This window comes from Doryrhamphus excisus, chromosome 8 (assembly GCF_030265055.1).
Source record: "Doryrhamphus excisus isolate RoL2022-K1 chromosome 8, RoL_Dexc_1.0, whole genome shotgun sequence".
Classification (NCBI taxonomy): Eukaryota; Metazoa; Chordata; class Actinopteri; order Syngnathiformes; family Syngnathidae; genus Doryrhamphus; species Doryrhamphus excisus.
The window spans coordinates 11,940,487-12,207,797 of NC_080473.1; the positions used below are offsets into that span (position 1 = coordinate 11,940,487).

The following is a 267,311-nucleotide window of genomic DNA, read 5'->3' on the forward strand; positions in this document are numbered from 1 at the left end:
CCTATAATCAGATAATTGAAGACCACCATAACTTGGAAAAAAATATGTGTCAGGGTATTTCTGATTGCTCTCACTCACTGCTCCCATTATACACAACTCTGCTTCTATCAATTATCCCCAATCAAAACCAAATGTCATGTATATTGGTTTTAAAATAAATAAAAAAAGAAAAATCGGATGTGGTGGGAAAATAGCTCATCTACATCCCCTAGTGGCAAGTGGTTCAATGATGATGATTTGCATCCTATTATGATATGCATCCATGCCTTCTTCAGTCATTATATGATTTAAGAAGCCATGTTATGGACATTGTTATGGTAAATTATAGCAAAATTATTAATTCAGTTGAAAAATTGTAATAAAAATAACTGAATGACATCCAAAATGTGCTGAGTCTCGTCTTTAATTTCTTCCCAGACTCTAAATATACCCTTCTTCTCTTGCGCAAACGCACTGCGCCCATTAATTATTAGCGTTTTGTGATCAGTAACAGTGTGTGGAGAGACGGACGCGGAAAGGACACACGCACACATCCACATCCACACACACACGCACACGCACACATAAGGTTGGGGCTGCTGGTAGGCGTGCATCGCCTCCCGGGACAAAGCAGCACACAGCCGCACTGTGTGTGAAAGTAACTGCAGGCGCGGCCGACAACAAGGATGCTCTCTGTGCCGGATCATTGAGCCTTCTACAACAGGAATAAAACCAAATGAAGCGTCGGTTCTTGCTATTTTTTTTAAAAGGATCACCTTTCTTTTCGACTCTATATTACACGTCTTCATCTACAGGCTGCAATATTTATTATCTCTCCTAACGACTCAGACAGACAGACGGGTCAAGACAAAGTCACTTGAGGGGGCTGGAAGAGGGCAACGGCTCCTCCGGGAGGTTTCTCCGGATAACCTTGTGCTTGATTAGAATCTACCGGAGATCTCCGCTCTATTAAATATGCTGAAATGCTGCGAATGGCTGAACTCTGCTGTTGGGACAATGCACTTGTATTATAGCATATGCAAGGACCGTTGAGGAAATCAACTAACATGCGACTGCAGGGTCCGTTTTTATGAAGGAATCTCCCACCCAGATTGGATCCACCCGCGGATTGCATTGCCGCTGCTTAGGAAAGTGTTTTTCAGCTATTTTGGAACTGTTGGATATTTGCAGTTAAATGGCCGATTAAAAGAGGGAGGGCGCGGGGAGCTCATGTGGAGACCAAATGTGCGCGCAACGCGGCAGTGCGCCGGTTTAGCGGCGTTCTCTCTGCTCACAAGCCCTATCCCAGCGGATCTTGAGTGGACTGGGGGGTTTCTGTGGGTTGCCGCCTGTACCGCACCTCATTGATTTGGACTCAAACGGACCTCAAGTGAGCGGGACGGGATAGAAAAGTGGACATGTATTATTTTGGTGTTTTAATGTGTCTGACAAGGAGTGGGATTATTTCACGCATTCCTGGCTGAAAGGATTTTTGCACTTGCTTTGTGAGAGTGGAGATAACCGGAAAGAAAAAAAAAAGAAGAGGAGAGGGAAACTCACAGGTATGCAAGGTGTTCATTTTGACTTTTAATCGTCTGGCTGGTTATTGCGCACTTCCACACTCCCCATCTCACTTCATCACATTCTGATTGCTGTATCTCCTTTCTTATACATTCTGGGTAGTAATAGTAAAAAAAAAAAACACACATAACCCAAGTGAACAGAACCAGAGAACAAGAGGAGGCGAGATGAGCCGATAATGGCGCTTGTGTTCTCTGTGCACGATGGAGATTGGATGATACCTAGTTTGCAGACTGGAGGCAAATGGGAGGGGAGAGTGGCTACATTTGAAAGGATGAGGAGGGATGGGATGGAATACACAGCACCGGAATGGGAAAATGTACATTTGTGTTGAGTTTAGTAGGAAAAGGCTAAAATGGAATAAGATATAATTGTAAATGCATTGAGGTGAGTGAAGCAATTAACCAAATGAGACTAAACTAGAAGAAATAAGGAATAACAAGTGCAAAGCAGTGGAGATAGGAGACCTGGGCGACTCCAATTGAGATATCAGGGACAGATGGAATACAGACAAGCAAGAGAATGTGGCCCAGGTGATAGGAGAGATGAGCTTGGGGGAGGTGGAGATATAAGGTAGCATACAAGCAGTGCTGCCGGTGAGTGGAGAAGGAAGCGTGGTAGCAGATAATGACGAAAAATCGATCCAGGAGGAAGAGAAGCAATGATGGAAGCTGCCAAAAAGACACTGGAGAGAACTGGCAGGTGATGCAGCAGGCATTGAAATGAACCTCCTGCAAGAGAGTGCTTGCTGTGAGGGCCAGGTGAATGAAACAATGCTGCAGGTATACTCTGTGATATTATCTAATGGTCTGCTGTGTAATGGCTGTTGCTGCACCATAAGGAGACACGGAGATACAGGAAACCACGTAAAGCTGAAGTGAGGGTTGCACACCGCCAGCATTATACTTTGCTGTGTCAGCTCATCAGATTTGCTTCTACTTTACGGCCCCCTATTAGCATTTTTATGGTGTTTGCCACCATAAAACATAGTATACCAACATAGATTTTGATTTCCTTTAGTATGGCATGTTTTAGATAGAAATCTACATTTGCATAGACTGTAGTAGATTTAGAGCTATAGGGTGGGAAGCCATTGGTAAGACTTACTACTGATATTTATACAGCTCGGGTGGGATCGCTTCCCTCTCGGTGCAATCATCACCATTGTATGTAGTCCACCTTTCACCCAGAACCAGCTTCCCAAAACAGGACAGGTTAGGAGAGGTTAATTGTTGGCTGCTTTCAATCATCAACCTATTTGAGTCTATTGTTAAATAGTAGTTCAACTGAACTCACTGTTTTGCTTCCGTTTTTAGCATGTTTAGCATGTTTTAGCATGCGCCTTTTAATACAGTACGTCTTATGTATGGGTTAAGTACAGAAATAGACTCTGTAATTGAGACTGTGCCTTATAATCTGATGCGCTTTATGGTGTGGAAAATACATTAAAGAGATTATTGAGTATAACATGATTGTGGTGTTGCCCATTAGATTGTTGGTATTTACATTTGTTCCTTTTTAAACTTAAAGACATCACAGTCAGGTTGGGAGAAATAAATATATGAACCCACGTAATGATAATGGTTTTATTTCATTTGAACATGCATCAGATTACAATTGAATGCATCACATAATCAGTTCACAGTTCCACATGTCCAAAAGGAGTAGGAAGAAGCAAAGCTTATTAAATTCTACCCCTCCATCTGGTACTAGTACAATCAGTTACATTTGTTCACTTCCTGCTTTCCATAATACAGTTTAAGTTTTTTTTTTTTTTTTTTTCCTTTATTAAAAATGCACCTCATACCGAAGTAGGAGGTGATATGACCATCCAATGACATAATGGGTACCATAGTAAGTGTCAATATAGTGATATATATAGCACATCATGACTGGTTCAAGACTCTTCATCCTTGTATTTAGCAAACATCAACTGCTTGTATTGTTTCTTGAATTGGCTCATCGTTGTGCATTGTTTGAGGGTCTTACTCAATCCATTCCATAGTTTGATTCCACATACTGAAATGCTATGGCTTTTTAACGTAGTCCTAGTATATAAGTGTTTCAAATTTAGTTCTTCCCTGAGATCATATTTCATTGTAGTTTTTTTTTTTAATGTTTAATACCATAGAGAGACACAGAATGTTCAGGTAGTTTTATTTGAAAAGACAGAAACAGAATGTAAAACCAAAAAAAAAAATTAAAAATCAGGCAGGTAGTCACTCAAACTGTGCTGCATTCATCTGCTGTCAAGTTATGTGAATTCAGATATTGAATTGGTGTTGAATAATGTGGCAGCATGCCACTGAGACCATTTCATTTGCATTCAGCGACATGGGGGTCGATGGGTCCATTTCGCAAGAGAAAATAAAGTTTTATAACTCAAAACGGTATGGGTTCTTGTCTGCACATATGCCACCAACAGTACAGTGATCCCTCAGTTATCGTAGTTCATTGGTTCAAGACTCAACCGTGATAAGTGAATTTCTGTGAAGTAGAATTCCTGATCCCTAAATTGAATATTTTTGTAATTATAGCTTAGAAAAACTGTTTACGACCTGCTAAATACATATTTTAAAATTATTAGAGCCCTCTAGACATGAACTAACACCCCCACAGTCACCTTTACAATGGTATTACCCAATATAGTAGTTATCATCGTCAATAAGACATTTAATACATGAATAGGACTTGTGTTACGTTTCAGGTTGGTGTGGATTAGCTGCAACAGTAGCCTGCGTTTTTATTATTGTGTATTATATTATGTATTAGGTATTAAAATGAAAGCTTGTTGTTTCGGCAATCCAGTCAATACTCCCAACCAGTGTAGAATACTACATATCTCCAATGTCTTTGAATGCATCTTTTGACTGCTCTGGAGTTGTATTTTGGAAACAACATGATGTCTTCGGGCAAGAGGCGGGGTACACCCTGGACTGGTCGCCAGCCAATCACAGGGCACATATAGACAAACAACCATTCACACTCACATTCATACCTATGGACAATTTGGAGTCACCAATTAACCTAGCATGTTTTTGGAATGTGGGAGGAAACCGGAGTACCCGGAGAAAACATGCAAACTCCACACACCGTGCAGCCCTTAATATATTCATGTAATATATATATTTTTTAAAAATGGTGAAGCTGTGAAATTTGAACCATGAAGTGGCGAGGGACGACTGTATCCACAAAATTCCGTTTCTGCGCTGTGGTTTTTGCACAACCCTGCCAGCTAGGGATGGGCTTTTAACTGTAGCGGTATAGATTTACAGTGCAGCTGTTCGAGTACAGAAGGAGCAGACTGCTTTTAGTACGGTCCAAGGGCAGACTCATCTGATCCACTTTTCATTCCATTATACAAACAGATGGAAAGGTGGCCATTTTTTCGTCAAAAGGTCGAGGGTCAAGGTTCCTGGAACCATACCAAGGTGAAAGCTCAGGAGGGAAATTGTGAGACATCTGCTTCCCATCATGTTGAACACAGCGTGTGCACAGTCAAATGCCACCGTACTAATAAAGCAGCCCTCCGTTAAAGCAGAAGAGCTCGACTTACGGAAAAAAAGGCACATGCCCATTACTAAAATGTGTCTCCAAACACTTCACTGGTTTCTGAAAAAGCTGATGAAGCAGAACTCTTTTGTTTCAGCTTCTGTTGAGTCGAGTTCAAGGAGTTAAGAAGCTGCTTGATGAGAGGAAAGAGAGTATTAAAATTAACGACATGTACTGTAATTAATAGAAGAAGCACAGTTTCACTGGGGCTTCTCATCGCACAAAATCTAAGATTGGCTCAAACAGTAAGCCATGCATGTATTATTAGTGCAAGATTGATAATTAATTACATTTTTTTCAAGCAATTTCTTCCAACAATGACGTTTTTCATATTTGACACACAAAAAAGATCCATCTGTGTCTGTCAATGTCATACTGAATGAGGTTGCTGAGGAGTCGGCATTGTAGAAAAGGGTATGTGTAATTATTGCATCTGCATGTGAGAGTACAGCCTGTTCTCATGAGAATTTACCATTGTAAGCAAGGCACAGTAATTACTGCCATAAACGCAGTGTTACATTTTTGAGTTAGCTGTAAAAACATCGACAATCGTTAAAGAGGATATGATTAGATTGTTGATCCTTAAACTATGTTCACACTGCAGGTCATTTCTGATTTTTTTCATGTCAAAGTGGCCGGTAGAATTTGCCTTTTTTTCAACCATGACTCTTTCGTATGTGATCATAAATCCGATATGTATGCTACAGTAATCCCTCGTTTATTGTACTTAATTGGTTCCAGATATGACTGTGATAAGTGAATTTCCGCAAAGTAAAATTCCTTATTCAGAAGTGAAATATTTCGTAGTTAGGAGCATGGAGTTGAGTTTTAGCTTGGCCACTATACTCGTGTTTTTATTAGGTATTTTGTTGTGCCTGTCGTGAGATAATTCAAACCTGCAATAAAAGCCTATTGTTATGATTCCTGATACTTGTGTATCTCACCAAATAATACAGTGACATTACCTTCACCTAAAGACACGTGTAGAATACGACATATCATTCACAGTGTCAAAGAATGCATAATTTGAATGCCTTATATTTGTATTTTATTTCACTTAGCCATTATAATTTGGGAAAAAATACAGAAAATGTATTTCAATATTTTTACTACTAATAGGCTGTATTCAATCAGAAAACAGCATTATTGATTCATTGAAATTCAAAGTGGGGCTGCATGACGGTCGAGTGGTTAGTGCGCAGACCTCACAGCTAGGAGACCTGAGTTCAATCCCACCCTCGGCTATCTCTGTGTGGAGTTTGCATGTTCTCCCCGTGCATGCGTGGGTTTTCTCCGGGTACTCCGGTTTCCTCCCACGACTCCAAATTGTCCATAGGTATGAATGTGAGTGTGAATGGTTGTTTGTCTATATGTGATTGGCTGGCCACCAGTCCAGGGTGTACCCTGTCTCTCACCCAAAGACAGCTGGGATAGGCTCCAGCACCCCCGCGTCCCTCGTGATGATAAGCGGTAGAAAATGAATGAATGAATAAAATTCAAAGAGCGATCAAACACTCAAATCACTCATCAAACAGACGTTGCAGCCAGACCCCCACAAAATTTTTGTTCCCTTCCTTCTTATAATCATTCAGCAAGAAAACGGTGAAAGTGTTTTACATCCCAAACATACATGACTTCATCATGACATATTGTATTCACATCACACAAAAGTTGCAAACTGGGCAACATGCCCTTAGTTTTCTCATGTGAAGGAATATCATAGGTTATAGTCCGCTTGCATTGGGTATAAGTGTGCCTACAGCAGATGAATCTTTGAAAGTGAAAGTGAGTGGAAGCTTTTATGGAACAGTATTGCCCGAAGGTGCCAAGATTTCATGTCATATGAGAAACTGACATTGGACATGTTAGTTATGAAAATTATACCTTCAACATAAGCCCCTAACTCTACCTTCCCTGAAATTATGATATAATATACTGTAGGTTTTATAGGGCACAAAATAGCTATTTTGGTGCTACATGGCTTCCAGGCTTGTGTAATACGTGGTTGCTGCCCAACTGCACATTGTTTTTGTGTTTTTGCACACAGTGATGCTCACGCTGCCAGTAAAAAGCCCTGTTCAAACTAAATGTAGTGATTTTTGCAGATTGACATACATAACATTAGTTTTATTAAATCATGTTGGGAAATGAGCCTGAAAAAAAAAATCTACAAATTGTGATTCAATGAGAAAGATGGACCATACTGTTTCATCACCGTAGGGAAGTGATATACAAGTGTGTGGGTTTGCAGGTCCAATCTAAGGCTCACATTGCTGCCTGTAGTGATGTTTCTATTTCCACATATTTTAAATTCAATCATAAAAAGACAGCCAGTGGTGGGATGTAATGTGGTTGCGGCAGAAGGCAAATATTTGAAGATGAAGGCTGACTGCGATGAGAAGGATTTAACATGTTTTTTTGTTTTCAAAGTGTGCTATTGGTGTAACTGAAGAGAGATAAAGACGAAAACATATGAAGGAACTGAAATTAGAGGCCCAAAAATGCACAGAAATCATCAAAATGGGTAACAATGAAATGAAATTTGAACAGGGGAAATCAAAAGCAAATGTTAATATACTGTGATCGGACAAACGTTTTTGAAGTCCAGGTTATGGTTTCACAATGTTCGCAACAAAGCGACACAATGTCCATTACAGTAGGGGTTTAAATGTCGACACAGTTATGACAGATGCTGGCTCAATGGCGCATCTCCAGCTCACCAGGGAAGAATGAGTGAGAGATGGTGCTGAGCGAGAGGAGTAAAAAAAAAAAAAAAAAAAAAATAGAAGTGAGAGGACTGATGCCAAGAGAGACAGAGAGAGCACAGGGGAGTGAGTAGTGTTCTGAATGCCAAGCAGCGTGCTCGTAGAAAGGTGCTGTGTTGTGCTGATATATCACTGTTCACCCAAACCACTGCATCCTGTAAGTTCCTAAAATGTATCTCTGGGGATGACGGTTTTATATGTTTTTTTTTTTTTTTTTTTTACCTTAGCAGAACGAGAATTGCTTATTTGTGGCAGCATTTTCTTAAAGGTAAAAATGGTTTTGACACATCCTGGAGCTGGACAGTATGTAAATAAATAGGGCCATTATGTACTAGATAGCCTGACAAATATGTCAAGTTCTGGAGAGGTTTCTGCAGGCTGTTGATAACGCATTGTGATGTGCTGTTTTTTTCTTTGGCAAAACTAGTCAATGGCTTTGCTTTTTGCTGTAAAGCTAAACAGGTACAGGGAGATCTTCCACCTAATGCAAAACTCAGTTGGAGTCTGGAGTCTAAAATACAATATAACCTCCTGTTGTGTTAAATTGCAGAGGATGCAATAGCAAATGGGACCACGGGGTAGCTGTATTATTACTAGTTACATTACCAATGTCCCTAACTGAAGGAGTCTGCAGTTGACTTATAATACAAGGCGTGATGTGTTTACTTGTTCAGAGCGCTGTTGTTGACTGGCTCTGAGCAAGGCAGAGAAGCCCTAAAACTACTCAACTGTGCCGTCAATTTGACTTTCTTTTGGTGTTATTGTGTCCTGTGGTTTGTGTGGCTCAAAAGTTGTGACAAAATACCAGCATATTAAGAAAGTTTAATTGCATTAACTATCAAATAAGCTAAACAAAAATAGGTCCACATTTTGTGAAAATTTTGTGACAAAACAGCACGCCGAAGCTGCCCTGAAAGATCCCCAGCTCCGACTTGGTTTATTCTTGGCGCAGGCGAAGCGCACCCTGCGCAGTGATAAACTGGCTGACAGGCATGCCACCAAAACCTCACTAGCAGGTTTTTCAGTGCGACCTATTTGGCAATGTAGAGCAGGAATGCTGGTGGATCACAAGCAAGATCCTTGGATTAGCCTGCTGCTGTTTTTAATGTAACTGTCAGGAGCAGATGACATGTGTCCCACAAGGTACGCGCATTGTGGCAGTCCAGCCCTGCGCATTTAAAGGCAACAAGAGGTGTTCATGTGATTGGTTAAGATTGCACTCAGCTGTGTTAAACCCTCACACGCCTTCTCTCCTCCCTCTTTGCCTCTTGCGCCGGTGGGAGGAACAGGGGCGTGGGTGCGCCGTGCGGTGCCGGACTCTGCTGCTCACAAAAATTGCAAAGTGCACTGGCCACACCCCGTTGCCTTTGCCTGGTCTACGAAAATAGAGGCCAAGGAGTCGAGTAATGTGCTAAATTATTCCTGCCAATGCTACGTATATCATAAACCTACAGCAAATGCACATGTCATGTTATGCTAGAATATGTACCATATTGAGGTGGGAGTGTCACAGGACACGTTTCTCCAGTGGACTGTTTTGTTTCCATCTTATCTGTAATAGTCCTAGTCTGTGGTGACAGAACAGACTTGACAAGCAAGTGGAGATAGATTGAAGAGGAGTGGGTGCTCGCCCCTCTATCACTCCTCGTCTATTACCAGTGTCTGAAAGAAGCAGTGCCACATGATGGATCGGCGCTCTACTCTTTTTTTTTTTTCTACTTTCTCTTTCATTTTCTATACGTGGTAACTCCACGGCGTACTATCGCACAGCCACACCTGCTGGCATCCGATGCACATGCGTGTTTGAGATATGTCTACCCGTCAGTTGTGTCGGTATTGGTTTTTAAACTTTTTGTCATTGTTTTTTAAATGCACCAATGTGTAATTATGATAGCCAGGGGGAGTTTGAGTGGTGTTTTCATCATATCTTCAGTCACATCGGCAGAAATATGCACATGCTTAGATCCACTCCCAAAAAGGCACATCATTTTTTATTTGAGTTACAAATGAAAAAGCCCTCAGAAAATGTAAAATGAATAGAAATCCACGGTCAAACTATCACATTGACACAAATACAAGACTCCTCTTTTTCGGAAAAATCAAGAAAAAATTATAATTATTGTTTTCAATATCATTTCAGTGTTCTGACACATTTGTATGTTAAATAAAAGGCAAATAAAGTAATGAAAGCATAATGAAACAAAATTACATTATATTTACTTTTCGGAAATAAAAACACTTTTTTGTTACTTTACTTTGTTTGCCTTTTATTTAACCTACAAATGTGTCAGATCATTTTGCCTGACTGTGTATATTCATCTTATAATCGGTATGCAGATCAAAAAGATCCGCTGTGGTGACTTCTTAATCAGGAAAAAGCCGAAAGAAAAAAACAAAAGTATTTTTTCTCATCATTGGAAGAATCTATACCGGTATACGGGTACATAAATAATATCGCCAAACCCTACTGACAATCGTCAAAGTCCCAACGATCGACTGGTGGTTCGCAATCAACATGTTGTCGACCACTGTTGTATTATTTTTTTTTTTAATAGCAATCACATTACGTACATTTGTATGCGTGTTGTGTCAATGTGATGCACCAACAGCTTAAAGATGCCGTAACTTTAAAAGGTATCAATAAATTAATTTCCCCTTATCTGTATTGGGATTCATCCGATTCTTTGTTGGCCCACTTGGCAATACTTTACTAAAGATTTCTGGAAATATAGTTATTGCTTACTAACAAACTAAGTGACTAATGAACACATGGCAAAGATAACATTGTGCGTCATCACTTGGCAGAGGTTACAATAACATTTCCAACCCAGAAGGGCTGCAGTGACCACTCACTCATTCGTGTTGTCATCAGTGTGGATGTCATTCATTAAAAGTCAGTATGAGGTGCAGTCTCCGACAATGTCATATACGGCATGTGATGTAGCTGTGTATATGTACTTTAGTTATGTTTTATTTTTTTCTGGAGAGTCCCCTATAGAAGATGTCAAGTGTGCTGTCCTTTTCTGTATTTGTGCATGTGTGCACAGCTGCGTAAGTAGGCTGCACGATGCAATCTGTTGTGATAAAGAACTTCAACTCGTTTTATTGAAAGCTGTGAGTTTTATGTCACATGACAAACAACATTGTTGGTTGAATACGTATCAGACGATTGTACAGCACTGTCGCTGTACAAATACAATTTACCTTAGTAAAAGAAGTGCAGCGCCAGGTTTGGAACCAGCGGCTTCAGACTTAACCATCAATATTCCTTAACATATGATATATACTGTACATACAGTATGTATATACAGTATGTATATTGTCATTTATTATAACTTATAACTTACTATAACCATAACTATATATTAGTTATTAGTTATATTGTTACACCCACAAACGTAATAACCGCCCACAAACGTAATACAAATCTGCAGCTTTGAATGTAATAATCCGGCAAACGTAATAAATTTCCCACAAACATAATAAAATTTGCCTACTGCAAACGTAATACTGAATTTCCTGCAAATGTAATAACTATTACATTTACAGGAAATTATTGCATATGTGGGGAAAGTGAAAATCTGTAAATGTAATAACTTCCCACAAATGTAATATGAGACAAAATAATGATTTTTGTGGGTGTTGTTATTGTTTGTTCTTTCTTCTTTTAATGAGGGAGAAGTAGATGTCATTTTGAGGATTTTAACAAGATAATTCTTTTATAATCAGGGCTCGACAATAACGATGTACCGATGGCCCGGGGCAAGTTAAAACAAAATTCGGGCAAGTAAATCCAATCAGTGATATTCCCGTCGGGCAAGTGCACTTTGGCATGCCATACTGCCAAGAGTTTTTTTTTTTAAGCGGTTCTTGTTGGGTGTTGGTAAAACACAGACTGCGTAATTCCGGTGGTAATTTGCAAAGCAATCCTTGCAAATCTTGAAATGGACCAATCAGAATTGTTTATTTAGACCGTGGTCCGTAATCCACAGTCCGCGTTTTACCCACAGCCGTTGTTCGCGATCAACCAATCAGCGATCGTTTGACTACGAAAACATCCATCATGGCGTCGCTGCCAACATCGTCTAATTCTGAAGGAAACAGCAAAAAGTGATGAACCAGTGCCTCCTAAACAAGTATTTTATTAGCGGTTAGCAAATCTAATGATGGCACAGGTGAGTGAATCACATTGCTGTGACAATTTGAAGTGGTCACAATGAAACACCACCGATTAGATCCAATACCAAGTGCTGATTTTGCACAAGCTACAAAATCCAGCGGTTCCATTTCTCTGTATTTTTCTCACCTTTGCTTCACAAATTATTGTTTGACCATTGGGCATTTATTTCTGGATTAAAAACACTTTACTAGTACACAAATGTGTCTATTCAATAATGTTTCATTGTGGTGCACAACTTATAAATATCACTGTTTACTTCGACTACCATGTGTAAGGTAGTATGGTAGTACTCTCATTTCATCTTTATTTGAGATTCTCATGTGATGCCATAAAAATTACATGATATCATTATGGCAGTCTTTTCATTTTACATGGGGCAAGTTCGGGCAAGTAGTTCTCACCTTAAGGATTCCCTATGGGCAAGTAATTTTGTTTTTTAATGTAGAGCCCTGTATAAGGTGGACAAAAATATTATTCAAAGAGTATCATTTGAATACATTAAAGGAATCTTTAAGGCGGGTTGCTTGTCAACATTCAGTCACTATTGGCAGGTTTATAAGTAAACAAAAAACAACAACCACAAAGATCATTATTTTGTCTCATATTACATTTGTGGGAAGTTATTACATTTACAGATTTTCACTTTCCCATATATGTACTAACATGTATTACATTTGCAGGAAATTCTGTATTACGTTTGTGGGAAATATATTACATTTGTGGGATTATTACATTCAAAGCTGCAGATTTGTTTGTGGTTTATTACGTTTGTGGGCATTTTATTACGTTTTCGGGTGTAACACAGTCATTGTGGCTTTGTTTTTATGTCAGTAAATGAAAAAAAAAATTCTATTTTGATTAATGAAGCGACAAATGGCTTGGTGACAAGGAACAATTCAGGAAGCATCATTATCATTTGTTGAGCAATAACAGTGTGGATATCATAGCTATTATTATAATTGCAACATCCATATTTGTAAAATGTGTTTATCTGGTCAACATGCTTTTACATTGAATACCAGATTATCTATAGAGGTACAGCTGTAAGTGGACATTGTCATATTGACTGTTCTGTCATTGTATTGTATGCTGAGGTACTTAGCATCGTCCCATGAGACGCAGGGGGTAATTATCCAACTGTAGCTCGCAGGACAGTTTGCCAGTCTGTAATATAGGAATTGATCTATAGTTCTTCTTCAAGGCAACACATGTGGCTGACCAATTGCAATAGTTGAACAATAAAATCAAAACACAAGTGATCAGAACAAGACCACAAATATAGCATGAGCACAAATAAAAGCACAAATGTTCTTAAGTACACTTGTGTGTGCATTCAGGGGTTGGAGAGGGGTGGTCAGATTCGCCTGTGGAGGTCAGCGTCATCCTGGGGTTTCGCCTGAAAGCCTGATGTCCCTGGCTCTTTGTTAATCCTGTATATTGAATACAGGAAGTGAACAAATTATTAGTGATTGCTGATATGCAAAGAGGGTAGGATTAAATAAACCTTGTTATTTATTTTAATGTTCCCAAACTTTTGGAGGGGAGTGGGTATGATGTATTTCAATGTAACCTTGTGTGCATGTTTGAAATCGACCTAAAACAAATATTCATATTTATTTCATGTTGTTTTCTTTGTTTTTCACCTGCCTACCTTGACTGCATGTCATTGAACAAAACCATCCTCACCTGCTATGGTGGGTTGGGAGGTAAAGAAATATGTGGGTTACATTTTCTTTGAATATATATTTTGGGCACACCAGCATACACACACATACACACACACACACATGCACATGCACACCCAGCTAGGAATATGTTCTGTGCCAAAGTCAAGTCTCCACTCATATTCAAATATGGAAAGGGTTTTTTAACACGCAAACACTCACATTTTATTTCTAATTTACATGAGCTTGTGTGGCTCCTGATGCATATTTGATGATGGTTTGATTGACAGCTACAGAGGGCTGTGAATGCGAGAGAGGCCAGGCATGAATCAGTATGGCGGCAGCCTGATATTGCACGGAGCCCGAAGCACCTTCTACCCGCCAACATGTTCCATTTCCTCACAAAATTGAACGGAGAATCCAATGAAACGCTAAAGACTACAATACGGAGGTATTCTGTCTGATCAGTTGCTCTCAATTAAGACGTCTCTACTTGTCCGAAGCTCAAATCAGACTCACTCTTCACACAGTAATTTAGAGTTGGAGTGATTTTGCCTTTAATGATACCGTTTGACTTCAGTTTCTTTATTTGCCCAGGCTGAGTGTTATGATATGATTCTTGGTGTATTATGCACACTTTTCAAACACTGTAGTGTGTCAATATGTATCTTACATGTATAGGGTCAGGTAAAATGATCTGACATATTTGTAGGTTAAATAAAAGGCAAATAAAGTAAAAATAACAAATAAGTGTTTTCATTTTCCAAAAGTACATAAAATGCCATTTTTCATTATGTTTTAGAAATTAAATCAGAAGTTGGTAACCCATAACAAGATGGTGTTTCGAGCTGGTACCGGATCATGTCTACCAAGATTGAAGTGCAAACTGAACGCTCGTTGTGTTGCAGTTACAGATTCGTTTGTTTTGATAAACATTTCCACAATGAAAGCGCCATGCTCACCAGTCCAATTCATGGCAGCAACTGAAAAAGAAACGAAAAACAATGGCATTATAAAGAAACAAAGCAAAATGGCATTACGTATATGTACTTTTCGAAAATAAAGTTTCTTTACTTTATTTGCCTTTTATTTGACCTATAAATGTGTCAGATCATTTTGCCTGACCTTTTACATGTAAGATACATATTGACACACTACCATGCGACACTACAGAATGGCATTATATGTACTTTCGGAAAATATAAACACTTTTGAGTTTCTTTACTTTATTTGTCTTTTATTTAACCTACAAATGTGTCAGATCATTTTGCCTGACCTTGTACATGTAAGATACATATTGACACACTACCGTGCGACACACTACAGAATGGCATTATACAGTAAACCTCGGATATATATCGGATTCAATTGTTCCCACTGGTTTTGTCCGATATAAGCGAAGTCCGTTATATGCGTACACCGGCAAATGTCCGTTTTACGCATATATCGGATTTATATCTGGTATATATCGGATTTATATCCGGTATATGCGTAAATCGACATTATCCGTTATAAAAAGGCACTTCCTTGACTATGTTTCCAATGTACCTGGACGCGCAGGCAATGCTGCAAACGCTGCAAATGACGTCGTATAGCAGCCTGTCACTATTCGGCGAATCGGAGCGCCACGATGCGGCCATCCGATATATGCGAGGGAAATTTAATGGAAATGCATTGGAACGGGACTGGAGATTTTGTCCGAAATAGGCGAAATCCGTTATAAAAAATTTGATATATGCAATGAATTTTTATGAAATGCATTACAGAAAAATTGGTTCTTTTTTATCTGTCCGTTGTGAGCGAATTTCCGATTTATCCGAGTCCGATATATCCGAAGTTTACTGTATGTACTTTCGGAAAATAAAAACACTTGAGTTTCTTTACTTTATTTGCCTTTTATTTAACCTACAAATGTGTCAGATCATTTTCCCTGACCCTGTATAAACATAAGGTGCCTTTAAACTAAAAAGCCATTCAAAATACTTCCGAAGTTGTCTATGAAATGTATGACACTTTTAGATATTTTGAGTTTTTAGTAGGAATATCAGCAATAAGAATAAAATGTTAAATTGACCTAATGTCAGTCGATTGGGGAGATGGAGACAAGAAATCTACCTTGAGCTCTGATGAGTATCAACCTGAATCAATGCAGGATGAGTTCCACTAAGCTTTCTCAATTTCTGATTGAGTATGAAGATCCACTCCCGGAACCTGTAAGCATTAACGACTTCACTAATCAAGTAATAGTTACAAACTACAAAGCCAAAAGGTCCAGAGTGTGGCGTCTGGATGGCTGCCATTAATAACTAACATTTCTAAGAGAAAGTGTTGCTGCAATTTGTATTAATTTGGACACATTACACCCACACATTTTGAAAAGTATTATCGGCAGTAAGAGTGCCCACGGGACGTAGCGCCAAGTAAATCATGTCCGGTTTCCAGGCTTAAGGCGGACCTCGTATGTGTCGGTACGTGTGTGTTGCAGCTGTAGATGTTGAAGTCTTTGTCCCAGATGCTGTGTTTTGCTGCCAATTCATTGAGTTGCCAGCTGTTACACACTGCCATCTGATAATAATACTGTAAAAAAAAAAAAAATTAAAGCTGTTAAATCCTTTTTGTTTCTTGATAAGACTGTTCATTGCTGTGGGGTCTGCACCTCACCGAGTGGCCGAGAGGTTAGAGTGTGAACATTATTTTAATGGTAATGATTGCCTCATAGCTAATAATGATTTAAAAGGCTCCCTCCCCCAAAGAGAGTGAGTCATGAACTGAGAACATTATATAAGCAATAAATAGGTCACATTATGTGAGAAGAAAGTGATGTTTTGTGTTAGCTGACTTTGTAATGTGGCAGATGCTCTCTTCTTTAATTCTTTCTGTCATATCGTCGCTGTCCGGTGACAGCCGTGTATGTCACATTACATTTTACCCTAAGGAGCCAGTCAAAAATAGTTGGACAGAAATGTATTTCTTAAAAAAACACCACAAACGACTGTTATTAGACATATGGAGCCACATAAGTGCAGTAAATCCTTTCACTTTCACAAAACACGGAGTGGTATTTCTACTGTTATCTACTATTTCAGTCTACTATTTTACTATTTAGTGTCTGAGTGTCGTATCTGCCACGATAAGAGGACATGGACTAGATAGCTTTTTTTTAATATTTTGCCCATCATCCACAATCTTTATGTGAGACATAAACACATGCTTTTGTCTTTTATGAAAGTTTTCTGAAAAAAAAAATCAAAAAAGCGCAAATAACGCTGAATCTACAGTATGTATAATGTGAAAGTGCATTTTAACCAAGCTACAGCGACATTGTTCAGATTAATCAGAATGGTCGTTGTTTGTCACTTATACTGTGTATAGGTACGAGCTAAATGTAGTTAACAAATTACATGCATTAATTACCTCCTTGTTTCCTTTTAGCTTTTTTTATATCTTAAATTACACAGAAAAGAGAAAGACGTGTGTTGTCTCACATACGTAAGGATTGTAGATGATTCAAAATTCCCCAAAAATATTTTTTTTATTTTAAGAGTGCCGATGGACAGCTGATTCGTTTCTTTTTTGTAAATGTTATTTGTTTCATTACATTATTTTATTTATTTGCATTTTTTATCTTTAGTTTTATATTTTTTTCAATTATTAAAAAAAAGTTTTTTTTACAATATAATATTTGGAATTTATGAATTTGTTTAATGGTAACGGTAATGGTAATAGTTTAATTTCATTTGAACATGCATCAGATTACAATTGAATGCATCACATAATCAGTTCACAGTTCCACATGTCCAAAAGGAGTAGGAAGAAGCAAAATCCTACCCCTCCATCTGGTATTTTTACAATCAGTAACCGTTACATTTGTTCACTTCCTGCTTTCCGTTTTACAGTTTAAGGTTTTTTTTTTATTTTTAATTTTTTTTATTTTATTATTATTATTTATTTTTTATTATTTATTTTTTATTATTTTTTATTAATTTTTGTAATTTGTTGTCCATACAATGACATTATGTGTACTTTATGACTTTATGTGTGACATTATGTGTTTGACATAACACATAATGTTTGACATACTAATTTGACATTATGAAATTATGTGTTTATGTTTTTCTTTTCTTGTCCAAAATGCAGAGCAGCAAAATGACAAATAACAAAGACAGGTTCCACACAGTGGAAGGTGTGGAATGGAACAGTCATTGCAGGAACAAGAAATAATGATAACAAGGATGTTGCGGGATTCATCACTTGCTCCGTCTTTTCCAGGGACGATACAATATGAATGAAACATGGATATACCTCGAGTAGTCAGTGTCCAGCTTGGAAAGCAGTTTAAATTGACTCTACACTGACAATTGCTGTCTGAAAGGCTGGTAACACAAGTGAGTATTACCTCACATTGACCACATTTAGCAATATTTAGTGTGAACAGTTCCTTAATCTTCTTGGGTGTGGCATTCAGCAGAGCTGCACAGGTTTTAAGTGGAATCCTCTTCCAATTCTTCATGATGACATCATCTAGGGTGCCTCGCAGGTGCTCAATTGTGTTCAGGTCTGAAGACATGCTTGGATACGCCATCAGATGTGTTTTGTTGGAAAACCGGCCACCCAGTTGCCCGAGTGAGGGGATCATGCTCTGCTTCACATGTTGGAATTCATGTTTCCCTCAATGAGCTACAGCTCCCCTGTTGCTGGCTGCAAATCATGCAGCTCCAGACCATGACGCTACCAGTAGGGATGCCCCGATCCCATCTTTAGGATTGGGATTGGCTGCTGTTCAGCTGTATTTTGAATATTGGATAAAATCAGCTTCCACCATGACATCAGGCCCATCCGATCGCCGTATAATGTTCATAAATCTGAGCCATGTTTCAATATGCGCCTCAAAGTTGGTTGCCAGTCGATTGCCGCCACCCACAAGAAGAAGACAATGCAACGCTACCATGCAGACACGTCCACGTTGGACGTTGGATATTCGGCTCCATAGCTACAGTGGTAGTTCCCCCTCTAGGGTTAGCTCGTACAGGAAATGCCGCTGTAACGGCTACTTGTTTCTACTAGAGACCGTGTATAAATTTTGATTATGTTGAAGAGAGTTTGTTTGAAAAAAAAAGAATGTCATGTATTCTAAGTCACAGCACAAATTGATCTACCGTATAACCATGTCAAATGATTAGTCCAACTATAAAAGTATTTTTTTTGCAATTTTTTGGGATGGACTTTTATTGGACCTTTAATTGGATAAAGGACCTGACTCACAGAGGTTTGTTACAAAAGCCAAATAATATTTTGGTCATGCTGTGTAATATAAAAGAGCTAGTTTCATAACCATGTTCAATCTTATTAAAAAAAAAAAAAAAAGGATCGAACTGGATCGGCTCGGAAGTAAAAACATTTGGATCGGTACAACCTTACTACCATGCTTGACTATAGGAGACACAATTATCTTGGTACTTATTTATGTTATATGATATTTATGTGATCATGGCTGTGTTGGTTCATTTTCAGTAGATACGTAGACTCTAGACTCTTTTTTTGCATGACTAAATCCTGCCGTCTATGTATCTTTTAAGTTAAATATTTCATGGTTTGAGTCCACTTCAGATAACCAAAGTGCATGCATACAAGGCTATTGTTTATTGAATTGCAGCGTTGGATATTTTACTTTCAGCTTTCGTCCCCCTCCCCCCCACGACATGAATAAGTAATACCAAACCATCCACTGAGGAAAAATGCCACTGGTATTAAATCATTTTTGATCAAAAGATTCAGCAGGGGACAACGTTGCTTTTGGGTCAAATCAATAGAACCACCACATGAGCTAGTATAAGTTTACTTTTTTTACAGTGTTCACAGGCATAACCTGCTCTCCTGAAGATGATACAAAATGCAGCTCTAAGAGTGGGACTGAAATCCTCTTAATGTAGGCTCTCTGATGTCTCATTCCCCCAGAGTGTTCATTTATCACAGGAAGCTATTGGTCTTTTCAAGCAAAGTAGAATTTATGTCATTCTGTATGTTTTCCCTTTGATATCCTCAGAGTTGTGCGACTGATGTGTAACCTGGGAGAAAATTTGCTATAGATTTTTGCTTGTTATGTGCTGTATAGATAAGGCCAAGATAAACAAAATCAAAACAAATGTTATTGGTCTTCTATGACAGCTAGTTTCAAATAGCCGGATATTTTGTTGTTTGTCATGCGACACAATTACCAAAAAATGTTCCAAAGACATAACAAGAAATTTAACAAAACAACAGCAAAAATGAATTTCACAAGAATAAAGTCAAAATATTAAGAGAAAAAATATAATGTAATGTAGTACGCAAAAGTCGTAATTTTACGAGAATAATGTTGGAATATTATGAAGTAGCACAAAGTTGAAATATTAAAGAATAAAGTTGTTCTATAATAAAAAACAAACAAAACAACTAATAAAGTTGTAATATTTGGACATTTTTGGAGCAGAGTTGAAATATTAATATTTTTTTAATTCATGACAAACAAATACAATTTTAGTATGTGGTCCGTATGTGATCCTCATTGCAAAAGTTTTGGACACCCCTGTTCTAGGATGTAACAGTTAGTATAGTTGTAACCGACTGCTCTACTTTTATACTAAGATTACTAAATATTGGGATAAATATGTAAAATGGTTTGCATCATAAAAACCGAGCCAGTATGAATGTTATTCTACAAATAAATGCACTATATTTGAATTGCTGTTATCAGTGTTTCGACTATGTTTTGTATTCAGTGTATGTTTTTTTGTTTTCAAAAGGATATGAATTTTCAAGTTTTGCTCCAGGCAGGACTATAAAGTTCAACAAATTAATTTAGAGTTGAAAGTGACGTGGTTTCTGTAGAGCACCAAGTGGTGACTACTTTCATATTTCAATATGATAAAGTGGTATTTGCTTGACTATTGATAGGGTGAGCACAATAAGTTTGTGTGTGTTGCAGGGGCATTGTGTGAGAACGTATGTTGTTTGTTTATGTAAAGGATTGTGTTAATCCTTGATTATTGGTGTGCGGATGATTGCTCATCTGCAGAAACAGTTCATGATGATTACTTAATCAAATACTCATTTGCTGTACAAAAATAAAAATTGCTTTGATTACCTCACATGTTGGCCCAAGGTTATGCTGAACATGATAAGTAGAAAGTAGTAGAAAATAAAGATGCTTGAAGTAAATGGAATATGCCTGTTTTGGATTGGAACGCTTAGTAAATACCCATGGTAAAGAAATAAAGATTGTTATTCACTACTGACTTTGTAGAACATGTTGGTCAATTACTGAAAATGTGTCCCAATTCACATGTGGCTTCGTTTACGATCAGCCATTGTTTTAAAAGACTTAGCAGTGCTTACAGATTACACAATGACCCCGTTGGAAGAAAAAGTAGTCCAGACTTGGACTGGCCATCGGGAGTACTGGGAATTTTCCCGATGGGCCAATCAATAATGGGCCGATTGATGGTTGTTTATTTATTTATTACTGTGCCTTGACTTGGTAACTGCTGCAACTAAATCTCGTGGGTCGGCCCGGGATATGTGCATGCAGTGTCAAGCCAGTCTGAGGCACTCTCACCAATTAGAGAATAAAATAGCAGAACTGAGGCTTTTATCTGTGTTGATGTAATGGTACATATTTTCATAATGATATACGTACATTACCTCAAATGACTGAAATATCCGTGTTGATATATTGTTTTGAGAATCAATTTTGGTGCGTGAAGATCTGGTCTCGAAAGTATCGATATTTCAGTTTTGATCTACACATCACTAATTGGTATTTTTATGTTATGTTGAGATTATTTTTTTTTGTGAGCAAAACAAATTGTTACTTTTTTGCATTAATACTTTAAATTCCACTTTATTTGAAACTTATTTACTACACATGGCATCAATATTGATTAAAGAATAGTTCTTGCAATGCTGGTCCTCATAAATCACATGTCTAATTCTCACTAATTATTCCATATTAAAACATCCACAGGAATATAATTGCACAAAAAGACCTTTGAGAGGCAAATAAAGGATGAAGTATGGCCCATAAACCCTTCCATAAATTGAATCAAGTCAAAACTAATCGAGTGTTTTGATGAATTACTGGGAAAATGCAAGAGGGGTGGGGGGTAAACCCCAAATATAGAATGAAGGGGTCTGGTTTCTCTCTAATTTAGAGTTGCTGACATTGCAATACAAAGACTAATTTATCACTGTGTGCATGTGCAAGAAAGATTGTTTTTATGTTTTTTTTTTCTCCACACACATCCATGACATGAAACATATCCACTGTCCACACACCTTTTTTTGGAGGGGGGGCTGTTTTGTAGCAGATCTTTGGCTGGCAATCAGTGCAGTGTACGATTTACCAATTTACCAACTGATCTCCGACTCACACTTATAATTCCACTGGAACTGGAACACTATGTTCTTCTTCCTACATACACACACTGGACTGGTCTCTTGAGGAACATACACACATTCACTTGTCTTCTTTAATAGAGGGGACGATAATACGCAGGTTTGAAATGGCTTTTACACCTTAAAAGAAAAATCTGCCGCAATCGGCTGCCTGACATCTATCAAAGATGTCAAAAAAAGACCTGTAAGGTTATGGTCAGCAGCTGTCAGTGTGCTATCAAACACCTGGCAAAGAAATGACATGCATCATTTATCCATTCAGTTCACACTGTGTAGCCATAATAATGGAATATTTCTATTCCAATATATTTGGTTTATTTTTAACTTATAACTTCATCGCAAAGACATTAGGTCTAGTGCGGAAAAGCAGCATAGAAAATGGATGGATGGATGAAATAAAATCCATATTGTCATAATTAACACAGCAACAATACACAACAAACCATGAGGTCCTACGATATATTCTTTATATAGTATTGTATATATTAAAGTGCATCGCAGGCTAGGGGACTCGGGTTTGATTCTCCACTCGAGCATCTCTATGTTGAGTTTGCATGTCCTCCCTGTGCATGCATGGGTTTTCTCCGGGTACTCCGGTTTCCTCCCACATTCCAAAAACATGCTAGGTTAATTGGCGACTCCAAATTGTCCATAGGTATGAATGTGAGTGTGAATGGTTGTTTGTCTATATGTGCCCTGTGATTGGCTGGCGAAACAGTCCAGGGTGTACCCCGCCTCTCGCCCAAAGACAGCTGGGATAGGCTCCAGCATGCCTGTCTGTGACCCTTGTGAGGATAAGCGGTATAGAAAATGAATGAATTAATTTAAGTGCATACAAAGCATACAATTCCAACGGATATTGATAACTGATACACACTTGTGATGATAGTAGAATAATGTTACAATGGTGTAATTCTACATGCAAGAGGCGTTTATTAATTGAGCAAAATGAACTTGATGTTCATGTTCGGCATGACCATAATTGGTCTATAATGGGGAAGTGTTGTGTATCAGTGAGCAGGTGGCTGACTATGGTGCAAATAAATGAGGCAAAAATACCGACATACTTTTTTGGTGAGGTTGCTACCCTTTACGTTGGCACGGGTACTATTGTAAAATCTAATTTCAGTGTTCTTCTTACAAAAAATTATATCAAATAACACAAACTAATTAATTGGATGCTTCAAAAAGCAAATTAAGTAAATTCAAATGTCCATTTGTACTTTGTTTACTCAAAAATATTTACATTTTTCATTACAAAAAGTAAAATCCCGATTAAGTGAGCCAAAAGTGAGCACCAGAAAGCGAGGGGGGAGATGAGACAGAATTACAGTGACGGCTCACTCGTAAATATAGCATTGTTCTATTTTTATTTCTGGGCACCGGCTACAGACGTGACCTGAGGCAATCTCTTTTCAGGTTATAGTCATGCTCGTGAACGTTATCTCAGTAATGCCTTCACGCCTCCCAATTTGGTGCAAACATTAAAAAAAAAAAAAATCAACCTCTATGTGCCCTCATGTCCATTCCAGAGATACCTGGAACGGCCTGCAACATATAACAGAACACATGTAGGCAAAGCAATTTAAAAATCATTTGAACGGTCATAACTGTCATTACTGTTAATTCAAAAGTCATTGGAGTAACATCTGAGTGACAGGTAACTGAATTCCAAGGAGGCAACATGACTGCACTTGAGGCATTTACTTTCTACATATATTACCATTTGAGTACTACAGTCTATACAGTATGTACTGCGACAAAGTACTGTATATTTGTTTTCTCAAAGTCAACTTTCTCAGCGTGTGTTAGGGGCACAGTACATCTCGTTTCTAAAATTACCACAAATTATTTTTCGGTGTCTACATTGAACCCAAAGCTTGTATGTTGGTCCCAAATCTCTAGGTTGATTAACAAAAGGAGCTAATTAGTCTGAGGGAAATTCTCGGAGATTAACACAAATGCGGTTGAGAAATATCATTGAGACACAATCTCAATCAGAGCAGACCCACAACATTTTTCTATTTCATTTATTTCCTTTTTTAGCAAGGATACTAAACTTTGTTAAACATGGAAAAGTTACCTGCCGTGCAAGGTTGTCTGTGTAGCATTATAGAGTGTGCATATAGGACGCGGGGTGCAAATTACAAGCTCACAGGTATGTTGTGTTACTGATAGCCTTTTTCCATTATCAATCAGTGTTTTTAAACGTGTAGTCCCACAAAATAAAAAAAAATTAAATAAAATACCAGTAGACTGACAGCAGTCTGAAAGTCTTCGGGAACGCTTGGGAATGTGACCAATCAAAGTGGAGTAGGTGTAATAAATTAAAACAGACCATTTTGGAAATACAAGGAAATCCAGCTGGATTAGGTGCAGATTCTGGAAGCTGTAGAAAGCTTTCTGTGTGGGTTATTGTGTGTAACTGCTCTATAGGAGTACCCAACTCAATACAAAGGGCCTGAAAAATCAGCATAATAGGTCCATAGTAGGCGAGATATAATGCTTGCAGTACATTCGAAAGTTAGCACTCTCTCCAATACCATTTATAAGAAGTTATATTTTACAAATATTTTGATGTTTTGAAATGCTGTATAATATAATGTAATTTGCATCGTCAGAATGTTTCTTATCTCTGTCGATGGCAAGTTGTCCATACATACCATTCCATTTCCTTGTTCATCCTTGCTTGTTCTACCAGCTGTCCTCCCCATTCTGTTCTGTTCCTAGGTTCCAGGTCGCCATGGTGACTCAGCTTTTCCCCTTGCCCACGAACAGAATTCCAATCAAACTTGCTGCTTTTGCAAGCGCACGCATGCTCGCACGGTGTGAGTGTGGCAGAGCCAAAGGCCTGATGAGAGTAATGACAGATTAACGTGTGTCTACTGGCAACAGCTGACCTCTCCTTGGGCAGCTCATAAACAACGTAGCCCATTTCTCCTTCTGTCTTCTTTTTTTTACCTTTCTTGTCATAAGCGTTTTACCACCCATTTGTCTCGATCTACTTTTCTTCGGTTTCTGCACCCCCACTTGTTTTTTTACTCCACTGTCTGTAGACTTAGAATACGGAGCGGTAATAATAACGATTAAGTACTTTAATGCACAATAGGAAATAATAACATATTACACTAAATTACAGCACAATCATGTCTTGTGTTTTTTTGTTTGAGTATCGCATCCTGCTTTATACTCTTATACTTGTACCAGAACGGAGCAAATGTATTAACTTTCAGCAAGATATTAAATAACACATTAATTACAACTGTTTACAAAAATGTTCCCATTACTTTAGCTTTGGCTTAAACTATATAGGCAAATTGATGGGTTTCTTTTTTTCCAACCAAGCCACTTTATTACACATGCTAACAATTCAACAAATGTGGATTAATTAACAATTGCGCGAGTAACACTGCCAGATGATAAGAGGCACAACGTGTCATAAACGTTTGGCTCCGCTTTTCCAGTACAATTACAGTTTGTTGGAAAGTAGCTATATACTGTATATTTGGAGAGAGTTATAATTTGCCATATGTCCATGTTCAGTGTCTGTCAGTGTCATTTTTTACATTGTCTTCTTTTGGAAGCGCTGTCATGCGCTTGTCGTTTTTACTCTACTTTTGTATACTTTTTGTTTAACGTGACTACTGCACTGAAAGGAGAAGCTCTCCAATCTCGTTGTACATCTTGTATAATAACAATAAAGGCCATTCCATTCCATTCCATGTCAAAGAGCTGCAGTGTTGTTGATGCGTGACAATCTGTGCATCCATTAGCACACTGTTAAAATTGTTAACCCTCGTGTGCGTACACAAATAAAACAACGGCGTTACAATAAAGCAAAGCAAAATGATGCATACTGTACACCGGGAACTTTGGTGGCATTTGCCACGTTTACATGGACCCAAATATTCCAATTCCATTTGGGTTATTTGCTCAAATGGAAAGAATCTAACCTTTGTATACACCTCATTCCGAAAGAAAAGTGCCAATCCAAATGAATATATAATCAGATTCACAGGGGCGGAATATTCCTTTCCCCAATCCGATTGAGGTATCTTGTACCCGCTCAATCGGAAAGTTGTCAGGGTGCGTTCTTCTTCGTGGTGTTTTTCTTCTTCTGTTGTTTATTGTCAGTTGGCAAGTAGCTTTCGTGTGCATTAGCACCATCTGTGGAACAGAATCTAAACCCTTCTATACGCCATTCACAAGTCCAGTTTTATTTAAAAAGAATCTACATATCTATATAAAACATGTGCCGATCTTAATTATAAAATATTAGCAAGATTGAACTTTATCTGGGTGGCACGGCGGTCTAGTGGTTAGCACGCAGACCTCACAGCTAGGAGACCAGGGTTCAATCCCACCCTCGGCCATCTCTGTGTGGAGTTTGCATGTTCTCCCCGTGCATGCGTGGGTTTTCTCCGGGTACTCCGGTTTCCTCCCACATTCCAAAAACATGCTAGGTTAATTAGCGACTCCAAATTGTCCATAGGTATGAATGTGAGTGTGAATGGTTGTTTGTCTATATGTGCCCTGTGATTGGCTGGTGACCAGTCCAGGGTGTACCCCGCCTCTCGCCCGAAGACAGCTGGGATAGGCTCCAGCACCCCCCGCGACCCTCGTGAGGAAAAAGCGGTAGAAAATGAATGAATGCATGAATGAACTTTATCTTTTCCTGTTCCCGGGAGCGTTCTTTCAGCGAATGCTGAGCTATGACGTAACACGCAGCTCGAGACGTTCTTCGATTTAAAAAAATGGAGGCGAGCAATCGGCACTGGACTGCTATGGAAAGTTTGTTTTTGATCCAAACTAAATTTCAAGACTGGACGAACGAAAAACTTGCAATAGTTATTCCAACAAGTAAAAAAAAAACTCGAGGAAGTCGGTATCACATGATGTTGGTGTTCATGCTTTACTGCGAATGCCCCATTGACTATTCTGGTTGATTATAGCGGCGTATGTAGATGTGCGATTGGGATATGCCTTTCCATGTATACCGTTGCTTTCGGAGAGGTCATTCAGAAAGATTCCATTCGGAAAGAGAAAAACTCCTCATGTAAAGATGTCTATAGACATGTGATGTGGTGACGACTGTGAGGAGGGAGGATTACTATCTGTGCCTTTGAGGTGAGTCTTTATGGACTTAGATTTGTCAAGAAAAGCATCACATGTAGCCTTTAAGTATGAATTTAAATAAGACCAATGAACAGATGTTGTACTTTATCAGTTATCAGATGAAGCTGTGAAGTTTTGTAGGCCAGTTTGGAAACATTTGCTAAATGTTGAGGACCGACTTCCTCGGCACACCGTGACCTGGTTTTATGATGCTGAGCTCCATGCTGAGTAAACTGTCATCTCCTGACCCTTTTACCTCTCACCAAAGCTATAAATAACCAGTCTCTGTCATTGTCTGGCTCCATGAAGGCTATTTACCTGTGTGTGTGTGTGTGTGTGACATCTGTGAGCTGTGTCAGTCCGGTGGTCTCCTTCAAGCAGCAATAGTATTTATTTAAGCCAGCTGAGTGGTGGACACAGAGTGTAGGTTTGGGGTAAATGGCCTGCACTGCAATGGTGGCGGCACATTTAACACAGTGCAGCTCCTTTATAAAAGTACTGCCCTTCAGGAACCTTGAATGCTTGATTGACCACTTTTCCAATTCAAAATGATATCGTGTTCTCTTTGTAAAAAAAAAAAAAAAAAAGCTGAAATAAACCGAATCTTTGCCCACTGCATTATCAACCATAATACAAAAGAGAACTAACGATTAAAGCCGCACCAATATAGCAAATTTCATGTTCCCAAGCGATATGATCTTAAATTCAATTGCCGCATAGCCTCAGCTGGATTAGTACACGCTACAGGAGGACTCTAAGGTCAGTGTGTCAGAGACTGTGATGAACAAGGGATTAGTCCGGCCGTGCACACAATCACTCAAACTGACACAAATAAACACTCACACAAAAAAATAAAAATCCCTAACAGGTGGAATGAATAGAGGACGAAGACGGTTGAGATTAAAGCAGCCACATTCTGGACTTTGGGTTTCCGTCTGTTAAACCACCCATTTATTAATTCATTCATTCAACAATGTTTTTATATGCTAAATATTTTTTGTCAATTTAATCTTATCGGGATTCATAAAACGCCACTTGTCAAACGCTGTTCTCCTTCCTTGTTCCTTGTGATTATGTTGGATTTGAATGATCTCTATGGCAAGTATGCGTCAAAGTGGTATCTGTAAGACAGAAAGAAGACTGGATAGAGTTATGGATTTCGCTCCCTGGCTCTGCTTCACACCGCCGACTGTTTTTAAAAGAAAGCACCAGAGACACAAGAAGGCTGGGGGCAGGAGGACGTGACGTGAGGCAGGCAGCGAGACAGCTTGAGGCAGACAGAGAGTGGCAGGCTGACTGCTATTTGGATGATCTCCTGTCTCACCATGCTGTCACAAAAAATTGTTTTGTCCAGGAAACTTGGGCAGAAATAACTGAAATGATTGCAAAGTGACATTAAGTCTGATAATTTTAGAATATCTGTACATGCAAAAAAACTCCCTTGTTATGGAAATATATGTCAACTTTTATTTTTGAGTTTCTTTCATTCTTTCATTCCTCTGTGGTTGCTTTGCAATAGTTGAGCCAGTTATGATAGAGCCCGGAGAAAGATCTAATATGGCTGGTTCTGCTCCATTTCTCAACGTCTCTGTGGTGCTGCAATGTCCTGAGAAGCCTTCTGCAGAGAACGAACACACTGAAATTACACCGCGCAAGCATACAGGGCATATTAAACACATCAGGTCGGGACATGGAATCGGTCATGAGACATTCCCGCGTGGTTCCTCTGATGACAAGTGTAGTCATACTTCATTGGACCTTGTTTTCAAGGTGACAAAAGACTAGACCACTAGACTAGACCACAGACTAGACTACTCAAGCGGTGGTGTATTTTCAAGTAATATTTTCTTTACAGGCTGCACGGTGACCGAGTGGTTAGCGCGCAGGCCACATAGCTAAGAGACGCAAGTTCGATTCCATCCTCTCTGTGTGGAGTTTGCATGTTCTCCCTGTGTATGCATGGGTTTTCTCCGGGTACTCCGGTTTCCTCCCACATTCCAAAAACATGCTAGGTTAATTAGCGACTCCAAATTGTCCATAGGTATGAATGTGAGTGTGAATGGTTGTTTGTCTATATGTGCCCTGTGATTGGCTGGCCACCAGTCCAGGGTGTACCCAGCCTTACAAAAACGTCTAGAGTCCTCCTTGGAATGGCACATCCTCTTTGTCAGTAAATGACAGCAAGGTGCATTCAAGGACAGTCCAAAAATCACAACAATGTTTTTTATGCATGTATGTGTGGTCTAAATAAACAGAAAGACAAAGAAAACCGGCGAGTGGACATTTTTATCCCTCACAAATGTAACTTTTACTATGTAAGTACAATTTGGTGCATTTCAGTGTGCTGGGAAATCCCAGGGACCGGTTTCCTCCCACATTCCAAAAACATGCTGTTCAGGTTCATTGGCTACTCCAAATTGTCCATAGGTATGAATGTGAGTGTGAATGGTTGTTTGTCTATATGTGCCCTGTCATTGGCTGGCCACCATTCCAGGGTGTACCTCGCCTCTCACCCAAAGACAACTGGGATAGGCTCCAGCACCCCGCGACCCTCGTGAGGATCAGCGTTAGAAAATGAATGAATGAATGAATTTTCTTAACATTCAGTGAATTGTTCTGTTCACTGGATGGACTTCATATTTCATAGAAACTGCAACAGTGAGACGGGTAAAGACGGTGGAAAGTAAACTGATCTTTTTTCCACCCTGAGCATTTTTGATCTGACCTGCACAAAACCTGTGACTTTAGAGGATCGCCTCTCAAGAGTCACAGATTACTGACTGATCCATGCATTTAGCTTTTGCCCTAAAACTCTACAGTGTGTCGACACAGGAGACCAGTTACCACTAAAGGGGACCGATGATGCTCATTTTTCCACCCTTGGTATTGAGTTGTGGTTTCCTATAGAGCAGCTACACACAATAAACTTCAGATTTTACAGAATCTGCACCCATTTTGCTGTAATATTTTGATTTGTGCTTCCTGCCAAAACTGTCTGTTTTAATTTATTACACCCACGGCTCACCTCCGGTTATGCCCACTCCGCTGTGATTAGTCACATGCTCAAAGTGCTTCCCAACTATGAACCATATAAGGATGTCCCTCTGTGACATCACAAAGGGGTAGTTTTACCACGCCTTTTGAAACCCAGCGTTTTGAGCCATACCAAACTTCTTTCAGGGCTCCCTTCAAAATGTGCAGACCTCATTATCTGAAACTTTGGCACAGTTTAACACAAGAATACAACACTTTAACTACATTCATAGACCTTTAAACTTTAAAGTTTCAAGTTTAAGTTTGAAGCTGGACAGCACAATTATGAAGAAAAATGAAATTCTCCCAAATAAATATCGTAATGTTACATTAGTAGCTCTTGTTAACTCTACAACTGCTTGAGTTGGTTGAAACGTTGATGAAACATTCAAGCACACTGCGAGTTTTCTGTATAAAGGTGATTAGCTGATCCTTAACAAAGGTCTGAAAGTCAGCCCCTGTTCCTTTTGGCTATGCCACACTGACAACTAGCAATCAAGCTATGAGCTATGAGTTCATGGCATTGGACGAACCTCCATCTTTGGTCGGTGTGCAATTTATTTGTGGTAAAAGGCTCAAATCCAGTGTGCATTGTAACCTGTTGATTTGTTTGATTTTAAAATTAAATGTGAAAGATAAAAGACTCAAAGAAACTCATCCAAAAGTTTTCCAAACTTCATCTACAGACCTGATCAAAATCCAGAGACCAGTTGAAAAAATGCTAGAATATGCATTTGGCACATTTGGACCTTAATGAGGTTTTAAGTAGAGCTACAATATGCAAGAGTAAGAAGGAGGGGGCAGACAAAAAACATTTGAGAATGCCATATTAAAATAAAAAAACTTGTCAGGTATAAATCTGACCAGAGTTTGTGACAAGAGAGCTTGTGACATCCCTAGTAAATACTCAATTTAATATACATAAGCAACTTATCTGCACGTAAGAAACTGAGCATGAACACAACTGATCAGAGACCATCTAAGTCAGAATGCAATGTTGTGTCTATTTGAAGTGCAAAATACGGCAACAACAAACAAAATATTGCTGTGACAACACGTCTGGCTGTCATATGGTTGCAAGGCAACGTGTTCTTGAAAACAAAGACGGTGATGGAGATGTCATTCTAATGTATTTAATTAAACGGGATGGTTGGCAGTGCGTCCTCAGATTAAACACACAGAGGTGTATGTGACGGATGTGACCGTCAGCATGTATTTATTGTATTATACCTCTGACTAAAGCACTTATTTTCTCAGTTTCCTATATTTCAGTGTCGTCAGTACCTTTTATTTCCTACAACGGAAAGAGGGTGGCTGTCTTTCTCTCTGTCTGCACTTTGCAGCTTGTGCACTGACAGTTGTAGAAATGAATATGTCATGTCGACCAGCCCTGTCTGTGTTTACAGCCTTACTAAAGAAACCCTTGTTGAAGCGTCTTACTTCTATCACAGCCTAAGTAGGCATAGTAAGAGTGAAGCAGCAAGTCTGCCTTGACTTGAAGGCATTATGGATAAGCCAGAAGCTGCTTGTCAGTGTTGTTAAGAGAATCAAGAGATGTCTACAAAAGGGAATGTGAGCTGTAACATTTCACATGTTAAACCAGGGGGGGTCAATCGTTATTATTTTGATGATAATAATAATAACGATTGACCCTTCGGTAGTCATTTGGGATAGGCTCCAGCTCACTTGTAACCTTGAACGGGATAAGAAGTAGAAAATGAATGCATGAATAATTAATAATATGCACTTAACAGACAACATACAGGACTGCATATTGCTCTCAAGTATTAATGATTCTCCACAATCATTATCAGTGACTTTACATTGAACAAAAAATTGAAAAAAAATTCAATATCCTCTCTCCTTGGGGATTTTTCAATCAAACTCATCATTTCACCTGCATGGCGTTGGCCCCCAAAACCCCCAACCTATACAAAAGACTGGTACAGTGTCAGAGGTTTGTGCTGTTGAAATGGTTATTGATTTCATCCCAAGCTTTTATGTAACATACTAAAGGTTGTTGGTACCGCTCCATAATATTGTCGTCTATCCAGTCATCGCGTCCCAAGTCGATTATTGCCATACTATCAGTCATACATGTCCACATTGGGAAGGGGGGTCAGGACCCTTGACGGCACAACCTGACCGCCCCCCATGAGTAGATTTACAACAACATATACAAGCAAAAGTCTTATTTACTGGATGTCTGAAATGGCTTATTTACTCGTATTCAATCATAACAAACAAAAAACAGACTGTGTACATATGTATATTTATACTGTTTATTTTGTAAATAATTTTTTTTTTTTTTATCAATGTGTCTGCACCTACTTCACCAAAACAAATTCCTAGTATGTGTTTGATCATACCTGGCAATAAACCATTTCTGATCCTGATTCTGATTAGGTGTGCTATATTGTGTAAAACAAGAGTAAAGGTTTATTTAATGTCAAGAGGACGTTACAAAAATGCATTTAGAAGGTCATAAACAGCGTTTTTATGCTCCAACTATGAAAATATTTTCATTTATGAATAATAAATCCTATTTAGCAGAAATTCACTTCCCACATTTGGGTCTGGAACCAATTAAACCACGATAAACAAAGGATTACTTTACTGTATGTTAACAGAGAAAATGTTTTTTTTTTCAAATTCAGGTTCCGAGAGCTTCAGGAAGCAAAATCTTCGGGCTCAATACTCATCTCAGTGAAATTTAATGTATGATAATGGTCTCTCTTCAGTATTTTTTAACAGCATCTATTACCATGAAGGCCTAGATTTTATGACATTTTCACCTAGTGTTTCCTCTCCTCTTCCCTTATCTCTCAGTCCCTTCCCAAGCATCTGTGTTGTGGAGTGATTTATCCAAAAGTGTCAGCTTTCAATAATGTCAGGCTTAGCAGGATTTAGTGGAGAGCCAATTACACTTGCCCAAGTGCACGCACACATAAGACACACACCCAACATCAGTGTTATGCTGATGCATATATGTAAGTGGTTTTATGGCCGATCAAGATGGTTGCCGACACACTCATAACATCGCCACTGATAAGTGATGCATTAAACTGCCGGGCTTTTAAGCTGTCATCTATCTCGCCCCACTTTCTCTCTTTCTGCATACAATCCATTAGTGATGCTGTTTAATGTTTAATAACAAATACACAACATTTTATTGCATTTGTCGTTTGTGTGACTTTGAGGGAGAAAACAAGCACAACAACATATTCATCTTCTGAAAGTATTGTTTATGTACTTGAACAGCAAGATGCGTGTCTATCCAAGTGTGATGAGTGGCACAGCAGTTGGAGAGCTGTAGCGATGTGTGAGTTTGTAGTCCCATTGGGTGGTTGCTTGACCAGAAAACATGATATAAATTCAGTCCAATTAGCCGGGATTTCATAACCTCGCATCATTTCTACACATTATATAGCCTACCCCCCCATTACCAAATGCGGTGGTAAGTGGTCTTTCAGCTTCCAATGGCTAAATCAAATTGAGGGGCTGCATTTTATTGTTGGATTGGTAAGAGAGCAATTTAATGTGGAAGCCTCAGGTTTCCGTTCCATTGGGTTCACATCCTGCCTGGTGGGTTCAACTTGGTCCTTTTATGTACATCATTTTCAGTCCGCCTTGTTCAAGATTACAGATATTTTGGAGTTGCACTGCAGTGTGGTGGCTTTGGAGTCTCCTTCTGCTCATTCCTAGGCCGTGTACAGTAAGGATTAAGTATGTACTTAACCGATTTTGGTCGGATGAAGAGTAAAACAGTCTGCTTGATTGAGGGACCCATCAGTTCCACTGCGACCTTGTGCAGTTGGAGCTTAGAAGAGTGGAGCGAGAGAGTGGAGCTCTCAGCTTATGTAAATAGTGTCATATTCTGACTTTTAGCCAAGCTTACTGGACGGCTGGATGGTATGGTCGCCAGTTGACGTGCATGCAGTCCCACAGTGTGACAACAAGGACAAGAAACAAGAAATAAAGGTGTTACAATCCTTCCATTTCAGAAGGATGGTCACAATGCATAAATAACGGTGATGGTTGTATTTGTTCATTTGATGACATAACTGCCACATTTTGTTAGTCTTAGTTTTTGGTATCTAATGTCTTTGCTGATGAGCGATGCCAATGTTTAAACATCAGACAGCCCCTCAGGCTGTGCAGTAAATTGTCAGCAGGGTGGTGATAAAAAGATGGGTTTAATTTAACATCTCCTCGAAAATGTGCGCATTCTAATTATGAATCTAATATAAAAGTACAAAATTAGCGTATAAAAGACTCCCTTCTATAATATACACAAAAGTTTTAGATCTTTGAGTTCAGCTCAATGTCAAAATGGGAGCAAAAATAAAAAGTGTTGCATTTATAGTTTTCTTGAGTGTAATTAGTATTCTGTGGAAGATCATTTTTTGTTCCACATGCTTTACAGTAATGCCTAAAAGACAAGATTATAAACGAATTACCAACCTCATTGCTATGCAAATGCACCTCCAAATGTCATCAGGCCTTTCTGTACATGTACTGTACCAACACCATATTGTGTAATTACTGCCTGCAGGAGTGTTGTCAAATATCCTGTGGAGAATGCAAAACAAAAGCATACACTAAGGCAATGTGCTACTGTAAATAATTATAAATAATATGGGTGATAATGGCAAATTCAATTAGTACTGACAATGATATATATATCCTGTAACCCTACCAAAAATATATATATACATATATAATATTTTATATACTGGCAGAAGGTTTGTGATGAATCCAGTATCTTAAAAAAAAGGAAATAGAGGCCAGCTCAAAAAACAGATTCTATTCATTACTGTTATGGACAGAATTGGATCCGGTTTGGTGGCTGCTGTATTGATGCTTTTTGATTTCACTGAACCAGTTCGTCGCAGAATATGGAGCGGCTGGAATAAGAATCGGCACCTCCAAGTCCGAGTCCATGGTTCCTGCTCAGAAAACGGTGGAGTGCTATTTCCTGCCCCAAGTGGAGGAGTTTAAGTAGCTCAGGGACTTGTTCAGATGTGACCGAACGATGAAACACAGATCGACAGGTGGATTACTACGCCATCTGCAGGGATGCGGCCCCTGCATCGGCCCATTGTAGTGAAAGGCAAAGCTCTCAGTTTACAGGTCGATCTATTGTTCTCCCCTCACCTATGGTCATGATCTTTGGCTAGTGATCGAAAGGACAAGATCATGGATATAGCTGGCTGAAATTAGTTTGCTTCATAGTGTGACTAGGCTTTCTCTTTAAGAGATAATGTGAGAAGCACTGAGAGACTTGGAATAGAACCGCTGCTCCGCATTTTTCTCCTTAAAAGCCTTCTCTCGCAGATGGCGTCTGATGTTATTGGACTCCTCTTGGCACCAGTAACAACCTTCATTTGAGCTGAGGATCGTCTTGTGTCTTGACGGACATACAATCGGATCCTCTGGCTCTGGGCTGGTGACATTTTTTTGATTTTTTTGTCCTATAAACCTGAGGATATTTTAAGAAGTGTTTGTCTTACTGCTCCTAACCTCAGGAGCAATGAGGCTCTTGCATATACACATTGGAAGGAAACATAGTAGAAATTAAATAGATAGTAGATTTCAGTATATTGTCATAGATTTTGGTATGTTTTCATTGTACTTGAAATATATTGTTATGACAGCAGATGGAAGCATCGTGTATCGTCCTCACAGAGTCAGCGTCTGATGCTCTGCTGTAACTTTATTCTGACGGGAACAAATCAACATCAGTCAATTTTCAACACCGTATATGTATTTCCAACTCACAAACACGTCCCTCCGTTCATCCTTAATTTCATTCAATGGGGGTGTGAAAGACAATAAGTGGATATTCTTATTATAACACTCAGAGCATTAATAACAAGGCAAGATTTGCTCAATGTCGTACTCTAAACGGAAAATGTAGCAAAACGGAGGCAACATTTTTTACGTTAACTGGAAAACATGCTACCCGGGGTACCACTGTAATACGTGTCATGGCATTCATCTTTCTGTTAATAAAATTCAGTAAAAAAAAATGCATATTTCAGACATAGTTACAAATAGTGATTAATCATGATTAATTAATTTTAAAACGATTATTCTGATTAAAGATTATTCTGATTAAAAATCATGATCATTTCACAGCTCTAATAGAAAGCAAATAAATGAGATAGACGTTGTCAAAGCCAGAAAACGGATGGTTTGGAATATCATCCAACACTAGATGACTAATTAAGTCAAGTTAAATTAACCGATGCAAACTACATCTGATAGCAAGACACTAATGACCTACAACCGTGCTGTATTTAAGAGTTTACATTCATACATAGTAGCTACATTTCTGACGAGAACACTAAGCACACATTCCACCGAGTGGCATACAAAGAATTACATGCTTGTATTCAAAGGATTTTTTTTCTGCAAATCTGACCTAGAAATGCATCAGCTTCAGTATATTATTTAGGAACTACGCCAAGCTCTTGCCATTGGGAGGTAGTGTGTAGGGGGTTGCGACAATGTGCAGGTGGTTCTAATCCATGTTTTACATTATAGACGGAAGATTAATGTTTGCCAGTGTTTTGTGAAATGCTTTCATATGTTGTTTTTCTCGGACATAACATATTTGGATTTATTTGTCTTTTTCTAAAACCGCATTTGCACAAATGTCATTAAACATTTCTATATGATTTTATTAGAAGTGGCTATTTTTGGAGAATATTGGTTTTGCCACTTTAAGCGCTGTTGAATAAAGAATTAGGGCTGCAGTAACAAATCTATTCAATTAATTAAGTAATTTTTTTGCATCATTAACATATGTGAATGATTCACACCTGATTCCCTCCATTATGATAAAAGAGCGTACCCACAGAGTCACACACAGTCTGACGCTCTGCTCTTTAATAACTTTATTCTGACCTGAACTCATCAACAGCAATGCAATTTCAACACCATATAGCTCCACCTCACAAAAACGTCTCGAGTCGTTCTTGGAATGGCACATCCTCTTTGTCAGTAAATGACAGCAAGATGCATTCAAGGACAGTCCAAAATCACGACAATGTTTTTTTATGCATGTATGTGTGGTCTAAATTAACAGAAAGACAAAGAAACAAGGACATTCTTATCTCTCACAAATGTAACATTAGTAAAAGTTACATTTGTAAGTACATTGGTAAGTACAATTTGCTGCATTTCAGTGTGCTGGGAAATCCCAGAGACCGGTTTCCTCCCACATTCCAAAAACATGCTAGGTTCATTGGCAACTCCGAATTGTCCATAGGTATGAATGTGAGTGTGAATGGTTGTTTGTCTATATGTGCCCTGTGATTGGCTGGCCACCAGTCCAGGGTGTACCCCGCCTCTCGCCCAAAGACAACTGGGATAGGCTCCATTACCGCCGCGACCCTTGTGAGGATATATTGTATGCTAGCAAATTAGCATAACATACAATTTCAGTTGATTTGAGTTGTTAATATACTATACAATTATAGATAATTATGACATATTGGATATTGCATAAAAGGCAAATGTCACACATTGTGGGAGTTTCGTCTTAATACACACACCACAATGAATTTTAAAATTAAAAAATAATCACTGCATAAAAAGATCTGTATCCATCCCTGCATACCGCCACACACTTCTTCGATAAGCAGGGGTATTCAGCCCAACATGGACCACCTTTGGGGCTTGCAGAGGTGTGAAACTATTTACACCTTGGGCTTCATGGGTGGTAGGGTGTCGTGGAGAATAATTCCTTGCTTCCTTCCAAGGGAATATTAGCGTTTCACACTTTGGGCAACAGTTATGCTGGATTTGTAGTTTGGCTTCACTTGTCCAACTGCTATAGGACAAATAAGTAGGGAGGGGCCTGTTTTATGTATATATTTTATTTGCTGTGTGCTCTTTCTACATACTCCCACACAGTCCCATTTTCACACAGTCAATGTGACTGAAGTCAGAAGCTTGCTTTATTAAAGGGTTACACAAAACTGTGGGATTTCCTATTCATGAATTACAACCGTTTATGTAGAATGTGATCATTCTACGTTCACTGGCTGGTTGTTTGTGGGACTTGCTGCCATCATTTTTGTCAACAGAAAATGAAAAGCTTACTTGGTATTCTTTACTTGGTAAATATAAACACCATCATAAGTCAGGAACATTGTGGAGAAGGCTATACTGACATCACTTTTTGTGCACACCTTTCAATGGAACACATTGACAGCATGTGACTATAAGGTGACTTATATACGTATAAAATAAAATAAAATAAAATAAAATAAAATAAAATAAAATAAAATAAAATAAAATAAAATAAAATAAAATAAAATAAAATAAAATAAAATAAAATAAAATAAAATAAAATAAAAAAATAAAATAAAATAAAATTACATTAAATTACATTAAATTACATTAAATTACATTAAATTACATTAAATTAAATAGGTAAGCAGGAAGTAAACAAATGTAACAGTTACTGATTGTAAAAGTACCAGATGCAGGGGTAGGATTTAATAAGCTTTGCTTCTTCCTACTCCTTTTGGACATGTGGAACTGTGAACTGATTATGGGATGCACTCAATTGTAATCCGATGTATGTTCAAATGAAATAAAACCAATACCATTACCATTACCATTATTTACAGAGCTGGATAGTCATGCTGTGGGGAGCCAGATTAGACTTGGTTGGAAATAGCCTCCCATGTTCTGGAATCAGTTTTTTTGGACAGATTAAACCAATGTAAACTTATCAAAATCTGAAAAAGCTATGAAACAGACCATGAGCCAATGCATACCACAATATGTCAAACACTGTGCAGGTAGTTTTATGAAATGGGCATGCACAGCTACTGTTGTTTACTGAACACGTGACTCCTGACAGAAGCAACAAGATTGACTGCAAGGTGTATCCACCTATACTGTCAATTTTACATTGTGGATGGAAAATATCTGTAAACATTCTATGGAGGGAGCCAGATTTCTAAAGGCACATATATAGAATACTTTTCAATTGCCAAGTCACTGGCTTGATCTGAAACCAATAGAGCGTGCCTGGAAATAAGCAGCAACTGAAGGTCTTGGCAGAGCATCTCAAGGGAAGAAACTCCGATTGTGGTGATGTCCATGGACTTCTGACATCAGGCATTCATTGACCGCTTCAAAGCACGTTAATCGAGTATTAAAATGTCATATTTAGGCTTGTGTGTGTTGCTGTGTCTGTCTGTCTCTGGAGCTCAGAGAGGGATTGGGGGTTCAGAGTTTAGTTTCAACTTGCTGTGGGTTACAGCTGCTACATTAGTCTGTGTTTTCTTTAGGGATTTTTATTAAGGATTCTTGTGCCTGTTGCCAGAAATCTGGCATTTGTGTGTCTCACTGAACATTACAGTAACATTTCTAACACCAAGTGACCAGTGCAGAATATTACATTAATTTAATGTCTTTGAATGAATCTTACATTTGTATTTTAGTTCATTTGGCTGTTTTTATGCTTAACATATTTGATTATGCATACATTTTGACTAATAATGTATCGAATATTGTATAATTAACCATGGAACAGCATGGTTTATTCATTAATCTGGTTTAAAAAAACTGTGATGGAGTTAAGCTGCAAAATTTCAACTGTTATGAGTGATGACTGTATTCCAATATGCTAAACAGGTTATGGCAATAATAGAAGAGGTTATATACATTTGTGTTGTGTTAATTATATTCTGGTGAAAATTTAAATAACCCTGATGCAGGTTTTTGATGAAATCATGGATGTCACAGACGAGGTCACACATGTGACATTATTATATATTGAATAAATGCACAAAATTATAAAAGAAGAAGAAGCTAGCTAATAATACAGCATTCAACCAACTCCACCACTTGAGCCTCTGCCTACTGACAAGAAAAGAGACTGATTTTTTAATGGCGGGGTGGGAGAGTTTGCTATGGGTCTTCTGGGAACCCCCGTGAACTAGGCCAACCTAAAATGTATCATTAAATTAACAACTGTTTGAACAGTTTAAAGCAACAGTTGATTCGGAAATGATGTAATAAAAAATGTACTGTAAATCTTTTGGTGGTTTATAACAACACTTGTCCTTGACAGTACGATCCTCACTTATACCAGTTTTATGTTTGTGCTAAATTGATTTATACCTGAGTGTTGCTCTCCGCACTCGGCCTGTTCTCTATTGCTCATTCTCCTATTGTTTATCATCAATACCTCCACCACCACAGCCCCATGTGGATCAACATGAAAACACTTCCTACCTACCATCTTCCCTCACACATACAAGGTTTCCTCCTCTTGTCTTTCAATGTGCTCTCTCTCATACACGCAATTTTACAGGTTATTTTTCTGTTAGGTGCTATTTGCATCTGTGCATGGGCATATGATGAAATGATTTGAGTGTGTATATATATACGTATATATATATATATATATATATATATATATATATATATATATATATATATATATATATATATATATATATATATATATATATATATATATATATATATATAAATAAATATATATACATATACACACACTCAAATCATTTCTTGTCACACACACTTGTCCTTCCTGCAAGAAAAACATACATGCATACATACGTACATACATACATACATACATACATACATACATACATACATACATGTGTACATACGTACATACGTACATACGTACATACATACATACGTACATACATACATACATACGTACATACATACGTACATACGTACATACATACGCACATACGTACGTACATACGTACATACATACTTATATACGTACATACATACGTACATATACGTACATATGTATATGTATATGCATGTTCAATTCACACACACACATGCTTGTCACACACACTTTTTCACACACACCTTCTTCCTGCAAGAAAAACAGGCATCATCAACCTGACAGTGACTGATCTGGTTTAACCAGCAGGAGACCTTGCACATTTTCTTCTCAGTTCTTGACTCCCTTACGGATCAAACGTACACCCTCACAGTTTATACATTTTTTTTTCATGTCACCTCTTCACTCACCTTTTTGTTTTTGGCTTCTCCTTAAAGCTTTGATAGTATCTCAACTGCCCTTGACGTGGTTTCCATTACAACACGTTTGAGAAACTTTTTCAAACATGTTACTTCTCATTTTGTCAGCATCTCCAAAGAACTTCACTTGTGTTGGTTGGTAGCATAAGAAAAGAAAGATTTATATATACTATATATAGGTGTTTGTTATTTTGGGGTTTCCAATTGTAATTGGGATTTATTGTTTGTTTGGAGGCTGCACGGTGGGATAAGTGGTTAGCGTGCAGGCCTCACAGCTAGGAGACCCACGTTCAATTCCACCCTCGGCCATCTTTGTGTGGAGTTTTCATGCTCTCCCCGTGCATGTGTGGGTTTTCTCCGGGTACTCCGGTTTCCTCCCACATTCCAAAAACATGCTAGGTTAATTGGTGACTCCAAATTGTCCATAGGTATGAATGTGAGTGTGAATGGTTGTTTGTCTATATGTGTCCTGTGATTGGCTGGCCACCAGTCCAGGGTGTACCCCGCCTCTTGCCAGCTGGGATAGGCTCCAGCACCTTCGCGACACTCAGGAGGATAAGCGGTAGAAAATGAATGAATGAATGAATGAATGTTTGCTTGGAATTAACAGGGTATTGTGTATGTGTGTGTGTGTGTGTGTGTGTGGTGGTATAATAGCTGCCTTTAAGCCGATACTTTCTCATGGTTGATGATGGTTGACAGCTGCCTATCACATCACCACGTCTGTCTATTTCTATCCTTTTATCTTTTATTTTCTCCCCCCAACTCTACCTGTCTTAGTCTCTAAACAACTCTCAGTTAAGCTGTAGTTTGATCTAACCAATAAAAATGCATTTTCAAGAATAGTCGGCTACTCAAAGGAGGTGTTAATAAGCATATAAAAATAACCACTGCTGTAGAATACAATAACTTTAAATTAGGCCCTAAGATATTTTCAGAGTTTACACTTTGTAGGGAAAAAACACCAATGAAAATCAAATAAAACAAACTACTTTGAGAGACAAGGAAGGCTTTTTGTTTTTTTGTTTTTTTGTTTTTTCGGAATGAGGCCTCCTTAACTAAACGTTATGTAGACGTCCATGAATTGATATTTTTTAAACTCTTGCATATACATGGTCTTCACAGATCCTTAAGTAGTCTTAAATACAACTTTCAGTTTTCAAGGCCGAAGAAAAGTCTTAAATTGTGGGACCAAGCCAGTAAAATGTCTTAATTCCGTGGATTTGTGGGAGAAGATTACTTAAAAAATAGCGAGAGTGTATTGTTAAATAGAATAAAGTTCAACTAAACTCACTGTTTTACTTCCATAGCCTTTTTTTGTACCTTATAATACGCTGTGCCTTATGTATATGTTAAGTACAGACGTACACCCCGTAATTGAGACTGCACCTGCGGTGCACTTTATGGTGTGGAGAATACGGAAGAGGTTGGTTGGATGAGCTGTTGGTGGAAGAGAGGGGGACGGAGTTGCACCATTTATAAGGTAAGCTGACAGTTTTGCAGCGGGCCTTTTTATGGAAGTTAATTACCTGGTGTGGAACTAGCATTGAGGTACCTTCTGTGTCTCTTTCCACCCTTTGCCGGCGGGGACACGGGGATAGAAAAGCTGTAAACAAAGCTGAGATCTGTGCTGATAGCAAAGCACACTCTTATCAGTGGATCTGGTCTTGGCACTACAGATGCAATATTAGCGGTAGCGTTAATGTTAGTTGTATCGGTTGAACACAATGTCGGTGATTGGATTGGGTCTTTTTTTATACCGTTTTTGTTCCTGTATACGGTGGGTATTTTATTATTTTTTTGTACTTTGAGGTGTACAATTTGTACTTGATATAACTATGTCAGAAAAGTTCCAGGACTGTTGATGTTGATCGCATTCTTCGATTTGAGGGCCTTAATCCACAAGTTCATGCAACACGGCCAGATGATCAACCAGCATGTCTACATAAGCGAGCGTTGTGCCAGGACATCTCGTGGCTGTTTCACCTTGACGACATACCCTGAGCATCCAACAGAGAACATTGCTGTGCTGGAGCTGGACTTTTTTCATCTCTTCCTTGCTCAAGGGGTTCATCAAGGGGACCCGTTCTGAAGACGTGAACGGCATAAAGATGTCAGTGACGACGGAGCTGGAAGAAGAGTGAATGAAGGCGTGGCAGAGAAGGCTGCAAAAGTGTGTTAGACTCCGGGGGGTTACTTCAAAGGGCAGTGACACCAGTCCTATAACATCCCTGCACACCTCATACAGTAAATATCATACAGTACAACAAGCACATTGTATCGTGTGTAACATTTGAACAAGTTACAACTTCCAGGAAGTTGCGTTCTTATCCAATCATAACAGTGTCATAAATACACAGGGATTTTGCTATCTTTTAACTGTGCATATGTTCAAAGTCAGTCAATTTTGTGACACTCAGGTCACCAAAATTCAACAAAAAAACACCATCACTAATGAACAAAATCACATAACTATTATCACGACTTGCAAAAAATGTAAACAGTATGGTGTCGATGTTGAACAGCTGGCAAACCTCTCTGGGAAATACCGTATCACGCAGTTTAGTAATACAAGCCAGCCTGCTCAGGGACTGTGAGATGACAGAGAGACACTTCAGCAGACGTGACAACTTCGAGGTGGACCAAGCGCAATGGTAACATTACAAAATAAAATTGACATTAATGTACATGTAAATATTACTGTCATTTAAATTTCTGTCATGTAATTGAGTATATTTATTATAAGTGTTCAAAATGTAGCTTTGTTTTTTGCACATACAGTGGTACTAGAAATTGCTCTTTTAGATTTCAAACTGTTCACCTTTAAAGCACACTGTAAAGCGCAACAATATTTAATCTGTGCTAACATTCTGAAAAGCTTTTTTTAACCATGAGCGTAAACTGAATGTTACCTGTAGGTAAGAAAGACTAAAACAAAAGGTGGATTTGACAAACTGTACCTATAAATTTGTCCTTACCAAATATAATGATGTCACATTTTTTTCCAAATCATTAAAAAAAAACAATAAAGGAATCTCAGAAGTACAAACTCTAAATGCTTTACTAAAAGGCTGGATATTCAGCATCATCATTATTCCTTGGTGTTGTGTCTGGCAAAGGTTTTTTTCAACACTTTTTCAACCTCGCAGCTATAGGAACAAGCCCCGGGTGTCTTAGTGATGCTGACGTTTCAGGTGGCTGATAAGATTTGATATGTTGAAGCTTGATGGGGTTTTTTTTTCCCTCATAGATGAGTGCTTGCAGAGCCTTTGGGGAAATGTGTTCCTGACAAAATTATTACACACACTGGTTCGGCTCCCGGCTCCCTCTGCTACCATTGTTAACGACAAACCTTTACAATTCCATTGAAACCGACGCTATTGTTGTACTTTGGTATGAGTTTGTTCTTGAACTCAGTAGTGTTTCTTACCATTATCAAAGTTCTGATACTTGTGGGTTATTTTGCAGGCAGTTTCAATTAAAAAGCACAAACTGTATGAAGGCCTATTTGTCTAACACTCAAAAATACACAGTGCGTTTGAATGACTCATTAAGGCAGGATCCACAATGCTTATTAGGCGGAAAAAAGGACACCAATAATTGTTCATCATTCTGTATTCTCTATGATTGAATAATCCACCCTCCCAAACACACACACACACACACACATAAAAAAGATGATTAAGGGATTCCCTGGCCTGAATCTGTCAAAAGTGTCCAAACTCTAAAAAAAAGAACCACAATCCATTCTTCACACAGACTGAGTCACCAGCGCGTGGACGCTTTGTTTTGGCAGTCCATTCTGCGGAATAATTTGCAGGTAAACTGACTAGTTTGTTAACTGCACTGTTTGGCTGCACGCTTTCCAGTATGCCCTTTCCTTGGGGCAGTTTTGGAAGGTCATAGGTCACACAGACACATTGGTACATGCGCCCACACGCAACAACACTTGAAATACAGTATAATATTGCAACAGCTCCTCTCATCGAAAATTGTTTCCTACACTTTGTGTCTTCATCTCTCAGCTGCTTCGAGTATCTAAATTTGTCTCTATTTAGCCGGTCCGTAACATTGTGTGCTGAGTGTGTAGGTTGTGATCGGTCTTGTGATAGGCCGCTTCCCAATGCTTCTGCTCAACAACAGTTATTGTCTCTCAACCTGCTGCTGTATCCTATCCAATCATCACTCATTTCATGTTCAGTGTACATTATATGGCTGCACGGTGGTCTAGTGGTTAGTGCACAGACCTCACAGCTAGGAGACCAGGGTTCAATTCCATCCCTCGGATCTCTGCATGCATGGGTTTTTATCCGGGTACTCCGGTTTCCTCCCCAAAATTAATTAGTTAATTGGCGACTCCAAATTGTCTATAGGTATGAATGTGAGTGTGAATGGTTGTTTGTCTATATGTGATTGGCTGGCGACCAGCGGTGACAGTTGGGATAGGCTCCAGCGACCCTCGTGAGGATAGCGGTAGAAAATGAATGCACATTATATCCTATAAATATTGTCCTCCACCAGGTTGTGAACCTTTATTTAAATTAAATCAGTATAATTCAACATTAACATAAAAAAAGACATCAAATTGAGTATGCCAGTCATTTGCGTGTGGGGTGAGAACGACTTCTAGTAATTGTCCCTATACTTTCTTACAAATATATTCACTTCTTAAAAGCAACTTTACATTTTTTTTTCCACCAGCTCTGCACAACCTTTACTCCTTCCACCTGCTGTCTTTCACCTTAGGGCTCTACACACACTGCGTGCTTACCCTCGTCTTTCTGGTTCATTGCATGTCAAGCTGTGCAAGATTTGTCTCATTTAAAGGCTTAATGTTGCATAATGAATAATGAAGTGCAGTAACATTATGTTATTGTGTTATACCTACAGGGAGTGAAAAATAAAAGAAATTCAAGTATGCAGATAAATGATAGGTTACACTCATCTTTTTTGTTTGGCCATTTATACAGAATTTGGGACAACAAATACCCATGCTTGGCTTTATGGACTTTGCTCAGTTCACAGAGACAAAGTTTTACTTGGACTTAACATACTTCGGTTCTGAATGGAGGTTAAATAGTTAAGTTAAATACTGTAACCAAAAGACTATGGTACTTTTCATTTTACTTTTGGTACTGTTCCAAAAAAAACATAGTACACCTGAATTGCTGTATGTTAATATCACACAATTATACCACTTCCTCCCTTTATTCCATGATATCCATGTGTCAGGGTTATACTGTGTAGCTTCCATAAACAGTTTCAATGCAAAGCAGTTCGACCTTTGCTACAGCTGACCCCCCAAACTGTCCTTTTCTCCATTTTGCCTTTGTTCTTCAATTCGAAAAATGCCATTTGGCCCGGTCATCTCCATCTGTTTGCCTCCCCTCCTTCTGTCACTCTTATACTCCATTTCCCTCCTTCAAACTTCATCCAGCCCTCCACTGTTATCCTGGCTCATGCAAGCATAACTCACTAGCCATCTAAATAACTGTTTTACAATTAGTATATTCATTTCTCATTAATTTTATTGTCGCCATATATCCATTCTTGGCAGGCTTCTGTCTCCCTTTTTCCATTCCCTGTTCTGAATTTCTCCTGAAGCTCCTCCCCTCCTCCTTCCCATATGTTGCCCATTAAGCTCCTCCACTGAGCATTGGTCAGAACTCATCTGTTCATCTGTTCGTCCACCTGATGCTGGTACATGTTTGCGTGCAGGGACAGTGAGGGGGGGATTGGTGGCTGGAGATATAAATATGGCCCAATCTCAACAATTAAATTATAAAACAAGAAAAATAAGAATAAGGCATCCGACATGCAAGTCATGTTGCCAGCTGTGTTAAAAGTAGAAATATTTAGAAAGCAACTGACGGGCCGGATTCAAACGCTTTGTGGTCACAGTTTGCCCACCAGTGTTCTACACTGTTGAATTTTTGAAAGCAAAACAGTATATATTCAGAAATTACATTTCTAGTTAATGACACCAGCTCTTGCAGCTTGCAGCATATTTCTCAGCAAAATGCCATGTCAAAATGCTGTGTTGCTGCTGGATGTTCATAGCGTCCGAGTGATGCTGTACGTTTTTTTTTTAAGGTTTAAGACAACAATGGACGAAACAAGGGCAGAAAACAAGAGGCAGATGGATGCCCACGTTGAGTTCTGTCCTTTGCGATGATGATTTCACTGATGACTGATTCAAAGGAACACCTTTACAAGTAGAATTTGGCTTGATATAAACACATTTTGAAAGAGGGTGCTATTTAATGGGTACACATAAAAAAAGACAACAAAAAACTAGGTCAAAGTTGGATGAAGAGACTAAGTCATGTCTTCTGCAAAGCATTATACACCTTTTAACAGCAATATATTTACTGTAGGTGGCAGCATCGATGGTGAACATTCATCATCAATGTGAGGCCACATGTATAGCCATTAGAACAGGCATAAAAAAAAACTGTTTACGATCATTAAGAAGCCGATTTAAAACAATAATGAAAGGATAAGCAACTCCTTTCTTGGTAGTTTTGTTACTTTTACTGTTTCCATAATTTGTGTTGGAAAAAAAAACCTCTTTTTACAGTAAATCGGGAGGATGTTATGAGATAACAATGGAGTTTGACTTTTAACATTTAGAGATTAAAATTAAAATGTCACAATATCTTTAGTGGGATCGCAAAGTTGAGCATCAGTGGGACTGCTGCTGCTAAAAAAAAAGAAGGCTATCATTCACTAAGAACATGATAGATTCAAAAACATGGCCAGAGGACAGCATTTTGACAGGGCTCGTAATCAATATCCACTAAAAAGTTATTAGCGTTTTAATTAATCCGAGCGTTTACTCACACTATTCCCGGTAAAGACAAACTGTCCTGCCTCGAGCCCTTTATCAAACCAAGCCCGATTTGACACTGCAGAAAAAGCCAATGCAAACAGAGACACACAACTAGTAGTAACTCGCAAAATATCTAAATTCTCAAGAACGCTATTGCTTTAAATTGTGGAGTCTCTTCCAATTAGGTTAAATGTGACTTGCACTAAAACTGCAGATTTTTTTCATATACAGTTCACAATAATGTCTTTTTAAAAACATAAAACTTTCAGAAAACGCATTAACTAAATGAAACAAATTGTATTCACACCTACTGGAGGTGTACTTTGTATACAGAGATTATGTAATACTGACAAAAACTACACTAAAACATTGTTAATTTACATCGACTAACACTGGACTAAAACAGTTTAAGTAAGACTAAAGCTGGACTAAAACTATCCCATGCAGAACTGACTGAAAAGCATTTTCGTCCAAAAGACTAAGAGTTAAAATAAAATGGCTGCCAAAAACACTGAAAGTACACTGACATGTCTCAACCTTGACATAGTTTGCTTCCATCACTCCTCTTTCAAACCATCTGTTTTCTCCGTCCAGAATATGAACATTTTTGTTCTGCTGACTAGAGGAGTTAACCCGTCTGTTGCAACATGCGCTTGATCACTGGCTGCCTGATTTCCCCCAATATAGAAATCAGTGCATTCCTCTCTGCACTTGGACAGCAAATACCAGATTTACGGAGTGTCCGGTCTTTGCCTTAAGGTGTTGGAAGTGTTCAGGAATGTTGTGTTGGTGGAAAAATCTGATACATAAAGGGATGACAATGTTATCAGCTGGGGTAACACAATTTAAATCGATTGTCATCGAAGGAATTTAACCCTCGGATTACATACAGTATGGTTGTAAAATTATTATTTTGAAAACATAATACTGTAATTTGATACACACACAATTGAGTCATTTTTAAATTTCTCTGTCATTGCAGCACTCTTGTTTAATGTTTCCCTTCTATGTACAGTTATCTAGTCTGCTATATGATGTACACAATGCGAGTGTCATGTAGGTTTAGATCTGCTGTATTTAGATTTATTTATTAGAGAAAGTGATCAATTTCTAGTTAATTAAACAGGACCTATTATGTTAATTTTCAGTCCTTTTTATTGCGTTGTGGACTCTTATAAAGCACAGACAAGATAAGTTTAGATCTTCCAGAATCTGCACCTATTCCAGCTGGATTTGATTTGATTTCCAAAACTGTCTGTTTTATTAATCTAATATATCTAAGCCCGGCTCACTGTGATGTCACAGGGTCGCCGGTGTTAGAAAAAAACTCTAAAACCGAGCGAGACATCCCAAACGTCTTTCAGGGCTCACATTTGTGACATTGTTTAACATGAGAATACTACATTCTAACACCCCTTAAAGGTCAGAATAGTGGTAAAAGCATAGTAGGTCCCCTTTGAGTACTACTGGATTAATATTGCATGTGTTGTAAATCAATTGTGTCAAGCTTGAGCCTGGCCTGATATTGTTGTCAAAATGGACCTCAGGTTTTCCTTCTACCCTACACAGACTAAACATTTATTCCTGACAAAGAGCAAAGGCTAATAAGAAAGTAAATTATTCATTCATTTTTTATCGCTTATCCTCACGAGGGTCGCGGGCGTGCTGGAGCCTATCCCAGCTGTCTTCGGGCGAGAGGCAGGGTACACCCTGGACTGGTTGCCAGCCAATCACAGGGCACATATAGACAAACAACCATTCACATTCACATTCATAACCCACACATGCACGGGGAGAACATACAAACTCCACACAGAGATGGCAGAGGGTGGAATTGAACCCTGGTCTCCTAGCTGTGAGGTCTGTGCGCTAACCACTCGACTACCGTGCAGCCTAAGTTAATTCAATAAATCAAAAAAAAATACACATTACCACACACATGCCCTTAACCAAGGTTGTCGCCAGGTAATAATCTTAATAATAACATTATAATACCTCAAAACTGTGATTATAAATTGTTGCCTGATGGTTGACCTCTCATTTCCCAGCTTGCCCATTAACAATTGGAAAAATGGTTTTGCTCTGAGCCAACGCAACAAGTACAGAGCCACAGACGGTCGAGTGACCACTTATAGCAGTTCAAGTGCAAGTGGCTGAGAGTAAAGTGGTGGGTGGATGGAAATTTAACTAGTCTGTCATATTGCAGCAAACGATAGCAGGCCTACTACAATATATGGTGCGGCTCCAGTCAATCTCTAACGCTGACGGAATAAGTGGGGGCAGGGGTCAACTTTATTGCTGATGAAAAGGAAGACAAAAATGCACTGAGAAGCGTGGAGTGGAACACAGGATTTTGATGCTTTTATATTTTCCTCTCACCATGATTAGAAGTCTCACACAGACAAATATACGACCTTTATGAGGTTACTTGCTTCATAATGTTGTCTCCTTTCCAACTCTGTTTTGATCATACGATATCGCTAATTCTTTTTTCAGCTTCCACTTCCTATTCCCTGATTCGCTGTATTTATCTTTTCTCTTGCTCTTTTGTTACTCACAGCTCTATCATTGGCAAATCGCAATTCAATAACACAACTAGTGGCTCCCTGGTGTTGGAAGCCTCAGAAGTAGGAGGATGCGAGAAAAGGAAAAAGTGTCTCTGTACAGTATATGAGCATTTGGTGTGTGTGTGTGTGTGTGTGTGTGTTTACTGGATGCCAGCTGGCCTGTGGTGCAGCAAGCTGTCCTAATGAAGTGATCTTTCCAACCCTCTAACTAATCTGAATATGTACACTGGGGAAAATTATTATTTCAACCAAAGAGGGGAAACTGATTAGATTTATAAAACATTGTTTGTAATTTCCCTAGCAAAAATTAAAAAGAAAACTAAATAGATTTTACAATACCTATTTGCGTATCAGTCCTTGTTTTGATATTAGTTAAACAATAGCCTTTGTCTCGAGTCTTTGAAATGTGTCTCAAAACAAAATCAAACCTTTATCCTGGGAATTTGCAAAAGCATTTAAGTTCCTTGTTAAATGTCAGCGGGATTGTAAAATGACACGCAACAGGTGGCGCTTTACAAATAAGTCCTTTGGTACCTTTTGAGATTAGAGCAAGATTTGCCATAAGCAGTCATAGTAGCAATAAATAATACACAAGCATTCATTCATTTGCGTATAAAGCGCTTTTGTGCAGGTTTAAATTAAACTGTTTTGTTATTTGAGTGATGGGTCAGAAAGCTTAGCATCTGAATTGTAATATACTTTCCAGTTAAATTACAATAAAATAATATATTGCCTGTACACAAGTTAATGTTCAGTAACAATGTCAACATATTCCAAGACAAAACAAAACGTGTAGTGGAGTAGTCTTATTGAAATGAAAAGTATGCTTATGATTTGGCATTTGTAAAATTTTTGTATTTAGTGTTTTATTACTATTTTTTTTGTCTTTTTTGTGTTCTTTATACAGTGTGAATGACTTGGGTGTTAATTTGGTGATGACTATACCATTTGGCGAATGGCGATGACTATACCTCACAATTATCAGATAAAATAGAGTGCAGATACTTGCATGTGGTCAGATTTTTAAGGCAAACAGAAAGCGATAAAAAAGGATCACCTTGACTATTGCACAACATATAAATAGTCAAGTTAAGGTCATTTCTACATTCACTTAAAAACAACAAAGCAAAGTGCCACACTGATTGAAACAACAGTAAAATATCAGAGGATAAAAGAGATCAACCACAAGTGAACAAGATGTGCAGCAGCACAATGTCAGACTCAATCTTATTTAAAGGGCAAGGACTAAATAGATTAGGTTAAGTATGATTGTGAGAAAGGGCAGGCAGAAAAGCTCACTCATGCTGAGACCTCGCAGTACTGCAGCGTTTGTACGTGTGTGTGTGTGTGAATAAATGATTTATGTACGATTCTCATCATTTTTAACATGTTCTTAAGTAAAAACAGCTGAATTTGCACATTTCTTGTTCAAATACAGGCCAGAAATGTGAAACGAGGCTGTGGCCAGTCTCTTTTCCGTAGGCTCTACAGTCGGAGTGATTGAGTTGGACGGCAATTTCTATTTCTCTACACCAGGGGTCGGCAACCTTTATTATCAAAAGAGCCATTTTACCCACACGCTTACTAAAGGAAAACAGATAGGAGCCGCAAAACATCATTTAAAAACAATATCTTATAAACTTTTGAAAGTTTGAATCAGTTTTAACGCCAAATTTTTACACCAAATTGTTGCTTCTCGTCACATGTGAGCTCTTTGAACTCATCCAATCACGAGTCAGAACTCATTCACTTCAATTCATTCAGGGTCTCACAGAAAGTCAGATTTTAAAAAAAAACTCATTAAAAAATGCATATTTTTTGCCATTAGGGTATTTAAAAAAAATACTTGAGCGTTGTGAAGGGAGCCACAACAAAGTGGCTGAAGAGCCACATGCGGCTCTGGAGCCAGGGGTTGCTGACCCCTGCTCTACACTATGCCTTTCTATATTACATATGATGTATTTATTGTAAATGTGACATCCTTAGATTTTGCTAATCAGACAATAAAATAGAGAAAACATATCATATGCTGAGGCATTGCAGGACTCCACCTCACCATGAAAGGGTGGAGGTGTGCATTAGCTGGAAGGTGCTGGTCACTGCCATTCTTCCATAGTATTTTTTTGTGTAAAATGAAAGGGCAGATATACTTTTTTTCAGTTTATAAAAATATAGTAAATGTGATCGTATTTGAAAACAAAATATAAAATTTTCGGCTGCACGGTGCCAAGTGGTTAGCACGCAGGCCTCACAGCTAGGAGACCCAAGTTCAATTCCACCCTCGGCCATCTCTGTGTGGAGTTTGCATGTTCTCCCCGTGCATGCGTGGGTTTTTCTCCGGGTTCTCCGATTTCCTCCCACATTCCAAAAACATGCTAGGTTAATTAGCGACTCCAAATTGTCCATATGTATGAATGTGAGTGTGAATGGTTGTTTGTCGAAATGTGCCCTGTGATTGGCTGGCAACCAGTCCAGAGTGTACCCCGCCTCTCGCCCGAAGACAGCTGGGATAGGTTCCAGTACCCCGGCGACGTTCGTGACAATAAGAGGTAGAAAATGAATGAATGAATGAATGCACGGTCGTCGAGTGGTTAGCGTGCAGACCTCACAGGTAGGAGACCCAAGTTCAATTCCATCCTCGGCCATCTCTGTGTGGAGTTTGCATGTTCTCCCCGTGCATGCGTGGGTTTTCTCCGGGTACTCCGGTTTCCTCCCACATTCCAAAAACATGCTAGGTTAATTGGCGACTCCAAATTGTCCATAGGTATGAATGTGAGTGTGAATGGTTGTTTGTCTATATGTGCCCTGTGATTGGCTGGCGACCAGTCCAGGGTGTACCCCGCCTCTCGCCCGAAGACAGCTGGGATAGACTCTAGCACCCCGGCGACCCTCGCGAGAATAAGAGGTAGAAAATGAATGAATATTTAATTTTCCTTTTTAAACTTGCGTTGTCATTCTCTTCATCACCAAATTGTATTAACATAAAGAGAAAATTCAAATCGAGTCAGTGCTCCAGCATCCGTGAACCGCACCACATGTCACTGCATAAAACATATACCACCTCAGCACCACTTAAATAATATATCATCTTTCTATGATACATTAGGGTAGTCACGGTACAGCCACACCCGCCAGACAGATCAAAAAAAAAAAAGAGAAAACAAAACGCAACGATGCACACAGTTGACCATGCATGTAATATGAGTAATTTGTCTATGCACAGCCTCTGGTGCATGGTTGTTTGAAGAATTCATTCAGGGATTAAATTAATAATTAAGATCCTTCAAGTTGCACAGTGTGACAACAAAGTGAGCTCTACCAGATGTTAATGCAGCAAAGAGTAAAAAGGCATCTTTCTGCAAATGGTGCTGAATATTTTTCCTCTTGCACATGAACTGTCATGGACTGCTCAATTGCTGCCCGATTTCTGTGAACAATTTTAACGTGTCTGGTCCCGGATCTTCAATCTTCAGTGATTTGCTGCGGTTATCAAAACTACACTACGGACGAACAGTATCTGTGCTGCTGGTCATGACAGCAACCGGAATTTTAAAAAATGGGAGAAAATATGTAATGATAATCGCAATGATTTTATTTCATTTCAACATGCATCAGATTACAATTGAGTGCATCCCATAATCAGTTCACAGTTCCACATGTCGAAAAGGAGTAGGAAGAAGCAAAGCTTATTAAATCCTACCCCTCTATCTGGTACTTTTACAATCAGTAACTGTTACATTTGTTCACTTCCTGCTTTCCTAATATAGTTTTTTCTGTTTTTTTTTTTAATGTTTTCATTTTTTTTGTCACGTACCGAAGTACGAGATGACCATCCAATGACATAATGGGTACCATAGTAAGTGTCAATATAGTGATATATATAGCACATCATGACTGGCTCATCGTTGTGCATTGTTTGAGTTCCTTACTCAATTTCAATGGAGAGTTTCTATAAGATTTGGTGTGCGTCGAAATCTTGGTTGACAATATATTTTTTTCACGTTGACCTCAAGTTCTTCCATGCCAAACTCATCCAACCATGGATGTTATAAATAGTGGCTTGATGAAAATAAGAATTTAATATTAAATATTGACATAAAACATATGCTTTCTCAGTCATATCACAAAGCGACAGCTGCAATCCTGCCTGCCAGCCATACCCTAGCTTTTACTTACCATCACCCCTACTGTGAGTAAAATATGCAAAGCTGCCTGGGCACAATAAACAAATACTTTAAAATGAAAAAAGTAAAAAAAAAAAAACTTTGTGACAGTTTTTCTCACCAACAACTCTGCTGCAAGCTCTCTAGTCGTAGTCCACAAGCTGAGGCATTGCAGAGACATATAAAATAATTGTACCGTTATGCTGACAGATACATGCAGCTGAATGCAAGAGTACATTAGCAATGGCGATATGACGGCCATAACAAGATGCATCAAAGAATGTAAATAGTAGCGACAGTAGCGACAGGGTTATAATCTACACTCTAAACATTAAGATTCTTGCCAACGATTTTTGTGTGTTGAAATATAAAATGCAACGCATGCAGTGACCATACACTGCATCTCTCTCTGCGGTCGCACAAAACAAAAGATAGCCACTTCTATTCTAAGAGAGACGTAGTGTGAGCCAGAAGGTTAATTTAACAGGTGATTTACATTCCAGTCATCCTTTATGGTCACAAGCTTTTGGCATTCTCTGAAAGAATGTGATCACGCATGCATGGTGCTTCATTGAGTTCCCTCTGTGTGGTGCCTTGGCTGGACCACAGCTCCTTCATGCTACATTGCCTTACAATCGTCTTGTGATGTGCAGCCCAACAGACGCTTTGCAAATGTCTTATATTTGTCACATGTATTTTCACACTGGGTGCTGCAGATATGCCTGAACAAATGCAGTACTTCCCAAATGACAACCGGGTTTCTGTTTTAGAAAAATGCACCACGAAGGAGAAAATTCAGTTCAAAACATAAAATGTACCAATTCGAGTGCTGATGAGGACAATTGAACACAATGATGAATTATCATACCAGAATCTTAAAATGATTATTTCGAGGAAAATTATCATACACAATGAATGCTCACAATCTGCGACCATTATAAATCACCACAGACGGTGTGTAGTATCTATACAGTTTATAGCAGTAAATCACTTGTGAAACTTAGCGGACAAGATGCCTTCTGTAAGGAGACTTTCTATATGAGCGTACATTGTCTGCCGGACATCTGGCAGCGCTACTTACTTACTTACTTAAGAACTTAATTTACCTGTTAGGAACTTCATTTGTGCAGAGCATCAACACGTGTGCAGTTCATGTACCAAACAATACGACATAAAACACATACAGTCAACAGATACAAACAATCAACCATCTATTTGCAGAAGAAAGGCTGCCAGCATGATACCACACACGATAAAAACCAGTGATAAAGAAACAATGCTAAAAAATATGCATAAATAAATAATACTCGATGACATTTAAAAGTGTCAATCAGTGTTAGTGAGCCATGTATAAACACATGCTTACCTAACATGCACACACATTAAAATCATGAATTCATGAGCCGGATAGATGTCGGTAAAAAACTTGATCTGAGCTCCATCTGTTTCCTTCCACGTCGAAGATTGCAGGACTCGGTCGGCAAAAAAACTGGTGTCTTCCACCGTTAAGAAAGGTTGTCCATCTAGTCTGATGAATTCAATTTTCAAGTTTTTGGGTTATTTACTTTTCTGTTTTCTGACAGTCACAAACATGTGAGTCAAAGTTGACTGATGCGGCACCGTGAGCCTTTGAAAACTTTAACTTTACAACCATCCTACACCCTCACAAATGGCAGATACAGTAAGTTCCACATGGCAGATATATTTTGGTTTGTGGTACGATCCAAAACATTAGAGCAGGACACTACATCGCACACAGGGTTCTCTTCAATAATACAAGCAACATTTGACAAAATATTGATAAGTACTTGTGTGTTTCCACGGAAATCAGACAAGTGATCATAGCATCTCTAATTTGATCTTGGTTATGGTTTGCTTAAGCCAGATGTGTAGGTAGTGGACAATAGTCGGAGGATTGCGACATGAATAGGGATGAACATTTTCCTCATTTGGGTTGCGGGGGTAAGAACCATTCACGGTCACTTTCTTGGAATTCAAATTTTTGGGAATTTTAGGAAACATCAACGCAGAGCATGAAAAATCCACACCGAGATGCTCAAACAACGACATGAACCCCACTTGACTGTATGGCCAAGATGCTAACCACTCATCCAACATACGGCCCATTTCATTGAACTGTTGGAACGAAATCAGAAACCAGTTAAATGTGCGAGAGTGTCTTTCTTCTGATATGTTAACAAGTTAATATGTGCAAGAGTGGAAGTGGAAGTCTGTGTGGATGCAACTTCCCCCATCACATTGTTCTTCCTCGGAACACAAATTAGCGGCATGTCCTTCAAGACATAATGAATAATCAGCGATCAGCAATCTCAATGATTAAATTAATAAATTAGTATGTGCTTCCCAAGAACCAAGGACAAATCCTGTGTAGTCCCAGTGCTTCACGGGTGCCACAACAATTGACAAACACTATAAAGAACATACGCATTATTATTCATTCATGTTTCTTCTTTTTGTAGATTAAAACTATTAAAATTAACTGTATCATCAAGTGCTTCTGAAACAGCTGAGACCGCCGGATTTCATCCCAAGTGTTTCATTGTCGTTTTTGAAGATTCGGGAAGAAGCGGAAACCTTAGACCGTAAGCAGTTATGAATCAAAAAATACCTCAAAACGATCATCTGATCCAAGATCAAACATTCTGCTCCCACACTGACAGCAGCTCTCTAAGGGTTCACAGCACTACATCACCACCAGCACTCACTCACTTCTTACATTTGTACGCACACCCTCTTACTACCCTACTCAGCATGCAGCAGGAGCCACTTCCTTTGGTTCACGGAAAGACAAGGCTGTAATTTAACTCTGTGTGTGTGTGTTTATTTCTTCATGTAGGATGTATGTTGTATCTCTGCTAGTTCCTTGCTGAGTGATAACTGGACAAGATCCTACCCAGATAAAGATAGTTGTCTGTAGTTTGTATTTTTTTTTGCATGATTATTCACTCTTCATTCCCCAAGGAGCCCAATGGTCCAATTCAGAAAAGCTTTTCAAATGATAGAGTGTTCATCTTTTTTTTAATATTGTTTTAAACTGCAAAATCCGAGAAAACAAATAGTGATGGTAATGGTTTTATTTCATTTGAACATGCATCAGATTACAATTGAGTGCATCCCATAATCAGTTCACAGTTCCACATGTCCAAAAGGAGTAGGAAGAAGCAAAGCTTATTAAATCCTACCCCTCCATCTGGTACTTTTACAATCAGTAACTGTTACATTTGTTCCTGCTTTCCATAATACAGTTTAAGGTTGTTTTTTTTTTTTTTTTTTTAATAATGTACCTCGTACCGAAGTACAAGATGATGTGACCCTACAATGACATAATGGGTACCATAGTAACTGTCAATATAGTGATATATATAGCACATCATTGATTATGATCAATGCACATCATAGCGCATCATTGATCATTGCACATCAAATGATTACAAATTTGCACAAAATTGACATTACATGTTTTAGAGTTCCTAACTGTGCGCTTTGCTCATTATGTTGTTTGTGTTTTCTTTGTTTAGCTGTCCTAAATGCGACTGTTTCAGTGACACAGTTATTATTGATGCCCTGCGTCAGCGTTTGCGTATTGTCCACGCACAGTCGTGTGTGTGTGGGAGAGTGTGCATCAACACTTGTGGAACATTGTCGAAGCTACCAATATTCCCCTGACTTTATGTTCCACTCGTTAGAGCAGTGTTTAAAGTGTAGCCCTGAGACAAAACATATGTGCAAGTACACATAAATGGATGCTGGGGGGCATCCATTTGCTCTCCAATGCAATATAGCATCTCACTGTTGGTAAATGAATCTTATCACACCACTCTGTGAATGGAGGGAAAAAGAGAGGCTGCAGGGACAGCTAGATAAAGAGACGTATACATGAGATATGAGCTTAAATGATGCATGCTATAAGCAAACAGAGAGGGAACAGTGACACATATGCTACCCAGCTCACACCATTAATCCTCTTATTTATGGTCATCATCTGCAGCATCCACAAACAGAGAACTGTATTGACTAAAACATTTCTTGCAAAATTGTACACGAGTGAGTCTGGTGTTTAATTTTTTTTTGTTGGCTATGACTTGATTGGAAACGCTACTTTGCCATGCATGTTTGACTAAAAACTCCTCATGTAAACGTGGCTAATTGTCAAAATAATCTGAAAATAGAACAATCATATAATGACGGCCTAATAGGGGCACCTTGAATTTCATTAAACATTACCTTCATGCATGACTGTAGCTTTTTGTTGCCTTCAAGGATAACCACAAACAAAGCACCTGATTGAATTTGCAGCCTTTGACTTTTATGCTGTCGACTGTGGTTTATCATACTTGGAATCTGTAGTTAGTTGATATGTTTTTTTGAAGACAATATTGCACACAATATTGTGTTGCTGCAGCATACAGTAGTTATTACTGGAGCTGCACAATCGTCATCACTTGTCCCCCCAAGCCTCCCGTATGTGTTGTTTGCAGCTCTAATCTCATTTACAGTTGTTGAACAGCAAAGTGGCTTTTTCAGGCTTAGTGCTTACCAGGGTTACTAAACCATTAACCCTTTCAAACCCCCAGAATAGGGGGGTATCTCTAAAATCTTGTTGGGCAGTCATAGCACACTAATCATGATGGAACTACTTGGAATAAACGCTTATTTATTGCAGCTTATATTGTTTGAAATAGAGGTAGGATTCCTGGTGGCCAGTTACCAGTTACTGTATCAGTGCTTTAGAGCCCTAAGGAGGAGAAATACAGACCTCTAATCTGCCACACACTGCAGAATAGTAACAGTCGCTGCAGGTCACTGACAATCTAGTGGTTGACTCGCCTCACTTCCGTGCAAGTTATGTGGGTTCAGTTCCCGCTCAGTGAATGTGCCTCTGTGTCTATATGTGATTGCAACCGGTTTGTAGTGCACTTTTCCCCTGCAATCTGCTGGGACAGACTTCCCCAGGCTTTCCCGAGCAACAAACAAAAAATGTATGACATAAATATCACGTTTTGCTCTGCAAGCATATAGCGCCAACGCAGGATTCGAGGACATGTTGACAGGTGCAGTCAAAAAGACTCTTTCATTATGGGAAAAAAAGAAGCTCGCAAAAGGAGCAACACCACTCAAAACCATACGAGCAGAGGTGTAGCACGCAATTCCGGGAAGCCGTAACCCCCCCCAAAAGACGCAAGATAGTACACACCAAACAAGGAACTGGCAACGAGCAGATCTTCCTGGCTGAATGAAATAGTGACACCAATTACCAATCAGAGCTCATAGCTTCATAGCAGTGCCTACCGTGCCAAACATGAGCTTGAAAATACTGTACAAAATAAAAACACTCAACAGGAAATGACACAAAAGCATGGGGCGAACGTGACAATAAATATAGTTCCACTTATTTTAGTGCCTCTGCACTCTCACTTATCAACTTAATTAGCAAAACACACTAACAAATCATTAAAAAAAACATTAGCCCTTGTTATCCAAGAGACCACTCGAACAATCCATCTTCATGAAGAGGGTACCCTGAGAAAAGATTATACAAACGAGAACACTCAAAAGAACAGAGAAAAATCTAATTAAAACATAAACAAAAAGCAAAACTGGTAATTAAACATTTTGCAGGATGCGCGTTTCCTCATGTGTGCCACAAACTCAATTTTGCACCAAAAACTATTCCAATAAATAGAAAAATGTATAAACAGAATTGTCTTTTAAGGGGTATGCACATACCGTATATTGACGGATAAATACATTATGTTAAAGTAAACAGACAACCAATTGAACCAATTGGTTGTTTCATTGGTTCATTGAACCAATGAAAATACATTTAGCAATACAGCACAATGGGACTGCCAAATGCAAGTGAGTTCTTAATATCTGATTAACTAATTTCAGCCATCATATACTTTGGTGCTCCTCACATGAGTTAGAACTATTATGAAATTATACTTATTAATTATATTATAATTATACTGAATCATACTAGTCCTGAACTCTAACAAAAAATACATTTTGTTCTTGGTATGGAATTGATGTTATTTTCATCTCCATCTTAGCCCATTAAGGTGACTTTCCTTTCTATTAAATGCAGCTTCTTCCCTAGAGCAGTGCTCTTATCTACCTCAGCCATTTCCTATTATTCTGCTAAAAAAAAACAACTCACTGACATTCAAGTAAGTTAGGATATTCGAACTGTGACATCAAAAACAAACAAAAAAAACAAAACAAATTGTTGCCCTGCTTACAGAACCTCCTTAAATGTTAAAAGGTACAACTGTTATTTGGACCTACATTGGGTGTTATCATTGCCATAGCAATTTAAGTTAAACTTAAAGCAATCTCCAGCTGCTAAGTTATATTTTGGTTCAAACTCAGCATAAACACAGTCTTTACTCCTTGCAGCAATAGTGACAATCATGTTGTCAAAATCTGTGGTTTGTTTGTTCCATCAACCTGCCTTAATCGTCGCCCACCAACAGACATGCCATATTGATGTCGTCATTACAGCTCGACCTACACACTCAAAACCTGTCCATCAGACAATATGAACTGAAAATGAGATTTATGTAAACTGTTATTGTATTACATTACATATGATAAAATGCAGTATGTTTTGATTACTGAAATAATTCCTGTAAATACAGTATATATATATATTTGCATACAGACTTTTTTAACATTTAGTTGTACACTTCTTTTCCAATTTTCCTTCGCTTGTCCCTCATACTGCATTAAAGTGGGTTGACTTTACTGTCCGTCACTAGTTGCTTCTTCCCCTGAGCGCTGCTTTTATCCATCTGTCCCCTCTTTGTTCTCTCTCATAGCTCGCCTCATGACCTTGTTTTATTCATCCGACAGCAGACCAACCTTGAATACATTTTATTCAAGGTATCTGCAAATAGCAGATGTGGGATCCGAAGGCCCCCCGAACTGGACTCCCTTGACGTGTTAACTGTATCTAGAAATTCTGTCGATGAAAATCATGAACAGAATCTGTGACAAAGCACAGCCTTGGCAGAGGTCAAAGTTCACTGGAAACAGGCTCGACTTACTGTTGACAATACGAACCAATCTCCTGCTCGAGTTGTACAAGGACTGAATGGAACTTAGTAGCGCGCCGCCAATCTTGTACTCCCAGAGCACCCCCCCCCACAGAGGACACTGCGGGGGTACGTGGTAAACTGGGTGAACTGGGTAAAAAGCTACTTAGCAAATGGGAAGCAACACAGGAAGCAGGGTGACTACACTGTATTGTGCGGTGTACCCCCAATACTGGCATCAAAACTGTTCAATCTATATATTAAATGACATCTGCAGTCACAAAAAGACCTAAAACTAATATTTGCAGATGATACTACTGTGTTTTGTTCTGGAGAGAGCATGTAACAGCTAATAAAAAAAGCCACAAGTGAACTGATACTATTAAAAAGATATTTTGATAAAAATAGACTATATCTGACCGTACTTCGTTCTTGCACCAGATTTTCAATTGAGACGTTGAGGCAATCAGAGGGAAGTATTTGGAAAATCAGATGCCTTGTTCTTTTTTTTTTTGTCATGTCATGGAGATGTTAATTAAATATGTTTCAGCTGAGTTTTCACAAGTACAACATATGTCCACAACAGCTTGATCTTTCATGTAAAATCCAAGTTATAAAGCTCAATAAATACCAAAAGCAGAGCCGAATAAAACCCACTAGTGGTTCCCCGATTAAAGCTCATGAACCCTGCCAGATCGTCTAACATTTGTGTTCCTACGCAAGCTCCCTCAGTTCTGCATTGGACTAGATATAGAGGGGAGGTTATTTGGCCATTTGCACCCAATTTGGACTATAATGGTCTACATTGGAGCCACTGCATCAGTTGTGAGTAGCGAACACCAAGGCAGTGCCTGGCCCATCAGGCCATCTGTGCCATCGACCGTTGTGGCTACATTGTCCCTCTACGTGTGTGTTAGCCATGTCACATGCCCTTTTGAGAGACATCAACATATGTGCACTGCCTTCAAGTCCTTTATCACATTCACTGATTTTGTAATGGGCGGCACGGCGGTCGAGTGGTTAGCGTGCAGACCTCACACATTCCACCCTCGGCCATCTCTGTGTGGAGTTTGCATGTTCTCCCTGTGCATGCGTGGGTTTTCTCCGGGTACTCCGGTTTCCTCCCACATTCCAAAAACATGCTAGGTTAATTGGCGACTCCAAATTGTCCATAGGTATGAATGTGAGTGTGAATGGTTGTTTGTCTATATGTGCCCTGTGATTGGCCGGCGACCAGTCCAGGGTGTACCTCGCCTCTCGCCCGAAGACAGCTGGGATAGGCTCCAGCACCCGCGACCCTCGTGAGGAAAAGTGGTAGAAAATGAATAAATGAATGATTTTGTAATATAACTAAATGCTATATACAGTACATAGATAACCAGAGGGCTTGGTCACTCAGGACTGAGCGTCTCATATTACTGGAAGATACTTTTTCAGATTATCAAGAAATCATAGGTGACTTTTAGTGTTGTAAAAGTTCAACCTGTGCATCCACAAAACGGAACATGCAGTACTTATGCGACACTTATAGAACCACTGTAATTTAATACTTAGACAAATGGATCGATGCGACGTCTGTTGTAATGAGGGTGCTACACAGGTGCTACAGTATAATGAGCAAGAAGTTGTGCAAGAAGGCAAAGCCACTCAAATCACTTTCAGCACAGCTATGCTCTCGAGCTGTGCAATGACCAAATGAGTGAGATCACTGATAAAAGCAGCTGAAATTAATTTCCTTCTTTGGATGGTTGGCCTCAGCCCCTGAGATAGAAGAGTTTTTTTATTATTATTATTAAAGTAGAGCCACAGTGCCTTAATGTTGATTATCAGTTGGTTCAGACAAGTCAGGCACCAGCTGAGGCTATAGGGACTGATCATTGGGGGGATCCTTTGAATAATACTGTGATGCATAACATTGATATAATAATGATAATAATAACATCCATACATATATACTGTATATACACATATACATACGTATACACACACAATGATTTCTTAGAGACTTTATGTTACAACTCTCGGTTTTGTCACTAGTAGGAATGGATGGATGTAAATGTATGATATTACACACAGTCTCATACATAAACAATATGTTCAACAAGCAAACACATAAATGCATCTAAGCATTTGCTGTACATTCAATGGAAAGTCAAAATAAATAAAATGATAGAGTTTGGCGGTGAAAAATGTGTTTGGGAAAGTAAACATATATCCTATAAATCCTATGTGGCCGCCGGATATTGAGTTGTGATGAGTTTTTGTTTGTTTGATCATTTCTTTTGCATAGTTAATGTGCATATGTGCATGACTCCTGTCTACTGGGAAGACACATTTATTGTTGTTTGGACACTAAAGTAATCTCGGCTGTTCTTAACTGCTTTTTCGTCTTATCCCACAACTTACCATCTGTTTCTTATTTTCGCCCATCTTCCTCACAAAGCAATGCATTACATTTTCTGTGCTCTATTATGAATAATTCAACGTATTGCTAAAAAAAAAATCCATTAATAAAATTGAATTACTTTCCGTGTTTTTTGTACAGCAAATATACAGTTTTATGCAAAGACAAAGTAAACTGAATGTAAAAATTATGCAACAAATATCTTACAAATAGCTTGCCGTGTACAAAATAACTGATATTTCCTTAATTAAGTTAAGTCTGCCCAATAATACTAATTTAGTTTGAAAAGATCAAGGATAATAAAACTTAATAGATGAATAGACCTTCTGTGTTTAATGATGTAACATAATGAAGTGTCACTTAGTAAAGTAAGGTCTGAAGCTGGAGTATCTGCATAAGTGTTGGTCCATAGAATTGGAGGACATTTATCCAATCGTTTTTGTATTCACTAGGACCATATAGTACACATATTCAATGTTATGCTGTGTTGTGTCCCCCAACTGTACCCAGGTACATATTCAAAATAACATTTTAATGAGCTCATGCCGACTCGTTAAAGTCCACTTAATTTAAAAGTCACAGGGAGTTGGACGCAAGGTCAAAGAGTTGACATTCACTTTCCAGGAGACTGTCTGCTTTATCAAAGCAAACAGACCAATGATAACTGTGGTAATTTTGTCCTCAAGGAAAACTTGTCTCACAATTTCTTTTTATTTTTTAATCCTCCATACAGCCTTTCCTCAAAGTGAAGACCTTGACAGGCAAACCTAAGTAGTGAACTCAATCGACGCCTGTTTTCAGTCTTGATACGCTTCTTGATCTAGTTTGGCAGTCATCACTGATTAAGTTCACGGTGATTGACCTTGAGTAACCTACATTTCTAATCAGCCAATGATTCCCCCACTCACTGTATCTTCCTACCCGTTTGAGATATTCTAATCAGATACATCTTTGCACAAGGTCAAATCAACATTCATCACCAAAGAGAAAAATAATACAGAATAATACAAATGAATTCAGCTATTGAAATTGTATTTACAATAAGACAATGTCACGAAAGAAAGAGTGCATCAATGTAATACAATACATATACAACTGATCTGGTATCAGTGATGGTTGCACTGGAAAACAGAACAAAGCTACTGAGATTATAAATGATAGCATGTGCGTATTCTAAAGATGACCACATAATTACACTGCATTAGACGAGGGAGCAGACAGGAGCAGTGGTAGGATCCAAAGAGTGAATAAAATGAGAGCATTAATTGAATTTTTCAAGAAGATGGACTCCAAGTAGCTGCACAGTAGTGGAGTGGTTAGCACGCAGGCCTCACAGCTAGCAGACCTGAGTTCAATTCCATTCTGTGTGCAGCTGCATGTTCTCCCCGTGCATACGTGGGCTTTCTCCGGGTACTCCGGTTTCCTCCCACATTCAAAAAATATGCTAGGTTAATTAGCGACTCCAAATCGTCCATAGGTATGAATGTGAGTGTGAATGGTTGTTTGCCTATATTTGCTCTATGATTGGCTGGCAACCAGTCTAGGGTGTTTTATTTTTCATGCTGCAAATACGGTAGCATAGCCCACATACAGTATACTGATGTTAAAAGCATTATGTGCTGTCAAGTTTGGGTCTCGGAATTAATTTTTAATGGCCGCAGATTAAACTTGATGATAACATGCAGCTTCAGTAATATATTTCAATAAACGGCAGTGTTTTGGGATGTAAGAAGTAGTCATTGTCTATGTTGCTACAATCGAATTCCCAACCCAAGTTTGTGACCCTTTAGCAGTTAAAAGCTCAGCTGAGCATTTTTTTCCATGACTGCTCCTTTCAACATCAGGCAGTTTCATTATTATTATTGTTGACTCTAATACCCACTGAACAGCCAGAATACATTTGTACAACTTTCCCATTCAACACATCACATTTCATCACATTTTAGATGCAACATTTGAACAAACGACTAGTTGTACATGTACATGTATTATTTTTTTTATCCACTCTGAGTAAACTGGGGTTTGTATCCCAGCTATGTAGCTGATCCTAATGAGCAGTCCTACTTTTAAATGGAAATACAGGAGGAGGTAAAAATAAAATAACAAAAGCAAGACATGATTCATAAAAGTGGCCACACTGCAGGTGTAGGGGAAGTAATGTGAAAGAGACTAATGGGAGTCCACTGCTGTGTTTCATAAAAAAAAAAAAAATCCAGTTTCATGCCCTCAACTGGAGCTACCTGCTTTTAATTTGAGGAACTCTGAATATTTATTCATTTCATTTAATCTTTTAGCCTCTGACGACCTACTACTACTAGTTCACATATGCTGTGCAGCTTGTTTATTTTTGCTATATGTGCTATACAATCTCCACTCTTTTAACACACACACATGCACACACACACACATGCACACATCCACACCAGGCTCACTGGTGGGTCATTTTACCACAGTAACACTGCTGAGTAGGGGGAAGTGATGCTAAATATAGAAAAGAACCGAGCAGAAGTCCAATGACATTCAAGATCATCCAATGTGGATGTGATGAGTGTGACCGCGGATTGATTTTAAATCCTAAATAGACTGAAATACATTTTATGATAACCTTTAAATACAATTCAAAAGACTACAGCATTTCAAATGTGATTTGCTTATCTTTGTATTAGTGAACATTGTGCATGGAAGGAACGGGCTTTCAATCTTACTTTTGACTGAGTCCAACATGTCAGTTCCAGAAAAGCCAATACTAAATAAAAAAAAAGGGAAGAAATAAATAGAGCATCCTGGAAAACTGTATTGTCACAGACACATTTGGTCATGTGATGTTAATATGATTTTCCTCACAACCTGCTGCCTGAAAGACGCACATTTGATATGCATGAATTAATCGAGAATTAGGCTTGTTTTTTTTTTTGTCTCTAGTTATTTTCTACTTAGCTTATTTAAAGAATATGCCTGAGAGCACTTTGCCTCCCCATTAGTTTTTTTTTGTGTAAACAAAGTTGAATAAGTAGGTCATAATGTCTAAATATGACATAGATTTAATTTTCTTGGAAGCATGACAAAATAAAGTGCACATGTAACAGAGCAGAACCCAGTCAACATATTAAGGGCACTACTCTGTGACAGAAGTGGCATCATTAATAGTGAAGCCATCTAACCCGAGGGTGAACAATTAGGTGAGGCACTAGGAGGATTGAAATGAAGCACCTGTGTGGCACAACACAAATGCCAGAGGTAATGTGACAGAGGATCCTGTCACAAATGTGGTGTATGCAATCTGGTTACCAATAACCTCTTTTTCCTTTCTTTGTTCTTTTCCCCAGGTTGGCCCCCCTTCCTCCAGGCAGTGCATCCTCACCTGTCCATCTGCCAGTCACTGCAGATGTTCTTCATGTTGAGCCCAATTAAAGCACAGCACGCTTGATAGAGGTAGGCCAACCTTCGCATCGAGGTTCTTTTTTTATTTTTACCACTGAGTGAGAAATCTATGTTTGTAAGGGTGCAAATTATGTTCTATTTGAAAACAGCAATGTGTTTGCTTGTGTTAAGCTACATGTTCTTCTTGTATTGTAGCTGCACTTGCAAATAATATCTTACGATCTGACTTTTAAGATCTGGATAAAATGTTTGACATAGTGGACTTTAATCAATTACTATTGTATGCCCAATTCACAATCAAACAAATCAACAACAGTAACAGTAACAGTAACAACCACTATAGAATAATTCACAGTGGAACCTCTGTTATTGAATGCACAGTTTTTTTTAATAAAATTCATTCATTCATTAATTTTCCACCGCTTTTCCTCACGAGGGTCGTGGGGGGTGCTGGAGCCTATCCCAACTGTCTTTGGGCGAGAGGCGGGGTACACCCTGGACTGGTCGCCAGCCAATCACAGGGCACATATAGACAAACAACCATTCACACTCACATTCATACCTATGGACAATTTGGAGTCGCCAATTAACCTAGCATGATTTTGGAATGTGGGAGGAAACCGGAAAAAACCCATGTATGCACGGGGAGAACATGCAAACTCCTCACAGAGATGGCCGAGGGTGGAATTGAACCCTGGTCTCCCAGCTGTGAGGTCTGTGCACTAACCACTCGTCCGCCGTGCCGCCCTTGAATAAAATTATGTCCAAAATTTTGCCTGGATTGCTGTACATTGTCTCAATTATCCCATGATACTGCACAATTACTCTTTGACACTGTGGATATTGTGGTATTAATCAAGATTTGGATGGACTACTTCCTGTATTGTTTACCTAGTCAGCCATCTTGGATCACATACCCAAATAGCAAATCTTACAATACTTTTAGTGGAGACAATACTAAGGCTCATTTAATTGGCAAACTCAAATGACAGAAAATCCGCAGACATGCGTGTCAAACAGAGAATCCCACACATTAGTGACTCAGTCTTTCCATGTTATTAATATACGGTATTATGCAAGTCCAACTGTGTTCATTAATGTGTCTTTATATATCTCATAAGTGTCAAGGGTAAAACGTAGTGTAACGAAAGTGTACAAAGAAAATACAGAGGAGAGTGAGGTAGCACACTGGTAGGTTAAAGAAAATAAAGTATTTAATCCCAGAATAACATAAAAACAATCCCCACAAAAACTGAAGACGAAACGCAAACAAAATACTCAAAACCAGGACCTAAAATCACTAGTGAAGCAAACGTGGCTAAGAATCCAATTACCAAAAAATCAAGTGAGTATACCTGTCAGTAAAAACTAAATAAGCCACACTAAGCAATTTACACAAACTATAAATCCAAAATGGCTGCACACACACCATTGTTTGGAGAGATAGCATTGCGTTTTATCTGCTCCACCTGATTACTAATCCGGGACACCTGGGATGCACCTTCCAGGTGTGACCACTCGGCAGCGGGTCTGCTTTTTTAATTGAACACAGCTGTAAAATAATCCACCATCAAAATTGCAAGTGCCATCATTTTGATAAAGAGAGTTGGAAATATTCAAGAAATGTATTCTTAGCAAAATATGAAGGTGTCATTCGTATGGCTGCCTCCTCCATCCCTCCCTCGTTGCTCTGTCTTTCAAGGTGAAAGTGACATTAAACCTTTATTTATCCCTTTCATTCACCATTTGTATGTATTACCAATGGTTTTCTGCATGGAAAACGATAAGTCTTCTGTATTAAAAGTCTATTTTTGGAACCACTGTAATTGACCTTCTGTGACCATCAACGGATAAGCATTGTAGAAAATGGATGTATGGACTTTCTAAGTAAATGTACGAGAACAGTATAATAATATCAGTTGAGTCACTCTTGGCAGAGGTATGTGCCCTCTGGATGCTCTTGGTTTTTATTTTGGTTGTTATCCTGGGTAAAAAAAAAAAAAAAAAATCAGTGTTTGGGACTCAGCCCTTTTTCACAAACAGCAGCCAAGAAAAACATTAATTATTACATCTGATAAATGATGATAAGACAGATGAATGAAAAAGAGACAACTGTTGAACTCAAAATACAGTCATTGCCATACCTGCTGTCGGAGTTGAAACTGCATTTTTAAAATGTTTCGAAGGTTTCCTGGTACCCCGGACAAAAGGCACTTAGACCCAAATCTCCAAATCAATTTATTTAATGTATAAAGGGATTTTATTGGATGATATAAAAGTAAATTAAATGCCTGCTTACTAATTACTTACAGTCATTTCCGGACTATTGAGTGCACTGGAATTTTCCAAACAACATCCAACACTGCAGTTGTAGACAAATAAGTAAATGAACACACAAAATCAACAACGCACCAAAGTGATGGTTAATTTGTACTTAACTGCAATAAACAAGGGATTATTGTGTATCTATCAAATTTGTAATCATCTTTAATTTTCATTATAGATATATATAGTTGATATCTTATTCCATGTCTTATCTATAGAAGCAATGCATTTCCATTGTGTATATCCAGTAGAAATATGTGTCTCGGATGTCTGCCATAAAAAAAGATGATCCAATTTTATGATCTTTATGATGACCTTTTACAAAATGCTGGTACTTGTTTTCAAATCGATCCTTTGCATCTTTCTCATTTTTCTCGAGTCAGCAAACTGCACACTTCTGTTTCACTGTGCCTATACTGATGACAGGGCTAAATTACATGATATTTCTTTTTTTAATCTTTAATGTATGTAGCACCATTCATTCATTTTCTACCGCTTATCCTCACAAAGGTCGCGGGGGTGCTGGAGCTTGGAGGTGAGAGGCGGGGTACAATCACAGGGCACATATAGACAAACAACCATGCACACTCACATTCATACCTATGGACAATTTGGAGTCGCCAGTTAACCTAGCATGTTTTTGGAATGTGGGAGGAAACCGGAGTCCTTGGAAAAAACCCATGCATGCACGGGGAGAACATGCAAACTCCATGCAGCTTCTAATGTAGCACCAACACAATCAAATGTGGAATCAATCACGTGGATTTCATTGAAATTACAATAGGTTAAATATATACTGCATAACAATGCACAGTTAGTAAATAATCTGAGTATGAGGCATTTTTGAAATGACAAAATTGGATTGCTTTTTTTCCAGTTAGTAATTTTCAACATGTTTAATAAACAATATAGCAGAGGAACGAAACACTGACTTGTGTGCAAGTCAGCAAAGGTGGTTCAGATGCGATATAAGCGGGATAATCTCGCATCGCAATTAAACCATGAATATACTCTCTAAAGTGATCACCAAAAGGTCCAAAAAAGACTGCCTTGCTCAGCTTCCACAGACGAGATGGAAGTGTTTGCAAGGACAGCAGCCATCATTAAAACCTGAACTTCCATCCATCCATTTTTTATACCACTTGTCCTCACTGGCGTGGATGTTCACAGGTATGAGATGGTGCCAATCCCATCTGACTTTACGAGAGGGAGGTCGACTATGGATTTGTCGCCAGTCAATCACAGGACACATATCGACAAACAATCATTCATATGCACAATATAGAGCACGGTTCGCCATCCCTTTTATCACGATGCACCAGCCGATCGTTGGGACTTTGACGGTCAACCACGAGAGTATTAACACCGGTTCGCCTCGCCGCAGCAGCAACAAAAATTGAGCGGCGAGTGTGCAGAGCTTCAGAGAGATGGACTGAGAGTGCACAACGATGTGCCTGCACACACAACAGTAATTACTGCATATTAAAATGACTCGAAATTTGACACAAATAGAACTCTTCGAGCTGCGACAAGACGCTTCGTTATGGCTGACTGTAACACATCGACCATCCGCTGGAGGCATTGTGTACCGTGTACGTGAAGGAGGCACTGCTAAGCTTGTCTGCGGTTGTCGTTGTGTGTGACTGGCCAATCACACAGTGTGAAGACCGAATACATAATGAGCATGGTCTTTAAACACGGATGTAGATAATAACAAATTTGCATTATCCATATTCGTTTATAAGGAGTCTCCTTCTCATCTATAGTAAATCCCCATTTGTGTAAAAATAAAAACAGATCTCTCTATATTGCTTTTCCTCCCATTTCAAGGACATTGTTTGTCTCCTCTCATTATTCACCAAGAATTATCCTGTACCGATCTGAGCACATAACTTAAGTCCTTGATCAGGCTCTCAATGGACATGTTGCATAAACATTCTGACAGCCTGCGTGTTGTTTGTGATTTCTTAATGCAGCTCATTTTCCATTGACCAGGAATACATCTGTATTTCATTTCAGAAGGCTGGACATAAATCTGTTAGAGAATGTACAAAGATTATTTTTATATATTTATTGTGTTTGTACAAGCAGAGATACGTTTACAGCTGCCGACATGTATCTTTTCAATAGGACTGTGCTTCATTGTTTACTTGGAGCAAAGCTGTTCTATTCTTCAAGCTTTGAGGCTGGGTGAATGGTGTGAATGAAGGGACATCAGGAATGTAGTTAAGGTGAAATTTGCAGAGAGATAGCTGACCAGAAGGGTGGAGGAATTGGAAAGACTGGAACACTAGTGCACCTTTTCAGGAAGTCAATGTTTGAGTTGTGGCTTCTCTTCCATTGTTTTTTGTCCTCAAAAACCGAGCATTTGGAAATTTTCAAACATTACACTGCAGGGTATGATGTCCAATTCTCATTCATTTATTTTCTACTGTTATCCTCACGAGGGTCGCGGGGGGTTCATATTTTTTCATAGCAATAAAGTGCTTTTTAGACCATTTCAAAGTACATTCATTCATTCATTTTCTACCACTTTTCCTCACGAGGGTCGCGGGTGCTGGAGCCTATCCCAGCTATCTTCGGGCGAGAGGCGGGGTACACCCTGGACTGGTCGCCAGCCAATCACAGGGCACATATAGACAAACAACCATTCACACTCACATTCATACCTATGGACAATTTGGAGTCGCCAATTAACCTAGCATGTTTTTGGAATGTGGGAGTCAATTCTGATTTTTTATGACGTCATTCACATTACCGAAAAAAAAGTACACACAAAACAACACACACGGTACCTTGTGTTCTCAGTTCTGGCGTATTTGCAATTTCAATGATTTTTTTTTTTGCAACCCGAGTCAACATATTCATTGAAGATTAAGGACAAATGTGGCAAGAATTTTGGCTATGGCATTGTGGGGAACTTGCTCTGACGTCTGTACCGAGTAGTGTGTGGGTGAGGAGCAGAGCTAGAAGTGGTGAGACATTGACGTGAGCTGCTTCAAAGACAGATTTTTAAAATAATTTTTAGATGACAAGAAGAACTTTTACCTGCATGTGTGATTACCTTTCCCTAGCTCTTGGAATGCAAAGCATGCCTTTCGATGAAATATAGGTCGAATGTGCGCAACCTAAACCTGCATTTGAACCCAGGTCTCATTTGAAAAATCGGAATTGTATCGTTTACACCGACAGATATCGGCCACATGTTCAATAGTCATTCATTCATTCATTTTCTACCGTATTTCCTCACGAGGGTCGCGGGGGTGCTGGAGCCTATCCCAGCTGTCTTCGGGCGAGAGGCGGGGTACACCGTGGACTGGTTGCCAGCCAATCAAACAACCATTCCCACTCACATTCATACCTATGGACAATTTGGAGTCGCCAATTAACCTAGCATGTTTTTGGAATGTGGGAGGAAACCGGAGTACCCGGAGAAAACCCACGCATGCACGGGGAGAACATGCAAACTCCACACAGAGATGGCAGGGGGTGGAATTAAACCCTGGTCTCCTAGCTGTGAGGTCTGCACGCTAACCACTCGACCGCCGTGCAGCCTGTTCAATAGTCCTGATTTTCAATAGATAATCAAGGTTTATGTTATTTAAGTGTGCAGGAGTAAGGGTATGTGGCTGCAGGTCAAATGCCTGAAGCGGTAAACGACTGCCAAAGTTTGGGAACTACCATCCTAAGCAATTTCTACTAGATAGTCACTGTCCATATTTCTTTTTCTGTCTTGCAGCTTCCCTCTGTGTATGCTCACAGGTTTGTGTAAACATGTCATTGCATATTATTGTAAAGCTAAATATTGTAAGAAAAAAAAAATCCCAACCCAGGGGGCCTAGATGAAAAGAGAAATTCAAATGTTCTTGAACCATGGCAGCCGTTTAATTCTTTAAGCTGCTTTTGAAAGGCTTCAAATTCATATTTTTCCATAGCAATAAATGCGTCGGTATGAAGACCATAGACTTCTCATGAGTCAGCTTTCACTGTGTGCTTTTGCACTAGTATAGACCATTTCAAAGTACTTTCATTCATTCATTTTCTACTGCTTATCCTCACGAGGGTCGCGGGCGTGCTGGAGCCTATCCCAGCTGTCTTCGGGCAAGAGGCGGGGTACACCCTGACTGGTTGCCAGCCAATTATTTCAAAGTACAGATCAGGGTAAATGTGTATTTGTGTGTGAGGGGCTGTTTGTTTGATGGAATATGAGCTGCAAACTGAGTCCCTGAATGGTGCATCTTCACTCGGCTGACTACCAAATGGCACATAAAGTTCCCTAACTTACTTTTGTTTTTGTTTTTTTTAATGTTTCTATGTCTGAGATTCTGTTTTTTCTCCATACTCTGTTTCTGCTTTTATATCTACTACATGCCGTTTTCAGTTTTAGCTAATATCATTATTCCCTAATCGACATAATCACTGACGTGCTTGCTGTTGCCTCCTGCAAGATTAAACACATTAGTCACACCTGAACCTTTAATACATTTTGTAAGATTACAAGCAACAGAGGGTGAATAAAAGCAAAAAATAAGCATCCGTTTATCTAATCTACAAATAACTTTAATGTGTTCTTTCTTGGCTGACAATAATGTAGTGTCTACCTAATCCTTCAAACTAATCAACTTGTAAAACAAACAAACCATTAAGTGGTAATCAAAACATAGCTTGGTGGTAGACTTCACAGTAATTTTTTAGACTGTGTAGGGATATAGAAAAAAGGAAGAAAACAGTCCTTGAAAGGTGGAGCACAAAAAAAACACAGTCAGAAAGGCCAATATGTTTTATGCCTTTTTTTCCCCTAAACCTCAAGGACAATGTTTAAAAACATTTAAAAGCTCGCACATGAAAGACCAATAGTGGCAAGCAACTAACTGTATTTGACCCTGAGATTGAATTTGTATAAGCCAGTTGAATGTTTTCATGTACACACCATTTAAAAATTAAATTTTCACAGATGATAATCAAAATAACTCTAGATGGTCGGCAACCTGTGACTCTGGGGCCGGCGTCCTTGTTCCGACTCCCATGCCGAGTACTGGAGTGACGGAAATGTTCATTCAAAGAGTTCCAACTCACCGCAAATCTGTGAATGCATCAACACTGTGTTCTGACTGCTGATTGAATGAGCATAAATACAGTTTATAGAGATTAATTTCCAATGGACAAATTCCCTTGCCTTCACTGCTATTTCCACTGGTTTATCCTCCCGTGTGTTTGCTGCGCTGGAGAGCTTCAGGAGGCCGTTCACGAATGGACAATACATGAAAGAATTGTTTATAAAAAATATCAGAGCATCTATTCTTTGAATTGAAAAAAAAAACACAGGAATTTATTCAGAAAATGAAAGAAATGCCTCTCTCTGCAAAGACAGTCAAGGACAAGACCAAAAGAATGAAAGTGTCATCTATTCATCTGTAGCTCTCTTGTGGGTTTTTATCTTTCCCTTGTCCTCCAAAAATCCAAAAATTGCAGGGAAGCAACAGCAAGCAAACATTGAGAAACGCATGCAAATGTTACTAAAAAGTAAATTAAAAGGGTGAACACAGGAAATGGGCATGACAAAATAAAATCCTAAACAGGAAGTCATGCAAGTAATAAGGAAAAACACAAAACAAAGTCCAACCATATATTTTGTGTGATTTTGTTGAATTCGTTTATCAGCCATCATTTCCTACTATTTTAATGCATTTTACTATTGCCTAGGATTTTAACAACTGTAAAAACAAAAGACAGGTGACATATATTTCAAAACCAGGTTTTCCTGTGTGGCCAACAAGCGAACCACCCAACCACCGTGCAACCAAAACAATAAAAACTGTGCAATCGTAATCAAAATGCTGAATAAAAACACAGCTACTATAGCCCACGCCAAGCTGAAACTCAACTCTGAACCCCCAGCATCACCTGTCCACCCTACCCTCAGTCTCTCTGAGTAAACACATTTACAGCAACAAACATAAGAGTCTTATTTATGTCTTAGGTGGCTTATTTATTCTTATTATTATATAATATGAGTGTAAAGGTGACTATAGGGGTGTTAGTGAATATCTACAGGGCTCCAATAATATAAAAAAAAACAAATTTGGAAGGTCCAAAACAGGTTTTCTATGCTCTAATGAGTCCTACCACTGCTTATTTCTAAAAATTCACTTATGGTCGGCTCTGGAACTGAAGGATTACAGTATTTTTATTTTCAGTTTGCAAGATTGTTTTTTTTTTATTGTCATCTCTTATCTATTTGTATGTAAATGGTTAGCAACAGGTAGCAAATTTCACTGGGAATTTGATGACATGAGGATGCACAGCGAATGGCTCCCATTAGATCAGTGGTTGTCAATTACTTTGTCAGGTCCCCACTGGGGGACAGAAATGTCTTCACATTCCCCCGATTTGAAATACGATTGAGAAACTGATCATATTAATTTATTTATCTGTACTGAACTTAAAACTGCAACACTATTTGCAACCACTATTTGAGACGCACTGCATTAGATGGACAGTGGTGACTGACAGCACATTTTTGTGTTGAAGTAGAGATGGAGGAGCAATGACTTGTGTGTGTGTGTGTTTGTGTGTGCAGGTGTGGTTAGGTGCGGTGTTACTATAACCCAGAAGGTTTGCTTGTGTGTTGCAATATCACACAGAGTAACCAGCATTGATGCACTGTGCTAGTGTGATCACCTCATTATGTACTGGAAGAGAGAGAGAGGGTTATTTACGTGGTGGGTAGAAATGGCACAAAAGTGACTACAGGACACTAAAAGGTACAGAGTGTGAGGCAAAAAAAAAGACGAGAGATGAAGTCATGAAACAAAATACATCTGAACACATATGACCTGTGTGGCTTGGAATCCTCGTTGTGTGTCTTTTACAAAAGGCAAAGTGAAGGTTTGTGTGAACAAACCTCTATGTGGGAATTTGTTTTTGTCATTGTGTGTGTATCTGCAGGGCTGCCAGCTTGGTCACCCAGCTGGTTTGGGATTTGAATGGCAAGGGAAATGTGCCAACACTATGACCCCTTACTCAACATAATAATTCCACGTGCCAAAACTATGAACAAACAAAGCAGAATGTGCCAACAACCATTGAATTAATTCTGAAATACTATAGTGGTGTTGTGTGCGGTGTGTTACCGACTAGATGAAATACTTCTTTTATTTGTTTATCTAATGCTAGACTCTTTAGTGAATAATTAGTGAATATCCAAAATGCAATAGACAATGTTGTGGTCAATGTCAATGGTTTTTTAATGGTTTTCATTCAAACATGGTTTCAAGGAAACCATGCAATTAGAAAGATACCAGCTATGATGAGCCTCAAAATTATTTTTTAACAAGCTTGTACTCACACAATTAAAAATCGGTGTGGGGGGGGGGGGGGGGGGGGTGGTGATTTAAACCCAAAACTGGCTTCTATGTTTGAGCTTCAGCAAGAATAACAATATGAGTATTTATTCATTCATTTTCTATATCCTCACGAGGGTCGTGGGCGAGCTGGAGCCTATCCCAGCTGTCTTCGGCCGGGTACACCCTGGACTGGTCGCCAGCCAATCACAGGGCACATATACGTAGACAAACAACCATTCACACTCACATTCATACCTATGGACAAATTGGAGTCGCCAATTAACCTAGCATGTTTTTGGAATGTGGGAGGAAACTGAAAACATGAACATGCAAACTCCACACAACGATCGAACCCGAGTCTCCAAGCTGTGTGGCCTGCATGCTAACCACTCTCCACCATGCAGCCCAACCTAAACTGCAAAGATCCTTACCTTAAATACTCCAACCCCTCAGCCTTTGTACTATGAAGTCGAATGTCTTAACCGGCTGTTCTTGGACTTCTCTGTGCCAAATGCACATGAAAAGACTTGGCAGTTCATCCAGAGTAGATCGAACTTGACTAAAATTAAGTCGTATACTGTACAGAGAAAAGTGAACACTGTAATGTCCACAATGGATATAATAAAGCCTTCCTCACATTTGTATGGCTTATTATGCCTGTGTCTGTTCATTCAAAGACAGTATACAGTAGCTCACAAAGGTACTAGGTACAAAGCTACTTGACATTACATTCGATTGATGGTTGATCGTTGATCCATTTTTTTACATATCACAAGTGAGTACCAAAGTAAAGCCTCGTTTACACTTGCTCGCACTTTGACTCTGCAGTGGTATGTAATATGATATGCAAATGAGTGAATTGGTCGTTACCAGGTGTGCACTTAGAACGCAAGTGCACTAAGAAAACTTTATTCAACATTTGTGGCAAACGATTTTCAGGAACTAGTTGTGAATGCAACGTGAACACACCGTGAACGCACTACAAACTACGTGCAAAAAAAAAAAAAAAAAATGCAGTGTGCAGGCCTCTGCTCGTCTCATACACATGAATGGGTAACATTTTCCACCACCCCTTGAGCAAGTCAGGGGGATTCCTCATATCATTTCTGGAGCCCCTATGATCTTCATTATGATTTTCTGTTTATTACAAATCAGAATGCCCAAAGCGATGTCTTCTAGTCAAAAACTCCCTCTCCCACACTGTGCATGCCTTCTTTTTTTTCGAGATGCACATTCTCCACTAGCCTTACCTTTCTTCATTACATGAGCCTCCTCTATGGAGTTCATCTTGTAATCTTTGCAAATAGAGGAATTAATGAGGCTGGGGTAATGCCTGTTGTTACATCATGCTGTAATTGTGTTTATTTACATTTTAAATTATGACCAATGCTGCTACTATGTGTTACTATGTATGTGTGTTTGTCTGGCCAATGTCTGACACATGCTGATATAATATTCACTATTACATTTACTTGAAAATGTAGGTCTGACACCCCCTCAAAAATGACAAGCAAGCAGTTTGAATAGTCTTCCATACACTTCCCATGGCCATATAATTAGCTTTTATGAAGAAAATGCTTCTACCAGCATGATTAATGATAGCCCTTGTCAATAAATACCAATTTTCAATATACAATGATACAGTACATGGACGAATTGTGTTGCAATAGGATAGACCAAACCACGTGTGTCTTGGACTAAAAATAAACTGAGGATGCATATCGCATAAAAGCGCTCCCTGCACGAGACTAAGTACGCTTGCAGTGTCTACGATGTGGAATCTGTTCACTCCACCTTTCACCCTGTGACGACAACACAGACTCATGACTTGTGAGATCTCCAGACCAATCTTGTGCTTTCTCGCAGCCCCCATACGCACACACTCACTACACCCCCACAACCATAACACATACTCTTCCCACCTCCTCACTGTTACCATCCATGTGTCATCGGGTGTTGCTAAGTTACAGGCCTCTACCAAGTTTTTTTTTTTTTTTGGTCTTTTACAAATGGTTTTGACAAAGATACCATTGCTCATGAGCACTTGCATTTTTTTTTCTTTTTGCTATTATTTTGCTATTATTATAACTGGTACATGCCATAGTTGGCACAACATGTGCTTTCCGATCTTGATCTTGCCAATACAGAGTGATCATTGACGGAAAGAAGAACATTGTCAGAGAAGTTGCAATGTTGGTAAAACAAGCTTTGCATTTACAGTGCACAGTTTCACAGGCTTGCACTCAGATACTCATAAATTAAACACTGGTGAGTTCAAGCGTGTGCACAGCATGATCGTTTGCGTATGGAGTAGATGCATGTGGTTTCTTTTTGAGGTTGCTCTTGAAAGAGTGACCTCCCGAAATAGACAGGACTTGCACGCACACAAAACACATACGACATGTTAAGTGCATAATCATTTTAAGTGAACTTATATTTGGTGAATTAGCATCCTTTAGCGGTCAATTCCGTAAGAAAATGGTACTAAAGAGTACTAAAGAGATGTCACAATTTACTCGTATTATTAAGAGTTCCAAAATTCTGAATGGCATTTGTCAATACATGTATGTACTAAAAGTCAATCTATCATCTGTTTATTATCTGCAACAGGTTTCTATCATGTTATGTGATTTTTGTGTGCCATTTTCTCCAGAAAACATTATGGCCATTATGTTAATAATTGCGGCCTTAATAATTAATATGTTATTAATATGTTCGCACATGATTTGTCCCCTTGTGGGACTAATAAAGGCATATCTTATCTTATCTTAGTATTTTTTTTTATCAATCAGTGGGATTAAGAAAAAAATCCACTGTATCTAACAACACTGAATATATATTTTTAATTACAAAAAAAATTCTGGCAGAAATCCCTCATTCATCGTGGTTAACTGGTTCGAGACCCAACAGTGATTTTGAATTTTTGCAGAGTCGGATTCCTTATTTATGTTATTATTTTTGTAGTTGGAAAACCGGTTTACAAACTTCTAAATACAGTTACTATTAGAGCCCTCTACACATAAAATAACATCCCTACAGCCACCTTTACACTTGTATTACCCAGAAGCGGTGTCCAGACATGAATAAGACTTGTGCGAGTGGTGGACCAACAGGAAGTGACATCAGGGCTTGAGTTTTAGTTTGCCCTGTGTTACTACACCTGCAATAAAAGCCTGTTGTTCTGGCCATCAAGTCTGCCATTTGTGTGTCTCAGTGAACATTACTGACATTTGGTATGCAGTGTAAAACACGTAATATCAGTCACACCGTCTCTGAATGCCTTTTCTTATTATTATTTTAGGTGATTTTGCCATGTTTATGCTTGAAATGTTTCATTTAGGTAAGTAATATCTAAAATATGTTTCAATATGCATATTTATTGATCAATAATAGTCCATTCAGACACAAAACATATTAATTTATTCATATATTTTGAAAGAAACAAGTGAATCCACACAATTCGAACTGTAATTTGGTGTTTTCAGTGTACTACTTCACAGATATACAGTAGACATTAATGCAGGGGTTTGGGCATGTGATAACCCACAATAACAATCACGTAACTTGAAAACAAATTATGACAATCTGGCAACATCAGCCCACCAGCTGAGAGTCCCTGAATTAGAGGATGAAATGTGGGGCAGAATATGGTCATCTATGGGTTTGTATTTTTCTGAACTATATATATATATATAAACTCTACAATAATATACAAAAATGATATATAGTATTGGTTGTGCAATATATGCAGCACATAATATGCACGTATGAAAGAGGCAGAGCTCAATAAGCGCATGCAAATGTATGAGTATTTTCATGGTTGAGTCACATACAGGACATTACTGTGGTTTTCAGCAGTTGAGTCTGACAGTGTAATCTATCTCCATTGTGGGATACGAAGTACTCTAGGGAAGCGTGTTATACATAAGACCATCAGACAGAGTCACACACATGTGTGTCATGTTCTGCTAATGTAGCATGGGCTGCCATCCGGGATTCAAGGTCATTAGTAGGCGCAATCAATAAAGTGTTTTAATTCAGGGAATAATAGGGGCACTCACAAGCAGCCGAAGTCCACAAAATGCAAAAAAAAAAACAATGGCTGACGAGAGAGCCCAGCTAAATATTAAATAAAGCTTACAATAATGAGGCGACTAGCAGCAGAAAGTCCCAACCCAACTAAACAGTAGCCTGATTAACAATTACCAACAGGTAATTCTGCCAGCTCTTACCGGCAGAAGCAATGTTACTGCACATAATCCCAAAACAGGAAACAAAAAAACAAATAAGAATGCAATGTGCGAAAATACCTATGACCCTAGTGAGGATAAGCGGCATAGAAAATGGATATATGGATGGATGTGCAAACTAAGGAAAAGAAAGACTGCCCGACTCGTCATGAGAAACATAGGAACATGTTTTCCAACACAGAACTTGTACACTAAGAAAAATTGCAAAGATCCCATTTATTTTTCCATCTAGTCTTAAACCATTGATAACACGAATAGAACAGTCTTACGGCAGGTTGACCTTAAGCAATATCCGAGGTTGTCTTTCCGCAGTCTGTTCTTATACTGTAAATATGCTCCATTAACTGCATTTTAATCATACAGTAATGTGATATTGTCATCTGCTACAACACTTAAAAAAATGTTTTGCAGGGTGCAGCTGATTGATTCAGAAAGCAGAGCGCAATCTGTCAAATTATTAAAAAAAAGACTGCCAGCATTGCGTGTTTTTGCAGCAACATAATCACAAACATTTGCCACTTGAAGAAGTCCCTCTTTTGTCCTTCCAGCTTTTACATTGGTTGGAAATAAATTGTTGCAAAGCTCGCTAACATTCACACATATGGACAATTTTGAGTCTCATATGTACCGAAACTTGCATGTTCTTGGAATGTGGGAGAAAACCCACATGGGGAGAACATGCAATTTTCACATAGAGATGCCCAAATGGAGATTTGAATCCTTAGTCTTCTGACTGTGAGGCCGATAGGATAACCACCCACTGTGTGGCTGCAATGCACATCATCCACATGATATTATTATTAAAACAATTTTAAAAGTTTTAGGTGTATAATATATGCAGAAACACTTTGAAATGTATATACAGGAGGAATGACAAGGATAAATGAACATTTAAATGTGGTTGTTGACAAAAACAGCGATGCAGCAGCAAGATCCACTTGGTCATCACCCTCGTGTTTTGCCATGAGCTATTTCTTGGATACAAGTGTTTCTTACCTTCATCATAATGTTGGCACTTGCAAATGTCTCTGTCTCCATTGTGGGTTAGTTTGCCGCTGTGATCAAAAGAAAAGCAGAGACTTGTGGCGTAATTGTGCTAATTAGCAAAGAAGTACAGAGTCGACGGTTGATTGCATTATAGATGGGTGACATGTATTAGAAAGCTATTAGGCTGCTAACAAGGATGTTTTGTAGTAAAAATACATGAACACAGTTGGACTCACACAGTGCATTAACTCATTCAATCCTAGCCATTTTTCAAAAGACAACCCCCAAGTGCCGGCCATTTTAGATGATTTTGACTGATTTTCAAGGCAGAGTGAATATTATCAAATGTACATAATATATCAAATTAGATTAGATTAGATTCAACTTTATTGTTATTGCTCATGTCACTGGTACAGGGCAACAAAATGCAGTTAGCATCCAACCAGAAGTGCAAATTTATAAATACCTTATTAGTAAGTAAGTATAGAAATAGAATAGAGCTGTAAATGGACAGATATATACATATATATACATATATATACACATATACATACATATCATATATATATATATATATATATATATATATATATATATATATATATATATATATATATATATATATATATATATATCATATATCATGATATATATCATATATCATATATCATATGTATCAAAAGAAAGATTAGATGCCAATATTTCATCAGAAGAAAGAAGTTTGTTTCTACCTTTTTCCATTCTTTAGCAATCAGCAGTAGAGTATAGCTAAGTTTCAGGAAAATATCAGTTTCCGACTAAAACAGGGAGAAAACCGTCTTTTTGGGGAAATATGGATTTCAAGCATAACTTTCACTTTGACACACATTTTTTTTTGTTGCTTTTATGACAGCTCAAATATCTAAATAAATGAATGATATAAATTCGACATTGGTTATTAAATGAGTCAATAACACGATAAGACACGCGTAACTGAAAATGTACGCCAACCAAGGCAAACCTTTTTTGTACAAGGGGTGTACGCTAACTGAGGTTCCACTGCATATGTATTTAACCTATGGCATAGTTAGGGGTTTTACTTGGCAGTACACACACACTTTTCTGTACTATCTAAAGTAAATCTAATGTAACACTGCCATTAACGGCAACAATGTGATCCAGTACTAACTATAATGACCCCAAAGTGAAACCACCCTCTGTAATGACTTCTTCCTTTCATTCTCTCTTCCAGTCGCCTTGTTTCCGGTTGAATATCATGGAACGACTGTGGTTGTCCTTGCTGTTGCTGACAGCAACATGCAGGGGACAGGCCTGTCCAAAACGCTGTATGTGCCAGAGCCTTTCGCCATCGCTCGCCATCCTCTGCTCTAAAACAGGCTTGCTGTTTGTTCCTGTTGCCATAGACCGCCGCACCGTGGAGCTTCGGCTTCAAGAGAACTTCATCACAGGTAACCTGCTTGTACTTCATCACACATTGTGACACAAAGTGTAGAAAATTTACGTTATATGCAACACTATTGAAAATGGTACCGCGGATGCTGCATGTCTTGATAATGACAGTAGTGTTTGGAAGCTTGTTTTTCAATTCAATGCATATCTTTTCTTCAACCGCTTACCCTTCAGCCAGGAGGCCAGCTACTAGTTTTATGATGAAACCAAGGTTTTTGCAATGCCCCCTATTTGCATACCAAGGCATGCTTGGAAAGTCATTGGAAAGCTTAATATTTCGAGATTTACTGATATACACCATTACTGGATACAATTATAACTGGAGGCTCAATGAATACGTACAAGCGTCTACTGACTAGTTGCAAACAGACATGAAGCAAACTCACCTTCAAAGCCTGACAGTATTCCAAATGCATATCATAGTAAGACAAATTAGTCCTGTTTAGTTGGCAATGAACCAGTAAATGTATATAGGCCACACCGATATGAAAAAAAAACAATGTTGTTTGATGGGTCGGCTTTGTCATAAAAGCAAATAGGTCCTGTATATTGAAGAAAAGGAAAATGTGGACTGTGCGTTGCGTGTTTAATTTTTGTTTCTGTTTTTATTTTCAAACAATCATGGCCAAATGGTCTTGAAAGCAAGTTACATTGTCAAGAAGCCACTGAGCATTGTTTGCACAGACTTAGTAAAAATTCTGGTCTATTGTGACCAAGGGTCTCCAATGGAACACCTTTGGAACACCTGATCCTAACCTTAGAATTGCTTTTAAAAAGGGCCCAAATCCATGCTTCTTGTCCAAATGGTTCAAGGACAGTCCTACATCTACATTGAGTGTGAATTTTTAATGCATTTCATCTCCCCCAAAATCCCAGAATGCTGTGTTTCTTTGTACATACCAGTAAACATCCCTGTGTATCCTTCAGTTGCATTGGAGATGTGCAAGAATATTTTTTGTTCTCTGCAGTGTCCTGCAGTATATTCTGTAGAACCTAACCATGCCACATCTTCATTATTTAGTACCCCACTGAGAAATGAAAACATACAGCTATAGCGGTGTCCAGAAAGAGGATTTGATGCACCATTAACCTTGTCACACAGCTGTAGTCATTTAGGTCATACAGTAGAAGTCACGTCTGGTTGTACTTTGACCGTTTCTATGGAACTTTACTTTATATGTTACTTAATTAATTCTACCAATCATTACGTTTACATGCAGTCAATATTTCGGTTAAGGTGAATATTCCAGTTTTTGAAACATTCTGAATAACCCGTTTACATGCTCAATCAAACAGGTTTATTCCTGTATACATGGTACAGTAATTGTAAACAATCGGTACAATCCTACTGCCATGTTTTCAAATCCAATACTTCCTGTAAAAGACCCAAGATTCCTTTTGAATGGAATATGCGCTGAACACAAATCAATATTCCGTTTGATGGGAATATCCTGATAGGCGTATACATGACCTGCTATTCAGGTTGGAAAAGGAGTAACCCAGGGGTAATATTCAGGTTTTTTCAAAAGAATTATTGGTGTTTACATGGCCGTGTGCAACCAGGTTGTTCCTAATATTCCAGTCATGATATGGTTATTTGACTGCATGGAAACATAGCCAATGATGCTGGAATCTGGGATATTTTGTATTATAAACCAAAGGCCGAAGTTACCTGCTGACTCAAAAACTGAATTTTGATAAAATAAATCTTCATTTACTTACTTCAATTTTTAACCTTCAAGATCTGAGTGGTGGAGGCACATATTTGTATTTAAAACATGTTCCAAAGGTTTAACATGGACTGACTTCAGTTTCGAGCATAATGTTGTATGCAGAGACTCAATGATCACTATGGTTGGGCATCAAGTATTTAGCATTGATGGGAAACGTGGCTAACATTCCGATTTTTTGACTCCTTGTATCGATGCACAGCCCGACAGCCTCCAGGTACAATTTCCGGGCTTCCTTCCCCGGAGCATCTCTGGGCACGCGCCTGGTGGAACACTTTGCCGTTATGCCGTTATGGCCGGGCTCCACACACCATTTCTGGGCTTCTTGTATCCCTTTCCTTCGCTAAACCGCACCTTCTACAGAGCCTCGCTGGGTCTGATCCAGAGAGAACACTTCACCGCTCTGTCTGGCCTCCCGGCACCATTCCCGGGCTGCTTTGGGCTCCTCCTCTATGCTTCCCCACCTGCCATGAAGCCTTTCTGAGTGTGCACAACAGCCTGCCCAAGCCCAAGCAGCACTTGTCAATGCATAAGCACTCACATATTTTGAGTGCTTTTCAAACATTTTGTAAAAGTATACTTTTGTAAAAAATATATGCCATTTAAATTTAAGATCATTTTTGAAATATTTATATATTGATTGAAAATAGCTGTGTAAAAATTTTCATCTAAAAAGAACTATGGTTAGCACCATCATTTGAACCATGCAAACTTTTATGACCGTGCTTTTATAAGAATCGAGAGTTGTTGGGAACCGGAATCGAAAACACGAACTGTTGAACTACAATATCCAACCCTACTGATCACAAAGGCAAACATCCACAGTCGATGCAGTATTGTGTGTGTAATTGTGTGTGTGTTCATTTATTCACAGCTGTCCGTAGGAAGGATTTTGCCAACATGACCAGCCTGTTGCATCTGACGCTGTCCAGAAACACCATCAGTCAGATCCTTCCTTCAGCGTTCAATGACCTGCGGCGACTCAGAGCGCTCCATTTAGACTCAAATAGATTAACTGTAATCAAGGTAAAACTCATTCGACTGTGGAATGATTGTAACATGACCACATATTTATTTCCCTTTTCTGTGCATTATAACGTCAGTTAACATGAGCTAGCTAACGATCCACTTCATTGGGACACACCTATTTCGACTGCAAATCCCTGTAATAAAAACCTAAAAACAACAACACTTACAATATCTGCTCTCCTTGGGATGGCTGTGTCATCCAGCACGATCATTTTGTTGAGTCTTTGTAACAAAATTGAGAGCTAGGTATCCACTTTTCCATCGCTGACACGAACGGCTAGCAACACATCGTTTATCCACTTGTGTTACTAATAAAGGCATATCTTATCCTATCATTACCTTATCTTAGTTTTTCGTGTTAGCTGCCACAATAACAATATTGCTGTAGCTAGGTTAATATAGAAGTCCATTATGTAAACAGAACACTGTTGGCGTTTCGTGTCAAAATATATATTTCCCATGACATCAATTGTTAGCAAGCTCATTTTAACTCGTTTTCTTGCTTTAGAATGCACAGAAGAGGGAAAAGATTGTAAATTGTTTCCTCAATAAGATGCTGCAAGCTTAGATTTTAATGGTGGCGCCCCATTCATGCTCACTGGGGCAGATACAGTCTAATACTAAAATGAAATCAGCACCAAGTAGGCTTAGGGCGAATCCACCATTGCTAACATTCTTGAGCGTGTGTTGAATGTGTGTTGAACATCATATTGTTGTATGTTTTTGCTTTTATTCAGGATGACCATTTCAAGGGCCTTACAAACCTCCGCCATCTAATTCTGGCCAACAACCAGCTTCACTCCATATCTCCCCATGCTTTTGATGACTTCCTGTCCACACTAGAGGATTTGGACTTAAGCTACAATAACCTTGCACAAGTTCCCTGGGACACAATTGGGCACCTGACGAATGTCAATACCTTAAATATGGATCATAATCTCATAGAAAATGTTCCCCAAGGAGTATTCACCAACCTACACAAACTTGCCAGGTAAGGAAATCAGTACCTTGAGACAATGAGATGCTTTAAAAATGTTTACTCCACTTTCTCTTCTACTGCAAAATATGTTCCTGGTTTCTTTTCACAGGCTGGATATGACATCCAACAAACTGAAAAAAATTCCCCCTGACCCACTTTTCCTGAGAATACCAGTTTATGCTAAATCCAAAGGCAGTCCTCTATCCTCCCTGGTTTTGAGTTTTGGTGGAAACCCTCTTCATTGTAATTGTGAACTTCTGTGGTTGCGGAGACTGACGAGAGAGGATGACTTGGAGACATGTGCTTCACCCTCTGACCTCAGTGCTAAATACTTCTGGACAATACCTGAAGAGGTAAGACGTTCATGTGTGATTTGGGACCACTGAAACTAAAATTACAATAATACAAATAGAAAATTAATTATAATGTTTTTTGCCCTTTAGGAATTTATTTGTGATCCACCAGTGTTGACACGCAAGTCACCGCAGACTGTGGCCATGGAAGGCCAACCTGCCAGCCTCAAATGTAAAGCAAATGGGGATCCAGAACCAGAAGTACACTGGATCAGTCCTGAAGGGCGACTTATATCTAACGGCACAAGGTATTTAAATGAGTTGCGTGGTGTAACTGTTGTCTTTAGTGGCAATTGCACCCCAACAGTCTCGCATAATTAATCACAATTAATTTACAATTTTTTTATTTTTATTTTTTTTAGAACTTTGGTTTTCCCGAATGGAAGCCTTGAAATCAATGTCACCTCTGTAAAGGATGCAGGGAACTTCACCTGCATTGCTTCCAACGCTGCAGGTGAATCCACAGGAAGGGTGGAACTATTTGTAACACCAATGCCGCACCTGGCAAACAGCACAAGCCGCAGCCGAGACCCATCAGAGACCAGAGAACCTGCTCCTTCTGACATCCTAACCTCATCTAAAGTGTTGATGCCTAACAATGAGACACGAGCAGGAGATCGGCGGGTTTCCTTGGTGGAGCTGACAGGAAACTCTGCCCTCATTAGATGGAGCAGTCAGACGCCCGTGTCAGGAGTCAGGATGTTCCAGGTCCAGTACAACAGCTCAGGGGATGACACACTGGTATACAGGTTGGTGTGTCTACATTTTCACTTTGTATATCTTCTGTGTGTCTGTGTACATTATGTTTTCTGGCACGTTAATATAACGCCTTAGGGTGGATGTTTGGTAGCGTGCCCGTTAGAGTTGCCTTGAGAAATAGAATCACCCGTGTTTAGTATGTGTTTCATATTTAGCTGAAAAGGGAGAGAGAGAATCAAAATCAGTCTTTAAAAACTGTAGCATCCCAACAGAGGCACGGCTTTAACTTTATTCTGACCTTAATACGTCAACAGCAGTGCTTGGTTCCAACACCGTATCTATCTTCAACGTCTCTCCTTCCTCCACACGCTCACATTCACTTGCTCATTCTCCACCAATCACACTCAAGCAACTTTTTTTCTGTAGTTCTGTTTTTTTGACATATCTGTTTGACATGAAACTGCATGCGGTGGACATATAATAATAATGTGAGGAACGACAAAAAGAGGAACCCTTGACCAGTTTGTTGTCCACCAGGCAATGCCAGAGGCAGGAATGGTATATAAAAAACATAATAATGATTATTTAAACCCTCTGGTTAACTTTAATATGGGACAGTGTAATGGATGTCAGTATGCATAGACATGCATACTGTATCTGAGGTATAAATAAACAAAAATATAATGACAATAAGACTAAACAACAAGTGGCTATTCTCATCACTCACTTTGTACTTCATAATTTTAATTAATTTTAATTTAATTTGAATTCAAAGTGAATTCAAATTAAATTATGTGGTGTCTTTGAACGCAACTCCCCACTGTCCGTAATAACACAGGTAAAGAAAGTGTGATTTTTTTAGATGACATTCAAATATGTATAACAGTGTCCTGTCAGTTAATCTTCTGTTGTTAAAATACAGTAAAAATGGTCACTGTCTGTACTATGTCTGAATTATCATTGCAAATGGCGATTAGTCATGATTAATTAACTTAAAAAAGATTTTAAAAAAATACTAAACTAATAAACTGTTAAACTAAACATGATAGATTGCTGAACAATATGTATCCTATGTGTTTATATTACTGCAAAAAAAAATATATTTTTTAAATTCAGGTTTGAGTCAAATACCGTAAAAATAGTTTTTCACAAGTAAAGAAGACAAGACAAAAATAAATCACCACACCGGTAGGAGTGAAGACATTGGGGTCAACAAGACAAGGTGTACCTTATTTATTTTTCAGGGAGTTGACAACCACAGTCCCTCTTGCATTTGCCGGTTTGATAATAAGCAAGTTTCTTCCACTGCGATGCGGATGGGGGCAGATGATAGATGATACAAGTGGAGATTAGCCAGTCAAGCAGTCGTAAAAGTCTAATCAACTGAAAAGATGAAGAGCTCGGCAGTGGAACAGCACTACTGACAAGTGTGTTGAATCCGAGCAAGCCAAATTTGAGCGGTGGCTGTTGAACACTTCTGTTGTCTGTCAAGCTTCATCACCAAATGACTGTACTGATGTACTGATTGTTGGTATTATGGCTTGCGAATAATTGATGTGATAATTAATTCATGCATTTGAGATTTTTTACTTAATTGGTTGTCTCTCATTTTTTGCCAGATTTTACACTAATTGACAGTCAAGTGTCATTTGTTTTGAATCCAGCAGAGCATTTAATTTGGTGGTTTTTACTTAATTTAGCTGCAGTGATACAATTTCTCTTTCACGCTCTACTGTTTTAAACTTCTAATTGCACATCGACATAAAAAGACCACTGAACACGTGTGTGTACCAAATCGAAATGGTTATACTCATGAGTGTTTCACAGTGTGTTTCACACACTAGATCTGATCTATCGATGCAGATTTCACATTGATAGTTACATTTTCAGTCAACCCATTAAAATATTTAAATGCTTTTTCTTTCACCTCATAGGTGGTCCCACTTGCTGATACTATGTGGGAATTCATAAAGGCAAGATTTGATGATGTTATTGAATGCTAATGTGCATATCTGTGAAATATCCCCTCAGAAAAACAAACTCCTGTCTGTATTGATTTAGTTCCTTTAATTTTGTAATGGTAATGGTTTGATTTCATTTGAACATGCATCAGATTACAATTGAGTGCATCACATAATCAGTTCACAGTTCCACATGTCCAAAAGGAGTAGGAATAAGCAAAGCTTATTAAATCCTACCCCTCCATCTGGTACTTTTACCATCAGTAACTGTTACATTTGTTCACTTCCTGCTTTCCTAATACAGTTTAAGTTTTTTTTTTTTTGTTTTGATTTTATTTTTAATAATGTACCTTGTACCGAAGTACGAGGTGATATGACCATACAATGACATAATGGGTACCATAGTAACTGTCAATATAGTGATATATATAGCACATCATGACTGGTTCAAGACTCTTCATCCTTGAAACATCAACTGCTTGTATTGTTTCTTGAATTGTCTCATTGTTGTGTATTGTTTGAGTTCCTTACTTAGTTTGATTCCACATACTGAAATGCTATGGCTTTTTAACGTAGTCCTAGCATAGAAGTGTTTCAAATGTAGTTCTTCCCTGAGATCATATTTCTCCTCTCTTGTAGAGAAGTATTGAATGACATTTTAGCTAATTGGTTATTTTTAGCCTGATGCATTATTTTAGCTGTTTGAAGATGAACTATATCAGCAAGTTGAAGTATTTGTGATTTTAGAAATAAGGAGTTAGTATGTTCTCTGTAGGTGGCATTATGAATTATCCTTACTGACCTTTTTTGCAGTACATTTAGCGAGTGAAGATTGCTTTTATAGTTAAGTGAAGATTGCTTTTTGCAATTTAATGTTGTCCCTGTCATTGTTTTACACAATACATAATAAATAACATTAAATAAACTGCAATAATGTACATATGTTTTGCTGATGTGCTGAAAATCTTTCCTGGTGACTAGCTAGCATGCTGCTTATGCAATTTAAATCCATTCTCCTCTTCAGTCACTTTACCACAAGCCCCCAAATAGCTGTCCTCGGCTATGCTTGCCGGTGAATGGCAGCTCATAACCAAAATTTTAGTTCACAGTTCCAAGCAAAAAATTCAAAAACTTCTAAAAAAAAAACGCTCATTAGCTGAGATGTTCATCTGCCAAGGTAGCTCTGTATGATTAACAATTTAAAAAATACCAGCACCTTCTCACTTTTCTCTGGTCATTGACGTACTCTGTGACAACTCATCTCACAGTGACAGTAGATACAAATAACTTGTGTTGTTACGAGAGCCATCTGTCAGGGCTTTGAAGATAAACTAATCATTCAAAGTAAGTTTTTCTTTGTCCATTTCTGCTCAATATCTGTTAACGCTTGTGGCTCCACCACACCACTGTCCTTCCTCAAACTATGGTGTGGGCCAAAGGTCAAACAGGACATGGGCATGAATTGAGCATTAAAAAAAACGTGCCATTAAAGGAAATTTCTGTTAAAACGTTAACTTTGAATTTTCACCTAAGGCTATGTCCACACAAATGCAGATATTTTTAAAATGCATATTTTTTTTGTCTCCACATCCACATGCAAATGGAGGCTTTTGTCCTTCAAAAGGAAAACTCCAGCCAGAGTGGATATCTTCAGAAAATATGGTTTTAGCATTTGTGTACGGACAAGTAAAACAGCTTTTTGGTTTGTATATAAATATAACTACAACAATATGTGCTTTATGGTTCCAGTAGCTGGTCTGTAGCTGCATGATTAAAGAAAGAGCAACATGTAATTATTTCGCTCACGCATATGTGCATGCAGCATTCAGGGATTGTACTCGCTGGTCCAGCTGTGATAACAATGGTCAGTCGGCACGCCCCCGCGGCCCTTGAAAGGCACTGCAAACTGCACCCACAGGCCCGCCGCCGCCACTGATTTCAACATCTATTGATTTCAGCCTTACGCTTCACTTACATTTTATTTCTCTTTTAAATTTTCACAACCTTCACCAACTTTACTGAGTTAGTGTGTTTGTACACACAAGAGTCATTTTCCTATGTAGGAAACAGTAGGTGCTGCCTATACTAGCAAGGGGTTGGGAACAATCCTGCACAACATTTCATTCATCCCATTCATTTTCATCGGAAAATTTATTTGGGGCCCATTGACAGCAAAGGTTTTTAGTATTAAAGTATTAAATGCCCCTAAATTGGGGTGTAATTGCATTTTGGTGAAACTTTAAAGCTGACAATCTACATGCCATTTTATCTTTTTCATATTTAAAATGAATATTGCCATATAACAGTAGTGATAAACACATGTTGTTTCTTTAAAGACCTAAATGGTAATGGGGTATCCCCAAAGTTATTTCTTCAGATCAGCTCTCCTGGGAAACAACCTACTTTTATTTTCTAAATATGGCAACAGTTCCCTTGCGTAGCAACCATCGACAAGCCCATTTACAGTATGTTGGTGGCAGCCAGTAGGTAGAGTGGCCCTGCGGATTTCTTACTATTTGCTGGGTAGGCAGTGGTATGTATGAGCATGCATGGCGGTGCTTTTTCTTTTTACACAAACATCTCAGTAAAGGTGGACTGAGACTAATAAAATAGCCTAGACTTTTTCACTGATTTTCTGACGGACTGCAGCTAAAACTGAACTCCGAAACCCAGACATCTGGGAAGGCATTTATTGAAACACATATGACTTATTCATGCCTTAAATGGCTTATTTTCTCCGATTATATCTACTATATTGGGTAATATGAGTGTAAAGGTGACTATGGGGTGCCCAGATGGGTCTCAAAAGGCTAAAAAAACATTTAGAAAGTCATATACACACATGTTTTAATGCTGTAACTGCTCTAATATTGTATTGTATTTTGCGAAAAGTCACTTTGTACGGCCGTGTCTGGAACCAATTAACCGTAATAAACAAGGGATTGCTGTACATTGCATTTGCTCATATAAGCATACACAAAATGGGACAAAGGATAAATCCAATATGATATGTGATAAAGGATTAATCCAAAAGCAACATAAAAAGCCAGATTACAGTTTGAAATTGTACGTACAATTAACACAAAAGACCCTAATTTTTGCAGACATGTCCCGTGTTCTGAAGAAACTAAAGTGGAACTGTTTGGTCACTACGACCAACGCAACATTTGGAAGAAAATGCAGCACGCTTGTATACCTGAGAACACTACCCCAACTGAAAAGTATGGTGATGGCAGCATCACTTTGTGGACCTGTTTTGCTGCAGGAGGAACTGGTGGACTTGATAAAATAGATGGCATTGGCAAGAAAGAACATTGTGTGGAACCATTGAAGCAACATCTCAAGCCATCAGCCGGGAAGTTTGAAGCTTGGCCGCAAATGGGTCTTCCAAATGGACGATGACCCAAAGCATACCACCAAAATAGTCACAAAAGTGGCTTGAGGACAACAACATCAATGTTGTGGAGTGGCCATCACAAAGCCCTGATCTCAGTCCCATAGAAATAGGTCGATGCTGTAACAGGAAAAAACAAGAGACTATGAATTAGATGAAATTGCCCTAGACTAAATGAAGACCCGGGATTTGTGTATAATCTGATGGGTTATTTGTGCATGCACGTCTGTTGAGTTTGTGTAAGTTTTTTTGAATGTTTGTCATAACAAACCCATCCACCTCACACCGAATCAATAGCTTGGATTCCACTGAGGCTTCACCGGGGTTTAGCACATTATCCAGGCAAATAGGTTTGGCCTTAACTTAACCTGTTTTTTCCTTGACTAAACTCCCTTTACTGTCAAATCAATTGCACTTGTTTGTTCAATTGGATGTGCAAGCAGAAGTCAGCCTAGGTGGATAAATTATTAGGCGCTGATATGTATATATTGGAATTATTTGTCTTTCTCTCTATTTGCAATATATTTGTCAGCGCTGCCTATCTTTGATGACAGTCATTTCTTCAGTCTTTGATACAACAGCTATCAGTCATAATCATGGAACATATGGAATTGCCCTAATATTGAGTAATATTATTAGGGCAATTCGCACTGGCACATTAATGCATTTTTCTCAATCTGTATTACTAGAAGCCTTGTCATGGAAAAACACAAATTGAATGTGAGGACAAAAGACAGCTGGCAGAAATAACACTGATACATCATACTTAACAATACCCTGTGATTGTGTCTTTATTATAACAAAATTATGTGATATATTTACCACTTGAAGTAATTTTGTTTATCAGCAATACAAATAGAGTTTGATGGACAGTGTGGATTTCAATGTAAATATAGTACTTTCCAGTATTGCAAGATTTCCATCATAATGCAAGATGCATGTCACAGCTCAGTGTCTCCCACCGGGGGCCAAACCTAGGGATTGGCTGTCTGACACCATCATAGAGGTGTTATGGTAGAAGACTAACCACAGTTTTATTTGGCTCATGCTCAAAGTTTGTGTGACAGTGCATAAGATCTTAATATGGGCCAAAATTGTGTTGTGTTGATTATAATTTAAATAGCAGGTGACAGTAGTGAGTATTGTAAGCAGAGTGATGGGCATACTTAAGAATTCCACTTCTTACATTGTTTAGTTATAAAAGTGGGACCGAATATTAATAACTAAATAAGTATTGTGCCATTTTATTTTATTTTCTACTTTGCACAACTTCACAATCTGCCACAATTAACAGCAAGAAATGAAGGATTATTGTTTATTTTACAACATTGGTGTACAAGCTTTTTCCACTGAGGGTCACATACAAAATAATAATAATAATATGCAGCCACTTTTATGTATTAAACATGCCGAGCCCAACCCAATGTAGGCCAAAATAAAACCCTTTTTTTCTTATTTTCAACATTTTCTTAAAACATTTCAAACGTTTACATATAATATATGGGCCAAACGTGTGTCTGTACATGAAGTACAATGCCATCTTTCAAGTTTGTTTACTTTGTTGTAAAAGTCTGATCACCTCCTGGTGAGCTTGGGTATATAATCCTTTATCTTGGCAGTCAAAGCCATTATTTTAGCAGACCATAAACATATATTGAATGAGTTTCTGCTAGCTAGAGCCTCCTGCTGTAAAAAAGCAAAACAAAACAAAAAGTCTATAGGAGAACAACATGCCTTCTCATGTACTAATGGCCAACGCTTAATGACCTACTTTAACTGTCCAAGCACGGCATGCAAAATGATCATCAAGGTATTGCCCTCATCTGTTTTGCAAACACGGTCACCACTTTGTACAGACAACACCACAGGGGGTTTATCCGGGTTGCTTGCATGACTTCAGAGTTATGGCTTGCGCACACAGTACAGTCGCTGCCGAGTGCAGTCTTCCATGAAATCCACCCGCCTTTCATTGCCCAGTGTGATCACACTAATTAAAACCAGTGACATCTGTATGTGTGTGTTGGTGGGTGATAACCGCTTCTCAGAAGGATTAGCGGTGGAACAGCTGATGAAGTAAAGAAAGATGAAGTATGCAAGTCGGTGTGTGTTGGGAGGGGGGGGGCTGTTCTGTCAGTGCACAGCAGGTGGGTGCAGAAGTACTGTAGTGTATGTCTTTAACATGCAGAAATGGTGTAACTAAGGTACTGATAGAGGCAACCAAGACGTGTCGTGAAGGGCCAGCTGATGGTGTCCCAGCCTGTTTGAAGAGGCACTCACACCGTCTAATAAGACGACACCTTCTGTACAAAAAGGGGTATTGAGGGGTCATATTGAGGTCAACATTGCTGTCACAGATGCTACTTTAGGTCGTAATTGTTGTATCTACTGGAATCAAACACTGTACAAAAACTCACTGAAAACAATGTTTTAAAGGGGACCTATTGTGCTCATTTTTCGACCCTTTGTATTGAGTTGTGGTCTCCCATAGAGCAGCTACACACAATAACCCGCACAGCAAACTTTTCAGATCTTCCAGAATCAGCACCTATTCCAGCTGCATTTCCTTGGATTTCTGCTTCCTGTCGAAACGGTGTGTTTTAATTGATTCGGGCATACCCACTCCGCTGTGATTGGTCACACGCCCAAAGTGCTTCCTAACTATGACCCATATAATGAAGTCCGCCCCTCTGTGATGTCACAAAGGAACGGCTTTACCACGCCTTTTCAAATCGAGCGATTTGAGCCATCCCAAACTTCTTTCAGGGCTCACTTCCAAAAGCGCAAACCTCATTATCTGAAACTGTTCTAACAACATTTGTAGGTCAAAAAAAGTGGAAAAAGCATAACAGGTCCCCTTTAACATTCAGTGAGATTGCTTTCAAAAACATCCAGTCTGCCTTTAACAAGAATGATGTAAGGAAAGGAAAGCTATAAGCTTTGCTATGAAGTACTATATAAAGATGCCCCTTTTAATCAGTTTTATATACAACATTGACTTTTTAATGATGACAAAATAGAAAAACTCCAAGGTACTGTGCCACTGCCAGTGTTTCTCGTTGCCTTTTATTCTGACCAGCTTGTGGCACACCTGTGCAATAATCATGGTGTCTACTAACCAGCATCATTTTACAAGGATTGGCTTGGCAATCTGCTCACTGACACAAATTTAAAGAGGTTAAAACCATATTATCGAGAAATAAGACGGTTTGGTCAAAGATTGGAGCAAAAACAAGTGTTGTGTTTACAGTTGCTGCGGTGTTTACAAGTTGGAAATACATTCCTGCTTGCCTTGTATATACGGACAGCATTTTTTTGATTCAGACATCATGGAAAGATTTTTCGTTGCATGGATGCGTGGACTATTGTACCAGAGATGGTTTTCTGATCTGCCAATTTTGCAGAATTTCTTTGTGAAAGTGGCTAACACAAAATGTTTTCCGTTCAGTTTCTCCAACTTTTTGACCTTGTTTGAATTGAATGACTCACAACCTGCACACCTACAAGCTAAAGGCCACATAAGAAACATACACATACGACGCAGACATACAGCATGGCACCAGTTGTAGCTGTGACAACTAAATGTAGAAGTAATGAGTCAGTACTTCACAGTCACTAAAAACCCTGATCCTTATTCCTGTCATACCTTTTTCTCTCTTATGTGTCCGTGGGCTTTTACTTTCAATTTTTCTTTAATGTCTTTTTTAGTCCACCCCCCCTCGTACGCTTTAGTTTTCACATTTTAGCTGTCATCATGTCGTCCATGTCCTGCTTAGAAGATGGCATGTTTGCTCTCAGTTTTCCTGCCTCACTGATCTCCTTCTCTGTGTGTGTTCTCCTGTCATTTTTTTAGTTGCCTTATTCTATCGGCGCTCGTCTCTTTGGCATCTCATCTCCTCCGTCCATTCCTTCCTTGTTCTGCTTCTTGTTTCCTCTCTGCTCTTGGATGTATGCTGAACTCAGCAGATCGCCGGCAGCTGTCCAACCCATAATCCCCTTGTTTGGTGTCTTGCTGCTATTTTCATCATCGTCTCAAATCGATGTTTAATTATCCAGCAACATGCCCACCCCCCCACTAACCTAACTGTTCCCTACTCATCTGTCCACTAACAGTCTTAACTCCCACCCAACCCTCTGAACCTCAAGCATGGAGGGAAGAGTAATTAACCAAAATCAGGACACAGGGTGAGGGAGCAAGAATGGAGGAGAGGAGTGAAGGAATAAAAAGAGGTGAAGAGGATGAAAGGAAATATGATGCATGTTAGGGAAGAAGTCATATCTACAAGGGGAGGAGAAGATGACAAACTCGGCAGGGATACAGGATTTAAAGCGGATTTGGCTTGTAAATAGGGATAATATTTGATCTCTCTTAGCTCTTTCAACTCTTAATAAAATGTAAGCAATATAACAATACATTCTAAACCTTTTGTTGTGCTTTTATGAGCTCAAGAATTGCACTGTGCGTGTGTTTATTTATTTTTTAATAATAAATAAGCTGACATTTTCTACAGGTCTTCAACAAACGCATTTCAATTATTGGTCCTCATGCTTCTGAGCTTCTGCTTCCTTATAAATTACAATAATATAAAATAAAATAAAAAAGTATTTTGACTTGATGTTGGAGGTTCAGCCAGATTAAAACTTTGCTCCATACTATAGTCTACATATGTAATTTTGTGTGTGTCTTGGTTGGTTTAGTAGAAGGTCCATTAGGACCAAAGCTGTTTTAGTTCACAGGAAAGTAGATTCCTGCAGCGATATTGATAATATGCTCTGTGGAAAGGGTTTGATATCATGGAAAGATCTATTTTTTGCCCTTCATATGGACCTGAAACGTAACACTGGTCACACTGCTTTCTCTATGCTTCTGTCTTTTGACTCCTTGTCAGTTCTTGTGCTTAATTGTGTTATTATGCATACTGTTGTGTGCTCTTTTTCCATTAGTTCATGCCTTTCATAGCCTTTTGAATACCAAATCCAAGATTCTGTCTAAAAATAAACATATGCCTCCATACATAATCTAGAATGGTCTTATCATGGTTGTCTTTCCTTTCTGAAACTATTATGGTTTTTCAGTTAGTGCTGATGTTGTGTGATATTGTTAGCAGCCCATGTCCCAGAGAAATGCATCTATAGTCTTTTAATATAGTTTTAAATACAGTCGGACAACAATGACACAAGTTGAAAGTGTTATCAAAGACACTATAATACTTCAAAATACTGCATATTAACGAAAGTCGGCAACCATTAACATCAAAAGAGCCATTTTGTCTCCTCTACCAGTAAGCAAAAAGTCTCAGTCGCACAACATTACACACCTCATAAATTAGTTACCTTGAAGTGCATAGTGAATGTATAGGCCTTCTTCCTAATAATTGCAACACTGAACTACGTAGGCCATTTTTCCATCTTTGTGTTAATTAAAATGAAATTTAGGCTGCAAGGAGGTTTAGTGGTTAGCATGCAGACCTCGCAGCTAGGAGACCTGAGTTCAATCCCACCTTCGGCCATCTCTGTGTGGAGTTTGCATGTTCTCCCCGTGCATGCGTGGGTTTTCTCCGGGTACTCCGGTTTCCTCCCACATTCCAAAAACATGCTAGGTTAATTGGCGACTCCAAATTGTCCATAGGTATGAATGTGAGTGTGAATGGTTGTTTGTCTATATGTGCCCTGTGATTGGCTGGCCACCAGTCCAGGATGTACCCCGCCTCTCGCCCGAAGACAGCTGGGATAGGCTCCAGCACTCCAGAGGATGACATTTTTTTTAACATAAGAAAGTCAATCACACTTCACATATCTGTATATCAGTGCTGTCTGCTCAATATGGTTTACATCACTTGACTCATCACAGGCAATTTAAGATGCTTGCACTGAATTAATGTAATCAAATTGCCCACGGGTGATGTTTGTCGCCATTCAATTGGTCTTGCCCTTGACGGTCTTTGCAGCGAGAGGCATTTCTTTCATTATCTGAGTAATTTCCTGGGGGTTTTTTTGTATTTTTTTTTTTACTTTGGACAATAGATGTTTTGATATTTTTATGAACAATTCTTTCATGCATGCTCCATCTGTGAGCAGCATCCCCCGCTACACTACACCAGCCACTGTAGTGGAGTTTGGAGCGTTCATCCACTTCTTGAAAGTATTTTGTCTTGCTCAAGCTTTTGTAGTAGTTGCAAAATTATTCCTTTACGACCATCTGTATTTGCGTACTTTTCAGAAGAAGCTGAGTGCTTGTTCTGAAAATGTCTTTCAACATGGTATATTTTTGTTGTTGTTTGCATTAAAAGGAATACATCCACTCATAATTAAACTCTTTTTTCTTCTGAGATTTATCTTTTTTGGGGACCTATTCATGGTTATGGATGGATTACCGTAAACTGCAGTCTATCCTCGCTGAAGTCCGTGAGGGGCAAACAACACCCTGGACTGGTTGCCAGATTACTGCAGGCACACAGACAAACAATCATTCACACTCACACCAATGAACTACAGGAAGCCGAAGTACCTGGATAAAACCCAAATCTTTCAGCAGACTGACTAATCTCGAATTGTGCGCTCAAAACTATCAAAGTAGCAATGTTTTGATTTGAGAATGGATTTTACAGCGCAACGATCTGTTATCAATCTGCACATCACTACTGACCACTAGGCCACTGTGCCGGGTCAGAACAAACCAGCTCAGTGGAATGTACTTCCGAGCTCATGCACAAGAATTATCTTAAACACTAAAAAAATCAATACATTGCCTGGGCGGCAACAAACCATTTGACCCCCTATGTTTCTTCTATTTAATTATTAATAGTAATTTCAGTCTAAATCCATTGCTGCCTATTATTCTTAAACCATTTCACCCTGGTGCCTCGTAACAAAAGTGTTTGGGTAGGAATCAAAGTTGGCTCTGATGCAAAGAGCAGGAAGAGAGCAAATACTGTAAAAGTATCCTTGAGTGGATTTCTTGATTGCAAAACGGGACACTGGTCACTGCTCTACGATTAGCGATGACCCCAAAAGCAGATCCAATACTATATATTTTTTGTAGTTAAAACTAATGTTAAAATATCATCACGTCTCATTATCATGACCCACTGTGTTGTCCTGTCTCATGATCTGAGTGTATCGTGACACTAGAATGCAAGTAAGTGATGTGCAAGTACTTAAAAAAACATGTACAGCACTGATTGCATTCAGGTGTGCACCGGTGGCTCCGCCCACCAATTATGGATAACATTTGGATAAATACCCTTTGTCTCACTAGCCATTATTTCAGAATGTGTTTGTTATTTGTTTTTTTTTCTAATTCTGTTTATCATATACGTGGCACACCATTTATGCAAATACAGTGTCAGTGAAGCAATGAACTCCAATATTATATTTACTCCAACAACCTAAGCAGATAATAAATATGCTTGCTGCTAACTTCAAGTCTGCTGTCTGATAAATATGTATTTATTTTTATTTTTTATAATTCTTTCTCCTTTTTGGTTCCAGCTGTTTTTCATTTTCGCCTTCAGTGAAGTGTTTATTCATTTTTTTGTTTACCAAAAACATTTCTTAAGCACTCGGCCATTGCCCTTGTCTCTATTACTTACAATTACTTCAAAGAGGCGCAGTACACTAACTGTTTTTTTTTGTGTGTGTGATGTATTATTAACATGCAGGGCTATGGGAAACAGGGGAGCATAAGAGTAGCAGTGACGAGTTGGGAAAGAGTGAAGTGGTGTGGAAAGGCAAAAGGCAAGATCAAAGAATAGGTGAGGTTGACGGGCAAAGGGCAAGGGGAAAAACCAGTTCAATAAAAATAGAGGGAGACACATTAAATGCAGGAGCAAAGGAGTAGAAGAGAAGAGTGAAGGGATGGAACAATGCCTAATTAGGAGGGAGGACCCTCTCCATGGAGAGAAGCTGCTGTCAGGAGTCCTGGGGCTTTCAGACATACATGAAGCACCAACCTCTCTAGACAGCAAACACCATGCCTTGCTAATTTAGCAACATCTAAAAAGAAAAGAAAGTGGATTCAGCTGTGAGGCCTGCGTGCTAACCACTCCACCGCCGTGCAGTTGTAGGCTTGTAGTAGATTTAAATGTACTTAAGCACGCCTTATATTAGATACAAGTCAAAATACTGTACATGATAACGACTACCTACACATCATTCTGGACGTGCCCTCTGTTTGGCCCTGCTGATCTCGTAAAAAGCAACACACCCACACATTTGATGCTGAGGTTGTCATGATTTTCCATTTCTGGCACGGCTAAATCTAGTATAGTATAAAATGCAGATAAATGTACACTAACTTCAAATCAAATATTTTTGTAGTTTGAGCATAGAAAACCTGTTCACGTCCTACTAAATGCAGTTTTTAATATTATAATACTTTAACTTTGCCACATATATTCTAATCCAGATCATATCCAGGACTTTATACGGTATCTGTTACAGCTATCTGAAAATATTCTGTATTTACAAAACCCCAATATATATTTCTATTTAATTCTTGTGCTATTCAGTGTGTTTATATTGCTCTTCTGCATCCACACAATATGTAATGTATTTAAATTAATCCAATTTTAATGCATCCGTCTACAATCAGAGCTGGACAAGGGATCTGTAACTTTTCAAATGAATTTCAAATTTTCCCAGCATGAAACTATGTGGAAAGCTTTGAAATGTAGCACATTTACTATATAAAGTAAGTGCAAATCAGCTAATACAACTTACTGACAGTCACTCTGTCCCAATAACTTCAAAATATGCATGTGGAATTCCAGGCCGTAGCTCTACTGGTAACAAATAGAAGATTAGCTACTTTCTAATCCTGGTTGCGTCCAGCTAAAGTACTTCCTCAACTTTACTGTGAGGCCATATTGAGACACAAATGAATCCGTGTTTGACCCACATTACAAAAACATAAATATAACACAAATGCTCTTTTAGACTGGGATGTATTTTGTTTTTAAATAATCAGAACTGCAGGGCTGTAAAATAAAGTAGTATAATCGTAAAACAAAGAACAAGAGTTACATAAAAATCACACTCACATATTACATAAAATATCATTCATTCATTAATTCGTTCATTTTCTGCCGCTTGTCCTCACGACGGTCACGGGGGTGATGGAACCTATCCCAGCTGTCTTCGGGCAAGAGGCGGGGTACACCCTGGACTGGTGGCCAGCCAATCACAGGGCACATATAGACAAACAACCATTCACACTCACATTCATACCAATGGACAATTTAGAGTTGTCAATTAACCTAGCATGTTTTTGGAATGTGGGAGGAAACCGGAGTACCCGGGGAAAACCCACGCATGCACGGGGAGAACATGCAAACTCCACACAGAGATAGTCGAGGGTGGAATTTAACTCGGGTCTCCTAGCTGTGAGATCTGCACGCTAACCACTAGACCGCCGTGCAACCAAGCCAAACAATCCCACTTAAAAACAAGTTGTTTTTTTTTTACATTTGTGACCAACCAAGCACTGGCATGAAGCTTCTATGAATGTGACAGACTACTACCCCCCCATGAGATTAAGACACTGAGACATATCACCTTCACTTCTGACATTAATCTAACAGCTCAATTCAGTTGGGGTAGCTGTTTCAACTTGGAGAAGCGACAAGACTCAAAAAGACTGCTCACTTTGGGAGAATGTGACAGCAGCTCAATGAGGGCAATTTCAACAGCAATTTTAGTTGCACCATTCGAAATAGGTTGGGAATGTGGAGTGCATATCCTGATGGCATTCCAATTAGAGCAAGAAAACAAAACCTGAGTTAAAAAGAAAAGGTTTTAGGATTAACAGTACATTTTAAAGATGGTTGATTATTGACCGAGTCATTCAAAACTCCTGCATTTTTTTTTTTTTTACTGTCACGGTAACAGTCACTGTGACTGAACTGCGACTGACAGTCCAAAGTTTCTTAGGAAAAGAGGTTACTTCAAGATGTCTCTCAATGCGTAGTAATTTTAACATTTTAAAGTTGGTGTAAAAAACCCGTCGGTGACATCTAATGTGGTCATTACACGTTTTTTGCAGGACTACCATTGTTTAAAACTTGTGTAGAGCTACTGATCGTGGTGGGAAATGGCTATTAGCAACCCTACTCCCTGTATGCACACTCTATAATGCTACACAAACAACCGATTTTGCTCCATGACTTACACAAAACAAAGTTAGAATACTTACTGCCTGGTTTTATGAATATTTGACAACCATGTATTGCTAATTTGTCGGCTAGTCCAGCTGCATGCTGGCCCATCACGAAACAGTCCAGTGTGAAATGCCGTTGACAGTTTAAAATGTATTTCTTTGCTAGTCTGGAATCAGGAACTCCAACCACTTGAGCCTGAAGGTGGCATCTTTAGGTATTGTAAACAAATGTGACTTTCCCTTGTACCCAAAGAAACACTTTTTATGAGCCATTGCTAGCCACAGAGAAGCATTGCCACGCCCTCTGTGACATCACAAAGGAACAGTTTTGCAACACCCTCTGAAACTGAGCATTTGAGTCACCCAGGGCTCACTTTCAAATGCGTAAACCTCATTATCTGAAACTTCGGTATTGTTTAACATGAGAATACAACATTGTAATTACATTCATAGGTCAGAAAAGAGGAAAAAGCATAATAGGTCTCCATGAAGATGAAGAGTTTGGGAAGCACTGCTCCAGCCAGTAAAAAGAATCAAGTTTACCACCACTTATGCATTCAAACCAGAGAGATTAAACAGGCCAGGGTAATCTATGCTATTGAACGGAACACATGCTCCTAAAACTTCCACTGTGCATCGAGTACAGCTTGTCATTGAACTCAAAAGGTCTATTGCAGCCTTTACAAGACTTTTAAGCCATTAACAAGCATCAGGCTCAGCCTCACTCTCTCCCCCTATGGCCCACTTAGATTGATGTAAAATTAGGCTTTAATCTGCCAGTTGAACTAAATACATTCTCCCCAGTGTCAACACTGCTCATTCCACAAAATGTTATCCTTCTGCATTCATTTCCTGTCTTTTTATTATTCCAAAGCTCCATATCAAGACTCCCATTCATTACTTCTCTACTTCATCTATGATGATGATGAATTGTACGATATTAAACACATTTCCAGGCCTCATTTTAAAAATCCCTGTTGTGCCTCTCTATGTCGCTACGATCTAGCCTATTCTCGCTGGTTGATAGGCCATGGCCGGTTTGTGGATCAATTGTGTGGATAAGTGGGAGTAAATCTCTCAGAGACTGTAATATAACCTATTAAGGCTGGTTTAGAAGAAATTGGCCGAAGTGTCCACTCAAAATGACATATCGACAGACAGATTATATGGCAGTTTGGGGAGGAAGACTGTCCTGTTTGGCTATGTACAGTCAATACAGTCAGGATCCGAGCATGTCTAAAATTAGTATATTAATTAGCAAATGAACAAAATACCAAAATGCTGTTGAAGAAAATGAATACAGAACATTTAACCTTTTTCACCTTGCCTAAGATCAGTTTTATGAGATGCATGTGGCAGTATTTCTTAGAAAATCAACCCCATTTGTTAGATCGATCTATTATAGTATGAAACAATAATTACAAATTATTAATCACACACATTGGAAATAGTCCAAGTCCTGCTTCTACTTAACTTTGGGTGTCCTATTGTAACAATCGCTGGTATTTCTAATTTCCATTGGGTCAAATAACTGACATTAACAGATGTGGCTGTAGGCAACCTCTTCATTCATTCATTCATTCATTTTCTACCGCTTATCCTCACGAGGGTCGCGGGGGGTGCTGGAGCATATCCCAGCTGTCTTCGGGCGAGAGGCGGGGTACACCCTGGACTGGTCCCCAGTCAATCACAGGGCACATATAGACAAACAACCATTCACACTCACATTCATACCTATGGACAATTTGGAGTCGCCAATTAACCTAGCATGTTTTTGGAATGTGGGAGGAAACCGGAGTACCTGGAGAAAACCCACGCATGCACGGGGAGAACATGCAAACTCCACACAGAGATGGCTGAGGGTGGAATTGAACCCTGGTCTCCTAGCTGTGAGGTCTGCACGCTAACCACTCGACCGCCGTGCAGCCGCAACCTCTTCATATTATTCACTATTCACTGACAATGCCAATGTTTAAATGCTAATTATGACTGACAACCCACTGCAGATTAAACTTCTCCAACACTCAAAACACTGCACAAAAACCCTCACAATCCACTGTACTCAGGTGCATAGGGACCTCCGGGAATGGCTACGTAAGCTAATATTACACCAGCTCGCTATTGCTGATAGTGATATTCTACAACTTGTAGTATCAGCAATGTGTGTGTTATATGGATGCTCACTGGCCAGTTGGCGCATAAGACAATATCATTTTAGAGACAAAAGTCCATTACATTTTCTTCTCAAGGCAACGTTTCGGGAAATACTAATACAGTCGATTATAAAAACTGCTATCCCCAATGGTATTTTAGGGGTGCTATGATTCAATTTACAAATGATGTAACGAGGCCCAAGCTTCTGTAAATACCATTACCTTCTGATCACTTTGGAGATTGGCTATTTTATTATTCTTTATTCATTTTTAAACTGCTGCTTTTCATGCATGGGAAAAAGACCTGGAATCACAAGACAACATACAACGGGATTATTATTATTATTATTCTTTGTGCTGCTATTTTACAAGCAACTCCCATTTTGTTGTGCCGTCTGGCGTTTCAAGGTCACAGAAATAGCAACACGTCCTCCTGTTGCCTAAAGCATGCTGCAGAATAAGAACTCACAAAGTGAAGTGGACATGCTAAGGAAGACATAGAAGCACTAACATTTTGAGTCACAGGTAGAGACATTGCATATAAGTTGCAGTTATGGCATCCGAGTGCTTATGCAACATCTGTTTTATCGTACCCTTGTCTCTCATACTGAATGCTGCCTCTTGGCCAGGTTGGCATTGCAAATGATAATCTGTTCTCAATTGCCTTACCTGGATAAATAAAGTTAATTTTTTTTTTTTTTTTTTTCCGTTAATGTGAAATTTAAAGACTCATAAGCAGATGGATCGCGGGGGTATACTGGAGCCTATCTCAGCTAACTTTGGGCGAGAGGCGGGGTACACCCTGGACTGGTCGGCAGCCAATTGCAGGGCTCATATAGACAAGGTTTTTTGGAATGTGGGAGGAAACTGGAGTACCCGGAGAAAAAACACATACACGGGGAGAACATGCACACAGAGATTTTGAAGTGACAACATGCTAACCACTTATTAATTTTATTCAGGTCACCATGTTTTTTAATTGTCCTTTTCTGTTTATATGACTTTATTCAGGTTTTGTGTATTACAAAAGAAACAAATTAAAACATGTTAAAACACAGAATTCTGACGTTTAGATATCAAATATACTATTGAGAGAATGTGTGTGGCGTTTGATATTAGCCCACTTCTGCCTAATATGTATTCAAGCTGTGCAATGTTCCATTGTTTATGAATCCACAATTGATTTCAAATATTTGAGGAGATATGGTCTGACTGCTAATGCCAACACAAGTCTGGAGTATTGTAAATAAAATGTATTATTTTATTCGCATTCACATTTCATTTCTGAAATAGGATTCTTTCTGATTCATACCGCTGCTACAGCGACAGTTGTTTGATTTCCATTCTTCCTCATCCTGTATAACGCCTCCTGCCAGTCAACATTACATGAAAAGATGGATGGAATAAGAGGCAGGCAGATTTGTTCTGCATTCAATACAAGGAGAATTTATAATAAAATACGACACACTCCACAGTCCAGTGCTGATCTGTTTAAATTAATGTTAATTGGTACACCACAGATACACAACATGAGAGTTGCCAATAATCTTCATGTTGTTCTGTATATTCACACATGTTTAAACTGACACTAAAATGCAAGCTAGGAGTTTTCCGAATCCTCCGGTACAGAGCATAGAATATTCCCACCACTGACAACAAAAGACAAAGGGAACAGACACACTTGGGAAGGCTCTTTCTAACTTGGGGTATATTAACTAGGCCTTTGTCAAATCTGTCAGGGGTTTCGAGCCTGTGGATACCAAACAGGATGCGGAATGTGGTGGGCCCTTACATTGTTGGTTTGTTACAGAAACTTAAAATCTACAAACTTAAGGTTACAGGTGATGCTGTCCATCTTCATTCAAAATTTTACTTAGAATTGTGACAAATATGTTCTTTTAAGGTTGCATGACGCAGCACAGCTAGGAGACCCGAGTGCGATTCCACGCTCATCATCTCTGTGTGGAGTTTGCATGTTCTACCCGTGCATGCATGGATTTTCTCCGGGTACTCCGGTTTCCTCCAACATTCCAGAAACATGCTAGGTTAATTGGCGACCCCAAATTGTCCATAGGTATGAATGTGAGTGTGAATGGTTGTTTGTCTATATGTGCCCTGTGATTGGCTGGCCACCAGTCCAGGGTGTACCCCGCTGGGATAGGCTCCAGCACCCCCACTGCCACCCTCGTGAAGATAAGTGGTAGAAAATGAATGAATGAATGTTCTTTTAAACCGCTATTGGCAACATATGAACGCCGGTTGTGTCCTTATATTTGATGTAATATCCAATTATATAGCACATATTATAAACAGAGTTTCCAAAGTACTGCACAGACTAGTAAAATAAAAAGTCATAATCCAAAACTAAAAGATTATTTAAGAAATAAAATACTAAATAGATATTAAAATATTAAAAACAAGAAGCAAAGCAATAAAAGTATTGGAAAAAATAAAACCAATTAAAATAAAACGCAAGAACTAAAAGACACAGGACCATACGACTCACTCCAAGTTAAAAGCCAGAGAATAAAAGTGGGTTTTAAGACGAGACTTAAAGCTTCCGATGTTGGGGGCCTTTTTTACTTGGGCGGGGAGAGAGTTCCATAGCTTGGGGCCAACCACAGAAAAGGCTCGGTCTCCCCTGGTCTTAAGTCTCGTCTTGGGCACCACAAGTTGGAGCTGGCCCTCAGACCTCAGTGACCGCGCTGGAGAGTAAATTAGTAGATTAGTAATAATAAAGTAATAGAAGACATACATCAATTGTAAACAACTGCTTGAAACTTTGAAACAACCGCATTTACTCAAGGTTACGAAAAATAACTTTTTTTTTTTTTTTTATTAAATCATCGTACTAGTGCCATTTGAAGCTCTAACCCACACATGCAGAGAAATCCATACAGTCATTCAGAATGTTAAGATTCTGGAACACTCACATACACACTCACAGAATAACAAATACACACACACACACACACACATACAGTTTGGTTGTTTAATGTCCTAGTGAGCAGTGTGCCTATGGGGAAAACTGTCACTTTAATTGAATCTAGCATTCTCCATTATCCCGGCTTGCTAATTGATTCTGTCAGACTCTGTCTGCTTGACAGAAACTGTCATTTCCCCCCATGTGGTTATGTCTGTGACAATGTGTGTGACTGCATATGTGTGTGTGTGTGTGTGTGTGTATGTGTGTCCATGCCCATTATTTACTTAGAGCCATATGAACACTGATAAAAAAAAAGGAGTAAAGTCTGACCTTCAGTCTTTTTCTAGCCATTTTTATTATGCTGTATAATTATGGTTAGGCAGTAATCAACTGTAAATAATCACGCTGCCTGGGCAAATATGCTATTTTATCTGGATTCCTTCATTATGGTTTAAAAATGGAAATTGTAAGAAATACTTGCAAAACACAAATCCCCCAAATCCCTGTGACCAATTACAGCGTTAACAGATTTATCAGTCACTTTTAGATTTTAAGCTAACTGGGCATATTTTACAGAGAACAGATGCATGTTTACACAAGCACTCGAGGCAGAGAAACATGATTATTATCTCGGTATTCTTTTTTTGACCTTGCGATAAATGCAACATCGTTACCTGAATCCTCAATATGCGCTAACTAACGTACCTGCTGTGTGATTGCTGGTCACCTGCTGGTGCAAGAAATGAGGTTGAAACAAACCAAATGTTTAATAGATGGAAGAATGAAGTGAAATCTTTTTTTAGCTATAGAGGAACTCAGCAGCAGAGAAATTAGAGCAGATAGTGGACTGACTGTGCCAGATGTGACTCACTGTGATGTAACTCGCAAAGGCTTTGAATCAGTCGGTGGCTCCTTTTGCTTGTACTTGCCAGAACGGTTAATTTTGGCCAGTAAATGAACTTTTCAACTCACAATAGGGATTCCAAGTTGATGCAAGCAACAAATGCACATTTTAGGAAGACAGAACAAAGCTCCTGACAAGCATCTCTGGCACATTTTCAATAAAATATGCATTTACTCTAAAAATACACCTTTTGTTTCCGTTCATCAATCATTGTCTTGCTGTCTATCAACGCGCCCCTTACAGCTCCTACATCATTTTTATTTCATTACACGTCAGCAGCTGATGTATTGCTTTCACGTCTTTTGAATCACTCCGGGCCATGGTGCCTGCCTTTTCAAACTACATGAGATTGACAGTGAAGTAAACACACACACACACACACCTTCTTCAGTAAACACATTTATGGTACCATCACTTCAGATCTTTTCCTGCCTGTCAGTTATTAACATGAATGCATAGTTGAGTCAAGTGTGTCTATTTCTCAATATAAAAAAGACACTATCACACCTTGAAGATGACCTTTTTTAAATGCTTGGAGAGCAGCAAAGTGTACAAACATGTTAAACGGTCAAAGTATATGCTGGATATGAAAAATGCATACATGTAAATGGTTCTAATCAATATTTAAGTCTATATTTGCAATCCGGTATGCTCTTTTTCAGAATCCATAGAGGAAATGAAAGATAAATGGGGATGCCACAGGCATATAGGGCTCTCTTGAGGCTATAGAACGCTTTATTAGGGGCCAATCCGGCTGCTTATATATACGGTAAATACATAGAAGCCATACAGCAGGACAGTCTCTCATCCTTGTCCACTATTTTTTTTTTGGTCTTTCTGTCTTTGATTGTGTCGTCGCTCAGTTTATTTCTCTATGTTAGTCTGTGGCCATGGCCACCTGTTCATTTATCTTCCTATAGTCAGTGCAACACCCCCCAGACTCCCATTCATCTCAGTCTGGCTCTCCCAACATGATAGTACACACAAGAACCTACCGCAGACCCGTCTAATCTCACAATAATCTCCAGATAGATTATCTGTTCCTGTTAGCTGGAGGAAGGAAAGGGAGGTAATACAGAGGGAGAGCAATTCCGGGCATGAGGTTTATTTATTTCCCCATAGACACATTTTATAACTGTGGTGAGAGTGGGATCAACATTGATGAAGACTGGCAGCATTGTCTTGTAGCAGACCAGCCGTTCTATAATAAAAAATATGAAAAAAAAATATGCGGCTGCACTGAGTTAGAGACTCCTCTTTTTTTTTTGTAATTTGCTACATAATATATGAACATCTCTCGCCACTTTGTGCTTCCAATTCAAGGCTTCACTCCTTCACGCTATTACGAAAATATTTAAATTAATAAACTATGCTATTTTGTGGTTTCATTTGCACACTGATGCAAATGTTATATATTTCTTGCCTAAATTAAGCATATTCAAGCATAAAAATGTTCAATGAACAAAAATACAAATATAAGGCATTCAGAAAAAACATTCAAAGACTGATATGTAGTATTCTACACTGGTCACTAGGTGTCAGTCATGTTACTGCAATGTCGGTGAGAAAACCAAATGCCAGATTAATTGCTGGAACAAGCTTTTATTGCAGATTTCTATTTTCGAACAATAGGTAAAAATCAGGCAACTGCTGCTGCTACTGCATTAACCTATGCATAGGAAAACCTCATCTCTAAACCCTTGATATCACTTCCTGTCCGCTCGCCACTCAGCTACCCTATTCTTAGCAACACACACAGGCATTTACTTTATTTACTTTTCTGGGTATTTATTTGTCTTACACCGTTTTACTCTTATTGTTTAGTAAAACATGGACATCGTGCAAAAAAATGGTGACAGCAATATTATCTTGAAAAATGCATTACAATTTGTGCAGGACAGTTTTTTTTCTTCATTTCTAGTCATTTGTGGTTTGTCATTTTGATCCATTTCATACAATACAATTTGATACAATCATACGCTTTCACCCTAAAAGAGAGACGTCCTTTATAAATACAATTTCCTCACTTTTCCTTTGAAAAAATATGCTTTTACAGTAAGTACAATAAAACTACCTTGCAAAATTTTGAGTTCAAATTTTCATTAGGTGAATGGGTATCTTACAGCCAGGATTGAAATAAATGTCTCAATACGAAGTGAACAATTTATTTTACAAAAGAAGCACACAAGGGTGAAAAAATCACTATAATGATGGCGGCACAAAGGTCGTAATGAAAAAACAAACAAAACAAAAGGAAACAAACAAAGTACAAACTAAGACATGGAAAAGCAATGCGACAGCAAAGGAGGGAATGACATAAAAACACATGCACCAGTAAAAAATGTACTGGGCAGAGGTTCAGAGACCGAAACACAAAATATTCACACCAAGGTACAAGATAGAAAAGTACAGGAACTCAAAGCATAAAGGATACCAGAAGTAAATAAAACATGAGAAGACCCTGGATGCTTTGGTAGGGAACAGTCCGGCGTCCATGGTAGTGACCACATGCCGATGGCACAAAGCGGGATACCAAACATGAGCGCTGGAAGGGGGGAGGAGTGATGATGTTAGAAAGCTAGCAGGAGAGATGACAGACAGAAGCATGGTGTGTATTTTCCAGTCAAAACATTTTTATTTGTCAAAGCTTTGATGAGATTTGAAACAGTAGTATTACATTAAAGTCTTCATAACAGTGCTGTCTCTATGATAATTTTAACCCCCAGATTAATACGCAATTGGCAGATCCTTCATGCCACCAATTACTTTTACTTCTACATTTATGTCTCAGGCTGCACGGTGGTCAAGTGGTTAGACCTCACAGCTAAGAGACCTGAGTTCAATTCCAGCCTCAGCCATCTCTGTGTGGAGTTTGCATGTTCTCCCCATGCATGCATGGGTTTTCTCCGGGTACTCCGGTTTCCTCCTACATTCCAAAAACGTGCTAGGTTAATTGGTGACTCCAAATTGCCCATATGTATGAATGTGGGTGTGAATGGTTGTTTGTCTATATGTGCCCTGTGATTGGCTGCCGACCAGTCCAGGGTGTACCCCGCCTCTTGCCCGAAGACAGCTGGGTTAGGCTCCAGCACCACCGCAACCCTCGTGAGGATAACCGGTAGAAAATGAATGAATAAATGAATGATTTGGTTGAGCTGGTTTCATAATTACAGTATACCTCTTCAGTGTTAAGTTGGTGTGCGATGAGTTTAGTGTTCTTGTAAGAACACTAACACATTCCAAAAACATGCTAGGTTAATTGGCGACTCCAAATTGTCCATAGGTATGAATGTGAGTGTGAATGGTTGTTTGTCTATATGTGCCCTGTGATTGGCTGGCAACCAGTCCAGGGTGCACCCCGCCTCTTGCCTGAAGACAGCTGGGATAAGCTCCAGCACGCCCAGCGACCCTCGTGAGGATAAGCAGTAAAAAATGAATGAATGAATATTAAGCTTTAAGGCTTGTTAGTAAAGACTATAATTATTACTATTAACTCTACTGAGTTAATAGAAGCCATCCCTTGTCCTCAGTACTGAGTGAGTGTGGAAGTACTGCATTTGGCTCCAACAGAAAACAGTATTTATTTACTTATCTTTGCATGTACGTTGCTTATAGTTAAGCTACTATACAATCACAGCAAAAAATTGGGAGTGACTTAAATGTTGCACTTCAATAAATCAGTTTTGCAATCAGAGGCAACAGAGTTATTGAAACACTGTATTTAAGTCACGCCCACAATGGCATGCTTTCCCGTAAGTGTAGTGTTTACTGGCCCTGCAAATTAGTCACTGCCAGATTTTAAAGATGTAAATTTACTTAATTCAAGGTGTGCAGCTCTGCTATATTTAACGTAATTATGCATAACAATACTGAGATGTGCCACACAGTTCTTGGCAGTGTGATGTCTGACTACCACAGTCCAGTCACTCCCTCCTTTATTTTGACACGTCTTGAATATTTAACAGCAGAAAGCCATGCCCAACCGCCGTCTATCACAGAGGGTCTTTAGGGACATCACACCTCCAGCCACATTCAACTGCCTCACAGAGAGATTTGCTCTTCTGCTTTCATCTAAATCTGTTAGTTGAGGTGCAATTTTCTATTTCTATTCCAGCCGTGTCACCAGTCAATCACAGGGAACATATATCACATCTGTACAGTATCTATGGACAATTGAATCCGAGCCAAGGCGCTGTTTGTAAAATAGCACCGAGTTAGCCTGCATCACAAACCAAGAGTACCAACTGCACGACTATTATTAGTAAGGTGCCAGATTCAGGAACAATAATTTAAATGTACATGACTAAAAATGGCACCACTTTAAATACTACACTCTGTGTACAAAATAACGCCTTAAAGAGGCATGAAAGAGTTCCTGTTTCACAGTTGCTCACTCATCTGGGTTACACATCTTACACAGTGGGGTGTTTTTGTGTTGATATAAAATACCGTACTGTAGCTTTTATGCAGATGTTGAGAGGATGACGAGAAGGTGGACGATGAACAATTACGTTATTGAAATGAACAACCACATCAAAACAGCCATATACCATAAACATATAAACATATCATAAACAATCATAGTCATATATCCTTAGTCCATATATACAGTCGACCCTCACTACATAATAGTTTCAACATCACTCCCTCTTTTGCTGTTTCAAAAATTCATTCACTAATTTTCTACCGCTTATCCTCACAAGGGTTGTGGGGGGTGCTGGAGCCTATCCCAGCTGTCTTCGCGCAAGAGGCGGGGTACACCCTAGACTGGTGGCCAGCCAATCCCAGGGCACATATAGACAAACAACCATTCACACTCACATTCATACCTATGGACAATTTGGAGTCGCCAATTAACCTAGCATGTTTTTGGAATGTGGGAGGAAACCGAGAACATGCAAACTCCACACAGAGATGCCCGAAGGTGGAATTGAACCCTGGTCTCCTAGCTGTGAGGTCTGCACGCTAACCACTCGATCGCCGTCAATTGATACATTTCAAAAATGTATCAATTAATAAACTATGATTGTTTCATGGCTGACTATGACCTATTATTAGTAAAAAAAAATATTGAAATACAAGTCACATATACTGTAGTATTCTGGTCACTATGCGTCCTGCTTCCCCACTCTGCGTGAAACACAAATCATAGGTGTAAAGGTGACTATAGGGGTGCTATTTCATATCAACAGGGCTTTAATAGTGTTAAAAACCTGTATTGAGAAAATCTGGTTTCTGTGCTCTAAGTATGGAAATATTCCTTCTATTTAGGGATGCTCCAACAATTGGGTACTGATTAGTATAAAAAAATTGACATATGTTGATAAATGCATTTCAAAGCCGATCATCGATTTGTGGCAGCAAACCCTACATGTGTGCTATGTCACTCAGAGTTGTCAACACCACACACTTTGTTCCGTTCTGCCATAAGAATCAATACTAGCCTGTAAAACCTCAATGGCTTCAGTTTGACAGTTTGACATAGGCTACGCCAACCGATGCCAAACTGATTGATTCCTTATTAAGCCTGTTTCTTGCATCTTTGTTTACATGTTTTGTCTAGCTGTCACTGGTGGCAATGCGGTCTGTTCAGAGCTCGTTTTTGTTCCATGGGGAAGCAGAGTGGTCATCCCCCAACCTGAAGGTTGTGGGTTTGATCCTCCCTTCTGCTGTGATTATGTCGAAGTATCCATGGGCAACAGTGTCAAAGCACATTGAGTGCCTTTGAGGTGCAAAAAGCATTATACAAGTGAAAGGCCATTTACAATTACATTGTGAGTCTCCAATTGACCTCACTTGAACATGTTTAGATTGTGGTAGTGAACTAGAGTACAGTATACAGAGTTTTCCCACCCTACGGAAACATGGTGAAGAAATGCAAGCATGCATGAGCATGAGTAACCAATGTAGACATGTTGAATAGGTGACGTGCCACTTATTTAAGATAACAGCCTCTTTGCATACTCAGAACACTCAAAAAAGATTAGAAGCATTGCACCACAGTGTGTGCATCTTTATCTATGCTAACTGCCACATTTGTAGGGGTTCCAATTTACCCATGCCAGATGGTAGCATCGCCCAGAGTGCCTCTGAAGCATGTCTTGGGCCTGCTGTGGTATACATTCAATTTGATTTCTTTTTCATACTGGGTACCTTATCTGGATTCTGAAATGCAAAGCAGCAAAATGCTTAAAAGGGATTCCTTCTGTGAAACATGACCTTTCAATTTTTTTGCACATTCTCATGAAAAACACCTAGCACGTGGGAGCTAATAGTGCATGTAACAGGACACACCTATTTCGAATAGTATAATAGTCCTTAAAAAAACACACCAACCACCTGTATACAAACCAAGTTACAGTAATATTGTTATCGTAGCAGCTTGAAGCATGAATAACTATTTTTCTGGCGTAGTGACACAGAGTCTAATGCCATTATGGAGAGGTAGCAGGCCCACTGCAAAACAATGTGATAGGATAAACTGTAAAGTAATAGCTCATATTCGATGTTTTGTTTATAAACGGGCTCGATGGACTCTGCGCCAGTAGACCCCCATGACCCTTGTGAGGACAAGCGGCATTGAAAATGGATTGATAGATGGATGGATGGATAGATTGTTGTTGTGTTGTGATAACATGTGCTATGTGCTCTATATATAAGAATCAATATCATGCATCTATCTTAACCAACATACAAAACAATGCCACTAATCCATTCCGGTGTGTTTTAGTGGCCAACACTGCATTCCATACCTCTTTTTGGAAAAAAACAAAAAAACAAAAACAAGGTAGAGGTTGACAGTGATATCATCCTGTAAGAGATCATTTTGGTGGGCAAAGGGGCGGCATGAGTCAACCACTAAACAGCCACCACAGTATGATTGACATATGCAGACATGTCTTACATGCCTAAAGAGGAGCATGCTTGACAGAGGCTGATTTTTTTAGTTCACAAATTGATCTAGGAAAGTGGAAATTAGAGAAAAAAAATGTGCAAATGAATTGAACAAAGTATATACTATTTGTAATGTATTACAGGTCAGTCAGATTAGCATACGGATGTCTGATAATTCGATTTGTGAAATGCATCCAGCGGCATCACAGTAAAAGAAACATAACGCGTGTATTCATTACACGAGGTGTGACTTCACCACATTTTGATGCCTATATTCGTATCGGTAATGAAGTGCTGGAGAGGTGATAAAACCAAGATGTCAGCCATACCTTTAACCTTTTCGAAATTAAACTGCAGCTATATGATAAGTATTGTTTTACTTTTGTAACGTTGCTTTATTTATTTTTTTCACGTTTCACGTTGATTCTGGTAACCAAATATGCCCAACCAAGGAATAAAATGCATTTTGACCGTTTTTCTGTGCAGTTTTATGTACTGCCAACCACCAAAAGGGTTGTTGTGCTTGTTAAGGCCTAAAATAAACTTTCCAAAGATATCCCCCTCATGATTTCCATGTTTTGAAACTTTCCTTACAAGACTTTGGGTCGAGTCCAAAAGGAACAAACATTCTCACTAATCAAGTCAAGCACACAGAATTATTAATTACAGGGTTAATATTTTCAGAATTAAAGCTTGCATAAATATAAAACATTGAAAAAATATGCCTTCCCTGTGGATTCCGCAAAATTGACACTGACATGAGTGAACTACATTTTTAAAGTAATAATTCATTATTTAGATGATTAAGTGTCACATTCTTTAGGTTGGTGACATCTTGTTTGAAGATGTTATGCGTGCTGTTACTGCAGCAATTAAACCACCCATTTGAGTATCATGTGTGGCCAAACTTTGTGTGCTGCAGCGACTTTGCTGCCGCACCTTTGCCCTTCACTGTCCTGTACTGGACTGAATAATTGGCACATTAATATTAAAAAAAAAAACAAAAAACAGCCAGAGTATATTAACATAAATATTCACTTGACGTTCTGCTTAGATCAACAGTCACAACCCAGGGCTCTGAATGTAGCAGAATGACAGCTGGTGTGTGTGTGTGTCTGAATTCTGAGTGCCCAATAGCTGATTGATGGACAGTATTTACAAACAAGGCTTCCTCCCATCAACCAACCTATCTGAATGCACATCGCCTGAAAAGGTCAGGCTCATGCACACTGAGCTGTGCACGTGCATTAACATGCAGAAAGGAAAGAAATGTCAGCCACTTGTCTGCTTGCACACGCTAGATTTGGCATGACTGTGCACAACAAGTAACAAGTGCTCTAACGAACCTGTCGCTCTGCTTGCAAGACAAGCGCACTGAAAGTGAAACACTGATAGCAGATTAGTTTATGTTAATGTCATTTGTGACCACAGACACACTTAGGCTGAAACTGACCGCACTTATGCTGCCCACACAGAGTATGTGCCGTCGCACGGTGGACGAGTGGTTAGCATGTTGACCTGGGTTCAATTATCCGCTTAGCATCTCTGTGTGGGTTTTCTCCGTGTGCTCCGGTTTCCTCCCACATTCCAAAAACATGCTAGGTTAATTGGCGACCTCAAATTGTCCATAGGTATGAATATGAGTGTGAATGGTTGTTTGTCTATATGTGCCCTGTGATTGGCTGGCCACCAGTCCAGGGTCAAGACTGCTGGGATAGACTCCAGCACCCCTGCGACCCTCATGAGGATAAGCGGTAGAAAATGAATGAATGAATGAATATTGCATAGCTTTTAGTATTTGTCTGTAGGCATTTCACTGTGGTAGTGAAGTAATTAAAATCAAGGTTATAAAAAGGAAAACATAAAGTTAATCTCCTCAAGTGGAACAGCACTGCATGTGAAACACCATCAGTAGCAACTGAATGTTGAGTATTTTTTAGATCTCCTACTAACGATGTGTCTCGGGCAGCCAGGACTTCTGTAGCTGGTCTTCCTGTTAGACAGCACTCGTTACACTCATTCTTTTTTTTTTTGGCGTACCCAAGTAGAAAAGAAACATTGATGATTTATTAATTTAAAGCTTATTAGGTAAAACCGTTTGTGAGATGATGAAAAGAGAGGACATTGACAAATGATATTCCTCATTTGCTACACAAAAATTGTCTCTCAGGAAAAAAGCCTGGAGGGTGGTGGTAATTGAGACGAATGGAAGCAGTGATAATTCTCATGAATTGACATCAGAAGTGATGAAATATATTGGAATTATGAAATAGGAAAAAGAATAGTCTACCGTATTTTCCGCACTATAAGGCGCACCTAAAATCTAATTTTTAAAAAAAAAGCTGACTATGCGCCTTATAATCCGGTGCGCCTTATATATGGATCAATATTGAGCCGCGACAGGTCTCGCAACTTACGGTAAGCAGCCACCCACTCCATTTTTCCCGTAGAAGAAGAAGTGCGCTGTGCATACTGGGAAATATTAAACAACGATTCACTTTCATTTGTGCGTTTGTATAAAGACCCTGAAATGGCTCCTATTAAGAGACACGCTTACAACGCAGAGTTTAAACTCAAGGCGATCAGTCACGCAGTAGAACACGGAAATAGAGCAGCAGCAAGAGAGTTTAACATTAATGAATCGATGGTGCGGAAGTGGAGGAAGCATGAGGATGAGCTGCGCCAAGTAAAGAAGACTAAACAAAGTCATTTTGCACATTACGAGTGTCACTATATTGCGATTGCACTAACGTTCAATTTACCATAACAGTGTTGACTAAATGGAGGAAAAGTAAAATGTTATGCCTTGCTGTTGTTCAAAGATGTTAAAGATGTGTCACGAAAATGCTTTACCTCAGAGAAAATAATAAAACAGCTGTTTATTCATTTTGGGAGTGAATGGAGTTGTGGAAAGCTTGTTTGTTATCTATTAATAAAGTTTGACTGACCTATCTGACTGTTTTGTTGACATTCCCTTTAGCGCGGCACCATCTAATGGTTGCATAGCGTAACTACAGCCTCTACTGTAGAGCCTTATAATGCGGTGCGCCTTATGTATGGAAAAAGTTTTAAAATATATCATTCATTGAAGGTGCGCCTTATAACACGGTGCGCCGTATAGTGCGGAAAATACGGTATTTAATGAGGATGATACTCGTTATAAAAGAGTGTCCATTACGGATAATGCATTTTTGCCGGATATGAGTATGAAACGAGTACATCTCGCCATTATCCATATTCATATTTAAAGAAAATGCTCATTATGTATTCACTCTCCATGCTCTGTGATTGGCCAGTCACACACAGTGACCGCCTCTGCAAGTCATCATAAAACAGCCATGCTGCCGACAATATAAGAATTGTATTAATTTTCGGTTAGCAGTACACAGACGGTTGACCTGCATTAACTGGTCACAACATGAGGTGCACTTGCACAAAAGCGGCATCAAGCATTCTGCATTTGTGGGTGAAATAAGTGTGCTAAAATATTACACCCCTCTCAATACATTGCAGTATACACCTTACCATCTTAAACATGTTTCCTTATGTACACGGTGCATTTCACAAGACATCGGGCACGATTGTGCATCAGTCACTGACAGTGTTTTTTGTTTTGTTTTTTTCATCCGCTTGCTTTGGCTGGTTTGGCTGGTGATATAAAGTCGGTTAGAAAACTTCTTGTAGTACTGAACGTGGTGCTTTTGAGAAAAATACAGTCAACAAGGCTGACAAATTGTTTCCCTGTTTGCCATGCTACCGACAATATAAGAATTGTATTAATTTTTGGTTAGCAGTACACAGACAGTGGCAACGGTAACCTGCATTAACTGGTCACAACATGAGGTGCACTTGCACAATAGCACAAAAGCGGCATCAAGCATTCTGCATTTGTGGGTGAAATAAGTGTGCTAAAACATTACACTCCTCTCAATACATTGCAGTATGCATCTTACAATCTTAAACTTGTTTCCTAATGTACACGGTGCATTTCAGAAGACATCGGGCACGATTGTGCATCAGTCACTGACAGTGTTTTTTGGTTGTTTTTTTTTTTCGTCTGCTTGCTTTGGCTGGTTTGTCTGGTGATATAAAGTCAGTTATAAAACTTCTTGTAGTACTGAACGCGGTGCTTTAGAGAAAAATACAGTCAACAAGGCTGACAAATTGTTTCCCTGTTTGCATGAATCACCAACTTCACACCGATCATTAAAGAAATTAACGAATAAAGTCTCAAGGATCACTTAAGCACATACACAGTACACATACTGTATATACGTTCCTACCTTATAATTTAATGAATTTAATTTAAATTTTTATTTGAAAAAGGTGCTGTGTAATCTGCGGGGTTGTGTTTGTTCATATTGTCTGCAAATAGTCAATCACAGTTCTTTCAGTGTGGATGCATTCTACTATATGCGTATGAATACAGTAATATGGCACACAGTACACATTATAGTAAAATAAAGTTCTCGCGTGGGGATTTTCCCTTGTACTTTTTGACCACACATGAATACCATCTTTGTGTACATATACATTATTTCCCTCCAGTATTCCGCTCAATTATGTTGCACAAAACGTAACATACATTTTAAATATAATATATTCCGTGTTGTGTTTAAGCTAATGTCTGCCTTGTGTAGTATACATGCAGTGTTTGACACGCACATCACTTATCGTGCTGCATTTTTTAAAGCTATACGGTTGGTTACACCAGACAATGACAGCAATGGTAGAATTTTTATGAGGCTGCATATACTTAGAATAACATAAATTGAAAAAGCCCCAGGCACAAAAGTTGAATGAGGCAAGTCGCTGTAGAGCTTAATTCGTGTCTACCTATCTATCCATCCATTCGTCTATTCAAAAATTGACTTTTACACTAACACAGTATTTTACTGTCTATTTGTAAACTGAATCTTTTCATAGGTAGAGCGTGGAAAAACCTGTTTACATTATTCTAAATGTGTGTTTTTTACATTATTAGAGCCCTACAAACATGGAATAACATCCCTATTGTCACCTTTATACTCATCTTACCCAATATAGTAGACATAATAAGTAAATAGGTAAGTAAATAAGCCATTTAAGACATGAATAAGACTTGTGTGTTGCTATAAATGTGGTTCCTAGGGGAGATGAGTGTGTGGCGGACAGGAAGTGACGTTGGGGGTTCAGGTTTAGCTTGGCGTGGGTTACTGCAGCAACCATAACCTGTGTTTTTATGATGTATTTTTATTCAGGATTATTAAACCTGTTGTGAGATTATTCAAAGCTGAAAAAAAAACTCTGGCAGTAAAGTTTGGCATGTCTCACAAAATATTTAATTAACATCACTGACGCCTCGTGTCCAGTGTACAATATTACTTTGTTTTCTGAATTAATTATGTATTTTAGTTCATTTAGCCATATTTATGCTTAAAAATCTTTAATTTATGCAAGCAATACATACAATCTACTTCAATATTTAATCCAGTCAATAATTTCGGACTAATAATAGGCCGTATTCCACAACTAAACAGCTTCATTTATTAATGTATTTCTAAAAAAAAAACATCACAGGGAGATGCAAAAGTACCAATTCAATCACAACATTACAAAACATGATTAATTTTCCTTTAATTCATCCATATTCAATTCAGTTATATTTTTTTAACTGCATGGGCTCACAATGCTTTGTGTGTGTGTTTGAACATGCTGTATGGACGCGTGGGTGTATGATCCAAGGAGCGACAAAATACTGCTCACTGTTTATGAAGCATTTTAGAAGTATCACAATAATCATTTAGCAGTTGAGCTCAGTATCCAGTCTGTGAATTACAATCAGAAATAAATTGATTGTGTGTGCATTTGTGTGGAGATGAGTGTGTCAAAGATGAACTCATTAACTCAATAACCATCCAGTATGATTGCAGTGTTAAATGGGCTCAGTAGGGTATTTCTGGTTGGCCCAGCAGTCATTGTATTCTCTGAAGTCATGACACACTTTTGTAAGATTCAGAGTCGTTGTAAATAATTATGGAATAATAATGGAAATGTTGAATTAATCCTCCTCACACGAGTATTGTATATAATTACACACACACTATATATAGCATAAACCGTATTTTATGGACTTATAGACTTATACTCTAGAGCGACTTTTGGCACAGTCCCAAAGATCAATTGCGATTGATGAATCGGTAACCCCTGGATCATATAATCAATATCCCCACTGATCCTCTAGTTGCTGATTTTCCTGCAGCAGTTCCGCCATTACTCAGTGACGGTATTAATGTGAGTGTGCGTGGTTTGTGGTGCATGTGTTCTGTGATTGACGGACGTCTTGTCCGGGATAAAGTTAGATTGGGATATATGCACCAGTTCCAGTGGATGTATTCTCTTACAATTTTGCCATTAAACATTCTTGATTATTAAGGAGTTATCCTGTTTTTAAAATACACTTCAGTCACTGCATGCTCAAGTTGATTTTGTTTTTGTTTTTTTTTGTTTTGTTTTGTGTTTTGATCCGCAAGGATTAGATTGGCAGCCCACGTGCACTTTATCGATTTCACTAACATGACCAACACAAGTCCCTTCCTGATTTCCCTGATGCATCCTCCCCAATAAACTATAATTTTGTTTATCTCGCTGCAAAGATGAGAGGAGCCCCATACACAATAACTATCTGCCTGTCTGTAATTTTCAGAAGTTCAAAAAAGGAAGCTGTTAGTCATTTTGCTTAAACTATTTACATTAATATGGTGAAATACGCTTTAGGGGAGAAATGGTCTCAGAGACTTTCATCTTTCAAAATGAAAAATACAGAAGGGGGGAATCATTCAGTTGTGAATTTGTGTATATGACATCTTGTTGTACATCAAGAGAAAACAAGACAAACAGAAACATGGGGGAAATAAAGGACAGAACAGGTTTGTTTTTGATGAAATTGTTGTTTTGTTTTGTTGTTTTTTTTAATTTCCCCCTGGAAAGTATTGGCCTGTAAGAGCACATTTAGGCGGAGTAAGACAGCGTGTGCCACAAAAACCAAAAGAAAAGATGAGGTTGTACATTATAAAACAGTTTTGCAATGCAGCAGACAAATACAGAAGGCATTTTTGTGCTGGCTCTATGACACACAGCAGCCTTTTTATGTGAACATAAGATGGGCTTGACTTGTGTCTGCCTAAGGAGACGTGTTGGAGTGCTGAACGGGTCAAACAGACATGACTTTGCAGCTGAAAGTAGATGCCCAACTCTCGTGTATATACAATTTTGGCATACGGTCAACTGCTGCAGGGCATGTGTGTAAATTACTGTACATCACATGATGACTGCCGTGTGAGCGCTCAGTCGTTGCCATATAGCACTTTGAAAAATATCAGCAATAGTCTGGTTATGTTGTTTCTGGGAGCTACAAGCAAAAATATGATTCGTTTAAAAAGCTCTTTTCTTTTGTATATCTCATAAAAATGGCTTTGCATTGCTTATTGGAGCCCTGTTGAAAGGGGGGGGGGGTGTTAATGTATGCATTAGATGCTTAAGGCAGTGACAAAACAATGTGATGACGTGAGATGATAACCATGACTCACATATTCATTAGAGAACGTCCTTGCTGCAAATGTATAGACTGTAAGCAAGCAATTCAAGTATAAGTTAACTGAAAGTTAGCATGCTTGTTTACATGACTGGCACATTAAGCAAATGCTTTTGTGGGCATGTTTTTCAGCATTCTGCTAGTCGATAACCAACTATTTTGAACGGCCACACAATAATGATTGTGAATTCAGTGTTAGAATAAAATGTAGATAGAATGAATATAGCGTTAGTTATCACCCTTATATCCATTTGCTTAGACAATAGAAAGTTTTTGAATGTGCTGAAGAGGAAATGTTACTGTGACCCTGATCAGTGACCCCCAGGTCCTGGAGGTGCCTGGATGCGCCAACAGCGAACCCGCAGATGTTTCTGTTAATTCTGCAAGAATGTGTCAAGATAAGAAACCATAAAACAATAAAAGTAATTACTTTCACATACAAACACACACACAAATACAGCTCGTGCAACTGACTTCTCCCCCCCCTTAGAGTTGCACAACCATGTAGTAGGGACCCCGAATAAAAAGAGAGGAGTGTGAACTGCATACTCAGAGTGGAGCGGCATGTCGCTGCGAGTAACTTTGAATATTGTTGTCTGTCTCTTCTGTATTTCTGTATTTAAGGGTTTTTACAAGTGTCACTGGAGTTTGAACCTGACATTCAGGTAGCTAATTAAGTGAAAAGAATACTGTACTTCAAATTAAGTAAATATAACTTTAAAATAATTATGCAACATCATCTCAGGTCTCTGCTCTGACAACAATGTGTTCCATAATTTTGTCTATTCTAGTATGTTCGTTGTGATTGACTGGCAAACACTCCAGGGTGTACCCCACCTCTTGGGCAAATTCAGTTGGTATAGGCTGTGATGATAAGCATGTAGAAAATGAATGGATGGCTGTTTTATGGATGACCAGGTAGTAAATGATGGCCAGATGATCAGCTATTTATTGAAATCTGCCTGCTTTATTAAGAAAGAAATATAACCGTATTGTTTTGTCTCTCCCTTTCTAGAATGATTCCTTCCAGCACCAATGACTTCCTAGTTCGTGATCTCGCCGCCGGGAGAAACTATGACCTCTGCGTCCTTGCCGTATTCGACGATGTTGTCACCTCTCTGACTGCAACGCGTCCTCTGGGTTGCTTGTCATTCACCACAGACACAGAGTTCACGCAGTGTCAGGCATTACACAGTCACTTCCTGGGCGGAACTATGATCATCATCATCGGTGGAATCATTGTGGCGTCTGTTCTGGTTTTTATTATTATCCTGATGATAAGATACAAGGTGTACAGTCACCAAGGGACAGTCCACGGAAAAGCTGCCATTTCTACAACTGTGCCAAGGCAGCAGAGCAATGGACAGGGGGGCGGTGGACAGGCCCAAGTACTGCCTCGCTCTGCTTCAAAAATGGATGACGAAGCAGTGGGACCCTCTAGGGCCGTGTCACCTAGCAACACCCTGAGAGACACTGTCGCATTGGTTGTGGAGGAGGCAAGTGGGCGTAACATAATGGCACGGACTGACTCGTCAGCCAATGAGGAGTTACTCTCACCCACCAAGTCTCACTACAGCTCCAGGGTTGCCATTGAGATGAAAAGCAGACCGCCATCTGTTGCCAAAGAGCCCATCTCCCCCAAGGAACTGGCAGGTAGTGAACAGACGAGGGGGGGTAGACAGCGGAGGCAGGCAGCTGAGGGCGAAAGAAAGGCTTGAGAACAGATACAAATAAACGGGGAGGAGTTTAACCTAACGAGATGGAAGGGAGGGGAAAGGTATTTCAGACGGCAGAAATTGAATAAGAAGTATTCCATCCATGTGCATTGGAACACTGGTAACACTGGTTATTTTTTTTTTAAAAAGGGCATCTTCATAGATATTATATTGTATAAAGTCTCCAGGTGGTTGATTCATGATTTGCTTTGTTTTTCACAGTCTAAACGTATACATTACATATGGAGTTTTGAAATTTCATTTATTTTGGGGCTGATTAAAATTGATTCATGAGTAACATTTTAAATAAGATTAATCACAGTATCAATTCATTATTTATGATTAATCAGCATTTGCAGCTACGTCTGAACTATGCCTACTTGTTCTGTATTTTATCGAAAGAAAGATAAACGACAGGATTTGGGCCGATTTCTGAGCATACTTAAATGCAGCAAATTTCACTTACACGTTAAGAGTTACAATATGAGTAATAAGAATATCCACTTATTTTTTTTTCTTTCATCCCGAAGTGCATTTTTAACTGAGGTCACTGAAAAGACCCGCAGGCTCACAATCTCTGCTTTAGTCACTCTGAAGGTGTTTGATGGGCATGAGGTCAGCATTTTGGCCAAGGTCTTCCACACAAAAGTCATCCAGGCATGCCTTTATGGGCCTTGTGTTGTGCACTGGAGCGTAGTCTTGTAGGAACCAAAAGGCCTTAACTGCTCCCATAGAAATGGATGCAGTCGGAAGTTAAACAATTAAAATTCAGGGAAAAACAACAGTGCCAAGACCAACTCTTGACTGATTGAGCTACTTAATTTAGAAGTGTGTTTGCCTTTGACGCTGTAGGTATCGAATACTCTGGGTAACCAGAGTATAATGCAACAAACACATTGCCATAATGTGATACTCCACACCAACGACTTGGAAATGTAGCATTTAGAGAAATTACAGCTTAGAAGGATGTGAGAATCTAGATAACAAGACAGTTTTTACTGAGAAATATGTAATAATAATGTAAACTAACATGTGTGCTTATTATAGAGGGGCAGAAAGGGGCAACATGGTGATTGTGGGCCACATTAAAAAAAAAAGTTTGAACATTTGTGGTGCAAACAACCATCACTAACGTGAATCAAAATCAAATTATATCTTAGCACATATCAAAAAAAAAAAATTGTGAGGCCGTTCCAGGGAGTAGAAATGACTAACGGCTAATGTTCAGCATAGTCATGAACCAATTTGCTGCAGCAAAATTGGTTAACTTCCAGCTTCAGACGTATCACATCTTTTGAGCTTGAGGCTTCCATTCAGTCTTTTTGAACGCTTGTCTCCTCGTAGATCTCTTATGTAAGCTTGAATAAAGTATATTCACCAGCTCAAAAAGTAGCTACAATACAAGAAGTTGCCGCATTTTCTGTAAGTTTGACAAGTGATATATGCTCTCTTGGATAAGTCTAATTTGTTTATGTCTAAATTAAGGGGATTTTATGGGTCCTTTTTCCATATCATATAGCCAATAGCAGGGGTGTAGCAAGGAATTTGGGGTCCCATGAAAAAAATTTATGAATACATTGAAAATGTATGAAAATTTACAGTTTACATGTGATTGGTATCAGCCGATTTCACTCATGGATGATCGAAATTGGTCGCATAAAACTCTGATCCTAAGAAAATCTAAGTCAAAACCGGGACCTGAGCCTTCACAGACTGCAGACTAGGGTTGGTAATTTGATCGAAATACTTCATACATAAAGTTTATACTACATAAAGTTATTATACTAGTTATGTGTGTTGCCAGCTAATTCAGAGCATGGCAAGATTTAACTTTGAAAATTAGCTATCATCACCACAGAACGACTTCAAATTGTCAGATGTGGAACTGACAGCCATGAATGTTATTTTATTCGGAACAGGAATTCAGCATTTTTTATGGAGTTTAACCTGTAATTGTGAAAACTGGACATTTTTCTGTTCTTGCAAACCACTATTGCTAACATATACTGGTGGTAATTGTAAATTTAATTTGGATCAAGTTGCATATGGTCCCTTTAATCGACCATAAAAAGAATTGTACCATGACGCTAGTTTTCTGCAAACTTAAAGTAGATTGAAGTAGATTCACTGCAGAATACACTACATTATCACTAAAAGTAAAGTCACATGCAGAACTAATAAAAACATAATTTTAAGCAACTCAGTCAGTATAAGCAAATTCTATTCTCAGACTAATAAAATGTGTGTTAGGAGCTTCACGCTCATGCATAGAAAGGCCACTTTAATTGCAAGCGGTGCCATCATTATGGAAATCCACAAAAGCAGAAGTTTCCCTGAAAACCTTGCTAAACCCACTCCAGTGTGTGCACCCTGTAACTGCAATGCAATCCACTTGGAAAATGACAACAACTAAATGACGGACAACATTTTACAGGGCTGGCTCGAGTAGCTGAAGTTGAATAACTTTCTCAGTTTCTGGTGTGTCATTCAATTGGCCTCTGTGAGATGGTTGAAATAAGGTGTCATTGAGCCTTATGATGATAACGGTGAAGAGGGGAGATAATGCCGGCGCTTAGTCATCGAGTTCAGGGAAAGTTTTCACCTTCTTCAACCCTGCTGGATGAATGTGAGCGTTATAACATTAATTTGACCTAAACCCCCTTACATCACAGTCTGGGTTTATATCATAAGAGGATTTTTTTCTAACACTTTTGGAGATGAATTGGCTGGCTAATTAAAAGGGGTTGCGATCCAATTGTTCTCGTCATATGCAAGGATGTCTGCAGATGTAATTCAGTGTGTGTTTTGAGAAGTTGGCAGGCAAATTGGCCCCCTAAAGGAAAAGGGCTTTGGGGTGTTCATTACAACTACAACAGGCTAGGCTTTGACAGAAAACATGACAAGGAATTTGCTACTGATCGTTGTGGTGCCGCCATATACAGTAAGCGTAAAAGCACTATTTCCCCAACAGTCTTGATTAATTGCCATATCCTGCTTTTTGCACAAACTGATTGAAGAGTGTCAAGTCAAAGTAACACCCAAAGCTCTGTTTGCAAAGCTACAGACAAACACAGCAATTATTTTGATACTTCACCCCGCACAAAACAGTGACAGATGTCCTTTGTGTTCCTTGCATCGCTTTGCTTACTCATTCGCTGGCACTTCTCGGGCTAACCATATTTAGGAGTAACGCTCCCGTGTGTCTGAAGAGAGACAGTTAGGGTTTCTGAGGTTGTAGGCTGTAACTGTGATACATTTCCCTGGCTGCTGCATTGCAGAGACAGAAAATATTGATCTGATCAGGGAGGAATACAGTGAGTCACATCATGTGATCTTCAGGCGCTCTCTTTGTATGTGACAGCTGAACGATACAAAGAAAGACCCCCATTAAAGGCCTTCGCTTGTCAGACATATGACCCAACATGAGAGAATGGGCTTAATGTGCATGATATTTTTTTTTCCTTGTGCTTGTTTTGGTGTTCGTAGAACATTACTGCTTTTGCAAAGGCATAGCTTCCACCCCAAAAAAGATAAATTTGTTGTGAAATAGACCCCTTCAAGTAGCACTCAAACTTTAAAATATTCATTTGTGCAATGCTTTACATATGGTTGGTGAAGTCTTGGTTATGTCTAAACCTACACCAGCAGTACAGTGACACTAACACTATGTTATTACATGTGTAATTTTCACTGTTTTGGTACATCCACACCAAAATTGTCAAACATTTTAAAAAATTAACAGTAGTTAATGAGATAAACGCTATGTTCAAAGATCGTTAAGAATAAAAAGCACTTCTTTTGTTGGGGTTTTGCGATTATTAACCACAAGTGTTTTTAACAATTATTGAATGAAGGTCTCTAGAAAAAGACATTTTGAAGGACCACCACCTTTTCTGCCAACACTGGCTCTTTCTTAATTACTTTTATTTTCATAAAAATATTGATCACAGGGAGCAGTAATTATGGTAATTGTTGTATTTCATTTGAACATGCATCAGATTACAATTGAGTGCATCACATAATCAGTTCACAGTTCCACATGTCCAAAAGGAGTAGGAAGAAGCAAAGCTTATTAAATCCTACCCCTCCATCTGGTACTTTTACAATCAGTAACTGTTACATTTGTTCACTTCCTGCTTTCCTAATATAGTTTTAAGTTTTTGTTGTTTTTTTTTTTATTTTTGTCACGTACCGAAGTACAAGATGATATGACCATACAATGACATAATGGGTACCATAGTAGGTGTCAATATAGTGATATATACATATAGCACATCATGACTGGTTCAAGACTCTTCATCCTTGTATTTAGCAAACATCAACTGCTTGTATTGTTTCTTGAATTGGCTCATCGTTGTGCATTGTTTCAGGGTCTTACTCAATCTTAATCAAATTATATGATTAAAACAAACGTATAAAGTTCAGATAATTGTTTTACATGAAATACCAGCCAACTAAAAGGGGAAATGAATTAAAAAAAAATACTGTGACTACTAGGAAAGCAATCTTTGCACACAATTCCCAACTGGGGACAAACAAACAGATTGCTCTATGGCAGTCCCTTGGGTAACAGGTTAAACGTTCCCCTTGGGAAGTCAATGTAATGTTCCCATAAGTGGAGTGGAAATCTGTGTGTGTACAAAAACTCCAGGTCAGGCACCAAAAACCCTGCAGGTCTGTGAATGCATTTGAAAGATGTAATGCGTGAGATTTAGCCGCCTTAAGCAAGGGAAACAGTGCTCACTCCCACGAGGTTAGCCAAGATAGGATAATAGTTCATTTTAACACAAGGGTGTGTTTGGGTCTGGGTGAAGAGAAAATGATTCTTATTCTCATGGCCCGTCTATGACCTTGTTGCCCATGTTTCTGTGTATTCCTTTTTGCGTCAACCCCCATGCCCGGCTACATTCTTCACTCTCATCTATGTCTCTGAATGCATCACCAACTTTGCGCCTCTCCCTGTCTTTTTCACTCTACTGCTGTCGCTTACTGTTGATTTCCCATTTCGCCCACTGTCTGGATTATTCACTGTTTTCTACTTGTTTGTTGTCTCTGCTGCTGTTTCTAGCTCTGATTTCTTCTCTCTTTCTCCATGTCTCTCCGCTGCTTCCACCAGCAGATGATGGACGCCCTCGTATTGTTGAGTGGAGAGATTTTAAGATCTGACCACCTTTTGGCCACAATGAGATTACACCAATGAGTAATGCTTAAAATGTTTTTGATTGGATCCCCTGAGTTTCCTTCAGTCATGATAAAATATTATCTCCCTCCGACCCAAAACTTTTCATCTTGCAAATTGGCATTATTTTCCGTTTTCACACATAATTGTGTATGATGTGATCAGGTTTTGAGATGTCACATGAAATGACCAAGCAGTACAGTTCACTCCATCTTGCCACATTTTGTAAACCCTGATCTGGGTGTGAAAGCATAATAGTGACGTAAATAGTGGGACATAACAGTACTACACAGTATATAGACTACTATTTAATTCCATGCAAAAAAAAGTAAACAAGAAAAGCATTCTGACAAAAGATGCCCAAAGATATGGATCAGTTTTTCGTCACAACTTTGCAAATGTTATCATTCATTGTATTTTTAGGACATCAACATGGAAGAAAAAGACATGAACAGCAACGAGGAAGAAGCAGCTAAAAAAGTTTGGCTTAACTTTATAAAAAAAAGTTCAAAAGGAGTGCTTGAACACTTGCAAGACAATGATATCATGCAAAGGAGGGTGCGCCATCAACATGATTAATGTTCTCACATTCATGGAGTACAAAATACACACTACTCCATCTTTGACGCCCTACATCGGACTTCCTCTAAGCCTGCAATTCTCAATTATTTTCTGTCCTGACCCCCCCCCCCCCCCCACACACACACACACACACACAAGGGCCAAAAATATTTTCATACTTGAGAAACTGATAATATCTATTCATTTATCTGTACTGTACACACTAAATGGAGAACATACAAACTGGTTTCAGTTGTAGTCTGAATACAAGCATATTCAAGAGTCAAATTGCATGTGGAGTACTATAAATCTGTACATGTTGGCAGGTCTGCATTAAAAGGAAAGCCTCTCAATGGTATTATATACATCTCTCGATATTTAAATTCTGGTTGAAACCTAAAATGGAAGCAAGGAATCAAAATCAAACAAGGCCCAACATTGAATATCACTAGCCAATGCCTGATGAAGTGTACACAACAGTGAATTGATGGCCTGTTTCTTTTAGCTCGCTGGCTAACACTGCTCGACTGAAAAGCTATTACACATGTAGGTTAGCTTTGAAATAAATTGCTAAATTTCAGAAAATGTCGAGTACTTGTTCTGGAAATGTCGTTCAATGTTTTTTTTTTTTGTTGTTGTTTGCTCATTTCTCGCCATATATCATGCATACAAGGAAGACAGCATAATTGCACAGACAACAAATATACCGGGAGGAAGACATCTCTGTCTCAACATCTCGATGACCAGTCAATAGGCAGTACTATCACTATCATCTACTGTTGCCTGCTTGTTAAGCCCTTTGAGACTCTTTTGTGATTAAGGGCTATATAAATAAACTTGACTTGACTTGACTACTCAGCCAGGATGCATTCATGGCCTTCCAAAAAATTGGATATTTTCAAAAACAAGCATTTTCCCCACTCGGGTTTTAAAAAGGGACCCACAACAACGAGGCTGAAGAGCCACATTAGCCTTTGGAGTCGCAGGTTGCCGACCCCTGCACATAGAAACTCAAAGATATGTACTTAGCTGAACAGTACTGCTTGGTGACATCACAATTTTAGCTTTTCTGTGTCCGAATTTACATGGCTGTATAAAAGGCCACAGTTGTAATCCAGTAAAGGTGCAACTAAGGCTTTTTTGTTCAACAAATAATATTGAAAGAAAAAGTCTTGAGGATTATTTTAAATATTGTTTTTCAGACGATAAGCAATCCACTTTGGAGGACAAAAATCTCAATGCCTGAACAAATTAAACACAACAAGATAAAAGAAGAGGGTCTTGATAACATCGGTGAATCCTGTAATGCTCACCTTACCCCCTTTTTGGCTGTTAATGCCCCATTAGTTTTTTTCTCTTCCGGAAACTCTTTCAATATCTTCCAACATTAATTTAATTGATCCCCCTGTTCCACACCTCTTGCCTACTTTTGTTTGTTTTCATTTGCGGTTTATTTTACCTTATCTTTATTGTCCTACTCGCTTTCATTGTGCTGTATTGTGGCATATTTTTATTTCAAGCTATTCTATATGACTTCTTCCCTCGTCTTCCATTATTACCATGCAGCTGGTATTGCTATATGTGCTCCATGTACCGTTAGCGTAGCCATCACTTCATCCACTGCATTTTGAGAGTGATGAAGGTAAGGAGCGTGGGTTCCACTGGGGGGGATGATGGCGCTCATGTCAGCAGAGGTTGTGATGAATGAATACAGTCAGTGGTATTGCAATTACCGTGCTTCATTCTTTAACTGACACTGAAAACACAAACACTACATTAACGCTTTTAGGAAATTTCCCTCCTGACAAACGCAGTTAAGAATGTTCTCCTGACAAATGTGCACATTACAAATAACATATGTCGCAATAACCTGCCAGAGAAAAGGACAGCTCCATCAATCTCAAAGATATTACACTTCCTTCCGTTCTCTATGTCGGATCATGGAAGGAAGAATGAACTTTTTGCTGTTTGGAAGAAATTCTGACCCCTTTTTAAGACACTTGATGACTCAGCATTCCACCAAGACATGTACAGCATAGGATTTAATGTAAGAGACACAATCTATAAAAATGTGCAGAATTTTCTCATCACGAATATCGCATATGCTGACATTTAGCCAAACATTCCTCTGCTCCTGTGGTCCAGACATTTTGCTCTCTATTGTATTTCTGTTTGTCCAAATTTGTCAAGATCCCTGATGTTTCGTCTTTTTTGAATCCCCTAGCTCTGCATTTTTTTCCAGTCGATTCCCTTCTTCCTTTGTAATTCCTTGTAGTCTTAATGAAGTCATTTCTTTTCCGCGTTCAAACTTGATTTTCTTCTGTGTTTCGTAGAACCATGAAGTTTCTTGAAAAGGAGAGTGGACATCAACAGCGCAGGCATGACGTGAAAACCCACAAGAAGAAGATGCCGCTCTACTGTTTGTTCCTGTTTTCTTTACCCATCATTTTGTTTCCATCTGGTTTACGTTGAACTACTTATCACGGTTCTCATTTCTGGATTGGATTACCGTGTCAGTGCTTGGCGATGGTGATTGGCCAGTTTCTGCAGGATCCCGCTGATGGATCATTTTAATCACTTAAGCTGGAACCCATCTAACACTCATTAAATGCTGCATTTTGCTTCTTTAGCAAATACATGCCACCGTCTATTCCGCAGGCTATAATGGATTATTTCCAAAACAGTAAAAAGCACATTGATATGTCTTGACATAAAAGGGATACAATATATAAATGATCTCATTGTTTACTGGAAAAATAAGGAGAGGATGCTGACAAAAGACTGGCTGCCTTTGGGATCGCCCTCAACTTGGATCTACAAATGCTCAGCACCGATGTTTGCATACTGCATTAACTGTCTAACTGCAACTAAACATGACGGGTTCCAATGGTTGCAAAGTCATCACCAATCTATATTTAATCACGTGTTAAAATGCAACATTGGCAGATGAGCTTCTCCCCAATGGATCTGAACTTTGACCCAATCCTCGTATCCAGTGGTTTGTTCTGCACAATTCATACCTAAAGAGACATGACTTGACTCTTGGAGAAAGAGGATCCTGGACCGGACGTGGGAGATGGATTCAAGATGTGTTAGTCATTTGACACTGAACACTGGACAACACGTGACGGGTCTACCATGTTTTGGACCAGTCTGCTGATTCCGACTGGATTGGACCAGTGAGGACCTGACAGACCTCAATCACCCTCTCACACCATCGCCTCTGAACCAGGTGAGTAATATTAAAATTAGCCTATTAACCCAAACAGTCAAGCAGCCAACTGAGAAGCTGTGTCACCCAAAGACCCAGGCATCTTAATTAGTGTTTCATACGGTCACCCACTGACAGTCACCCTGGCCTTCCACCAACTGGGTCTCCCGCTCCGGAGCACGCCAACATTTGCCTTTGTGTCCTCCTAGAGTGATCGGATGGCTGCTGCTTAAATGCCATTTAATTGCTGCCAGCTACACAATTAGAGAGTCACTCTCGCTAAACAAAGTGTTTTATTCTACATACTTCAGTGACAGTAACTCAACAGGCAACAAGTAAAGCATCACACCTTTGTTTTGGCTCTTTTGGTGTTTGACTCACATCTAATTTCAGAGAAAAAAGAAGAAAGGGTGGCATGTTGGCCACACAGTCAGGAGATCAGGAAGATCTGCGTTCGATTCTCCCTTTGCACGCGTGGGTTTTATCCGGGTACTCTGGTTTCCTACCACATTCCAAAAACATGCTACGTTAATTGGCGACTCCAAATTGTGCATAGGTATGAATGTGAGTGTGAATGGTTGTTTGTCTATATGTGCCCTGTGATTGGTTGGCGACCAGTCCAAGGTGGACTCTGCCTCTCATCCGAAGTCACCTCACAACCCTAGTGAGGATAAGCAGAATGTTTGGCACGACACTTTGTGATTCGAATTCCACGGCTTCACTTGAACACAGTTAAAAAAAATAAAAATAAATAAATTATGTTTTAAATAATGTTGGTCGAGCGGCGGTCGAGCGGCGGTCGAGCGGCGGTCGAGCGGCGGTCGAGCGGCGGTCGAGCGGCGGTCGAGCGGCGGTCGAGCGGCGGTCGAGCGGCGGTCGAGCGGCGGTCGAGCGGCGGTCGAGTGGTTAGCGCGCAGACCTCACAGCTAGGAGACCAGGGTTCAATTTCACCCACGGCCATCTCTGTGTGGAGTTTGCATGTTCTCCCCGTGCATGTGTGGGTTTTCTCCAGGTACTCCGGTTTCCTCCCACATTCCAAAAACATGCTAGGTTAATTGGCAATTCCAAATTGTCCATAGGTATGAATGTGAGTGTGAATGGTTGTTTGTCTATATGTGCCCTGTGATTGGCTGGCCACCAGTCCAGGGTGTACCCCGCCTCTCGCCCAAAGACAGCTGGGGTAGGCTCCAGCACCCCCTGCGACCCTCGTGAGGATAAGCAGTAGAAAATGAATGAATGAATGAATAATGTTAGTTGAATACAGCCTACTAATAGTAAAAAGAATTTGCATTTATATGCAAATGTAATTTTTTTTCATCTTAGATTAAACATTTGCAAGCATAAAAATGATATGTATGTCTTGACTACAACAGTCATCCACTGGTTAGCGCATAGTCTGGAGTGCTGCTGGCAAAATGCCGTTCATTGAGGGAAATATGAATAACAACATGTACTGTGACATTCTGAAGCAGAGCATAATCTTCTCCTGTGAGAGACGCATGGCATTTTTCCAACATGATAAGGAGGCCAAACACACCTGCAATATGACAGGTGTCTTACTGAAGAAGGTGAAGGTGATGGAGTGGCCAAATATGTCTCCAGACCTGAACCCAATTGGGCACCCATGGATCATCCTCAAGCAGAAGGTGGATTAGCGCAAGGTGTCTAACATCCACCAGCTCTGTGATATTATCATGGAGAAGTGGAAGAGGATTCAAGTAACAACCTGTGCAGATATGGTGAATTCCATGCCCAATAGGATTAAGGCAGTGCTAGATAACAAGTGATCCTCGCATGAAATATTGATTTTGCCTTGTATTCTTACAACTGTATGATTGCATGAAAACATCTTTTGGAATTAGGGCGAGAAAGATAACTTTGCTTGATTTTACCCTGCAGCCACTTATCATGTAAACCCAAGTGATGGACAACATTACAAGACAGATATTGTATTGACTTTTTTTTAACTCGTTTGTCATTTAAAAACACCATTATTCTGTTATTATTCAAACAATTTATGACAACAAGGAAAGTATGTACTGCCCAGTAATAAATCAAGCTTTTCTTTAATCCTGAAGAGGCACTGAAGTGCCGCGCGTCACTCTGACGATGATGGTGAATGACTAATGCAAGTTGTTCCCACCTCACTGACCGGGCACCTATGTCACTTTCCCCCTCCTCTTGTCTGTTTCAATCTTCCTCCTTTCCACCCTGTGCAGCAGTCATAAGACAAATTCTGAAGGTTAAATTCGATTCTCATGATGCATTTTAGCATTTATTATTTTAGACCTTACTATTAAATTCCTCAATAGCCATTTTGTGTTTTATGAGAACTGTTTACACACAATTTGGAAAACAGGGATCCATTGCACAAAACTAGGATGAGGGATCAAACTGGAATATCTTGGCTATCCTGACTCAGTCTATTCATGATCGGGGTGCACGATTAGTGGGATTAGTGGGATTTCTGTAGACTTAGCCAATAATGAATCCACTGCCCACTACACATTGTTATCACATTCAACTACACCCACTGTCATTATTTCATTTCAGCCATTGTAGATAAATGATTTTAAATGATCTTGCATATTCATCCTTTCTCCAGATGATCTCCTTCCCTCAAATTGGAGGTATTGATCATTAAAATTATCTGCTTTAGTGACCGGCTGGAAAGAAAACCTGCGGTGTCTTGGCCCTCCATGGCACGAGTTTTAAACACCTGATTCATTATATAATTTACATTTTCTCACATGCTATACCGAATATACATACAAATACACACCTACAAGACAAGAGAGTTATGTAGTTATAGTGCATAACTTGACTTGTATATTTCTTATTTAGCCTTTAAGTTTTAAGTTGGTGTGTGATGATTTTAGCCTTCTATATCAGATGACACATCAGTTATATTGAGTAATGACCTCCTGCCATTTCCACTGGGTTGACAAGCTTGCATTCTATGGTTTTTCAATATCAGAAAATATAAATAAATATTCAGAAAATATCGTGCAATGGCATGAGTTTGAAACACCTGATTCATTATATAATTTACACTTCCGCACATGCTATACCGCATATACATACAAATACACACCTACAAGACAGGAGAGTTATGCAGTTATAGTGCATAACTTGCCTTGTATATTTCTTATTTAGCCTTTATGTTTTAAGTTGGTGTGTGATGATTTTAGCCTTCTTTATCAGATGACACATCAGTCATTACTCAGTTATATTGAGTAATGACCTCCTGCCATTTCCACGGGGTTGACAAGCTCGCATTCTATGATTTTTCAATATCAGAAAATATTTGGCGACCCTTGTTCTAGATACACAGGTCAGTGTGCGATTTCTTGGCTGCATCCCGTCTCTTAATTTAACCGTCTGATTGCACTCCATTTGATAGCCTCCATCAGACAACCGCTCCACAACATTTAAAACTCCCCTAAGTCTTTGGCCTAAATTGGATAGTGACTATGGAGATGTAAATTATCATTGCAATCTCAATGTAGAGAAAATGCACCATGTGTTTGTGTATATGGGCTGCATGACACAACAGGACACATCCTGTGGCGGAGATGCCTCTGATGTGGCCGTGCATACATATACTGAGTTTGTACCCTAGCAGGGGCTTTAGTCACACACATGCGCACTTGTACAAACTTGTTGTACAAACCTACAAATGACCTTCGGCTCTGTGACCCACAGGAGTTACACACCATTTTTCGTGCATGTGCTCACCCACAGCCATCTAACCTGAGGGGATGTCAGATGGGTGTCATACTTGAGCATTATAACATGAGCAACGCCTGAGGTAAGATGGGAAGAAAAACGGCAGAGAGAAAGGGGAAATAAAAAACAAATGTTTACATGCCTTTCACCAGGCTAAAATTGCTGGGTAATTAACAAATATGCAACACAAACAAACAGAACAGACCTCTGCTAAGGGCAAATAATAATGTCAGTGGTAAATGTATCCCTCCCGGATTTGCAGCTAGTTTACTGCATGAAAGGGAAACAGCAGGGCACAGCAGCACAATAATGAAATTAAAAAAGATGTTTTGAGGGGATACCATTTACAGATTATGCACACATGCAGTACCACAACAGGTCAATATGGTCCCTCGGTGTAATACGTTATCATGAAGTATGGCTTTATGAACTGAACTGTCATGCTGAAAAGTGGAATATGGGTGAAAAGCTGTTGCATGATAAGCAGCTTTATTTAAATGGAAATCGTGGGAAAGGAGGACAGGAAGGATTAGCAAAAGGGGGTGGAGGACAGGAAATATAAAGCAAAGAGTAAAGAAAGAGAATAAGATAAGGCTGCAAGAAAGAAAAATAGAGGATACAAGGAGGATAGTGGTCAGATGAGATGAAGATTAGGAAAGGTGTTTTGCTCAATTATGCGTCCCAAAAACATGGACTTAATACTTAATATAATGAATAAATATAAAATTATACTATATGTATATAAAATATTATATTATAACTCACGCTAAAGCAACCTTGATAGAAATGCTAATTTCCTACCAATATTGAAAAATAAAAGTTTCAGTGTACTGTTGGTTCCAGCCCCCGACCCTGATGCGTGAATTACTGCAAAGTGTGATTCCTTATTTACAAATTGAAAATTTTTGTAGTTAGGGCATAGAAAACCTATTTACGACCTTCTAAATATTCATCCATTCATTCATTTTCTACCGCTTATCCTCACCAGAGTCGCAGGGGGTGCTGGAGCCTATCCCAACTGGGATAGCCAGCCAATCACAGGGCACATATAGACAAAAAAACCATTCACACTCATTCATACCTATGGACAATTTGGAGTCACTAATCAACCTTGCATGTTTTTGGAATGTGGGAGGAAGCCAGAGTGACCTTCTAAATATGTTTTTAAAATTATTGAAGACCTCTAAACCCCCCAAACACTCCTATACCTCGGCCTTTACATTTACATTGCCTAATATAGTAGACATTATCAAACAAAATAAGACAACTCTGACATAAATTAGACTAACGCTACAAGAAATGTGTTCCGAACATGTGGAGGACAGGAAGTGACGCTGGAGTTTCAGAGTTGAGTTTCATCTTGTGTGGATTAAGGCCACGGCAGTATCCTTTTTTACTATGATAATGATTATAATTATTAGTGTGCCTGTTGTGAGATCATCATCAAGAGTGGTGTGTATGTCTCAAACCAAATATTACCGTAACATTACTGACACCTTGTGGCCAGTAGAGAATATTATATATCATTTGTAGCGTCTTTGAATGCATATTCTGAATGCCTTATATTTGTGTTTTAGTTTTTTATTTTAGGCAAAAATACTTATAATCCATATTTTTCTGTTATAATAGGCCACATTCACCCACAAAAATGTTTCTAGGAAAAACTGTTAGTGAAGCCACAAAATTTGAAACGCAAAGTGGAGAGGGACATCTGTGTACACCTACAAAAACATGAGCACTCTCCATTGACCTCTCTCACTAAACATTTCTCCATGAAGTCTTCTGTTTTGGGGTTGTCTTGTGTAGGTGGTAGACAATAGCTTAGTACTGATTCCTGTGATGATCTGTGCTTGGATGCTTTACATTTAAAATATTGATTCAAATGGTGATGCTGTTTATGTCTTCATGGAGGAAAACATGAGACTGGGAGGCAGTGTGCAGTCATTGAATATTGGTGTGTCAGTGCTCTCCTAAGCATATTTACTACATTGCAAATAATACTGCTGAATGCTGTTTTGGGTGTTATTTAAATGGGCCATGCTGAATTGGGGCTGTGAAAAGTAGGTTTACCGTACATGTTGTTGTTCATCTCTCATTTTGTTGCAGACTCGATCCCAGACGAAGTTAGGGCTCGAAGAAATAAATTAGTGTCAAGTATGATGAAGGAAAGGTGCAGAAACAGGAAAGGCCAGTAGAGGCTGACGATTAAAAAAGACAGGAAAATGTAGACCCTGACAAAAATCGATTGCAGAGGCAATTGTGTGTGAACCTCGGATGAGACTGAAACTGTGAACATCTAACAAAAGAAGACAATGTGTGGACTCCTAATGTTGATGAGTAATGAAAGGCCATACAGATTCTAGCATTACTGGGACAAAATGAAATACTGTAAAGGAAAAAAAAAGCAGTCAAGATGGCCTGAGCTCGCAGTAAGTGCTTCATAGCACGTGCGCATACAAACTCGATGACGTGATTGAAGAGATTGTGGCCAATGAAGCAACTTCCGTCAAAGTCAAGGCTGCAATGAAAAGCTGAATTTGAAAAATAGTTGGCCGTGGAGACAATGTCAATTAAGAACAATCCAGATCACAGAGGACTAAAGTAAACCCTCGTTTATCACGGTAATTGGTTCCACAATGAGCAAATTTCCACAAAGTAGGTTTTATAAATCAAATAAGTGTCTTGGTCCTCCGTGGCACGAGTTTGAAACACCTGATTGATTATATAATTTACACTTTCCTACATGCTATACTGCAGATACATACAAATACACACCTACAAGACAAGAGAGTTATGCAGTTATAGTGCATAACTTGCCTTGTATATTTCTTGTTTAGCCTTTATGTTTTAAGTTGGTGTGTGATGATTTTAGCCTTCCTCATCAGATGACACCATCAGTCATTACTCAGTTATATTGAGTAATGACCTCCTGCCATTTCCACTGGGTTGACAAGCTTGCATTCTATGGTTTTTCAATATCAGAAAATATTTGGGCACCCTTGTTCTAGATACACAGGTCAGTGTGCGATTTCTTGGCTGCATCCTGTCTCTTCATTTAACCGTCTGATTGCACTCCATTTGATAGCCTCCATCAGTCACAGCTAGGTAACCCGAGTTCAATTCCACCCTCGGCCATCTCTGTGTGGAGTTTGCATGTTCTCCCCGTGGGTACTCCGGTTTCCTCCCACATTCCAAAAACATGCAAGATTAATTGGCGACTCCAAATTGTCCATAGGTATGAATGTGAGTGTGAATGGTTGTTTGTCTATATGTGCCTTGTGATTGGCTGGCGACCAGTTTAGGGTGTACCCCGCCTCTCGCCTGAAGACAGCTGGGATAGGCTCCAGCACCCCTCCGCGACCCTCGTGAGGATAAGCGGTAGAAAATGAATGAATAAATGAATATTTTCATAGTTACAGCATAGAAAAACTGTTTACAATCTTCTTAATATGTTTTTAACATTATTAGAGACCTCAAGACATTAAATAACACCCATAAAGTCATCTTTAGACTCCTATTGCCCAATATACTCGATATAATCAAATAAAATAAGCCATTTAAGACATAAAAATTTGTGGCTGTGTGTGTGGCAGGAAATTAATTCGGGATATGTGGAGGACAGGAAGTGACTTTGATTTGAGTTTTGGCATGGGTTACAGCCTTAGTAGTAGCCCATGTTATTATTATGACGTGTTAATATTATTGTTGTTATGCTTATTATATTGTTATTATTGTGACTGGTGTGCGATAACCTTACTCTAGTATCTGTTTGATAAAAATGACCAAAACCATAACCAAAATGAACCACGCACAAAAAAATGCATGTTGATTAATGTCTATTGTTTTTGTCTTTATCTCTTGCAGGCGCAGAAATCAGCCATGCGTGATAAAACAGATCAGCGAAGAAAAGAAAAAAGCAGGACATCAATTTATGTTGCACATTATCAACCTTTTTTTAACCCGTAGCCGCCCATCATAATTATGACTGCTGTTGCTGAATATTCTAACGTGAACAACAAATGCGGTATAAGAGAATATGGCCACACATTGTTTACAGCATTGTTTGCAGTGATCTCGGCTCAATTTACACCTTAATCACATCATTATTCTTACGATGCATTGGAGTGTGTGCCCAGCATGAATTACCTCACATCTCATTTTGTGTTTCAGGAGCGTTTCATTTGATTTCTCTGTTTCGAGATGTCCATTTATGCTGTTTGTTGAAAAGAAAATGCTGCATGTTTCATACTGTCATCTCTTATATCATTATCATGCTGTGGCTCAAGTGTCACAAAGGTGGAATTTATAATTACTAAGTACCATCATTGATGTGTGCCACCTCGGACTGAACAAAAAAAATAGGAAAATATGTGATACTGACTCACATTAACATGCCGTCTAATTCATTTATTTTATTAATTTATTTTCTGAGCGGTATTTTATATTACTATATTTAATTTTAATTGTGCTGCATGACAGCCGGCACTTACTGCTCACTCTCTCCAACCCCCGGTGAGCCTCGCCAGCCAAGGTAAAGCAGAACAGGATATTGATAATGATAATTGTGATTTCTTTAAAATGTAAGTACAAGATCCCTGAACATGGTGTATGTGTGTGAAATCATGACTCTTTGCAGAATCGTGCAGCCCTACATGTGTGTTTCCATTGATATCATAATCATATTAGCCATCACCACCATTACAGATCTCTGTAGACTGTTTGGGAAGAATAACGACAACACCCGAGAATTACACCCCCTTTTATTTTAACCTCTCGTGGAAGAGATTTGCCCAAAAAGACCATATTCTTTATGATGAAATCCCCCTCTGTGTTATTTGCCCCCACTTCAGTCTTTATCTTTTGTATGTGTATATAAAACAATTTAAAATCGTATAGTTTTGTACATGTAATTTTTATGGTGTGTGGATATTTTTTAATAAAAAAACAGATTGTGGACTTTCCATTGGTATAGCTGCTTTAATGTGTGTTTTCGAGTCATTAATATGAAAATGTGTAACTTTTCCATGAATCAGGTTGAAACAACAACTGATGCCAGATTCTGGAAATGCAGTTCATCACACAATAGTATTTCATTTTTTTGCAATATTTGATAGTAACAGTCAGTTTGCAATATCCTGGATGGCACAGCATGATGTTGATGTAACATCTTGATCGAGTCAGGTAAGGTTGCCATGTGTATTGATCAGGGACTTGTGTTAAGTTTGTTAATATAGTTTGGTCATTTAGAGGATAACAATAATAATTCACTTTGGTTAAAAATACTTCTTAGTCACAATTTTTGAGAGCATTCTTTTATAATACCTGAGAAATGTTTGATAATGGGTTTGATACTTTGTTGTTAAAGTCTGATCATTTCCTGGTGAACTTTATATATAATTATAAAAAAAACTTAATTATTGTCTGACTGGTAAGAATAATGATTTTTAAGATTAAACACTCTTAAAGGGGACCTATTTTTCCACTTTTCTGACCTATAAATGTAGTTAGAATGTATTATTTTGTTAAACAATGCCAAAGTTTCAGATAATGAGGTTTGCGCATTTGGAATTGAGCTCCAGTTTGTGATAGCTTAAAACGCTTGGTTCCAAAAGACTTGGCAAAACCGCCCCTGTGTGTCACAGAGAGAGACATCTTGAAGTAACTTTTCTTGAGAAACTTTGTATTGCCCAGTCTCTACTTCCTGATCGGATTCGGAATCCAACACATACACTGTATGTTAAAAGCCGACATTTTTAGAAGATACTTTGACATTTATTATCATCTCCTATACCACAGTGGAGTGGGTGTGCCTGAAATACAACTGAATAGGTGCAGATTCTGGAAGAACACTAAAGCTTTGTGTGTTATTGTGTGTAGCTGCTCTATATGAGTCCACAACTCAATACAAAGGGCCAAAAAACAAGCGTAATAGCTCCTCTTTAATGCACAAATAATCAACAAAATTACTTACACAGTGCAATGAACAGTTTCGTGCTCTGTCTCCATCTGGTCTGCTCTCCTTGTGTCATGAGCCGTTCAGGTGCACTCCTGAATGTGAGTGTTATGCAATGTTTATGCATTTATTCAGTTTTTTCACATACCCCCTATGGCAATTGGTGGGTATGTTTACCCTACTTTGGGAACAAGGCAAAATTACTTTGTTAAATTGTCAACGTTAACCAAAAAAACACCCTAACCGGGGCAGATGCTCACCGAAGCTCCACTGTACTTCCCCTTTATAGAACATGATGCCAACAACATGTAGAGTCATGTGTGTTCCTCATTATCTTCCTCACAGGTGTTAATGACTACTGTGAACATAACCTGAATCTGTCTGCTGGCTCCCTTCCCTCCGCTCCTATTATCCTCTCCTCTCACATTTCCTCCTCTCATCAATTCCCCTCAACCCCTCCTGTGTTTCTTTCTCATTGTTCCTCCAATCCACCAGCTCCCTCATCTCCTTCACTCATTCCCATTTCCTCAAGACTTTAATACCCAGTCAGTGCTACAGTGCACAACTGCATTCTGCTGCATTCCTCAGTTCAGTGTTCCTAAGTTGGTGGGAGCGTGCCAACACTAAATCATCGCTCCTCCTCTTTGCCTCCTTTAATTGCCTTTGCGCTCAACTTGATTTTTAGCCTCTTCTATTTTTTATACTTAAGATCTTTTTTTGGTTTTTGTTTTTTTTTTTACTCTTGGCACTGCCTTGAATCATTAGGTCCAATTTACTTTTAAACCACTCCCGTGACTCCAGCAGTACATATGTTGACAAAGTGAGGTGAAGTCAGTTAGCAGAAAAAGAAAAACATGTTTTGTGTGATATAGTGATTCAAATTATTTACTGGTCTGTGCAAGGCCATCCTCCACAGAAGGCACAGCATTTTGCATTGCATAGTAAAGTTCTTCACTTGAAATAGTTGAATAATTTCAGTCTCATCATTTACACTAATTTTTGTGCTGAAACAAATTGACAAATTGACAGATCCCAATGTCAATGTCAGCCAACCCAAAGCACTGGGATCCATAGATGTGTTGAAGACATCGGTTTCACTACATATAGAGCATGCCTTGCAACTTGCAACTTTGCAACTACCCTTTAGCTACCCACAGAGGAGGCTGTCTTCAGCCACGTCTTGACAAGCTGCCCCAAATACGGGCCAACAAATGGCCATCTGGGCCTAATGAACCTGGATGGCGAGATGCTGGAATGACTTGCTGCAACAAATCTGAGGATCCAAAGACATATGCAAGAAGAAGAAGCCAATCCAAAGATTCACAAGTACTAATTTTAGGAAAAGTCACAGGCAATGTTTCTTTTGGGCATTTTTTTAATGACAGCAATGAGATGTGTTGGTGCAAATGACGGTGGAGACATCAACACATCAACAACAATGGACTAATAACAACAGAAAGCAGGGAACTACAGAAATACAGATTGATAAGACACAAAGCAGGTAAGGAGCTGCTTGATTAACACACAGCATGCATGACAAACAATGCCAGGACAAACAAATTAACAATCAGCACAATACATGTGCAAACAATGCCCTGTGCATGAAAATAAATGTACGTAAACGTAAAAGAAACTATGATAACTAGAAAGGCACGTAGGCGAGCTTACACTTTCCCCAAGGTGCCAATATTGTGTTCTACATGGGAATACAAATTAAAACTGCAGAGAAAGCAAAGAAAAACTGTATTTGAGTTGTGACACAAAATGTATTATTATTTAAGAATTACCCAAATGCAATCTAAGCTGCATTCATCTCCACTTCACAATCCATCCATTTGGGTAGTGTTAAGTGGTGGAAAGAACAAATCATATGACACCTGGGGTTTAAGTTATAAAGCATTCAGAGACTCGCCTCAATTTTAGGGGCACATATGCCAAATACACTGGCAGTATGAGACATTGTGATGTAGGCCTACAATACAGTGTGAAATCAAACCAAAACATACTTTTGCATTGAATGTATTTATGCTTCTTGTTGATCAGATGACTTCAAAGCATAAATCAAATTAATAACTGCTCTACCTATGACATGTATGCATTAAAGAATAGCAATGTTTATTCCATTTGGAATAATCTCGGTTTGTAATACCAAACATATGATGATCTGAAACCAGATAAGCAACGGTCACACCTATTATTCTGACACACAGACTTGGACTGTAAATGAACATGTGGCCAATAGCCTAAAATAGACATCAACGCAGGAAATCAAACTTAAACTAATTTGCAACTCCAGTGCCTCACTGGGCATGTTATGCCGTTGAGAGCCATCTTCTCTTCTCTACTCAGAAGTCCAACTTGGCATATGGACTTATTATTAGTTCTTGGATTTTTAAGTGCAGCACATGTTTTGAAGGGGGGTAAAAGTATCATTCTACCCAAAATATTTGCAATTCTTGGAATCAAAACTATTTGTGTGACCTAGTTGCCGTGAATGACAGCTGATTTTAACGAAACTCAGATATTGTGTCACAGTAAAGCAATACATAGTAATACAGTTAGCAGTATTACTCAAAAAATAAACAATTATAACAATATTAATTAATTATAACAATATTTTGTTATAGGCGCAGATACTGGAATTTATTTTGGCCAGTTATCACAAGATCACTAAAGGAACTGTCCACTTTCCACCATCATAATGACATCAACAATATGTTTGCCATCTTCGTTGAACCAGGAAGTAGTCTGCTAATGAACCCAAATACAGTCCAGACCAGTCCAGTCCCGCCCGAAGACTGCTGGGATAGGCTCCAGGACCCCCGCAAAACCTTGTGAGGATAAGTGATAAAAAAATGAATGAATGAATTAAATAATGAAACAACAGGGAGGTGTGCACGGTTTTATTACACTTGATATTCATATAAGCTAGTCTGTTTGATGCACTCACTCACACGTGCAACTTTTAAAAAAATATTTTGGAGGGACACGTGATTTGCCAGGGGAGCAGGGCAACAAGTGTAATTGCGAGCAATTAGCAGATCTCAGGATTTGGAGGGGCATCTTGATGACGGTTTACACTTTTAAATCTCAGCTAGACAAGTATCGAACGCGTTATAATGAGGAGGCTCGCGGTGAGAAATAAGCAGAAAAAACTGCTCTCTGCCCTGGTTTTTAGCTAAGGTTGGATGCACACCACAAGAGCTCATCAACTCTAGTTCAACTAATTATACCCAAAGTTGCAATCCTCTCCGTCTGGTCTCCCAGATGAGTAAGCTGCTTTGAAAGAGAAACAGGGGGAAAAAATTAATCTCTAACAATGAATGTACAGTATGAAATCTAATTTACCTCAAAGCAATTAGTGGCTGTCCACTCTTTGGAGAAAATAGCTCGGGGCTGCAGATTTAGAAACCTGTTAAACCTTTGCAGTGCACGCCTGATCAAAATGTTAAGATCAGTTGACAAAATTGTAAGAATTTACATTTTGTACTGTTGGATTTTATGTAAGTTTCTGGTGTTCAAAGTATGGCCTTTGGGCTATTTACAGTCCACAGCTGTTTTTTCATTCTAAAAATACAATTCATTCATACATCCATTTTCTAAAAACAACCGCATTTTTAAAAAAATCAGCACAAATGGGAAAAAAGAAGTAATTTTACAACAATAAAAATGAAATATTGAGAAACTCATAATAAGGAGAATAAGAGGAATAATAGCATAAATTTGAAATAATAAAGGAAAAAGTCATAATATGACAATAAAAATAAGCAATAAAAAGTAGCAATTTTTGTTACGTTAATGTGGGAATCATCATAATATCCCGAGAATAGACTCATAATATTACAAGAAAATACAAGTTAAAATATTTGTAAAACAAAAATATTATTGAATTTTAATAATATGTTCCGTCACTGAGATCCAAGCTGTTTTTCTTCTTTAAAGACCACAGCCTTAAAAAGTCAAATTGTTTAAATTTACATTCAGTGTCATTACTGTCAGGTGTTCACACTGTCATAAACTATTGATGGCAAAGACAAAAAAAGCTTTCTCTGATTCAACGCCGTTGACTGTTGAGCTGCAAAAACAAGGCCTCTTGCAGCACCCCTTTGCTGCTGAGGTTGGACACAGTAAGACAAAAATTTCTTAAAGTAACTTGAGGGCTACGGAACTAAAAAAGTCAAGTGATAGACTCAAAATAATGTCACCAGCACTGAGCCGGAGGATCCGATTAGCCGTCCGTCCAGACACGGGATAATCCTCAGCCCAAGTGAAGGTTGTGACTGGTGCTGAATGCAGACCAATAACCATCAGACAGCATCTGTGAGAGAAGGCTTTTAAGAACAAAAGATGTCTTTAAATGCCTTGTCTCATTCAAGGTCACAAAATTGCCGGTTTGGAATTTGTTCTCAAGTACCAAACAGGACTTTCTTTCAATGAAAGGTGGAAGAAAGTTTTATTCTCTGATGACTTGGTTTGATTCTCCGCTTGGGGATCTCTGCATGGAGTTTGAATGTTCTCCCTGTGTGTGCGTGGGATTCCTCCCACATCCCAAAAACATGTTAGGTTAATTGGCGGTTAGGTTAATTTGTCTATATGTGCCCTATGATTGGCTGGGCAGTCCAGGGTGTACCCACCTCTCTCCCAAAGTCAGCTTGGATAGGCTCCAGCATACCTCCACGACCCTAGTGAGGATAAGCAGCATAGAAAATGAATGGATGGGTCCTGATGCTTTACAATGTTACTGGCACGACAAGGATATCCCATATTGAGGGGGCCATCCCTCATGACTGAAGGCCCTTGTGTGTGTGGTAATAAATGGATTGTTCAATAGGACAACATTGCAGTTCAGAATATCCACCTGGAAGGACTTCTTCCAGAGGAATGTGCTCACTCTTTTGGACCATCCTGTTTTTTTTACGCTGATCTACGTAAATCAATGGAGAATATTTAGGGATGGATGCAAAGTTTGCAGACAGTGGATGCCCTCCTTGAAGCCATCATCACCACCTGGAGAAACATCAAGCATGCCCAAACCCATTTTTGAGGTGATTAACTACTACTCATGAAAGTCATTTTTTGAACATTTTATTTGTATCTGAGGAGACGGTTCAGCTCTGTTAAACCTTTTTTTGCATTAACCTCCATAATATCCAACAAAATTGTAAAAATTACAAAATGCTGGGCAAAATTGCAAAATTGTTGCAATTTTTCAACTGTTTTTAGAAACTGCTTTTACTGTAGTTATTCATTACTTACTGTACATTTGATTCCAGTATCACATAACAACATTCTGCATAAAAACTCAAGAACCGCATCAATGATCTGGGCTTGACGTTGATAAATTTAAGTCACTGTTACGCCCCGGCTGGGGAGCACCAGGGCTTAACATAAAGTCCCAACTCTCTCAAGTCCCAAATACCACTAGATCCAACCTGTGTTGCTGTACAATGAATGCATTTACAAAAAGAAGGAAATAAAGAACATAAAGTGTCCACAATTTCAGAGTTCAAACACTGTTCAGGTTGGGAGGAAAGAAAGATGACATGGTCTCTTCCTCTTCCTGGTGGCTTCCATGGCCTCTTATAGGAGGTGGTCTCCCTGCTGCAGCCAATCCAGGAAGCAAAGGAACTCCAAAAAAACAAACACTCCTGCACCACGAAAATTACAAAAAGTTATGACTCAGCGTTGTTATAGTTACTTTATATTTTTCTTGTGTTTCCTGTTTTGTGCCTTTATTTTGTTACCTCCAAAAAACCCGCCTCTTGCCCTAAATAACTGACATATTTCCCATTTTACCTGTGACCTTGAACAAGATAAGATTGACTGGATAAATATATACACATATATACATACATGTATACACACTGTTATGGTTTAAGGTCAAATATATCTCAAGTGTTGGCTGTTTGCAATGCAGTTCTTCATTCTCTCTAGCTGAGTTGTTCCTGATATTCTCCACGGGGTGTTAACAACACAGATAGGCTCATCCTATAATCACATTCATTAGGATTCCAGAGATAGTAATATCAAAAATGCAGATTAGCTATGCCTTAAATTCCTTATACATTTGAGCATTTCGCTTGCATTTTATCACTTCAATGAAACATATTTTATGTGTTATCATCACACTGTTACATTTACTTATTCTATTAAAAGTTATCCATGCTTTCATTTTCTATGCTGATATCCTCACTAGAGTCGTGAGTATGCTGGAGCCTATCCCAGCTGTCTTAGAGCATAAGGCGCGGTACATTCTAGACTGGTTGCTATTAAAAGTTATTACAACATTAACACAAGTAAAACTGTCACAAATTAATATCAAAATGAATAGCTACAGATTATCAATGTGTGCCAATGAAGGAGCTCAGGCAGGTAGGATGAGGCCAGGGATTGTTAGTCAAAAAGATAACTTTTTGAAATGGATTCTTTGTTGAATTAGGAGCCAGCGGAACTTGACAAAAATGGTTTAATCCTCCATACGATTCAATATGCTTTAAATATGCTAATGGGTCAATTTTATTTGAACAAGCATACAAGTTACAATAGAATACGGGAATGGGAAGACGAGGCCTCCAATTTATAAATGTAAGAATGGGTTTGAAACTGGAGGGAGGACAAAATAAGCAAAATCTTACCACTTCCACACAAACTACTAAGCCATAGTTAACCATGAAACAGCAACCAATTTATGTTTGAACCGTAATGTAGCTAACAATTAATCAAAGTTCATCAATGGACACAAATGATGTAAATGATGATGCCTAATAAGCAAGATGGTATTTTTATTATTGTATGTTTCTCCCCCCTTCATATGTGGATGCGATGTGTGAGGCAAAGGATCAAGTCATGGTTCACTTGTGTTTAATCTAAGGTTTATACGCATAAGCAGATACGACACGTTAAATGTTGTTTTTTGAGCCTCGGGTCTGCTCCCCTTTTTGAAGTGTGTGAGCTGTGTGCCTGTTTGAAAATGTAACCAAACCCTAACTTTCGCTACATAGTTTGTGTGCGCCTGCATATAAAAGTGAGCTCATATATTTTATATTGTGTAATACAGCCTCCAAGTCAGAAAGTGCACTATGTGGCTCCACTGCACTCAGAAGGGTGAACACAAACCAGTACAATGCAAATCACAGTAGGTAAAAGCATATTTTGGAAGTAATAAACACATCCAATAGCTTCAGACAAAGACAGGGCACTTTGAATCTCCATTCTTGCCCTGGTCCTGAAGAAAAAATAAAGCACTGCTGTCGTAAATGACAGACATTGAACAGGTAGACCAAGGAAAGCATCAGCAGGTGGTGACAGAAACATTGTGACAGATATAAAAGAAATCACGGTTCACCAAACAACCCGCCAAGGGCAGGAGTGAAGGTATCTACTGTTCAATGCAGACCTACCAACATGTCAGATTTATAGTACTCAACATGCAATTTGACTCTTGAATATGAGCTTATGCTCTCCATTTTGTTGTGTTTTCCTGGTTTCATTTTTTAAGTTCAGTCTGTAGAGTACAGATAAATGAATAAGTATTATGAGTTTCTCTAGTATTTAAAACGGGGGTAGGAAGGTGGGCCAAAAAAATTCTAATAATTGTCTGGGCTACACCAAAAGTTGCAAACCACTCATTTTCAAGAAGAATATGGATGCCAGACTGGAATTTTCTAAAAAAAAATTAAATTAAAAATAACAAGTACAGCAATGAGCATAAAATCTTTGGGCCCATAATATTTGATGCTAAAATATATATATAATTTAAATAGACTGCATATAAAGTCACAGTTACTGCTACATTGTTTATTACCCTTCGGTTCTAACCTAAAACCACACAGAGAGAGAACAATCAGAACACAACAGAGTTGAGTCTTACAATTTTCCAGCATGTGTGATATTTCTAAATCAATCATGTAACTGAATTCTTTCTCTACTGAAGGACACTTGAATAGGACGGATGGTGGCTGTCGTCCAAGATTGAACATGGATTCTGTGGCTCAAGGATGCTTTCCGAGCTGACTGCTGTTTGTCACCCAGCTGTCTGTTTGCTTCCGAGTGGCCCCTGAACAGTGCAGTGATGACTCAGAACAGATGGAGACAAAGGAAAAGGGCAATCCAACATGTGGTCATGTTGGGGGGGAGGTGGAATTTAAAAAAATGTAGCAGATTTTTGGTGATCCTGTACAATGTCTTAATGCGAAGTTTCTATTTTTGGTAAATTTAGAAACGGACCAATGTGACAAATGTCTGATTACATATGTTACATGGGGTTTTTTTTGACAGGTGCTGGCTTAACGCTTCATCCTGATTCTGTTCACAGATTAACTCAGTAATAAATTAATCATCCGGTCGCCGGCCACCTCTTCCAGTTCCACCGAAAGGACACCAAGGCATCCCAGGCCAGCTGTGAGACAAAATCCCTCTGGCATGTCATCGGTCTACACTGTGGCCTTCACCCGGCTGGGCATGCTCAGAACACCTCACCATAGTGATCTGAAGGAGCAGCGACTCTACTCTGCTACTCTTGAGTCCCACCCGGATGAATCTCTTAAGGGTTATCCAGGCACCTGTATCCGCTATCTTGTTCTTTTCGGTCACGATCCAAAGCTCATAGGTGAGCATTGGTGAGCATCGATCAACAAGTAAATTGAGAGCTTTAAATTCCGACTCAGCTCTCTTCACCGCCACGGTCTAGTACAGTGACCGCATTACTGCCTGTCGTCAGTAATATGTTGAGTGTTGAAAACAATATCGTTGTACTGTGTAACTCTTCTCTGCTCTTAACTCACTGAAAAAAATTGCATATTATTGAGATATGTATCGCTCCATTTATTCATCTTGACAGGATGTACACATCTTCCTCCATAGTTCCATTCATTTGGTACGGTACATTACGGATATTTTAGAGCTACTCTGCCATAGCATCACGTTTATCCAGCGGAAAATGAGGAACACTTCTGTCATCTGGCTAAGTGAACCAAGCATGTGTCAATACATGACTGGCTTAGTTTAACAAAGCTCCTTTTTTATTGACATTATTCCCTCTTAGGGCTGCACGGCGACCGAGTGAGTAGCACACAGGCCTCACAGCTAAGAGACCCGTGTTCAATTCCACCCATGGCCATCTCTGTGTGGAGTTAGCATGTTATCCCCGTGTATGCGTGGGTTTTCTCCGGGTACTCCGGTTTCCTCCCACATTCCAAAAACATGCTAGGTTAATTGACGACTCCAAATTGTCCATAGGTATGAATGTGAGTGTGAATGGTTGTTTGTCTATATGTGCCCTGTGATTGGCTGGCCACCAGTCCAGGGTGTATTCCACCAATGTGTGAGACATCAGAATTTAAAAAACTGAGCAAATAGACATGTTCCTCATATTATGTCATTCAAACCCTTGCCATTTCATGGTTATGAACTGAACTGCATCTAATCAACCAAGGTAAGTCACTAATTGACAAGGCATGTCAGTGGCAAAACATAGCTGAAAAATTCGATTAGTTGACAGATTTGATTTTTTTTGTTGATTTTAAAGTATTGTAGGCTGACACTGTTGGCGCTCATAAGACATGCTGCAGCCTACAAGATTGCATAGCAGAAAGAAGAATATTTGGCATTCAAATCACTCATTCAGATGTGTGTGTGTGTGTGTGTGTGTGTGTGCGTCTGCTATGGAGCAAGCCCAGATGTGCATACATAAAATTATCAGGAGTGAGTCATTATGACTTTGATGGACTAAAAAGTCTACTCCAAATGTTTTTGTGCCAAGCTGCAGTCACCGTGACAATGACAACTTTGTGCTTGGGCACATTGTGAAAACACAATTAAGCAATATTTTCCTCCTGATTACAAAAGCACCCTGTTTCAAGTTATTCCATCACAGATCAGAAATTAACCTAGGGAATAAATATAATAATTCAGTAGGCCATAATCACCCATTGTAGTTTGAATGAACATTTTACCCATTGTTCAATACTTGATATACAGTAAAGGTAAAATGAGTCAGAACCCTTAATTATCAAATGTAATTTCAATGCATTCTCATGGGAAGATGTGGCAGAAACACAGAAAACAAATACAAAGATGTGTTAAATGTGAGGAGTCAAATTTTTTTTGTTCTTTTGTTGTACACAACAAGCTCTCTGAAACACAGAATAATAATAAAACATGCTACTCCGAGACAGCCTCGCCTCAGATCTAACAAGACAAGGAACTCAAATTCTTTTAATTTTAGACCATCAAAAATCAACAAAAAAACTAGCCTGTGTTATGTACAATTTCTCTTTCTGTGTAATTAATTGCAATTTAGGTTAGTTCTGTAATTGTTGTTTTACGCTCAATCGACTCCCTTTGACTAAAATAAAGTATGAAGACCGACAACTCCGGATAAATCCATATTTTTCTCATCTCATTGCACGTGAACATATGCAACAACAGGGAGCAGCTGGACGAAAAGGTGGAAATAAATAATAAAAGACGCCCCATGGAGAGAGAGCGGATGGGAGTAAGAGATGCAGAGAGGAATACATGTGCTGTGTTCATTCAGCTTACATTTTAAGGTGCAGGTAAGTGGTTCCAAAAAAAAACAGAAGGGAAGAACAATAAAAATAAAAACAAATGAAAATTCAGGCAGGTAGCAATGATTAAAAGATGAAGGAGAATAGTTGCCATCTGTCATTACAATAGCTACCCTTAGAGCGCCTATCACTCACTGTTATGACCTTACTTGATTACTTACTTACTTGATTGATTACACATAAAGACATACAATTTTGAGTTCGTCCTACATTTTCTGGAAAAATTATGCCTAATTATGCCATAATTCGAGGGTCTGTTTTTGCAATTAAGAACCACATCACCGGCTTGGCTGGAGATCATGAGATATTGACACTTACTATGGTACCCATTATGTCATTGGATGATCATCTCACGTCATACTTCGGTACGTGACAAAAATAAAATAAAAAAAAAAAAAAGTTAAACCATATTAGGAAAGCAGGAAGTGAACAAATGTAACAGTTACTGATTGTAAAAGTACCAGATGGAGGGGTAGGATTTAATAAGCATTGCTTCTTCCTACTCCTTTTGGACATGTGGAACTGTGAACTGATTATGTGATGCATTCAATTGTAATCTGATGCATGTTCAAATGAAATAAAACCATTACCATTACCATTACAAAGTATGGGTGTTTTGTGACACCCCTACTGAGCAAAGTATAAAAAACCATGAGGTATGAATTGTGTTGAAATCGGATTATCCCATCAATGTTTTTTTTTTTTATTTCAAAAAGCACTAATACAGTAAAATGCATTTTTATCTTGTCCACAACCTTTAGACTTATCAGCAAAATAAACTGTAATAAGTGCCTCACTGGGATAAAATATAATTTTAAAAGTCCCTGAAATTAACCAGAAAGGGCCCCTTTAAGAAATTGTGTTCATACAATGTGTTCCATAAAGCTTTTAAAGTCGTGTGTTCTTCACCTTATCTGAGTAATTGCATTAGTCTACTTCCATTCAAAGACAAACATTTTTGGTACAGCAATAAATGGACGCTTAATGTTTTTGTTTGCTGATCCATACATGATTAATTGCTGTCAATTTGATTTTTTTTGTTTAATGGACCATTATCATAGTTACATGGACAACTGCACCATTTACCCCAGAGATATTCAAGGAACTGTAAAAAGAATACAATAGAACCTCACGTATTTGTGATTCAGCATTCACGGCTCTGAGATTTGCAGATTTTAGTTGAAGATTTTTTTTTCTCGTAAAAATCTCATTCAACTTAAATTGGTAATAACTATATGTGTAAATATGTAATAAAAACAGTCACTATTACTGCAAATGATGATCTGAAATCATTAGAAAATGCCTATTTGTACTCGATACTTACTGTGCTAACGCTGGATTAGATGGTCAGAACTGAACCGTTTTTGTTCATGTGGGACGCAGTACTAGTTTAGTTTCACTGATGGGATTAATTCTATAACTGTAACCTTTATGTTCTACAGTTTAAGAAGGATTTTCTTTTTTTTTCTGAAAAACATAACCTAGGGAAAAAAGAGACGAAGAAGCTGAGCTTGCTGTCAAATCCTGTCAGCGTGTTTGTATAAGACAAGGAAAAAAAAGGCAGTGAAATGTCCCTGTAGGAATTGTAGAAAGTGATGTATTGCCTCCTCTCGCTGCCAACTAGGTGAACTATATCTTATCTAGGCCTGGCCTCTCTCTGATTTGCTGCTTCTGGGAGACGTGTTGTTTCAGTACATTTTCTAACTGTGATATGCACATGAACAAAGCAATGAAAATCATATAAATTGCACATTTTGCTGTCTCAATGCTGACAGATGATCCCTGTAGGGCTTGACCTATACGTTTGACATATTCCATGCTGGTACTGGAGAGAAGCACAGCAAATGTTGGATATGTCTGATATGCCTGTCCTTAAATAATTCTTAGCTTTTTCTCTTGAAATTTTCCCAGGCACGATGTACAGGACCCAAGTTGGTATGTTAAACATTAAACACATTTAACCCTTAGATGCATGAGTGATTGGACCCTACACTCTTCCATAAGTGGGTCAAAAATGACCCATACTAGAATCAATGCATTTTTATGCCAATTTTGCCATTTTGGTTAGGAATAATGACTTGTATGATATTTAGTATTATATTTAGGAGTTGATAAGTTGATAAGAATCAAAGGTTCCTATTGGATTCCATAGAAAATGCATGCGGGTCATTTTTGACCCACTTATGGAAGGTTGGGTTAGTAACACAGAAACAAAAAAATCTTAAAATGTATAAAAGGTAAGTTAAAAATGTGAATGGCATGATATCAAAAACGTGTTTTTTGAGGAATACCTGGAATATGAAGTGATTTAAAAAATTTCATTACAAAGATATTTCAAGAAAACAACCTGACCGGGTCATTTTTGACCCACTTATGGAAGGTTGGGGTAGCAACACAAAAACATTCTTAAAATGTATAAAAGGTGAGTTAAAAATGTGAATGGCATGATATCAAAATCATGTTTTTTTTATTAATACCTGGAATATGAAATGATCAAAAAAAATTCATTACAAAGATATTTTAAGAAAACAACTTGACCGGGTCATTTTTGACCCACTTATGGAAGGTTGGAGTAGTAACACAAAAACAAAAAATTCTTAAAATGTTTAAAAGGTAAGTTAAAAATGTGAATGGCATGATATCAAAAACATCTTTTTTGAGGAATACTCGGAATATGAAATGATTAAAAAATAAAAATTACAAAGACATTTCAAGAAAACAACCTGACCGGGTCATTTTTGACCCACTTATGGAAGGTTGGGGTAGTAACACAAAAACTAAAATTTCTTAAAATGTTTAAAAGGTAAGTTAAAAATATGAATGGCATGATATCAAAAACGTGTTTTTTGAGGAATACCTGGAATATGAAATGATAAAAAATTTTCATTACAAAGATATTTCAAGAAAACAACCTGACCAGGTCATTTTTGACCCACTTCTGCATCTACGTAAGGGTTAACGTACTGCATGCATGAAACTATATATGAGATAACAGCACCCCAAATTAGAAAACTGTCAAAAGGTAAAGGGCATGTAGATTTACAAAAGGAAGAAGTAAATACTTACCATAAATATACAGCAGAACAACTGGAACATAAACAAATTTACTGTAAAATATTTTCTATTAGTGGTATTAAACCTTTTTGCTCACTAGACTGAAATCTAGTGTGATGACCGTTTGATCTTCAGGTTTTCGTGAAACTGTATCTTCCAGAGAATTTTGGTTGAATTCTAAATTTTACACCATTGATAATGGAGGTTCAACTGCTTAAAACAAAGGCAACCAGTCCAGGTTTTATTCCATTTTTTACCTAAGTTCCAGCTCCCCCACATTTTTTCTCTTAAACTTTTGCACTCCGGGGTAATTTGCATTTACAAAATAATGGATTGGATTTATATAGTGCTTTAAAAGATACCCCAAACGTACTTCTACCAAAACCTTCAACTCCTGAGCCACTGCTAACCCTGACATAATACGACAACTACTGTATAGTGACTGAACAAACATGATTCATTTATGAGGCAATTTTGACTTTGGAAAAGTGTGGCGCTCCTAGATTTCGTATGGACTATCTGCAGTTTTTTCCTTGAGGACAAACAGACTCAAGGTTTAATTTAGTCAACTTGGGACTGCATGATTGCACTTCATACACTTCATACTGGGACACCACAATATTTTCAGGGACTGAAGAGATTCAAAGATCTTCCACTGCCACAACGTTTACCCTGCCATCTGCCCAAGGATTACCATCTTCTTGACAAACAGGAAACAGCAGGGACGGGTCGGGGCATATCATCTCATCCACTGGGACAATCAAAACAGGTTCCCCTTCAGGAACAATATTGTTTCTCCCGTCTGTCTTATTTCTTTCCACTTACAATTACTGTATACTGCATACAATATTGTATACGTATATAAAAGGTATAGGGTTATAGTTAACACATTTTACACCTTTTACATAAAAGGTTCAGTATTATTTTCTATAATTTTTATCTAAAGTGTCAGTGACCCTAATGAGGATAAGCGGCATAGAAAATTAGAAAATGGATGGATGGACATTGTGATTAAGGTGAAACAGACAGGTAATTGTAACCATACATTTGCCCTACCCTATATACTGTGTATGTGTACATATATATTAGGGCTGTCATTAAATGGCAAGTCGCTGCTTGCATTAAACATTCAAAAAACTGCGGGATTTCTCATTAATAGTTACAGCATTGTAATAAAATAATATTTACTGTATTGTATTGTATTGATGTATTGTAATGTGTTTTCAAAGATAAATTAAAAAATACATTGAGTTTGCATTTTTTATTAAATGTTTTCTGACTATTCATTTGTACATTTCATGAAGGAAAGGTGCATTGGGGCAAATCTTTAATAATAATCCTTTCAGAATGTTCCTAAATAGAATTTTTTACACTCACAAACATTTGGAGTTTAAAACCAGTATCATAAATAAATAAATCTTATTTTGAGCTGAAACAAATAAACAAAAAATGAGAGGTCTCACTCGCTCACATTTGTATTTGCTGAATGATTGTGGCCGAGTTTAAGAACTGATATTCTAATAATAAATACAAAAAAAAGACAAACATATGCTTGCTGACTTTATTGTTTTAAATAATGGTCAATAGATTACAAATTTTCTTTTACATAAAATTTGTTATAATTATCGTTGTAGTTGTACATTAAATCGTTGACCACAAAGAGATTTCCCCTACTTATTATAGATAAAAACATTTCTATCTGCGATTAAATGTGATTAATTGTGAATTAACTGTGGACAAAATGTGATTAATCACAATCAAATATTTTAATCGATTGACAGCCCTAAGACACACACACACCATACATAGAGCAAAGTTAGCAAAGAACTAGCGTCAACTGCTGATGAGGTCATAGACAGGCAACAGAGCTATGGAGCTATGGGACAGTGACTTCTGTTTCCGGTTGCTAACAGGAAGGAAACAGGATGTTTGGTGATGGAATTCACAGATCACAGTTGGACTTAGTGTACTAGTGTGTACACTAACTGAGAAATGCAAATGATGCAAAATGTTTGTGTAATTTATCTCTGGTGGGTCGTGGTGTCTTTGCCACAAACAGTCAGGTAAGGACCCGATGTCCATGAACACACCTCATGCCACAAGGTGCGTGTCATGTTTATGGGTGACTTGGTCAAGCTTCCGTGGGAGAGGAAGGAAGGAATTGAGTGTGTGAGTGTGAAGCCTATTCAGCATCCCAACAGACACACTCACGAGTATACAGGATATAATTGTCACGCATTCATCTAACAAAACAGCTTGGTCACTCAACACTGTGAATCATTATGTCAACATCATCGTTTAAACAACACTCAATATGTATCATGCACTTACTGTGAAAATGTATGTCACATTACCATAATAGCACTGAAGCAGATTCTCCTTGTGGGAGTGTGTGTGTATGTGTGTGTGTATGTGTGTGTATGTGTGTGTGTGCATATGAGTCAATACTCGGGGCCTTATTCACCAACAGTTTTTACTGTACAAACACATTTACTTTGACAAGAATGCAACCTTGGCCATGTTAATCTTAGGCCAAAGGTATGCATTCCTTTATTTGTGGCAGCTTGCCACTAATTAATGATGACCGCCACAGCTCGATTTGAAGCTACCTATTAAACTGCCATTTATGAAAACAAGAAACTCAGTTAATTGTTTGTCTTTTATTGTCTATGCTACAACACCACTTGGAGCAGCTCAGAATCAAATGTTATGTCATATTTATCTTAATTGTTCACGTAAAGCACACAGAACAATAACATAACAGTGTCTCTCTCCTTTCTTTGTGTCTGACCAGGATCAATTAAGCCCTGCGCTTTTCATGTGAAGAGGCGTTCAAGCACATTGTGTCACACTGAATGGTTATGCATAGTCTTTCAGACATCAACGAGTTTCGAGGAAAGAAAAATGCTGAAATCCATATTTGGCTCATGAAAACGCCAATTGCTGTAAGGGACATCGGGCCAACACTTCAAACTCCGAAGGCCGTTGGCAGATTACATTAACGTGCCAACACATAGAAGCTGAGATTTTATTGGACAAAAGAAATCCGTGCCACCAATTGACGGTGCCACTAAATGAAGACAAATGAATACAATTTAATATAACAGATGAAGTTGTAAATGCAGTTATATGTAATGAAATATCACACCCTTGTAGGTTTCTATATATGTCGCACGTCACGATGCATTATGGGACAGATGATAATATACTTAGATCTGTGTCCTAGTTTATGTAAGACTTCTATGAAATATGGCATTTATTATCTTTCCAATGTGAACAGTCACAATGATGGATTAGAAAAAAGCATTTCCGGTACTGTAAATGTGGCCCAAATTTCAACTTCAAACGAAGGTTGGTTGTATTTAACGTTTGCATTTTATCTTTATAATTCATCTTTTATACTCAGCAAGATTGGCACCCGCAAAGCCCACTATTGAATATTTGATCATTTGAATTCATAATGTTCAAAGATCAATTGTATTGACATAAGTACCATACCGAGTTATTAATCATAGACCCTGAGATTTCATTAATATATCATACATAATCAACATATCATCAATAAATAATCCGAGACAGATTGTTCTGAATCCCTGAAAGGTGTGATAAAGGTGTGATAGATATGGCAAAGGATACAGAATGACTTCTGCATGACCTAACAGGCAATAAATCAGATCTGGTGGTGTTGTGTTTTACCACTGACACAGAAGAAATATTACTTATATCGCATTAGAGAACGACGAATAGGATCCATCAACCATGCCAAACTTTTTCCACAACTCCTCCTCCTTCCCCTGTCGCTGGGTGACTTGTTCTCAAACTGTTCTAGTCATCCAAACTAAACATTTACTGCACATGTATGGACTATTGTACTTTTAATATAACAAGTGATTACAAATATACAACAAAAGGTGGCCAGAAATATTACAATATTGAACAAAGCTAAATTTGTTCTCAATCAGAAATCACTCCACACTCTTTATTGCGCTCTGGTTCTACCATATCTTACTTATTGTGTGGAAATATGGGCTAATAACTACAAATGCAATCTTCACTCGCTAAATGTACTGCAAAAAAGGTCAGTAAGGATAATTCATAATGCCAAAAATACAAAAATATTTCAACTTGCTGATATAGTTAATCTTCAAACAGCAAAAATAATGCATCAGGCTAAAAATAACCAATTACCTAAAAATGTCATCCAATACTTCTCTACAAGAGAGGAGAAATATGATCTCAGGGAAGAACTAAATTTGAAGCTAGGACTACGTTAAAAAGCATTAGCATTTCAGTATGTGGAATCAAACTATGGAATGGATTGAGTAAGGAAGTCAAACAATGCACAACGATGAGCCAATTCAAGAAACAATACAAGCAGTTGATGTTTGCTAAATACAAGGATGAAGAGTCTTGAACCAGTCATGATGTGCTATATATATCACTATATTGACACTTACTATGGTAACCATTATGTCATTGGATGGTCATATCACCTTGTACTTCGGTGCGAGGTACATTATTAAAAAAAAAACAAAAACCTTAAACTGTATTATGGAAAGCAGGAAGTGAACAAATGTAACAGTTACTGATTGTAAAAGTACCAGATGGAGGGGTAGGATTTAATAAGCTTTGCTTCTTCCTACTCCTTTTGGACATGTGGAACTGTGAACTGATTACATACTATGTGATGCATTCAATTGTAGTCTGATGCATGTTCAAATGAAATAAAACCATTACCATTACTCTGACTATGTGTTCTTGTCATAGAGGAGTTGTATATATGTGTGTCCTTTTCAGTTTAGACTCATCGGTTTTGCAGATGACAAATGTTTCAGTCTGGTGGAGGTCTCAGTGTTTATGTTTCTCAGCTATACATCAGTCAGTGATGTCTATCTATGCATACAAAGCACAGACTTAGGTACATGATTCCCTCCTCCACTTTCTGTGGCATATGACAATAGATCCAATATATCATTCTTTTCTACCTGCAGCTCTGGGTCATTAAGCTTGTACCAATATAGCCTCAGCATGAAACCTGACAGCATGGAAGAGCACAACAGGCATAAGGGGGCACTACAAGAAGGAGGATAGGATATGAGAGGGAAAATGTGGCAGCAGAGAGCACAAGGGGACAGGGGGAGGATTTAGGAAAAGTGATAAGACGGATACGGAGAGACAGTGTTTGCCGTGTAGGATGTGAAGAAAAGATGAATCATTTCACCCATCATTACTGAAGTTGTGCCAGTCTCTGAAGTTCCCCCGAGGCACTGATGTGGAGGTTTTAGCTGGGTCATATCTTTCAACTCCACCTGAGTGCTACTCCCATCACTCAAACACATGATTTTTACTTCTCATGGTACCGCAGCTAGGGACTTGCACATTACCACGACCATTTACCACTCGATCACCTTCATTTCATATTCTCCACAAAAAAACGTTGTCCTTTGTTGTGTCTTGGGCGGCTTACATCTTGCAATGTATGAAATACACCAGAAGAAGAAAAATGTTTCGCTGTTTACAGGAGCTCAAAATGAACACAGACGCAGTGCCTAATAGCACCTAAAACACATGTGTCAAACTCGAGGCGCTGGGGCCAGATGCGGCCTGCCACATCATTTTATGAGGCCTGTGAAAGCCTAGGAATAATGCGTGTCAATAATGCAATTCAACGTTTTCCTTCTAAATTTATTTATTCTTCTTCTGTATTTCTTAAATATTATTTTATCATATTTTTTATATTATTTATTTGATATTATTTGATTTATTTATTTTATTAAGTGAAAAACTTCTTATCTATTATTTGTAGTACATGATAAAAGTCTGAGCACCTTCTGGTGAGCTTGGATATATAAACCTCCATCTTGACAATCACATTAATTAATCCATTCAGCAGAGCATAAAAATATCGGTAATGCATTTGACATTCATGCTTTCTGGATGGACATCAGAGATGGGCACTTTGCAGCTTCCTTTCAGCAGGAGGAGAGTGCTGCAGGGTCTCCTCATATGATATTTTGGTGTATTTTATTGTCTGATTATCAAAAATAATGACACATACACATTACACAGGCTGCATAGATGTCACAGTGACATGCTGACAAACTGGCATGTACCATGTTCCAACTCCAACTGTAGACTGGACTTCCACACTAAGCCGAGAGGGGAGACTCGCCGCAGCTGGATTGTAGGTTGATCATGCAATGTGCATACACTGATGTTTACTGTGGTAAATAAATGTATAATACAATGCAATGGTCAAATATTAATATTTACTTTATCAAATCCATCCATCCTCATGAGGGTTGCGGGGGTATGCTGGTCACCAACCAATCACAGATATTTACTCTATGTTGTCATTATAGTAATTTTTTGTGATGCTCTGCCTCAGCTGCCTCCCCGGACTACATGTCACTGAATAAACTGTTGATCAGAAAAACATGAACAGTTGTGGCAAGCCCATTTGTGCCTGACACAAAAAAAATGCAGCACAAAGCTTTACAGACACTTTAACCTCGATCTCATTTCTTCTATCACTTCTTGTTGTGGATGAAAGTTTGACTTTTGCTCTCAGCGGTACCTTTTTCTCGGTTTATATGTTATTTAGCTGGTGTGTTCCAAGGCGTCCTTGAGGAAGTCATTTAACTTTGCTCCAATGAAGCAGCTTTAAGCGAACAGATCAGTGAGATAATAATATTTTATTTGGCTTACAAAAAGAGCCCTACTGTGCACCAGAAGGTCAAAGGCCAGTAGGGAAACAAATGAGGACACATAGGGCCTCAGCAAAGCCACACAAGCCAAAACACAATTAAAGTATACAATAGGTAAAAGGACGTACACAACCATTTAATGCATAAGTCCAAACTGGTATTACAAGGCGACAAAGGCTGAGCCCAAAAACTGTGGGTCTTCTCAGGGATCGCCCATATAAACAAAACAGGACCGAAAAGTTATGTGCACCATTTTCCACGCAAAGCACAGGATCTATAAAAAACAACCTAACCTGAGAATGTGTGCACCAAAACGCCACCTTTGCAGCTGGTGCAGGCACTTTTTGGAGACATGGCAAAAATGCAACACTTACTTTAAATGGTGAAGCGAAATCATATGTTACAAATAAGCATATGAGCATAATCCATATGCAATGGAAGCCAATGAAGGTTTATCCATCATTGCATGAACACATCATAGACTTACAAAAACATTTGTGCATTTGTCTGTTGCTATTTTTTATTTTATCATGAAAATATTGTGTTTGATTAATATTAATATTAAGAAACAATTGTCATTGTTGAGTAAGGACCTCAAACAATGCACAACGATGAGTGAATTCAAGAAACAGTACAAGCAGTTGATGTTTGCTAAATACAAGGATGAAGAGTCTTGAACCAGTCATGATGTGCTATATATATCACTATATTGACACTTACTATGGTACCCATTATGTCATTGTATGGTCATATTATATACATTATTTAAAAAAACAAACAAACAAACAAAAAACAAAAAAACCTTAAACTGTATTATGGAAAGCAGGAAGTCAACAAATGTAACAGTTACTGATTGTAAAAGTACCAGATGGAGGGGTAGAATTTAATAAGCTTTGCTTCTTCCTACTCCTTTTGGACATGTGGAACTGTGAACTGATTATGGGATGCACTCAATTGTAATCTGATGCATGTTCAAATGAAATAAAACCATTACCATTACCATTACCATCAATTATGTCCAGGCAAGGCATTGTGTTGCTGTGGCAACAACCCCAGGATGCAGAGTAGAAAAACGGTGCACAGAAACAGAATGCAAAAGAAGGTAATCGGCATACAGCAAACATGAACCGAACAGAGACAAAGCACAATGCCCCAACTTAACTAAATAGTCCACAATTACTTATCAGCACCAGTTGCACTCCAGAAGGTAAAGGTGCTCACTGTAAGGCACACTGCAGGAAATAGCACTACCAAAAAACAGATGCTAAAAGGATGGAAACTCAGGAAAACACTTGTCACACCACACACGTCACACAGAGAGTGATAAATGAAATAACTCACCAGGGTATACGTTTACAAGACACAGAGCAAATATGTCCTCAGTGATGCGTTCCTTTGTTCTTTGGACACGTCATAAAAAAGTAAGGCAGTTTTTATGATTGCATTTGTCAAATATGTCATTGTTAGCTACATTTATTAGTCTTGCCAAGGCCTTTATTTGTGTAGCTGGGTGGTGTGCAGAAACTGAGGGCCTGTCTCCACGTAAGAGGGTATCTCATCAAAGAAAGTTATTTTTGCACGATTTGGCCTATCATCCAAATGAGCCTGCAGATATTTGGTACTAAAAACGAAGGTGGATTTGGAGAAAAAATTGGTCATGTCTTTGGGAGGTCGGCCAACTTCACTCAAATAACAATTTCCATTTTTTTATAAACAAATATGGGAAAATATGGGGTATTAAAAATACCCTGCTACTTAATCTGATTAGTTTCCCTTTCCACAAATGATGGGAGGGGGAGGTGTACATTGGACTAATACACAAGATTAGTTCCTCATAAAATAATTAAAATACACCCAATATTTTCATATGTGCATGTCATTATTACATTATTTTTTCTTTTTTCTTTTTAAATGTTTTACTAAATAGTTAATATTAAACTAAAATGTGGTAACAGTTATAGTAATATAGTAATATAGTAACATGCTGACAAAAAATTGAAGTTTTTTCAAAAAAAATTTGATAGCGGATGTGCTGTTCTTTGTTTTATTTGTTATGCCACTGTGTCTTCCAAATATGTTACTTTTCCCAAGTATTTCCACTTGCACTTCCGGCCACCGTAACAATGCAATCAAGGCTCTTTATGTATGAGGTGGAGCTACATATGCACACTTTACCTCAAGGTGGAATCTATTAAGTACAAATTGCTTGAATGTGTGTGTATGCCACCAGGGCTGAATATTTTTGTCCGTACACACATTTTGGGTTTCTGGCGTATTCAGACTTTTAGTCAGATAGTCAGACCTCCAGACATGGAACTAAAGAGGTTGAAACAATCAGAACAAAACAGTAGAGGTCAGTACAACAAAAATAGACGAAGAAGCATTAGAATGTGACATTGTGAACATTTATCAGGATGCAAGTTAAATAAAAGCTAATTTTAAACTAAATGTGTAGCACATGAGGTCGAAAGCACTTCATATAAAGTAAAGCAAATACATTTCATTTTATTACTTTGGCTCCATTCACATTTAATGATGTCAAGATCAGAGCACATTTCCTCGACTTAATAATCCATTTGGATGTGCTGTTAATGGACTTTTTCATACTTTACACGTGCACATTAAAAAAAAACCAAACATGACTCATTGAGACATGACATTTAGCTCAAATCTCACAAAGTAATGACTCCATCCTAACTTTGGTGCAATAAGTTCACCACAGGGAGGGATATGACAAGAGAGTCCATTCACACGCAAGATAACCTTTATAACCTGTCATATTGTTTTATAATCATATTGTCTGAGTAACAAAGAGATTAATATTCAAATGGCGGAAAGTCTTATGACCCATTTAACGGTCTGACGGCAAAAGTTTTGGCACTATTATAGTATTAATTATTGTCTGGCAGCAAGAAGCATTACCATTAGTATACTTACTCTTCAGTCCGTATACTGAACTCCTTCCGATTTGTTTGCTTATTGACAGTATTGTACAAGTTGAAATTGTGAATATACGTACGTATGTCAAGAGCTAACTTTCTGTCGGAAAACGCTAGTCTGTGAAAACAACCGCAGACCAAACCAATTTGTGATAAAACACTAGCAAATGACATGTGTATTTTGTTCAAAATCAGCTCTAAGAAATCCTCACAGCACTCTGCAAGCGTGCACCTGCATGCCCAATGGTCAAACAAGAACCACTCAGTGCTCTGTGATATGCCATATATGGGATGGCAGTGTGTATCTGAAGCATGAAGTGTCATCCCTGCACAAACAGTAACTTTTTTTTATGTTTCTCAAAATGCATAGATTTAGAATGAAAGCAGAAGGAAAGCAGACAGGTGTACACATTTATCTGCAAACTGCAGTTCTCGTTTATTCATGTCATATCAGCTACTGTGATACTTTGTATAATAACTCAAACCTATAAAATAGTAAATAAGTAAGCATAAGACCTCAACATTGCCAAAGAACTACCCAAACATTAACAAACTAACAACTGTTTGTTTTAACATCTACTTAATGTTTGCGTTATTGTGTATAAATGCTCCAATTATATCCAATGGTATTTAAATAAAAAGCAAAACAGTGTTGCAGTGTTGCAAAACGGCTCAAAAAGGAGAAGACATGGAGGTTGGTGCAGGCATAGTGAGGGAGTGAGGAGGGACGGCTGGTGGGAAGCAGGAGGGATGGAATGGGATGGAGGTTTAATAAATCGATGGTGGGAGTATAGAAAGAGAAAAGAAAGAGGAAGGGAGGGTTTGGGGGGCGACATCAGCAGCAAGGCTGGAGGAGGAACAGCATGACACTATACTGTTATTTTCTCATTCAGAGGCCAGATAGAGGAGGCAGATACCTACTGATTATTCACTTTTATGCTCCAACAGTAGGAAATGTATTTACAAAGTATTGCATAAGAGCTGAGGTTGGTTTTAAGTAAATATTTACACTCCTCATTGCCTTTGCTGTACATTTCCCCAATATATCATTCGAGGTGTTGCTCTCACTCAAGCAACGGGAAAGAAATGGAGACAAGACACAGCTGTAGAACAGGCAAAGCCCGCCATTAAACATCGGGACATAGTAGGGCATTTCCAACAAGACAGAGGAGGTCTTAGCTTGGAAAAAACAACACCCGCATGGCAGAGGGCTACTCCAATTGAACGGCAGCATCTGGTGTTGGAGGAGGTGCAGTGCCAGTAAAAAGCTAGCAGATATACCACTGCAGTGTCTCAAGTCAAGCAAGTTCATTGGGGAAAGACCTGGAGCATCACCTGGAGTCCAACTGGATCAGTTTTGTCATCAGAGCCACATATGACACAATACCATCTCCAACCAAGTCAAGTCAAATGAAGTCAAGTCAAATGAAGTCAAGTCAAATTAAGTCAAGTTAAGTCAAGTCAAATGAAGTCAAATGAAGTCAAATGAAGTCAAATTAAGTCAAATTAAGTCAAGTCAAGCCAAGCCAAGTCAAGTCAATCTATTTGTATAGCCCTTAATGAGAAATGATACTGTACCTAACAGCGTATTTCTGCTGTGAATTCATGTCATCACTATGTCTTACTACACCAGCACAAAATCATTCCACCTGCAATGCTACCATTTTAAGCAATGTCACATTTATAAGAAGTTTTTTTCAGGAGGCAATGTTCACGATCTAGGGTTAGTTGTAAAAGGAAAAATAATAAAATTGATGTGCCTATTCTGTCTTTTCACATGACTCACTGACTCATTGTGCATCGAGTGCATTGAGAGAGATTGGGCTTTTTTGTCTTCACTTATTTCTGTGCTCCGTGATCTTTGACCTTCACATCTCTGCAACCATCTTCAAGCAGAAGATCCAGTAAAGCTGTTAAGAAAAATCCACCCTTTACTTCTGAGCTGCCTCTGTTCAAAAAAGTGACAGAAACAGTTTAGCAGCCCAGGGTGAGCACATATTTATTTTTCAAGGATAAAATATATTTTTCTCTCAAGAAAAGCCGTATTTCTTAACTTACAAATTGCATCATTAACATCCATGTGGAGATCACAAAGATTGATAGAAATATGCATGCTGAAATAACAGCCAATAATATTTACATCAGAAAAGTATGTAGAAAGTTGAAACGTGCTTTCAGGGTTGTTACATCAGCACCAGGTCAGTTCATATAGTGTACAAAAGGGGGAAGTGGGTCAGCAGTGAAGAGAGCAAAATAAAATATGTAAGTCACGCAGTATGTTTTGATTTGACATAGTTTTATTTTACACTGGAAGCCCTTACTGATGCAATCCTCTCATTTATCTATGCTTTTATCCGGGCTTGGTGTTGAGGCCCTGGCCAGGAATTGAACCTACACTACACTACACTACAATACCTACAAAGAAAATGAAAAACATCCATCAATACAAGTTCCATATGAAAAAAAAACAACATAATGCATATTGTTTAAAAAAAAAGCCAGAGGACCCGCAGACCAAAGAGGGAAGCTGATGTCATTGCAGCGCTCGACTGACTTCCAACGGGTTGACAAGCTCATTGTGAAAACACTGATAGCTTGTGATTGGCTCCTGCCAAAGAATGAGCTTGCGACTCGCGACAGCACAGTATATTATAGTAGAATATAAATATCTAAAATTGGATTATACAATATATAGTATACTCCGGTTTCCCCCACTTTCCAAAAATATGCATGTTGGGATAATTGGAGCCTCTAAATTGTCCATAGATGTGAATGATTTTTGTCTATATGTGCCCTGCTATTGGCTGGCAGCCAGTCTTGTGTGTACCCCGCCTCTTGCCAAAAGTCAGCTGGGATAGGCTCCAGCATACCGCCATGACCCTAGTGAGGAAAGCAGCGTAGAAAATGGACTGATGTAATATAGTATAGTATACAATAATATTTATTATATATTTTGTAATATTAATTTCTGGTTATGTTAAGATGATAAACGCCTCAAAAGTGTTGACACTCCATATACTAGGGTAGTTCTTTCAGTAACCTTCCTGAGGATTAATATAACCAAATAAAGGTGCAATTTGAAACAAATACAAATACTGTAATCACATCCATTTTAGGGGTCGACGCCTCATACTGTCCAGGATGCTTCATTTCAGAAGTGTACTTGAGGATTTTTATCAATTTGAGATTTTAAACTATAAAAAGTGTTGCGTTTTTTGTAATGCCTTGGGTCAATGATAAGACCATCAGGCTTTCTTTTGAAACTTACTTTTATCTGAAGGGTTGATTACTTCAGACAGATAAAGATCAATGCTGAGAGAGAGAAAAAAAACATTCAACATAAATTCAAAAGGAAGGAAATTCAGCATGAGCTGAACTGACAGACAGAAAGAACATAGCCACTATAGTCATTCTTGTGAAGTATGTCCAACCTGTTGGTGGAGTGGCGCTCAGATCCACTGATGTTAAAAGGCTAATTGGTCATTAGCGAACACTTATGGATATCAGTGCTGCTGGAAATGGTTGTGAAAATTAAATAATCATTAAGCTTTTCCCTGAGGCATATGGGGGTTGAGCCTGTGACATTGGTGTTGTTAGCACAACACTCCAATCAACTGAGGGAACACGCCACAAGAAATGATAATTTACTGATTACGTTTTCTCATCAATTACATTTTGAACAAATGCAGTGACGGTAGTGAACTTACTCTGATGTTCTGAGTTTGGAAATTTCCGTCCATTTGCCATTTTTGGTCAAACACTGATCCCCCAACAATGTTTTTAATTTCTGATATGGCATTGATTGAGTGATGCTGATAAGACGCAATATTAGCACCATGCGCTGATCAACTTAGCTAATGGGTAACAATCACTTAAAATGTATACAATTTAGTGCTTAACATTTTGTTCTACCCATTCAAGTTCGAAGAGATGAACAAATACAGTAATGGTGGTGAATGCAGATTTATTTTTCCATCCGTTGAAGCTGAGTTCCCAGTCTTGATTTGGGAGTCGCTACCATGTTCCCGTTGAAGTTCGATCCCATGGCAACAGTTTTTCACATGTTGAATTGACCCAGCGATTCTGATCCTCAGATCAGTTTGAACAGATGCAGTGATGGTGATTAACTTCAAATTGTGTTTTTTCTGAAAAGATTTCTCTTTCCTTTGACTTAGTATACAACCAATCAACCGATCAGAATTTTATGTAACATTCTGGTTACATTTCAATCTCAAAACATCTCACATGTTGCCAGTTTGAGCTGTGACATCAAGAAACTCATCCTGATAATCATATATCCAAAGAAAATAAAGAACCGTGGCCAGTACAGGAGTTGAACCCGTGACCTTGGCGTTATTAGCACCACGCTATGACCAACTGAGCTAACCGGCCACAGGACGCCATGGAATCAAGTGTTTTCAGCTCATATCAAGTAACTCATTCTGCTACTCATATATCCAAAACAAATAAACCAGCACGGGGGTTGACCCGTGACCTTGGCATTATTAGCATCAACTGAGCTAACCGGTCACAGGACACCTTGGCATCCAATATTTCCAAATCGACTAACTCATCCTGATCCTGATAGATCAATGCAAATAAAGGACAGTGGCCAGTACAGGGGTTGAACCCGCGACCTTTGCGTTATTAGCACGATGCTCTGACCAACTGAGCTAATCGGCCACATGACACTATGGAATCAAGTGTTTTCAGCTGAAATCGAGGAACTTATCCTGAGCCTGTTATATGAAAGCAAATAAAAAACAGTGGCCAGTACAGGGGTTGAATCCGTGACCTTGGCGTTATTAGCACCACGCTCTGACCAACTGAGCTAACCAGCCACAGGACATCATGGAATCAGATGTTTTCAGCTCAAATCGACAAGCTCACCTAATCCTGATATATCAAAGCAAATAAAGAAAAGTGGACAGTAGAGGGGTTGGCGTTTTTAGCACCACCCTCTGACCAACTGGGCTAACCGGCCACAGGACACCAGGGCATCAAATGTTTCCAGTTCAAACCAGTTAAATCATCCTGATCAATGTTTCCAGCTTAAATCGACAAACTTATCATGATGTTTTTCTTTCACACATCTCAGTCTCACAACAGTGCTATCACTTTCAGAACGTATTCAGGTATTTGACGGTAAAGGAACAGTGGCCAGTACGGGGGTTGAACCCGCGACCTTGGCGTTATTAGCACCATGCTCTGACCAACTGAGCTAACCGGCCACAGGACACCATGCAATCAAGTGTTTTCAGCTGAAATCGAGGAACTTATCCTGATCCTGTTATATGAAAGCAAATAAAAAACAGTGGCCAGTACAGGGCTTGAACCCGTGACCTTGGCGTTGTTAGCACCACGCTCTGACCAACTGAGCTAACCGACCACAGGACACCATGGAATCAAGTGTTTTCAGCTCAAATCGACTAACTCATCCTGATCGTCATATATCCAAAGCAAATAAAGAACAGTTGCCAGTATGAGGGTCGAACCCGTGACCTTGGCGTTATTAGCACCACGCTCTGACCAACTGAGCAAACTACCCACAAGAAACAACAGAATCAAGTGTTTTCAGCTCAATTCGACTAACTCATTCTGATCTTGCTATATCAAAGCAAATAAAGAACAGTGGCCAGTACAGGGGTTGAACCTGTGACCTTGGCGTTATTAGCACCATGCTCTGACCAACTGAGCTAACCGGCCACAGGACACCACGGAAAACACATTCCATCACTTCCAGGATCCTCACCTTTTTCCTGTGTGACATGCATCACTGCATTTTATGTTTTATTTTTATTTTTTGCATTAGAATCCTTGAGTTATGGAGTTATGGATGTTCTCTGCATGAGCAAGCAAAAGAGGCAAAGGCAAGGTCAATAACACATTCAAATGCAGCTGTGTTATGTTCATGTGTCAGAGCATCAGATGTAGTCCTAGTGAATGGCAAAAAGAAACATAAAAGGATTTGTTCATTATGCCCATAAGAAAAGTAAACAAATCATTTGAACCTAAGCCGACAAGCAAGGGCACAAAATAAAACTTCTAATGTCAACCAGAACATGTCCCCAGGTTATCACTGATTTGCTCATAGGCTATTTCACATGACTTATTGTTTGTCTGTAGGAATCAAAATCATTTAAATGAATCAGTCCCAGGGTCAGGCTTTAGATATAAAAACCTGTTTATAGCTAAAAATCTTTTTAAAATGATTACTTTCTTGTAGTGCACTACAAGTGTTTTTTTTAGATTCAACAATTTCAAAGAGTAAACTGCTAAAGAAACCTCATTTTGAAAAATCAGTTAAAATATATATATATTTTTACACACATCATTTATTCACTTTGTTGTTAATTATTTTTACTGACATATTATTATAATGTGTGTTTTATATTTGGAATATTGTGTATTTCTTTGCTATTTATGTCTGTGCCGATGAAACGCTGCATTACCAGTGACTTGCTCTTCTCCCAAACCTGCAAAATTGAATAGACTGCACCTACAGGTACCCTGTGGGCAGAGGCACACATGAAACCATGCAACTGCACACACAAAATGTTACAACATTGATCCGCATGAATGCACAGACACTTGCAGTTCCTAGTTCACATTTTTCCACACACATATGTGCATGCTCCTGTGGGAAACTGAAGAGAAACTCCGATATGGGTGACTGCACAAGGTCAAAGTCTGAATGTGAGTCGGCACACCTCAAACATGCACATACAAGTACATAGATACATGCAAAATTAGGTCATACAAATGAATGCAGGCATTTGACTTTCACTATTGGAGCTGAAAATAGCTGGAAAGCACCAGTGGACAAGAATGAGATAAAAGAAGGAGATGAAAGATAATTGGATGAAAAAAAACAACAACACATTCTAGAGAAAGAAGTGATAGACTACATTGCTAAATTACATGGATGAATTGCTGCAAAAACTGCTTCATATTAGCATCATACGCTTACGTCATATACATAATCTCCATATCATGCATTATCTGTACTTGAAAGGGAAATTTTACAGAGCTAGTTTTAAATATTTAAAAACTACTTGAGTGTGTTATTTCAATAATGTACTCTATATTGTACATTTATATTTTTATAATATCATATCTAATATCACTTTGCAGTGGTGTGCAGTCAGGCCTTCTAATATACCCATTATTTATTGGATGGAATATTATAATAGAATATTTATTAGGGAAATATTGATTGTGAGCGACTTCAGATGATGTTGTAGTTTAACAGTTGTCAAAACCTTTGTTCTATTTATGGTCATCACATTTGGTAAAGCGACAACTTTACGATGAAAAGTAGTCACAGACTCAAAGTAGCAGGAATTTATGTCAGGGCGTATTGGTCACTATGTACCCAAAGATAAGGGGACTATAATATTATTAATAGTGTAGGTATGGTAGCAATCTTACAGCAGCCGTTGCTATCTTACTTCAGCTGTTGAAGTTCTCCTCATTCTAAGCCAATGATTCTTAAACGTGGCCTCCCCGTCCGTGGGATGGATGGCCACCAAAAAATATTTGTTTTGATCATTTGGAATGCGTTCACTTGCAGACCTGCCAACATGTACATTTTTCGTACTCCTGCAATTTGACTCTTAATTACACTTGTATGTTTTGTTGCTCTCAATGTATGCATTCACACTTTAAGTTTTGAGCTGTCATAGCATTCGTCAAAGTCCCATTCATCTTTATCATGTGCGTGTTGCAAAGTACTGCAGGGCCTTAATAATCACTGACTGACCACTGATGATCTTTTTACATTTTATTATTTATTTTTATATTTATTACAGTATCGCTCAGTGCCAACACAGTATGAAAAATCAGCTCACATTCACATTCATGAACACCACAATTCAGAACATTGGTGTTATGACACTAAAAGGTTGTTACAGTTGGTAGTATGGTAACTGCCATGTTTCCCCAAATCCAAGAACTGAATGTTTTTATGTGTGCCTTGGTTCCTGTTTCCATGTCCTTATTTTGTAGTCACTTCCTGTGTTGTTCCATTTAGTTTGTTCCAGCCTTTACATTCCTATCTACACGCACCTGCCTCTAATTTGCCTTTGGGTATTTAACTCAGGTGCGCACTCATCCCCTTGTTAGAGCATTGTCAGAGGGATGCTTGTGTTGGTATCTTGCCGCTGCACATCAGCAAGCTTTGTTAATAAATATACTTTTTAATTGCAATCAGGTCTCATCTCTTGCATCCTGGGATTGCAGACACAATGCCAAAGCCAAGACTTGACATTTGGAATGTTGCTATACCTACAGTATGTGCTGGTTTATGTTCCAATAATCAATATATTTGTAGCATTTGCGTGTCAGTCTGAATTTGTGATCGGCTTTGAAAGGCGTTTGTCGGCATATGTCGATCATGTGTTTTTTTTACCAAAATCGTCCAATATTGATCATTGGTAGATCAATCTGAGCATTTTTTGCATATCTCAACTCTCTATCCATCAAATGACAGGACATATTCCCTTTTTGTCGACAGAGAGCTGCATTCCAGCTTAGAGATACCAAAGCAGCAACATAAACAATGTGCCAACAAATAATTGTAATATAATGCAGAACCCTCAAAACTAAGCTGTCCCCATTCCCTTTTTCTGCTGCAGTGCTTGATATTGGCATTTCATTGGTTCATTCATTAATTAAATCTTTGTGAGCCTTTCCTTGACTGAGCAGAGTTTTTTTTGTTTGTCTTATTTTCTTTCTTAGCAACCCCCCCCAAAAAAACAAACAAACAGTGGAAGGAACAAAAGGCAGTGTTTGGGGGAGGGGTTGAAAAGGCAGAGGAAGACTTGAATAATTTAGCTTCAATCTGGCAAAAATTTGCTGAAACAAAGACCATCACAAATTACATCTGAAATAAACTTCCACTGAACTTCCTCAAGTTGTCACCCGCTTGTGTTAGAGAGAGAAATTGATGACACAAGGGGTTTGCAAAGTGTCCGACTACAGTAATTATCACTGTTGCTATTAATATTGTGCCTGGAAAACACTACGCTCTTGGCGGACATATCAGCTTGAGTTGAGGCCAGTGTTAAATCCAGCCCCCCCAGATCACACAAATAACAGTCAGGCACCTTTCCCAGACCAGAAGGCATACCAAAGTGACTCTCTGCTAAACTGGGGATGACTCCAACATGTAGGGACCCAACTAGGGGAATAGAGTAAGCCCACATCATCTCGCTGCCTCTCCCTTGCAGTAATTTGAGAGTTTTAGAGCCTGAACTAAGTTGGATTATGTCTAGTTGGGATGTTTCAACCTCTGGCATGATCGCAAGCTCCTTCTCCACCATGAAGGAGAGAACCAGACTAGGTTGACCAGCTCCTATTGTGTGTGACGGCTTTGATCTAACTTCAGATGTCATAGGACAATCAGGATGGTTATATTATATAGTGTTTGCCGTGATTGTTTATTGCATTGAAATGTGCCTGACACTCTGATAAACCTGATGTGCGTGCGCCGTGCGCCTGTCAGCCAATTTACCACTGCACAGGGTGCGCATCACCTGCACCTAGAATAGACCAGGTCGGAACTGGCATGCTTTCAGTGCACGTTTTGTCACTAAATTTTCCAGCCCAGTCCACCAGATTACCAAATTGGCGGCACATAGTGGTCTGCTGGACAAAATTACCACTGCACAGGGTGTGCCACGCTTTTCCACACTGAAAAGAAAATAGAGCCCACAGCATTAGTACAATTTATTATAGTTCAATTTTAACATGTAAGAAAAAAAGGCATTATTTTAGGCAACATTTTCTTTCTAAATTCAAAGTGTGAATTTAGGAAAGAAAGGCCAATGGCAAAAAAATCAAGTACTTTAAGTACAGTGGGGTTGAATGTAGACAATGTGATAAATCTTTGTCTTGAACAGTTTACAGCAAGAAATCAGCAGAAGATGTCACTTGTTATTTTAGTTTTTGGGGGGTAAATGTCAAGTGAGTCACACTCACACAGCTAGAAAAGATGTGATTGTTTACTAAATGTCAGAGCAGACAAAAATAATACAGTACAAATTGTGTTGTCTATATTTGTGAGAAAATAATCTGCAAAATTATTATAGTTGTTATTATTTGTATGTTTAGGTCCATGTGCCGTTATCCAAGCATTATCTGGTTAACCAGTTTAGTTACCTGTAAAAATACATAATGGAATGTGTATTATTATCTGCATTATTTCTTGACTTTGCTATTTAATGGTGTAAATTCAGTTTCACTGGCGATAGACATCAGATTAAAAGATTACATTCAGAATGTTTCCACATGCAGTGACCTTTCCTTTATCTCTGCTCGAAAAACCTACACAGTTTGACTCCTAATTTTAAGCATCTGCCATGAAGATAGATGTGGGGCAAGCAGGCCTGCCATTGAAGTACAGTACGTACATGTCACTCACATCTCATGTAAAGGTCTCATAGCAACAGAGCTGACATACAGGCTACAGAAATGAGGAACCCTGCAGTTCCGAAATCTTTTTTTTTTATGTCTTTGTTTTTCTTCTGTACAAAACTGGCTGTCATTGTCACAGTGATTGGGCAACAAACAAAACATTGATTCTGTTCCTCCATAATGTCTATTCATGTCAAATCAAATGTCACATTTTGCTGTGATGTTTAGCTATATATATTTTTAGAAAGTCTGATTAAACCACACTAACATTCAAATGTACAGTAGATACACTCATGGCATCCATATATTTCAGAGAGTCAAGAATAGGGATGGTAGATCCACCTGATGCAGACATGCAGAGATTATGGTCCAATGACTGAGAGGAACACCAAGAGTGGACGTGGAGAATTGATCATCAAGAGCATGTGTAGGAAGAAAAAAGTTGGCGTCACTTGAAGACAACAAAGGCCAGAAGCACCTTCCTGCCTGGAAAAAAAAAGCCATAAGGGAGGAAAGATGACACACACAGAGGAAGAACAAGAGAGCCATATTAATTTCTGCTAGCATGTTGGCACATTTTCCAGAGGACAGACAGAAAGTCACTGCAGACAAAAAAAAAAAGCTTAGGAGAAGAGCACAGAAAGACGATGATTAAGATCATTTCACTCAGATGGTGCCATGCCATTCAAATATTCGCTCCCAAAAATAAAACAGTTTTACTTCCAAAAAAGCATTGACAAGTCAATGGAGTGCGGGCAGTTTTGTAGCACTGAAGGATATGAGGAGTGTGAATTTGTTTTTTTCCCGCAGAAGCCATCTGATGGGGCTGCATGGCGGTCAAGTAGTTAGCGGCAAGACCTCACAGCGAGGAGACCAGGGTTCAATTCCACCCTCGGCCATCTCTGTGTGCAGTTTGCATGTTCTCCCCGTGCATGCGTGGGTTTTCTCCGGGTACTCCGGTTTCCTCCCACATTCCAAAAACATGCTAGGTTAATTAGCGACTCCAAATCGTCCATAGGTATGAATGTGAGATTGAATGGTTGTTTGTCTATATGTGCCCTGTGATTGGCTGGCGACCAGTCCAGGGTGTCCAGGGTCCCGAAAAGCGGTAGAAAATGAATGAATAAATGAATGATTGAAGCCATCTGATGGTTATTGCGCTTCAGTAGGCATCAGTAAGGGCCTTCATTTGGGTCGAGTACCACCCTTTGTCTTGACAGACAGCCAATCAGATCCTCCGACTCAGCGCAGGAGTAATTTTTTGGGAGTCTACCACTTGACTTTTTTGTGCCGTAATTCTCAGGATCTTTGCCAAAATTTTGAATGACTGCATCCAACCTCAGCAGCAATGGCAGCGTGCCATTATAGTTATAGGGACTATACATTTTCAGCCTCACAAATGTTCTCCTGGATGAATGAGGAAAAATCCCACATGAAGACTCCAAAATCCTGAATAAGTCCAAGCAATGGAAGCTAACATAGCTACAGAAGTAGGACCAACTGAAATTTCAATTCCTGTAGCACTATAAAAAACATTTGAAAAAAACGCTGGCCTACAATGTGCATATATTTTACAATGATATGATATTACTACTGGTTGGAGCAATCAGGAGTGAACTCCGAGCTGCTCCCTGTGGGCAGAAAAGTGCCTTTCATGGCAACTCCACCACCAATAATGAGGCAAATGAGGGGTACTATTGTGAAACATTGTGAGACCCATCTGTGTCCTTTTGACAGAGCTTTGGTTTTGCAGCTTTTCTTTTTTATACTACAATCCTGGTGTGAGCAGGAGAAAACAGGCATTAAAATAGTAAAAAAAAAAAAAAGTCAGTCAAACAAACAGTAAATAGGTGAGCTGAAAGGTAAACCTCACAGTTAATACTGAGGTTCTTCGCTTTGATTAATGCAGCCTTAATGAATATGTTTGGTGAATAATATAAATATCAGCATTGTGCCAGGGCAGCACATTGAGCTCATTTGGAGCGAACAAGCTAATAATGTTAATGAGATAAAACGTGCACAGCTAAGCATCGCAAAAACAAATAATGGCAAATGTGAGAAGGATGCAGATGCTAATAAGATTCCATTTCACAAGCACTTCCTCTGCCCCCAGTCATCCATCACTTAATTCTTTGAACACCAACATCAAAACCCAAACAAAGTATTAATCAATATATGAACTTGGTAATAAGGAAGGCATGCACTGTTGCATTTGTGGCATGTTTGCTTTGACCTATGGTTAAATGAGGAGATTGCCCAAAAGGACTGATTATGACTTAACTGGAGAGACGGTCTTTTATCCACAAACTAATTGATAAGCGTTTATGTTGGCCATGGTTGTTACTAATGGAGATCTAAACTGAGAAGTGGTAAGGAGTAATGTAGTGGAAGGGGATCTGGGGGGATTTTCTCCAAGGCAGAGCAATTACACATGCTCAAACTGCAGGTTGTTGTCATAAATTGATTATCCTGCCACTGTTCAATTTATCACAATTGATTTCTTATCCGGCCTTTTTCGCATACACAAAAATGAGAAAAAAAACAGTTAATGCAAAGATGTGCTGAGCATTTTTTGGTGCAAATGAATAAACATATCCTCTAACAGATTGGTCTGGCATGTTGTGCATCACTGTTAAGGAAGACTTTATCTAGGCATATAGGTCTAGGCTGTCTTCTTTTGTCTGTTTGTGTGCCTAGCTCGCTGGGGGAATGGGCTTAAATATTAATGCATCAGGAGATGGGAAATGTAACGTGGTGCCAGAACCACTTTTAATAGAACGACACCAGTGAAAAACTCCATCAATGAACAAACACTTTCGATTTAAAGCTTCCTTTGCTCTCCAAGGCGTATTTGGCCTTGGCAATAATAAAATGTTTAATTAAAGTGCTGACTTGCACCCCTCATATTTTATGCATGATGGCGTGCAGCAAAAAACAGCCAACTTTGACATTTCAGTATTTTTACGCCTGTGTACTTTTAACTGGAAAAATTACAGATTACTTCAACCAGAGATCAACATTTATCTTACAAGTGAATAAAAAAGTAGTATTTTAGATACATAAATAAAAATAAAATACATCAAACCAACAGCAGGATAAAGTATAGAAAATTAGTGACTGAATGTTGCATTGGATTTCATTACTGCCACTTGTGACACCTCTAATACTAACCATAACCGGCGATGCACCAAAAGACTAGTTTTCTATTTAAAGGGGACCTATTGTGCTAATTGGCCCTTTGTATTGAGTTGTGGACACCTATAGAGCAGCTACACACAATAACCAAAACAGAAAGCTTTCTAGAGCTTCCAAAATCTCCACCTATCCCAGCTGTATTTCCTTGGATTTCCAATAATGTCTGCTTTAATTTAAACCTGTAGTCTCGCCGTCTCCGTTGCAATTGGGCACACTCCCAAGTGCTGCGGAGTACTTCTGGACTACTACCGAAAATTCAGCCAAAACTTACATGATAAAATACAATAAAAAGTGCAGAAACATGTAGTATGTTCACAGTATATTATGGCTCCCTGGTGAGGTGTTCCGGGCATGGCCAGCCAGGGGAAGGCGACCTCGGACATGCTGGAGGGATTATGCTTCACAGCTGGCCTGGGAATGCCTTGGTGTCCTCCTGGTGGAGCTGGAAAAGGTGTCCGGGACCGGGAAGTCTGGGCTTCCCTACTAAGACTGCTGCCCCTGTGACCAGGACCCAGATAAGCAGAAAATAATGGAATGGAATTAATTTTGAAACATGAAACATCACTCTGCACATCCACAGGGTTGCCCAGAAAAATGAGCAAAGACAGTTAATTATGCTGAAGGTAGCCGGAATTACACACAATCGTCTTTAGCACCTATGACTTTCTGTTCTGCTGGAAAAGCCTCAAACATCTGCAGAAATAACCAGTTCAAGGGAGATGCTCATATGTGTCAAAATGATGAATCAGATTACAATTGAATGCATCACATAATCAGTTCACAGTTCCACATATCCAAAAGGAGTAGCTTATTAAATCCCACCCCTCCAGCTGGTACTTTTACAATCAGTAACTGTTACATTTGTTCACTTCCTGCTTTCCATAATACAGTTTTTTATTTTATTTATTTTTGTATTTTATTTTATTCTTTTTGGAATTTTGAATTTTTTAATTTTTTGTCACGTACCGAAGTACGAGGTGATATAACCATCCATTGACATAATGGGTACCATAGTAAGTGTCAATATAGTGATATATATAGCACATCATGACTGGTTCAAGACTCTTCATCCTTGTATTTAGCAAACATCAACTGCTTGTATTGTTTCTTGAATTGGCTCATCGTTGTACATTGTTTGACTTCCTTACTCAATCCATTCCATAGTTTGATTCCACATACTGAAATGCTATGGCTTTTTAACGTAGTCCTAGCATATGTGTGTTTCAAATTTAGTTCTTCCCTGAGATCATATTTCTCCTCTCATGACAACTATCCAAGCACGAAGTCAACAATAAATCCACAAGGTATAATTACAACCTTCCTGCAGTAGAAATGTGCATACATTTGTACCTCAAAGTTTCTATTGTCTGGCTGTATATAAAAGTTTTATAACAAAGAGTGTGTTAATCTTTCTCTATAAAATATATGATAAGCAACTCAGCTGCCATCTGGTTACAAACAAACCTCTGTCGCTGACTGAATCTAGCAGAACAACAACTTGAAGTAATGCCCTTGATGGCAGACCAGTAAAATGCAACACAAAATAAATATTTGTTTTTGGTTATTACCATATTTGTGAGCCTGACCGGTCACCATATTTACACTGGCTAAGAACAGTCAATATTTGCCAAGCCTGGAATTGTGGGAGAACATCTGGTCAATTAAGCCTGTAGATTCTTTAATCAGTGATGGCTCTATTTTCCCACCAGGAATCAGCTTCCATATGTTGTGCACCATCAGTATGTGTTGTCTGGATTATATGCCAATGTGCATTTAGTTTCCAGGCTTTATACCTGTGTTACTCAGCACGTACTCATGTGTGCTGAGCTGCTCAAACAGGACGGTTATTAATCCAGAGGTGAGAAGTTTGTCTCCCACATGAGTGGTGCACACATGGTGCTATGGATAGAAATGCTGTGTGTTTCGGTGTATTGTTGTGGCGCAAAGCCCTTTGAGCAAATCCAAACTTTAAAAACTATATGGTGTACTCTCTTCCAGGAGGTTGTTGGACTTTGATATTTTTAGTTTTCAAAATCATTATACAATTTTTAGCGACTGAAGTAATATTTTAGTGTAGTTCATTGTTTAGAAATAGAAGGTGGGTTTGGATGTGTATATTTGAACATGCATGGGTACCCAACCCAAATGTATCGTGTACTTGATGCCACTGTTCTTCTTGCTATTTATTAATAATTATAATAATCATAATTATATTCATTCATTCATTTCCTACCGCTTATCCTCACGAGGGTCGCAGGCGCTGCTGGAGCCTATCCCAGCTGTCCAGGCGAGAGGCGGGGTACACCCTGGACTGGTCGCCAGCCAATCACAGGGCACATATAGACAAACAACCATTCACACTCACATTAATACCTATAGACAATTTGGAGTCACCAATTAACCTAGCATGTTTTTGGAATGTGGGAGGAAACCGGAGTACCCGGAGAAAACCCACGCATGCACGGGGAGAACATGCAAACTCCACACAGAGATGGCCGAGAGTGGATCATAATTACGTATATTAAACATGAAAAATAGATTATGTTTGAAAGACTCCAAAATGTGTTTATCAACAAGCAAAACAAACAATTGAATTTCCAAGCTTTGTGCATCTGGTCTGCAAGTTGACACGCAAATGAGTGGAGGCTCATTAATCATGTTTGGAATATGTAAAGATAGAACAAAACAAAATCTGATTTCATAAATCAGTAAAGATGAAGATCCATCGCCTCTGGCTTCCATGGTGTGTTAAAATGTCTGATAATAGACTGCATAAGTTGTATATTCGACAAAAAGAACCTGGGTTAGTAATTGCACTACATGTGAATTTTGCCTTTGCAAAAAATATTCATTGTCACTTTTGATTGACGCCATCATAGAGCAGTTGTTCTCAATCATGTTTTGTCTTTCCTACCCCTACAGAACAGCTAAAAAACCAAGTCTTTTCAATGAATATTACAGTAACATTACTGACATCTAATAATCAGTGTAGAATACTACACATTATCACAATGTCTTTGAATGCATCTTCTGAATGCCTTATTTTACTTAATTTGCAAAACATATGTAGCATTGGCTTAAATATGCATTTGTTTTGATTAATAATAAGCTGTATGCAACCATGGAACAGTGTGATTTCTTAATAAAGTTTTCAAAAACCATTATAGAATGAAGCTGCGAAATTTGAAGCGTGAAGTGACTTGTGTGAAGGGATTAGTCTACTAATGAGAACCTGCAATGTTAATTTATTTTTCTGTACAAACCACTGTATGAGTTTCTGGCACCAGCATTGTTCAAGCATGAATAACCCCCGTCATGGAGGTATTCGTTTACCTTATTGAGATAATCCCATAGTTCACCAGTTGCAATCCATCCAATTTCTATGCTGCTTAAGCCTCATTAGAGTCGCAGGGGTACGTTGGAGCCTATCCCAGCTGACTTTGGGCGACCAATAGCACAACAATAGCACAATAAGCCATAACTGCCGTAAAGGTTTGCACTTATATTGGGGTTGCTTTTGAATATTATGCTTTCTCATGCAGCCATTCAGCATCATACAATGCAGTTGGACACGACTACAGACTGTACAACAGTACACTGATTGAATATTTATTTTTACTTGAATTAAACAAACCAAACATTTTTTTTTTCCTTTTTGTCCACTTTATGTCCAGCAAAAGTGAAACGTTATTAATAATTCAATAGTATTCTCTTATGTAGGGATGTACAAGAGCACTTGCCACTGAAAGGATGTAGTTGTCAACTGTGTGTTTATTATATTCACATTTAGTATATAGATTTTTTTTTTTTTAACCCAGCTAAAAAACTTCATAGACAATAGAAAGTTGAAGTGCCTGACATGATAGACTGGTGCTTGAACAATCTACTGCACGGGTGTCAAACTCAATTTCACTGGGGGGCTAAAACTCATAGCTTAATTTAGGTTGTGGGCCCTCCAACTTTGTATCTTTCTTATTACTTTTCCTGAAATGTTCAACATTTGGGCTGCACGAGTGGTTTTAAACCCCCCTCGGGCATCTTTGTGTGGAGTTTGCATGTCCTCTACTTTTTTTTTTACAGCAGAGTAGGGGAAATTTCCTGCTTGATATTTTCACATTCTACTTCCGTCTGTGGATATACAACTATGGTTGTTTTGGCGTGGTTGTTCGTTTCAATCAAGTGATTGGTGATCGACCACCTCACACAAAAACATTACAATCCAGGAGATGTGTAACCCGGAAGGGTTTGAAGCTGTGGAATGGGCAGATTATGCTTTCCCCAGCATGCTTTGCTGTAGTTCAAACTGCCTCTTTAAGGTGTTATATTATACAGACAGTGTGCAATAGTTCATTTTTTTTAGAAATGTCAATTATTTTGACGTTTAGGTCTGAATATTGCACACTTATTAAGAATGGTTGTCAATCTTTCACTTTTAAAAGTTCATACCAGAGCAATCACTTAATTACACAGATCGCTGTAAGCACTTCAGGTCAGCAAGGGGGGGTCAATTCAATGCTATTTTCTAAACAGTTACGAGGGCCAGATGAAATTGCAGCACAGACCAAATTTGGCCCCCGGGCCTGAGTTTGACACATCCACTAGAATCGCCAACAACTTTTCTTTTTTTTTTTTTTGTACTGCTATGCTATTCTGGTGGGTTCTATTCAGGGTCTCGTCTGTCTACTTGAAGCAACATGAATATGTATGACTATGAGATGGACTTGGGCTGAAACTGACTCATCCTAACAAATAAACAAGGTTTAAAACGTCTGTCCGCTTCACAGAATTCATAAAACTTTTGGAATGCTATTGTGTGAATAAATGTTATGGCTCCACGAGCTATGATAATACATTCCCATTCATCCATGTTTCTGTTTCTAATGTTTCACAGATTGAGGAACATTTCATACAAAAAGCATTGCAAAATAGCAGAGTATCATAATTCTGACATTGTAATCTCATATAGTCGAACATTAGCTTTTAATATGAAACCTTTTGTGAATTTAAATTTATTCTGTCTAGTTATCCATTAATTCCAAACGCCATAAACCTTACAGTGAATTTCCTTCCTGTGGTTCCAAACACGACCTCTTCTCTTTAAGCAACAGGACCACCTTGGGGTTGCAGGATTTCCATCTCTATTAAGTTAGAGATAACTCTTTTTACAAGAGACAGCTTCTTCTACTGTTATCAGCTGTCATGATAAAGTAGAAACGGGCGACATACAAAAAATTGTGTGCAATATGTGGAGGTAATGTTTGTCATTTGCCGTTTCGCAATGAATTCCAGCCATTCAATACAAGTCACTGACTTTTTGAATTTGAAGTTAATAAGCTGTTAACTTTGACATTTTGTTATAAAAATAAATTCTGAACATGGTTGGACTGTGTTTTAATAACGCGACAAAGCGCATGCCATGTTATGTCTTTGACGTAAATCGACAAATACACTAAACATGGACTACACTAACCCAGGTTACAATGCTTTTCTGTTTTGGGTTTTATCCACCTAAAATCCCCTCAAATGACATAACTTTCGATTACCTGAACACACTTGGACATGAAGATGTTGTTGTATTGATTGTTGGTATGTTTATTTGAAAGAACTGTTTAGTGTCTCTTCCATTAATAGGCCTATGACGGGTCTGTACACTCAGCAGGGGTCGTAAAGCAGCACACCGCAGGAGTCTTTCACTTTCTTTGTTGTAATGCCTCTTTTTTCATGCATGCCAGAGTGACCCGTGATGCCGCTATGAAGGTTTTTCTTTGGCAAATTAGAATGACAGGTGAAAACCCTCCAACAGCGGCCCATAAATTATGGAGCTGAGGCAACTTAATTGTGTCTACAGATTTATTGATGTGCACATGAATAATTGAGAAGTGAGCATGTGCACAAGAGCACAAGATGTGCATTTGTTGAGTGGTGTGGAAATCGAGTCAGGGATAATGTGAGGAGAGGTTGATTGTTTTTAAATAAATGTGTTTCTAGAAAGCAGGAATCACTTGAAACATGCTAAAATAGGGTCAAAATAGAAAAGCAATAAAGCAAAGTGAATGAGGTGCAGCCTCAAAACACAAGAGTGTTGTAAGTCAGTGGATTGTGCAGCATGTCCAAGGTCAGCAGGAGAATGAAGTGCATGATGGGAGTTGGCAGTGGGAGCAGCCATCAGTGAAAAGATGGAAAGGAGAACTATGCATTAAAAAATGAATTATTATGGAGCGAGAGGAACATTGTCTTTGGTTACTGTTATAATTCATATATTTTATATTACTAATTGCATCAAATAATTCAAAAAACAAAGGAAATGCCTATTTGGTGATTTGACTTGATTCAGTGCGTAGAGATTTAGACATGCAAACTAATAAATGGTGTCAAAGGCCTTGTACTCAAGCGAGTCAGAGCTTTTCTGCCGGTCTCTCACTCACAGTAGTGACCTGAAGAGATGCAGTGTCTCAAAGGTTGAGCAAGTTAGCCATCAACAGAGAGTTGTGATGTTATTTTTTTAACAATTTTGAGCTGCTAATAAATATACTTAATAGCTGTCATTTATTTATATATGATTTTCAAAAATATTAATTTCGTCTTTTTTTGTCCTGAAAGAACAATGTTAAAGGAGGCAAAATATTCATGTATTTGGTTCAATGTGGCATTTTCTGAATCCAAATACCACAAACTGGAATATTGTAAAAGAGACCTTCCTTATGCAATTGATTTTATATAATATATATATATATATATATATATATATATATATATATATATATATATATATATATATATATATATATATATATATATATATATATATATATATATATATATATATATATATATATATATATATATATAAAACATAGCGGGTTCCCTTTGATCATTGTCGGAGTCAATCTCATTGTCAGGTGGCTGTTCAGCACTGATGGCAACTTTCGTGAAAGCTTGGACTACAGTTAAAGCAGATACCTTAGCCCAAGCATCCGCTGGCATAACTTGCCCGGACCTGCGTCCCAGTCTTAGTAACTGTGTGTTCGCCTTCTTTGATTTTCCGCTTAGGCATCTCTGTATGGAGTTTGCGTGGTTTTTCTCACAGCACTCCGGTTTCCTCCCACATTCCAAAATCATGCTAGGTTAATTGGCGACTCCAAATTGTCCATATGAATGTGAGTGTGAATGGTTGTTTGTCTATATGTGCCCTGTGATTGGCTGGCGACCAGTCCAGGGTATATACAGCCGAAGACAGCTGTGATAGGCTCCAGCATGCCCGCGACCCTCATGAGGATAAGCAGTATAGAAAATGGATGGCTGGATATCAAGCATACAAGTAAGCCAGCGTCATTGAAAGAGAAGACAAATGAATTTGTCCATGCAGAATGAAACTATTTTTTTCTTTTTTTGGAATATTTTCATGGTAAGCCTCCCGTGAAGGGAAAAAGACGTCTCTGTCATGTCTCAAGGAAATCACGAAGGCACACATTGTCTCCCCCTCCCTTCCTTGCGCTCATCCAATCACCAGTCAGAACATAGCCAGGTTGCATTCGTGGTCTACGTATACATACAGTGGGATATCTTTATAAAAGAAAAAGACTAAAAAGTCACGGGTTCCCAACCCCTGGATTAGGATTAAGGGAAGGGCCGAAATATCACTGTGTATTCTGTTCGATTTTAGCAAGAAAAAACAAACACAAGAGAGGCTTTTCCCATTGAAATGAGTAGACAAGTTCAGCTCACTACTGCCTGTCTTTCATCCTTGCGTTCTCCTTCTGTCACTGTCCTTGAGCGAGAGAACATTCAGTATGACTCCACAAAGAAAACACACACACACCCATATCACATCCCCACAAATGCAGCCATGCAGGCACATGCTATGGGGAAAATATTGACATTCTCTAAACAAACTGACACATGTTGAAAAGCTGCTCCCACACAAACAAACAATGTTTTTTGTATCCTGACTCAGCCCTTAATGCTGTATATCAGATTGCCTCTTATCCACAAGTACTTCATCTCCTCTTTCATTCTGACTTGGACTTTCTCCCAGAACAAGCCATTTCTCCTCTAAATGGGTCTCTTGGTTGGCTTTCTCTGCCCCTCAGCATGGCTTTTATCCCGCCACACATCCATTCAGTTCCTATCTATCAGAAACACGACATATCGTCTACACAAAGATTTTCATCAAAGCAGCTTACTCATCTATGTTGTTATGCAGAACCATTTCCCCTGCATTGTTTCTCGGGTGCCAACCACCTCCAGAGAATGTTGGATGCAAACGGTGAAAAAGACAATTCAAAAACTGAATGTGTTTTTCAAATGTATTCAGATGGGTAAATTAACACTATCAGTCTTTTTAAATTGCATTTTTATCACAGTAAAGCCTGTGTGTCAGTCGATTTAGTGACTGGCACATCCTCACCACAGCTTATATCCATTGCACGGTTTGATGCTTTTCTTCTGCTTTCGCCTTCACTGTTCTGCTACTGCTGCCACATCAACCACCCCCGGCGCTATTTTACTTTTTAGTAATTATCGTCACCCTATCATCAATGCGCTGAGATTAAAGCTTGCTTGTGGCCAATTGCCGAATCAGAGCTCAAGACTAAAAAAATCAGCATACAATGTTCCAATTTCTTGACAAGTGAACTCTACGTACAGTAAAAAAAAAGAAATACTTGGGGAAAAAGATAAGGCCTTGATGAGAGCTTGCATGTGCAGGAACTGCAGCATCATAAAGTTGGCAGCTGACCTGGAAATTAAAAACATGAAAATTAGCATTAAGATTCTGACCACAATTTGATGTAAGTGTCATATAAATATAAAAAACACATAACTTACCTCTCTGGTAAACCAGGTTTTCGTAAAATCAATCATTGTCGGTCATACATATTGTCACGGTTTTTATGCCAGAGCAAAAAGTATGTTGTTTGTATTTATCAAACAAACTCTGTTGAGTGAAAATATACTTTTATTGTCAGTCATTACAGCTGCACGGCGGTCGTGTGTTTAGTGCGCAGACCTCACAACTAGGAGACTCGGGTTCAATTCCACCCTCTTCCATCTCTGTGTGGAGTTTGCATGTTCTTCCCGTGCATGCGTGGGTTTTCTCCGGGTACTCCGGTTTCCTCCCACATTCCAAAAAAATGCTAGGTTAATTGGCCACTCCAAATTCCAAATGTCTATATGTGCCCTGTGATTGGCTGGTGGCCAGTTCAGGGTGTACCCTGCCTCTCGCCCGAAGACAGCTGGGATAGGCTCCAGCACCCTCATGACCCTTGTGAGGATAAGCGGTAAAAAATGAATGAATGAATGAACATTATACTCTGGACCGGTCACCAGTCAATCACAGAATACAGAACATATGTAGAACCGCTGATGCTCACATTCACAAGTATGGGGGTTTAAATTGTGTAGCTCTTGAAAAGATGAGTCCATGGGGGGCCACATTTTACAGCACCAAGTCAGCTCAAGGCAGGCGAGAAATAAAAGACAAGTAATATATGCACTCTTAAATAATTTATGTTGATAGGCACAGCCACTCTACCGGACAACAGACACATGGTGACATAGCTGTCCTTGTATCACTGAGCCCGGCATTAGGGATTTAACATTTAACATTTTGCTTGACTAATTGCAACTCCTCCGGTCATGATGCTGGTGCTCAGAAGAGCAATGTTTCAAAGCTACATATAGATATTTACATACTTAGCTACAACATCACTATTGATCTTATTTTTATTCATGAGCAGTAACAGAAAATGTAAATTCCCAATCTTGTGTGCATTCTGCAGAGCATACTAAAATGTCACACCTGTTGTCCATCCATCATCTTGATGCTCCCGCATCCTGTTTGATTCTGCACAGGTGTTCCTCCTCACCTCCGATTACCTGTTCCGTATTTATACCCTCTGGTTCCTCCTGTTTGTTGTACTACCATGTCAAGTCCTAGCAGTCCTAGTTTTTTTCTGTGCCTGGTTTAGGATACCTAAGGATACCTAGGATGCCGACCCCGGCTCAAGTATTGTACCTTACCTTGAGAAGTGCTTGCCATCTCTGCGTTTGAGTCCTCCTCCTCAAATTGAGCCACAAAATACACACCTACATTATGTCAATATATTGCAAATTAAATACATTTCTCTAAAGATCATAATTCTCCACAACACAAAGGTCATAACATATTCAAGCCAGCTTATACAACTATATCACTTGTTTTCAGACTTTCCAATGCATCTTTACACATACAGTTGATATCAAATTATCAGCCCCCTTTGAGCCTTTCTGCCCAATGTTTGTGATATTCATAATATTTTTTATTGTCAACTATTCATCAATAATGTGGCCTCATGTTGGTGTACTTATTAATGATTTTAATTTGAAATGAAATTATTTTTCAAGATGTATTTAATAAAGATTTCTTCTTCAATATTAATAAAAAAATTAGTTTGGTCTTTGCAGATGTTGTTCATGTTTGAAAGTGTAAACACTTTGGGTTATGATGACCCATTTAATTGAAAATAATTTGATTATTTCCTTTAATGAATGGGGCTAATAAGATTGACCTCAATTGTATCAAGGTTGCCAAAAGAGAAGTTTGTTAGAGTTGTGGTAGGGTTTATGGATTTGGTTTTGCTGCAAATGATTTCGCTTAGAATGTAAAGACTCAAAAAAGAAACTGAGAAATACATTACAGAATTCATGAAAAGAGGCTGTGGATTTCATATGTTGATGTTTGTGGAGGGCATGATTTTAATTAGCTCCACAGAGAAGGTTCTAGTATGGTTTATAGCACACATCCAGCCCACCGAAGCTTCATTTGGACTACCACATATCACCCATAATTAATCATTCAGTCTATGTAGTACTTCCTCTGCACTGCAGGGGGCAACAGCGAGGCTTATGGGTCACAATGAAGCAGCAGTAGAAGAAGATGGTGTGGACTGAGGGGGCGTGGTTTATGTGCATATTTTCGACTTTAGAATTAGATACTTTGTTCGTCTATTATATTTACCATTTAGATTCACCACTGGTACACATTTTACAAGATGAGGTGATGGAGGAGATGTTTCGAGCACACCCTCCAACTTCTGTGCCAGCCAATCAGCCTCTTGCCTGGTCTTGCTACTGTTTTATCAAATGTATTGTCTCATTATCTGAAACTTTGGCATCGTTTAACATGAGAATATTACATTTTAACTACATTTATGACTCAAGACACATTTCATTTTGGAGCGATCTTTCACACGTTTTACCAGTGTGAACAATCCTGCCAGCAAGTATGACTGAGATGGACTGTGTTCCAAACCAAATAAGTTCTCTGGAAACATAACATGACCTCAAAAGATCCATTCAGGCATTTGCTCATACTTTTTTTTTATATATAAATATCCACACTCCAGAGTGTCAGTTTCCTTGGGGAGCAACAGTTCTTTCTGAACCATGAAGGACTTGTCAAATGTGACATGAATGCGGGCAAATTTGAACTAATCAGCAGCATCTCAATGAGATTTGATTGAAGGAGGCAAAACGTTTTCACTTTTTAAGCTAAACACCAGATAGCTTCCCTCAGTTGATCTCAAACTGGAGTCTTTTGAAGATAAGATAACAAAATCTGAAGGGGAGATCAAGATATCCCATGCTCACATTTAAAAAGTTGAAGTTCACTTTTGAATAAAATTAAGGACAAACTTGTATTTATTTTTTAATTCAAGTATGCTGCATGGGGTCTGTCATGGCGAGCGGACTCACTGACATACACACACACAGGGCTTCAAAGGATATAAACTTTTGCATAGAAATGTCCACAAATGTTGCTCAGATTGAAGTTACACATGTCACATGGCTTGTTAAATTCAGAAATGTTGCTTTGGTGCTTAAAGGGTTAATACCATTGCAAACCAATGATGCTAGGAGTCCACTGGGCCGGCACCAGTTGGCGGCAAAGATTATGTGATTGCCGTGTAGTGGTTTGCTGTGGCGCTGAATTAATGTACGCTCGGCATGTTGCCATTATTCTGTGCCACAGCAAGCCAATACGCGCCAATTGGCGCAACTTGACTCGTGCCATTACATTCCAGTGGATTCCAATAGGCGGATTATTTGTGACATTTGGTTCCACTTGGTGGAAGTTTTTTTAAAAATTAAAAAAAATTTGCCGGCAAACAAAATTTTTGACATCGTTACGGGCCACCATGAGCCAGTTTGAGCCACTGCACGCCACTTGGCACCTTCTTGGTAATACTAGGCACCACAGCAAATTTAATAGGCCCAGTGAACTCTTACCATCTTGGTCAACCAAATGGGTTAGCATATTTTGAATCACTATATTTCAATGAAAGCGGTGCCAAACTGAGCTCCAACTGCTTTAGCTATCTCTAGAACTTGGTGGAGGTATGCAAAGCTAAAGAAATCCACCAGATGGCACTGTGGCTGTAAATTGTTACTTTTCACTCCCCTCCAACTGGGATGTCACAAGGTGAAAATCATCCAAGACATTTTGACCTTTTTTGATGAAAATTTGAAAGGCCTTGATAGCCAAGAATGTTTTAAACTAGAGAAGCACTTGGAGAGCGCAGACTTTCACCAAGTGCCATAGTTCCTTCCCCAAACTGTGATTCACACCAAAATAATATGCCATACATTTTTTGGATCGGTTTTTGTATTTTTTTCCAAGTGCTCTGACCATTTTTTTGTGCAGTTATATGCACAAATGCTGAAAATGGTCCTATCTCGCTATGTAAAAAATCCCTGGACCCAGACGGTGATCTGGACCACTCCCAAAATTTAATCAGTTCTTCCATTTCCTATTTCTGCAAATTCCTGAAAATTTCAGCCAAATCCGTGCAGAACTTTTCAAGTTATTTTGAACACAACCAAACAGATAAACAACGGCAAAAACATAACGTTCATGCTGCGCTTGCACTTTGCGCTACAGGTAAATGTATTTTTCTTAAATATTATGCATTTTTGCTTTGCTATTTTGGTCTCTGTACTGTGGTTTTGAAGTCTTTTTGTCATTGAAATTGTTTCACCATTTAATAATGAATGTCTTAAAAAAAATGGGAAAATTGCATAATTTTAGACCCCTTTTAAAGTCTTAGGAAATTAAATAAAGGCTACTTGAAACTTCAAAGGGAAGTAGCATTTGCAGCATCGTTAGTTCCCATACTGTGACATATTTCAATACGTAGGCGAGGTATCATTTGTTGAGGGATTTAAAATAAATCCCATAAACGTAATTTGTCGCACTCCAAAGTAGGTAAGACTGCACTCGCACATAACTGTGGGCCGCAACCTCCCACTCCCGCATTGTTGAGTGAAGATGTAGAGAAGACTTTCATGGATGTAAACATGTATTTTTGCCAACCATCACTAGCAGTCTTGCCTTTACACTATATGGCTACTATGATAGGCTTAGCTTCTCATTGCAAGTCACATCGGAATGACATTTTCCAAACCTCTTTGTGCTAAACTATGTGGTGCATTCTTTGTAGGCAGTGAGGAAAAACTCAGTTTTGCACATTAGAGATGCAGTATAACTTATCTACGAGAGGTTCAGTTAAAATACAGCTTCCAAACACTCCATTATTAAGTGAGCCATTATTTTACGGAAAAAAATTCCCTTATTTTCAAATGTAAATGTTGCCTAGTATCCAAATTTGATTGGCAAAAATTAGGTGTACAGTCGTCTCTTGCAACTTTGCTGTTTGAATTGCATTGTCTTTTTAAAATCACAATCCGGATCAGCCTGCGTATGTGGCAACGAGAGCGGCATACTTACCCCTGACGGAAGCAAAAATCCTCATAGAGAGCAAATAAAAAGATAAGACAACACCAACACAGTCATAAAAAAAGAGAGAAAGTGTGGCAAAGTATTGCAGGGATGATCTGCAATACTTTGTGTCTAAGTGGTGCACAAATGGCTCCGCTGAAACCATCATAATTACAATACAAATTGTTCATGTTTGTTGCAAGAGCAGCGGTGTACACTAATAGCTACGAAGTCTTTGCTTTATTAGTACTGTATATCACCATTACTTGCTCCTAGCGTCAGCAGCATGTAAACGTCCAGTTTACCAGCTTCTGGGTAATGTAGTATACATCTGCAACCAACACAATTAACATCTCTGAACACAGTTCTACTGTGATTACACATCCGTTGGTGAAATTGTCTATAAATGTGAGTTAAATTGAGTAAATATAACTGTATAACTCTTATGTTGTATATGTGAGTTTGTATTACAATGGGATGTGTATATTATATATAGTATAAAGTGTAAATTATCTAATAAATTATCTCATGGTTGCAACATCAACTAAAACCATTTAAATATAATGGTTGAAATAATGACAGTGGATGTAATTAAATATGATAACAATGTGTAACGGGCAGTGGGTTAATTATTGGTTTCCATTTATGGTGATTATTGATTGATAAGGATGAGATGAAATAGATCCTTGAACTTAGCCTGGTCTGGAGCTGGCTAACTCGACAGAATAAATCTCCATGGTAATTTATGTCAGGACATATTCAACTCTTCGCTATGCCACTTTTGCGGATAAGTTGTGCCAGGATAACCAAGATATCCCTTATCCTCGAATCTAGTTTAGGCCCCAGGTTGTTACTGTAGTAAGTAAAAAATGTCGGAAAGCGAACAGGAGGAGTTTTTGAGAAATATTGGTGCACCATCCATCATTTGGGTTTGGTTCGGATTTAATCTGTCAGCAGGATATTATACTCGGCATGTGTGGGGTAACAATTTGAGCTGCCAAAGAACTGTAACATGACCAAATTGTTTTACCATCACAAAACTACATAATATTTGTTGAATATCAGCAATTTTGTGTAAAAAAAAAGGCTTTCTTTAGGATCTACTTAACCTGTTTTGAATTAATTATATTATAATACAATTCCATCCATCCATTTTCTACTGCTTATCCTCACTAGGGTTGCAGGGTTATGCTGGAGCCTATCCTAGCTGTTTTTGGGTGAGAGGCGGGATACACCCTGGACTGGTCGCCAGCCAATCACAGGGCACATGTAGACAAACAACCATTCACACTCACATTCATACCTATGGACAATTTGGAGTCGCCAATTAACCTAGCATGTTTTTGGAATGTGGGAGGAAACCGGAGTACCCGGAGAAAACCCATGCATGCACGGGGAGAACATGCAAACTCCACACAGAGATACCAAGCGGAATCCATGTCTTCCCGACCTCCTGACTGTGTGGCCTACGTATTGTTTATATTAATATGAATTTTAAGCTATATGAGCTGTCCTTTGTATGGCTCCTTTATCAAGTCCTCTTTCAGCAGAGAGGAACAGGACAGTTGAAACGATGTCAATGTGATTCAGGTACTTGCATCCTTCACATGACAAAATGCAGCTGCAGCTGTTCAGTGCCGCCACAAGGCCCAACACGCTAGAACTGGACAAAAAATGTCTGCCTTGTCACATTGTGTTAAGTCCCAGTCCAGTGTCCAGGTGAAACTTTACAGCTTTGGGTCATTTGTTGACAGGCAATGTTGTATAGAAAGACTGAACTTTACAGCATGCAGTACCCCATACATGTATTTCCTTTTATAGCCCTTAGTGGCTGTGTTTTAATGGCAAGCAACAGTGAAGTCCTAGAAGCCTTGTGGTGGAATAGGGAGGCATTTTATATGAAAAGATGACATTGAATGTCTGGTGGGAGTGTGAGAGTTTGGGAAAAGTAGCAAAAGACAGAGAAAAATCTGATAAAAGTGTGTAAAATTGAAGTTAACTTCTGCATTTAAAGAGTCTAATCTTTTTTATGATAATGTACATACTATATACTACATGTTAGGATTAGGATCTCTGTTAAATCTCAATGAATTTTCCTCCCTTTTCACTGCTCTGAATTGTATGACTGTCACCTAGTGTTTCAAGTATGAACTACAGACTGATCTGATCACACATTATTCTCCTCTCTTCTATTTTTAGCAAATGTAGAGATCCTAATAATTTGCATTTTTTGTTATTCCAACATGAAAATATGGTTTGGGTGTGTGTTTTCTTAAAAGTTATTCTCAGGTTGTATGCTAAGTGTGCACAACAGCCATGAAAAGTAGATACATATAAATGAGACTGCCCGGACATGAAGGCTTCCTCTGGCAGCCTCATCCACAATGTTTAATTATGTCGCAAATCTCCAAGTGTATTCTCGTCTCAGGGTGAACATCCCTTTCAACAGGTAAGCTTATACAGCTAATGAAAGAAAGAAATCACAAATTACGCTTGTGAAATTCATAAACTTGAAGTGCTTCTCAATTATTTTCTTTCATGCCCCCCCCCTCCCCCCCTCTCCAGGGACCTAAAGCATACATCATTATATTTTTAGGATGTATCACAATATGACAATATGAAACGATATACAATTTTACACTCAGCAGAGTCTTATATAACAAAAACTACAAAGCTTAAGCCCTATAATGAAAATACGTACACTTGTCTGTGGGGTAATTTGTAGTGTAGAGGTATTCTTTTACTGGCTCGCTTCTATGGGCCTGACTATTGTGGACCGGATATAGTGCGTCAAGGTTGCTGAGCGATAGGGTCGCCATTTCCTGAAGTGGGAATAAAAAAGGCCTCATTGTGGAATATGCCTTGCCGTCTGATTGTACCCCTTCACATACAATACTGTAAAAATTATTGTACATATCAGAACTATCTGGGCTGCACAGTGGTTAGCGTGCGGGCCTCACAGCAAGGTGACCCGAGTTCAATTCCACCCTCGGGCATCTCTGTGTGGAGTTTGCATGTTCTCCCCGTGCATGCGGGAACTTCGGTTTCCTCCCACATTCCAAAAACATGCTAGGTTAATTAGTGACTCCAAATTGTCCATAGGTATGAATGTGAGTGTGAATGGTTGTTTGTCTATATGTGCCCTGTGATTGGCTGGCGAAGATTGGCTTGACTCTCGCCCGAAGACAGCTGGGATAGGCTCCAGCACCCCTGCGACCCTCATGAGGATAAGTGGTAGAAAATGAATGAATGAACCATCTGCTACAGTAAAACATTACCACAGTTTATGATGCTTCTTTTCTTTTAGCCTTTTCCTGATTACGGAGTCGCCACAGCGGACCTTTTTTTTTTTGAGCCGCATACTGATTTTGGCTTGAGCACTTTATATTACGGATGCCTTTCCTGACGAATACCAATGATGCTTACTAGTTGAGATTCAAACCTGGGGCGTGTGCTCTGAAGTCCAGAACGCTAACCACTACACCATGGCGGCTTTTTGCGTAATCTTAGGGTTTCACCAGATACCCCTTGCTTTTTGTGACTTTGTAACTCTTGCATATTGAACACAGGGAGTGAACAAATGTACAAATTAGTTTATGCATTGCTGTGATATGGTGAGGCAGTAAGATTGAATAAGATCATCCTTTAATAAATTCTATTCAATGTGCAAGTAATTGGCTATTACTTCAGGGTGGAGACAGACTGTCATCACAAACCCTCGCTCGTAGCAGCTTTAATGAACACAGTTCCAACAGTTAGAAATGAAATAAAATGTTGTAAACAGGTACATTTAAGTTTTAGAGAGAGACTTTTATGTGACTATGAATTCCAAACACGTGTACAGATGTTAATGGGAAACCAAATGCAAATGACATTTGGCAAGTTTTTGAAGTAGTAATGCGGAAACAGACATCTGCTTCACAAAGCTGGGATGAAAACTAGCCTGTGGGTCCATTATACAATCTAACCATTGTCAGTTTATATTTGGAAGAATTTTATTGTTTTGAGTTTGAATTAAGATCTCAGAAAAAAGGAAGGAAAAAAAACTTTAATATCAACAAAATGTCTTAGCTGTAAAAAATTACTGAAATGACAAGTTAGTAGTGACATCATCAAGTGCTTGTCCACCTCCGGTCCTAAATTGGGATTACACTTTTCCAATTAGTGCATTCCCATTTTTCATTTTTGGTTCTGTTAGAGTCCATTTGCTATTTAACATTTACTATTAACCAATAGTAAATGTTATTCCTTCCATATTATACAATAGTAAATGCTATTCATTCATTATTATTCATTCATTCATTTTCTACCGCTTATCCGGGGTACACCCTGGACTGGTCGCCAGCCAATCACAGGGCACATATAGACAAACAACCATTCACACTCACATTCATACCTATGGACAATTTGGAGTCACCAATTAACCTAGCATGTTTTTTGGAATGTGGGAGGAAACCGGAGTACCCGCACACCGAAAACCCACGCATGCACGGGGAGAACATGCAAACTCCACACAGAGATGAGGCTGTGAAGTCCACACGCTATCCACACGGCTGCCGTACAGCCCATTTGTGGAATATATCACTTCATAGCCTCATTCATTATTATACAATAGTAAATGTTATTATTCAACATTTACTATTAAACAATGGTGTATTCAAAGTGAACTCCTACAGCTATTCTGTCAAACGTGGATGACAGGAGGTGACTATCTCAAAATTAAATTAATCATCTGAGCACATTGAATCTGATAAATAAGCTCTTCAGCTGTTCAAGCTAAATTTATTTTCATTTTTAGGGTGCCAGAATCTATAATCCAGATTTGATTCTAAAACTATTTTGTCAAACCTCTAACAAGACCTGGTTCATGTGCATTTTAATGGAACCTGACATGCATCAAGCACAAAATCTGTTTCAATATATTCAGCAAAAGGTTGATGTTCTGTGCAGGGTAGAAAAGTCTACCCTGGGTGAGGCAGATGATTCCACTCCAGGATGCATGGTGTGGTGATGGCGAGCTTGGTGGAGAGCAATTGAATCCAAACTATAAATTGTGACAAAATGCACTATATGAATAAATTGAATTGAAAATATGAAGTTTGGATGCTGTTCTTGGCTTAGTTGTGGCCTGGAGGTACACAGCTGCAGCTTCACAGCCACGTGTGCCAGGAGTGGGGATTTTAAAGTCGTATCGGTAGCCATGGGGAGCCAAAGGATATGCATGTAGGACACAGCAACCATGGAGGAATCTGGGTAGATTCATGAAAGGACAGGCAGCAGTGTTGGCATGGGTTTTGGGCGAGGCTGAAAAAGAGCCCTGCTGAGCGGCGGAGGATACATCTGCATAGGAAAACCCATGCCAACATGGCAGAAGTATTCTAGTTACTTCACAAGTGCATCACAACTTTCGCTATGTGGCATTTTATGAAGGATACATGCGCAAGTTAAGGTGACCAGATGCCATGCAGTCATTGGATGGCTGGCTTGTCAGTCATGCACAAACCATTGCTCGGTCATGATGTCAGAATAGAAACAATTAAGATATCCAAGCACACCAGCAGTCAGATATTTTAAATATATTTTAATTCAACTAAAAGTATTGGAGTGATGGGTAATCCTGAGCTGTCTTTCGATTTATTTTGGATAACAAACAACCGTTGTTCATTATAATATGAAAGCACATCATTGTTGTTTTATTAATTTAAAAAACACTATATTGTACTATATTATATTACTATATATGAAACTGGCAGCACAATGCACCACCATGCTAAAGATGAAGTAAGAGTGAGATCCAAAATGATTATATAACAGTATAAATGGAAATGGCTCATTGACTGAACCAATGGGAATTAAATATGGGGCACAGATGTTATCATTATGGAGCATAAAAAAACAATTTGTGTTTTGGGTGCTGTTGGTTTATCATATTTTGATTGGAAGGATTAAGTCTCAAGTCTCTTTTACTTATGATGCATTTTTTTATATTTGAAAAAAAAAGCGAAGATGAAGATGACACAGCACCATAGTGAAGGTATCGGGGTCTCTGTCATGATTGCCTTCCTGTCCGCTATACCGTCCAATCATGGCTATTATAAGAATGTGTCTGCTGATCGTCTACCATTCAATTGCAATTCTTGTTTTAACCGAATCTAACATCTCTTGAAATAAAGAAACAGTCTGGTTTGCGTTTACCATCACTTAGTTACACCATGTGTTCTTACTGCAACCTCGCTTATTTTGAGTCATTCTATTTCCTTTTTTTTTGTGCAAAGCACCATGGACTGATTTCCCCTTCAGATTAGTAGCAGATACTGTATCCTGTATCCTGTCTCACAACGACAGAGCTGTCTGTTTAAGCTGCAGTCACATTCTCAGCTTTCCAATTTGAACATTTATCGACATATGAAAGAGTCCTGATTCATATCTCAGAATAAATGACTCTATGTATTTTTCTTCCTGTTTCCCTTCATGCAGCCGTGACCCACATGCTAACTGAGCCATATAGGACAAAACAACATCCTGATCCTATGGAGAGTTCTAAGAATGAGTGGGGTTGCACGTGAAATGGCTCACTGGAGCAATTAAGCGGTCTTCTGCCGTGTTCAGTGCCACCTCTGCAATGACCTGAAAGTGTTTCTAAATACAAATAATTCCTAGGAGTTCCTAGGAGAACATGCAAACTCCACACAGAGATGGCCGAGGGTGGAATCGAACTTCGGTGAGGCCTGCGTGCTAACTACTGGTCCGCTGTGCAGACAGTTTTTAATGATGTTCACCAAAAATTCCCTCTGTTCTCTTACACTCTCTTTTATCATACAATATGGAACATAAACTATCGAATTATACCCTTTCAACGTTGAATCTTGTGGTATTAATGAAAATGCATACCAGCATTGCTTCTGCATTCAGCCATCCGGGATCACACACCGAACATGAAATCTTACTGTACTTAGTTTACACAATACTATCCTGTAAGGCACATTCATTTGGCAAACGATAATGTTACTTAGACAAACTAATCCATTTACAAAGCCTTCTCTGCTACCAGAAGCACTGACATACATTTACAATTTAAATTGTATTAATTTATTCTCAATAGTCTATTGTAGTCATTTTGCAGGGTGTTTCCTGGCTGCACTGCTTCCAGTAGTGTATGTGTATGTTTGTTTTTTTATGTGTTTTATGTAATATGTCCAGGGCCTTCAAGATCAGGAGTGATGGCCCATGTCACATATAGATTATTACCAATTATTATTATTTCTTGTTTTTTTTTAGGCAGTTCACATTCGCCTCTCATGATCAGCTCACTGTCCCACACTCATGTCAGCACTTTTCCATGCTCTGATTGGTTGGTCAGAGCAATAGTTCAACAGGCTAAATTAGGCCCTCAATGGCAACCCATGGGCTGACTGTTGAGTAGATGTATTTTATTTAAAGTTTTATGGTTTTGTCTTGTTATTAGATATTGATTCTGATGTTGTATTGTTGAGTGGTTCTATTACACTCTGTACATTTGGCTGAGCGCCACCTTTACAAGCAATACAAATTGAAGTGAGTAGCAGGAATGATAGTAGTATCAGTGATGATGTATTAGACAATTAAGGGTTAAGCGGGCGTCTTGCTGCATAAGTAACCATAACTAATTTTATAACACACCTTAAATTAATTTGGTGTGTAGGAGTGTGCATTAAAAGTGAAAGACGGGAAGTGGTTCTTGCAACAAGCATTTATTATTATTATTATTTTTTATTATTTAAAAGTATCTGCCACACAGGCAAACTGCATCAACCCCTCCACATTGCAACCCAACCCCTAAGCACTGACACAACATGCATGGCTCTGTGGCAGTGGGGCCCATTGGCCATCTGTGGAATGTACTGCAGAAATAAAATAAACCAAAAATCCAAAATCCAATTCAAAAGTGTGGGGGGGGGGCAAAAAGTTATAATGTAACTAGAAAATGCTGGTATTAAACACAAAGATTTGTCTTTAAATATTTATATAACAGTATTAAAGGTTGGGTGACCTCTTTTTTAGCTAACCCGCGTGTCACCTTCTCTTTCTTCCCCACATCCTGTTTCTCAGTTGGTCTTCCTGGGTTATACTTGTCTTAAACACTCGTGTTTATTTCCCACACTTTTAAACTGTCTATCTCTTAAACATGCTTGTTTTATTCCTTGAACTCGTGATAGTCATACTTCAAATGAGTCACACAGCACTCTTGTGTTTTGCTTCCATCAACAAAACACAAAATAGTGTTTCTAGTACTGTAAATGTCTTTGCCCTACTTCAAATTCAAAGAAATTGTATGCAATCATTCTTATGTAACTCTGGATAGTAAATATGACTTGTGGCTGCTGGAATAAAAAATACACTCACACTCACTGTGGTTAAACGACATAAAACCGTCAACTCCACTCATTCCTTCTTGCCACCCCTCATGATATACTGAACACCAAACAGCAGAGGGGAATTTAGCAGGAACCTTGACAGAAGACACTTGAGAAATTGTGTAATGGTTCAAACGTCGACGTGTGGTGTGGATGTTATGCAAGTACATCTGTCACGTCTGATTCATGCATCCTCAGATCTGCGTGAGTGTGTTTGTGTTAGTTTAGGATAGGGTAGTTCTCTGGAAAAAAAAAAAAACGTTGGGATTTTAGATACCGTTCCATGCCCTGTGGCGTATCAACACACACCACAAACAATCAAAGTCTTGGAGAAACACTATGGAGGCCAAGAGAGTGGGTAGAGTGCACACCCACAGACGCACACAAACAGTGAGTGATTTCAGTTCCTCTAAGAAGGTCGGAACACAGAAGTCCCGCACATCGTAGTCAAACAATATAACAACCAATTAAATAAGTGTACATTTAAATATCATATATATAACCTAAATTGGTAAAAGCAAAAGTAAAGGCATGACTTAAAGGCATAGAATCTATAAGTTAGCAGTGTATAATTTTATTCTCCAGTTCTGCATTCTGCATATAAATAGATGCTGCATGCAGTGAATGAAATGCAAATGGATTTTTATCCAGTATATCTCAGGTAGAATGCCATTTCCTAATGGGATTTTGATGAGCAAGGGATGTTTCTTGAATTTTGTCTTGAATCTGTTCTACTACCTCTGAGCCACAGGGGGCAGCAGCATATTTCATTAGATGGCAGAGCTGCAGTCCATCAGTTTGTGAGTGGGGACATTGATTAACATAAAATTTTCTGTAACCATGGCTTTACCAAAGTGGATTCATCTTTCCTTACAAAGTAAGTGACTATTTTGACAACTTGAATCAAATTGTCCATAGGTATGAATGTGAGTGTGAATGGTTGTTTGTCTATATGTGCCCTGTGATTGGCTGGCGACCAGTCCCGACCCTCATGAAGATAAGTGGTAGAAAATGGATGCATGCATGAATGAATCAAGATTACCTTTACCATGTATTTCTTTCCATGTCTATAAAAACTAGTCAGAATCCCACATAGTTATTAAGTCTATTGTGTTTGACAATTCCATGTCAAACATGCATGCAGTTAAACTTGTATTATAATTAAATGTACATACTCCTGCAAACGTCGGTTTATGTTATCTTAAACTCCTCGTCTTGTGATTAGCAGGGCCGCCTTCACCTTCTGAAAGGTCAGTGGCTTCTATCTTTGGTAGCCATCAGACACTGATATGCATTTCCTCGCAAGAGAGCAGACAAAGGCTCCATGGAGTGTAGGTTGAAGATCAATAGTCACCTGATAAGAGGCGTTCACACTTTTAGCGTGTGAAATATGTGTTGAGTCTGGCTCTTGCTCAAGCAGAAGTCAGACAGACAGGAAATGGAAAGGCTTTCAAAAAAAGGAAGTGAGGCCCCTTGGTGTGCAGTAGAGGAAAGTTCCAGTGGGTGAACAAAATGCTATTCAAATCACTTCAAATGCCATTTTGGAACATGACGTCCAGTTCATCGTGTCACTTGAGCTTATATAAATCACATGTTTAAAATAATAAAAATAAAAAATGACCACTGTTATGCTTCTTTTTTTTCGTAGCATTTGTTGGCTTCTTAAACACAGGTTTGTAAAATTCAAAACACTTATTCCAAAAGAAGGACCAGCATCCTGGAGGACATCAGCTAAACCGTACCTCAACAGACCTCAGTCAGGTGAGCCTCAAATGATAGAGACTGTTTTGTATTGCATTTTCTTTGGTTTTTGAAATATTTTTGCAGTGCCTACTCTATGCAAAAAGGGTCGGTACTACAAGATGAAGAACCTGAGAGGAGACATAAGAAGATTTGCATTCAAAGCAGTCACACTGTATCTTACCTCTATCTTGGACTTGAATGCTCTTCAAGTTCTGAATTGTTTTTCAGTTGATAAAAACACAAATTAATAAACATTTATTGTTGTCACAAAAGTCAATTATTGTCTTTTTTTCTTATCCTTTCGTCATGAGCTTCGACAGTACCTCACATCACTGTCATCAACAGGTACAAGCATTGATTCTCAAGACAGCTACTAATATAACTTTTTTAGATTATTTGAAGCATTGCAAACTGAAAACATTGTGTAGTACGGTTCATAGTCTTAGGAATCCTTCTGACTTGATGCGACCCATGGAAACCACAGAAGATTTCTTGTCATAAACTACCACTCAATTTAAACTAAATACTCTACTGATGCTAATACAAAAAAAGGTGTTCTCAAAAATGCAATGCCATACAATTTGTTGAGGACTGAAAACTAGATTCAAGATAGTTCTCAAAGTTGCCATTGTGTGATGGAACCCGAAGAGTAAAGGAATAGTTTAAGACAATTCATAGTGAAACTCCTTAAATGATATTTGGACAATGTGCAAAGCCCCCTATTCTCGCTACATGTATGACTGTAACAGAGTAAATTCATTTAGCCTTAAGTTCGAGTTTCAATACTGTTAACGGTGCTGCAGATGTTGCCAGTCGTGGTTGAAAAGAACAGATTGAACAAATAAATGTCCATATACAGTGGTGTGAAACCCTTCCTTATTTTTTTTTGCAAATCAAAACCTACATAGCCCTGTGTGAAAAAGAGAATGCCCTCTAAAACTAATAAACTTGTAGGGCCACCCTTAGCAGCAACAATTGAGATCAAGCGTTGATTTTGGGGGGATTTTGGCACCACTCATCTTTGCAGAATTGTTGTAATTCAGCAACATTGGAAGGTTTTCAAGCAAGACCTCATTTTGTTTTTCTTCAGCCATTCAGAGGTGGACTTGCTGGCGTGTTTTGGATCATTGTCCTGCTGCAGAAGCCAAGTTGGTTTCAGCTTGGATGTCACAAACCAGCCGACCATTCTCCTTCTCCTTTGGTAGACAGCAGAATTCATGGTTTCATTTATAACAGCAAGTCTTCCAGGTCCTGAAGCAGTTAAACAGTTCCAGACCATCACACTACCACCACCATATTTGACTGTTGGTACGATATTGATTTTCTGAAATGCAACAACTTTTATGCATGCATAAATGAATTGTGTTATTGAGTTGTGTTATGTACATATACTTCTGATTTTACAACAGTGATTTTTAGAAACATTTTTTTAATTAGCTATTAACTATTCAGTGTTGTGTGAACTGCCTTGTGTTTTTTATGTTCACTTTGAATTCTGGAGCCTACAATTGTAGTGCAACAATAAAGCAGTAAGATTTAGCCTTATGAATGTCACCACTCACATATAGACTCTGAGACAGATATAACTGGCTTACATCTACAAAGACTACACACACACACACACACACGCACCATAGTGCAGTAATCCAACCTTAAAAAGTGAATCAGCTGACATAATAAAGCACACACCAACCAGTGTGTGACCACATGACTACGTAAGTACCCAGAAATAAAAGCAAAGTGTGACTTTATCATAAGGTCATTGACCTTGACAGAAATGTCTTTTTTAAATGCAGAAGTTTTTTTGTTTTTTTTAAGAAGAGTACTAAGAGTACATTTTGGCCATAGATTCGGATTTGTATCTCTGTTGGAACATCTATGTGGAGAGTTTGCATGTTCTCTCCGCGGTGCATGGGTTCTCTCCGGGTACTCCGGCTACCTCACACTTCCACAAATTTCCATGTTAGACTAATTGGAGACTCTAAGTTGTCTATGAGTGTGAATAGTTGTCTATATGTGCCCTGTGATTGGCTGGGGACAAGTCTAGGGTGTGTCCCGCCTCTTGCTCGAAATCAGCTGGGATAGACACCAGCATACTCGGGACCCCGGTTAGGACAAGTAAAGAAAATGGATGGATGGATGTTTTGTGGGCTCTGCTTTAACTTCTTGATCTTGAAATACTAGTTAAACAAGGATCTGACTATATTGTTGTAATAATAATAATTTATATGTCACTTTTATACATCAACATAGGCGTCAGATAAAAGTCCATCAAAACCAAATTAAGAAAAAAATCTAGCTTAGATAACAGGCCTCCCTACAACAAAATGTTCGCATTTTGCGATAAAATATGTCCCTTATTAACATGAGAATGTAAACTAGTCATGCTTTAATAGTGCTAAAAAATTGATACACGTGTCCCAGGACACTCAGCTCATACTCTTTTCTGTGTAAGAAATACTATATTAAAATTGTTATTTTACGCTGTTAATTGTGTTACTTTGACAAAACAATATAGATTATTGAACAAATCATTGTACATGTATTAATATTACTCTAAAACAGGCATCAAATTAAACAACATTGTGTTTTTACACAAGCAAAGAACCTTGGAGCGCTGGATAACTTACTCTGAATGGTAAGTATTATTCCCTTAGGGCTAAAACTCACCAATGTTGGTCCATTGTTTGGCATTACACCGAAATATTTTTGTCCAGAAACAGCAGTTTTCCAGCAATAGGCCTATAAAGTCAACTTATTGTGTTGCCATCTTGATGTTAATAACATAAAAGGCTGGAACATCAAAGAACAATCTATTGGGCTTAATAGACTATCAAAGGCATGTCTGTATTACTAGGAAAAAATCTTAAAATCACATTTTAAGATTACGCAATCTTTATGTGTCATTGTTTCCATTGTGGAAAAACTGTTCTACTGCCCAAGTGGTTTCTTTAAACATGATCACACACAGTCATGAGTGTGCATTGTCTTGTTTTATCTAATAGACCTTCTGGGCTCGTAAAGTCGTAAATGTTGTCTTGTCAGCTTTTCCATCTTTCCAGTCATATGGAGTCATGTGATGTCACTGCGAGAAACTTTTTACCTTTTACCTCGTCCAAAGACAGCTGGGATAGGCTCCAGCATGCCTGTGACACTAGTGAGGATAAGCGGCATATATGGATGGATGGAAACTTTAACTTTAATAAAGTTGAATAAATTGTACTAATCTTTAAGTTTAATGTTGGGGGACCTTTTGGGGGATGATAAATGGTTATCATCGCTATTTTGCGGACATGCCTTACCAGCCACTTGGCTGTCAAAATGTAATTTCACAATAAAAGCAAACTCTGGTATCATGATGATACAGTGTGTTTCAATGGGGACATTTGAGCGGGTCACCAACCTTTTTGAGTCCAGGATCCCCGGTCTCGGACGTGTGTGTGTATATAAAATAAATAATTCACACACATACAGTAGTGTGAAAAAGTGATTTATTTGTTTTGGGGGAAAAAAAATCAAAAGTACATGACGATGCACTGTATGAAATAATGTTTGCCCCACCCTCTCTTAAAACATAACTGTGGTTTATCACACCTGAGTTCAATTTATTTAGCCACACCCAAGCCTGATTGCTGACACACCTGATGTCAATGAAGAAATCACTTAAATAAGACCTACCTGACAAAGTAAAGTCGACTCAAACATCCCCAAAAACTATGCATGATGCCGAAATCTAAAGAAATTCAGGAACAAATGAAAATCGATGAGATCTACCAGTCAAGAAAAAGTTATAGAGCAATTCTTAAAGCTTTGGGACTCCAGCAAACCACAGTGAGAGCCATAATACACAAATAGCAAAATCATGGAACAGTGGTGAACCTAGTGAGGATAAGCAGCACAGAAAAAGATGCATGGACAAAAACGAATCTGAAATGTTTTTTTTTTAAATCTGAATTAGCCTCTTCTTTTTTGTGATTATCTTCCTAATGAGCAACCTGTATAAACATTTCAAACACCCCAAAGGAGACAGTGCTTCTCCAGCCATGAACCTCATCGCATGTCACTGGTTTGCAGAGACGGAGCGGTAGCAGATGTAATATGCTGTCCTTCCATAAAACACTGAGCATTCTAACTATAATGAGTCTTGTGTGTCTTCAAATCAAGAGCCTGTGGTTGTGAGTCACGTTAGCGAGCTCTTTGATGGTACCTTTCCTCATCATGTGAGTGTGAGTCACCGCGGTTTGACACTGCACACACAGGACACACACTCTCATCACAACAGGAGAGGGAAATAGACTGCGGTGGTGAGGAAAAAAAGTGTGATTACTTCGCTGCAGTGTTGTGTTGTTGTTGTTTTTTTTGTTTTGTTTTTTTTCTTTTTACTTTCATACTGGCTTCAAACTGAAATAAGACCTGATTGGATAACCTTGTTGTTTCAATAAGAAAATGTCACAGCGGCTCCACCTTCTTCAAAACCACCCTGCGCGTCTCATATATTACATACATGAAGTGACAACCCTCGAACCAATGACTAACTTATTGAAAATGTAACATTTTTGTCTTGCTTTAAGTACAATTATGTGTTTTGGTCCCTTTTTTGAACTGATGATGGATGGCAAAAAATATCTGCCTATTGTTAAGGTAAAAACAACTAAAAGTGGAGAAGTGGGCTGGGTACTAACTTCTCAGCATTATAGTACATATGATAAACAGTGGTGATAATTGCGTGCATATTTTATTCATCTTCATAGTATGTATTAAAGGTGCAATAGGGACCGATAGTTGTTCTAAAACTTTTTTTAAACCAAGTACTGTAGATGTTGAAAATTGCTAGTAAATTAAAAATACAGAACAAAATAAATTGACACATATGGCCGCATGTTACTTTATACAGGGTCAGACAAAATGATATGAATGACATTTGTAGGTTAAAAAAAAGGCAAATAAAGTAAAGAACCAAAAAATTGTTTTTATTTCCATTATATGTACTTTGAAAAATGGCATTTTTCGAAAATAAAAACACTTTTTGTTTCTTTACTTAATTTGCCTTTTATTTAACCTACAAATGAAGTTGTTTTTTATGTATGAAAGTGACAATGAGATTGAGTGTGTGTATGTGTGCGTGTGTGTGCGCGCCGGCAGCGGCAGGACTTGGAGCCAATGTGTGTGACATATAATGCAACGACTACAAAACCCATTCAGGCAATATGTAGATTTATAATAAATAAAGTACATATAATGCAATTATATTTTTGGAAATAAAAGCAATTTTTGGGTTCTTTAATTTAATTTAATTTTTAAAACATAATGAAACAGAAAAAAAAATCATTTTATTTCTGAAAAGTACATATAATTTATTCGGAAAAAAAAATTCTGTTTCTTTTCGGAAATAAAAACTTTTTTTTCTGTTTCATTATGTTTTAAAAATTAAATCAGTTCTGGCGATGCAAGATCGGATGATTGATTTTCGTTTCAATGCAGATCCAGTAGCTCTGAAGTTGGTAACCCATAACAAGATGGTGTTTCAAGCTCGAAAATAAAAACACTTTTTTGTTTGTTTTCTTAATTTGCCTTTTATTTAACTTACAAATGTGTCAGCTCATACATGAGTGAGAAAAATGTACTGCCTTGAACTTATATTGTGCTTCTAGCGTAAAGGCTAAAATACCCAAATATTATCATTATCATACAAGAACATATGTACAGTGGAACCTGGGCTGGAGTCCGTCCTAGTTAGCATGATTTTTAGTTAACATCCAAAATTTTATTTAATAAGCTTTTTCCTTAATTGAAGACTATTATTCCCAAAGACACGATGTGACAGTGCGAAACCACACGCACACCAGTGCTGAATTCAAGAAGCAACTCATGTCAAAACCGGAAGGTGGTGTTGGTCTTTGGGGACAGTCATCAAGAATCAAGTCACCTGTGAAGGTTAAAGGAACTTTAAATGTTCATTTAACACTTTCATTCACTATTTATATGTATTTACTGTATATTGATTTGGAATTGTTTCCTGCATGTGAAACTAGAATTGTAAAACTATAGAAACATGTTTTGTGTTAACACATTTGAATGTGCATTGCCTTGTAGGTGTACAGTTTCCATTTAGTCAACATAGCCACAAGTGAAGTCACAATTCCAGATGCATCATTACTCACTGGCCCACATTTTGTCTTCTGTGTTGATGTGAGTGAGTCATTGTCACCTTAGGTTGGTAAGACATAAAATATGGTGATATTATTTTCCAGTCTGATAATATCCTATTGTACCACTGTAACTATTGTTGTGACATAACAGTGAGTCATTGTTTTCCAAAACTTTATTTTACGACAATTTCCAGTTCCATTTTACTGTAGAATGCGTCCCATTAACCTTCACATATTTGTGTTCCTCCTACAACAGTGATCATCCTCCTATTTTTGGTGAGATAACAATGCTGGTAGCAATAACAAAAGTAGTGTACATGGACACATGGGCATGATTGCATTGCAACATGTTTGGAATGCCACATGTTTGTTTCTGTATGAACTTTGGTCACTTAAAAAATACATTTAGAATAAAACTTTATTGGGAAATTATGGTGCAACCTTTGCAGCATGTAAAAAACAGAGCAACAATACAGATTAAAAAACATGAAAATAATAAAAAAATAATAACAGTATACACATTTAACCCTGTCAAAAGCACTGATCTACATTTACAACTTAAATTCAAATATGTATTCCATGAAACTATTTGAATTTATTCCCAGCAGTCTATTATTTTAATTTCGTTGTGTGTCTCTTGGCTGTACTATACAGTGTGTGTATTTGTATTTTTGATTTTAGCGTCTACGTATGTGTGACCATGTCAATGTAATCTGCCCAGGGTCTTCAGAATCAGAAGTGTTGGCCCATGTCACTTAAACACTAAAAATCAGATTTCAGATTAATCTCACAATAGCTGGCCTACAATAACATCAGCATTTTTTTCATTTTCATGAGTTTCGAGTCACTTGCAATGGTCATGAATAAACACTTTGCTATGGGACATAATGTACACTTCACATGTACGTATGTTCTTGCCTTTTACATCAATGACATTAAAGTAGTGGCTGTAATTCCTGAAAAGGCCAGTTTTAACTTTCCATTCTTCCATCTTGTTCTCTTGTGTGGTTATGGTGCATTGAGGTTTGTGACATCACCCACGACCTCAACACTCAGGAGAAGCTGGATGTGTGGGCGCTGCCTCCAACCTCGCCTGCCCGAGGTGGAGCACTCATTGTCGGACACACTTTGTCAAGGGCACCGCCGGTGCCGTGGAGCTCAGAAGCCGGATGTGAGGATGCCGCATTTGCTAACTACAGACAACCTTGGCACAACATTGTCAGTGGAAATGTGGTTATTACATGTTTTTTGTGGGATGTTTTTGCACTGCAGTTCTCTCCACCTCCGTGTCCAATATTAATGCACCTTTTCCGACGAGTGCACTGATTCTGGCTTCAGCAACAGTTTGGCCATTATTTCAAGTTCATGTCCACAAAAACAGTCATATGTGAAATGCTGTTGACAGATGAAAATATTTTTCTCCTGCTAGAAATCACTAACTTTCTGTAATGTAAAGTGCAATATAAATAAAATGTATTATTATTATTATTACTAACTAAATAACTTTTGCCTGAGCTTGTTTTGTAAACAGAGAAGCAGAGCTTGGGGAAGGACAGAGACCATATCTCGCCTACAGCCATGCCCATAAAGAAGCCCGCTCCTCTGTGACATCACAAAAGAACAGTTTTTGCAACACCCTCTGAAACCAAGCATTTTGAACCATCCCAAACTTCTTTCAGGGCTCACTTCCAAATGCGCAAACCTCATTATCTGAAACTTTGGCATCATTTAACACGAGAAAACAACATTCTAACTGCATTAATAGGTCAGAAAAGTGGAAAAAGCATAACAGGTCCCCTTTAAAAATGAATACCGGACAGTCTAGGCTACAGCCGTTTGGGCTGGTCCTCAGCACTGCAAGAGGAGGACGGGGGGTTATGGGGGCATGTGAACGCAACTGAGCGGTGTCATCAAAATATATTTGGGGCGATTGATTACTTTTTATTTTTCAATGAATGAACAAAAAATTGTGCTTCGGCAGAAAGGGCACTTTTGTCCAACAGGGCAAAAGGGCATGTGCTTGACCACCACTAGAGGTCTATCTGTGCACGGACCTGCACTGTCAAGGCCTCAGTTTCCACTGAATAATCAGCATTTGGCTTTTAAAGCCTTCACCTGGGCCCACATGGTGAGAGTTTGACTGTTACAGTAACCTGGATGACTGGTTGTGTTGAGTGTTATTCATGCTTTATAAATAATTTATGGAATTATTGCTATTTTGCATTTCAGACAGCATGACACAGCAGTATAAATATTGCAACTATGATTATATTTGAAGTACTGACATACAATCAAGTAATTTAACTGACACTTATATTGATTTGAGCCAAGCTACAGTACCAAAAAGATGAACTACTTGCTTTTGTTTGGAGTAAACTGATTTCATCTTTACAATTACAGATAAGTTCAAGATTGGCATGCGATTGACAGGACTGAGCAACATTCCTTTGAGCATGTCAAGCACCAGCATGAAGGGTCCCAGCTGCTTTCTTCCTCCAGTGCACTCAGCTCCACTTAGACCCACATAGCACGCATTCCTCACTGACTCACCAACCCTGCCAGTGTGTTTGTGTACAGTCCCATTGCACAGGCTCGTGTGTGTCATATAAACACCTCTATGACTCATAGCTCAATATAAGATGTGGTCTGCCTAACCACTATTTTAACTGCCTGCCTACAAGTCCTTCCACATAATTCAACAAAATACTCAGATTTTGTTGTTACTAAAAAAAATCATAATAATAATCTATTTTCTTTATTGTGGCGATTTATATATAAAGACATACTTTTATACCTGCATCACTTCCTGGTTCATTTTTGAAACAGGTTTCACCTGCTGATGTCATACAACTGTACGTGCTCCCGCTTGAGCAATACCTGACCACACCCTTGAAAATGTACTTCAGACTTTACCCACATGCACGTAGGCACGTACAACACAAACACACACACACCTGAGCTCAGGTGGCAAATGGAGGCTGTCCAACGTAGTAATCTCCTGATCCACCTTGCCAGGTTATGCTATCCAGGACAGGAGAAAACAATGCTCACCAAATTTACCAATGTCACTGTGGTTGCAGTTTCCATTGATGTATTAATCGCATCATATTTAAAGAATTGTTACATTTTACCTGATTTAGTTAAAAGAGAGTCCAAATATTAAGCACAGTTATTGGTAACATGCGGTTCAGTTCCAACCTACACAATAAACACATCGCAATATGTAAGTAGTCATAAGTACAGCTTACATACAGTATATCAACACATTGTATAAACACTGATACAGACTTGTTTAATATAATACATTTTGTATTGTGTATTTGTGTATTTTGATGAACGTGAGTGTGTCACTGTGAGTAAATGTTAGTGGGTGTAAAAGTCCTGGAGCAATTTTGATCCAGTTTGCGGCACAACTTCTGTGTGTCCTAAGGATGTCAACCATCATAGACTTGTTTTTTTTTGGTATGGGATTACTTTTAATTGTGTTTATTCAGCTGATCACTGTTGCTTGTTTGTCAACTGAAATAAATATTGACAAGAGGCAAGTATAAGAAGCTCAAAATGAAATCTCCCACAACAAATGCAGAAATTCCATTATTGCCAACTTGTGATCCATTACTCATGATGATGGTCTCTATGTTAGGTCAATTAAACATGCATGTATCTACCATTATGGTAATTAAACAACAATTATCTAACTAAATAATTAAAAGTAATTAAATGAGGTCATTCAAGTTGTAGTCAGGATTTTGAAACACAACACAGTCTTTGTCTTTTTTTCCCTATTAAGAAATGGTAACCTTGTACATGTTAAAGATATACTAAGACACATGGATAGGAATAAACTTTGTTACACAAAACTATTACCATTACAAAGTACATATGAAGTTATATAGTTGCATTATGATTTAGAAATTGAGCTTTATTCAATACAGTACTTTGAGTACTTTAATGAAACACTTGTATGCAATGCATATAACATTACTCCTAACCTACTACAACTTTCAGGTATGGAAAAAAACAGTTTGCGAGCCATGTCTGCCCTTAGAAGCTCTTATGACCACACAGACAGCCGTACCATTTATTAATGTACTTGGTACTTGTAGCGGTATTTGTGCCATGCATGTTCTTTTGAAAGAGATGATTTAGAATGTGACCGAAACATGATCTTGTGTTTTACCGTGTATGTGACACACACACATGAATACTACTTTTCCCATTACATCTTGACACATTTACTTTCAGAGAGTCTTTCATATGTGGAGAGTGCGCGGCAGTAGGCTGTGTGTGTGTGTGTGTGTACTTGCATATGTCAATAGTGGCGTGGTGGGAAATACAAAGTGTATGTGAGAGTGGAGGACAGTTGAAGCATTGAACAGAGGACAGAAGAGCTTCATTCTTTCTTTTTCGCCAAGTTCTCTATGGTATTTATGCCAACCAAATGTTACTGAGTGTAGTAAGCTGTAATGCGTTTCTTTATGCTTGCGTGTTATAATGTGATGCAAAGCTTTTTAATCAAAATATGTTAAATCATAACTATTTTGACAGGAATAAAATCTCAGTATTGTAACTTTTATTTAAGGGGAATTTGTGTTTTTGTCTGTTTTGTTTATTTGATTATGTTAATAAAATAACATTTGAGTAGCGCATGAGATGTGGCAGCAGATTGGAAATAAGAAATCTTATGATGGAATGTGCTGAAATGGGAAATAAGAGCGTTCATAAAAATATTTATATGTTTTTGTCTTTTCGAAAAAATGTTAGAACCCGAACAGATTCTTTCCGTTGAGCCTACAACAGGGATTTCAATCTTGCAGAATGCTTCTTGTGGCCGCAACGGCTCTGCGACGGGTTCAGTGTGAGCCAGGAGTCAAGTATGAAAATATGTCCCCCTTTGCAACTTTATTGGTTAATGGAATACACCAACAGACGTCATGTTCAAGGGCACTCCAGCTGTCTGTGTTGAAGGGGTGTACAGTATGTCCACATTCTTATCTCAGTCAGGGGAATTACAGCTACGGTATTTGGGTCAGAGGTCAGTATTCTTCTCCACTTTTCTTATAAGAACTTATAATGAATTGTTCTCCTATGTATGTTCAAATGTCCAGTAAAATCAAGCTTTAAACTTTCTTATCTACTATTTCCATTATCATTGAACACATCATGGAGATAATCATTGCCAAGACAGGGCAACTATTTGTTTTGTTTCCTGTCATTTAGCAACACCAAAAGAAAGGAACAAGTTCCTAGAAGTTGCCCCAGCTTGAAGTTCAGAACATTTTGTTTCATTTTCCAAGTGTGGTTTCCCATCTGTCCCTCCTCCCTCATTCTCCTGGCTCTGTGCAGCTTGGCCCCATTTCCTTGTTGGAAGGAAGCGAGCGTGGGCTCTGCAGAGTAGGAATAGGAAAACAAAACTTAAGAGTCCTCATGAAGTCCTAGTGGGAGGTAATACACATGAGAAAACGATGGAAGAGATCAAGCAAACAAGTTAAGGAAACATCATCAGCTTTGCCCGTAAAATGTATTTGCATTTAGTAACAGCATTATTGCTCAATGAGGATGTTTTGTTTTGAAAGACTCCAAGTTTTTAATCCTTCTCCAGAAGTAGAAATTTCCTAATCCAGAATCATTCCTGGCAGTCCAACAGTGTCCAACATGCCACAGCAGGCCTTTTTTCCATTTAGTCATCATCATCTGGTACTTTTCTTCCTTGGAGCACTTTATGTCAGTTTGCTTCACCACATTGCCGTTATGGCCCCACACAAACATCTAAGCTCTATAACGCAACCATATGTTGTTTTCATCTCAGAATCTTTGCTGGTTGTCAGACCGTGTGCCCTCTAAACTTTGGCATAGGAGCTTCATGAGTTAATTTCCCCCAAAATTAGATCATCTGTAAAGATCTATGTGTTCTGTGGACACTGGAAGAGACTTGGAGGGCAGCCATGCGGCAGAGTGGGAAAACACCTCCACACTGGATGAGTCACAGTCTAGTGACAGAGGCAGAAAGCCTCTGACAACACTCGCTGTTGTCATTGAACTAAGTAAGAACGTAAAGTGTGAGCATGCACGCTGATAAAGCACTTACTGCTCCTGTGTGCTGACTTTTTCAAAACGATTATGGATGAAGCAGATTTACCAGAAGAAGAAATTCCCTTTTAAATTATAGCAACACATTTACCAGCATAATAGTTCACGTCAAAGTTGCTACACTTGCATTACTGGGGATAATTGGGAACCTTTCATCTCCTCATACAATTACTTGCAAAATAACACTGAATGCATTTATTTAAGAATTTCCATTGCTAGTTATTAGTATACAAGAGAAGATATATCCAGCTATTCAATCACTTTGCTTTAAAGGCGACCTATTATGCTTTTTCCACTTTTCTGACTTATAAATATAGTTATAATGTTTATTCTCGTGTTAAATTATGCCAAAGTTTCAGATAATAAGGGTTTGCACATTTGGAAGTGAGTTCTGAAAAAATGGTAATGGTTTTATTTCATTTGAACATGCATCAGATTACAATTGAATGCATCCCATAATCAGTTCACAGTTCCACATGTCCAAAAGGAGTAGGAAGAAGCAAAGCTTATTAAATCCTACCCCTCCATCTGGTACTTTTACAATCAGTACGAATCATTTGTTCACTTCCTGCTTTCCATAATACAGTTTAAGGTTTCTTTTGTTTTTTGTTTTCTTTTTAAATAAAGTACCTCATGCCGAAGTAAAAAATGATACACAGATGAAACTGATAATGATCACCAAGATATCCCACACCCAATTCCACTGGGTTGTCTCTCTGTGAGTGTTTTCGCTGCATCGTGCCAATTGTTTTCTTTCTTGAAGAAGAAACAAGTTGAACCCGTCCATCGTCATGCTGATCTCTGCCACAGGCTGCACCTTTATGTTGTGTACAATTTTAAGCCTGCACTTTAGTATGACTCTGTCAAAACAAGCCAAGAACAATACATGATATTCTTAAGGATTCTGTCACTTGCACTGTACCTTTTTTCTTAGTTTCTCCATTTTTTTATGCTGCAGTTTGACTCCAAACTAATCAATGTGTTCAACCATGCATATATATGATATTGGTGCTGTGAATACATGTGGAGGCAAGCTGAGGTATTTCCTTTGGGCCAAACAATATTCTCCAACGGAAGACTGAGTAATATAATTAAATTCATAGTACCAAATATATTTTAAATATAGTCTTAGTACATTTGTTTTATATGGAAATTATGACGGAATGACAACCAAATTAGAATAGATCATAAAAAGACTCAGATAAATAAAAGAAGGGCTTAGTCATGTTATTGGGTCATTGAAAGTGGGTCAATACAACATTTGGGGAAAAAAAAAAGAAATAGTAAAATAATCATTTATGTATGAACTGTTTTTATATTGACTTTTATTTATGGAGAAAAAATGAAAAAAGATCTGTTATCCTTTAGAAATGAGACCTGTATTTGTCACATGGCCAATGTCTTCCTGCAGTGAAAAACACAACAATACTGTATACTTGGCATGATTCAGTAGTACAGTGGTATCAGTAAAATGACACTGCTTTACTTTAGAGTGAGGAAGCAACTGCATTGACCCTGCATATTGAGAATTTATTTGAAAAAGTGAATACAATTTATGACTTATGACTTCACATAACCCATAGTAAGAGACTTTTTGATATGACTAAAAAGCAGAGTACCGGCCAATGCTATGGAGGTAGCTGACCGCCGCACATAGGCTGATGGAACATCGGCTGAAACCAGCAAGACGACAGGTGAGGGACTGTGCAGCAAAATCTAACAAACCAGATTTGTTAAAATATAGCCTTTTTTGTACAATCTGTTCTTGGAACCAGTTGGATACAGTCCCTTCAATCATGTGTTGCAGTTTGGATTATGGTTACCAAAAACACCCTCAAATGATCCTCCAGAGACATGATTATGTGTTATAGCTATGATAAGGCAGGAGACACCATGTCTCTCCAATACATGGAGAGCATTACTCACACAGGCAGGTACTTTCCCTGGCCCATATGCGAAAATGGACACTAGACCAAACTTAAATCCTTCACTCACTTCTTTCCCACCGCCTTTACTTTCCTTCTTGTCGTGAAAAATCACCGGTAGCTAATAAAGTACAACATTTTCAAGAGCAGCCATGTTGCCGCTCCTCACACAGCTGTTGCTAAGAAACTGTTGGAACCGCGCCTGCATAAGAGCGTAATGTTGTAATGTTTGCCGAGTCACCATAGTAATGTTTCAATGGGCAGGGTTAAATATTTGCAAATAATCACTTAATAGAACAGGTTGGTCAAACAGTAATGTCTTGGTAAGAAAGGGAAAAAAGCAAGGAAAGAACGTTTGTGTAAGGGTTGTCCTACATTCTAATAGTCGGTTAAAAAAATTAGAAAAGACAGACGTTTTCTTTATTTTTGGCTCAAAAGTTACCACTTTCTCGAGAAAGGCTTTAGGAAGATGAGAATTATCGGGACAATAACAAGAAATTCTATCTTATGTCCCCACCATAATCCTGAAGAGCTCTATTTCACTCTGTGTACTTTTTTCACCATTGTTGTTGACATCACCTGGCAGTCATCCCAAGCCGTGATGATGATTAACATGATGACTAATTCCAGGATGACTTGGACTTTGGGATTCAGCCAGAACATCACCCCATTACTTTGGCCTGAACTTCACAGAGATGAAAATATGAGACTTCTTTCTTCAAAAGAAAATAAGTAGTAGTGTAACCATTACAATTATGTCCCAAATGACCCATATTTAGACTTAATTGGCTGATGCTCTTCAACGACGACACAAAAGAGGAAAAACAGACAGCGTCCATTGAAAACAACTAGCCAGACTGTGATGTGTGATTTGTTTTGTCTTTTTGTTTTTCACATCACACCATTGAGCCAGAAGAACATTTGCCAGGTCGCAGGTCAGTGATTTTTGGACTGAAGAGCGGCCCTGCCGGCGCACTATTTCTGTTTGAGTTCATACTAAAAGATGTTTGATGGGCTTGAGGTCAGTGCGCTGACGTTTATACCCATCTCAGCAGGCATTTATGGTGCTTTCTTCGAGGCACAGTTATGCTACTGCACAAAAGAAAAGGCCTTTCCCAAAGTGTTCCCTTCAAGGTCATAAAAACAAATGAATGACAAACACCTGTCTAAAAGGTGGACACTCAACCCGAGCCACAAATTTTGCGGCTTCACAGTTTTTTTCAAAATTAATGAATTCATAAATTACAAATGTTTCATGGTTGGGCCGCACAGTGGCCCAGTGGTTAGCATGTAGGTCCCACAGTCAGGAGATTGGGAAGACCTGGGCAATTCTGTGTGGAGTTTGCATGTTCTCCCCGTGCATGCGTGGATTTTCTCCAGGTCCACATCCCAAAAAACATGCTTGGTTAATTGCCGACTCCGAACTATCCATAGGTATGAATGTGAGTGTGAATGATTGTCTATATGGGCCTTGTAATTTTTTTTCCGTTTTAGAATGTGAATAAATAGGCCAATAAAAAAACAACAAACCGCAAAAGGTCCATAGTGATATATTTTCAAATTAAAGCGATGATGAAGACTGATAAAACTGATGATAATAAATAAAAATGTGTGTAATGTAGTATAATACAGCATTTGTTATAATACAGTACCACTAATCAGTATTTTTTGTGGCAAATCATGTCGTAGAAGCTTGTGTGTGTTTTGTACAGTATATCATCATCTATGAATGTGTGCCAATCTTGACTCATCTTTCCAATTATGGCACTAAGTACGACAAATGTAAAATTATACATTTATGTCATTTGCAGAAAACACCTCGTGGAACATCACGACGAAGCAGGAATGCTCCTGTGACTGTGTGTGTGTGTGTGTGTGTGTATGCGTGTCTGCCCCTCCCTGTTGGGTTGACTTTCCATGTTACTGAGGCGAGTGACATAACAGAAACAAGTGGAGCGAGGTAACCACTAACAGACATGGGCACAGAAATACACATGACATATCACAAACATACATGTTGCTGCACCACAAAACTCCAGACTTGTGCCCCTAGGATTTGGTTCCACGCCACGCCTTATAATACATTTTCCAGAAAGTCTAATCCTGTCAGGTTTCGATTTTGGCATGTTATTTATATCTTGCTACGGTTATAAATAGGTAGACATGAGAGGCCCGTCTGCCCTCTGTCATCATGTCAGTCTGTCCATCTGTCTGCATGGTGGGCCTGCGAGTTGAATGGAGGGAAAGGCTGATTCCCGTTCTTGACAGGAAGGACACAAGTTTAATACACCATCTCAGATCTGAAGAATGATACGTTACCACTGTAAAATACTTTTTGGAACTTTTTATCAACTCAGTTGATGTCATTTAAAATCCATTATCCATCCGTTTTCTTGACTGCAGGTTAGTAATGTACACCCTGGACCGGTCGCCAGCCAATCACAGGGCACATATAGACAAACAACCATTCACACTCACATTCATACCTATGGACAATTTAGAGCAGGGGTGTCCAAACTTTTTCTCCGAGTGGCACAAAATGAATAATCAATTGCATTCATAATTACGGTCATCATACTGACATTTTACATTTTGTAAACCAACCCATGTTACATTCATTATATTTAAACAAAGAACAGCCTCCATCTGTAGCTTTGTGCTATAATGACAAAGTGTAGTATTAATATTAACTTTTCTTCTGACATAACAGTCTTTTGCATTTTTTGCGTATATGTTTTAACCATTTTTATTTGTACCCTTGTGAATCTTTTTCCTCATGACGTTCTTCCAAATATTTTGATTTAATTCTCAGAATATACTTTTTTTTTCCAAACTGACTATGGCCTATTATTGGTCAAAATTGGTTATATGTAGTATTGTAATGATGTGAGACATGTCATAAGATTACATTACCTTTCACACTGCATGGAGACTGGCTACTAAATGCGAGTGGGAAAAAAAGGTCATCCTCTCCATCTGTGTGGAAGTGGTACTCTATTTGAAACACCTTGTTGAAGGAACTTTGCCTGTCATTCACAATTCTTATGTAAAACATGAAAATACTGTACTTCCGTAGCTTGCTTGTTGTTTTTGTTGTTTTACTGGAACCAATAAACCGTGATAAACCAGGGACAACTGTAGTTATAAAAGTAACAATACAGTAAACTACTTACAAAAGTAGGCCGCTCGGTGGACAAGTGGCTAGTATGCCACGCAGCCAGGAGATCAGGAAGACGCAGGTTCGAGTCTCCGCTTGGGCATCTCTTAGTGGAGTTCTCCATCCCACATTCTAAAAACATACTAGGTTAATTGTTGACTCCAAATTGTCCATAGGTATGAATGTGAGTGTGAATGGTTGTTTGTCTATATGTGCCCTGTGATTGGCTGGTGACCGGTCCAGGGTGTACCCCGCCTCTCGTCCATTGTCAGGTGGGATAGTGTGGGAATGTGGATACGCGGCATAGAAAATGAATGGATGGATTAATAACAGTGGTACGTGGTATACATGTTTTAGTATGATATTTCAAACCAGCAGTACAATTGACAAAACATCACAGCCAAGTGTGGTAAAATATAAACAGGGCAAAACGATATGTTAAAATGAATATTAAAGACTATGGTATATATATGTATATATTTATATATATTGCAACCCAATTATAGTAGAAATAAGCTTGAAATACAATAAGTAACCAATCAAAACAGCAATCAGGTGTACTTGTTCTGGAAGGATTGCCGTGTATTACCGTAAATTTAAGTGAGTCATCCCTTATGGTTGCTCTGGAATTAGTCAGCAAATTGAACATACGTGTATGCAATCGTGACTTAGATAGCAGAACTACCCACACTTACAACACACAATATTATAGTAGACTAGAATTTTCTACTGGGTAAACAATTGTGACACTTCCCTGAAATGTAATGGGAAGCAAAACTATAGTCACTTGAAATCGTCAATTAAAAAACACACAGACATAACCCCCCCCCCCCCCCCCCCCCCTCACACACAAACAAACAAAATCACAGTGATACCAATAATCTTGTGGTAAAGATATTCAACTGTGTGTGTGTGTTTAACATTTGAAAAAGAACAGCCACAGGTTTATTTCCACTGTGGGCCATAAAACTAAAGTGGGATGCCAAACTTTTACCAAAACACCCTCAAAAATGTGCTCAGTGTGATTTAATGTAGACAAGAAGTGATGCAGTCTTGAAACAATCTATGTTCGTCATACTTTTTTTTTTAGGTATGATTTGCTTTTATCTTTCCCTGGCTTTAGTTTTGTTTTCTAAATAAAGCTTCTGAATGCCTGCCAATCAATGGGCGTGTTTGCACGCACTCTGGTGGAATATTCATGATGTACTGTAAATGTGACAAAAACTGAAATTATGGGGGAAATATCACGCAGTGTATTCTGGTAAATAAGGTAATACTTTTACAGCTCTGTGTGGGTAAACTCTATATGTCCCCTGAGTCACCTACAAGATGATTTATGACGCTTCCTGAGAACCGGTCACTCATCAATACTGTATATATGCACTGTAATGTATCTCTTAAGGTACTTTTATGACAAAACAGATGGTTGTGAAGATGAAAAAAACAGAATTCAGAGACTGCTTGACAATGTTTGCTTTTTCACATCTGGGTGCTTCAAATGGTCACATGTTGGAATTGGGTTATCACTCTACGTAGACCACCTCTCATAATTCATAGGAATGACCATACAGAATGAGGGTAGACATTGGAAAAACAAACAAACAGCCCCACAGTGGACAGCATTTGTAAAAGTTTTTGTAAAAAGGGCTTTTATTCGGCATGCCCACAAAACTGACACATTTCACACACCCCACTAAGAATACAGGTTTCTTTTCTCTCCACTGTGTGTGTTTGTGTGTGTTTGTATCTGTTTGTGCGTTTCTGCTGTGTCTGCTTTGCAAAAACACCCAACCCTTAGCTCACATGAAACTTGAGGTGGAGGGAGGGACATCCGGGAATATAGCGAGTGGAAACTCCACCCAAATTGGGGAGGAGTTTCTAAGGCAGTTTTAAAAAGTGCAGCAGACCAGCAGACCTCATCATACTTGGCTCTGGACACAGGTATCGAACAGTGAACAGAGGATCTCAGTGACTCTCTTGGCCTTAAGGGTACAGCATGTCCGAAATGCATGACGACATTTTCACAAAGGTGAGTCAGTGTTTATTTGTGTACAACTTTTGACTATTGCTGTGCTTTCCTGAGTATTGTGTGTATGTGATTGTGTATTAACTTTTACGAACCAGTAGTTTGACAGTAAACACTTTGAGTTGTTAAAGTTACTAACTAACCAGCTATGCAATTTATGGAGTGTTGCTTGTGTCTGTAAGTCCTAGTTACTGTAAGTAACTTAAATAAAATATATTACCAAACCGTAGTCTGTAGGGTCTGATTGCATGTGATTTGACCTTTTTGATTATCAAAGTTAAAAGTACCCGTCATACATATATGTATGTATATGCAAGTCAAGTAAAACATCTATCATCTATAGATAATTGTGTCTGGAGCTTTATTAGCCGTATATTAACTATACCAACCATTTGCAACAGAACTTTTTGAACCTGGCCCTGGATGATGCCATGGTCACAAGACAGTCTCAACTCAACGTCCCAGGACAGGGTCGACTGAACCGGTCCGCCTCATTCTTTTCATCCCCCTCCCCGCCTGACTCATCCAACCTCAGCTTCAGCACTGAGCATATCAATAACGACGACAACAGCAGCTCACTCTGGTCATCGAACATCTGGAGTCAGGCCCCTAGTCTTCAAACTAAAACATCTGCTCTGCAAGCACGGTCCATGAGCCTAACCGAGTCCAGCATCTCCCTGCTCTCCAGTTTCGGACAACTCAAGAATCTGGAAGCTTTTTCCTCAGGACCTGCCACAACTGTGGCTCCACCGCCAGGCTTCCCCCCTGCGTCCAACCTGCCGGCCCAGGTGGCACCCATGCTGTCCTCTAACCGTTACAAGACTGAGCTCTGCCGTGGCTTTCAGGAGACTGGCAGTTGCAAATATGGCAGCAAGTGCCAGTTTGCCCATGGTGAGGCGGAGCTGCGTGGAATGTACCGTCACCCAAAGTACAAGACCGAGCCTTGCAGAACCTTCTACAACTTCGGGTACTGTCCATACGGCTCACGTTGCCACTTTATCCATGAGGAAAAAATCAGCGGAGGCCAACTTACATCAGCTAAATTCCAGACTCAGCGCCAGCAAACTCCCCCCGCAACCAACAGTGGTCAGAATCCGCGCCACCAGCTCCGCCAAAGTGTCAGCTTTGCAGGCTTCCTGGGCTCTTCACGTACCTCCCCTCCACCATCATTCCCTGCATCTTTTACGGATCCAAACCTGGGCTTTAGCAGGGCTCCGTCTGTGTCTCCACCTCCAGCAGATCTCATTTCCCCAGTGTTTGGCGACTCCCTGTCTCGGGAAGTAGCAGCATTCCAATTTGGCACCCATCAAACCCGCGCCAGTTCCGGAGACATCCACAACATTCCTCTCATCGTGGAGCCAAAAGCCTCGCGCTGCCTGTGTGGCCACAGCAATGACTTCTCTACTTTGCATGGAAACAGCGGCAGAGGCTTTGCCAAAGTTGTGGACGGGAACCAGCAGGACAGCAATGCACTGTTTGCAGGTACCAGCCACAGTGGATTGATGAAGCATGCTAGTCTGCAGCGTTTCTCCTCTGAGGATTCCCTGGAGGACAGCTACAGCAGCAGCAGCGGAGGTTCCAGCGGGACTGAGTCTCCAACTTTTGACGGATCATCCAACAAGAGGCTCACTGTGTTTGAACGCCTGTCCTTGTCCGACTAAGCAGATCATAAGGGCAAGAACAGAAGAGAACTGTCTGTCTAGTCTTTCTTCAGATCTTCAGACCTTCAGACCCAGAACTGATCAGGACAAGTCAATATTTGATAACATAATAACACTTAATGTTCTTAATTCATGTTTGTCAAATTTAAACTCATCTTGGACAAAGAGATCAGTCTAGCACCAACTGTCATAAGTGTAGCAAATTAGACCTTGTGGTCTTCCACCAATCCATTCGCCATATCGCCAATTTGATTGGTTTGAAAAATTGCATCTGTACAGATCAAACTGGCTCATCAGTGATGACAATCAGCTATTATTATTATTGTGCCTTAAAGACTCGCCCTGCCTCACAAGCTAGTGCTCCTCAGTGCCAAGAACAGTATGTTTAATTCCGTGGCCTTCATGAGTAAGACCCAGCGTGTGTAATTGATGCCATTTTATCTGACATGCACTTTACAGCAAATTCAAATGGGAGAAACCTGCCTCCCAGTAGCATTCTACCAAAGCTTCATACTTCACGTTACTGTGTGAGTGTGTGTATGCGTACGTCTGTGTATATATGCTTGTGTGCGTGTGTGTGTAACCATCTTTTTTTCTAAGACCAGGGGTGCAACCGGATGAGAGATCAAAGTGTGCATGAGAAAAGTAGATGTGAATACCCAACATTTTGTAATTTTGGCGCTTTTTTTAATGACCCCCTTCTAAGGTCCCCTGTTTGATTGACAGCCTGGTTCAGGGACTTAAACACCACAGTATTTCTTTTGGTTATCGGTTGCCTCGCATTGTTTAACTTAAACTAATATATTTATTATGATATTTATTTCTGTTTAAAATGTATTTTGTACTTTATTTATGAAGAATTATTCAAAGGTCTGTGAATTACCAATGTGAGGAAAGGGAATTTAAAAAAAAAAAGAAAGAATCTTATATTTTTAATTGACCAAAAGTGTCTGAATAAACTTCTGAAAAAAGAAATGAGATTGTTTTCTTTCTTTACATAGTACACTAGAACTCACAGTACACTCCTCCATTTTAATTTAAAGAAGATCTTGCAGCATTTTAGTATAATGCAATGGTCTCTTATTTGTGCTGTTCATCATGTAACTGCACTGAACTTCTAAAGGAGGTGACTAGTAAAAACCTCCTTCATGAATTTGATAAAAAGGCAGTCATGTTTGCTAATCAATTACTGTAGTGCCACTAATGTACCATGAATAAATACTATCTGTCCAATTCAGTTACATTTCCATCTGATAAGCAAGTGAAACAAGAGTATTTACTTCATTTCTCACTACTGCTGTTGTACTCTTGCATACAGTACCTTGTCTTCTTAGTATGCACACAGTACAATAGTCAACAACTGCCTTCAGACTGCACTTCATATCAATGTCAGGAAAAAGGTTCAGTGGAAGAGATAATGATACCCTAAACTTTAATACTGTATTACAAACTATGGGTAGACATAAATATACAGTTGCATTCAAAATTATCCTCATTGTAACTTCTGTTTATTTACACAGCATAACACATCTAATATTACAAACCATTTTAGGGGTATCAAGGTTTAATTGTTTTTTTTAGTCTCTACCATAACTGTTTATGTGTGTGAGTTGCCTTTTCATAAAATCAGTTTTTATACTTTGGGTTTATTGTGCTTGACTTATTCGAGAACAAAGATCAGTCACGCCCTGAGGTGGACATTGATTGGTCGTCATTGTGTTTGGGCAAAGCTCAAAGCCAAACTAAACACGAAGCGAACACTCCGCCTAAGAGCAATTCTTCGACTAACAAGCTGACGAAGGTTCCTGCCAAGTGGATAGCAATGAAATGCAAGCCGATAAACATAGTGGAAAACAAGGGTTTAACAGAGGTTTTGCAAACTGCATCTACTCACCAGGCAAGCCACCGTGCAGGATTACAGAAACTACCAAAATTAGCAAGTTGTACGACGGCAAAAAGAAAAACAAACTTAGGATTCTGTGTTGCTGTAACCGAAGACTACTGGACCTCATTTGGTCTAGTGCGCAATACTTTGCTCATACAATTGTTCTTACTTTTTTGATACGTTAATTTCCGCGCTCTATAAGTACCTGTTGTTTTGTTTTATTTTAAATATATTATTTGGAGAACACGAAATAACACAACAATATTCCCCCCTGGTTGTAAACAGCAAAATATTCCAGGATGTGGGCTTTTTGCAACAATTTTTATGTGAGATTTAAAAATAGATTAATTAGATCAATTAATTACAGATCATTTATTAATCGCTCATATTTTTTTTAACTTTTGACAGCACTACTTCATGGAAGTATAGATGGATTCAACCTCTTATTTGCCAACCATACTGATAATATAAAATTGAATCCTACCAGTTACAAGAGTAAATATCAAGAAGGCTTTCATAAAAATTCTCTATACTAAAACAAAACATAACATAAACGTTTCTACTTCTGTAGAATTTTCCTTTGTTTGCTTTTCAACCACATTGGTGCTGTTCACTGGCTTTAATTGTCATTGTCAGCAAAACCAGGGTTTGGTGTTGAAATGTCATGAAAATGCAGTGTTGAAATTTCCGCCTAAAACTCCCACTTTGACCTTGTGTTGAGCAAGTCTCCAAAGCAAAGAAAACTTCATCTGATAGTGTCTAAGCAATGGACTCTTTGTACCACATCGTCAAAAACTAACCCAAATACCACTCGGTGTTTCAACATATTTTGAAATAACTTTGCCAAGTCAAAACACTGCACATTTACAAGGAAAAGATGCCTTTTGTAATACAAGTAAGAAATTGTCAAGTTGGCAACAAAACAAAAAAATCGAGCTGTTGTTGTTAAACAGAAAATTTTTGTTATTTAATGCAAAATAATGTTTATTCTGTTGTAATGTTGACTCCAGAATGGCCCTAAGTATCACTGCAGATTGTAGGTAATATAAACTAGTATAATGACGTCTGTACGACATAGAGTCCAAGATATTACTATGACTATGCACATTTCGAAACGTACTGATTGCCCTTTACAGTTTTAAGAAAACACAATCATTCTAAAGGGTTTTGATAACTTCTAGAGAATAATATATACAATTCTCAATTTTTCCCTTAACATAACTGGAGCTAATTTACAGTAACAAAGATGTTTTTCTTTATTTTTCTCAAGCTGCTGTGCCAAATACAAATCACGTTTAACTTACCTACAAAAATAAACATTATTAATAGCTATTAATATGTGTCATTAGTCTTTGGTTGAATTGGTATTTTTTTAAATACCCTATGAATGTCTTATCTTTCCTTTTCCATGTAATGTGTATGTGGCAACACAATTGCTGCACTCTAATATTGCGATGGACTATATCACGCCGATAGAGCTGGTCTTGTGGCTCCTTTTGTACATTGTCTTCACAAAGAGTAAACTTTGTTCCACTTTGGACCAAGGGCAGGAAGTGTTACCATGACAATGAACAATGTGTAAACCACAATGTGTAAACAGCAAAGGCGAAAATAATGGATGTGGATGGTGTGTGTGTGTGTGTAAACTTAACAGCCTGTAGACTAGTTAAGATTATCCCCCACTGTAAAAGATGCTGTAATATTTTGCTTACTTTACATTAATAATGTGACTCTTGAGAACATGCACACTATTCTTCATCTACTAAAGCTGAAAGAACATTACTAAAATGTCGTGTACTAGTATGAAGTCATGTACTCAAGTCCAGACCTTTTTTCTGGTACTTCTTTTCTGCTCCTCTTAGGTAAATGGTACACCTTATCGTCAACATAGTGCAAACATTACCAAGAGCAACTGCAGAGCTGTTAATGATCAACCACTAAGCTGTTAGCGTCAGAACCTTTCACCCATGTCAGCTGAGCCTGTACACACATGCACACACACACACACACACGTACGTACACAGACACACACATCTAGAGTGCAGTTCAAAACTGTGCAGAGATTAAAGTACAAGAGATACACATGTCAAATGACATGCAAAAGGCCATAGATTGTCTGGTGCTAATGATAAAATATGAGTGATTCACTTGTCTGATGAATTTCTACATGTAAAAAAAATGAAGTTTGAAGTAGAAAGACAAATGCATAGAAGTAGTAGCTGTTGAAAAGTGAACCCCACTGTGTGCCGAACCAATGGTGTCAGAAACTATCAGTAGAGTTTGACAAGAGGGATTAAAGGTACGTGAGAAGGAGATTAGAAATGGTGAAAGTTCTCCTCTCTCCTCTGGGAAAAAAATGTTCAGACGATATAACAGCGTGACTTTGTGCGTGCCACCAGGTGAGATTTCTTCATAGGAATTCTGTTAAAGCTTTTTTTCACCTGAGGCAATCCCAAAACCAAACTAAGAGTGACAACTCTTTGGTCTTTAAGTTGTGCCCGTGCATGTGTGTGTTTATTTATCTTACTAAATTACAGTTTGCAGCGCCAAAAAACACTCCCCCCAAAAACATGTCGTAGTTTGCGGCTTACGCATAAACGGTTGGGTAATCATTCAACCCTCTGCTGTCGTCAAACCTTCAGTATGACAAAAGCATTTATGTAACTTCTCTTTCCGCTAACTGTCATTGGACAGCGCTTGTCGACCATTTTTATTCTCAGAAAAGGTTAAAAACTGAAGGATCGATGAACGGAATACTTCCAAAAGGGTTCTTTGAACTTTGTCCAATACTATCCTTTAACCTGTAGTTAAATATAATGGCTTTTAGAGTTTACAGTTCAATAAAACAGAGCAAGAAAGAGGTAGACTATGATGGCATCATGTCAGATGTGTTTATGAAGATGCAGTTCCTTCTAGAATTGTTCTGTTGTTGCTACTTATAGATTTTACACATGAACGGGTCGAATGGCAATTATGCAGATGCATTTTTAATTGTGCCAAAGCCTGGCATGGAAACAGCAACAACAGATGAAGATTATATATATATATATATATATATATGTATATTTCTATATATTACTTCAATCTGCAATGCATAGGTAGTTTAAAGAGCCTAATTTACTTCTTTATTTAGATGCAGTCAAATTAAGAAGAAATTAAAAGAAAGTGCTTTGTCAACAAGTTCAACTTGGTAGGCAAGGACGGAAGAAATATTTGAGAAGTGACATCACGCAGCAACAGAGTGGAAGTGCGATCCTTTTTTAGCCATGTTCTCTCCCTCCGGCACATTCCTTGCCACAGGCCTCAGCCCGCCCCATCTATTGCTCTCTTTGCCTATGACCTCACTCCTGCGCCAGACCCACTGCCGTGACGCAAACACGGAGAAGAGAAGGCGGAGACTTTGAGGGCGAGGAAGGGAGGGGGGAAGGCAGTAAGAATCCCTGAACTCTCCCCTGTTAACAGCGTCACTTTTTTCTTTGCGCTGTTCTCAAGCTTAGCTCGGTATCTACAGTATCACTAGCTAGTAATTGCTGAATAACTTTTTGTCTTGTTTTGCAACAGAAAAAGCTCTCACAAAAGCATACTTTATGTTAAATATATCAAACTATCTGACTAGGTCGACTGCGCACAAGGCAATTTGTGCCATACTGGACTTGAACCCCTCTCTTGCTCACACTTAGTATTACTGCTACAGCCTGTTTGCTTATCCCAGTGGTTTTCAAACTGGGGTATGCGGCGGGGGAGAAGTGTGGGGCTCCCGTGAAAACATTTCTTTATTAACCTTTTAGTTTTTAGTTTTTTCAACGAAATATGCAGTTTTGATATTACTATTTGAAAAGATTGTAGCTTGAAAATGGAAATAGATAAAGCATACTGTAAATGGGAAAAATCATTAGTAGTCACGTATACATGGACCCAAATATTCAGATTGCATTCGGTTTATTTGCTGAAACGGAAAGAATGTAACCTTTGTATACACCTCATTCCGAAAGAAAGGTGCCAATCCGAATGAACATATAAACATAGCATATTTTGGTGCAAGTCTTTGAGTTCTTATGTTGTAAAGTGTGCTTATTTGTACCTATGTTGTTGAGGGTTTTTTTGCCAGTAGCCATGTATACATTGACCCAAAGATTCCAATTCCATTTGGGTTATTTGCTCAAACGGAAAGAATGTAACCTTTGTATGCACCTCATTCCGAAAGAAAAGTGCCAATCCGAATGAATATATAATCGGATTTACAGGGGTGGAATATTCCTTTCCCCAATCCGATTGAGGTATCTTGTACCCGCTCAATTGGAAAGTTGTTAGGGTGCTTCTTCATGGTGTTTTTCTTCTTCTGTTGTTTATTGGCGGTTGGCAAGCAGCTTTCGTGTGCATTAGCGCCATCTGTGGAACAGAATCTAAACCCTTCTATACGCCATTCACAAGTCCAGTTTTATTAAAAAAGAAAACATATATCTATATAAAACATCTGCCGAGCTTAATTGTAAAATACTAGCAAGACTGAACTTTATCTTTTCGAGCAATCTCGGCACTGGACTGCTGCGGAAAGTTTGTTTTTCATTCAAACTAAATTTCAAGACTGGATGAACGAAAAACTGGCAATATGGAGTTATTCCAACAAGTGAAAGAAAAACTCGAGGAAGTCGGTATCACGTGATGTTGGTGTTTACGTTTTACTGTGCATGCCCCATTGACTATTCTGGTTGATTATAGCGGTGCATGTAGACACGCGATTGGAATATTCCTTTCCATGTATACCATTGCTTTCAGAAAAGTAATTCGGAAAGATTCCATTCGGAAAGAGAAAAACTCCTCATGTAAACGTGGCTAGTGTGACCCAAAGTTACGTTTGTGATGGGAATAAATTCACTCATCTAATTTTAATATTATGACATCACCAGGATAAGAATTGGTCAGATCCCTGTCTCAACCATAACCAAATGTTAGTCTTCCTCGTTCTCACGCCAACACAGGCATCATCATCATCATTTGCAGCAGAATAATTTTTTTTTTACATTTCCCCCTAATCCCCCCTCACCATAGCGGTGTTTTGACCACTCGTCCAACAATGAATGTACGTCGTGAATCCTCTGGGATGTCACTTCCTGTGCCGCTTTGTGGACTGTCATAGTGTGTAGACGTGCTGCAGCAGGCAGCCGTGCACTTCATTGTACAGCAGGAAAAAAAAGTTTTTTGTTTTTTTTTATTCTTGGTGGCTTGATAAATTCGACAGTGTAATTTTTCAACGGTAAAAAGTTACTGTATGTTTTTCATGATTTTTTTTTTTTATTCCCTGGGGCTTTATTTGTACTGTACAGACGGAACTTGAAACTTGAGGACAACATATTCATACATGTTGGCAGGTCTACACTAATATTGAAAATACTCCCTGCCTTTCACGCATCTTCTGGATCATTTTCAGTGTTTGTATTTGTTTTTGAGCATGAGCGATCACATTACCGTGATTGTATGACTCGCCTATGTTGCAGGGGTCTATGAGTGTGCATGGAATTCCATCGTACCTAAGGAGTGGATGTGTGCTGTGGACACTGTGCTTTAGTTGTGAAGTGGGCCTTGGCACGGTACGATTGGCCTCATGCTAGTATGCCCTAACTGTTTTTCCTGTTTTGCAGAGAGGAAGTGAATCTTGCTAGATGTGCAAGTGCAAAGTATGTGGAAATCAACACGGCATCTGATACAAGTATACAATATCTGTATGTACAATTCCTCAGAGTAGGGTTCAAACAAAAGGTGCTATCTTCTGGATTGCACATCCAAACCGGATGTAAACACCTGGAAATAAAAGCTGAAATGTCTCATATATTCAACTTTTGGGGTCAAACCCAAATATATTTACTCTACAGTGAAAATAAAGGAGTTGACCTCAGCATTGTATCTCAATGCTTAGGTGAAAACGGGCCACAGGCTCACTTGTGTGTCACAAGCACAACACAGTGTTGTAAGTAGTTTTCATGCTTATAAACCTTCGCAATCAAAATGTAGATTTACTAAACTACGGCCATGTTATAAAGGTAGAACTGAACAGACAACTAGATCAACTTTATCTCCGGTCTGATCAGTTGCAGTCAGGGTGTTGAGCAGCAGAAGAAAGTCCCTTCAGGCAGTTTCACATCTGTTTGTGTTATTAAAGCAGATCTTTCACAATGGGCCCATACATGTGCACTGCACGCTTCCTGTTCCCCCTCACACTCTGTGTATGCTTCTCCTTTTAGACTTCACGCTTCCTGTTTTTATGTACTTTTCGTAACGTGGTATGAAAATAAATTAGCCCTGTGTCAGTACGTTTATTACGAACAGATGTGTGAGAAAGCACATGGGAACCCAGCGTTCAGTGCTGAAGGCCAAATACTTTTAAGATGATATTCTACAATGAATGGTTGGAGTATTTTATGTTATTAGTTGCAGTTGTTCAATGTTTGAGAATTAATACCTATTATCAAATGTTTTGCACCACATTTGCATTTCATTAGTGCTCACAGTTGTTTTCTTACCAGTATGCAGATGTTTTTCATTTTTACTCATACCCAGTTTACAGCACTTGCTGACCTAGTTTTTAAACCTTTGTGCTGGAATTATTCCAAAAATTGATCCACACCTCCCAGAATGCTGTCAACAAGTTTTAGCAGCAAAATAAATAGTTCACATTTAAAAAGGCAGGAGTTTGAATGACACTTTGGCAGTGCCAATTGCAAACTCTAGAGATGTCCAACAAACCTACATCATCCAGATCTTCCAGATCTCCTGACTGTGTGGTCAACGTTTTAACGTAGTCCTAGCATATAAGTGTTTCAAATTCAGGGAAGAACTAAATTTGAAACACTTATATGCTAGGACTACGTTAAAAAGCCATAGCATGTCAGTATGTGGAATCAAACTATGGAATGGATTGAGTAAGGAACTCAAACAATGCACAACAATGAGCCAATTCAAGAAACAATACAAGCAGTTGATGTTTGCTAAATACAAGGATGAAGAGTCTTGAACCAGTCATGATGTGCTATATATATCACTATATTGACACTTACTATGGTACACATAGTACCATAGTCCACATGTCATTGGATGGTCATATCACCTGGTACTTCGGTACAACGTACATTTTAAAAAAAACAAAAAAAACAACAACTTAAACTGTATTATGGAAAGCAGGAAGTGAACAAATATAACAGTTACTGATTGTAAAAGTACCAGATGGAGGGGTAGGATTTAATAAGCTTTGCTTCTTCCTACTCCTTTTGGACATGTGGAACTGTGAACTGATTATGGGATGCACTCAATTGTAATCTGATGCATGTTCAAATGAAATAAAACCATTACCATAACATGCTAACCACTAGGCCACCATGCAGCCCTTTTGCAGTAATATGAATAATATGTATTCTCACTAACAGAGATTTGTGAACAAAATTTGTGTGCATAGAAAAAGTTTTACATTTTCCTGGTCAGTTCATGAAAAATGGGAGCAAAAAAAGTGTTGACTGCAGATCAATAAATGGTCTTACCAGAAAATATCACACATTTGTTATAGTCTTAATAAAGATAACTGAGTTTTCTGGTTGGATTTGTCCTTTCCACACCCTCTTTACGATATTCATTATAACTCAACCCTTCTTCTAAACTGTCACCTTAGGCCAAAGCTGTTCTTAGTTTTTATTACCGGAATTTGCCCTTCAAGAGACTGCATGTTCGATGGTTCTCCCACCTGAGCCTGACCGCTGAGGGCGTAGAATTATAACTCAGCTGTTTCCTTTCAGAGAGTATGTTATTTTAGGTCTACTAAATTAGTTTTACGCTAAAATCAGCAGTGTGCTTGTGACTGTCCGGCCAAGTCATGACACAGTACACACGTCTTAACCTGGAGGACAATAGGCCCTTCTGTTCGGGGAGTGCTCGAACACATATGCACATACTGTACATGCACTGCTATGTTTAAACAGGTGGACCGAAAATGGAGTGGTTAGAGGTCTGCTTGTGTGTGTATAGGCACGGTTAATGGGAGAAAAGGAATGACTATTGAGTATGTGTTTTCTTGGCAGAATTCCCAGGAATACATAGTGACACCAGAACAGTGCAGAGTACAGCAGAATTCCTTCTCGTGAAAATAAGCATGATGGAAAAAAAGACAGGAGGGCCACCACGAGCCAACATGGAGGCAATGAATTTCATAGTGAATGAAAGGAAGCGAGCGTCTTAGTCAGCAAAAATCTTATCTGTTCACTTCAAAGCGTAACACTCGGTGAGCCACAGTAGCAAGCACATACATTGCCTTTTTAAGAGTTGTTATTTCCCCTTATTTGTTGGACAGAAACACTTTGTTTATCGTTGTTAATGGATTCCAGACCCAACCATTTTAATATTAAGAAATTGAGTATTTTTGTAGTTAGAGCATAACTACTTTATGACCTTCTAAATATTTTTTTTCCATTAGAGACCAGTGTAGAATACTACTTTAGATACTACTCTACTGCCGCCTTTGGTGGTGAAGGACAGACTCGTAATGGTAATGGTAATGGTAATAGTTTTATTTCATTTGAACATGCATCAGATTACAATTGAATGCATCACATAATCAGTTCACAGTTCCACATGTCCAAAAGGAGTAGGAAGAAGCAAAGCTTATTAAATCCTACCCCTCCATCTGGTACTTTTACAATCAGTAACTGTTACATTTGTTCACTTCCTGCTTTCCTAATATAGTTTAATTTTTTTTAATTCTTTTATTTTTTATTTTATTTTATTTTTGTCACATAGCGAAGTACTAGCTGATATGAGCATCCAATGACATAATGGGTACCATAGTAAGTGTCAATATAGTGATATATATAGCACATCATGACTGGTTCAAGACTCTTCATCCTTGTATTTAGCAAACATCAACTGCTTGTATTGTTTCTTGAATTGGCTCACCGTTGTGCATTGTTTGAGGGTCTTACTCAATAGTTTGATTCCACATACTGAAATGCTATGGCTTTTTAACGTAGTCCTAGCATATAAGTGTTTCAAATGTAGTTCTTCCCTGAGATCATATTTCTCCTCTCTTGTAGAGAAGTATTGGATGACATTTTTAGGTAATTGGTTATTTTTAGCGAGCAGACTCGTGATGCACTTCCATCGCTTTATTAACCAGCAGAGAACACACACACTGAAAATTCACACAGGAGCTACTGCCGGCCACTCCCCCCACTGCTAACCTGCTGCTAGCACTCAGCTAACAGTCAATTGTAGCCTGCAGACATCATACATGACACTTCCCAGATGCACAGCAAGTCACAGTTACATATGTTATTACACTTCTTATCACGTCTGTATTTTCATGTATTTAGACATTTTTAGACTTGAAAATGCTTAATTTTGGCCATGAATACATACAATTTGATCATTTGTTGATATAGAGTGTGGGCACAAAATTCGAGCCGCGATGCAGCGACGGTATGTTAACAAGCCCACTCAAGCCATCATGTCACTTGAGACTGTGGTTTGCCCTCAGAGGGTGTATGCCCACCTTAGTGATGTTCTGGTCGATATTCTCCTTCTCAAAAAAAAAACCACACAGTGTGGCCTGTGTGCATATTTAAATACCAACTTCCTGCAGTCAGTCTATCAGGCATTGGTTCAATCAAATCAATCATTGGGCAGTCTACGTGTCAATCATTAGCAGCACCATGTTAAAAATATATATTTCGGTAAGTTGCAGCAAAGTTTAAGAATGGTTTGCACATCTGTTCCACACCTACAAGGTTTTGGGTTAGATTCTGGCATGTTGAATGTTCTCCCTATGTGTGGGGTTTCTCCATAATACGGTATATAATACATAACATTATGTATTGTTTTAAGAAAATGCTGACAAATGAATATTTGAAATAATAATAATAATAAAATAAATTATAAAAAAAATAATAAAATAAAATAAATGATATAATAAATAATAAATATTAGATAAATATAAAAAAATAATAAATATAAATATTTCTGTTTTTTGTGTAAACAGCTATCAAAATATCAATCATGGTATGGTATTTTTGTGTTTTTTCAATTCTTTAGAGCACTCTCAAAACTGTCAGACTTACTGTGTGAGGGGCGTGGCATCTCTGTAATTTTTAGACTTTAATTGCAGTGCTACCATCTGGGTCATATTTCTTGTGAAGTATTTTCAGGTTTCATGGTTTTTGCTCAAGGTAATTGCACTAAATTACACTGTATTGTACAGTTCTCCTAGATGCTGTGTTCCTGTCTGTGTGTGTATTGTAAACAGTACACAGAATCACAGACTCACACCTAACGTACGTACTATATGCCCCGCTTTTTATTGGGATCCTTCTTATATTTTCCTTTCTTTGCTAAATCCTGTGGGTAAATTCTCTGAATGATTGGGCTGCACTACTGGGGGTTTATTGCCTTGCTGAAGGGCAACTTACAAATCCTTGGAAGCAAATTGGCTCAGCTAAAAAGAAATCAGTCTTAATTTGTTACTTGCAATCGTCCCCGGGCCTGCAACGCTATCGTCATATTTATGGGCAAATGTAACAGGGTAACAACTATTTGGACAATTGCTTGCTACTTTCTGGAAACAGTTTTCTATTCAAGCATGGATGTGCCCCCAGTACACAAACAAGGTCCATACAGACATGCTTGGATAAGTTTGTTTTGGAGAGCCCCGACCTCAAAGCCCTTTAAGCACCTTTGAGATGAACTGGCACAGAGACAGTGAGGACAGCTGGCCCTCCCCTCGGGTCAGTCAACTTACAAATGTTGATCTGGATGAATGGACAAAAGTTCCACCCAGAAACACTCCAAAACCATGTAGACAGTCTTCCCAGAAAATTGGAAGCTGCTCTAGCTGAAAAGTGGGAATAATTACATATTTTCTTCAGCAAGTGTAAAACCCCCAGGTGTCCCAAGACCCATACAAAGCAATAAAAGTGGTCAAGAAATGATGATAATACTGAAATAAAGTCCATGTGGTGGGGTACAGTACATTATGATGCATTTAAGCTTAGGTTTTAGGAAGTGGCTTTGCAGCGTAAGGTCATTTGTAAGTCTGTAAGTTAGAGACAGCTGATGACGTGGCAAACTTATTGGGCTTAGTGGACTATCAGTGAGTTTATGTGAACTAAAGCGGTCGGATATCGGAAATAATTTGTAAATAAGTTTTGTGCATGTAATCCGACTTGAGTCTGTAAACAAGCAAAATACCATTGGGTTATTTAACCTGGTCGTTCACCGATGTGCTATGCTATCAGCTATTGCAGCAAAATGAAGCCGAATCATTGAGTGTGCTCTTTTTCTACACACACAGAGTCACCATTCACAACCACCTCATGTTTGCACTGCAGCAACTAAAGTGGTGTTTAAGAGACGCAGAATCAGATCACCTAGAAGCAATCATGTTAGCAAAACATTTGATATCAAATGACTTTTTATTAACTTTAATAATTTGTATTTTTATTATTTTTATTTTTATTTTTAACCCGTGTTTGATTCCACCCTCGGCCATCTCTGTGTGGCGTTTGTCCAAATTGTCCATAGGTATGAATGTGAGTGTGAATGGTTGTTTGTCTATATGTGCCCTGTGATTGGCTGGCGACCAGTTCAGGGTGTACCCCGCCTCTCGCCCGAAGACAGCTAGGATAGGCTCCAGCACCACCCGCGACCGTCGTGAGGATAAGCGGTAGAAAATGAATGAAGGAATTATTATTATTAAAGGTTAGGGTACAATATATGCAGATATAGAAGTCTGGGGCACTTTGTAAGTCAAAAAGGTGGTAGGTCCAAAGTAAAGCAACCATGCTGCCACCAGGGGGATATGTATACACAGACAGTCAGACAAGGCAGTGTCTCTCACACAACTGCTCAGAAAGATACTCGAAATGAATGAAACGTTGCCTAGAAACCAGTGAATAAATGTTAGTAGAAGCCGTCATTTCTTGTAGGGCTCCACATTCATCAATATCTCTCTGATCAAACAAGGATCAATATTAGGAACGGTTGCCTGGATACTGATAGATGTGTGCAGTGTGGGAACAAACAGACTGGGAATTGTCATTTGGAGCACACACTCGTGGATAAAGCAACACATACTATGCATTAATATGGGCAGTGACACATCTGTTCCTACAGAAACACGTTCTTACAAATAAGCAGCTGGAGACACATGGTCTATGTGAATGTGATAGGCATACATAACAAAAAGGAAATACAGGGGGAAGCAAAGCAGTTTACGCACATGATGTTTTCACAGCCAGCACAAGACACAAATCGTAATCTGGTGGGATTAAAATAGACATCTGCAAACACGGTACACATTCATTCCATCAGAAGGTTCCCTAACAAACCTCCTGGTCCACTTCTATATAAAATTAGAATATTAATATTCTAATGAAATCAAGTGTAATGTAAAATGCTAAATATGTAACAGTGTGTTATTGTCTATGAAAAGAAATGTATTTGTTTGGCAATGAGGATCTCAGTTGACTGAGATGAATGATAAGTTTGTTTTCAGGCAAAAGGCTGCCTCCACTTTGGACTGGCCGCTCGTCCATCACAGGGCACATAATGAGACGGGCAACCATTCACACTCACACTGAGTGGGAACTGAATCCACACTGCCTGCATGGAAGTCAGCTGAATGGTAAAGCACTTACATCTCTCCATCAAATAATCATTATGCAACATTAGTTTCATATTTGGTATGATTGTCAGTGCTTTCTCATTGGTACCTGACCCTGACATGAACATTTCTGAAAAGTAGAATTCCTTTTTTATGTATATATATTAACTTAAAGCATAAACAACCTGTTTACAATCTTCTAAATATGTTTTTTAACATTATTAGAGTCCTTGGGACATCAAATAACACCCCTATGTTGTTTTTAATTGTGAGCTAATTCAAACCTGCAATAAATCCTCTTGTTTTGGCAATCAAGTCAAATCAGTAACATTACTGATACCTAATAACCAGTGCAGAATACTACAAGTATTTCACAGCGTCTTTGAATGCATCTTTTGAATGTACTATATTTGTATTTTACTTCACTCAGCCATTTTTTGCTTGAAAATATTTAATTTAAGGACCAAATGTGTAAAATATTCTTCAATCCTTTTTTATGTATATACATTAACTTGCAGCATAAACAACCTGTTTACAATCTTCTAAATATGTTTTTTAACATCATTAGAGTCCGTGGGACATCAAATAACACCCCTATGTTGTTTTTAATTAGGATTATTGTTGTGAGCTAATTCAAACCTGCAATAAATCCTCTTGTTTTGGCAATCAAGTCAAATCAGTAATATTACTGATACCTAATAACCAGTGCAGAATACTACAAGTCATTCACAGCGTCTTTGAATGCATCTTTTGAATGCTTTATATTTGTATTTTACTTAATTCAGCCAATTTTTGCTTAAAAATACTTAATTTAAGGACCAAATATGCAAAATATGCTTCAATATACATAATTTTTGTTAATAACTGCAGTATTCAACCACAAAACAGCATGTTATTCAGTCATAAAACCATGATATAGCAAAGCCTCAAAATTTTTGAAGTGCAAAATGATGAGGCATGGAGTTATTTCTCTACATTAGGCAAGAGACGATGGAAATATATTCAGTTTCCTGTATTCACCAAGTGCTTCCTATTACTTTACATCCCTCCCACATGTCAAACCCACATAGTCAGTGGATATTGACTCCCCCAATTTACTAGAAGAGATTGCAATATATTTTTCCCAAAAAAAAAGCTGGAACTTCAGATTGTTTTGCTTCCGTAATTTTCTGGATATGCTGCTTTCATTTTTATTTGACTTCTATACTCGTTCTTCCCAAGATTCAATGTCCCATATAATTGCAAATCATAAATCTCAAATTTAACAGGAGAATAAGATGGAGTATAAGTGTCATTTATACAGGTTCCCTATACTTATGTGTACAGTATATCCATTCCACATAGGTTAGCTGAAGCCTATCCCTGCACACGTTGGACGAGAGGATGGGTGAATCACAGGGCGCATACATACAAACAACCATTCACACTCACATTCACACCTGTAATCATTTTGAGTACCGCACATATGTCTGAGTAAATGTTCATATTTCCTGCCTGGGTGTGCTAGTTGTGTAACCTGGTCACACAGTGATGACTGTGTGTTATTGAAACAAATATTTCTTTATTTGCTTTGTTTTGGGTTCAGTAGGATCTCCAGGAAATGTTGCTCAACAAACACACATGTGGTTCACTTCCAAGGACTATGGCTTGTGTAAGTTCTGTTTGAACTTTTGCAATTCTTACTCGCTCCCATTGATCGTCTTTGTATATGTTTATCATATTAAGGCACACACATAAACACATCACCAAATGCAAGCAGAGGTTACGTGTGTGCAGAAGCCAAATTCAAGGTTTACTTCAGTAAGTTAAAATAATTATAGAAATGAGACAACAGCGCCCCCTTTTGGTGAATCATTCACAAAAAGCAGAGCCAGTGTTAAATTGAACTCAGCTGTTCCAGTTTAGTTTTTCAACGACCTTTATTTCTACAGGTCATCAGTTTAATTTACAAATTTCGCTTAAGTAAACGTCAGTGATGTGAGAAATTGGTTAGTTATTTTTATTTTTTGATTTGTTTTTTTTTACTGTGACTAGCACATTAAAAAGTGTGATTATTTGTTTTTAATCAGCTTACTCCAGCAGGGGGTGCCACAATCCTTAGAGACCTCAGACAATCATCTCATGGCATAAAAAAACAAACAAACAAAAAGTGGTGCTCATGAAGGACATTTTAGCATATATACTGTAATTGTACGTGTTGGCTAAATTAATTAGATTAATTAATTCATGCCTTGAAATATTAGCAATACTAATCTGTGATGGACCAAATGCAAGTACAACACTATTTTAATGTAAAATCCATAAGTCTCCTATTCCGCTTTTCCTCATTAGAGTCGCTGGAGCCTATCCCAGCTGAGACACAGCCTGGATTGGTCGCCAGCTGTCGCAGTTAATGTAAAGTTTAAAAAATGTAATTAAACAAGCAGACAGAAGGGGCCATACATACAGTGTGCATATAAGCACTCACGGAACGTGACTACCAACATTCTTTCTATAATTGCAGGTTCAAATACTATTCAACTGAAGTGCTAAACGAGTTTGGGGTTAATTTGAGCACGAAAACCAGGCCTGGAGCCCATGCACATTTGAACACCGTGAGACTGTACTTTTACAGTACTTTATCTTGTCCAGTATCTTTGGCATTATGGTGTGCCTTGTGCAACTGTTGTTAGAGCCTGGAGGTCTGATGCTCACACCGACAAAGCAGACTCCTTTTGCGCCTCTATTCACCCAAACAAATGAGTGATTTTCAAAAGAACTAATGCTTTACCTCCCCCCCTCGACCCTCCCCATCTTTAACAGTCCCTCCTCTCCAAAACTTTTCCTCCTTTCTCCATGCTAGTCTCCCTGTGGACATTTGTTACTGTTATCTTGCTTTCAAAGCTTCTTGTAACTTCTCCTTCACTCTCCTTCTCTCTCACCTTCTAATTGAATCCACAGGAGTGAATTCCAGTGAACAGCAGAGAAGGAGAAGGAGGGGATGATGTCAGAGGTCAAAGGTTAGGTTGCAACCTTTGCACAGCCAGTAGACGCCTACTGTGCAGCGTTTGTGGGTGTGTGCATAAGGCTTTGTGCATGTCTGAACAAAAATAAGTAGAAGTCATAGGTGTTGCGTTAATACATTTTTCACGCAGCTGATGTGAGAACTGTGCATTTGTAAATCGTTTAACAAACGCAACGGTTGTTGCAGTGTGGTTACATGAGAACAACTAGTACTGACTACTTTATAAACGCTTCTTGCACAGATGAAAATGCTGTGAAAACGATGCAAGCCACAAAACGCACTGTATGCCACGCCAACAGTTCCAGACACTGACACTTTTAAAGAAACACAACGTGCATTTGTACAGTTAGCATTTTTTTCGGGGGACTATTTGAAAGCATTTTGTATACTTGATTGTTGTTGTTTAGTATTTGACACATACAGCCATCCTTCGTCACAGGCAGGTTTTTGCAGGTTGAATTATCTCACAATAAGCACAAGCAATAATCCTTAATAAAAACACAGTCTACCGTCATGGCTGTAAGCCATCACTTCCTGTCCTTCACTCACTATTCTCCCAGAGGGAACACATTTATAGCATAACACATGAGCATAAGTCTTATTTATGTCTGAAATGGCTTATTTACTCATATTCATTTATTCATTTTCTACCGCTTATCCTCACAAGGGGTGCTGGAGCCTATCCCAGCTGTCTTCGGGCAAGAGGCAGGGTACACCCTGGACTGGTCGCCAGCCAATCACAGGGCACATATAGACAAACAACCATTCACACTCACATTCATACCCATGCAAATTTGGAGACGCCAATTAACCTAGCATGTTTTTTGTTTGTTTGTTTTTTTAATTTGGCAAGAAACCGGAGTACCCGGAGAAAACCCACACACGCACGGGAGAACATGCAAACTCCACACAGAGATGGCCGAGGGTGGGATTGAACGCGCTAACCACTGGATCACCGTGCAACCCATTTACTCATATTATGTCTACTATATTGGGTAATACAAGTGTACAGGTGACTATAGGGGTGTTTGAGGGTGAGATGACAGAGTTGTCATTTTCGCATCTCTGAGTGAACAGGGATCATTTACATGATGTACATGATAGTACATGAAACTTTTAAAGCAAAAAACAGACACAAAAAAAAACCAACACACCCATAGTCTACCTGTAAACCTACCCTGAGACTAATTTCAAATATTTGCTTTTCCTGGTTACAAACCGCATATACAAACCAGAACAAGACCTTAAAAGACGTTAAAGTAAAATACCGTCATATAAACGGCCCCCCTCAGGCCCAGTGGCCCTTTGAAAGCAGCAACGCTCACGCATCGACGGATGGGGCTGGAGGTTCATTATTGAAGGGAAGAGGGGGTGGGGGTTGGAGAAAGGGAAAGGAAAAAAGAAGCAGATGTTCATCAGGTCTACCGACCCCCTTCCCCAAAACCAGCCCCCCACTCCTTCTCCTTATTATGTCACTTGTAATAGTAGCCTCTTATCTCAAGACTCCTTTGTGGGCCTGTAGAAGAATTACTTCACTTCCATTGGGATGAATGTGCAATGGGGGTGTAATGGTACAGCATAAACACAGTGTGTCACATTTGTTTTCAGTACACTAAGGAAACATTAATGAAGTGATTAATGATTCTTATAATAATAATATACTGAAATCTGCAGGTAGGTAATTCTTTAATTCATACAATTCTCAAAAAAATTTAAATATCTCCCTCCTACATGAGATGCTGTCAGGGAAAATCCTTAACACGATTCACTTCATCTTTTTTGTAAACCTGGTGTAAAAAGAAGGCACCCTACTGCCACGGTTTTGTTGAGATCTAAGAGATCAGATCTCTTCTCATTCCAAACAAACGCAGAATCAGCAAGTGCCTCCCAAACAACCTGGTGAATTATTTCACTGCAGCAAAATTAACCAGATAAGGCCGTCAACTGTGTCCTTTTTGCATCTGCTTGATAATTTCAACATCTCCTGCAAAAGTCTTAACAATGCTTTTCATCACTTGCAATCTCTTGATTTCACGACAAAACCTTCCATCCTAGCACTCTCACTCCCATGTGACTCCTCCATATAAGCCATCCTTCCTCCCATTCACATGTGCTATAGGCCCACTGTCAGTATGGGGGTAGAGTCGTGGAAGGCGGGCCATTAGTTTGTTATTTGCTTCTGCAGCTCATTGAGCTCATTGTGCTCCAGAGGTACTCTAGCCCAGCTGGACTCAACAAGACGCAAAACTCCCTTTGAGAATTTCTCCTACTTTATCCCCCCACCCCCATCTTCTCTTCAGATCCATCCTATACTCCCAGTAATCCCAACTTGCCAACCAAATAGCTTGTTTTCAGATAACGTTTGTTTACCTAACCGCATCAGCAGAGGGGCTTGCTTGCTGCCAGGCAATTATGTTGTTGACTTCTTGCTAATTACTTGTTGTTAACAGCGGTGGTCTTAATCTGAGGCTAAAAGCAGAGAAAATAGAATATCTCTAGACTCTGACGTAATTACAGTGGTATGTTCTTGCCAAACTTCATTAGCCAGTGTTCACACTTGCCAGAAAACCACCGTTGCGAGGGTCAAGAACAATAGTTCTGAAGGTGTGAACACGTCCGACTCATGACACACGAGAAAAGTATTCATTGAACAACATATTTATTAGTAATTTTACTTTTCAGTGATGAACTGTAGGACCACACTGAAAAGTTGATATACAATTTACAATTACAACTTCGTCCAGGTTGTGAACCCAACCAATGTTAACACACAAAATTGTGTCTTGCTGGCAAAAATCTATAAAATCAATTGTCAAAATATTATAGGAATAAAGTCATAATCAAAAACTAGCATAAATTAAATAAATATATTCTGAGAAACAATTTTATGAGAATAACGTCAAAATAAGGGGCTGCACGGCGGCCGAGTGGTTAGCGTGCAGACCTCACAGCTAGGCGACCAGGGTTCAATCCCACCCTCGGCCATCTCTGTGCGAAGTTTGCATGTTCTCCCCATGCATGCGTGGGTTTTCTCCGAGTACTCCGGTTTCCTCCCACATTCCAAAAACATGCTAGGTTAATTGGCGACTCCAAATTGTCCATAGGTATGAATGTGAGTGTGAATGGTTGTTTGTCTATATGTGCCCTGTGATTGGCTGGCGACCAGTCCAGGGTGTACCCCGCGTCTCGCCCGAAGACAGCTGGGATAGGCTCCAGCACCCCCGCAACCCTAGTGAGGAAAAGCGGTAGAAAATGAATGAATGAAGGAATAAATTCAAAATATAAACATTAACCTATTTTAACAAGATTTTATGAGAATGAACATGTGTTGGTCTTACATTTTTCAATATGTGGCCCTCAGTGGAAACCGTTTGGGCACCCCTGGCCTACAGTGAATATTATACAATTACATCACTACAATAGTGAGGGTTGGTATATAGGGGTGGGGTGGGGGGGTGCTCTTGTCAAACCTACAAGTACACATATGCTGCTAGGAACACGCAAACATGCTCACACTTAATGAAAGCCATTCTGTTACACCAAAATAAAGTCATTGTCTTCACTGAACTCATCTTTCACTGCAGGCTTCATGTTGTGATCCAGTTTCAAGTGTGCTCAGACTTTCTTGGTATGGGGGTTGGTGCCCTGTTTAAAAACTTCTCAAAATGACATGCAGGCCTACCTTTGTAGACTCAATCTTCAGGATTCAGTAAGTGCATCTAAAATAGGTCTAAAATGTGTATTAGCTCTGCTCTCCACCTCTGTTTCTTCTCTGGTACTTATTCCTAAAGTCTAATGAAAGCCCGAGTTTGGTATATAGTTTGTCTTTGTTTATTTTTGTTTTGACATCCATGACAAATGCTGAGTGTGTGACAAGAGACACACAGACTTGCAGGCCCAGCAGAGTGAAACTCTCGAATAGATATTGTCATGGTTCTTCTCTGCAGCGGAATGTTTCACACTTCTCCATTTACCTTTGAAATCAAAGACCTCGCTCCTCCCTGTCTGTGTCACAGGAATAGGCTGTCTCCAAACTGTCCTTTCAACCCATATGGTTCTGTCTCTCTGTTATCTGCCTGGAAGTGGCAGTGAAATGGCAGTTTTGTCATACAGGCTCAGAATATTAAATATGTTCGGACAATATTAATGTTTTAGCTGTTCGATAAACCACCGACCATGCCTGAACTATATTGTAGAAATGTTTTCCAAAACAACAGGATTACAACAAAAGGATATAAATTTATCTTATCATACACACTTGAACTTTCTCTTTTGCCTTCAAGATATTTTCAATGGGTAAAATACTTTATATACAGTAGGTAAGTGTAATTGTTTGTTACTGATTCAACTGATTTTTTTCTAAATGAAGCATTTTCAAGCAAAAAAACGGCTAAATGTAATACAAATATACAGTAAGGCATTCAAAAGACATATTAAAAGATTCAGACCTAATCGCCGGATTTGAATTGTACTATACAATCATTATATCCCGTGCTCTTCCTGCTTTGAAACATATTCGTCCCGGAGTTATGTTTGTTGTCAGCTAATAAGCAAAGTTTTGCTACTAATGTTAATGTTAATTGCCTGGTGCCCCAAGATTTCCAGGGGCTCCCAAACGTCTCATAAAAAACAGATGTCCAGCATATTATTATATGCTTTTCTGTACTGTTTTAGTTTTAATTCACATGCTTAAAATGATATCAAAATGCATATCTATCATTGCATGCAACGGCGCATGTGGACATTGGCTTTGGAAGATGAGAGTATAACAAACTGATGGGCACACACTCCTGAAGGCAGCAAAGAAGAATGCAGCAATTTTAGGGATGAAGCGGTAAACTATATAACATTTTGGAAAAGCATTGTGATGAGAATTTTAAAGACTTTATCAAGGTCAGGAAATGGGAAAATTGTGTCATAATCTCATTTGTTAGTAGATGATAGGCATTAATACTTAAAATAGTTTTTTTGACGGTGGGGGGAATAAAGATGACAATGTAACTAGCAATTTGAGATGACAGATAACTAACACATTTCAAAAGCAGGGAAAATTACACACTAACCTTTTGTAAAAATGGAAAATAATTTGAAAAATCAGTGCAGTACAGGTATGTAAAGTAGAGAGACTGTTAGCGATCACTGAATGTAGTATCGGCCATCAACACCAGTCATATTACTAGGGCTGGCACAATGTTTATTAAGCTTCATTTGGAATTGTAATACTTTGCTTTAAACCACTATTGGTAAGATACACATATGCATATAGCCAGTGGTGATGTTCTTAATGGTGGAAAAAGTAGTGTAGCTGAATGAGTACATTTAACTGTATGTTTACATTAATAGTGCCTTGGTATTCAAATCAGCATTTTAAGACTTTTTTTTTTCAAACACAGAGTGATGCATGCTGGGTATTATGCTGTTTGGCGCGTGACGTCATCACCAGTAATACACTCGGAAATGGTATGAAATAACGCATCTGTACAATGTATCATTTTCAGTCATAACATGGAAGTGTAACCGTGCCGGACATTGGCTGGAAACAACTTTTTGGACTGGTTAGAGTCGCGGGTGGGAGTCGTGGGAGTGGCCTGCAGCGGTGTCCGGTTCTAAACTCCCACGTGGTGGGCGACTTGAGCTTTACTCACCACCACAAACTTCACTTGTGCTCGACTCATGCAACAGGGTGGGCCGCGGACTGGAGCACACTGACCTCAGCAACATGCCGTCTTACCCACTCGACCAGTTCGCTGGCCTGGATCTGGACAAGATTATGTGCAAGGTAAAAAAAAAAAACACAATATTTGCGTGTCATGTTGTTAGTTCACCTAAACTTCTAACTGTGCTAACGTCATATGTGTGGGTATTTTATCTAGACAGAAAGTTAGCTTGGGCAACATGCTAACGTGTCAAGCTGGTCGCCCATTACGAATAATAAGCTGACATGCCTTCATTCAGATGTAAATATCTAACTTTAACACACCGCTAAACTCCACTTTAGCGTCATTGTAAAGCAACAGAACTACAGCCAGATGTTCATTAATAATCGTGTTTTCAAGTTAACATGCTAAAACTTGATCACGTGGGCGAAGGGTATAACTTTCTAAGTCGGCTTAACTTTACCTTGAATCACTATTTCTCTTCTTTGCCGGTGCAGGGTGCGATAATAAAGTAATCATGTGGTTGTAAAAGAACGATTTAGAAGTGTTGACAGCGTTGGTGTCTGTATGAGAAATTGGGTAGTCAGCTGATTTATGTGCAAATCCCTTCAGGAGTGAGCAAATGAGTTGAGTGCCTTAGCTCAAATTGAACACTCAATGAAGCAAACATCCACTCTGTGCTAACATGCTACAGTGGCACTTTTTCAACCCCCATTGTGGATTACATTTCAATAGATGGTCAGTTGGCAATGTTATTGTTTTATTGCCTGAATGCAAATTACAAGTTTTTAGAAACTGCAAACACAATGGAATATGGTTAGTGTCTAACTCTAATCACAATGTACATGAACTGAATACATTTTTCGCCACACAAAATAATGTCAATCCACTGCATCACCCATCTATGATGTCATCAGCGGTTGACTCTGAAATACCAACACAAAGCACATTTTTATAGTTTAACGGTTACATTTTTACATGCATAAAACACTTAAGCATGAAATGCATATATACATATAATTAATGAAAGGGATAATTAACATTTATGGTTACTTTTACCTTCATTGAAGATGTGATTTTTGACTGCTCCCATAGACAGACATGATGTGGCAGTGAGATCAACCACCACCATCTTCCTGTTTTGCCATGGCTTATTTCTGAGGTATCTCTTGAATTCAGTATTATAGTGTTTTTCAGCAAATAACCCAAAATGGAGCAAAAGAATAATCATTTGGACAAAGGTGAGAAACACTATTGAATTCAAGAGTGTGTATAACAGGAAGGTGGTGATTCATGCGGGTGGCGGGAGTCAAGTGGCAACCATCTTTGAGGCACATTACCGCATCTAGCATGTTGGTGTGTAGCCCTTTGTTACAAACATGATTCGGCAACTGGATCGGCCCGATCTCGTGGTGGAAGCCGATGATATCAGATTTTCAAAAATACAGCTGATTGGCCATCGATCCTGAAGATTGTATCGGGACATCCCTAATGGTGATGTTGATCTCGCTACCACATCATGTCTTTGGGAAGAGTCATGTCTTCAAAGAAGGTAGAAGTAACCTTAAATGTTCATTTGTTTTTCATTTGTCATTTATATGCATTTAGAATTGTTTTAACAGGAGTTGCTAACAAGGAAGGGCATATTTGAGAACTACATTAGGAACACAGTTTGAGTGGTGCAGTGTTATTACTAACACAACAAGACGAGCAGAATATTGTACTCTAACTGCAAAATGCACTCAAACCAAATGTATGTTTACAGAAAAATGCTCTTTACATTGGAGTGGACACACGCTGAGGTTCCACTGTAAAAATGTACAATGATGGTTGCAACTGTGCTTCCCTCATATTTTGCAGCCTTATTCGGAAATATGTCTTTTGTATTTCTTTTTTTTTTGTTTTTTTTTTTTGTCCCGTCCAGCCATTGGGGCAGATAGTATTGTTGATCTAAATGCCCTTACATGCTAAACAGACTGTCACCAATTAATGTCTTTTGTATTTCAAGGGAGATACTTTTTATGACACTGGGGCCATTTTTCTGTCTTTGTGCAGCAATTGTTGAGCCTTGATCTGAAGGATCCGGACAATCAGCTGTCATCGCTCAGCAGAGCAATGAAGACACCAGGCTTCATCAGTCCGCAATGTAGCTGTGACACATCACTCTCCCTCAGCAGCCTTTCCTGCCTCGACACCGGCACCCCAGACAATGTCTTTCTGTCCTCCAACATGTGGGGGCAGCAGCCAGAGAACCATAAACCTTCCCATCCTTCCAGCCAATGGCGTAAGCAAGGCTTTCTGTCTCAGCGCTCGGTCAGCATGGTGGAAACCGGCAGTACCGCAGCAGCAAGTCTAGGCTGGCCTGGCGCAGACATGATGACGATGATGATGAAGAACGGCCAGGAAAGCACCAGCCATACTGCACTGAACCCCAGCATGTCTTCATCCACCCCCTCTGTTTCCTCCGCCTCATCCCGCTACAAGACAGAACTGTGTCGCTCTTTTACAGAGAGCGGTATGTGCAAGTATGGAGGGAAGTGCCAGTTTGCCCACGGGCCCGACGAGCTGCGTGATCTTAGCAGACATCCGAAGTACAAGACAGAGCCATGCCGCACCTTCCACACCATCGGCTTCTGCCCCTACGGGATCCGCTGCCACTTTGTCCACAACAACGAGGAGGAAAAAAATCACCTCTCCCACTCCTCTTCCTGTTTCTCCTCCAGCTTTGCCTCCCAGTCCCTTCCCTCTTCACGCTCCAACAGAATCCCTCTTATCAAACAGAGCATCAGCTTTGCTGGGTTTCCTTCTACTCCACAGCATGCCATTGCTCCTCCTCTTCCTCCCTCCGCCTCTTTCACACGTGCTCAGTCTGCATCTCCTCCTTGTGCCGACATTACTGACCTCCTCTCTCAAGTCTTCTTGGAGATGGAACCTACTACTCTGGAGGCCTCTCCTGCCCCACAGTACCAGCCCCCCGCTGCCGCAGATCCACGCTCGCGCTTCCTGCCGTCCCCAGACTCGGGTTGTTCTCCGTCTGGTCCATCTCCATCCTTGTCTCCGTCCCTGAGACAGAGCCCCAGTGCCTCAACGCTCTTCTCGCAATCTCTTGGCACACGATCCCCGTCTTACACCTCTCTGTCGGACCAGGACCAGGACGGGGGAAGCTCGGCCAGCCCGCTTAGTGGATTGGATTCCTGCGGTGGCAACAATGAAGGAAAACGCCTCGCTGTCTTCAGTCAGCTCTCAGTTCCTTAGGACACAGCTGAGTCGTGCCATTTAGGCGTACCATAGACACACTGATTCTCTACCGACTTCCATATAAATACAGCAGACACGTCATGATCATACACACATAGCAACAGATACTCACTTTTTTAGGTTCCCCTATCAGGTTGACAAATTCATTCTCCGTGGGTTAGAAGTTCTACGATTCTCACTTCACCACTCTTGTGAGATGAGTCAAAGCCGACAATGTTCAGCTTTCTAGTCGGGCACATTAAGCATGGCGGGATCAGGACCATCGTGTGGCCTAACATTTTAGGAAGTGCCTTGCAGTATTGTTTTATAAGCTACGTTTCCTTCCTAACAGTGTGAGGTTTTGTTGAGGTTAAGGCCTTCAGGTGGTAGGCTTTAAAAAATGTTTTTAAACCACTTCAGAAGTACCTGAAGTGTTACTGTGCAGGTAATGTTGAAAGCTTTTCTATTTTGTTCCAGAAAGGTATGAGGGGGTGCATTTTTTTTCATTTTTTTCTCCCTCTTCACCAGTCAAGAGTTGCACATCTGTCTTGGTTAATGACAAAACAATCACACGGAAAATACTAAACATCAGTCTCATTTTAAAAATGACCTCTGAAATCGGATCGTATATCCATGTTGGATGCTGTAATTTTCACAATGTACTAATAATAGAAATTCAGATTGCGTTGATTCAGTAAGACAGAACAGTCCAACTAGTTTGCATCTTGTTTAATCGGTTAAGATCAAAAAGGAGCTTTTGACTTGAAGTGATCGCTCAAACATTCCAACATTTGGGATTTTGTCTTTCCAGCAGCCACTGTTCTTTTGACGAGCATGTCCCATAACTTTGTCTCATTCAGTATTGACCCTCTTTGTTCCGGTGTTGTAACTATTGCGCAGCGTTTGTTGCCTCACTTGAGACACATCAAGCGCACTGTAGCTTTTTGTATGCTAAGCCTTTTAGAAATGTTATCAGGCTCTGTTTTTGTGTGTTTAATGTATTTTGTTAGATTTGTCTGCTATTTAAAAGGACCTTTTCACCGTGTTTTTGAGGCTTGCTTAGTGTGATAGGTGATAGTCTTTAGTAAATTAATTTCTTTATAATTTATTTTAACATATTTATAGAGGACTTTGAGTTGTTAATGCTTGTATCAAGTTTAATATATTTGAGTTTATTTTGCATTTTTTGTACTGGAAATAAAGTTGTTTTTTTTTTATTATAACAGTCTTGCTGACCTCATTTAGACTTTCTATGCGGCTTGAGGCTGTGTTTAGGATTAGTATAGTACTAGTAACAGTTTAACCAATGGGCCACAACTACAATATCAAAGATGGTATCAGTTTTGATTTGCCACTAGACAAGAGATATTTGATATTCGCAGTGCTTTACATTAAAATTGGTGAATTATTTTTTTAATAGCAACTTAGAGCAGTGTAATTCTACACCATTGCAAGCTTCAACCACAATAATAAAATTTCATTTTCAACAGTAATTCTCGTCAGGGTTCAGGGTGAACTGCAGCCTATATGGTGAGTTACACCCCTAGCCTGATCACAATCAATTACAGGTATAGAATTTAATACACAAAGTGAAATACTGACCATTATTGTATGTGTATATATAAACAGGTTGCACAGTGGATGAGTGGTTAGTCTGTAGGCCACACAAGAGATTGAGAAGACCTGGGTTTGAATCTCCACTTGGACATCTTTGTGTGGATTTCTCCCTGTGCATTTCTCCCCAGGTACTCCGGTTTCCTCCCACATTCCAAAAACATGCAACATTTGAGCTAATGTGCTTTGTTGATCCACTTTAATGGCACATAAACCAACATTCTATTGTACTCTTGCTTGTGGATGCCTCTTGGGCTACATTGTAGTCGTCTTCAACAACCAATTTCGAAGTTCTTGTGAGTGGCCACACAAATACAAACGTAAAGGAATGTAATCTGAAATGGCCACTTTGCAGCAATGTTTGTTTTTCTTGTCGGGTTGTTTGAGAGTGACAGTATAAAGTCTGTCGGGGACATCTGTGTATTTACGTGTTCAAAGATGTGCAAAACTGAAGAGAAACAAGCACTCCCCAGGCCTGCTGGAGCCAGTGTGACAGCAGGCTGCTATGGAGATCCCATGTGGAGATAAGAAGTCTTTTGTTTGGGAGTTTAATCTTACCAAGCTTGGTCTCCCACCCATTTCCTTTCTCCCTTAACTTGCCACCAAGCCAGTCCAACCCCCCCACCCCCCTACGTCTTCCCTTTCTTTCCTTCAGTGATGTCTCCTTTCACACCGTATACTCAGTAGTTTACAGGGCTTCTGGGAGCCATTGGCTTCATTAGCACAACACTGCTTTAATTATTATTGCCTATTATTGGACTTTATGAATCCCCCGGGCGATGGCGTTTCTTTATACTTTCTTTTTCAAGTATTACACAAACGCACATGCACAAATGTATTCTGTACAAGGGAGAATGCGTTTCATCCATGCTCAGGGATTGGTCCTTCAAGGGTATCTCAAACAGTGATCAACCAAATACTATGCTGTATAATATATAGCTAATTTAGACTATCTGCACGAGAATGAACATTTTATCCAAAGAGCAATAAATACAGTGAAAAATTATATAAATATCTATACCATCTTGTAACCTTTAACATGGGGGGGGGTGCGTGGGAGTGATCTGTTGCTGTAAAGGCATGTGTGTGCGTGTGTGTGCTCAAATGGTGTCTGTGAGCTGTATTGTATCTGATAGACATTCTCCCACACTGTTGCCCTGTGGGGTATAGAATAGACAAGCAGATGGCTGCATTCAGGACCATCACAGGTCAACATATGGCCCATAAAGACAAAGGTTGTGCTTGGGTGTGAGAGTGAGAGTCATTCCCAATATGCCTGAGTGGAGAAGAAGTTGAATGACCAGATAAAAAGCGGAAAGAAGTCATCTCAGGAGCAAGTGTTAAAGAAAAAAAAATGAGGATAAGCACGAACGACATCCTGTGAGTTTAGTCATGGATAACGCAACAATAAAACAATACCAAACAAGGCTCATGGGACCTTAAATCTTTCCTTGATTCTATTGAACTGAAACAAATTAAAGCACACATTTGATTTAAGTATTTAAATCTTGTATTTAGTTATGAATCATTACCTCACTTTGAGAAATTAAGCAAAATATATTCAAATAACAGCTAATTCATTATTCATGTTTCACTAGCAGATACAGTTTTAAAATGAGGCTTAATATAGTACAATACTTAAACAGTTGACAAAAGTCAAACTAAATGAAGTACAAAACCTTTGTTAACTTTACAGGCAATATTTGAAGGAATGCAGTAATACCCTCGACCATCCCATATTTGAATCATGACACCCCTAGGTAGTGTAAAGGTGACTATAGGGGTGTTATTTCATGTCCAGAGGGCACTAAAAATGAAAACAGGTTTTCTTTGCTTTCAATATGAAAATACTTTGTGGAAGTATTTTCTGGACTATAAGTTGCACATTTTTTCATAGGTTGGCTGTTCCTGCAACTTATACTCCAGAGCGTCTTATAAATGACACTGGACACCTTTTCTGTTCATTTTTTGTGTAGCTGAATAACCATTGTGTTAGCATATCTTACACCTATTCAGCCTGTTCTCTATTCTTTTATTGTTAGAACTTGCCTTCCAAGACGATGTAATGTCGGTTTTGGTCAAGTAGCTTATAAAATAAATTACCCGAAAAAATGCAACTTATACTCCAGTGCAATGTGAGGCTATTTTTAAATAAAAAGGCATAAAGATCTTTTGTCCCCTCTTTCAAAAAATATTATTAATATTAAAATATTAGTGAGTAAAAATGCAAACATTTAAAAACAGGGTTTAAAAAGCACAGGGCTTTTATACGTACCGTATATGCAGCATACTGAGCTCAGTAACACTTACCAAGACCAGTAAAGACACATTACTCCAGTAACTGAAATTCCCTAACCAAATATATGCAAAGTAGAGTAAGAAAAATACGCTTTTGGATAAGACCAGGTGGATGAGCAGTTGGTGGACACATGTGTTAATGATAAATTAGTGTCTTCAGGCGATTTGACATTGTCATCTGTACACAGACCTTACGCAAATAAAGCCAAAAAAATGCACAAAAAACTGCCATCTATGCTGGATCGCTCTCGTGTAAACAGCCCCTAAGACATGAGGGAACAGGTACAATCTACTTTTTCCATGTGTTCTGCCTTCCCCCTCTAATTCATACCCTTCTCTGTCTTGCTGTCATGATTTCTCCCTGCCTCCAGCTCCTCCCATCTCTAATAAACTCTTCTTTCGACCTTTCATTTCCCTCCAGCCTCCTGTTGAGGCTCCTAATTCTCTCCTTCCCCAGTGTGTTCTGACTCAAGTCTCACATTCTCCACCCAATTGCTGCAACTTCAACCCTGCCTCTGCCTTGCATACTCCCTCCCTTCCTCCCTAATCCTGCCTTCAGACTTGTTTTCTTACTTTCAGAAAGGATTTGGGTTTTCAGTGGATTGCAGCTAATGGGCTAAAGAGGGAGCACATGCATATTCTGGTTTTCATCAACCCACAATTGCTTTTGACTTTTAAACAATAAGATATGCTTTCCTTAAATGATTTCCATAAAGCTCATAAAGTAAGTAACATGCACATACAATAATAATTTGTTCAAATCTGAATTAGAAAGTAGCCATGGACAATATCAAATAGTAAGTTTGAAGCGTGTGTGAGCATGGCAGAACAGGCAAAGTGTCTATATTGTAATAACAGCCCTATGTGGCCCTCTTGTGGCTAAATAGGAAATTACATTTACTTTGTTATTGCGATTAAAACGTCTGAAACTGAGCCCAGTACTTATAGGAACGATATGATATTATCATCATGAGAGGACGTCTTTTGGTAGAATGGTGTTTTTACTATTTTGATAAAAATCAATCTTTAGTATTAATATTTTGCATTAGTGCATTGCAACCAATTTCGAAGCGAGCTTCAAAATGCAAAAAAATAAATAAACTAAAGCAAGAGATCACAGAGACGACTGCAGGCTAATAACTGGCATCAGTGAAAGAGGGGCGTGAAGATGGAGCTTCAGGTTGTGCAGTGGCATCCATTGGTGACTGATTCAGCCATCACTGCAGAGACTGGGCCCCTCAGCCAAGTGTCGGATTATCTACATACCCAACCACCTGTTATTTTTGTAAATCTTCTGAATATAGTTGGCAATACGTAATAAGACTGCAACTGTCTTTTAGTATTTTGAATTTATTTCCAAATACATCCATGTGACAGACATTTATTATACAATGACAATGTGTGGCTTGGGCTGTTTGGCTCCTACAATTGATTCTTTCTGTTGGTGCGGTAATTAGAGGGAGAGGAGTTACTTTACTGTTTGGGAACATCAGAACTTGACTTGCAAGACAAGGGTGCAAGAACTCCGATGTGGTCCCAGGTCATAATTTTTGGATCACCACTTGAAACTTACCTGCAAATTCAAAGAGAAGTGAAGTGAAACTTTGGTTTAGCGTGAACTAACCTAAACTTTAAAAAGCCTCTACACTGGAACCTCATTTAGCGTGTTTTTTTTAGCCCAGGTCTCCAACCTTCATCACTATTAGAGCTACTTTGACAAAAACTACTTACATGATGGCATGACTGAGACCTCAGCTGTCACCACACTTTCCAGACCAAGATTTGACAAAGCTCCTCTCACCACACCGCATGAAAATGCAAGGTACTGAGACGAAACAGACATATTAACATAAGAATCATTGACAAAAGTTGATGTAAAACAAACAAAAAAACAACAACCGAAGATATGCACCGACCTTGGGTGCTTGATCCAGATACTGTTTTCCATTCGAGAGCTGTGTCAGCATAGCAAATTTATTGTCCTGTAATACATAGGTGCCCTACATTGACAGAGAAAAAGAAGTAAGATAAATCATTCAAAACTGATCACAAATACAACAGCCTGTTTTTTTTCACCTGATGGTTGGTTCTGAGATTGTCCACCTGCCTCCTGAAGACCTTTGTCCAAAAGTCTTTACAAATAAATTTCATTATATCCAACTCATCCTTGAAGCAGGGAGAGTCCCTAGTTAACCTTAAGAGGCAAACACGTTTAAGATAAAAAATTAATTAAAAATATTGGTATCTAATCTATAGATGTGAGCCATTTACCTCTCAATAAGCCCTTGTCCCACTCTGAAGCCCATTCCCTCCAGGACAGAAACACGGGAAGCTCGGTCCTGTATAGAAAGTAATAACAGCATATGGCAAATACTGTGTATCTCCATGCTAGCAAACTGCACATCATGTGAATACCATTTATTATATACGAACCTTATTGTCCGTATCCCCTTTGCTAGATTGGTGATCCCTGTAAACATGTGATACCATCTCCATATGGAGAAACTCAAATAGAGCTTCGTCTGCCATTCCTGACATGGAGGTCAAAAGAAATAAAACACGTAAAATGACAACTGGATAATGCTAAACTCGGTCAAAGCTTATTTTGTCGACAGTCAAGACTGGCAGCAAGCTTAGCTTTGGCTATCTTAGTCATTAGCTCACATTAATTTGCAATTCATTCCACGTTTATTGTGTCGCTTTTCTCCAAATGTGACATTGAATACAACTGACACTAAATAAACCATATAGTTAGGTAAATTAATGAGTATTATGAGCAAAATCAAAACGTACCCGTGTGACGAACTGCGACTACAGACGTAAACAAACACTTCCGGTATTCACTCGTATTCACCGGGGCGCTCCGCGATTTCATTCAAGCACAGTTGGTAAAACAAACCTTTAAAAAAGGTAGAACGCGCGGGTTTCACAGCATAGAAGCAATGCATAAATAAATGTAATATATGTTACGTTTTGCGTCTGTTAGCAGAGAATGGCAAGCGTCTGCCATAGATTTTGAAAAGAATGCCCGCCATTTCGGTGTACGCTGGATTTTTACATCAAGCTTACCCCAGCGTTTTTCCACGTGACGTAAGACACCCTTCTTATTGGTGTTGGGTTAAAAAAAATACTTCCTGTCTTCTCATGTGATCATTCGACTGCAAAACTGTGTTGACATTTTCGGTACCAAGTTTATTTTGTTTTCCCAGCTATTGGCGTTTAATTGCATCAAATGGTCTAATTCTGACATAATCGTTGACATTTGAACTCATGCAAACAGTGTCCTAGGTTAAGGGTTTATGTTTGTGCAGTCATGTCGAACAGGTACCAGATAGTGGTGCAGGGCGAGGCATCCGAGACAGACTCAGATGATGAGGTCTACATCACCTCCCTGTCAGCGCCACAGACTTCCATTGTGGGAGCCAAGGTAGTTTTGTTATATGTTCATGTGTGTATGGTTGTCAGCATAAAAATAAACCTCCATTCCTCTTTCATAAGTCTGACATTGGTTGTTGATGGTCCCAGGTTGCAGGTGAAGCTCCTGAAACTGACAGTGAGGATGATGAAGAGAGGGCGAATCCAGCTTCTGCACCGAGTCGTGAAAAGACTATGATACTAAGAAGAGATCTACCTCCACTAATTGTAGTGAGAGATCACCCTGATATACAGTCAGTAGTGGAAGACAGACCAAGTCCAACACATAGGCCTTTTGGTGAGTAATGCTGGCCATAATTACTACTTAAAACTATTATTGTAATGATAAAACAAGTTAACTTAATATTAAATGTATCAGTTCAGCTTTCTTTTTTTCTGCAGGAAACTACACAAGACAAAAATGTCAAACAGTTAATTAGAACGTACGAAAGTATTAATAATCCATGGACATCAATGTGTCTTTTTTTCCGATACTGCCAGCTGACAGATTCATTGTGTTAAATTCACAGGCGATACATTGCTACAGCAGAAGTTGCAGGAATCTAACAGCCGCCTCTATTCCGATGTGGGACAGATGCTGCGACACGTTTATGGCAGTGCCAGCAAGGAGGTACACCTTGTTATTTTTTGTTCCGTCCTTTCACACAATTGGCCAGAGCGTAATATCACTTGCACAATATAATGAGATCCAGTACAGGATATAACCCTTGTGTTGGAGCACATCAAATACCTTTATTAGAGGTCAAAGTGGTGTTAAATGTTATTATTTACATGACATACTGTGCACAAACTCCATAATGTCATAACTATCACTACAAGCTTTACTGCCATTGTAATCTTATTGAAATAGTCTCATTTTGACTGATTCATGTTCTGAAAGGTGCGCAGTGCAACAGCACAGCTTAACACATCACAGAACACCATCATCAGCGCTTCTCACAGCATCAGACTGATTTTGGATGACCTGAAGGCCATGTCCGAGAAGATTGATATCATCACCAGCTGTCAGATATTACCAGATATTAATATCAATCATTCAGATGAGAATGCGGCTACTTTAATAGAAAGAAATGAATAGCAGTAGATGTTATGGAAGCACAGTGTGGAATTTTTCAGTAAAAATGTTTACAAAGTATCCATGCATGCGAGTCAGATTTTGTTTGTTTGTAAAAGACACAAAAGTATTCCTGTCTTTCATTTGATTAAATATAGTATATATTTAACAGTCAATGTACTTTTGTTCCATCTATTTTTCCATCTATTCTTGTGGAATAAATGAACATGGGTGTTTCTTTTCCTGTGATGCCATTGGGAGCATTTCACAAACACGTACAGCAATGTGAAATAAAATTGCCATATTTATTTTAATTATTTTATTCATTAAAATCATGACCAATTGTCAATTATTTCTAACATGTCCTACTATTAACAGCAATTATATAAAGTGGAAAGCTGCACAGTTCTTTGTGACACAAATATCTCCATAAGAACAAAGTAATGTGCAGCTTTCCACTTTATATAATTGCTGTTAATAGTAGGACATGTTAGAAATAATTGACAATTGGTCATGATTTTAATGAATAAAATAATTAAAATAAATATGAAGTATGAAACTCTGGACTAATAAAGTTAAATGAAGGCATATCTAATTCAACACATCTCAAGTTGATTGCTTATTGTACTGCATGAATGCTGTGTGAGAAAAGCGTCACTCTTAGCTTCATCTCTAAAACCACATCCTGCACTTGTGTGTCCACTTTGTTGTGTTTTGATAGTTTTGATAAAAATCTGCACAGAAAAAGAAGTAACATGGAATAGTCGCATGGAAATACTCATGATAGATTATACATTTATTTGTAGCTTTTAAGCACGTGGAATGAGACTAAAACAGTAATTGTACTTTGACTCGAAGAAAACAAAACAACTGTTTTATGAGACGTTTGGGGGCCCTTGGAAACGCGACTTGCCAAAGTCAGCCCCTGAGCCACACGGGTCCACTGCACTGGGCCAGCTTTGTTTAGAGAGCCCCTTAAAGGGGAAATGTACTGGGGGGGGGGGGAATTTTGCCCATCATTTATCCTATGTGAAACACGAACACATTTCTTTGAGAAAATATGTTGAAATAGATGTATCCCAATGACAGCTAGCTCAAATTAATTCGTTTTCTTGTGTTATAATGCACAGAAAAGTGAAAGAAATATGTGTTCATGTTTCACATAAGGATTGTGAATGAAATGAACGTAAAGGTGCAGTTCCCCTTTAATGCCATGCCACACCATGGGACATGGTGTAATGACTATTCCTACCACACGGTGGCATTACTAGTACAGGCACGCCAACTGATCTAGTCATTGGCTGCATTAATGAGTATTGAGGCCCGATTCCTTCAGATTAGGGATGTCAAACTCCATCGCACAGGGTGCCAAAATTCCAAGCCTATTTTAGATTGTGGACCGAACTGGACGTTACCCCCCACACCCCAATAGGAATGGTTGTGATTTTACACTTTTAAAATAAAAATTCCAGAGGCGTATAATCACGTAACAAGAAAGATTCTTGTTTGGTAAAGTCTGCAAGGCAGTTCGGCTCAATGCTATTTTTCCAAGCAGTTCCCCAGGCCTGATGAAATTGCAGTGTGGGCCAAATTTGGCCCCTGGGTCTGAGGTTTGACACTTACAGTATGCTTCAGTTTATTATTGCTAGTACTGACTGCAGTCAAATGATCTTCTTTAGTCCTGTCAGACTCCATAATTCTTCTGTTCTTTCTCATATCTTAGATATGCATTTGGCTCTATCTAGCCAGATAGAGCCAAATGCATGTAATAAAATGGGGGAATAAAGCTGCTTGGTTGAAGTCATTATCCCAAGACTGCTCAGCCATTCTATTTCTTTGTTAGGTTGTGAATGTATACAACAAAGTGACTCTCGTCCGAATGTGCCTCCCCTGTTTAGTCTTTCTGAGAGTGAAGAGGCCTTGAATACTCTGTGGTGATGTCATGTTTGTTTTAGTGTTGTAATCGTTGCTTTGTCCATCTGTGTGCAGTGGAACGGATTCATATAAGGAAGTGTTTCACTTCCTAATGGAAGTCCCATCAGGAAAGGCCAGGGTCTTCCTCTTTTCTATGGCATTATCCTACCACACACACACATCCAATACACTCCATTCTCATTAATCATGTTTAAAGGGTGCAGAGGTACTGACTGATTGCAATTGGAGAACCTTAGTAATAAAGATCTATACATGCACACAGCATAAGGGCAGAGGTGAGTTTTTTTTCTTCGGCTTTCTGGTCATTTGTCAACTAACGACGAAATAAGGAATCTTCAGGTTCAGGGAAAGTTTATTCAATGTGAATCTCAAGGGAATATAAATGATCCTTAACATGATATGTAAATTAATCTTTGTACATACATGATTCTGCATCATCAACATCTCTGCACATTCACGATTAAACTGTCTCGGAGCCGTGGTTTAAATTGCTTCACTGCATATTAAGGGAATAGTAGCAGAGCACAGAGCAAGTAAAGACACCATTAATCCATTGATCAGTTCCTCTGCGATGCAGAAAGCATGAGCGTAATGAGACCTCAGGGACTCTGGAATCTGGATCTTAATTTGAGGGATCAGTGTTTCAGCTAAAGAAGCATTTCTCATATCCCATGATATCTATTATCTACTTTTAAATGAGAATCTACTGCATGCATGTGTGTGATCATCACCCAGCAGTGGTGAATGAGCGGCAGCACCGGAGGCCCACGTGAGGGATTTGGAGTATTTGCAAATATTGAGATCATGCTCATTGTTTCATCTTCACTAAAGTAGATCTCAGAGGCAAATGAAGCGAAACTTGCCAAAAAGGTCATCCGATACGATGAGAATACACTAATTTACCATTCATTGAGTCGTAGGCTGCATGTACTTCATATGCAGATAAAAGAAAAGAACACAAACATTTTCTAGTTAATAAATACATAACTACATTTGACTAAGTAGTATTTGGAAACTTTTTTTGTGAATTATTTTCTTCTTTTTCTTGTGATGCTCTAAATGAGCAACCAAATTAACATTTGAAAAACTCCAAAGGAGTCAGTCATGCCAGCCAGAAACCTCACCACACTCATATGTTATGAAACCTTTAGATCAGGTCAAAAATCACATCAAACTATGTAATTTAATTTTACAGTTTTGTTGTTTTTTTTCACTAAATAAGACATCCGACTTGCAAGTCATGTTGCCAGTTTGTGTGTTAAAAGTTGAAATACTGGCGGGCCAGATTCAAACGCTTTGTGGACCGCATGTGGCGCCCGGGCCGTACTTTGCCCACCCCTGCTTTAGATGATTTCTTCCCAGAGCTGCCTGGATCATAAGGCAATGTAAGGAGATGCTAAGGATGCCGTGATGTTGACAAACATTGAGAATAAAAATCACTTGAATTATATTAAAAGTATTTTTTACTCATAACTAGTGATTCTAATATAAAGCAATGTCCAATTAATAGTACTACATATTATAAATATAGGTTGTTTGTCTATATGTGCCCTGTGATTGGCTGGCGACCAGTCCAGGGTGTACCCCGGCTCTCACCCAAAGACAGCTGGGATAGGCTCCAGCACCCCAGCGACCCTCGTGAGGAAAAAGCGTTAGAAAATGAATGAATGAATGAATGAATGAATGATAAATACATAGTTAGTGGCTGTCTCGAGTCCCTGCAGCATAAGAGTTGTGCAATGCAGTGTAAACAGAATAGAACAAGAGGAGTTTGAAGGGGACTGTGAGCTGTTATTTTTCGTGTGCAGGCTCTAATAATTGTAAAAAAAATATATATGCTCTAACTGCAAAAGTAATCCTATCTGGAACCAATTAACTGCGATAAACACGGGACGACTGTAAACACAAACTAGCTTAAGCACAGTTGACATGTATAAAGTGTGTGAATCACCATCAAGTCTAAATGAATGAATGAATGTTTGTGGGAAATGACTGAACAGGGCAATTGGACATGGTATTATTGTTTACGTAAAACGCATGTCCTTATTCAAATGACAGTGGCTTGGGGCTCAAAGCTAAAGATGGGGTTCATGCTTGAGCTGGCAATGTAACGTAAGAATAAAAGAAAGAACTCTGCAAGGGACCGAGTAGAAAAAGCATAACAAAGTTTCTGGTGCAGAATGTAGGGAAATAAGTTTATTTACCTTCGTCACCCTGCATTTTACAGTTGTGTAATTCAGTCATGTTTATGCTGCAGACAAAAAGCTGGTGTGTGTCTGTTGTTTGGGAGATTGTGTGTGTGACAGAAAAGGGTATTCACCCACATTAGCCAGGTCATTGGCGGTCTCATGGAGTGCCTGAGGACACACTCTTAGTTTATCTGGCTGGCTAAGCATGGCTGCACACAACAGTACAGATCGCCCAATGCAACAACAACGCAGTACAAGAGGAAAACAAAGTTCTGTGGCTAACAGTGCATTCAAGAACCCACTGAATTAAGATGCATCTGATAAGTCATGCAATTACCTTGAAAGTAACCACAGTTTTTGATATATTCCAAGTCCTATTTCCAGTCCAAGTCCTATAGAGGTCCAACTCTATGCCCAAGTCTTGCACAAATGCCTTTGTGGACTTTCTTTCTACTTTTATCTTGGCAAGTTTCCCTCTGGAGTAGCTTTGCCTGATTTTAGTTGTTTTGAATTTGTCCTTACTGAATGTTTTGGGGGCGGCACAGCGGTCGAGTGGTTAGCGTGCAGAACTCACAGCTAGGAGACCAGGGTTCAATTCCATCCTCGGCCATCTCTGTGTGGAGTTTGCATGTTCTCCCCGTGCATGCGTGGGTTTTCTCCGGGTACTCCGGTTTCCTCCCACATTCCAAAAACATGCTAGGTTAATTAGCGACTCCAAATTGTCCATAGGTATGAATGTGAGTGTGAATGGTTGTTTGTCTTTATGTGCCCTGTGATTGGCTGGCCACCAGTCCAGGGTGTACCCCCGCCTCTCGATAGGCTCCAGCAACCCCCGTGACCCTCGTGAGGAAAAGCGGTAGAAAATGAATGAATGTTTTGGCTGCTTTACTCGAGCGGGTGTTTAAATGAAGTTGAACAAGCAACAAGTCTGACTTGTCCAGCGTGGCTCTTAAGGCATCAGGAAGTGAGGTTTACCAACGTCGTTTTGCACCAGTTGCCAGCTGTTACACTTGTTCGGGTATGGTGTGGGGCTTCTTAATCGTTTGTAAAATGGCATTGCGCAAAAATAATTTGTTTGCTTTACCTGTTTGTCTTTCGCGTGGCTCACTTTTTGTTTTTCATTTATGTTTCTGTGGAAGAAGCATTAGAGGAACCTTTCTAGAGCACCCTGGCCCTCTGGATGGAATAAGTTTAAGGGCAAGTGTGGTGCTTAAAGGGATTGTTTTGATTTTTTGTTGTTGTTGTATGACATCTCCATCACCAGTGTAGTGCATCAAAGATGACTTACCCCCACTTGGTCCTGTGATAAAGAATGTTCAGTTCAGCTAGTTGCTTTGGCCAGCAAAGTGAATGAGAGAACCATTCACTT

The 267,311-nt window shown here is 38.8% G+C and overlaps 5 protein-coding genes, 1 long non-coding RNA gene and 4 other non-coding genes across 14 annotated transcripts; 4 read left to right on the plus strand and 6 right to left on the minus strand.

The window, feature by feature from the left end:
- The first annotated feature begins 607 nt into the window (after window positions 1-607).
- On the plus strand, window positions 608-144,217 carry zgc:172282 (leucine-rich repeat and fibronectin type III domain-containing protein 1-like protein). 4 transcript variants are annotated; one of them, XM_058079380.1, is made up of 12 exons: window positions 608-1,541; window positions 67,714-67,819; window positions 83,908-84,124; window positions 86,730-86,881; window positions 87,622-87,875; window positions 87,973-88,216; window positions 88,307-88,464; window positions 88,579-88,965; window positions 125,889-126,526; window positions 131,705-131,788; window positions 134,662-135,560; window positions 143,133-144,217. In XM_058079380.1, the coding sequence occupies exons 3-10, from the start codon at window positions 83,932-83,934 to the stop codon at window positions 131,752-131,754; spliced, it is 2,076 nt and encodes a 691-aa protein (XP_057935363.1). In that variant the 5' UTR covers window positions 608-1,541; window positions 67,714-67,819; window positions 83,908-83,931; the 3' UTR covers window positions 131,755-131,788; window positions 134,662-135,560; window positions 143,133-144,217. The 4 variants fall into 4 exon arrangements, with proteins under 4 accessions (XP_057935363.1, XP_057935362.1, XP_057935364.1 ...); XM_058079379.1 differs by having other exon boundaries at window positions 131,705-135,560; XM_058079381.1 differs by lacking the exon at window positions 131,705-131,788.
- Window positions 144,218-170,783: 26,566 nt separating this feature from the next.
- LOC131135091 (uncharacterized) lies at window positions 170,784-172,289 on the minus strand. The gene is made up of 3 exons (XR_009131529.1): window positions 172,197-172,289; window positions 171,758-171,801; window positions 170,784-170,904 (listed from the first exon to the last, which is right to left on the minus strand). It is a non-coding gene; the product is annotated as an uncharacterized LOC131135091 (long non-coding RNA).
- A 518-nt stretch (window positions 172,290-172,807) lies between these two features.
- Window positions 172,808-172,881, minus strand: trnai-aau (transfer RNA isoleucine (anticodon AAU)). The gene has a single exon. It is a non-coding gene; the product is annotated as a tRNA-Ile (tRNA).
- Window positions 172,882-173,646: 765 nt separating this feature from the next.
- On the minus strand, window positions 173,647-173,720 carry trnai-aau (transfer RNA isoleucine (anticodon AAU)). The gene has a single exon. It is a non-coding gene; the product is annotated as a tRNA-Ile (tRNA).
- An 84-nt stretch (window positions 173,721-173,804) lies between these two features.
- On the minus strand, window positions 173,805-173,878 carry trnav-aac (transfer RNA valine (anticodon AAC)). Its single transcript has one exon. It is a non-coding gene; the product is annotated as a tRNA-Val (tRNA).
- A 243-nt stretch (window positions 173,879-174,121) lies between these two features.
- trnai-aau (transfer RNA isoleucine (anticodon AAU)) lies at window positions 174,122-174,195 on the minus strand. Its single transcript has one exon. It is a non-coding gene; the product is annotated as a tRNA-Ile (tRNA).
- Window positions 174,196-225,195: 51,000 nt separating this feature from the next.
- On the plus strand, window positions 225,196-227,972 carry zgc:162730 (uncharacterized protein LOC564559 homolog). Its single transcript, XM_058079895.1, has 2 exons — window positions 225,196-225,342; window positions 225,741-227,972. Exons 1-2 carry the CDS (start codon window positions 225,310-225,312, stop codon window positions 226,998-227,000), a joined length of 1,293 nt encoding a protein of 430 aa, XP_057935878.1. The 5' UTR covers window positions 225,196-225,309; the 3' UTR covers window positions 227,001-227,972.
- Window positions 227,973-249,979: 22,007 nt separating this feature from the next.
- Window positions 249,980-256,486, plus strand: zgc:114130 (uncharacterized protein LOC570332 homolog). Its single transcript, XM_058080870.1, has 2 exons — window positions 249,980-250,302; window positions 252,236-256,486. The coding sequence occupies exons 1-2, from the start codon at window positions 250,243-250,245 to the stop codon at window positions 253,433-253,435; spliced, it is 1,260 nt and encodes a 419-aa protein (XP_057936853.1). The 5' UTR covers window positions 249,980-250,242; the 3' UTR covers window positions 253,436-256,486.
- Window positions 256,487-258,662: 2,176 nt separating this feature from the next.
- trappc6bl (trafficking protein particle complex subunit 6B, like) lies at window positions 258,663-260,236 on the minus strand. 2 transcript variants are annotated; one of them, XM_058079958.1, is made up of 7 exons: window positions 259,994-260,017; window positions 259,763-259,860; window positions 259,601-259,668; window positions 259,406-259,523; window positions 259,246-259,329; window positions 259,061-259,154; window positions 258,663-258,902 (listed from the first exon to the last, which is right to left on the minus strand). In XM_058079958.1, the coding sequence occupies exons 2-7, from the start codon at window positions 259,856-259,858 to the stop codon at window positions 258,871-258,873; spliced, it is 492 nt and encodes a 163-aa protein (XP_057935941.1). In that variant the 5' UTR covers window positions 259,859-259,860; window positions 259,994-260,017; the 3' UTR covers window positions 258,663-258,870. The 2 variants fall into 2 exon arrangements, with proteins under 2 accessions (XP_057935941.1, XP_057935939.1); XM_058079956.1 differs by lacking the exon at window positions 259,994-260,017 and adding an exon at window positions 260,123-260,236 and having other exon boundaries at window positions 258,664-258,902.
- Window positions 260,237-260,458: 222 nt separating this feature from the next.
- Window positions 260,459-262,160, plus strand: bloc1s3 (biogenesis of lysosomal organelles complex-1, subunit 3). Its single transcript, XM_058079955.1, has 5 exons — window positions 260,459-260,512; window positions 260,641-260,756; window positions 260,855-261,041; window positions 261,274-261,374; window positions 261,645-262,160. The coding sequence occupies exons 2-5, from the start codon at window positions 260,643-260,645 to the stop codon at window positions 261,840-261,842; spliced, it is 600 nt and encodes a 199-aa protein (XP_057935938.1). The 5' UTR covers window positions 260,459-260,512; window positions 260,641-260,642; the 3' UTR covers window positions 261,843-262,160.
- The last annotated feature ends 5,151 nt before the right edge of the window (window positions 262,161-267,311 follow it).

What these genes read in the sequence shown, in the direction of transcription:
- zgc:172282 (XM_058079378.1), top strand. Translation starts at nt 83,932, where the DNA reads ATGGAACGACTGTGGTTGTCCTTGCTGTTGCTGACAGCAACATGCAGG. An exon ending in TCAAGAGAACTTCATCACAG is followed by an intron (nt 84,125 to 86,729) that starts GTAACCTGCTTG and finishes ATTTATTCACAG; the next exon opens with CTGTCCGTAGGAAGGATTTT. An exon ending in ATAGATTAACTGTAATCAAG is followed by an intron (nt 86,882 to 87,621) that starts GTAAAACTCATT and finishes GCTTTTATTCAG; the next exon opens with GATGACCATTTCAAGGGCCT.
- zgc:162730 (XM_058079895.1), top strand. Translation starts at nt 225,310, where the DNA reads ATGTCCGAAATGCATGACGACATTTTCACAAAG. An exon ending in ATGACGACATTTTCACAAAG is followed by an intron (nt 225,343 to 225,740) that starts GTGAGTCAGTGT and finishes CATTTGCAACAG; the next exon opens with AACTTTTTGAACCTGGCCCT.
- zgc:114130 (XM_058080870.1), top strand. Translation starts at nt 250,243, where the DNA reads ATGCCGTCTTACCCACTCGACCAGTTCGCTGGCCTGGATCTGGACAAG. An exon ending in TGGACAAGATTATGTGCAAG is followed by an intron (nt 250,303 to 252,235) that starts GTAAAAAAAAAA and finishes GTCTTTGTGCAG; the next exon opens with CAATTGTTGAGCCTTGATCT.
- trappc6bl (XM_058079956.1), bottom strand. Translation starts at nt 260,204, where the DNA reads ATGAAATCGCGGAGCGCCCCGGTGAATACGAGTGAATACCGGAAGTGT. An exon ending in GGACAAGGGCTTATTGAGAG is followed by an intron (nt 259,524 to 259,600) that starts GTAAATGGCTCA and finishes TTGCCTCTTAAG; the next exon opens with GTTAACTAGGGACTCTCCCT. An exon ending in ATCTGGATCAAGCACCCAAG is followed by an intron (nt 259,155 to 259,245) that starts GTCGGTGCATAT and finishes GTTTCGTCTCAG; the next exon opens with TACCTTGCATTTTCATGCGG.
- bloc1s3 (XM_058079955.1), top strand. Translation starts at nt 260,643, where the DNA reads ATGTCGAACAGGTACCAGATAGTGGTGCAGGGCGAGGCATCCGAGACA. An exon ending in TCCAACACATAGGCCTTTTG is followed by an intron (nt 261,042 to 261,273) that starts GTGAGTAATGCT and finishes TTAAATTCACAG; the next exon opens with GCGATACATTGCTACAGCAG. An exon ending in ATGGCAGTGCCAGCAAGGAG is followed by an intron (nt 261,375 to 261,644) that starts GTACACCTTGTT and finishes ATGTTCTGAAAG; the next exon opens with GTGCGCAGTGCAACAGCACA.